This window comes from Enoplosus armatus, chromosome 5 (genome assembly GCF_043641665.1).
Source record: "Enoplosus armatus isolate fEnoArm2 chromosome 5, fEnoArm2.hap1, whole genome shotgun sequence".
NCBI lineage: Eukaryota > Metazoa > Chordata > Actinopteri > Centrarchiformes > Enoplosidae > Enoplosus > Enoplosus armatus.
This window is the reverse complement of record NC_092184.1, coordinates 10288238-10506514: the sequence shown is the minus strand read 5'-3', so window position 1 is coordinate 10506514 and position 218277 is coordinate 10288238. Positions and strand designations below refer to the sequence as shown.

The 218277-nt window shown below is 41.0% G+C and overlaps 12 protein-coding genes across 20 annotated transcripts; 10 read left to right on the top strand and 2 right to left on the bottom strand.

Moving 5' to 3' along the window:
- Positions 1-6091: 6091 nt before the first annotated feature.
- On the bottom strand, positions 6092-23066 carry kiaa0753 (KIAA0753 ortholog). Its single transcript, XM_070906448.1, has 18 exons — positions 22929-23066; positions 22043-22324; positions 21662-21926; positions 21369-21478; positions 21202-21264; positions 20596-20817; positions 19788-19965; positions 18817-19019; positions 18506-18636; positions 17706-17858; positions 17043-17132; positions 14942-15029; positions 14692-14763; positions 14376-14546; positions 14085-14169; positions 13721-13841; positions 8135-8368; positions 6092-6245 (listed from the first exon to the last, which is right to left on the bottom strand). Exons 1-18 carry the CDS (start codon positions 23064-23066, stop codon positions 6092-6094), a joined length of 2760 nt encoding a protein of 919 aa, XP_070762549.1.
- Positions 23067-23715: 649 nt separating this feature from the next.
- On the top strand, positions 23716-25982 carry txndc17 (thioredoxin domain containing 17). Its single transcript, XM_070906100.1, has 4 exons — positions 23716-23930; positions 24098-24179; positions 25202-25277; positions 25481-25982. The coding sequence occupies exons 1-4, from the start codon at positions 23786-23788 to the stop codon at positions 25547-25549; spliced, it is 372 nt and encodes a 123-aa protein (XP_070762201.1). The 5' UTR covers positions 23716-23785; the 3' UTR covers positions 25550-25982.
- A 641-nt stretch (positions 25983-26623) lies between these two features.
- On the top strand, positions 26624-83389 carry nxn (nucleoredoxin). The gene is made up of 8 exons (XM_070905851.1): positions 26624-27088; positions 69948-70065; positions 72543-72676; positions 74935-75035; positions 75168-75274; positions 76073-76252; positions 76814-76938; positions 82313-83389. Exons 1-8 carry the CDS (start codon positions 26780-26782, stop codon positions 82493-82495), a joined length of 1257 nt encoding a protein of 418 aa, XP_070761952.1. The 5' UTR covers positions 26624-26779; the 3' UTR covers positions 82496-83389.
- An 858-nt stretch (positions 83390-84247) lies between these two features.
- Positions 84248-86677, bottom strand: mrm3a (mitochondrial rRNA methyltransferase 3a). The gene is made up of 4 exons (XM_070906429.1): positions 86301-86677; positions 85274-85518; positions 85025-85186; positions 84248-84933 (listed from the first exon to the last, which is right to left on the bottom strand). The coding sequence occupies exons 1-4, from the start codon at positions 86675-86677 to the stop codon at positions 84332-84334; spliced, it is 1386 nt and encodes a 461-aa protein (XP_070762530.1). The 3' UTR covers positions 84248-84331.
- Positions 86678-87217: 540 nt separating this feature from the next.
- glod4 (glyoxalase domain containing 4) lies at positions 87218-90266 on the top strand. 7 transcript variants are annotated; one of them, XM_070905777.1, is made up of 9 exons: positions 87218-87331; positions 87540-87589; positions 87721-87841; positions 87942-88086; positions 88559-88695; positions 88796-88882; positions 88979-89092; positions 89176-89262; positions 89358-90266. In XM_070905777.1, exons 1-9 carry the CDS (start codon positions 87242-87244, stop codon positions 89421-89423), a joined length of 897 nt encoding a protein of 298 aa, XP_070761878.1. In that variant the 5' UTR covers positions 87218-87241; the 3' UTR covers positions 89424-90266. The 7 variants fall into 7 exon arrangements, with proteins under 7 accessions (XP_070761878.1, XP_070761872.1, XP_070761873.1 ...); XM_070905771.1 differs by having other exon boundaries at positions 87242-87331; positions 89018-89092; XM_070905772.1 differs by having other exon boundaries at positions 87242-87331; positions 88979-89035.
- A 1961-nt stretch (positions 90267-92227) lies between these two features.
- LOC139285062 (bridge-like lipid transfer protein family member 2) lies at positions 92228-108660 on the top strand. Its single transcript, XM_070905501.1, has 35 exons — positions 92228-92328; positions 92461-92521; positions 92595-92778; positions 93882-94005; positions 94119-94243; positions 94345-94412; positions 94507-94643; positions 94929-95047; positions 95502-95695; positions 95886-96183; positions 96988-97193; positions 97284-98328; positions 98454-98645; positions 99078-99280; positions 99641-99759; positions 99841-100078; positions 100203-100382; positions 100590-100689; positions 100824-101023; positions 101111-101408; positions 101503-101660; positions 101986-102192; positions 102369-102468; positions 102635-102817; positions 102985-103106; positions 103228-103383; positions 103732-103853; positions 103960-104140; positions 104572-104658; positions 105144-105254; positions 105343-105478; positions 105820-105944; positions 106038-106139; positions 106858-106992; positions 107241-108660. The coding sequence occupies exons 1-35, from the start codon at positions 92243-92245 to the stop codon at positions 107424-107426; spliced, it is 6288 nt and encodes a 2095-aa protein (XP_070761602.1). The 5' UTR covers positions 92228-92242; the 3' UTR covers positions 107427-108660.
- Positions 108661-108955: 295 nt separating this feature from the next.
- Positions 108956-114389, top strand: LOC139285424 (ribosomal protein S6 kinase-related protein-like). The gene is made up of 12 exons (XM_070905988.1): positions 108956-108985; positions 110122-110352; positions 110441-110524; positions 110601-110669; positions 111932-112001; positions 112504-112611; positions 112800-112840; positions 112935-112962; positions 113321-113410; positions 113714-113802; positions 113896-114006; positions 114090-114389. The coding sequence occupies exons 1-12, from the start codon at positions 108956-108958 to the stop codon at positions 114387-114389; spliced, it is 1251 nt and encodes a 416-aa protein (XP_070762089.1).
- Positions 114390-118462: 4073 nt separating this feature from the next.
- On the top strand, positions 118463-120330 carry aldoca (aldolase C, fructose-bisphosphate, a). Its single transcript, XM_070906619.1, has 8 exons — positions 118463-118574; positions 118729-118940; positions 119045-119099; positions 119210-119370; positions 119469-119552; positions 119659-119833; positions 119939-120138; positions 120238-120330. The coding sequence occupies exons 1-8, from the start codon at positions 118463-118465 to the stop codon at positions 120328-120330; spliced, it is 1092 nt and encodes a 363-aa protein (XP_070762720.1).
- Positions 120331-122376: 2046 nt separating this feature from the next.
- Positions 122377-125329, top strand: srsf1a (serine and arginine rich splicing factor 1a). Its single transcript, XM_070905723.1, has 4 exons — positions 122377-122778; positions 123333-123511; positions 124542-124714; positions 124875-125329. Exons 1-4 carry the CDS (start codon positions 122591-122593, stop codon positions 125070-125072), a joined length of 738 nt encoding a protein of 245 aa, XP_070761824.1. The 5' UTR covers positions 122377-122590; the 3' UTR covers positions 125073-125329.
- Positions 125330-127116: 1787 nt separating this feature from the next.
- On the top strand, positions 127117-129214 carry dynll2a (dynein, light chain, LC8-type 2a). Its single transcript, XM_070905724.1, has 3 exons — positions 127117-127184; positions 127728-127886; positions 128837-129214. The coding sequence occupies exons 2-3, from the start codon at positions 127755-127757 to the stop codon at positions 128972-128974; spliced, it is 270 nt and encodes an 89-aa protein (XP_070761825.1). The 5' UTR covers positions 127117-127184; positions 127728-127754; the 3' UTR covers positions 128975-129214.
- Positions 129215-153161: 23947 nt separating this feature from the next.
- hnf1ba (HNF1 homeobox Ba) lies at positions 153162-168007 on the top strand. 3 transcript variants are annotated; one of them, XM_070906195.1, is made up of 10 exons: positions 153162-153541; positions 155461-155660; positions 155956-156223; positions 156310-156533; positions 162479-162633; positions 163779-163905; positions 164015-164197; positions 164837-164955; positions 165274-165318; positions 167987-168007. In XM_070906195.1, the coding sequence occupies exons 1-10, from the start codon at positions 153162-153164 to the stop codon at positions 168005-168007; spliced, it is 1722 nt and encodes a 573-aa protein (XP_070762296.1). The 3 variants fall into 3 exon arrangements, with proteins under 3 accessions (XP_070762296.1, XP_070762297.1, XP_070762298.1); XM_070906196.1 differs by lacking the exons at positions 165274-165318; positions 167987-168007 and having other exon boundaries at positions 156310-156548; positions 164837-164967; XM_070906197.1 differs by lacking the exons at positions 165274-165318; positions 167987-168007 and having other exon boundaries at positions 153174-153541; positions 156034-156223; positions 156310-156548; positions 164837-164967.
- Positions 168008-184058: 16051 nt separating this feature from the next.
- On the top strand, positions 184059-214339 carry synrg (synergin, gamma). The gene is given in 19 exon segments (XM_070905443.1): positions 184059-184095; positions 185239-185378; positions 185839-185966; positions 186954-187059; positions 187160-187271; positions 191747-191824; positions 192013-192209; positions 193326-193465; positions 195463-195587; positions 196128-196190; positions 197760-198725; positions 203412-203963; positions 205329-205492; positions 205654-205707; positions 206022-206118; positions 206492-206640; positions 207353-207463; positions 209430-209468; positions 213205-214339. Coding segments are annotated over 19 exon segments (3390 nt in total). The 3' UTR covers positions 213337-214339.
- The last annotated feature ends 3938 nt before the right edge of the window (positions 214340-218277 follow it).

The window sequence follows — 218277 nt, the reverse complement described above, 5'->3', positions numbered from 1 at the left end:
CATGTCATGCCCGCCCAGCTCTCTGCCTCCTGCCTCCTCTTCTCCGCCGCTAACATCAGCCGGAGTTCCTCCAAACAAGCCGCGCTCTGCAGCTCGACTGCCTCCAGCGGTGCGCGCACGTCCGCGGCTGCTGAAGGGCGCCCGTCCTCTTTCCCGACACCGTTTTCTGACTTTGCAAAAATGCTGAAGAAGAAGAGAAAAAGAAAGAGAAAGAAAAAAAAAAATCTGCTCCAGTGACTCCATGCATCCAAAACGCAAAGAAGGGCTTTAACGTGAAAGCCATTTAGCAGCCATGCATTGACATTGGCACGCCTCATTTAATTACTTTAATCCATTCCGTTGGATCTATCACAGCAGAATCTGAAGTCTTTAACGGATAATATGTATAATAATAGAAAAATTACAGGAATTACACCAAATATTGAATATAAAGTAGGTCAAAGTCTATATAGAGCAGCACGTGTTGTATATTTTTCCCCATGCAGGGTGTGGTTGTTGCATATCAACTAAAGAGAATATAATATGAGAAATGAAGGGAGGAGGACACTAAATCACACACGTCTGCACAGGAATATTACATGAATTACACAAAATATTAAATTTGAAGCAGAAATAAGTCATTGTAATGTCACAAGTAGCCAGTGTTGTATTTTGTCCCCCATGCAGGTTGTGGTTGTTGCATACCAAAAGGAGGATAAAGAGAAGATGAGGTATAAGGATGAAGAGCAGAGGGACACTAAATCACTGCAAACTAAGGATGAAGGGGTGAAAGTTACCACCTCTGTCAACCATCCATCACTGCAGCAGCAGGTGTCACCTCGGTCATGTAGGGGCAGTCATCCAGACAGAAGAGAAAACTTGACAAGGAGTGCCTAAAAATAAAACCAGCCCCATCAAAATAAAGCCCCCCTGCACACAGAATGAAGTGTGTTCTTTACCTCCTCTTTTGCTTTCTAGGGATAAAAGAGAAATGAAGCATATGAATCATGTTCCCTCAGCTTTAAATCCTTTAAATCCAGTTGAGAGATCGGGTCTAATCTGGCAGACGCTTTTAGGTGCCTCCATTTCATTTTTTAAGCTTATCTTGACCTGCACCACTGCAATACTTGACCTAAATTGCTGCAAAGTTGTTGTTTTTTCTCACTGAGCGCCTATGGCACACTCCACAGTGCGTGACGTGGCCATGACACTTGCTGTGTTTATCCCTCCTCTTCTCGTATGTGACCACACATGAGGTCACGCAGTCCCAGAAGGATGGTCTGGGCACGGCGTCATTTGGCACCCGTGTCCACACAAATGAATATTGATGGAAGGAAAATGCCTGTGGCCGAACCATCGCCCTGGAATGTAAGAGCCGGACATGCTGCATTACCTAACTCTACTAGGGATACATGCAGCCAATTTGTATTTATCATGAAAGCCAGGACACTTGTGGCCCAGAACACTGAGCTGAGATCCCTCAAGAGAAAGGAAAACGAATAGAAAAAAGTCTTGAGGGCCGGAAAGCCAGCAAGACAGATAGCTCTGATTACACCAAATGGCAGCACTGGCTGGATCTAAGTGGGGGGAAAAGCTAATTGAATTAAATGGATTTCTTTCTAAGAAGAATTCTCTCCATGTTGTTGAGGACATAGCTCAAATTCCACAGCATTTCCACATCAGAAGAGACTGATTTTACCCATGACACACCGACATTCAAAAGGAAGAACAAAATAACCCACCTTATTGTGATGTTCTGAAGCGCAAAAAAATCCAGGCAGCTCAAATTCATGGCAACTTTAGACTCAGGAACTCAGCCTTGTAGAAAGATGTTTTTGGTGGTAGATTACCACTATGAGACTTAAAATGAAGGCAAGACCTTTTTCAGCAACATAAGACTTTCTTGGAGCCATTAAAGAGTCACAGAATACATCTCAGAATACAATACCTGGCAGTCAGCAAACCTGAATTTAGCACCTAAGATGCAGATTTGTTGTTGTTTCCTGTCTGAGAAAAAGATTCAGCGACTTGTGGGTGGAAAAGCACAATCAACAATTTAGTTGAGTCGATGCCAAACAAAAAAGCTCTACGATTTCAGCAAAAATATGATGGTTTATACTAAAAATATTCCTCTGCCTATGTGTTACAGTGACTCTTACACAAGGTGAAACCGTAGTTTGGCACTTCTTCACATTCAGGGACAGTTGAGTGATACTTGGTCAGCTGTGTCACACATACACATTACACATTCCTACTTCTACTGTCTAAGAACACATTTAATTTGATTGGTGTGACTCTTTTGTCCTTGCTATCAAATTGAAAGTTTTTATGTCGATAATGATAAGTAATGTTGGTCAACTGGTGTGAAGTGGATAATGAGGAAATGCACAATGCATGCCATAAAGCCATCAGGATCCTGACCTCTGACCTCGGTATATCCTTGGCCTTGTCGAGGACAGCATCCTCAGGGAATCCTTTTAAAGGCCCTGCATATTGCGTATTTGCGCATTGTCATCCTTTATATTCAGTTTTAATATTCCCTTTTTTCACTCTGGTCTTTGAGCACAACTTCAGAAGCATGCCATGTTGTTTTTCACTACACACATCATTTTTGTGACACATAATCCTTTGAATTCTTGAACGTGAACCCTAATAATTAAATATTGAATATTTGTTGACATCAAATACAGTGGTGAAAAGTAACCAAGTACATTTACTCGAGGAATATTTATATTTTATGCTACTTTATAATACAGGGAAATATTCACTATATGCATATATTTCACAGCGGTAGTTGCTGGTTACTTCAGATCAAGATTTGATGTACAAAACATTAGATTCTAACACTCTTAAAGGGGCCAATGAGTGATTTTATTCTTGATACTTTCAGTATTTACCTAAATGTTTACCTAAATACATTTTTTAAACATTTAAATGAAGGATCATTTACATATCCTGGGGTACTTTTACTTCTTCCATCCTTTGATCAAACATGACTATTTTATGAAATCTCCTTTGATTGCATCTCTTTTAGGTATGATGGTCAAGAAGTGTGTGGCTGATCATTATGCTTTGATAGCTGTAGAAAGTGAGATTTCCATGTCTTGTTTGATTATAAAGCAGCTCTAGGTGCTGTATCAAAACAGTCCATGGAGAATTGCACACAGTCCGTATTCAGACACTGTGCCTTCAAACGAGCCGTCAGGACTTCCGTAAGGTTGTGATGTCACAACAATACAGTCACCGCACTCTGCCACGCCCCAGCAGGTCATCTGCTCCAGGCACAGCACGTCCACCAAGTACAGGGTCGCTCATCCACCCGCTCAGTCTGTTGTTATTTGACCGCTCTGCTCAGGACTACTCTTCAAGTTTTTAGAGGTTGTTCAGTTTGTCTAAAACGGCTTCTTTCAGGCAGAGGGTGAACTGAGGGGCTGCATGAAGGGCCGCTATAAGATAAATAAGGACTTTTTTGAACTGTTAATCATGCAAAGCTACTCAAGTAGACTCGAGTCCCAGAATAAAAATATACAGCATAATATGATACCTGTAAATAAACAACTGGCTTAGTTCAGTTGACAGCATTTGGCTTTGGCTTATAAGCCAGAAAACAGAAAGTTGAATGAGTTGATGAGTGATGTACTAGTGAGGAAAAAGGTCACGCTGCTGCTGCTTCTGAGTGTGTTACTCTGTGTGTCAGTCTATTCTCGACAGTATGTTAACACCGTTAACATAACTAATAAATAAATAACTAAAATTATGAAAAACATGGAGTTTTTCTACATAACTCCGTTGTATCCACTCTGCTTCAGACCTGCATCTGCTTTGAAGTTGACAGATAATCTTTTCAGTCTCATAATCCATCTGTGTGAATTTAGTTGGCTCTCTGCAGGGACTCCGCTTCTTTACTTGTTTTAGACAGTAACTTCATAACTAGCAGTGTCTTGAGACCATTAATAATCCAAACAAAACAAAGCTGTGACTGAATTAATGATGCAACCAGTCAAAACCTGCCCAGCAGTCACAGGTGTTTTATGAGATCTCAGACAGCAAATGAGGCCTCAAAATAATTTGACTAAAAAGGAACTTGCAGCGGGGAGCTGTGTAAAATGCAAACAATGCCAGTATTTGCATGACAGATTGCTCAGTGAAGGCCAGCATCTCAGCAGAAATCATCCCTCCGACAGAATCTCCCTCGTGAACAGAAAACATGACTAATAAGCCATAACATTTCATATCCATCTGGTTCAAGTACAGAGCATCAGCTGAAAATGTTTCAAAAGCGAACCCAGGTGTCACAAAGCTGCCTTCATGCACCTGTATGGCAAAGTGCCCCCTCAATGCATCACATGTATATATCACAGTCATCTGTCTCCTCTCCAGCTCTGAAATCAACTCTGATAATGAGTCAGCGCTGGCTGCTGGCAAGGTCGAACCTCTCGGACCATTACAGATGATAATAATGTGCAAAACAGTGCTAATTCTGGTCTGTGCAAAGCAACATCTGCTTGAGAATGTTCATGCTTAGAATCAATAAGCACAGTAAGCCAAAACCTCTAGATTTTGGCATCACTACAATGTTCGCTGCGCATGAAGAAATACATATTTAAAAGCAAACAGCAGGTTTGCTGACAACACAGTCTCACAGTCAAATGCTAAGTGGCGCCTGCTGAGGTGGCAAAAATGAAAATTTATTCTGCTTTGTCTTTTAAATGTCGGTTGGCAGACACGTTTCAAATTTCTCAACCATGACAATTAAAGATAATTAGAGATTAGCTCTTGAAAATGAATAGAATCATTTCATGTGTTTAATGTGTCCCGTTACTCAATGTCAGAACAACCTCAGTCCTTTATGTCTGGGTAAAGACAGCAACACTCCCCCTCGCTTTGAGCCCACCGATTTCTATTTGTCCTCAATCGCAAAGAAGAAATTTGCACTGAGCTGGAGCCTGTGAAAGCCTGCACGTATTCAGACGCCCACGCAGAACCCAGCCTGAGAGAAAATAGGGGCAGCTGATTCAATGTGAGCTAATTCATTCAGTCACTGTATGTCCCCTGTCAAAGGCTGGTCCCCACAGGCCGGCGCAACATCTGGATGTGTCCCCTCTGCTCTGTCTGCATGGCTTTCATGTCGCTCCCAAGGGACTCAGACATTTTCTTGGTCTGCAAAAGCCATCCTGTTTATTTTGCATTCAGAATTGACACTTTACACCACTATTGTGCAGGATTCAGCTGGTCAGCAGCAACAGTATATAAACTAGAGGCCACATTTTGAGAAAATTAAAATACAAGCACTGAAAAGATCATTATGAAGTGCTCCTAAACCAATTTCAAAACTCTAAAAAGACAACTTCATTAATCTTTTTTCTCCTGTGCTCTGTCTCCTCACAGTGGTCATAACCTACTGGGATAATACATTAACCAGTGAGGGGAAATAAAGCTTTTTTTTACTGCGTTTAGATCCTTTATTTAGACATTAAAGCAAACAAGTAAAAGATTAAGCACATGATGCCCTCAGCTTCCTGCATCACTTTGGTGGAGAGACCGTATGAAATTAATTTATTTCCATATTCCAACGTGAAAATAGAAAGTGTGAGTAATCCTCAGGGAGATTTAAACCAAGTGCATGGGGAGGGTGGTAATCTTATAATCCTCTGTAATGTTGTAATGGTCTCTCCAAGCTTATCTAAACTAAACTAACTTTCCCGGTGGAATTCAATCACCGATACAGATGGACCATAAAGAATAATGTGACTAATGCTCCCTGTGCAACTCAACGATCTCATCTGCTGCAGCTTCATTAAAGAATACAGACAATCCCAATTAAATAAAGTCATCGGTTGCCACATCAAAGTGGGGATCTATAAACACCTCTTAATGTACAGATCTTTGTACATTAGCAAAACACATTACATAGGTGACAGAGTTTCATTCCAATATGAAATATCCGCCTGTGAAACTGTAGAAAAATGGCAAATAATCATAGTCCTTTGTTGACAAAATCCTTGATATTTACAATCACTGAAAGTGTGAAAATACAGATTTTCCACCAAAATAATAAATAAATATTCTAACAATTTGTAAGAAACTGCTACATCCATGATGCTGTAACATCCTATTGGCTGACCAAAGCTGCAGCTGAAGTAGGAGGCGACTGGATCGGGTGTAGAAACTCTGAGGTAAAGACGGCCTCGGCGTACTCCTCCACCACGTCCTGAAACTCTGCTGCCACGTCAGCCAGAGCCTCCGACAGCAACTCCTCTGCCAGGCTGTGGGACAGGAAAGAACAGGGACATTAGAGAGCGCAAGTCTTAAAAGCAAGCTGCAAAGACGGCCTCTTCTGAATTTTAAATAGACATATACAAACTTTAATTTGGCAGAAAAGTCAGTCCAACATCGGACAAATCATGTTTTGCATCACAACAATTGAAACAAAATGATCATATATGACAATGAAATTCATGTGACCACTATTACTATTTCATATAACAAGAACAAATCTAGACAGTGTGATTGTTATAATATAGCCTGGGACACAAGGGACACAATAAGTATGTATGTATAACACAAGAGTGACATTTGAGTTCACTTATTAAGATTTCAAAGAAAATGTAAATCATCCACCTTGTGTCATTATTTTCAAAAATGCAAAAGGAGCGATTAAAGCAGGTTTTTTCTAACCAGCGTGTCTGCTGACTTTCAGAGGTAGACATGAAAAACTTGTCTTGAAAGGCATAAAATTAAAGAAAATATCTCGAAAGACTGGTGAGCTTGGTGCAGCATCAAGCTAAATTTCAGTGTTTTGATCATTATCTGGGTCAACACACACACAGACACTGAAGCAGGGACATAGGGGATAAGTGAAAGTGGCACACACTCTTGGATCTCCCTTACAGAGCCCCGAAAACATCAAATCATTAGGGTTGTAGGTGCAACAAAACAATCAGAGCAATTGTGTGTTGAACTACCTGTACCTTTGAAGAGTCAATACAAGAATACTTTGCTCTCAACACTGGGGTGAAACACCATTATGGATCAGGAACAGCCATTATTACTAACTAATAACACTAATATGCTTCATATTCTGTATGTTTAAAGCTCCAAATATAATGAAATACACCACAAAAACTAAATTAGCTCCCCGATAACATGAACAAGCTTGAAATTAGTGTATGAAAAATACAAAACATATCCAACCACTGAATTATTATCCTGCTCTGTTTTGCCATGCATTTCCATATCCAGCTGTCTACCAAGCTAATAGTATAAAAAAAAAAATTTATATTTATAATAATAAAATAGCTTGAGTTTTGTATGTTTACTGTGTTTTGGATGTGCTCAACTTTTGCTATTTTGCAATCAATCTGTTAGCAGACTGAATGAACGAGATCCTCCAGGGGGTTTGGCTCCACGGCAACACTAGGCCGCTCATTACCATCCCATCGCACAGACAGGTTTCTACACTGTGTCAGAACAGCAGGGGGTGTACATGCCTATGTGTATGTGTTCTCTATCCAAAAACACTGAGCTAATTGGATGGCTTCTCCTCACACAACACCCTTATTTTTCTCCAAATTCAGAAAAGTACAGATCCATCTCTTGAAAACTTCGGCCCATTGATGTGGGACTGATAATGAGCCAGTGACACAAGCAGTGAGATCCCATGTGTGGGACTGTGCGTCAGTTTCTTCGGCTCAAAATTTAAGCAAAAACTATTTATTGAGCTGTTCACAATCCCACGCACATCTCTGAAAGAATCCAACATTCAAAATGTATCTTTCACGAGTTTAGAACTGATATAACAAACAAGTGGATATGAGAGGGAGTCGTCTGCATTGCAGCAACTTAAAAATTCTGTTAAGTATGCAAATTTGCAAGTGGGAAAGAAGAACAACGGTGAGCACCAGAGAGACACTATGCAAAACTATGCAGAGACACTATGCAAACCTCCACATGATCCTCTCAGAGCGAGCAGTTGAGACTGCACATTAGGTCCATCAAACTCATCCAGAATCAAAACAGAAAGCAGGAAGGACAAATATTTTATAAAATGTCAAGGACAAGTGTCTGAATGTATTATTCTACAGATTCTGTCACCCAGAGGGGAATAAAGATGTTAGAAAACCTTTCCATGATGGCTTCACTGTTAGTCTTTTACCTGTCTGCAATGGCCCAGGGGTTGAAGCTGCCGACAGCCTCATGAGCCACAACACGCAGGTAGGCCTCGTAGTCTTCCCGGTACCGCCGGATGTTTCTCAGCACGCTGCCTGGCACAGAGATAAGAGCCCCCCTGCTTCGCTCCACTGGGTCTGGGAACATGGTGCTGTGTCTGGGCTGCTGTTCGTCATGGGATGCCTCCTCCGCAAGGCTGTTCTCAGAGAGGATACTGTGTCTGAGGAAACACAAGGACAGGCAATCAGGTAATTTCCACGACACCTTTTCATCACACTGTATGAACTGGGTAAAGGGCTTCTGAGAGCTGTGGCTGTGGAGAAGAGGGAAACTCGTTTATTGACGAGGGAGCCTGAATGGAGTGCAGCACTGTGATTGACCAGAAACACTCGCTGTGCCCGATATGAGGCTGAGGATGATGAATTTAGGAGAGGTGTCAGAGCGCAGGCCAGCTCTCTCGCCTGCCTGCTCCTCATAGCGAGTAGGGGCTCAGCTGGGCATTGCCATGAACTGGCTTTATAATCCTCTCTGCTTGGACAAATCAGCCTGGCTCTTGCGACGGCGCGCTCGGTGCTATATTTAGTGTTGCAGCGGCTCCCAAAGCAAAGTGCCTCTCTATTGTGCTCCCCAGCCTCAGCTGAACTTGTTTCTGTTTTGACTGTGGGGGCTGCAAACTGCAGGGTGGCCATAAATATCAAAGTGCCAGCACAGTTTAACTCTGCTTCCAGTCTGAAATGGGTCGATTGACTGTCTGATGGGCGTCTGAGGACCAAAACAACAAAACAGCACCCTACAAATCACTTCCAATTCGTGAAATCAGAATAGCACCCACAGTTTTTATACCATATTCAAAAATGAACAAGAACCAGACTGCCTTTCCAACAAACACCATAAAAGTGGTCTCCATGGGAAAAAGTAATCCTGCATTTATATCTGTGAAAAGGTGATAAATGACAAAAAAAATACTAGTAACAGAAATGTTACGATTACGTGTTAGTGGTATCTGCTCACTCAATGAGAGGACTAAAGGACTAAAGCAACAACCATATGTGACATCTATCATGAATATTTAATTAAATCTGTGTGCTCACAAGGGTGTGTGTGTGTATGTTTCTGTGTGGGCTGTGATTTACAGGGGAGCATAAATTGGATGGCCGAATCACAAAAAAAACACACACACACAAAAAAACCATCTTCTACCCGTCACATTCACCCAACTACAACTTGGCCTGCACAAGACATACACAAACCAAAACAGATGAACAGCACTAGCGAGATCACCTCAAGTGACTTTCAAGTTTGTCTTCTCATTTCTCTACAAAAGCTCCAGCCATGTATTGCCCGGGACCTGTCAAAGGACAGTGTCTTGTGCAATATATCAAAAGGGACGCAGGCTGCGCTGAAGCTGAGTCGTAAAGAGAGATTGTAGAAGGGGTGATCCAAGCGAGATTCACAGAGGCCCTGATGAGCTTTTGAGAACAGCAGGAAAGATCTGTGTGGTAAGAAACAGGGGGAGGATGACTAGTATGGAGGAAATATTAGAGATTTTCTTGTTTATTCAGTATTGCACTACTCAGAAAATCTTTTGATATTCAAAAAAACAATGTAATCACAACAACTGAAGCCATTTCCTGTGCAACACAGCTTCCAGCTTGTTTGTAATACTTGCCTGAGGAGACAACTGTAGCCATGAACACAGGGGCGAATAAAAAAAATACATGAAAGGTTTAGAATACTGCTGAGTGAGGCTTTCATCTTTTCATTGATTTGTTTGACCTGCTGATGGAGCTGCGGTGGGTCGGTCAGCATTAGCCAAGAGGTGGCGCGGGGGGGGGGGGGGTCTATGTCTGGGCTCTTCACCATGGATACATAAATCCTACCTGCTGCTCTGCTGATGTTTTCAAAGATGAAATCTCTCCCTCCATTGTCTCAGTGGTCGTTTGATGGCACTCACACAAGCTCATAGACAGCCACGGTAAAGAATAAGATTTGCTGCTTTGGAAACAGTGCCGGTGTTATGTCTAGTGATGGATAATGGAAGTGTTAAAATATTAGTGAAATGTAAACAACTACTTTCACACAAACAGCGAACAAAAACTCTCTTCTGTTAGGTCCTGCTGTTGTAAGTCATGACTCAAAAGTAACCATAACAGAATAGCTTGAGCATCAAAATGAGATCTGCTTTTTCAAATCAGCTGAGAGTAATTATTTTGAAAATTGCATTCCCCCATCAGTCCTCCCCTTCCTCAGCTACGTGCCTCCATAACAGCACCTAAATCAAAAAATCAGGAAAGTCAAAACCAAATAACGGTCTTCCAGCGTCCCTATCAGTCATCAAACAATACAATCAAAGAAGCCTCCACTGAAAAGCACATTGAGAAATACCTGCTTTTGTAAGCTACATCACAGCAACACATTTTCTTCGTTGGTGTGTTTAAATGTGTGTGTGTGTGTGTGTGTGTGTGTGTGGGGTGCATGATTACATGCATGACTCTGTTTTCCTGCTGACGGCAGCGACTGATTTGTCTCTCTGGGCTGAGAAATGTGGGTTATGAACAACCAATCAGGGCTGAGACAACACACAGGATGACATCTCTGCACATTTTGCTGCTCCAAACCCCCAAAATTAAACGTCTCCACACTGCCGCACTGAGCAGTAGAGGAGTCAGCACGGACAGAGGTTTAACACATACACACCTACACAAGAACAAACGGCATTTTTGGGCTGTTTTCCTCCATAGGAACTAATGCACTCAATTGCTGTATAAGCAACATGAAAGCAGAATTTTATCAATGTCATCAATAATTCTCCATTCTGCTTTATCCATATGTTCCTCTCCCCACCAGCCCTGTATACTTTATGCTGATTGCTGCTTAAAAGTCTTATCATCTAGATTGTTTTCTTGGACACTAATGCAGCTCATTTCCTCAGACTGTCAGATGTCATTTCACAGTTATCTCAAGGACTGCTGTGAAACTCCGATCCGATTACTTCCTGTTAAAGACCTACACCCTCTGACATGTCCTAAATGAAGGATACGTGTTGACATTAAATCAACAGGAGCTGAGTTCAACACGCAGACTGCAACAAGTGTGGGGAAGGCTGGTTAATAAGTGTTAATGCGGTTCTCTGTGTACTGTATTATGTGTGTTTTTGTTTTGGTATTGCCAATGCTGCAGGGTTGTGTACTCAAAACTTTTCTTTGCTTCACCTCCTCTGTTATGTGTTGTAAAATGTGTCACCAGGGTCATTTTAGCTGGCAACATAGGTAGCCCACTTATCTTCCCTTACAGCTCAGCTCAGTTTACAAAACAACTTCTTGGCCCCAAAAGACAGCTCTATAAAACAATGTGCCTAATGAAAACAATTTCTCCATCTATCTCACACCAAATGACTCCCTACGTACCACTTTATTACTTCTTAGGGGACAAAGCACTGGGAAAAAGGCTGCTGTGCGTCTAGAGTTGCCCTTACACAAAGTTTCTGCTTGTACCTCGTTGTAGGGCATAAGCAACAAAAAAACCCTCTGTTTTGATAGACAAATATGTATTTGTGCAGGCACAGAAAAACTCCCATTGCCACTTGGCTATTAAATTTAATATGAAAATTAAGGCTTTTTTCCCCAGACAAAATAACTTATTGTCGAAGCAGCCGGCAAGTACTGAATTGGTTGGGTCTTCATTCAGAGTGGGGAAGAGGCAACTAATGTGGACAATGTATTAGAATTGATGGTAATTATTTTTTCAAATGATAACGAATACTATTACTGCATGGCAAGCAATCTTGGAGCCACAAAACATTGCAGACACGTTTTCATACACATAACCATAAGCTATCAATACAAAGTTGTGTTGTCATGTTGAGCGGGACATTTTTAGCAATCCCACTTATCTAACTGTTTCATTATTGCACTGGAAATGTTGAGGGACATCTAATGGTGAAGAGATTCAGTGCCGCCATGATGTGTGAGTGTGCAGACAACAAAGCTGCCCACTCTCCATGCTGCTGTCACTGTCGATAATTACTAAGAGACTATATTGATCAATGACAGAAACCAACAGTCATTACCCAAGGAATCTCAGATGTTACCATTAAATCATCAACCAACATATTAACTTCATAGAAAACACATACCAACCACTTCTTGTAAAAAGCAGACTACTGCTGAAACGCTGAGCTGATTCATTCATTAATGACATCTTTTAACTTTAATTTGAAGCACCCTGTTTTGTAAGGCCTTTTCCCTTCTTTAACATGAACACTATTTGTTACTAGATAACTGTTTATCTTATGATTAATACTTGTTTAGGGGTTTGATACATTTAATAAAATCATAAATTGTTATCTGGTGTTCTAAATGTGTAATTCATTGAAGTGAATATGCAGAGATTAGTTTTTTTTTTCCAATCGATCAGTGTCAAAAAAATCCTAATTACATCTACTGTGATTTAAAGTGTTAAGAGAGAGCATGAAATGGTCCAGCGGGATGCCAATACTCCTTGAAGGCACTGTAATTTGGACTGAGGACAAAAAGCGATGCAGGCAGGTCTGTCTCTGTTTTATGTCGCAGAGATTCAGAGAGTTTCAGAACAAATGAGCTGGCAGTTCTCAAATTGCTTTGCCTTTATTAAGAAGCTGCCAGGCTGGATACCTCTAAAAACAAGAAAAACACCTCTTTTAAAGAATAGACACTAAATAGTTGACTATTTAGCGCCTGTGTTATGATTGCCAAATAGAGCTATTACACGATGGATGCGTTAAGAAGAGTATAAGATGAGTCACAGTGGATCTCAGGGCAAAGTTTCCATTGAGGGAACTGGACCTGAGGCACTCCAAGTCTGACTGACTTCAATTTGCTAATGGTGCTGCTTGAATTTGTTAGAAGCTGTATCCTGCTGGCTTGTCTGTGTCAACAACTTCAAGTCCTTCCACTCTCTTGTCTCTTCCTTCCAAGTTCCTCATTAATTTAAGCAGTACAGCAGCTGCAGCCAAAGCCCTGGGCAGTGGAGGGTCTCTCTGTGGAGTCTGCTGCCAGAGTCAGGAATAGACTCTGCCCTGGGTATGGTAGCCACCAAGTGAGTTTTGTGGGATGAGTAACTGTGTATCGTTGGAAAAACAGCAACCACTTTTCATCCAGTCTGGAGGCCTAATTATAACAATGGTGAATGACTTCCTGTGGATGATGCTGTTGGACGTCGATACATTTATTTTTCTCATAAAAAATGACTTAGATTTTCCAAGTAATCCAACATTTCTATATGTCTATTTTTTAAACAAAGGATTATATCATAATGCCATACAATTACCAGTACTGTGCTGGAGCTGTGATAACTTATAATGAGGGCTCAGACCTATAATTTCAGCTCAAACGATTGAGGAGGAAGTTAAATAGGTCAAACCCTGATACTGCAATCTAGTTAATATTCTGGGAACATTACTACACAAAATGTCACTACTGCCCCTTCAACATGAATAAAACAGCAAGGAGGGGAAGCCATTAAGCAAAAGATGAGAAGTAGAAATTATTTGAGTGAAGAAAAAAAAAAAAAGGTTAAGGACAGAGGAACTCACCCAGCCTCCACGGGTTTCTCTAGGACAATATCAGCTGCACAGCTCTGCCTCAGCACTGGCTTTGTGAGCCTAATTGGCTGAGGGGAGGCTGGCCTGGAGCCCGGAGCATGGCACTGGGGTCCTGGGAAGAAAAGAGAGGAAAGGGTAGCGGTAGTGTGTGTTGAGAGGGATGGGGTAGAGCAGGGGACAGACAGAAAAATGAGAAGAGCGTAGAATCAGAATGACAAGTATTCACCTACTCTTGTTAGTTGTAGCACTGTCTCCACCTACAGGAGACATCAGAGCGAAGTCATATCTCTGAAAAATGCAGTTACAGGGGATAAACAGGAGTGTGTTTGTGTTAACACCATTTAGTTTTTTTTACCTGCTGCTCCTCCTGGTCGGTCCCAGTGAAGAGGGTCCGAATAGGTGATAGAAGCAAACCGTCTCCTCACTTCCTCCTGATCTCTCTGCTCAGACACATAGGGAGAAACACATTTTATAAACACATTGCCCACCTGCCAATAGTGAGTCCAGACTAGACACTGCATCAGTAAACAACACCAGACCAAAGCTGTCACAACAGCTCACTATAAATAACAACCCGGTCATTGGTGACCTTTCGGGTTCCACGCTGACCTTCTGTTAGTGGGCCTTTCTGTAGGGCAGCTCTCACCTGTATCTCCTCCATACGAAGCAGCATACTCTCCAGGGTGGGGGCCTGCAGCCTACACTCAGCCATGCCCTCCAATTGTCTGTCTGTTGCAACTGCCCACGCTGCCCGTGCACTGTCCTCCAACAGATCTTCCAGCAGAGCCTCACTCAGCTGCTCAGCACTCTCTGCTGCCTGTGGAGGACAACATCCACAAAAAGATAATCGTACAACTATTCAGTTTTTGTTGTTTAATCATGGCTATGACACCAAATTCAAACTTTGATCAATAGCAAGGCCAATTCTCCTGTGAATTATTGGCAACAGCAGTGCAGCTCACCCTCTCTGCAGCCTGCTCAGACAGCCGATTCCTCAGTGAGGAGCTGATCCGGTTCCTGGACTCACCAATCTGCTGAGGTAAACAAACAAAGACAAACTCAGCCACACCAATCTAAAGTAAATGTCATTTAATAAAAACAAGACTAATACTCAAAAAGTCCCAATTTATCCCTCTTCTACAGGAGACATATAAAAGGAAGGAAAGGGAAGGAAAATGTGACTCTACCCAGACAACAGATAAGTCTTACTACCTGTGCTTCATCCAGAAGGGGCTGAATTCTCTCTCTGGCCTTCTGCTCGGCTCTCTCAGCCCACTGAGTTGGCGAGACAACTTCTGACCTGTAAACCAAAGCACACCCACACTGCAAGCTGTCACAGAAGAACTTCTGTGGCTGAATAGCTTCAACTGTAAAGAGGCTGAGAGAGATATTTTATTCCCCGACAACATTATTAAAACATGATATTAAGAAATGTCTTGTAAGGGTCAAACTTTAGCCCACTTTGGATTCTGAGAGATAGATGTTAAATTGTAATGGAAGTCAAAATCATTAGGACGCTGGTCACCGGTTGAGGCAGATGACCTCCCACCCAGAGCCTGGTTCTGCTCGAGGTTTCTGCCTGTTAAAAGGGAGTTTTTTCCTTCCCAACTGTCGCAAAGTGCTTGCTCATGGTGGGAACTGTTGGGTCTCTGTAAATAATGTTATAAAGAGTACAGTCCAGACCTGCTCTATATGAAAAGTGCCCTGAGATAACTTCTGTTATGATTTGGCACTATACAAATAAAATTGAAGTTGGCTTTCAAGCCTGATGGAATTCTACACAAAATAGCAATATTTGTCAGGCTCTGTGTTTGTCTAAATATTCACATTTACTGCATTTAAACAAGGTCAGAACTATCAAACTACCACCGCTCTGCACAGAGACAGACCTTGTGAACGTTGTAGGAAATGTATCCTGGTTTCTTTCGAGCCAATGAACTAATTTACAAAGCCTGACACGCTACTCACAGCGACTCCAGCTGAGATCAGTTCGGGGCATAATAACTCGAGAGAGATTGATTTGATGAATGTGACATGAGCATTACATACAAGAAATAATCTGTCATTGTGAAGAGGTCTATTGTGCATTACCTATCACCTGTTAACAGGGGCAGCAGGGGGAGCGGGGGGAGCAACCGACACTGGGCCCAAAACACAATAAGATATGATGACTCTCTGATTTCAGCTCTTTGTCAGAAAGTCTAATGGAATATTTTCTCATCCTGAAAACAGCACAGCCCCATATTAAATGTGTTAAAATATAGTTAAACTTAAAGGCCTGCAAACATTACAAAAATTGGGCATAAGCCCATTAGTATACATCGTTTTTGGCCCTCCATACTGATGGAGTGGTCCTCCTCCCTACTATTCATTTTTTAATAATATTTAATGTAGAGTTTGTTGTTTTGAGTTTGTGAAATAGTTGTAGTGGCAGGTAGAACAGCCATCATTACAATAGGCAACAGACCTTTTCCACGGTAGACATTTTACCTCATCATAGCAAGAAATGCCCAGGTGGGACTAATAGTATTAATGATGGCACAATTCCAAAGTGTTCCAATAACCCTGGAGAAAACAAAATGGCAGTCAGCCATTGCAAATTGATGTTATTAAGTACACCTGTGTTTTTCCTGTTATGACATGTCAAACTTCCAGTCGTGAAAATAAAGTAGAGTAAAAATGATCAGGCCTATTGGTTGTCTTTGTGTAGAAGCATGACGTACAAACCTGCACATTGGCTGTAATTTAATTAAAGCTTTATGGACTAAATGTTGACTACAAACAATGTGTGGCTCACGCTGTGTTTTGTTGCTGGATTTGCAGAGTAAAACTGTGTCTGTAAATTAATTAGGAAATGTGAGGTGATCGATAGAAACATATTCACTCTCTTGTGCTGAGGGGATGTTGCTGCAATCACAACCTGTGTTACTTTCTGTTCTATTGTTTGTAGGTAATCATGTCCGTGTTCCAATTCCCAATGCAACTGTTCATTTAATTGTGAGGCCTGGTGCATGGAGCTGTATGGCAGATTGCTGTGTGGATTACTGCCTTGGGCTGTGGCATTACTGGTGGGAAATTATTCCTCTTAAATAACCTACACAGCAAATGTTCATACAGGACAAAGGACAAATCTAAGCATATGTTATTATCATTATGCAGTATGTAATGTACATTGTATAGTGATTGATTAATGGGGGGCCCTTTTTGGTGCTGGATCTACATCCAACAACTGATACAGCATTATGACCTTCAACTTGCATCCTCTGAGATGTTTTACGTCTGCTAAAACTGTAATTATATATTTCTACTGTACCTTAATGCCTGAATGTGTTCAGCCTCTTCTCGACTTAACTGGTTGAGCTCTTTCAATCTCTGCATCGTCATCTTATCCAGCCAGGCTTTCCTGTACCAAGCCAGTAATCATCAAATGAAGCAAAATGCAAGCTCAATTAAGCATTTCAAATAAAGAACATAAAATCCTCATCTCTAAAATCAGGCTGCTAGCCCCTGATTAATTGCAAAGCACAATTCCAGTAATTAAGGTTTGATTAAACAGAGACATATGTGGAGCACTCAATCAATGAGGTGCTTATAAGCACTGAAAACAGGCCAGCTATTAATCACTCATGAAGAGAAATGGCCTCACTCTAGCAGGCACCTAGATTCATTTATTGGAAAGAATTAACTTTGAATTAGAATCAAAGTATTGCCTGTGGCTCTCAGCAAGTGGGGTCTGACACAGAGGTTAGAAATAACTTGCTGAACACAGCGGAAGGCCTCATTAACATTCCTTCTCCAGATTCCATCCATTTTCCTTTTCTCTTGCTAGGACAGACCATCTGATGTAGTCATGTCAAGTACAAATAACAAAAACCTAAAAATGACTAATCTGAGGAACAATAATATTCCATTATGAAATATCTGATAAATAGAAGAGATTAAAATCTGGCTAAGGGTTGTAGGAGACGGGCTTCACCTCAATGCTTCATTCTGAGCTTGTTTCTTCTTTTCTGAGCTCAACGCCGGCTCTGCTCCCGAACCACCGGCCACCTTCTGCTTTGGAGGGCTGGCTGAGGGCTTCACGGGAGAGAATAGACATCGAGGTTCTGCTCTTCTCCTTTGAGGGGATCTGTTGAGGTAACAGCAGAGGGATGAAAGAATAATAAACACAGACACAGACACGATAGACAAGTCAGAAAAGACGGTGGGGAGATTGAGAGAGAGGAATATGCAGATGAAGAATCATGGAAAAGTGAAGAGACAGAGCCATTTTACACAAGGAACCAGCATTGGAGTTTGTTTAGTTTGATAGTTGAAAATGTAGTATGCCATGGCTGATGATATGATAAGTGTTTTTTGTACCAATTTGGCAAGTCCTACAATCATCCAGCGAATGTAAGCAATTAGTCCCGCATCTGATCATACTATCCTGCTCACATCCACCTTCTGGCTGAACAAATAACAACTTATTAGACAGGTCTCTCCGTGCTCTGATTAAATAGAAATCTTTTTTTCTTCTTCTACTTCTAAATGTTATTGTGTCACGAGCACATTAATTCACAATGAATTAATGAGTAGATTCATACTGGATGCAAACTGTTGCCATGAGATTAGAGTTTCAGACATTGCAACAGTACAGCCTTAGTTATGTAATGACGTTAATCATCCAGTGTGCGCTGAGAGTGACTGAGAGCAAAAACATTGGAGAACAATAATAGGTCATGATTTTAAAAAGTCTAATGTGTCATCAGCTGTACAGAGAGATAAAAGGCTCACCGCTGTGGAGGAGGAGAGTGAGGGGATGTAGGTATCCAGGGCACAGAGTGCTCTTTTTGAGGGAGCTGGTTCACTCTGAGCTGAGAGGAGACTGTAGGCTGCTGGAATCCTGCATCTTGTATCTGATTACGCTGTGACAAAAATGATAAAATATATATGTTTAGATTGTTCACATGATCCTCACATTGTTTACACCTCAGCCCAGTGTATTTGAATAAATTCACCCTGGTTCTGATATAATATGACGCACTTCTTGGTGTGTTATAACATATTCAATCCAGTATTCAACTTTGTGGAAGTCAAGCCAACACCTTCATTATAATGTCAGCCTTGCTTCGCTCAGAGTGTAGAGCCCTTCCTTTTCTGCAGGCGGTGTTTGTCTGAGGTCGTCCCTGCAGCTCTCTCAGCTCCCTCTGCTGGGCGAGGCCCTCCAGGCCAGCCCTGAGCACTTCTCTTCTGTTCACAGGCTGGTGAGAAGTAGTTTTGGGCTTCTGTGAGGCCATTCTCCTACCTGCTCACACAAATGAAAAATGAAACCTTTTTGATTTATTTGATCTTAACTTACTGAATCCTATTTAAAAAGAAAATAAGGAATAGTGACAGTAACAACAAACTATACTCTTCTTCATCACTATTAAACCCAAGTAAATCAGTTTGGAACCTGGGGGCTAAGGCATTACGCACAAACACAACACCTCCGATTAAACAATTAGCCTGCTCTCTCACTTGATAACCAGCTTATGTAACGCAACAAAGATGTTTGTTTCCAGGGAGATCTAGATGCAGCTAAAACGTATTGTCCCCAATGGCCCCACAGGATGCCTCTCAGCGCAATCTCAGCCAGCAGGCGTTAACTGCTCATAAGACTAAGCAGCGGGGGACCGAAAGCCAGAGTTCTGCACTTCACTTCCTGTTTTTCTATCACTTCTTCATGGCTACTTATCAATTTTCAGCCTGGTGCTGCCATTTAGGCACAGTGGGAGGCCCAAACACAACTGCACAAAAGCCCTTAGGTAACTTCCAGATACACGGGAGACTAAACGGTTTGTCCTTCATCAGAAGGCATTCATAGATTTTACTCTCAGCGCAGTTTTCAGCTTTCAGCAAGTAGGCCATTGTTTTAAGTAGGAAATCTGAAGGAAAATACAGATTCATGAGGTGTGAAATTGTATTAATAAATACTGTTGCTGGGGGTAGAAAATTATTTATAAAGTCACACGTGCACAAACGGCTTACTAAAGAGAAGTAAAGGCTTTTAAACATGCAAACTAATCGCACTCACCACGGACGCCTCTTTTGGGATTTGCAGGTTTGCGTGGTCCTTGTGCACTTGAGGTGCTGGGACCCTTGGGTGCACTAGTAGGTGACATGCTGCAATGAGGAGCTTTCCTGTGCGGAGGGCATGCTTGGGCCTGCATCTTTTCGAGCACCTCTTGCTTACTGAGGGCAGAATCCAACGTCTAAGAGGAAAAGAGTGACAAGACATTAATATCTTGGATTATTCACTTACAAAAACCCTCAACAATCCCTCCACAAAATAAAATGAAACCCAAATATATTTTTTCAATTTACTGTACTATTGAAAATAAACAACATAACAAAAACAATCATTCATAACGGATATACAAAACGTACCAAGAGCCAAGGGCAGTGCAAACATAAAGTATAAGAATGAAATGACACAAACGATGAAGTTAAGTGTTCTCAGTTTTAATTTGAGGATGTTTACATCAACATCCGATTAATGACAGAAAGTAATTGGAAAAGTTAACTTAGACTTAAATAAGTCATCTTATCTTTAAAAGTTGGTGAACTACAGCCATTAGTCAATGACCCACAAACAACAGCAGAAACTGTGCTGCAGTTATCTTCACTTGATGCATGTTTGGTGGAATTTCAGTGGCCTGTGTATATGTTTAGGGTTACTGTGCTGCTGAATTGTCCTAAAATTGGGGGACTGTGTATAAAAAGAATTACAAGTCCTACATACGATAGTTGTTACATTTCAAATCTGCTGTGCTGAAATAGCGCCAAAACAATGATCAGTATCATTATCCAAATACTTCCTAACTGTATTTTATGCTCCTCACCTCTAGTTTCTGCAGGATGTCGAGGGCCGTCTCAGGCACAGCAGAACCCTGTTCCACCTCGACTTTAGCTGAGCACAAAGAGAGCTGGCGAATCAGCTGGCTCAGCTCTTTGTAGTAAGGGGGTATCTTGCCATGAGATAGATCTGAAAGCTGATGGATAACAACTTGTAAGGCCCTGAGTGTCCCACGGTGGGCAGCTGCGAGCCGGTTTATTGCCATGGACTGAAAGAAGAACAGATAGTTAATCAGTTTACCATTGAGTAAAACAGAGGTTGCGATTTTTGCCTAGCAGTAGAGCTGAAGAAACTTTACGAAATCTCCTTTTAGCAAAATCATATTAATTTAAAGAATTATTAAATGTGGTAAAAATACTGCCACATGAAACTGTGTCTTTTTAATGCCTGTGATAGAAACAAATAAAACTAATACAAGTGTGGTTTCACACCACTCATAGATGCGTTTGGATACATGATTGGCATGTAGAACAATTACTTTTTTAGGGACAGGAGGCCTAAGAAAGTAATTTTACTCATGGTTTTCAATGCTATCACTATCTAAATGAATGGTCTCAGCTCTACAGAGCAGTAAATCTGTGACAATGCTTACCTTTTTGGTGTCCCACATTTTCTGGCTTCGTAGTTTCTCTATATCTTCTTGTATCTCTTTTACCTATTAAATAACCATTTTGTAAAGCAGTGTTCACAGATACAGAGCAAATTAAAAAGTCAGTGAAGGTTTATTTTTTACTTAGATGGTGGTAGAGATTTAAATACCTGTTGTTGGAGAACATAGATGATACGTGCTGAGCGGGCTGCCTGCTTCTGTCTGCGTATCTCCAACTTGTTTTGCTCTTCAGGTTCCAGTGGCTCCTCTATTTTCTCTCCTGTTGATTAAATCCCATTATTCATTATTATTCATCATTATGCGTGCAATGTAAAACCATAACAAAAGTGTGCTGATTGTGGTAGGTGCCAAAACTGTGAGAATGTTTTCAAGCTAAGTTGTTTAAACATATAATCAACAGTGAGACACAGGCCTAATGTAACAAGCTGTTTTTGTGGGTCACCTCTGTTGGCTAGCTCTTCTACTTTCTGAATATACGCTTCCAGCTCATTTTGCAGCTTGCGGATCTCCTGGCTTAAAGGAGCCTGTTGGCCTTCCAATTGCCTTGGGCCAGGGTCTCTGGTTGGGGGTGACAGGCCAATCCGAGGAATGGGAAAAATAGGATGCTTCTGGGATGTGTGCACTGACAATTTTACTCCAGGACGGGTCACTTTCTCTTTTGGACTGGAGGCCTTTAACTTCGTCTTACTTGGAGTGGCTGCAAGCTCCTATTGAGAGAGAAAAAGACTTAATTGACTGAACAAACCAGCAATCATTCCTTGAATAGGACATAAACCACAAACTATCAATTATAAATGTTGTGCAATTAACCTACATCAGTTACCTGAATCAGCTCTACATCACTTGTACCAAGGAGGGAGGCCTCCTGAGAGGGTTTTGTAAGTGACTCAAGGCGTCTTCGTCTCAGATCTCGCTTGGCCAGCTGAACCGCAGCCTGCAGTCTCTCCTCAGAGAGAGTGGTGAAGCTGATGGAGCTTCTGGGGCTGTCCACATTCTCACGCCCCTCTGACAGCGGCAGCAGCCTCTCTATCACAATGGGGGCTGGCGGGCGTACATGGGTGGCACGGTTGTTGGTACTTGCAGGGAAGGCTTCATTGAACAATAGCTGTGGTGTGTAAGATACCAATCAGTCTTAACCAGTATGTGATATAAACAGCCATTGTGATACTCAATCATGCTTTTCACACCACTTTCTCAACAGATATCTCTGTCATTCACCTCATTCGAACTCAGTTGCCAGTTTGTTTGGTACAATTAGCCAAATACAATGCAATCTACAGCAACAACCTACAATATTTCTGACCTTCATTACGTTTTTAACGAACTGTTTTAAAAGGGTGTTTGTGATTATTTGGGGGGCTGTAGTATTTGGTTCTGTTGAACTTGAAGTGTCTTCACTGATATAGGTGGACAAAATATTGGAAATAATTCAGCGAGCTTGGTGGCAATACGATTCAACAGCGCCACACACCACAGCCCCCTAAATTACCATATAACGTTAGTTAAATCAACACCTCTCTAAGACATCAAAAAACTAAAAAGTTATGACCTCCATGAAGGTAGGATTTATTGCAGGGCTAATGTATCGTTACCAGACTGAATTGGATTTAGCTAGTTGTACCAAATAAGCTGAAAACAGAGTGTACAGGGAGCTATCTGGACTAAAGATAGTTTAGAGAGTTTACTATACTTCTCTCACTGTTGGTTACCTTGGTTTGAGACATCCCAGTAGTTAAATCGCTGCGGTTGTGAACGTTTCGGGTTGAACCTAACACAACCCAGTCTCTCCCTTGACTTTGCTGTACCACGGAAATGGTGGGACCACTTTGCAATAACTGTGCCGTCATTAAAGCTAATACAAGCGCCAAGTTCTTTCAAACTAGCAAATAATTCTTGATATATAGTTAACTAACTAACTAACTAATGCAAATGAGAGTTAGCATTAGCAAGCTAAGAGCGCTTTTGAATTGAAGTTCGCTAACATCAAGTTAATCCCAACATCATCCATTCGGCCATTTCGACTTCGCTTATAACTACTTTTTTCAGTTCATGTAGGAATTATAAATTAGCCATGCACACAATGTGGCTAACTGACAGTTAATTAAAACACAGCACCTTGTTAACTTTTGAAATGTTAGTCTAAGCTCGTCAACAGTTTGAAACGCCGCCATGACAACAACAGAATGCCGCTACACGGAAGTACATTTTACCAAGTACGGATCGGCAAAGAAGTCAAACGGCAACCCAACCGCATTTGTAATAACATATTATTAATATATAATAAACGGCATTCTGTAATATTCCTTAATATGTGAAATACTATGAAATAGTTCTATTTAAATAATATTTTTCGCCTTGACAAATGAGAATTTCAAATGCTTAATATATCTATTCAGGTACACGGTCACTTTAAGAACCTTTGCACAGACCGGAAGTGGTACTGTCAAGTTTTGAGTATTTCTACCAGGTCCAGTGTTCAGACGAGCAGTATTTCTGACAACACTTTTAGTGCATCGTACTTTAATAGTTTATCTCAGTGCATTTTCACTTTAACTCGGTCTAAACGATGTCCCATTACGAAGAAGTAAATGTGCGTGGGTATGATGAATTCTGTCAGGCTGTGTCTGAAAGAAAAGGAAAGGATATTTATGCTTACTTCTCCGGTGATAAAGACGGCCAAGGAAAGAGCTGGTGCCCAGACTGTGTGAAAGGTAACTTCATATATTTTCTACCTGGAATTACCATATATAATATAGTCTATAGATGCTTGTACTTTCTTGTGAGTGTCGTGAGATGTGTATACTGTTTTGCTTTTAAGGATCTTGATACTTTTTTAAATTTCATTTTCAGTTAAACCGTTTTTCCTCTTCCCTTTCAGCCGAGCCAGTTGTTAGAAAAGAGATGAATCATCTTCCTGAGGGCTCTGTCTTCATCTACTGTCAAGTTGGAGAAAGGGCCTAGTCAGTATTTTAATCTGCTTTATTTCAATATCTGTTTATAGTCATCATATTAAAACCTTGAGTCATTCAGATGACATTTGCTGTCACAAAACAAGAGAGCACACCATATTAGAGCTGTAACCAACACTTAAATTATTGATATATTTGTTGAGTATTTTTTAATAATCTGCTCTATAAAATATGATCACTGATGTCAATCACAGGCAATCAGAGCCCAACGTAATGTCTTTACACTTTAACTTTAATTTATGGGTTGACAAACTCAAGCCAAAAACTCAAACTGATTTGATCTACCTGGATTTGAAACTGTATAAAATGGAAGACAAGTAATTATTTGTGAAGCCACTAACCAGAATTACATTATACAGATGACTCTTATTTTACATTTATATTTTAGGCTACTGATCAACAGTTACAGTGAGCACAGTTGTAAAATATTGCATTTCTAGACAGCCAGAAAGTCTTGTGCCACTAGCATGATTATGTGTATGGTACATATAAATAATCATATGTATATAACCCAAAGTAATGGCAGCCAAGAGAGCTTTTAATAGTCAAGATAGATGTGTTTCTTTCAGAGCAGCTTCATTATCTTTTCAAAGGCTTCGGTATTGTGATGTTTACATTCGGAAATCTTTATCACATTTTGACTGATCTGCATGCAAACAATGGTTTTGATAAGGCAATTATGCTACCAAACATATATAATAAACTACTGTCAGTAAAAGACAAAAAGAGATTTCAATTGAAATGGTATGCTGTGTAAATGTGTATTAGAGCACCAAGAAATGCTTACTTTATAGACGTATTAAATGAATCTATTAATCATTTAGTCCTAAAAAAAAGTCAATGAGTTTCTGTTGATCAGATTTTTGCAAATACAAGTTCATGTTGGAGCTGAAAATCCTCTTCAGCATTTCCAAGTCTCCTGTTTCAAATGTGCTACCTGTAAATTATATCAGCTGCCTAATAATAATAATAATAATAATAATAATAATAATAATGACTTTTTCATGCTTCAGTTGGAAGGACCAAAGTAATGACTTCAAGAAGACACTGAAGTTGAGTGGAGTTCCCACTCTGCTGCGATATGGCACAGTAAGAATAATTTCTATCTGCTTGACTATTTTATTGATATGAATTAACCAAAAATTAGTCTACTATAAATTACTATAAATGTTTTGAAGAAAAATTCATAGAAATTAGAGTCTAAATTTCAAGTACTATTCAGTTTCTTATATAATGTTGCATGTGGTCTAGGGAGTAAACCTGTAGTACACCCCACTGTAATCTTGTTTCAGCCTCAGAAGTTGGTGGAGGAGGAATGCTTCAAGGCAGATCTGGTGAGGATGATGTTCACTGAGGACTGAAGCATCCTGCGCTGTTCACATCAGTCATACGCATTCAAGAATTCATCACTGTTGAACAGTAAATTTGACCACCATTCAGTTTCAGTGCGATTGATAACCATGTACCAGGTACATCTCCCTCTGTGCTTTGATGCAAATCAGCAGCTGTGTAAGTTTACAACCAAAATGACTGGCATCCTTTGTTGTACACAGCTATTCAAGTAATTCAGTACTGGAATATCTATCTGGAATACTGATCATACAAAATGTTCTTGTCCTGCTTTATGTGCAATCACTTTTTCCTGACTTGTAAATTTGATAAATGTAATGTTATTCTAACACACTAGTTGATTATAAAAATGTCTTGGGATTTTTTTTTTTTATTGTGACCATTTTTTGTGTGATTTTTGTTGCCTTGCAGTAGGACTCAAATAAAATGACACTTGATGTCGAACATTTGTGGCAAAAGAAAACTTTGTAATGTGTTGTATGATGACCCTGATGAAGTCCACCAGCTAAACAGTTTTTATTTGATTCCTATTATGGTAGGTGAAGAAAGTGTTTTTCACAATTTAAGACTAGTGTCCTTCTCCATGCACCTTGGAAGTAAGGGAAGTAATACCAGAAATCTCTACTCTCTACACTTCAACTTTTGTTGCAGGGGAGTTTTCACTTGTGAAAACTAGGTGGCAGCACATCCATAGGAATAGTGTGTGGTTTTAACATTTGCAGAATTTAATTTAGAGTTGTCTAGTGAAGCTTATTAAATGTACAAATCACAAGCATTTAATAAAATATAATGTATTTTTGAGGTCAAACCTAGAATCCAGTTGCTTTCAATCGGACATTTTGTTTGAGGGTATAAAACATGTAAACTCAGACATTAAAAATAATTGAGCTGCGTTTGCTGTTCTTAACACATCTAAAAATAAAAAGATTATAGTGATAAAGTATGATCTTTGTAAATAGAATAACCAGATGTGGTGATGAGAGTGTGAGCTTTGCGGGGAAAAGAGCGCAACCGCTGTTGCAGTCAGGGCGATTTAAGCGGAGTGCATTCCTGCACAGCGCTCACACACCGGAGGACGAGCCGCGGTGAAACACAGACCGCAACGGCTCACGGGCTGGGAGCTCACCTAAAACCTCAAATTGGAGGTGGAGGAAGTGCTGGGTGTCGCCTGAACATAGCGGTTACATGTACAGCAGCCTCGGCTGAGGGTCACGTTGTGTGTTCGAGGACTGTACGCTGCGATGTCGGAGTTTCTGGTGAGTCTACTCGGGGAGCGGCTCGTCAACAGCGAGAAAGCCGAGGTGGACGTGCAGTCGCTGGGCGCCAAGCTGTCCCTGGTCGGGCTCTTCTTCGGATGCAGCCTGAACGCCCCGTGCAAGCAGTTCAACGGCAGCCTGTGCGAGTTTTACAGCAGGTTCAAAAAGGCGTCTGAACACAAGGACAAATTGGAAATCGTCTTCATCTCGTCTGATCAGGACCAGAAACACTGGCAGGACTTTTTGCAGGAGATGCCATGGCCTGCGTTACCTTTCAAAGACAGACACAAAAAGGTAAGATGGGCTGTGGTGATGAAGAGGAACACTGCCAAATCAGTGCTTATTCTCTGAAGAGGTTCTAGTGTGTTCAGCGGGCTGAGAACCACCGGTGAACCCCCTGTAGGCCACGTTTGCCTCTCCTGTCAGTGCACAGGTGTATATGCTTTAATTTGGGTCATGAAAGTAGTTTCCTTACATCATTAAGCTCCTTTTGGTCAGATTCCCTTAAATCTGACTGTAATCAGCTGGACCTCTATCATCTTAAAATGAAATGCCTATTAACCAAGTATCTAATTACTGATAAAACACACACACACACACCCACACAGGTGTGGGTGTGTGTGTGTGATATCATACACTAAATCAAATTTAATAAAGCCAGTGGTTAAAAAGGGCAGCCACTTGATTCCACATTCAACCAATAGAAAATGAAAAGGATGTGTGAAATGCCAGTAGTGTTTGCACACAAAAAAGATTAGAAATTTCATGAGAAATTAATTTATTAGTCATGTTTCACCCTTCATAATAACAATCGCAGCCAGTGAAGGGACCATTTATCCTCTGACTTAATTTTATCAAGATAATCTAAATGTGGCAAGCCAGTCATTCTTAACTTATTAACATGAGCAGAGACAGAAAGAGAGATTTAATTTCCTTTTTTGTCTTTGCACTGACTAACATCTCTGTTCAGGGTGCACATAGTATTTTAGCTAAACATGTCAGAGCACTCTTATTGTTGCATCTGTCACATTATCCACATTGCTGCCCAGTGAAGGCCTTTTTATTTTGCCATCATCTCATCTATAGCTTTCAGTAGGTTCCTGATGGTGTCAACACTTCAGTGCTTGGAGGATTTCTAGTTCACCACTTTGATTTCTCTCACTTATAAAGTACGTTTATATTTGTCTAATTTAAATGAGCAGCTTAGATTTGTTTTTATGTGATTTCATAGATTTTGAATTAATGTAAATATTTACTTTTCAGTGGAAATGGACAAAGAAAATATTTGTATTTTACATTCTTAAATTGCATCATTTATCTCCTTTATAAATTTGACTGTAATCAAATATTTTGATGAGTGATATTTTGAAGGTGTTTTAATATTTAAGACAAATATTGACAGTTTCTTTTGTCTAAAACTGCCGCACAAATAACAGAAATCACTTACAAACATCTTGCTATTATGCAAAATAACAAAATACATGTGGTAGTAGGTTTCTTTTATCATATTTATTAGTAAGTGATATTTGCAGCTGTATAAACATGAAGCCTTTACAAACGATGCATACATTGCATGTATGCTGCAGGATGTCAGTGGGCCAACGGGTCTTTTTCTGTTTTTTCTAAATCTAAATGTAATTGCAGATGAGGCATAAACAAAGATACTGTGGTTAGCTTTATGTGTATAGTATCAGTCATGCATGTCAGTGATCTGCTGATTTTGTGTGCAAAGTAAAATGCTGATATGGATTTAAAATTGTCCAAATAATTTAATAGTAAAGAGGGGTTTTGACCCTTAGCTTAAATCAGGCTCATTATACTTTTAAGAGGAAATATTTGTTAGAAAATAGTCTAAAAAAGAACAGTCTACAGCAAATAAAGATATTTTTAATTTTTATGTCATACAATAGGTGTTTAAAACCATAGGGGCCTAAAAAAGAATCTTGTCTTAAACTCAGTCAGTATTTTCTCAAAAAGGAAGCATCTTTTTCAGTCTCACCACGTTCAGCCAGTTCACCCCTAACTGTTCTTTGTGTAGGGGAGGCATGACTCGGACTGCTTCATTGTCTTGTAAATTCTTTCAGATGGCCAATGATGATTTCCGTTACACCTCATAATGAAGTCCAGGCGTGAATGAGGCTGGGAGATGACAGGGGAGTGGGGGTTGTCTTGTTGTCTGGGGCGGAGCACATCCATCGCCACAGCGCAGCGTTATTGTGCTCTGACTGCTTGTGGAAAATGTCTGTGGCATCAACATAACCATTGTTCATGCTCTTGTCGGTGGTCTATTGGCTGTCTGGGCCTTATGAGAATAGAGCAACACAGTTGTGTATCCGTGTTTTGCAGAGGCCTGCAGTTTTGGTTCATCATGGGCTTCGTCCATCCTTCGGCCTGTTCTCTCTCACACCATTATAACACAGCAGCAAAAATTCAGGTTTCAGTCAGCAGCTTTAGTACAGTAACCGTATTTTATAAATGTGACATCTCCCGAGGCATGCAGAGTGTGCCACTATCCTTCATCATCCACTAGTTAATTCATGATTTATGCATGTTGGCATTTAAATTTTCTTATCAAGGTGCAGCTATGTATGGTACAATCTGCAGCCTTTCTCCAAATGGTTGGTGTTTATCTCTGGCGGACCTGATATAATGTTTTTATTCATAATTCAGGTAGTTGATTTCCTTTTTACTCAGGATATTAGTTGTAGAGCTGCAATGTTTAGTTGCAGTTGAACAAGAGAAAATGAATCGGCTACTATTTTTATAATCAATTATACGTTTAAGTAATTTTTTAAGCAAAAATGGCCAATATTTTCTTGCTCCAGCGTCTCAGATGTGAGGATTTAATACTTTTCTTTGTCACATATGATATTAAACTTAACATCTTTTAGGTTTGGGACTGTTGGTTGAATAGAACAAGGACTTTGAAAACATCAAATTAGGCTGTGAGAATTTATAATGGATATTGGTCACTATTTTCTGACATTCTTTAGACAAAACAATTAGTTGGCTAATCGAAAAATAATCTGCAGATTAATTGATAATGAAAGTAATTGTTAGTTGCAGCCCTTATTAGTTGTGTATTGTGTAACAATTTGTGTGTCTTGCTGAGGTGCTCAATTCAGGACAGAAATGCAAAATTATTGGTTATAATTAGAAGTGTCTAATTCAAGTGCGAGAATCACATTTTGCAAATCAGGAAGTGTGAAGTTAACTTGTGATAAAACTGGACAACATAAAGTCTCTCAGTAGCAGAGGAAGACAGACTGCTGAAGATGTCCTGGCATGTCTCAGTGTGACGGGATCTACTGCATGTACTGCGTGTGCTACAGACTGACCTAATTCATGTTGACCCAGTGGAGGACCGTGTTGATGTTGCGGGTCTGCAGAGACTCCGTGACCCTCTCACCTCTCCCCTCAGGCCCTTTTTGACTTCTGACTGCAAGCTGAGCTCATCTCCTGCAGGATGCAATTTCTCTTCACTCGTGTCTTTCAGAGACTCACCGCCTACCTAAGGTTCTCCAACTGTAGACCCACCTCCCCTCCCCCTCCCTCTGCTCCCCCTCCTCTGCCCTGTACTGACTTGGCTATCTATCTCTCACTGGAGGCTGTCCTCTTTTTCTTTTTACTCAGGGGTTATCCAGGCCTTCCTGTTGCAGGAAATGTTTGTTATTTAATCAAGAAGGGATAATATTCTTGATTAAATACAGAGAGAAACAAAAGTCTGGTGTTGTTAACTTAAAGTCGAGGCCAATCTTTGTCCATATAGTTCTCTGGTGGTTTTGTAACCCACATAAATAGACTGAAAAGTGGAACTGACCTTTATATCTCGGTGCCAATGGATTTCATTTAGATATTTGCAAGTCATGTGCGTGTCTGACTGACATTTTCTTATTTTTACAATGGTTCCACTGAGTTATAGACTGCTTAATGGAGTGGAAAATGTCAGTACTCCTTCTTATTTGATATTTCCATTCTTAAGGTGGTGTCACTCTTAAAGCCAGACAGGCCAAGAGGTCAGAACATTGTTTCTGAACAGTAGAGAGGATATCCACCACTGTTTGTCTTGGGGGATCCTCGAATAGCATGTTCTCAGTGAGTGGACGTCTGCTTGTAGCTTGGGGACGGCCAGCTGTCTCGCTGTCTTGGCTTGCTGGCACTGCCTTACATGGACTTGTGCAGCAGAGTTCCATGTAAATCAATTAAAGTCTTGGCCAACGCGATGTGAAAACCCAACTTGACCAAAGGGGGAGAACATACTGAGATGCTGCCAGAGCTGTTCCTGCAGGAGTCTGGGGGGGGGGGGGAATCACATCTCAGTGAGAGAAAGGCCTCTTGTTCGAGTCCTCCTGGTCGGCGGTTCTGCTCTGTAGCCAGCCCCCAGAGGCAGGACGCCCGCTCACTCGGCTCACAGCCAGGGGCTAAGGGTGCAAGGGGCTTCAGAGAAGGGCTAAGGATACCTTTCATCAATTTGTCACTGATCTGCTGAAAACTGCAGTGCACCCAGCCCATCATAGTTCCTTGCCCTGTGACAGTAGAAATGACTTGAAAAGGGCCTGAACGGTTTTATCTGTAGGTGGGAATTCTCTCTTCTTGATCTGTCAGTGTTGCGTTTGGTTTTTGTGGGCCTGTATCGTTGGATGTTTTCCCCTTTGTTGTATTCAATCGCACGGTGCGGGTTAATAACATCAACAGAATGTGACATTTTTGAGGCTTCTGTGATGTGGCACATCTGTAATTGAGAGCTTTAGAGGTAATTGTAGGATTCAGAGAGGGTGTATTCGTCACCAGTTTCTGCTCAGCCTGCCTGTACTCCAGCTCATGGGAACAAACTTCATGTATGGTCTCTTAACAGAAGATCTAATCATAAGTCAAAGACAATTGGAAGTAAAATTATGCGCACCCAGCATGCATGAGATCCAAAAACGTTTGACTTCCCCATAAGGATAATGTATGCAGAGTGGGTGTCAACATACAGTAGATGGGGGGAGGGGGGGGGGTCAACAAAAGTGGTCTAACATGGCCGACTCCATCAAATAAAGCTGTGAACCTGAAACAGTGGCACTCTCTTTTAGATTCCTAACTCGGATCAAAGCACAGAGGGTTTAGCAAGTGGCCTATTATGAAGGTGGCTCTGGGACTAAATGGAAAATAAGCTAATCCTTACTTCAAGGCATTTGACCCTGGCAGATTAAATTACTAGTGAAACCCTGAAACGACAGTTAACCTATAGTTTCATGTTGTTTTGAATACATGAGGAGGTGTGATTTACAATTTTGAGGAATATCAAGTAAGAAAAAAAAGATTAACACCCACAGAAATGTGTGTTCGGTACTTTATTCTGTTTACATGCAAACATGTACAATATGTTTTTCTATATCTACTACACCCATAACATGAACACAGGTTATTGATATCTTTGTTTCTCATTTTTCTAATTGCCAAACTAAATCGTGGTACCTGACGACGACAGCGACAGCAACAACCACAAGGGCCTTTTACTTCCCCAACGTAGCTCCGGTCAAAAACACTTAGGGGCCTGCCTTAGATTTAGGCAAAGGAAGCTGTGTGTTGCCATAATACCTGTAACTAGATAGTCATTTTGTATTAATGGCATATAATAACATCTTAATTACACAGCAAAAAGTACAAAAAGTACTTGAGACATTCATCAGGCATCTATTTAATTAGGATTTGCATGTCTGCATTGGCACATTAGGTGTGATTGTGTGTATATTGTTTGTTTCCTATTAATGAACCAATAAGAGGAGAGGTGTTGTCTAAACGTATGTATTATAATTTAAATGCCACTGTAAACACACGAAGGCTACGCGTACTCTTTACGTTTTGGTAAGCTGACCTAGTAGAAACTGTTACCTTGACTCTGACTCGAAGTGTGCATGTCTGGCTGCAGTGCTGTAGTTTAATGCGACTCCATTGTCCTGCAGCTGTGAGGCCTTGTTGCTGTGCGCCATGTTTGACAAGAGCTTATGTAAAGAATGTGGGCAGACACCTGCTCCGCTGAAGCCGCTCAGGGCCAGAGTGCATGGAAACAGTGTGTGTTTGTGAGGGCTCGGGATACTTGGCAATGCCAACTGTTACATCTCACACCACCAAGCTTGTGTTACTGTCTCCTTTCACTGCCCATTGTGTCCTCTTTACTGGGAGATCTGTAAAATTATGAGAGGCGACAATAGAGATCTCATCAGAGGTGAAGTTCAGAGGCTTAAGTTACCCCAATGAAAGTTTAGTGAACAGTCGCGCTGTGTCTCTCGTAAAACCCATTCCCTCTTGCAACTCAATCTGTTTTTACTTCCGTTATCTACGCGTTAAAAGACAACCCACAATAGCTGTAAGGCTGCGACCTCCGTCTGTGGTCCACAAACCACTGAAACGATACTCTGGGATTGACTTTTCCTCTTTGTCCCCGTGTTCTCCAGCTGGACTTCTCCTGGACTCCGTGTGGTTTTTCAGTCAGGACTTTCCAAAGCGGAGTGACGTTTAAAGATAATAGACATGGCTAATGTGTTCACCGCAGTGTCTGCAGTAGCTCTCGATGAGAACAACAGATGATTCATCTGCTTGCGTACATTATCCCAAACCAGCCCAATTGTCACATACTTACCAGTCAAATCATCCAAACCAGTGTAGCGCAAAGTTCAGCATGGAATCGCTTGGTATTAATTTTGGATTCTACTGATGACAGGAAAGCAGCTTAGACCAAGCTTCTTTCCATGGAAATAAGCAGATGGTTGTTATTTCAATTCATAAATCCAACATCATCTGCTATGTCTTCCTTTTTATTTCTGCTACTGCTGCTATATCCGGGAGGTTTGGTCCTCCTTTTCTGAGCTGAGAACACTTCATGGACGGGTTGTTGTGCCTGGACCCTCCCCCACTCAATCCTCTGGTCTCTAATTGCCCCACACCGTAGCTCAGCAGCCCTTTCCAACATAATAACAGCATAGCCGCCCCAGGGGCATCCTGCCATCCAGGGCTGTCTTTCGTCTTCCTTTTGTTATCTCTCCTAGATTGAATGTTAGCTCTTTGTGATTGCCCCTCATCATCACCTCTTATCATATTTCTTAAGCTAAATGAAAAAGACACAATGACGGATACATGCTTTTGGACTGTCAACACTTACTGCAAATCTTTGTCTCTGACACTCGATGAAACCTTCTCCTTCAGGATATCTGCTCTATCAGTGAGTGGCAGTGTTGATTTGATGTAAATTTATTCATAGTATGACAATTTCTGGCGTGACAAGTTTCCCCTTGGATGATAACCCTTTCCCCTCCATGTGACCACCACCCCGCGCCCAGGATGGAAGCCCTGTTGTGTATATGCAAGCTGTAAACCCCCCTAACTGTGGTGTTTTCATCCAAGTGTAAGTGCTCCTGCAGCTCCTGCTCCTGTCTGAAAAGAAGCTCGCCATACAAAGAGACCCACTGTCTCAGCGTGTAGCATGGCACACTGGCACCAGCCCCGCTGTCTTGCCTACAGTGTAGCTGTTGCATGTGGCGCAGGGATTTTTATCTAGCAACCGACAAGCATGCACTCTGACAAAGTGCAGGAATAGGTAGCTTGATTTCTCACAGTGCAAAGCTCTTTTCTGTAATATTGTCTAAATAATCAATCATCAGTCAAATTTTAGCACAGATCTAAATATTTTCTGTCTTTGTACTGTGCTTGATTGTACTAGAATTGTGTACACTGTTGATTCCCAACCGCTTACCTGGGGGGTACTTCTGTAGGGGGTGGCTAGCTACATGGAAAAATTGTGGAGCTCAACCAATTTTTAAGAAATTGAAACGTAACCACGCGTATGTGTTTTGGAGAAAACTTACATTTTTTTTTAACCAAACATTCAGTTTGGATCACAAATCGGTGTGATGCTAAAAGTAACTGATCAACTGTTTATTCACTACTTTTAGCTAATTATTTCAACTGTTTAAGTAGATAGCTAAAAGTAATGGGAAAGCTAAATGGTTGAAGTTAGCTAAAATAAGGTAATAGATAGCTAGATGGTTGAAACAATTAATTCAAAGTAGTGGATAAACAGTTGAAACAGTTAGCTAAAAGTAATGGATAAATAGTTGAAACGTCCAGCCTCTGCCACTCTGAATGTAGTAGGAAGTAGCAAACGTAACCAAACCTGGACCAAAACATGGACAATTAAACTGTATGAAAAAATGAGTGTAACAACATTTTATATAGTTAGAATTACAATATTTAATGCATTATTGTAACACTTACGTAGTGTTACTTAACATCCACTTGGACACATTAACTGCTGTGCTGTGATGTGAGGGTAGGACCAGTAATTGTGTGTTTTATAAAGACAGAGAGGAAAAATAAAAATGGTAGTCATTCCCTCAGGATAAGAGAGTGCTGTATGTGGATGGAGAAAATGCTCTACTTTGCTCCTTTGGGCTTTGTGGGCCTCCAAATTCTGCATGACAGAGCAGCATCCAGCCCACATCGTCTAGGCATTAAAAGTCAAGGGCAGTGAATCTTTTTTATTGTCTGTCACTGCAATGTGGGAATTATATTGTTGATCAATTTGTGAGACAACTTTTTCCATACCTAAAAAAATGTATCATGATTACTGTAAATCATTTTTTTTTTAAACTTATCCTAGCCTTAAGCATGACTGTGGGAAAAAGAAAGTTGTAAATGGGATGAATGGAAAGGGATGAAGAGAGTTATAAAGCTGCAATATTTTCAGCATCAGACTGTAGTGGTCAAAATACATTTGTCACGGAAGAGTTTGACATTTTGGAAAAATACGCTTCATTTGCTTTCGTGCCAAGAGTTAGACAAGAAGATTGAGACCACTGCACCACGTCTATCATACGTCTATGATGAATATGAAACAAGTAGCTGGTTAGCTTAGCTTAGCACAAACTGAAAACAGGGGTAAAACATAAAGCCTGGTGCTGTCCAAAGGTAGCAAAGTCTGCCTACCAGCACCTCTAAATCTCACTAATTAACATGTTATGTCTCATTTGTTTAATCTGTATAAAAACCAAAATGTAAAAGCAGCACAATGTGGTTTTATGGGTGGTTAAGCTAACTGGCTGCTGGCTCTAGCTACGTATTTATCATACAGACATTAGAGTGGTATTGATCTTCTCATCTAACTCTCGGTAAGAAAGCAAAAACATGTCGAGCTATTCCTTTTTAATGAAATATTGACAGTATAACCGGATAGTATTTTCCACATGCCACGACTCAACAGTGACATCCTTTGACAACTTGTCAGCATGTGCATGCACTCACGCACTTGCCAAGTCATTCAGCAACAGAAAGACTGAAGATGTTCACTGAGCACCAGAGGAAACTGAACAATATTAAAATCCAGAAATAGCACTTTGTCACAGTCTTTTTGACAGCTGAAAGAAGCTTGCACTCCAGCACCCGGTCTCCACTGGGAGATCAGGCCAAGTCACCCAATCTTCTTTTTAATTTTAACTTGCTATAGTTCGCATATGCTTTTTTTCTTCCTGTTTCAAAGAGTTCGTGTTAACAAAGAAAATGTGGGTAATGTTTTAACATTGCTGACCTCACATAATTCAGATTAGTTGGTTCTAACTGATGGTTGATCCTCACTTTGCTGCTAGGCAGATGCTACTTTTACAGTGAGCTGTTAATCTCCTACAGGATAATGAGCCAGCTGAGGATATATCATATGTCTAATAAGGTCAGATGCCACCACTGACAGCCTCCCAGAAGATCATTTCCATAATATTGAATCTGCTCCTTCAGTCCTTTTCCATGGCGTAGCATGGGAGCAAGTTAAGAGTTTTAACAGTTGCTGACAGAACGAAGAATTATAAGTATCTTCAAATTTACTTTTTGTCGGAGCTCAGCAACTAAACGAGACTCAAGAATTGTGTAGCTAATTTAAATCCTGTCCTTGCTAAGTTGGCACGTTAAGAAAAAGTGGATGAAAATTGAGGGGAGTCTGGCTGAAGCAGATCTCATGGCCTGTAGTTTGCTCATTATTTTTGTAATAACCAGAGAGTCACTTGGAATCATTTCCAGACGCACCCAGCCCCTGCTCCTCCAGGAGATTGCACACAAACACGCATTCTTGAATTTGGATCATTTTTAATGTGTTTCTATTTTGATTATTCATCTAAATATCCAAAATCGTCGGCAGCTAGGTTCACTGAGTTTACTTTGCCTGTGTTATTTGACACTACTGCAACAACACGCTCCCCTACATAATTGCACATTATATCTACTTGGACAAATGGATATGTTGATATTCCCAGTTGGTATCTGTCATGGCGTGTGTGTGCACGCCCAAGTCACATGATTCTTTAGAATACATTTGTGAGCTATTACTCAAGGTCACTGGTGGGTAAGCTAATCTGGAATACAAATACTGGTGCTGCAGTGTTGCCTATAAATTGATTCATGCTGTTTTATTATCTGTAACATTACAATAACAGTATGATGCTGGGCTTATTTTTCAGCTGGCTGCAAAATATTTACTGGCACTGAAAGCCTGTGGCGGAGTACAATAAGGTCACTGTCTTTAATGGGTTACACAGGTGTAGAATGTCTTCCCTGCTTTGCCAGTTATTGCACGTGATGTGCATCTTTCAAATTATCCTGACGACATAAGCTGTTGAAAAAATTAGGCCATCCTGGAGTAAAATTAGTGCAGTGTCTACAACAGTGTCTTTTTATGATACTACTTCTGGGGGCGCTATATGTGTAAATTTCCTATTTCTACAAACCGTGGCTTCAATAGTAACCTTTCCAGCATCTATGAGGTGAAAGTCTCTCATTATCACTCACTGTCGAGATGCAAGCAATGTTCGTAAACTTAAACCTGCATTAATTAATAAATACTTTCTTTTTTTTGTAATATTATCACCTTTTTATAAAGTTGATATGGCAAGGTGAACATTAGGAAACAATTATGTATTTACACATCCAGTAGACATTGAGCAACATTAGCACTAATTAAGGGTCCTGTTTCTGGCCACCTAATGAAATGTCTGGCTTTTTAGCTGCTAACCAGCTTTTACCAGCTAGTTGCTAACTTTGTCTGTGTGCCACTTGGCGCTGGGCGGGGATGTTTTTTAATCAAAAACAGTAAAATGGCAGATCAAAAAAACAGAACAATGGCCTAAAAGACGCTATAAAGTTCTGTAGAGCTGAAGTTCGTAGTTCGCAGTATGTGGGTTCGTCGCTTCAAGTGGCACCTTTCACCTGGCACCTTGTTTGTATGGAAATATTGATTAGTGATTCCTTTTTAAATACTAAAAATCCAAACATGATTGCTAGCATGTACCTGTTTTCAGAAAACTAAAAATTCAGTCCAACTTGTAGCCCTGAGGTTATAAACCCTACTCCAGACAAAACAACCCTTTTCACAGAATGTATTGAGTTATGAGTGTTGAAGTCCAGCTTGTTTGTTCACATCAGCTGCAAATAAAGTAAACAAGTGCAAAACTTGACCTTGCTGCTGAGAAACACATGGAGTCTGTATAATATACAGGGGCTACAGGCCAGATGATGCACTGATGGCAGCCCATATGGGGGTATTGGCAATGTTGCTGGCTGTAACAGGGGGGAAGAATTAGAGGGAAGACTCATGAAGGCTGGGTAACACTAACCATGACAGGAAGCGAGGCTGTCATGGGAGGTGCTGATATGAGAGGGATTCTCTTTGAACACCCTCCGAGGGAAGAAAAAGCCTCGATTCATGCTATCAGTGGGCCTGGAGTGCTTTCTATCTTCTGAGGCTCGCGTGTCCGTACATTTCTTCAGCTGTCACATCCCATTTTGAAATCATCTACGCTACGTCTTTGTTCAATAAAAACCCCACCGCATGCATTCCACACATATTCCAGCTCGTGTAGTTGCATTAAGGAATGTGTTCGTTAGAAAAGGCTCTCACAAATCATCAGACACTTTTAGTGGTTGAGAGGGTGGGACCCCCTGCTGAGGCTGCGCGGTGGCTTAGCTCTGCCTCTGTGTTGGGGGCTAATCGCTGTTTTGATTAGTCTTTTTTTACCCAATCTGTTTGCATGGAGCACCGATCCCACGGCCATGTCGAATGAAAGGGTTTATCAGCTTAAGCCTGTTGTAAGGAGCATGAGGGGTCTCATCTTTTCACTGAGCAACGAGAGCCGCCCTCGGACACAAGTGTCCAGGCAATTAGAGACGCCGGGGCCTCAAAGAGAGATTACTGGCACACAGAGTTGTGGCCGGCTTCTTTCTTGTGTCCGCACATTGTTCACGCGGTGTTGAGACACATGATGATTGGTGCTGTTTTCTCAAAGGGCAGTGGAGGAGGAGATAACCGACCGCAGTCATGGGGCTCTTATCTGGGGAAGATTCTTTAGATGCAACATCAAATTATAGACTTCAAAACTGTTTCTCATTAAATTGTTTTCCTACAGAGTGATCACAACTCTTCCATCCTAATGTAGTGGCAATAGACACATTTCAGAGGTGCTATGGTACATTATCTCTTGTTTTTTTTGCCTCTCAACACATAATCTTATACACATTCTAATGTGAATACTTTGTTAGTTCAATTTGGTGCTACAATCATGCCCAGTTTTGATTTGGCTCACTATAAAAACATAACATGGCAGCATTGTAAAACAGTTCGCACGCTAGTTAACTGTGGCAGCTAGGTTGGGTTTGTGTGCGCTTAGAGTCGTGCCAACATTACTGTTTGAACCAGTTTGAATGTTGAACTGGGGTGACTGGGTTGGTGCCCATGGACCACAAGCCAAAGGGACTTCCAAATCATGATAATGTCTGGTGGGGTTTTTTTTTGGGGGGGGGGGTTTGCTAGCAGAGTAGCAGGAATTTGGTTAAGCTACAGATATGGAGGGTTTGTGTTTTGGCCTCTGTGTTATTAATCTGTGCTTGTTGTGCTTTTAATGCAGCTTGCTATATGGTATTACTGCCATATCATATTAGTAATGGTTGAGAAAATGGACATTAGAAATAGGTTACCAAGGGTTCTGTGATATGTGGATACATTTACCTCGGTGGCTCTCCATTTAATACCTGTGTTTGTTATTGCATAAGGATCATAATGCAGCAATATTTACATTTACAATTTAGATTTACTGTTTACAGCCACATAGCCCCCTTTTTATGTTTGAATAATGAAGGCTTCAAATGAAAGTGTTGTGACTTACAGTTTCATTACTTCCACTTTCCACTGTCAAGTGATAGAAGAGATGTGACATCAGCACACTAGCCCTGCGTTGTTCACTTAAAGGTTAAAGCTTATGAACCATTCCCCTGAAGACGGCCATAAAAAAAGAATACCCTGCTGTTGCTCAAGCATTCACACACATGCAGTGTTTGCAACTAGAAGTATATCCTCTGGCAGCTATATTCAGTGCAAACAAAATTATATCTGCAGAAGGCGAACAAGCTGAAAGTGAGACCAGTCCTGCTGATGTGACTTGTAGCTGCGAGGTGTTAAATTGAGCCTGGAGACCGTGCGAGTGTAGGGAGTGGATAAACACAGACAAAATACTTAACCCTCCCTCTGCTCCACAGCTCGCCAGTATGTCACTCGCCACCTGCTCATTTGACAGCGCTGCTGGTTTTGGAAGCAGCAGGTGTGCTCTTTAAGTCCAATGGTAGCAGGTTCCGCTCTGACAAGCCCGGCCTGTGTTGTGGTCGGTGAGCCTGCTTTTTCTAAAGGTGGAATATAGACTATGCTGAGCTCATTAAGTGTCTTTAGTGGAGCCACATCAATAGCTGGCTGTTTGTGTGCACACAGAAACTTGCAAAGCTGATGAACCGAAGCAGAAAAAAAAACAGATGAAGGTTTCATGTCAGGAATGTCAGTGTTTCTGCCAAGTCATATACCTATTCCCCCTCTCTCTCTTCATCTATCATATAATTATGCTGTGCAGCAAGAGCCAGAGGTATGTACTATGTTTTGCTAAGGGGGAGGGGAATAAAACTAAAGAATTATTGCTGCAAATGAAAATATGACTGTAGGACTTTCTGGTATGAATGAAACCAGACTCAAAGAGAACGGTGAGACCCAAACCAGAAAGCGCAGTTAGTTTTGATCTGTTTCTCACAGTGCAAAGAGTAGCTGATTGTAGCGACATGTGGAATCATTTCTCTCCAGTTTGCTGTGTGGCAGAAACCCCTTGAGAAACGAAGGCATCTTCATCACTTCATCGCTTCCCCTCAATGCTTTGTTGCTCCAGGTGTTGCGCCGTCTGAGCAATTGAGATGAACTGCAGATAGAAACCTTGTCCAAAGATACGTTCTTTTTAAATGGGAAAATATCAGCCAGAACTTTCTACAAGGCTGTCAAAAATTCTCACAGGTGCTTTATGAAACTCTGCTTTTCCTCAGTTGGACTTCTTGAAGCTTGAGAGGCTGAGGAAGTCCAAGGAATCCTCTTAACTGTGGCGTGAGAAAGAATCTGGGAAGGGGCCTACCAGTGGTGTGGAGATATGTGCTTAATGTATACTGTAATTACACTCTCTAATTGCTGGCATCAGAGCGTAATCACAAAATATCAAGGCAGCATTTGACATCACTCGTGCTAACAGGCTATTAGTGGTGGTCTTTTTCTTTTTTTTTAAGGTACACCAATTCCCACACGGCAGAACTGAAGGATTTGACAGTTTTGAAGTACAGAACAATGTATAATGCTTTGGAAAGAAAGGCAGGACTGTAGGGAAATGTAAGTGACTGTACATGCTCTCGCTTTCCAGGCCTCCTTTTTAACATGGTCTTCCTTTTATCCAATCTCAGAAAGTGAAAGCAGAGCCAAGTTAAATATCTGGCGTGGCCTCAAAGCTCTAAGTATTTCCGCGGAAAGCAGAGAGCAGTTTATGTAAGTTCGTGGATAGAGATAACAGATTGCATGTCTTTTTGTGGCCAGTTAGTTGCCAGTTTTTGAGAAATGGGTTGTACCACACACTGCCCTGGAATATTAGGTGATAATACACTGGGGTTTCACAAGTGTGACCATTTTGAACTTGAGTCTTCTGGCGTCAGAGTAGTGAATCTTTACGAAATGGAGCAAGAGCCGTGCTGCTGAAGGTATACACTGAATATTTGAAGTCCTAGTATTTCTGGAAAACACACTAGTTCTTGCAGGTGTGTCCTACTGTTTGGTCTGATTTTCTTGTAGTCAGATTGAATAGTTTATTATTTCTTGCTTTACAGCCTCCTGTCCAGGGTGGTCTTTTTCTGCTCTTCCTTTTTATCTGATCAGCTTCCCTTCCGTTGTGAGACCCTTGAGTTATTTTGGCCTCGAAACCTGCTGTCCTAGAATCATCTTTTAATAAGGCTGCCTTTTCTTCCTTGATGATTCCTGTTTTACAGTATTGCCCACGGGACATCAGAATAAGCTGGAGGAGTCGGAGGAAACCCTGCAACCTTTTTTTCCCTTTTTCTTTTCCTTAGCTGAAAGACAGCAATGAAAAGAGAGGAGGAAATGGTGCATTTTCAATGATCTGCACCATCTTTGATCTTCAAATTGCAGCCATTACGTGTCATAATATTCCATGTAAAATTCCTCAGATTACCATGCTTTTGATGTTCATTCAGACTCTGCTTTGATATCGCCATGCTGTGATTATGAATGCAACTTCTGATTTTTGTGCAGCATTTATGCCATACAATAACACTTACGACTGCTGCTCATTATGCAAACACCCAGATCACACTTTTTTATCTGAATGATGGAAATCTGTTCCAGTCACAGTGTGTTTATATAGATGCCAGAGGGAAATATGCTGGTGGTTTTGGGGGGTTTAGTGATGCAGCTGACGGTTAATACAGTTTGTGTACTTGGCACTAAGTTAACAGATTGAGAGACAAGAAACAAGAGCGAGGCTTCGACCACGTTCCCGGGCCTGGTTTTGTGGTGAAGTGTGAGCAGCTGTAGGAGGATGCCAACATGAGGACTGAAATAATTACTGCAGTATGCTAGCTTAGTCAACACCGTACAACTGCAGCTGTTTCCTTTTGCTGTTGAAAGAAGTTCAAAGGATGTAATGTAGCTTCAAGATTTTCCTTTTTTTTTCTTTTTCTTTTTTTTAGCAAGTGGAGGCATAACCGCCTAGCAGGGATTTGCTGGACTGCAGTGCCATTTTGGAAAGAAAATGCATTTTAAAGTTTAATGGTCAGAGGCCGTGACACGGAGTGGGAACTGACACTTAAGTGTGGACAGGACCACTCCGAAGATTTATTATCAACCTGGTGGGCTTGGACACACACTTGTGCGCTCACACCATTTCGCTATGTTGTTTTTTTATAGGCTCCACCCCTGCAGCAGCGTCCTCTTCCCACACAACACAAAAGAGAGCACGACGAGCAAACTGGGTCAGGTTTCTTTCCATTTATGCCATGGATGTGTTGATGATACTCTCTTCAGTGGTCTTTAAACATTTGGATGTTTCTTTTTCTATGAGGTGCAGAGGTGGATACAGCTCCTAAAGCAACTTTTACATTTTTATCAAGCCTTCAAGCCCCTGAAATCTTAAGTATTTCTCCATCACATAAATATTCATGGTTTGATAATAAACTATCATGTTGAAGTTTGGGGTAAAACTCCTCAGGTCTGAGTTATTAAGAGTTTATCACTTAAACTCACTTTATCTGGGTGTGGCTTGATCATATTTGACTGACAATGGCCTGGCAACATAACCAAACTCCACACCTGTCATCACATTTCTATTCAAATCCCTGTGCCTGTGACATCCCCTTTCTTCCACCCGAGGCTCTTCAAACCAGTGAGATGACCCCGTTGTCGCTCATAGTAAGAAGCCGATTGAGCAAATGTGTATTCTTAATGTGGAATAACAACAGAATAAGAACAGAATTGTCTTTTGTCACAAATTTGTCTTTAATACCAGCAAGCATTCATCGTTCATGGCCCCCGGCTCAAGTTCTTTTTGATAATTGCATTTACAGACATGGCGGGTTTTGCCTCTCTGCAACATCCTCCTGCCCAGCCATTTCCCAGATGAGCAGCACTCTGTCATCTCAGCCTGCCAAACGCAGCCACTGAAAAGTGGAAACAATCCAGCAGGCTATTGCTTTGGTCAAAATTATGCTAAACAGGCAGTTCACTCCAATACTGCATTGCTCCCATGATATGTATGTTTTTTTATGCACAACACATTTTGTGGATTGCCCATCTTCATAAATCTTTCCGTGCACAGATGGAGACGTGAACATTAAAGTCGTTTCAGTGATTATGAGCGAGGAGTGTGCAATATTGTGCAGACCTGTATCTCACAGTTTCCTGTTATTCATCAGGAGGGCCAGAGTTTCCAGTTTGTTTCCAGAGTGTGTGCTTCTCTTCCCGCACACTTTCTCAGGCCCTAACAATAGCCCCCTCGTCGCTGGCCCCCTCGTAATCCTCTTGCCCCCCCCTCCAACTTCTCTGCAACAAGCTCCCTCAATAGGCCAGGCACCCCGGTGTGTTGTCAACATCAACCAATCATGCCGCAAATTTAAATGTTTGGAAATACTGCAAAGCTGCTTATCTGGAAGTTAAATACTTTGACTTTGAAATCTTGAATCCTTTTTAGATATTTAACTGAAACTTGTATGTGAACACTAGAGGATGCTGAATTATAGATATAAAGAGCGTGGTTGCCTTTTTTGCTCACATTATTATTTTATTTGTACACCTTGATGGAGGTTGGCGCACCTGACAGCCGATCAAGTGCTATAGCTGTAGCTCCACTCCCTCCCAGAGTTTTTTTGTTGTTGTTTGAATGTTTTTTTCGTCTTACGGCCGCAGGATGGACTTCACTGTAGGCTCGACTTCAGGATGCAGTGTGTTTTTGTCATGCATTGTTTATCATCTGCTTTGATATCGCTCTCTGTCCGAGATGGAATCTCGACACAGAGACCCAGAGGATGCTGAGAGGAAAACAATGAGTGAATGCTTTGTTGTTTCCCTTTTCAACAAGTATTTTGTCACATTTCCTTCTTTGTTGCATTTGTTTGTGTCTGTTTTTGTCCTAAAAATCAATACAGCATGATTCTTTTTGTACAGTTTGTATTCCATTTGTTTTTGCATGACTCCACAGAGATGCTCTCGCATGGATATTTATTGGCAGAACCGAAGCACTTAAGGTTAAACGTCTCAATGTAGTTGCAGCTTGTTATCGCACAGGGGGGTCTGTGGATCTTTTCTTTTTCCTTCCAAATGAGCAGATCTCTCCGCCAGCTGTAACTCTCGCCTGTTTTATCGTTGAAGAGATTCTTTCAGCTTGATTAAAAATGTAATTATTCACCCATTTATCCCTTTATGCATCAAACGGCCTCTCTTCTTCAATGGAATGGCAAGTGACGGGTGATAATTGTAGATCAAGGCCATGCGCTGGGGAGGCTGGGAGGCTGGGAGGCTGGGGGGGCTGGCACTCGGTCTCAGGCTTTGGCGGCCGGCTGCCCCTGGACTGCTGATGTGCTGCTGATGGTGGGAACTAAAAACGGTGCTGCTTATGAAGTCAACCCCTGCTTCCAGAGACTCTGGCAGTTTACCCCGTGCCAACCGTACAAGAGCTGCTCTTTTCATTTCAGGCCTCACTGAGTGATTCCTGCCCTCTGCCCCGGGCCGCAACAAGCGTCGTTGTCACTCAAGTTGAGTGAGAGCGAGCGCTGGAGGAGGGCCTGAAAGGCAGTGACACTCCAGAAATCCACTTCAAACAAACAATTAGAGCATGCTGATACATGGGCCTAATAGGCTTTTATGAGTATACTTAGAGGCAGCCTTGCTGTTGAGGTGGTATTAATTATTAGCAGGGTTTAGGGGGCTGCAAGTGAAAGGCATTTAGCTTTTTCAGGTGATGCATAAGAACCAGTTTCTGTCTGTGAATATGTGTGTGTGTGTGTGTGTGTGTTTGGAGTACTGGAGCGGTGCCTCATCAGCTCCCACAATGCTGCTCAATATATGCAAAGCCGTCTCTTGACAGGGCTTGTTAAGCATCAATACTATACTGCTGCTCCAGAGATTTATTTCAATATGGGCCATTACTGTTGATAAAGTCCCCGCTCAACCAACCGCTCACTTCATTTGTGACTTCAGCATCCTTAAAGGAGCCAGCTGCAAAGGTGGATAACGTTCCCATTTCTCTTTACAGCCAAACAAGCCAGCATTGTCACGATTACGATCAGTCCATAAACTGCTGTGGGATGATAGAGATGACATAATGTTAAACATTAAACCACAGTGTTACACAAAGAGTGGCTGGAATGTCTCATTTCATCACTCAGCTGAAGGAAACATACGACTGTATTTATGAAAGAGCACAAAGAGCATTAAATGCATATTAGTCCAGGACATGCTTATTTATCTTCATTACAATTTTTTTGTTTTGATGTATATGTGTGTGGCAGGGTAAGGAGAAATCTGAACTGCAAAATGATCATCTCTCCAAAATATGTGGAGTTAAGTAAGTTTAGTATCCTTATTTGGCTGCAGAGGTTTTATTATAGCCCTCTAGGATCAGCAGTAAGCCAGAATGAAACCTATTTTTAATTAATTTATATCAACTGATTGGCATTTATCTAGATATGAATAATTATTTTGTGCATATTACCATGCAATGTTCTTTTTTTCATTCATATAAAGAATACAGTACTGATGATTTAAGCATAGCATCATATGGAAATACATTAACAGTAGCTGTTTGTGTTCTGCTCCTCCGATCCCTTCAAAATATCTTTTTCTTTTCCCACTAGGCAGATGCCTTTTAGTCTGAGATATCATTAGTACAATGAAAGGGATCTTTGACCAGCATATCTGCTTTATTTTTCACTCCTCTAAAGCCCGGCTCTCTGCCGCTCATCATGGCTTAATGGCACACAACGCTGCAGCAATTAAGCAGCTGTTTGGAATGAATCAAATAAACCTCTCGATGCCTTTTTCTAGATGTTAGGTTTTCCCTGAGAAAGGAGACACAGACATTTGGCTGCATAGACTGCTTTTAGGTTCTCCCAATTAGGAGCTGTGATTTCAAACTAATCTATGTCTGCAACACTTTCTTTCTTTCTTTCTTTCTTTTCTGCTGTCCAGTAGCTGTGCTAAAAGGTTCATGTTGCACATAACACAAACAGAGACAGGTTTAAAGGTTACGATAGGTATAAAACTGCGCATCAAACAAAGCATTTTGTCCCTAAAACAATATGTTTTACTTTTGACTTGAAGTGTACAGTCTGTGGACAAAGTGCTCCAGCTCTAGAGAATGGATGTAGCTGTAGAGCGTAGATGCTCTCATAATAAAACTCATGATAAAACTCTGTGATTGCAAATTGACTGACACGGGAAATCATCTTCAGCCTGCAGATCTCTGTTGCTAAGGGACCAGGCTGGTGGGCTTCTAATGGCTGAGTGGACCCTGAGCAATCTTGGCCAATTACTTCACTTAATCATTAGGATCTAAAGAAGGGAGGGGCGCCGCGCTGTGAATTCATTACAGGGTTGAAGCACGAGATGAGCTGTAGTTACAGAGACATAAGAAAAAATTGACAGTGTGTGAAAGACATGGCGTCATTACGAGCCAAGTGCTCATGTTTGGAGGAGCAATTAGCGGTTATTGGATTTCTGTAGACTGTTATCGAATGGACTGGAACAAAATCAATTATAAAAGCAGCATTGCATCATGTCCCTTTTGTCTTCATATTCCACGGTAATTCCATTTAGGCCAGAGTGTTTTTTTTTTTATTTGTTTGTTTTTGTTGTATGATGTATGAAAATTGCTGACTGGATCTCCTTGTGGAAACAGTAAGGCAATTCAGGATGTTTGTGAGCTCATTAAAAATGGAAAAAATGGCAGCATTGTCAGGTCTGTCATTTCACAGGAGACAAATGCGTTGGAGGGAAAAAGAAAGTGTCCCATACAAAAGTCCAATCTGGGCTGAACCAGTCCAGGCTGGTCCGTGTGGTGCTCACTTGGCTGGACCACCCAGACTGATCTCTGGTGGGCTACACAAGTGAACATTGTATTCCTCTGGGAAAAAGATCATGTAGCAGAACTGCTTCATTTCTTGCCAGAGACAAAAAGGACTAATCAAAAAAAGCTGAATACAGCGTCAAGACACCTAATTGCCTCTCGTGTCCAATGATCCTGACTGGAAATTAAAGTAAAGTAATGGTCCAAAGCTATTTCCAAAAGGTGCGGATATTCTTGGTCTTCAGATGATGACTCCTAATGAGTTTGGTGGTCACTTGCTCTTTTCTCTGACACCACTGTCAAGTCAAAATATCCTCTTGGCTAACATTTTGGTACGTGAAAGGGTATCTAAAACTTAAACTTACCCGAAATTTGCTGTGGATGTTCATGGTCCCCAGACCAAGGAATACCAAACATTTGCTGGTACCTTGTCTTATCACATAGTGTCACCATCTGGTCCATACATTCTTCCTGAACACAGTATATTATATCTGAAGTGTAGATGGCGACACAAATTTAGATTTTTAGACTTATCTAGTTCTCTGATAGACAAACCACATTTCTTTTTTAATGGTAACTTGGTAACAACATGGGTTTTGTTTGTTTTTACTGAGTACATTCATGATGGCGTATTTCAGGCATGCCTCAGGTGGCATATTACAGTTATCACAATGATACAGTAAAAAATAATGTGAGGATTGTTAATGTCAGCACAGAGGGGCCATTTCCTTTACATATCTTGTACTAGTCACCCGAAGAGTGTCAGAGTGAATTCAAGCTGTTTTTAAAGTGGGCTGTTATGGTATAGGGTCAAATGAAATAGCAGGGAATGTTTCAGGTCCATAAATTTAAGGGTGTGCAGGACTGGCATGCATGCAGCAAAGAGCAGGCTGTGCGGTCTGCTCGTGGTAGGTTATCTGTCAGAAATTATAAATATTATTTGAGCAAAGTCGTTTCCAGCCCGGTCATTGCAGTCAGTCATGTGAAGTAGCAACCACTAAGATCCTGACCAGTTGTTCTGTTGGCTCAACAAATGTGAGTGAGCACATAAACAGAGACCAGCAGACCCCCATATGGACTCCCTACTTGTAAGAACTCCTGTTTATATCTCAAAGCTCTCAGCTCAGATACCGTCATACTTTTTATTTGGTCCATTTAGACTGTTTAGTTCTCCAGCTGGATACAAGTAGATGTGAAGTCAGAGCCATGATTGAGTGCTGTGCTGCTGTTTGTTCTGAGTAAAACAAAATTGATTTCACGAATGACGCCCGTTAATTAGCATGTAGCTCATTGTCTGCTCTCATTGACATGCCTCATCCGAAACGAGCAAACCCACATTTTGGGGAACGCAACCACTTACAAACAGTGAGCTCTGTAGGCCACCACATATACTGTGTGTTTGACAGACCACAGTTTCCTGGTTGGTATTTGGCAGCAATCAGAGCAAAACATGAGCTACATGGGTTTTGATCCAAAGCCCTAAAGCCCAGTGACAACAAAATGACTGCAGGCAAAGACGGAATATATTAAGTTCAATCCAGATGAGTGAGGTAGAGCAAAACCTGTAATTAGACTGAGATTGAGAGTGACATTACAGGTTACACCTCTAGATATCGCCCAGGGCTACATAAAGACCCTAAGCCTTGAAAAGCAGCTTCACTGTGGCAATCTATCCACTTGGCCATTGTGCGACTGTAACGCTGCAGCCACGCCGCCATGTTCAACCACCCCGAGGCACAATGAGTACTGGTCATCGGTGTGTACGGATGTCGGTTTCGCTTGTGTCTGGCAGGATGTGTGTATATTCCAGGAAGCACTTCGTCCGGTTCCTGCTCGTATGTATTACACCGAGTGCCACTCACAGGCCGGAGGGAGCAGGCAGAAATCTGTAGGTTCGCTCAATCCTGTTAATGTGGAACAGCATTTAATTAGATCCGCTCTACATTGTGCAGCTGCATCTGTGTCTGCAAAGTAACGTCGCTCTGCATGTCGCTAAACACTGACATTCAGGCGCAGATCGCTTTGAATGGACCTGTGAAAGTTAAAAAAAATTGGATACTGCAACCACACAATGGCTGTGAGTGTAAGGAAGAACACTTAAGGACAACTTTATTTTGGAGTGTGATGGTCTTCCTGGTGAACGACGCACATCCCTTAACAAGTGATCTTCAAATCACATATTAGGCCTGCAATGATAGTTCAATGTAGTCAAAATTGTTGCTGATTGATTAATCGTTTCAGCTCCAGTCCAAAACCCAGAGATAATAAATTTAGAATGTGTATATAACAGAAATAAGCAGCAAATCCTAACATTTGAGAACCTGGAAGGAGCAATTGTTTGGAACTTTGGCTTGCTAAATGCCTTTAACGATTAATGGATTATCAAAATTGGTTTGTTTGAGCACAGTCAGCTTAGATGGAGATATGAGGCCTTACTTTTCTACCTTCAGAGGAAGCCATTGACTCACCACAAATGTGAAAATTGCCAGAGGTGGATAAACCATTGCATCAAACATTGAGGTTTGGCTTGGTTTAGACGAGAGTTCCCCCGTTGAATTGTTATTTCACTTTGCCCGAGTTGACTATTTTCACGTCAGTGTATGCAACACAAGTGCACTCCGCTCGCTGTCAATCACATCACACCCACAGGAAGAAATGGCAATCTCCGCCAGGAAATGTTCCCCAACATATTGCCTTACAAACATTGTGTCATCCAGCCAGTGTAGAAAACATTAAGTTGCCCTTTCAAAAATGGCTGAATGTCAAGAACAGGCGTATTTCTAAATGATTGGTATTCTTTTAAGGTGGGTGATCGAAATGGATAGCTTGAGTCAGATTTTTAGTTTGAACTCTTAACAAAGAGCCTCCCAGGATAGATGTTACTGAGACTTGACAGATTATGAATGTCAATAGGTGGCTTCTGCTGTGGAATATATTTCTGTTTGATTTTAAGGAGGGAAAAAGTTTGCTTGAGGTGTTAACAGACATGATAAATTTGATGCAGACACATCTCTTTTCAGTCTCTGTTGTTTTCCCCTCCACGTTGTTGTTGACTGTCTGTTTTAGCGCCCTAAAAGGAGAGGAACCTTGCTTATACAGAGCTGGTTTGGATGATGTATTTTCTTTGTGGTATTTTTCAGAGAAAACTGTGTCACTGACAAATCACACTGGAGAGCAGAATCGGCATCACAATCCAATTTTCCACAACGTGAAGAACAGGACATACATAAGTACATATTGTCCAGCCCACCTCACTTTCCATTTCTACTGTGTGTCGGAGAAAAGCATTTAAATACGGTGTGACTGGCTATTGTGCAGCCCATCACCTTTTCACCCCCCTTCCTCCCTCATTCCCTGCCTCTCCAGTGTGCTCAATGCATGCCCTTACAGTCCTTCATTTAAGAAAAAAAATAGGGGTGGAGGAGAGAGAGAAGGGAGGAATGGAGGACTGGAAAGGTGACAAGAGGACTGGGAGATAAAAACCAGGCTGATTTCTATCTTGGTCGAGCTCCAGACGCAGGCAGCAGTGGGCTCCTGCTCCCCAGCAACCAGGAGAAACGGGATGAAGGCTGTAATGTGGCAGCACGGATTGATTTTCGTCATAATCTGTTCCTATCAGTTCTGGCGCCGCGAATAGTTTTGCACAGAAGCGCTCGCTGCTTTTCAAAAAAGACTGCCTGCCACTTTTCATTCCATTATATTATGCAACTATGTCCTTACAGCCACATTGTCTCATTATTTCTGAAGCTACCTTATTGCTGTTTGAGCTGATATGTTGGCTTGAAGTTTGGTCCTAGTCAGATGACTTGTATCTCTGTACCCCAGGGGGTACTTTTGCAGTTTTCAGTGGGTGTGTGAAAGATGGTGGAGTAGCTCAATAAATGAAAAAAAATATGAATTACAATTCAATTAAAAAAATATTCCCACATATTTAGTCAGCTGTAACACCTAAACACCACCTGTTGTGATTGAAAGTGTATGAAAAAGAAAAATGGAAATTGGCTAGTAGCTAAATCTGGTACAATAATAAAGTAAAATAAAAATAAGCAAAACAGTACAAGTAGCAATGAATAAATGGTTGAAACATCCAGCTTCTGCCACTCCAAATAGTAGTAGTACAAAAACAAACTGACCTAAAAAAAAATAACAGTTCATTTGTATATAAAATTCAATAAGAATATCCACTTTAATATAATAAATAGTGTTAAATAACACCCAGTTTAAAATAGATTTCAAATTAACACATTAGGACTGTGACGGGAGGTGTCAACGGGTACCACTGGACTAAACAATTATTGATTAATCATATAAAGTCAACAAATCTTAAGAATAATTGCTGTTGCCGTCATAATTGGATGCCATTTGTCCCTCCTTACTTAACCCCCACACACTACCACCTTGTTTGCTCTTAAAGGTTGCTTTGACTATTCTTGTCTGTATTCAGACTTTGCAGGGCTGCTGATGCCCGAGCTGCAGGGATACACACATGTAGGCAGTCTGGGTGGGTCTGGCTCTGGCGCTAACTGCTCCGGTGAGACGCTGGTAGTAACCAGGAGGGTGGAGAGGGCGCTCTGCAAGAGTGGTCCGGCTTAGAACAGCAGCGCCTTTTGTGTCTGCCTGTTTCTGACGGTTATTTATAAACCCAGTAAACCCACAGCACATTCCAGGCTGCCACAGACGCAGGGAGAGAGCCGCACCTCACCCATGTGTGTCCTCTTTGTCTCCTGCGTGGAGCTCAATCCTAGTTGTCAGGATCGGGGATGGCGTTGCTCTTTGCCGCTCACATCTGGTCTAATGAAGAAGACCAAAAAAAGCTGGTGATCGGCTTTTATTCCGGATTCTGGAGGTGCATGGAAAACCATTTCACCCCCCACTCCCCTTTTTTTTTTTCTTCTTTTGGCATTTAATTTGCTTTTGGCTGTTGTATTTTTATGACCGCTGCTTGTGGTCTTCCATGACTCATATTAATGGGAGGGCCTCCTTCCTTGGCAATGGATTCTTCAGTTTAATGTTAGCCTATTACTGAACTTGACTACTTTAAAAAGTGCAACTCTCTCTCTCTCTCTCTCTTTCTCTTTCTGTCCAAATCTCCCGGGACTTCCTCATCTGAGTTTGTGGAAAACATTAATCACATTTCCCTGGACAGCTTTTCCAAACCAGCACAGGACGATAATGCATTCAGGGTTTTCTTGTTAGCACAACGCCATATTTGCTTTATCTTTAGACTGAGGATCACTCTTGGGAAATTAGTGTAAAAAGCATTTCTCATGTTTCCTTATGCAAGATGCTTACTAAATTGTTTAAAACACGCCAGTCACTGATGAAGATATAAAATATACAGTTGGGGTTTTTTTCAGCTCAGGAGTCATTTGAGGTTCACCCTCTTCTTCTTCTTCCTCCTCTTCCATTTTGTTCTGGCTGCAGTTATGTGCAGGTTTCCTGTGGTTGAGTCCAGAGAACTGTTGGAGGAAGTCCAAGCACTAAAGGACACCCCTTCCCCACCCTTTGAACCAGACTCAATTTTCTATTCACTACAAAGGTCCCATGAGCTACTGGTCACAAATGTATAGTATGGAAGCACTATAGTAGGATAGGATTTGTTTGTTTGACTTGTATTGCATTGTGCTCTCCAAAGGATGCTGTTGAGTTTGAGAACAAACACACAGATAAATTTCCATTGCTCCGGCACACATTCCTGTAAAAGGAATGAACAGATCTTTAAAACACAAAGCCGCACTGTGTTTTTTTTCATTTACCTTCCTGATTATTGGCAGGCTTTAAAAAGTGTCTTCTTTAAACATGAACCCTGATTACAAATCACTGTGAAGTTGCTGTGCTTTGCTGCCTGAAATGTTTAAAACATTGGAGATGGATTGTAATTAAAAAGGGAGAGTCTCACCATCTCAACCAAGATAACCATGTCTTTGCAGAGCTGCAGTCATTGAAATATATTGTTTATGAGCAGCTAAAAAGTCAGTTTCAGTAGAATCTTACTATATATCTGAACACATTGCCATAGGATTGAGATTAAAGCTTGATTTGTGGAGAAAATAAGGCCAGCAGCGTTTGGCGCCAGCTGACAACTGTGCAATCGTAAGTTTCAGTGTAAAGTCAACACTAACTGCTATATTGTAACCAGTTAGTTTCAGACTAAACTTCCCACTTTGGTTAATTGCTACATATGCTACAACTTCACTAAGGCGGCCGTTGTCAAATCATTGTTGCAGTGATGTTTCGTACGGTGCAGCATTCAGGTCAAATTGGAGAGATAGCTACTGCTGACTAGTGACGGAAAGTGAGGGCTACAAAATAAAAAGTGTCAATACTTGTTCTGAATGGCAACACTGGGAGGTGGCGTGAAAAGCCAGCCGTCACAGCGAGGGGGAGGTATATATGGAGGTATATTCTCAGACAGTCTCTCCTGGACGGCAGTCATACTGTTCCACTCACATGAAAAGTGCTACAAGTTGTGTGTATAGTGTCAATAATGAATTTAGAGAGCGTAGAGGGAGAAGTTCAAACCCTGGCCACCCTTTCTCACCTCCACACAGCTGGCTAATCACTGCATGAAGTGGGTGTGAACGTTCGGAATCTTACAGAAATGATGGGACCCCCCCACGCCTAATCTAAAGTCGGAAAGGTGTCGGGGAAGAGGGTTTAATAACAATATCAACAAAAGGCTCTGGAAAACTGCTGAAGTCAACACTCAAAGAAAGAACCAAGTGGTCAGCAATTCCCATAACAAGTGAACGCAGCATAAAATCACACTGTGCCCTCGTCTGTTCCAAATAGCTGTAATTGTACAGAACTACATCAAGTGTGCATGTAGGTGTCGTTGTAAATGTCAAAGGGATGTCACAGAAAATGAGCCTACATTCAAAGAAAACAAAAAAAACAAAAACATGTCCTCTGCTATATTTCTACCCATTCTTCCATGACAACAATTTATAAGGAATTTCCATCTATTTTAACTCTTCGTTGTAACCAACTTGTCTGGTGCTATGAGTGAGTTATAGCTTAACTTTCATGCTATGTTCAAACTAAGCGGCGTACACACATACACATAGCTGGTGCAACAGGCTGCTGGAGTTTACATGGGGATGTATCATAGAAACAAGTGATCTGATATGTCCTGTGGCTCATTAGTCGAAGACACTTTCCAACCATTTGCCACATTAAGTCCATGTCAAGTTTGTAATTTCCTCCACATTGTCCTCTATTTCCTGTTCCCACTGTTTAGGCCATTGCTTTCCATCAAAACATTATCACGCTGATAACAGTGTTTAATTGCCAGTGGCTCAAGCATTCCTAGCTTTTAAACAGCGAAAACGTAAATGATTAACTGAGATGTGTTGGATTGAGTGTGGAGGATTTGTGCCTGAGGATTACATCATCTTGTCTTAAAAAGCCCTTGAACTGCTGAAATAAGATATCAGAAGAGTCTGTAGGAAACCAAGGCTTAGCAAGGGCTGGTGACCTCTGCCTGCATCCGTGGGAGGCCTCAGATCTGCCTGTCAGGCTTGTGGAGCTGAATTACAAACACCCCCCCCGAGCACACACTCTCCTCTGATGCCGCTCTTTTTTTTTTTGATGCAGTCGAAGCTTCCAAGTGCAGACGCTGGGCGGCTTGCTTTACCTCAGTGAATGGAAATCACTCGGCAAAAAAAAAAAAAGCTGTTGCTATTTTTTTATTCTTGGCTATGTTTCCTTCTGAGAGTCTTTACAGGTGTGCACAAGACAAATCCCACTAAAACAGGCCCTCAGGTCTACAAGGTGGGAAGGTGGTGAATGGGGAGATTACTGGGTGTTTATGCAGAAGTATTTTCTTTTTTCCTTCTAAGAGTTTCATTTAAAAGCTGCGACTGTGGTGTCAGGGAGGATCAGGGGCTGTATGGAGGCTAGGCGTGAACGCGTGACATGAAGGCCGTGCTGTTTCAGCCGGCCTATTAAAGGCTTGAACTTTGAACCTGCGCTCTGCCCTGTCAGTCAGCCCTCCACCAGGGTGACGTGACCCTGAAAATTGACACTCATGTCTCTTACCCTCTTTTGTCTGTCTGTCTGTTCTACCCTTCTTTCATGGTCTCTGTTGCTGCTGTTTGCTCGTTCTCACTGTCAGATGTTTGTTTACAATTATAAACCCCTCATGTTTCCTTTTTGTCTTCCCTTTCAACAGTTCAGCAGCTTGTAACAGTAAATGACTTAACAGTGTGTAGATGAGGTTTTCAACTAATCATGTGTGAAAAGCAACACAATGCATTTGTCCTACAATAAGCCACAGTGTAGTTGTTCTAAAAATACAGACATGCTTTTTTTTTGTGTTTAGCTGTTCCTTGAGTTTCACCACATCAGACCGTCTGACAACAGTGTGCTCTCGTAAATCATATCATCTCTCTCTCTCTCTCAAAGTGAAGCGACACCGGTCATACAGTAACCACACTTTCAGACTGGTGTTCATTGACTTGACAGGATAAAAAACATACACAGCTATTGCTACGGTCATTAGCTTTGCTTTGCTTATGAGTCATGACATGATTTGCTGTTCCTTATTGAAGACAAAACAAGTTGCATTCTGATGCATTGAATGAACTCTACTTCAAAGCTATACTGGTGGTTTTGCATGTTTTAGCCAGTAAGCTACAAATGTTCTCCATTCTTGAGATTTCTTATCTGCAAGTAAGGCATTCACTCAAAATCAACTTGCAGAGACCTGAAAGTTGTTTGGGATGTCTCACTATAAACATTTCATCATATTGTTTATAGTAATTTAGTTGCGGGCAGGGACTGTTTTGAAAACTCCCTGTTGATGCGTTCAAGGACAATCCACAACTGAGATGTTATGGTTGTTGAACAGCAACTTTCTCCGTTTGCTTTCTTGATATGATTTTCAAGCATCATAACTTGTTGGAAACAGCAGTTGACAAAGCAATCTCACCTGAAAGGCAAAGTAGGAGCTGTTCTGGAGCTTTTGATGAAATCACATATATATTCAGCAGATGGATCATTTTAAGTTTTTTTGTTTGTTTTTTTTACTAAAAGTGCCAAGAATTCTCTGGTTCTGACCTCTCAAATGTGATATTTGCTGGTTTTCTTACTCCTCTTTGATAATAAATTGAATATCTTGACTGTTGGTATGAGAGAAATGCAATTTCAAGATGTTAATGGGCATTTTTCACTATTATAGACGAAATGATTATCGATTCATTGAGAAAATAATCAACAGATTAATTGAAAATGAAATTAATCGTTAGTTGCAGTTAGTTGCCCTACAATTTGTTGTAATGGGCTAAAACATGCAACACAACCTTTTTAACACCAAACATGAGCACTGGGTTTTGCTGATCTGACCGTAACCTATGGGCATAAGATCAGAGTAGTGACGAATGTAACATAAGATTGTGTCTGCAACAAGTGGGGTGACACCAAGACACTGCTCCAATACATTGAACGGTGCCAGTTGAGGTGGTCTGTCAGCTGTACTGGGAGCTGTACTGTTGGAGATCCCCCAAGAGAAGCTGGAGAAAGTTGTAAGAGGAAAAAAAAAAAAGACCCTTCGCTTGCTGTGCTGCCACCACAGTCCTGACCTTAAGTATCTAGAAAATTGATGGATGTTTATTTTCAGGCTCAGCAGGGGTTTGGCTCTGAGCTACACATCAGACCTTTTTTTTTATAACTGCTTATGAGGGAGAGCGTAGCCTCAGGTCTTCTGGCAGAGCACTACAGGTTGTTCCAAGGACTCTACTTATAACAAAAGGTGACCTGGTCTTTGCTGTCGAGGCTCCCGAGGTCTGTAACAGTCTGCCAGAGCTGAGGCTAGCCAGATCAGTAGCATCTTTTAAACCACTTCTCAAAGCACAGTTGTACAGGGAAGCATTTTTTACAATGTGCTTTTATGTCCTGCGTTTTATCACCGTTCCAAGCCTGTCTGTCTCCTCTCAATTAAATTTTTATTTCCATTGTCTTTGTTTCCTTTTATCTACTCTTTCACTGTTTTTCTTAAATCGTGTTTTGTAAGGCACTCTGTGGTTGATGTAAATGCAGTGAAATAGTATCCCCAATGTCCCAATTAAATTGTGGGAGTCAAGATAAAATTTTAGGACATTCAAGCTGTCAGACATTTTACCCTTTTTAATGTTCACCTGCATTAATTATAGACCATAATTAAGTGGTTATCCATTCATAACATAAATAGATAGATTTTGGTCTCTGAAACTGTGCGCCTGCGTACAAGGTTTTCCCTAGTGCAATCCCCAGACATGTGGCCCAGACTTAATGGATATTTGATTTGTTTGATGTTTTGTGCAATACTTAATCTGGATGAAATGAAATATGTACCCAAGAGTCTCTTCAACTGGCCAATATGGGCCAATTCTGGGAGCTTATGGGAGTCTGACTCTGTCACCGCTGTAGGCTGGGGGTTGGATAAGCCGAGAATAAGGCATGCATGGGGTAGGGCGGCGGGCGAGGGGTGCTTGTGAGAGATACGAGAGGGGTCCAGATGCACAGCTCGGCTATAAAATGCACAGGGCTGGTCTGCAGCGGCAGCCAAACAGATGTGACTTTTAATGAGCGTAAGACGAGAGGAGGAAACAGGCTAATGGATGGATATAAAGTGTCACCATGTAACCAAATGTCACTGTAGAGCTGCATGTAGCTCGGGTAATGGGCAGAAAGTGTAAGAACATCCTTTCCCTCAGGAAATGGGAACCATTGTTGATGTGGAAGCCCGTCATTGTGCATCATAACCCACAGCAGCAGAAGCTAGATTTATGAGATTTGAAGATATGTGAGAAGTTGGACTCACTATTTCCTGAACAGAAGGTGTTTGTCAGGCTCATATGGCTATATATAGAATATACTGTATATGTACAGTAGGTGTGTGTGTGTTTGTGTGTATGTTCACATGCTGAGGCCTCGGAGTGCTGCCTCTGTCAGAAGTCTGTGTTGTTTTATGAGGTAGACCAGACACAGGGTGTCATTTTGATTTATAAGGCTCCGCGCTGGCTGTGGAAGGTACAATTGGACAAAAGTATACGGTGTCTCAACATCATGAGGCTTATTGTATATATTATGCTTTATTGGATGTGTTCAGAACATAATTCAATATCTAAATTGACTTTTTTAGGGTGACAGTAAAATTCCTCAGTGGTGTTATGGCTTGTTTGCACTGTGCAAAAGATGAAAATCATGAGAGAAACGTTGTGAAATCCTTGGTTGTCAGTCAAAAATGATGCTCCTGGATTGAACTGTGAGACACGTCCACTGATGTCCAATTTAGAGCTTCGACAATGAAAGACAGGGTGCATCAAAATTCAGATTGTGTAAGAGATTTGGGACCAAAACCCCACAATGCAACTGCTGCTACAACCCACATTTACAAACCAACCAATCAGGGTATGACATAAGATGATGCAAAATACACTATGGTAGCGTAATGCTAGTGCTAAAAACACATTTACCTCAAACTCTGCAAAATCGGCATGTCATGTTTTCCACTTTTTTTCTTGGCTGCGACCAGCCTCACAGTCTCCCCTTCCTCCTCGTTTTTTTGATGCGTAGATGAGCCGGTGCTACGGTCAAAGATTGATAATTAAATTGTTACATATTCAAAACATATCTTAACAGTCATAATGCGCCTTTATTTTGAAATGTAGTGTGTTTTGTGTGTCGTCAGTTGTCTGGTTTGCTTGTATTCAGTAATGTGAAGGCATGGTCACTATTTGAATGCCATTATAAATCGATTCATACTGGAATTACTTGTATGCAGTTTATTTTCTTACTATAGGCTGGTTAAAGGTGTGAGCGCAGACAAAATACACAATGGGAGTGCTAACCAGCCACCTAAATGTAAAGATGTGTTGGGTAGATTGTCGTATATTGAATTCAGAGCTGCCCTGATTATGCACAAAACGCTGATAATGTGTCTGAAATGTTCCCTTCAAATTTCCATAAATATTAATGTGTTGTGATGTGATGGGATCAGGGATTGGGCTGCGGCTCCATGAGACTTCCCAGGGCTCCAGCACGAGGAGGAATGGTGGGAGTTAAATGTGGGGTCAAACAGAGGTCACAACAGGGAAGCCTGTCTAAACCCGACACCCAACCCCCCCTCCCCCGGCGCTCCAGGAAACTGGGGTACCAGAGAGACGGTAACATGGAGGCTCATGGGTAGAATTAATGCACGGTTGCTGTGGGTCTGTTTGCTGAGTGTAGCTAATTGAGCAGTAAGTGTAAGAAGCACAGGCGGAAAAATCAAGTTGTGCTGAAAGGCTTATTCTAATGTGTGTTTTGTCTCATTAATATGTAATGGCCTGGGATGAGACTTAATGAGGCTATACAAAGCGCTTGTCTGAGGTTTTCAGTTTATGTTCACATTTGACGCCAGAATCATTCCGTATTGTATTGGATTACAGTTCAGAGAGAGAGAGAGTATGTGTTGTATTGCCGTGGAAAAAAACTCCAAAAATGCACCAGGCTTTCCAAGTCATGACTTGGCTGATCACTGGGAGTGTATAATGCCAGTCTCAGAGGGTCACGCTAAGGTAACTGATAGAGCAGGTCCAGCTGGTCCAGAGCCAGACCAGCTTTATATCGTCTCTATCTGTCTGTCTGTTAGACCCTGCAGGCCTCGACTTGATGAAACGCAGGCTGATGGTAGAAGGTGTGAGTTACAACTAAACTGAGAAATCATGACACAACATTCATACAAGCTTCTGTCATCCTGTGGACAGTGTTTAGGTAAATCATTACGGCTGACTTGAGTTGTACGTTTAGCAGAATTTAATGATTGACCTGAATAAGAACGTTACCATGACGACATATTACTTCTCACATTCTGTTTGTGAAAGATTGTCTATTTTTGTTTTCTGAAAGTTGCTGTTGGAAAGACTGTCATTCTGATTGCTAGATGAATGAGTAATGGATGTGTAAACGTTAGCATGTCTGGCTAACTAGCTTACTTTGGTAATCCTAACCCAGCCTTAAACAAAAAGTATTTTAGTTTAACTCTAACCTAGTGTTAGGATTACTACAGTTAGTATTTCATTATCTGACTACATTTTGTAGGGTTACAAGTTATGTAAAAAATATTAAAAAAGCCCAGCCCACTGTGTAGTATTTCCGTATGTTGTGGTAACTGTTCCTGGATGCTACTAGTGTAACGTTTTAATGATTGATTAACGATTACTGTTAGCGGTTCTTTTCTGCACTTTATTGGATTTCGTGAGGTTTAAACCACAAAACAAGAACAATGCTGTTGTTTGCCTGGAACATTTTAGCTTTAGTTTTAGCCTCAATCTTCAAATCTTCAAACAAAGTCATGTATGTAGCCATCAAGAGCATTTTTTTATACAGTATTCTTGATTTAAAATGAGCTGGCTGGAAACGTCAGCTGTTTTATGAAGCTAACGTAGCTAATGTAAGCAAACTAGCTTAATTAACTAGTTAGCTTCAGCTGAGAAAATCTGCCAGCGACATTTGTCATTTCAGCCAGCAAAATCAACAGTTGCCGATTAGAAATGGGACCACCACCACTACCACTGTCTGAAACCAAGACGCCAATTTGAATTCTGTAAAACTGCCCCGTTACAATTGTAAACTACATATGCCGTGCGTACACAGAAAACTTAAGCATAGCACCCGTAACTAAGGCTCAGTGAACTTCTAAAAAAAGATTTGTCATTAAATAAACATTTCTTTATTTTATTTTAGTTTATGTCCACACTAAAACACCAAAACTATTGGTCGCTGAAGTGTTTTCCAGTGATTAGTTGGCATAAGACGGCAGCTTCACCCCGTCTCCACCAAGCTGCATGGATTGTTACTGTATTTACAACAATATAGCGTGGGAAGAGAGCACGACAGCAAATCAGGATTCCCAAAAATGGATCACATGACTGATGCCTCAAATCATGTGATTATCACACATCAATGTCTAAGACTGGCATTTTTAATTTAATTCTCTACAGACAGAGTATGTTTTCAAAAATACACATTTTTGTGGTTGAAAATGTCCGTTTAGCATGGTTGGAAGACTAAAGCGGAGAGAAAAGGATACAATTTACATTTTTTCCACATTAGTGTGGATATGGCCTGTGTGTGTGTGTGTGTGTGTGTGTGTGTGTGTGTGCGTGTAATAGGTTTACACTTTGCTCTTTGTAACTTCTCATAAAGAAAGAGGGATAGACAGAGAGAGAAATAAAGAACAGTAAGTCTATGGGGGGCAGGGAGCCAGGCAGACTGGTCTAAACACCGCTGGGAGTGAAGAATGCACCCCCTACCGTCCTGACCTTTGACCTTGCCAAATGTAGGCCTCAGGGGCAGCCCACGCCTGTGGAGAGACAATGCTGCAGATACCTATTGAGCCCTGGCTTTTTACTCCTTTACAATCCCCCCTGCTTTTTTTACGAAGCGTTCTTTACTACATAAAAACTTCTCGCCATACAGGGTCCAAGTTTGGATTTAGAGCCCGTATTCAGGGGGTTGCTTTTGTGCCTCCACGCAAGGCTGGAAGGGGGAAACACCCACACACCTCCCCTCTCTCTCTCTCTCCCTCTCTCTCTCTCTCTCTCTGTTTCTCCCTTTTTCTGCTGGGTTATTTCCCCCAAGCCCTCTGACATTCTGGCACCTGTTTTCTTCACAAAACCGTTAATTTATCACTGAATTATTAACTAAGAGCCCACAATGTGTCTGGCACTCTGTGACATGTCCTGACTTTGTGTGTGTGTGTGTGTGTGTGTGTGGTGGTGGTGGTTGGGGGGGGGGGGGTTGCCGTGGCAACGGGGGGCCTTTATCGAAAAAGCAATTTAGCCAGCGTCTCCTGTCTGCGTTCTGGTGAATCCGCCACCAAAATGGCTCAGCCGAAGAATGTTATAGGATTAATAAAATACATGAGATAGCAGGAACATTTTGCATTGAAGAGGCATGGTGTGAAGCCTGCTGTGTTCTTTCAGCTCGACAATTTTCGGGGAAGTGCATTTGCCCATCACAATGGATGTGTAGTGCAGGATGAGCCTCTGTAATGAGCACAGTGGAGTAGTTTGGAGTGAGTGGCCTGTACTTTTTATATTTTAGGAATATAGCTGACACCGGAGGGAAAAAAATGGAAGTGGTTGGAAAATAGAAAAATTGGGTAACATTTTTCAAAAAACATTTTTCATCATCAAAACAGTGGTGCAGATATGAGTGATATTAAAGCCCTAAATCAGAATCAGAATTAGAATCAGAAACTGTTTATTGCCAAGTAACATACATTACAAGGAATTTGCTGTGGTTTAAAGATGAAAGATGAAAGCATAGTTCTTGCGGTTGTTTATGTAAGGCAAAACGGCATGCACATGCAAAACGAGATGAAGCTGCGGCATATTAAGAGATAGGTCATCAGTCTAGCACAGGGAAAGGGCAGCAATTGCGCAGCTGTCACAGGGTTTGAAATGTGTATTTCACCACCGGGGGAGCCACGGCAGTGAAGACTCTTGACCGGGTAAAGCGATAGTCAGGTCAGAGCCGCACAGATGGAGGCGCTAAGTAACACACACTAGCCTACATAGTGTTGGCTGAAGTATGGCTAAGAGGTGGGAGGGGAGGGCTCCCTTTGTAGCCATGAAGAGCAGCAACAGGGTTTTGAAGTGGATACAGGCAGTTACTGAGAGCCTCAGGAGCAGATTGAACAGAGGTGGGGTGCAGCATAGAGGAATGTAAGTCAAAGCTGGCTGCAGGGGCCCAGCCAAAAGGGAGTTACAGCGATGTTGTCAGGAGATGTAGGGAGCAAGTAATGAGCGAGCTGACAGGAGACGTTTGTTTCTCATCTGTCTTCAAGGCTGATACAAGAATGCAGAATGTTTTAGATATTAACCTGAAACACACACATGATGAATGAGCTGTTGATGCTGCTGAGCACCAGCATGTTAGTTTGAATCCCCTTGCAGATTAAGTTATCTGTGTTGCACAGGTGATGGGGCTTGATTTCTAAAGGAGCTTGTGTTAGCACCTGCCAAGAGGCAAACCAAGAGTCCAGTCCGACCAGCTTTCCCTGACGCCACTACAGTAAATCTTTATGGTCAGAGACCACACCACCTGCAGGCACTCTCAAAACGTCCAAGTAAAAGACATGCTTTTGTTGAACATTTCTTGCGGGGGCTGGTCTGTCCATACGACATACAGCCTTCCATCCTCTAACAAATGGCTTCACACTAACAACCAAGATGTATGGGAAGACGCAAAGCCATCGACTGCCTGACTGTTATCTCTCCTGTGCAGGAGATCATTGTGCTGTACGAGTATAAACATTTTATTTTATTTAGAAAAAGGCTCCCCTGTTGAAGATTTAAATCAAATCAAACTGGAACATGATTTCATCTGTGTCCCCTCTGAATAATGTGGAAAACATTACTTGTTTTTTCCCAATCTGCACTGTAAACTGTGCCAATAAATTCCACTTGACATGAATGAAATTAAATGGGGGACATTTTTGCCCGATGATAAATTCCATTGAGGATTCCTCAGTTGATTAAATTAAATTCCACAAATCTACTTTGTGCGAATTGTGAATACACTAGGTTGTTGAAAAAAAAATATCAATTGGATTATCACCATTTGTCCCTCATATAATACTCAAAGATAAAGGAGTGTGCTGCTATCAGCGTCACAGCAGGACACCTCTCATGTCCTCTGTTGTAAAAGGCTGACTGTCCTTTGTAGTGGCACTGTTGTAATGAAGCAGCGATGGGAGCGTCTGGCAGATGCCTCAGGCCTGACCGGCCCAGTGAAAGCAGATATGTTAGGAGATAGGGCTCGAACAATGATAGGTGAATTGGGCACACTGAGTGATGAAATTTCTTCCACTCTACTTCTTTCAACGCTACCACACTAGATCCACTGCAGAGACCCACTGGTTACTGACAGCAGCCGAATCTCACTGCAGGACGAGGCTGCAAGGGGTTTCAAAACTGAAGCAGATGTGTACTGATTTTAAACTTTTAGCCCTCAAATCTGTTGGGGCTTCTGCACGTAAGCTAACCTCCTCTAAAAGCGCAGAATGTTTCCATAAAGTGCAACAGTGCAGAGAGGCATGAAAGCGATCGCCACGCATGACATTTAACATGGAAATGTGGATATCTTGGGAGGGGGTTTGTTTCTCTCCTTTTTCTTTCCTGCTCACTTGCAGTCTAGAATGGGTACAGGTAGGAAATGAATGCAAGCATTGACCCCATCAAATAGATTTAGCTACATCTAAAAAGAATCAGCATTTTCTTTGATTAGTGGGGCGATAAGATTTTCAACCTTGGTATGCCCATGCACACTGATCTACTGGCCCCACAGTGGGCTGATTTGCTCTCCTTCTGGATATGGATCCGCAGCCATGCGTGATCCAATTAGCATGATGAGCACCGGGCATAGTGTGGGGCTAATGCCTGCATGTCCAAGAGAGTTAATGGATTGTTAGTATGGATTTCCAGCTCTCCCTAGAGTCTTTAACAGTTGGTGGGCTCTCTACAGGGGTTATTGGCATTCTTAAACCATTGTGTAACTATATAGGCAAGCCTCTTGCTTGGCTGTATAGTTAAACACTGTGTTGATATTGAGAATGAATAGAGGCGCCCTTAGAGAAAGCTAGTAGTGCTAACATGCAATCTTGATGCAGTGAATACAGTCTGCAAGCTGTATGCATGCTAATTAGCTACTGACTGCTCTGATGGACAGACTTTTTTTGTATTTTGCCAACAGAAATCTCTCATAAATCAGTAAAGAGAACAGCTTGGGCTGCAACTAATGATTATTTTTGTTAAAGGAGACCTATTATGCTCATTTCCAGCTCTGTATTTTCATTTTGTGATTCCACTAGATTCTACATGATTCACAATTCAAAAAAGTCCTGATCTATCTTATTCTGGCCCTTCATGCAGCCCCTCAGTTCAACTTCTGTCTGAAACAAGCAGTTTGAGCTCCTGTTTCTTTAAGGCCCGCCTCCCTAAAAGCCCACTTTCTTCTGATTGGCCAGCAAAGTTCTGGATGTCTTTGGAAGAATTTCCAAAGGCAAACTATAAACCTAACGTTACTAAGCAATGTTGACATAAACATAAACATCCCGTCTGTGCCAGCAGAGTTACCATATAAGGACATCCGTGCCTATCTGACATCAGATAGACACGGCGGTTGAAAAAACTGAAACATAGCGTTCAGTAGTAGTAGCAGTCTGAAGCCTGAGCTTTTGGCTCACAGGGATTACTTTTACATACATTTACCTCATTATTTGGCAATGTTTAGTATGAATATCCTCTATTGTAACATTATATATATATATGACAGAAAAGAAGGAAAAGCATAATACGTCCTCTTTAATCTTTTTGTCTAGAAAATGCCAGAGAATAATGCAAATATATATATTCAGTTTACAATGATATCAAACAGAGAAAAGTAGCCTCAAATTTGAGATGCTTGAAAATTGTTTATTCATTTGCTTATTCACTTTCTTGCTGAGAGTTAGATGAGTAGATTGATACCACTCTGTATGGGAAATATGGAGCTACAGCCAGCAGCCAGTTATCTTAGCTTTGCATAAAGACTGGAAGTAAATAACTAACATAGCTTTGTCCAAAGGTAACAAATCTGCATGCCAACACCTCTAAAGCTCACTAATTAACACTTTCTATCTTGTTTGTTTGAATTATACAAAAAGTGTGAACATGACACGTTGTCAGGCTAGCCATTTCCCCTATAAGATAAGCTAACCTGCTGCTGGCTGTAGCTTCATATTTATTGTACAGATTTATGAGAGTGGTATTGATCTTTTTATCTAACTCTCACCAAGAAAGCAAATAAGCGTATTTTCCAAGACTACTCCTTTATTCTTCTCAGCTCTACACATGGCAGCAAATACAGTAAGAAACACTTTAACCGAATGAGTCCTGTAATAAAACCTGACAAGATGACAAAAAGATCCTTAACACCACTCGTACAACTTGCAAGCTGTTTCTTAAGCCAAGGAATGAGGGCAGATTTGGCAGTGTGATTTATGTGTGTTTTCTAGTACAACATATCATGTCACATTCTGTATTTATTGTCTCCGCTATAATAGACAGCCTGCTGCTCTTGACAATGAAGCGGTGTTTTGGGGAAATAGATCGCTGCGGCATGTGATCCTCATGTTTTCTATTCACGAGAAGGACAGAAGAGGGACGCTGTTATTATCAGAGCTATTGTCTTCAGTGTTTTGGAGGAAGATTTCGGTTTTACAAGTAGATGACAATGAAAACTCAACACCACCCCACCCATGTACGGTATTTTCTTGTCTTTCAAGGTGATGAAATCCATTTGACGTTTGTTTGTTTGCGACTCCAGGACATGTAGCTTTTGTAGTTACAAGGTCAGTCATCCCCCCTGAAATCATAACAGCCCTTTCATTCTACAGGCAGATCTAAACCCTCAGAGGATTTAGCATCCGGGGCCACTCTGATCTGCAGCCAAATCACCAGGCATGACGTGATTCAAGGATGCTGTAAATTAGTGGCAAGACAAAGAGGAGGAATCGGCTCTGCCTCTGAGGTTGCTACACAAATCTCTTAGCTGCTGTCTTGTTGCTGCAGCATGAGAGCACTTAGACTTGGTACACAGCCATCTTCCTCCACTTTTAAAATAAGTATCCTTGCACTTCAGTTATCTTACTATGATCTTAGAGGATGTACCCTAACGTGTAGTGTAGGTTTCTATTTTTAGCCATGCTGCTAGCATGGCTCTAGGGATGGCAGCGTCAGTCAGTCGGTCAGATTACAGATTACAGTGGGTTGCATATACGCAGCAGGTTTCTTCTTCCTTTTTTGTTATTATTCTCATTAGTTATACTTGCTACAGAAAAAACACTTAGTCCAAACTGAAATACCTCAGTAACTATTGGATGGATTGCCAATAAATTGTACTAACATTTCCAGAGGATTAATCCTACTGACTTCATCCAGCACCATCATCAATTTTTATTTGTCCAATACTTTGTTTTATGACCAAATACCTGCAAAATGAATGAAATACCTATCCACCTCAGCCGTACTTTGTGTGCTAATTTGCAAATGTTAGCATGCTAACATGCAAAACTAAGATGATGAACATGGTACACATAACACGTGCTTAATATCACCATGTTAGCATTGTCATTGTGAGCATGTTAGCATTTATCTCCAAGCACTATTTTGAGGTACAGAGCTGCAGCCTCACAGAGCCTCTAGCATGGCTATAGATTACCAGTCCAAAAAACCTTAATGTAAACCTGTGAGAGGGTGGTAGCTAAAAGCAGTTTATTTTAACCGTGATCTAGTGGAAAAGCACATGTTTTTAGTCTTGCAGTGCATGTCATTTGCCATTCTTTTGAACACGTGACTGTTTTCAAAATCATGTTACACCGTTACATACCTCGTTGTTGATACACCTGGGCCTTGACATGGAATACATTTCTTGACATTTCAGTGCTAGTGCAGAACCAATCACCCTATCACTCTGATTTTTTTCTCTCTCTTGTGTCCCTCTCACACTCTTTCGGGCTAAATCCGGCTCTCAATCTCACATCATCAGCCCGGATGACAGCAGGCAGCTGAGTGAAATGGCTGCAGTTACACAGATGCAGTGTCGGCACGTTGGCTTTTGGAGACACAGTCACAGTTAATGCCCCTAACCCCATCAATTTGTGAGCCGAGATTGAGTTTCCAGAGCAGAATGGAGCGTGTGGTAAAACTGTTGACTGTGGCAGACGCTGAAGTTTGCTTTTGACGGATTTCCAGACCAACATTGTCGTGAGGCTCCGGGTCGTCTTGTCCATGGGACAGACTGTCTGACCTCTGCTGTCAGAGAGGGCCTGTGGTTGACCTCGGGCGAGCGCATGACAACATATGTGTAACTTGTGCAAAGAGGAGACACAGTATGAGTAAAACATACACTGTGAAGGCTTTTCTCCCTCTCATTCAGTCTGCATATCAGAGTCTTTGTGCCCGTTTCCGCAGTGAAGTCACTGTTTTCACCAAAAGAGCAACAAAAGGTTTTCATCAACCTGGAGCTCAGCGGTAACCGAACTCCAAGCTTAAGTCACTGAGTCTCAAGTAAAGCAGTGCACACTTCCTTTGGCACACAACCTATTAGAATAACTACTGCAGCATACAGACAGCACAAATCATTATATTATATGGGTACTTAAGTGTTTGGCTGAGTACAGCAGGTAATAAATTGGATGTGTGTTTATTTTTACTTGACTTTCTTCCTTTGACTATGTTGTAATCTCTCTCTTTTTTTAATATAATTCCCTGCAGTCATTTAAGGCATTTCTATTCAATAAATGTGTCAGAACCTGAAAGGTGAAATAAAAGAGGGTGAAACACACACTGACACTATAGTTTTCTGGAAACAATGTTTCTCATTTTTGTTCTGAGCTGGTATGGGATTTCATGCGAGGGATCCCCTTCTCCTTCTGTACGTGCTGAAGCAGCAACATTGCACAGTGCCGATCGCCACTCTTTACAAGACACGGCTATTTTCTATTCACAGTGTAGGACTCTTCCCTCTGATATGGAAAGTGAGTCTCAGATATGTGAAATGCTTGATCTGCTCTTTGATGTTAAGGGCTGCACTGATGGCTGAACTCTATAAATAGTGTCAGTTCATCCACGGAGTTCTGGCTATAAAGCCTCTTTTCTGACTTTATAAGGCTGTATTAATATCAACTCATCATATTGGAAGTATTATGATTAAATTTAAGGCCAATGGCCGCTCATAAATGCCTATGAAAATATGAATCTTCCATCCAAGAAGCTCCAATAATTCACAGTGCTCAACACTTAAAAAGGACTCAGAAATTTCCTCTTTACTGCAGAGAAAAAGTAGTTATTTTTTCTTTTACTCTTATTGATGACACAGCAGGGACAGAGTGAATGTACTCCAGTTCAGCCTCCTTAAAGTGCAGCAGCTTCTCGCCCTCTCATTTTTTTATTTTACTTTCTAGTCTCCTGAGTCTCTTTTAAACAACAGAGAGAAGGTGTTTGTCCTATAAAATATATATGGTACTCAGATGACATTTGTTTCGTTTATACTGTAGTATTTCAGGACTGTAGCTGCACTGAAGACAACCTTTTAGACCACGTTAAACAGTTTTTTCCAGCTCTGAAATTGAAATAAATGCAAACATTGAGGTCTTTTCCATCCACGTTTTTTTTTTCCAACCTCTCGTCTTTTTCTCTCTACAGATGAAGCTGTGGAACAAGTACAAGGTAACCAGTATCCCGTCTCTGGTGTTTGTGGACGCAGCTACGGGGAAGGTGGTATGTCGAAATGGTCTACTGGTGGTCAGAGATGACCCTAAAGGTGAGATCGGCAGTGTCCGCAGCCACACACACATGGTATATTATTAGTGAAGACATCACGCTGATTTACTTTCAGTCCCTGGCCTCAAGCTCTGACCTTAATCCTCTTCACTAAATGGTTAACCTCAACCCCAACCACCAACCATTCAGCCCTAAAAATATCACAGTTTAATGAGGTAATAGGAAGACATTTGAGGGTCAAAAGGACAGAACACCATAGATCAGTTTCTCACATACTTTGTCTGTCTCCTTGAATAATCTCTTTCACCAACACCATAAAGACAGCGAGACAGTAACACACCCAAATTCACTCTCTCTGGGTTCACTGTCTATTCTACTGTCACACCTGTTCCCCATAAAACAGCAGGTATGAACCAAAATTCCCCCAAGGCAAGGGCGCATGAAGGAGCAAGTTAAATGTAATAGAAATTACATTCATTCTGTTATGAAAATGAGTTGGTCACATGGAGACAAACAGCTGGTGGTGCTGATTCTCCAGTCCATTGCAGAAGAAGAGGGCACAACAACATGACGTACAGCTTTGTTGCACAACATGAATGAGTAAGATAAACTTAAATTTAAGTAAAATGTAATGACCACAGTCACACTCATTCTGTGTCATGATGTTTATCAAATGCCTGGTCAGAGTTCCCTGTGGAGATACTGCAGTGCCACATCATTCAGCATTTTGGCTAAAACATTCTGCAACAACGTTTTTTCCCCTCGTTTGTGTTGATGCTGCCGTAATTATGGTGCTGCATGAATATTATAGCGTGTCCGTGTCTCACTCCCCCATCTGCAAACACTATAATTTCAGCACTTTGAAGTGGAGGCAGAGAATTAACAAGAGCGGACTTGCATTCCTTTCCTGTGCAGAGGACGTCCTCTGTGGCTGAGAAGATGTCAACATTTTAAAACGTCGCCGCTTCAGACGCTGCTAGGTCAGCGTGAAAAAAGTGCCATTCGTCGTGTGAGAAGGGAGAACAGCGGCCGCACAGCAGAATTGATTTTCGCATGAGGATTGTGACAGATTTCACTGCCTGGTTAATGAAAGCCAGACCAAGCCTGCAGTATTATCCATGATTCATTAACTGATCATCCAAACTAGATGTGGCTGGAGAAGAGCTTAATCACTGGCCTCAGTAGCAAATATGGGCATAGGCACAATGCTACACCATTCACAGCAGGCCCTATGTTTTTGTTTTATTGTACATTTTGATGCATTTTCATGTTCACATTATTTGACAGGCAGACTGAGAGCACTTCCTGATGTGACAAATCCATTCAGCTACAGCAGCTACGGTTAGAAGAGGAAAAAGGGCACTAAAAGTTTGACATACATCGAGACTGGGAGGGGCGGGGGAACGTTTCAGGACCCTTTGCCTTTCACTCTCGATGAAAGGCCTGACTTGAGTGGCGGCAGACTAGCCTGCAGCGCAAAGATGGAGTGCACTTTTACAATCAGGACAACAATAAAAGGCTGTGCAGACGTGTCATTCCTGCCTAATGAAGCCCTAGACGACCACGCTTTCATAAAGAGGCCATTATGAAGCAGCCATACAAGGTTTTATTTATGATTACCTCCTTTTTAATTCGGCTGTACCAAATGCGTCTCTAGAGCTTGATGGTAACAATGAAGACACCATGAAAAAGGATTAAAAAAATGTCTCAACAAGAGCGAGAGGGAAGTATTTCTGGCGACCTTCATTTGCTTGAGAGGCATGGCTTTCAGTCATCATTAAAACCACATTTTGCATCTGGTGTGTATTTCCAATAGCAGATGTCACAAAAGCCTGTAAGTATTGTAGACATGACAAGTACACAATTACTTTTTGTCATCCAACAGCCATGACACGTGTCATATTAATCGATTAGTCAATCAACAGAAAATGAATCGGCATCTATTAATTGTTTTGGGTTAGAAAAAAAATCCATTTTCACCAATCGATTAATTGAGAAAGTCATTCACAGATTAATCGGTAATGAAAAAAATAGTTCTTCATTTTACCTGAAACATGTTTTTTAACCACCCTGGGGCCGTGGCTCTATGCTCTATGTTGGTCGGCTCAGTCTGTCCACCACTTTGGACCAGAAATTCATGTTCCCCTCAGGATGAATTGTAATTATTTTGGTGATCCACTTACGTTTCTTCTAGCGCCATCATTGCTTCAAAATCTGTCCAGTATTTTGGTTTATACTGTATATACAGTATACCTGCAAAACTACTGACATTCCCATCAGCCTCAGCTGAGGCTTTGTATTAACTGCCTATTAGCATTAGCATGCTAAACTAAGATGGTGAACATGGTAAACACTGTACCTGCTAAACATCAGCATGTTAACATTGTCACTGTGAGCATGTTCAGATGCTGACGTTAGCATGTTAGCATAGCTGTAGACTCTTAGCCTTGTTTTCTTATCTTTATTTTTCTGATTTTCCCTTTCCATTGTCCCTTCCGCTTTCCTACTCTCTCCCAGGCCTGGAGTTCCCCTGGGGGCCGAAGCCATTTGCAGAGGTGGTGGCAGGGCCTCTGCTCAGGAACAACAGGCAGACAACAGACAGCAGCTCTCTGGAGGGACACTACGTGGGAGTGTACTTCTCAGCACACTGGGTGAGTACAGAGAGCAGAGTAAAAGGAGAGAGAGGACCCTGATTTTTACTTTTCTGGCCTCCTAACTCTGTCAAAACACTGACACATCGGTGAGAAGAAAGGGCATCGCCAGCAGAGCGGAGCAGGAAGAGAGAGAGCAGTTAGTCGAGACAGATAGGAGAGAGCAGCAGGAGGGTGGAGGCGACTCCATTGTGTTTGTGTGTTTACATTAACGGTGGTTAGCTATCTCGGTCGGTCCTTTCACCACCACCTCTGGACCTTTTTTAAAGTCGGCATTGGTCACCACACCCCACTGACATCATCACTATTGTCTCTTTCTCTGCTGGACCTGCTGATATCCAGTAAAGGTCATGACTCAGTGATGCATGAAAGGCGTTATATCATCGGTGGACTGTTCCTGATGAGATGCAGCGCAGGCTACCGAGGCCAGTCAGCGCAGCAGCTGCCAGAGCCGCAGCCTCAGAGACCGGCTCTTCAGAACAGTGACGCCTGAAGGCTGGCTCAAACCCCAGACCCATACGAAATTGAAAAGGACAAGTCACAAAAGCCATTACAGGAGTTTATTTGCAGTGTTTTTACACCACATTCCCCCTGGTTACTCGTGTAAATCTATCCGCTATTAAAGTAATTTTACAAACATGAAATGCCAGCACCTGGCTTTGGCATCTGTTTACACAGAAATGCATGTTAAGTTTTTTTCCTCGTAATGTTGTAGGGACCTGAAATGGCCCATGGCAGAGAAACCTGACCTATATTTCACTGTGCATTTGCTTTTTCGCCTGCAGTGTGAGGGAATATTTCTGCTAGAGTAATTCATTACAGTAAAACTTTAGCTAAAAGCATAGTTCAATCTCAAACATTGGAAAACAAAAGCCCATGTAAGAGGGCTTTGTGATGTTTTTAGCATTGACATCACATGTGCAAACTATAATGAATATAGAACACAATGTACAGAGTTTACGTTTTTGAGCAACCGAGGAAGAAGTCAATTAATGAGCTGGCTTTGTGCTCCACACTCTCACTCCCACCATCCCTTTGTGTTGGTATGTTGAGTATTTATGAGTGGATCAATGAACGTGTCTGACATGCTGTAGCCACTATAATCAGTGTGAATGGTAACGAAATACCGTCTGCATCTAGTCAATAAATTGGAATAGATTATATACTTAGCTGCATGTTAGATAATATTAATGAGAACATATTTTATTTGTTTTCACATTACAAACTATTTTAAAAGATATGTACATTCATATACAAATAAGAAAACAGACTTACACCTACATTGTCTCACACATACATGTCTTCAAAATAAAAGCCTGTGCAGGAGAAGTAGGAAGCTTAAAGCATGTACAAAGACCTCGCCAAAAATGTAAGGCAGGATAAAAAGGATTACATGAATTGTAAATAGATGATACAAAAAAATGTATAATATAATAATGTTTAAGACATTACAATATATGCATTTGAATAAAAAACACATGATTTGCTGACATGATATTAATAAAATCAATGTGTTCGACCAAATACTTATATTGATAATCTGCCCATATTTTAAAGATGACTACTGGTACTTCTATAGGATATTTTGCACCAAAGACAAATAAAAAATATGGATGTGATGACCAAATAGGTTATGGCATTTATTCTTAACTTCACTAAGTTCAGAAAGTTGTATCACTAAGCCTTCCACACCAGAAAACAGGCATATTTAAGCGAATTTATGATATGAAAATAGTAGAAATCACAAAGTCTACTCTAATATCTCTGAAGGTGAACTTTCAAGGAGGTGGTCCAAAAATGTTACCCCAAACACATGAATAGCATAAGCTCTTTACTCTGTCTGATGTAAATATTCAGTATTTGTATTTTAACTCTATATTTCATCAGTGAAAGCTGAGCGAGAGAATACAGAGAGCATGAGAGAGAGAGAGAAGTTGGAAGTTAAGACCAGTCTGTTTTCCTTCCTGCTGCTGTGGCACTGTGATGTCATCTTAATGCCAGCCATACCACCCGCCTGGATAGAGTGTGGCCTCTCCAAACACACACACCCTCAAACACACACACACACACACACACACACACACACACACTCTCACAGAACAACAAATACGCTCTCAAGCTAGAGTATTACAGCTGGATTAATGTTTTAAGAGGAAGAGAGTTTGGAAATACCCACAGCAATAGAAGCTGCTTCAGCATGTGTACTGTATATTCACTTCCTTTTACATTCTCGTCTTCCATGTTTCTCTCTCTGTTAGTGCCCGCCATGCCGCAGTTTGACCCGGGTCTTGGTGGAAACATATCGAATCGTCAAAGAGTCGGGTCAGAAGTTTGAGATTGTGTTTGTCAGTGCTGACAGGTAAGAATGATACACACATCTGTCTCTGTCTGTCAAGGACACGAATAATCAGTCGTCTCTATTCAGCTGTTAATTGAAACCACCAAATCACCACCTGTTGCGCTGCTGTTCGGTGCTTTCCAACCCCTGCAGGTCAGAGGAGTCCTTTAAGCAGTACTTCAGCGAGATGCCGTGGTTGGCGGTGCCGTATCCAGATGAGGCTCGGCGATCACGACTAAACAGACTCTATGGAATACAAGGTATTGTACAGTCACTTCCTTATAAATGCTGCTTCAGATCTTAAAGCTGAGTAGAGAGAGTGTGGATTTTCTTTCTGCCAAGCTTAGTTATGTCACACACTGAAACGATGGCACAATGGCTGACAGCTCTCTGAGCTGGGCAGGCAAACGGCAACACAGATTGCCCTGCAGCCTGAGGAATGTGGGCCGGTTATCAAGTTTACAGTCTTGTTCGCTACGGAAGTGCTGCGCCTCTCCCTCTGTGCCTCGCTCTTTTCTCCTGATTCCCTCCCCTGTGTGTGTGCAGAGGACTGTGGACGAAGTCAGCAAGAGCTGGCTCTCAGCCTCTCCTGCAAAGAATGCAAGGAATGCAATGGAGGACGAGTCAACACTGCCCCCTTCCCGCACTCACACCCATGCAACTCATGATGGCCCCCACCTCTGTTGACTTCAGTCCACATGCGCAGACAGGAACACACTCCCTAGCATACATTGTTTGCTCCAGGATGGTGTCTGTTTCTGATAAGGCTGTTAATAAGGCAAGGAGATTGTAATCAGAAGGATGGTGGGAGCCAATGACATGTAAAAAGAGGGTCATGTAAGTGGGAACACCAAAAGTGAAAGCAGATAGCTAGAGAGAGATGAAAGTCACCAGAGAGGCAGAAACTGGTCAGAAAAACATCCACACAACAAAGAACATCTCAGTGGGAGAGGGAGCAGTCTGCGTCATGAGGCGATAATTAACGGAAATGACCCTAGCTACCTCCCACACTTTTGCCCGTTTCCTGCCCTCCTCACCTCCTCCCTCTCCCTCACCAGGTATTCCCACGCTGATTCTGCTGGACGCAGAAGGTCACATGATCACGCGACAGGGCCGCGTGGAGGTGCTGAACGACCCAGAGTGCCGGCTCTTCCCCTGGCACCCCCGGCCCGTGCTGGAGCTCAGCGAGTCCAACGCCGTGCAGCTCCACGAGGGGCCCTGCCTCGTCCTGTTCGTGGGTGAGTGGACCTGCATTCATGATGCAGCCTCTGCAGCTCCAAATGGGGCTCTGCCTTGTAGAGTGAATGAAGTGGCATTTGTGTGGAGCATACTGAATGTCAGGAAAATTCTTCCAGTGTTGAAAGGTCCAAAGGTCTGTGGGAAGTGTTCTAGTATTTATCTGTCTATTTATATGCTAATAGAGAAAGTGCAAAGAAACAAAATGTTGGTGAACAGCATAGAAAAATGACTTGGACATGAATGTAGGACAGTTTGCTGCTAGTTTTGCAAGGACGGAGACGGGCTGTCCAAGTTGGACATGATAACAAAAGAAGACAATAGAGCACCAAAAGGAGTGGTGGCCCTCAACATTTGAGACCACCCAGGTGTCTCTTGAGTTCAAAGTGGATTACAAAACAAGGCAGAGACCATCTGTACGGCTCCTTTCATGTCCTCACTCATCTGTCCACCAGCCTTCCTTGCTTCCCATTTCACTCATCTGTGCATTTTTCCTCTCCCAGGTGGCTTTTTCTCTTTCATACTTTTAACATCTTTCTGCGTCTCTTTCCTGGTCCGTTCAGACGCTGAGGAGGAAGGTGAATTGGAGCCGGCCAAGGAGCTGATTCAGCCAATAGCAGAGAAGCTTATGGCCAAGTACAAAGCCAAGGAGGAGGAGACGCCGCTGCTGTTCTTTGTGGCTGGAGAGGTGAGATAAGCCCCTCGAGACAGAATAAAATACCATTTCACACAAACTTGCTTAGCTGAAGTTGCGTCTATTCTTGAATGATATAAATCATCTGTGAGTGTTTTTGTCTGTGCTTGGCCATGTGCTTTAGTTATCACATATAGTATATGGCCTGACTCATACAGGATTTTATAGGCTGATATTTATATTTAAGAGTTTACAAAATCTGATAACAATAACATAAACAATATTTTCTCATTAGGATCCCTTAATTTTGTTTTTTGAAGAATTATGACCATAATATGTACAAAGCAGGGACACTTAACAGTATCAAAACTAAACTTGTCAGTGCTCTCCTGGCCAGTGGCAAATGTCCAATATTCACTCTGCTTTTAGCTCTGTTTTTGGTCTCCACCAACTCCTGAGGGAAATATCTGGCTCCTTAGCTGCTAAATGCTCCACTATGTTCACCAGCTGGTCGCTAACTCTGTCTGTCTGCCGTTTGGTGCCAAGCAGGTAGTGTACAGTTGGTTTTTAGAGCTTGTTCGCTGAAAACAGCTGCCTGCTGCCGCCAAAAGTGACACAACGGCAGAGGTGAGACTGAACAAAGTGGTAAAGTTGCGGACTGCAAAACCAAAACAATGAGCTAAAAGATGCTAAAACATTTCATAGAGCTGGCGGGAACTGCAGTCAGGGGATCATTTTCAATTGGTTTGCCACCACAAGCCACCCCTTTCAAATTACACGTAGTGATGTGATTAATATAAAAACACTGTTTCAATCAGCAACAACAAAAACCCACCAACATAACCAATACCAGTATATCTGTAATATGCTAATATCTGCCTATATTTAGCCCAGCGATTTCACCAGTCAGGTTCTAATAACATATTGTAAGTCCACCCAACACCTTGACCACTGTTGAAATGACACCATGAGAGGACCCTCTTTGAGCCTCTTGAACCTGCAAGAGTGACACTCACTCCTCTCCGTGACCCAGAATTCAACCCTTATCATGATGGGTAGACCCAGAGCGTGCCAGCAGACTTTCTCTACTCCCTCAGACTGCGTCCAAATAATCCCTCCATCTGCTACTCCATCTCCTCCCACGTCTTTCCTGTGTGGGACGGACCTGGAGTTTTCATAACTCTGGTTATCTCGTGTTGTTCTGTCTCGACCTTTCCCAAGCTGGTGGAGTTAGCAACAGCAGCAGACATAATTACCAGATTAGCTACCTCTGCCCTCCAGCTCCCCTTCCTCCCAGTTCTCTCTGCCCAGCAGTCTGGGAGGACTGCGCTGGTTTCTTGTGTCACACACACCAAGGGCAGGCTCAGGTTTCTGGCCGTGGGTCTTGCACATGTGCTAACTGTCTGACCCTGTGTGTGTCGGTCCAAGGCCGCTCCACTCCGATGTCAGCCTTGAAATGTTACTGACACACAAGAAAAGCTCAAGTTTTGTGTTTCGTGTTCATTGTCTGTGTGCCAATATTTATTTGACCTAACACAAAGAAACAGTGTTGCACTGGAGCTTGCAGTGATTAAGAAGCGTCTTGTGTTATAGCTGCAGTTTGCTTTGTGTCCCTTGTGGCACACATGCTAAGGCAGATATTTTTACATCCATGTAGCGCAGGTATAATTTCCTGGCTCTCGCTCAACCGGCTATGAAATCACCAGGTTACAGTTCCAGATCGGGTTCGCGGTCAGATATCACTTCCCGTTTCAGCCGTTCTGAGACTGAAGCTTCCAGTCTCTGGGCGCACCTTGGCCCGCGTTAGGCCTGGTAGTCGCACGCTCCTTGCCAGGCCAGCTGCTGGGTTTTCTGTGTCCATGAGACAGCAGTATGTTGGCAGTCTCTCTCAGGGGGAGGCCAGGCTGAGCAGAATGACATAGGATCTTCTTACCCAACTGAAAAAACCATACGCCACAGAGTAGTATACAGCAGAATGAAAGATCTTTTGTTCTTTCATGTCTGCTGTGAACTGGCTGTTGCATGCAAAATGAACTCCAGTGGTATTATCCAGTCACATAAGAATTTAAGAGTTTTGTGGCAAGCAGCAGTGACTGTTGCCTCTTTGTTTCCCCGTGCTTGATTTTGTATGTAAAGCTCAATAAGTATTATATTATTAGCCATGCTAGGATGACTGACGCCCACTGTCTTTGGGTCATCCCTCTTAGTCTTCCAATACTGTAATTTGAGTAATTTGGGGATTTTGGTCTGTCGGTCAAATAAAACAAGACATTTGCTGATGTCACCTTGGCCTCTAGGATATTGTAATGGCCATTTTTCATTGTTTTCTGATGTTTTATAGACCAAATGATAAATCGATTAATCAAGGAAATAATAAGATTATTCGACGATGAAAATAATTGTTATTTGAAGCTCTATTCACATTTGTGGTTGTGAGTGAAATGTCTCAACAGCATGAAATGTGTCCCCCTCAGGATAAATTGTAATAACTTGGTGATCCAGAAACGAAGGATGTGTTTCGTGCTTATTAACAAATATTAGCATGTTAAGTAAACCTAAGACATCATTATACCTGCTGAACATCAGCATGTTAGCATTGTCATTGTGAGTATGTTAGCATGCTGATGTTAGCTTGTAGCTCAAAGCTATGTGCGGCCTCACAGAGCCCCTAGTATGGCATGTAGACTTTTATTATTGTTTAATTATAAACACATTGAACGTTTCTTGTGTTTTTGCTCAAAGCTCAGTAATAAGATGTAGTGCAGCTCCTTTTTTTTTTATATGACTTTATTTTTTACCTCAGGCTGTAAGTTTTGTATGTTACATAACTCAAGAGATGTTCTTCATCTGTCTTGTTTACATTTGCGCCCACCAACCAAAGATGTTTTCGCTTTCTGCGATATAAACTGATGAGCAATTACTTGTTGAGAATATCCAAAATTTCACCATGATGACTTTTCCCCAAGACAGCAAAGCTGGGCCACTGAGATGGACGCAGCCCCGGCTCAGAGGCCAGTGGGGGAGGCGTGTTATCATTCTCAGTTCAGACCTTATCAGATGGTCATCGTCTGTGAAATGCCACAGTGCATCAATAATCAGAATAAGCCTGACATGGCCCAGCAGGTTCCACATGGTAAACACACGCTGAGCCTTATCACAGCTGTGAGTGCGAGCTGTAGCAGAGAGGCCCTTTTGTCTTTTTTGTTCTGAGCTGAGCTGCAGAAGGCGAGCGGGGGGGGTCTCTGGGATGGCTGCACCTCACGAGAAGCAGTTTACACAAGCAGAGTAGCCAAACAAAAGAAGATGCATGACTTCCTACGGGGGCGAAGACTGATGCAGAGATTACATCTCCTCATATCGGAGAGGCTGGAAAGGCCATGGTGACAGACTGTGGAATTTCTCTCTTTGTGGTTTCTTTACACTGTGTGCCCAGATGATCTGTAATCTACGCTTAGTATGGCTGCAAGAGAGCATGCAGGACAAAGCTTTTTATTTGTAGTAGGAGAATATCGAGCTGTATTTCACTCGTAACAGCATTGTCCTTCGTGACAGCTTACATCTGTGAGCATTAAGTGGTCAATGTATGGTGATTTGCAGCGTAATGAAACGGGGCTCCATTCAGAGGAAGTTAGCTGCCTACAACAAAATACCACACTGCAACTCATCTGTTCCATCTGTTAGCAGTTTTGCAAAGTAGAGGTCACAGACTTCATCTTGGCATACTTATCCTTTTTAGGTAGCAGCGCAGCCAAGCTATTCAATGAGAAGTCTAAGAGCTGATTGTGTGGTTTGATCCATTTAGCAAGAATAGCTGCGGATTTTCTGATAACAGGGGAGACACAACAAAGAGGCCTGAAAGGAGGGAATGTTTGAGCGTTGTATGTAGCAGGAAATCCATCCAAAGTCGCTTTATCTTTGTCTGTGTTTTGACAAAACTCACACTGGCACATAAATCAGTAACAGTATTAACATCAGAGGCGCTGCCTCTATTAGTCCAACTCTTTGTTGCAGTGCCACCCTCTGGCCCTTTCTTGTTAGTTCTGCCTTTTCAACATAATCTTTTCCATATGAAACTGATCTTTAATCTTTGCAAGACTCCCTCTGAGCCAGCAAACTAAGCTGAGGGGAAATCAGGTCATGCTGTCATGAGGAAAGGAGAATGTCTCAAACGATAGTAGCTGTGCACATCTAATAAGTGAACTGTGTGACCTTACAAAGCATAACACAAGAAATCCATCAGACCTTGAGAAGATTTGACTCGAATAATGGATCTCTGTCAAGGTAGGAATGCCAATCCCAGAAGCACTCCCAGAACTAAAGGGTGTGATTTCTCTCAATAATTAATCAAGCTTGTTTGAAAGTTGTTGCCTGCCTGTCTGCCAGTGATTCATTTCTGTTACCTTACAGGGGTTGTAATCCTGACTTGTTAAGAGGTGAAAGGTGACATCAAGCCTCACGCAGAACATGGGGGAAGCCCTTTCAGAATAACTGCAACGAGACTCCTACATTTGTGCTAATCAAATGCTTTGCGTTGAGACTTATATCTTACATGTGTGAGCTTTTGAAAAAGGAGTGATGTTGTTGGACCCCCACCTGGTTCCTTCCTGTCTCTCCACACAGCAGGATGCGTGACTAAGCAGCAGCTCTCTGGCGTCTCTGGGCAGGCTGCCTGCAGGAAAAACGGGAGAGAGTTTCATATTCTCTTTCAAGAAGCGTGCATTAATAAAGATTGTGCCAGGCAGTTCTGAATTTTATGGGGTAATGTTAATTTGGCATAATTCAAGTAGTTGGTGCTCTCCTAGTTCCCTTCGCCAAAAAGCAAGTCTGAACTGATGTGCAGCAGAGAAATGTGTAATTTAGAGTGTCTTCTCACCTGGAACGTATCCAGTGTTTGACTTGCATGTTCATCAAAGCAATTTAAATGCGATGAGAACATGGACGGATTATGAGCCAAGGGCCAATATAAAAGGCCGCCCTCTTACCTAGCAGCAAGTCACCCCCACAAACAGCACATCACTCAGTGACATTTGCTGGCATTTCAGATGGCATCGCTACACCTGAAGTTCAGTAGTTTGTTAATGCTGCAGGTGAAGATGGACCTTTTGTCATATATCTACTAGATATGTCTACTTGGTTCAGTTTGCGTATGTGAACAGGTTGTGGCCAGTTCAACCAATCATATTCTTCCCTCTCAGACTGTTTTATGTGACTAATTTAAAGAAGCCTGAAGATGTCATTAATTTACAAGAAAACCAAGTCGAGCTGTACAATGTAAAGTGCAAAATAAAATGTTGAATTCCTGCTCACTGTCAGCACTGTAATATTGCATTTTCAATAGACTTTCAGTGATTTTTCAATAAACGTAGAGCTCGCAGTGTGCAGGGGAAAGTAATATCACACTAATCACTGCACTTCTCTCCCACCCCAGGATGACATGACCGACTCCCTGCGGGACTACACTAACCTCCCAGAAGCAGCGCCTCTGCTCACTATCCTGGACATGTCGGCCCGTGCCAAGTATGTTCGTGACGTAGAGGAGATCACGCCGGCCGTGGTGGATCAATTTGTCAGCGACTTCCTGGCTGAAAAGCTCAAACCAGAGCCCATCTGAAGAGGAAGTCCAAATATAAATTGGACATACTACATGGGACTCACTCCATTATTGAACCCTGACCTGTTGCTACGCCCCTCACCCTCCCCAACTCTCCCCAACTCTCCCCAACCCTCCCACTATCTCTCCCACCTCCCCCCTGACTTTGTCAGACTGTTAGAGAGATGTCTCACTTTTTACTGACATTTTAACATTTTTTTAGACATGTTCCTCTTTTCACAGAGTCCTTTCTCCTGTGGTGCCTTGCATTGATGATAGTCCCTACAGTAATATATATGGAGATTCTGTTGGTTCTTTTTTTTTTTTTTGGCCTCAAGAAAGTGTTTTTTTTTTTTCACTCAATAGCTTTTCTGAATTCTAGAGAAAACCAGAGAATTACCCAGTGGACCTACTTATTCAGCTGATTCTTTGCTTTCTGTTTTGTCTGCAAGATCCTTGTAACCTTTTTGGTTTCTGAATGATGCTGAGAAAGAATAAAATGCATTTTTACAGTCGTAATTCACACGTAGTGCAAATGTGTTAAACCTCAGTTGGATGTAGCCGTAAGCCTTTATGGCCCCTATTTAAATAAAAAACCAGTATGACAGGTGCACATACAGTAAAGATCACATTATACTTGCTTGTAACAGATCAACGTTGACTGATGTTTTAAAACCCCTGTGTCTTGTTGTGTGTGTCATGATGTGAGTGAAAGTCATCTCTTGCCAGTTGTTAATGGTGGTTCTCATCTCAAAGTCATTGAGGACTTTCTGTGAAGGTCCCCTGATGGCAAGGCCAGGTTATTTCTGAAGGCACAAAAAAAATGGCATTTGAAAAGTGTTGAATGTATAAATCCCTGTATCCTGTTACTTCAGTCTTCATGACTTCTCACACCCATTAAAAATTCACTGGCAAGCTCAGAGGTTTGTCCCTTTTTTAAGTTCTATCAATAAAGTTATCTCTTGGATATGTAAAATACACAATGAAATGACTCACCAGCTCAATTCTTAGAACTGTTTAAAAAACAACTCACAAGCTCAAAGAAACTCAGTGCAAATATTGCATTTATTACGGAAGACAGTATGCAGATGGTCTCGTTTCTGTTCATGTGCAAAATCCAGGTGGGATGGAAGTGTAGTGAGTTGTGCATATTTGCATGTGGCTGCAGATATAGAGTAAAGGATGGATGCAAGACAGTCACGTTGAGTCCTTTCTAAAAATATATGCCTCAAGCGCAGGCATTTATTTAAGGCTCTTAGGGACGGTATGAAGATTATTAGAAGAGAGGGAGGGGTAAGGAAAGGGGGGAGGTTATGTGCTTTTTCTTTTTGTTAAAGGGAGGATACAGTCTGACTTTTTGAGGAGCAGGAGAGGGTCATTAAACTTTTTCTCATCTCAGATTTTTAGTTTTTCAGACTTCCCTTGAGAGATTTATTGTATATTTAAAAAAAAACAACACGAACACTTACCTCAAAAATTGCTTTTGTGTGTGACAGGTGCAATGACAGCACTCTTTGGCCATATGCAGACGACATCTGTTTTATTAATTAATTGTCATCTTTGGCAGATCATTGGATAAAACAAGGAATTTAAAGACGCTGCCTTGGGCTCTTGGAAATTCTAATGACCAGTTTTCACTATTTTCTGACATTTTATAGACAAAAAAAAAACATTTAAAAAAAAAAAGGAACACAAGTGATGATTTCAGATAATAATGTCACAAATCCCCAATTGAAAATCAGTGTTTTATTATTAGCAGTATAGTACGTAGAATGTAAATTTAAAGTATTCTGTTCAATCTGTAGTAACAAGGACAAATGCAAACCAGAAGTCACATACTGATATTTCGACCGAACATCATGAAGACTGCTGCTCAGCTTGAGATTTCCATTTCCTTCCAGGTGTCTGCATCAGTTTTAACAGTTGCTTCCTGCCCTCAAACAAAAGGATACTGGCGGCCATGGCTGAATTCAAGCTGTCCACATCAGGAACGACAGGAATAAAGAGCCTGTGACCAGCAGTTTTCTCAGCCAACTGGACTGCTTCTAGACTCAGACCCTGTGTCTCTCCACCTATTACCAGAGCAGTGGGACTCTGAGCCCAGCTCTCATGGTACAGCTTAGTGTCCACTCTGGGAAGAGAAAGTCCCTCATAATCGCTATCAGAGTCAGAATCAGAATCAGAATCATATTCCTCGTAGCGCATGTTGTTGTGATTAGGCCTTGTGCTGACCCAGCCATAGTCTCCTGCTTTGGAGGGTTTGTGAGACCCATGAACTTGTGAATCCTCTTTCTCTCTACTTCTGTCAGCGCCACAGCTGCTGTCAGCCACATGGACAGTCACAGGTTTAGGGAGATGATTTCCGATATCATTCCAGCCCAAGCTGGGATAGATGGGAAGGCGGAAATGGGAGCCCATTGCTGCACGCAGAACTTTAGGCTCCCAAGCATCAACACAACCTGCAAGGAAAAACAACAAGCACATAAGCAAAGCCAATTTCAAGGGGTGGAGTTCACTCTTTCACATCTTTAATTGACAACATGAGCATACCCTTGGTGAGCAGGACATTATGGCAGCCAGCAGCAGCAGCACATCGCAGCATAGTCCCAAGGTTGCCAGGGTCTCGGATGTTGTCGCATATCAGGGACAACGGCACTGAATGACCTCTATTAGCGAAGTTCAACCGTGATGGGTCCGGGCGAGAAAATATTGCTGGAGGAAGAGGTCGAAGTCAGCAATAACTCATAACTCAAGTATATGTGCTTCCTAATGAACTAAAACAAAATATGTGACCCTCACCGATCACGCCTTGAGGGGCCACAAGGTCAGACCAGGTCTTGATGTCCTCAAACTTGACTTTGACTAGCGTGGCCCTTTTCAGCTTGTCTAAGGGCAGCTCTCTGAGCCGATCCACTGTACTGAAGAACACCATCTGTGGGCTGGCTCCAGCATCCAGGGCATCACAGATCAAACGTCTGCCCTCCAGGAGGATTTTACCCTGGTGCTCCCGAAACGTCCTGGAACGAGCAACACTCACTACCCTCCTAAAGGACAGATGAGGGGAGAGGCACAGATGGAGTACAGCCAGTGAGAAAAGATGAATAACTAACTGTGCTTATTGTTTTGGAAACATTGTGAATTATAGGATGGTATTATGTCCTAAAAGAGCAAAAGGCAGCAACTGTCAACTGAGAAAAATAGCTTAAAACTTCTAATTACTATCAACAGTATTCAGATAATTTACTTAAGTGAAAGTAGTATTACCACAATAAAAAAAAAAATCCTCCAAGTTTGTCTACATTCACAACATCACTTAAGTTAAAGTATGTTTAAAACTGTCTAAAAGTTGCAATCAGTAAAAGTATTGATTAGGCAGGCATGGTTATCATCTACATTTTTTCAATACCATTGCCAACATGATATCTGTATTTTGGTACCAATAACAAAAATATACTTTTTTGATATCTTGTTTTGAGGAATATACACAATATAATTTAACAGAAGACACCAAACTTGTCAGATGTTAGATGTTGTCTTGATACAAGTAATCTTTTGCCTGAATTTGCCTGAATTTTGCCTGAGTAGTCTAAAATTGGCACATTTTCTATTCAAATGTGGCACGATCTGATTAAGCAACATTTGAAATCTGACCATCGTTTGACGTCAGCTTTCGGTACCTTTCAGTTTTAAATTGTTTATGGACATATTTTGGTCAGTGCCAACACCCAGCCTGGCAGAATGGTCCCTGTTGTCTTTGAATGACAGGGTCCTGTGATCTGTGACAATCGTAGGAATAAACCATACTGCCTCATACTGGGACACTTACGCCAGTCTTTTATCTCCAGGGAAAGCCCTCTCGAAGCGCAGTCCATCAATTTGATCCTTTGTAACAGTAACGTGAGCATGTTTTGTAGCTGACTGCACATTACTCCTCGCCTTGGCAAAGTCACTTTCTTCAAGATGCCTTGTAGCGGTGACTTTCGCCTCCTTCTGCCTCTTGGCGTCCTGGCTTGTCGGCTGAGGCTGTTGCTTCGGCTTGACGACTTTATCCGTCTCGTTTTCTGGAAATAACACTCTGACAGGTTTCCTCCTCAGTCCGCGTACATACCTTTTAGATTCCACTACAACACCGCTTCCCCTTGTTAGAAAAGCGTTTCGCTCTATGGAAACAAGACATATCACGCTTTTCATGTACGCTGCCATGTTTGTCTCGTTTCTTCTTCTCTTGTTTAACAGAATGGTGTCCTAACATAAGCTAACCTACTTACCGCCACCAGTTGTAGTGAAGGTCACACTACATTTACACATCTAAAATTAATCTAGTTTATTGGGTAACGTTAATAATTACTAATAAAATAAATGGAGATGAATTGCCCAGAAGATGTTACCAAAGTAAATAGCCTACATTCTCTTTTCGTTTTCATCTTTTTCTTTTCTACTTTAAATTGCTGCTCAACTGTAATCTCGCGAGAAAATGCGGCATACGGGGTGATACCATTAACCTGACTGGCTAGGGGCGGCGAACGTCGTTTTACTACTTTTTTATTTTGCGTAAAGTCGTTGCGCTTGTCCATAATGATATAATTATATTAATTAATTATTAAAGCAGAAATAATATCTGGGAATTGTATTTGCAATTGTAAACGCTTGCTGTTCACACATCTGTATTTACTTTCCACCAATCGACGACAGAAAAATCGATCATCAAGGAAGCTTAATCGTTCATTGCACACAGATCTGCAGACATCATAATATCTGTCAAGAAATATGGCTTTGAGACGAGCGCTGCATTTTGTTTTCAAAGTTGGTGACAGGACCAAAACTGCCACGTTTTACCGAGATGTGCTGGGCATGAAGGTACATTTCTGAGTTTAATTTAAAGGCCAGATATGACTGAAGCCATTGATTAACTTTAACAGCTTCCTGTCGGCTAATCTCAACCAAAGTGCTGCACAGCGTTACGTAGCTAGCTAATTCCTCTGTCATATGAGTGAAACTCGAGTGTTTTAATAAACGTGTTTTCCTACTGAATGCTTATTTTCTCATGCCTTCTAATCCATTTTAGACTTTACGCCATGAAGAGTTTGAGGAAGGCTGCAAAGCAACGTGTAATGGGTAGATATGAGACGAACTGAACTTTGTACTCACAAAGCTGTATAACTTTGTTAGCTTGTTATACAGAGCAGATGATATCCTAATATTCCTAATGATCCTTACGCCGTCATCCTGTATCCATAACGTTACAGCCCCTACGATGGAAAATGGAGCAAGACAATGATTGGCTTTGGTCCAGAAGAGGACCATTTTGTTGCTGAACTGACATACAATTATGGGATGGGAGATTATCAACTTGGCAATGACTTCTTGGTGGGTGAGAGTTAATTTGGAAACGTTACAACACTATGTGGTGTTATATAGGGTACAGCAGCCATGTAAAGGGATATTGTCATATATGTCTTCACTTTAGGGGCTCACTCTGCAGTCGAGCAAAGCTGTAAGCAATGCTAAACGTCTGGGATGGCCTCTTACTGAGGTAGGAGAGGCTCTGTATCTGACCCAGGCTCCTGGAGGGTATCCTTTCTACCTGGTGGACAAAGAGCAGCCTCACAGTGGTTAGTGTCATGGGTCTTATTTCTGTCTTTTCTCTAAAACAGTCCAATTTAGAAAATTAATTAATAATTGTCATTTTATCACACGTATCAAGCAGAAATACCAAATATCAATTGGTTACAGCTTCATCCCCTTAGATACAAAGAGTTGGTTGGTTTCATAGCATTATAAATACAATATAGTAACTGTATTTTATTGGTCAGACTCAGTCAGCTATGTCAATATATTGTGTATTTTATTGAGTAAATTATTAATTGATTAATCCATAAACTATAATATCTTATGAAAATTAATTGTGATCTGTAGCAATAAAGACATTTAAGTGTACTTGAACCAAAACTATTGTAAAATAACCATGTCATGACTGTGTCTTAAAGCCTGCGTAGTATGGTTGACAACAGTCCGTAGGGAAAATTGCATATAACTATATCCTTTAATAAGTGCAGTGTGATAACTTTTGATAATTTCTTCCAGACCCTGTGCAGAAGGTTTGTCTCGGGGTATCAGATCTCCAGAGGTCGACCCACTACTGGACGACACTCTTGGGAATGAAGGTGATGGAAAAGAATGAGGAAAAGAAAACAGTGCTGATGGGATTTACAGACACTCAAGTGAGTCAAGTAGCAAAATAATGTTTGTGTTTTGCGTTAATAAATCAGGAATGTAATTTAGTCTGAATGTTTTCATTGTATTTTTCTATCTTTTATGCAGTGTAAACTGGAGCTTCATGAAATCGGTGGGACAGTAGATCATGGAACAGCGTTTGGGAGAATAGCATTTTCATGCCCACGGGAGCAAGTAAAATATTATTTCCTGGATACATCCTGGTGTGTTGTTAATATTGGAGAGAAATAATCGTCATTTTCATCGTCAATATTTTATTACATTCCACAGCTGCCTGACATCGAAGCCTTGATGAAAAAGGAAAATCAGAAAATTCTCACTCCATTAGTCAGCCTGGACACTCCTGGAAAAGCTACAGTAGAAGTGGTTATTTTGGCTGACCCAGTAAGTACATTACCAATATAATGTTGTAATCAAGTTAAATTAGTCTCTGTTAAAAAATGTTAACTGGACAATGTTTGGTTTAGGATAGTCATGAGATTTGCTTTGTGGGAGATGAGGCTTTCAGGCAACTGTCCATGGTGGACCCCAAAGGAAATGAACTGCTTGATAAGGTTGGTGTTGTTCCAATATTTTCCTCACTACATTAAATATGCAACATGTGTTGGATATTCACTGTGCCTTAATGCTTTTATAATCGTTTTTTTAGGCCATGGCTGAAGATAAAAGTGACGAGTGGTTTGCCAAACACAACAGACAGAAAGCTGCTGCCTGATATGGAGGGGCTTGCCTGGACAATTGTGCACCATCAATTTCTCACCAGTTCATATGATGATGAGTTGCTGTACAAGGCACCTGTAGTGTAAATCTTCTTGTAATGATAACTCAATTATCCTAAGGCTGGCAGTGTGACATATATTTTCCCTGGAAGCGTGCCACGAACAGTTGCATTGACAGCACTTGTAAAAGGACCACTTGTTCATTTTGATGGCCATTTTTCAAATAAATATTGTTCTTATCAATAAGAGAGGTGGGCAAAAAAACATGTTTTAAAAATTATGAAAGATGTCAACATGTCCAGGGGCAAAATGTTTCTGTTGGGCTCCTGTTGATCACCTTCTGTGCATTGTGTACGTCCCAATTAGTGCTCTTAATTACTGGTGTAATACTACCTGGCCAAGATTTGTGGTAATTTGATTAAAAAAGGCTTTATTTAGAAAAATGTACCATGCATGCACAAACTAAAATAATAAAGGTCTTAATCATAGGTTTTGAAACCCGGCCACATCATGAGGTAATGATGCAGAACCTGCCTTATTGTTGACACTGTACTCTAGTTGTGCAAATTCCATACATTTGCAGGTAATCAAATGAGGAAAACCCAATTACATGCAGTAATTACCTGGAGCTTTTAGGGGGTTGGGACCCTTGGGTTGTCATTTGGAAATCCAGCCTTTGGTATAAACCATTGAAGTATGCAGCTGTTTACAGATGAATGCATTCAGTATCATGCAGTAGCATTACTTAGGTCATGTGGTTGAGTTACACTGAATCTTATAATTTGTAAAATTACATGATGTCACTCATCTGATTGAAATAAACTTTGTTTCTAATTTTTCACATTTGTATAATAGTTTTGACTATAACTGTGTGCTTTACATCTGCATGAAGTGGAGGTGAACTGCTGAACAACCCTCTATGTTTGACATATGCATAGTTAAAAGTTAATATTTGCTGTAACAGTATTGTTGGCGGTGCTCCAGCTCCTCTCCCACTAGTCACAATTGTCGGCTGCAAGACAAATGAGCTGGCAGCTAGCAGGGCGGACCAGAACAGAGCCGGAGTGTTTACTGTGAGCGGAGAGTTAAGTGTCAGGTGAAACTGCTCTGTGCAGCACTAACGTTATGCTGTGAGACGAAAATCCCAAACTATGAATCTGACAGGGTAAGTGAGCTTCATAACTAACTGGAGCCGACGGAAGCTAAAGGCACGTAACGCTACAGTAGTTACCAAAAAGAATGCTAAGTTGTGTACCAGTCTCGCAGCTATGCTAAGTTAGCCTTAACGTTAGCATGCTATAATGCTAACACAGATTTGCTAGTGATTTTTGGATGACGCGGCGGCAAATATCTTTAACTATTTCATGTTTGGTTAGTTTGGGCTAACGCCGCTACTCCTTGGCAATGAGTCACAGTTTTGCCACTGGTGGGTAGTGAACAGGGGTCATTTTAGGTTAAGGTTTTACACACTGTCGAGTGATCAACTTTAGCTACGCGCTATTTCATGTTCGGTTTGTAACTACACTGTAGTTAATTAGCTATGTTAGCACAGTGAGGCTAGCTGTCACCGTTAGCTGAAAAAAACACAACTAGCGTTCATGTATTTGCATAGCAAATGTTGTCTCCGCCAGTTACAGTGATATACAAGTTACTGATTATTGTTTAATAACATCCAGTCCGTCACACCTAGCTGTATGCACCTGGATGTAAGGTGCATGAAGCTGAAGTGTGTCTCTTCCTCTTTGACAGCAGCTGATAGCAGATAGAGGAGCAGCCAGACCCATGTCTAAGATAAGGGTGTGATCAACTTGGGACACAATGTCTCTCTTGCTGATATCCTTCCTTCTAACATTTCTGCTTGGGATTGTGTTGCTATGTGTCATTTTCAGGTAAGACGTGTTAGATTCCACAGTATATCTGTTATTGCCAATGATACTCTGTAGGCAACATTTATTTAGTTTGATTTAACACTGTTAACAAGATTTAACCTAGATGATTCTTTTCCTTGATTTTCCTTATTTTATGTAAAAGATTTCTGCTTTTTTGCTCCTAGGTGGCTCATATGCACCCTGGCTGTGCGACTCTTCCAGACTGCCCTGAATGCTGATCTAAAGATCAAATCTGTAGGGCTGTTTTCTGTCCAAGGAGTTAGTATCCAGTTTCACCCCCAGCATACTCTGGTAAGACACACTGTGTTTACATGACATTTATTTAGCAAGCTCATTCAGTGCGGCTGCTCCCATGTCAGGGGGTAGATGTTTGGCTGAGTAGTGACCAGAACACATTTTGTGTTATTTGTCCACTGTCCCAAAATATATCAAGGATATGTTTTTGACTAGTCATACCATAACATTGACTCTCTTTATGACAGGAAATCGACAGAATATGGATTTCAAGTAAACTTCTAAACCAGGATTTGCCGTAAGATGTCATATTTCTTTTGTCAGTTGGATAGTTTGAGTTAAAATCTTTCAGTAAATCAGTTATATATGCTAAACCCTTATATATGAAAATGCTTAACTCTGTTATTTGAGACAGCTACTGCATGTTTGTGTTTCAGGAGATACCTGGCATTGTGTGTCGGTGAAACCAGAGTTAGGTTTGACTTGCAAGCACCACTCAGACCTTTGGTGAAGAAGAGCCATGGAAAAAAGTCTGGGAAGATGTCAGTCAGCCCCACAACACTACGCTTTCTGTCACAAGTATGGAGCCTCACTGTAGGTCAGTCTTTTGCTGAACTGATTTTGAAGACAATGTCTCACTTTCTATCTTGTGTTTTCAGTTGCTGTCTTTCCACATCAGCTCGATCAATGTGATGGTACTGAACATAGCACTGTCAGAGTCTCTATGGCACATGACCATTACAGGCATCACTTTGTTACTTGACCACCAGAGTAAAAGGTAACCACGCCGTTCACTCTCAGTCTATTTGTTGTTTCTGTCTGCCTTTGATCTGATTTAACTATAAAATTGAATAGAAAAAAAATATCCGAAGGATCACGCTACAATGTTATCATTTAACTTTCATTACAGGCTGGCATGGGACTTCTCTGTCGGGCAGCTAAGCAGTAAAGTGCTTAAAAGCAGTCAATTGGTACGTTCTTCTATTTTCACTGAAATAGAAACTTGTGATTGAATGTGTGTGACTAACGTGCTCTCTGTTGTAGGATATATGTTTGGCTGAAGTGGCTCTGAGCCTGCTGCTATCTGGAGATGTGAACCTACCAGAGATGAAGCCAGGTTGCCTGTCCCTGAGTGTGAGGACACTTATAGCAGAGCTGCACGAGGGACTATTTCTCAGCCAACTCCTGCTGCCCCCGTCTCCCAAAAAGAGCATTCACGATGCATCTGGTGAGAAAATGCAAAGTATAATACCTGAAATTATCCAAATTATTAGGATGATTTAACAAGCAAGTGCCCTTACAGCCTTAACAAAGTGTCCACCTTGCTGAGATGTTAGAAGAATAGAGGTTTTATTGTTGTAAATGTACAAGTCAAGACCATCAAAAAAGCAGCACAATTCATATAACACCTAATCAAGATGTTGCTGGGTTGATTGTATGCGTGTGGGGCATGTCAACTTGTATAATCAGTATATAAAGCACAACATGTACTCACATCAAGTAGCTGGAATGATAAGCGTGACAACACTAATAGCTAGCTTTACATCAGTGAATTTCTGCTTATTCTGAAACGCCTGGATGTCTGCAATCGTCTGTGATATTTTTAGCTGTTCTGCAAACCAGCAAGAAAATGAGGACAAGGTCATATCCTTGAGCTTAATTCACTTCTGTAGGTGCTTGAAAAGTCCACATGCTTAATGATAAATAGAGAAAGTTTAACCTCCCCAATCAAGTAAGCATAAGGTATACAATTATTTAAAAAGTAAGTAATAGTTGGTACAATCATGTCAAGCATTTAAAACGACATATACATTTGAGTGTTTATATATTTGTGGGTCTTTTGGGTCATTATTCACTGAATGAGAAATTAAAGAAATATATTTTTAAAACTAATACACCAGTAGTACAGACATGGTTAAGGTTTGCAGTGCAACGACTACAAAAAAGAGGAAATGACACATTAGCTTACTCAGGTATTTCCATGCAAAACATATTATTAGATCATCAGAAACCAAAGTATTAAAGTGGTGCTGTTAGTGATTTACGTTCTGACCATAATTCTCCAGATACTTGACATTTGTAGACACAGTTGCAACATTCAAAACCTGCCTTCTGTCTGTACGTTTGCTATAGAGTAGGCCAAGACAGTATGCGCATTACAGAATATGGCATATGCAAATGTCAAAATGTGACTATTTATTACATGCTTGAGAATTGTATTGGCTTATTTTTTGTTTCTACAACTATTTGGCTTGTATGGCTTTCTTTATACTTTTGATAATACCATCTATAATATTGTGATTTAATAGTATTAATGCTGTTTCCTTTCAGAGTGTGAAAACATTGAGTTCATCCAGACTGAGACAGTGGAACGGTTTCACCAGCTGATTCCTCACAAGGTCAATGTGGAATTTGATAATACAAATGTAACCCTGTCCATGCACAGCCAGAAAAGGTGAGTCAACATTTTACCACCATCTGCATATAGTTGTTGTTTTGCAAAATTTGATTCCCTATTGAATGATTTTGATTGAAAACATTTTGTGACAATCTCCCCTGTCTGCACAGACACCTGAACTGGACTCTGAAATCTTTAAAAGTCTGCTATGGACATGACATTGAGCAGCTTCCTCTTAAAAGCTTCACTCCTGAGCTGAGCTTTCCACAGAGCAGCCTGGAGCTTCTTCTAGAGGGTCAGTGGACAGCTGGGTGCCAGACGCAATGCAGAGAGAGTTGGATGAAGGAAAAAGCTATGAATAACACCTTTTTATTTATTTATTTATTTTATTGGCAGATGGACTACTCCTCTCGCAAAGTAGGCAAAGAATCCTTTGTGTGAACACTCTCAAGACAGCCCTGCAGGTGAAGAAGATCACAAGAGCAAAACTTCTGAAATCTGTGACTCATATTTGACATTATTGGTGACTTTGTCTCTTATGTTTTTTTCTACATTTAGGTTACATCAGTCGACATCTCGGGGTCATTCACAGTCAACACTTGTATCATCCACTACCGTCACCAGGAGTTCTCCCATTGGCTAAACCTATTTCCATGGGAACAGCTAATCCACAGGAAGGCAGCACATAGAAAAAGGCAAGTTGCAAAAGGAAACTCGAAGGTTGGATTACTGTGTGTTTATTAATACTCAGGTTGGGGGGATTATAACCATATTTTCTGTGACATCTGGAATGATTGGATCAGTGTTCTGTCTGTGAAATCTCCCACTGCAGTGAAAATAATAATCTAACACCTTTTTACTATCTTCTCTTTCTTATCCACGTTTGTGTTTGCGCGTCACTCATTCTGTAATGTGTTGTTCCATGACATTATTGTGTTGTGTAGTCCATTAGATTATTTGCCCACCCTCCTTTTCCTCAGGCGCCTCCCTCACCTCGATGCTCCTGTGATGATCACCTCCTCTGTGTCCAACGTTAATGTGTCTGTTCAGCTGGGAGACACGACGCCTTTTGCTCTAGGCTTCCTCTCTGCCAGTGCAGGTACTGCAGGTTGTTCACATGCTGCGCACACACACACACACACACACACACACACACACACACACACACACACACACACACACACACACAGAGAGAGAGGCAGTTGAACGTCATATGATGTTATTTCTACATTGCAAAATGAGGGCATTATTGTGTTAAAGTGTAACCTCAACACTCTGTGGTAAGCAATAGCACTTCATGTTGTTACATCATGTGCACGTCCTGTTCTATTGTTACAACAAAGTTTCCTTCAGTAAATCTTCATTTGGGTCAACCTTTTTCAAACATGCCAAACTAGATTAGATAAGGTCTTTTCCAGCCCTTTAAACATTACTCATTAACTTGTACTCCTTTTATCCATGTCTTATATACTGTGTATAATATACTGCAGCAAATTTGAATGTATTTCCTCAAAATAATGTTTTAAGATGACTTGTTTTCCTTGTGTTTGTAGAACTGCAGCATCTTCTTGACATTAAAGTTGACAGAGAGAGCCCAGAGTCCCAGAACTTGCACCAGCGTGCCTTGCTGTCCCTGGACAACTTCTGGTGGAGAGTGGGTCAGGGGTCTCATATCCAACAAGCACCCCACCCTCCTGGTAAACATGTGTGGGGAGAAGCGCTAATTTTAGACTCACTCAGTCTTCAGGTAGGAGCAGAAATTATTAGGGAGTGTTTAGAAACTTCATATTCATTTTCACATTTTTAAAATAGTTTTTCCTCATAACATGCTGTTTCCAGTTAAAGCTAGTCTTTATGTTTAGTAAGTTAGTTAGTCTGATGATTTAGTGGCATACTCGATTGCTAATGTTGGTGTACTTTCCATCTCATCCCTCCAGGGGAGTTTCAACAGACCCCTCGTGGAGTCGAGTAGCCAGTCTCAGAGTTTGAGTGTGGAGTCCAGTCTGAAAGGCCTTCAAGTGGAGCTTTCAGAGACTTGTGCACTGTGTCTGTCTCGCCTGCTGTCCCTCATCTGTGTTCCTCGTGACCCAGGGCCACAGCTGTCGGATGTGGCCTCAGTGTCTCCCCCTAGTGACGATACTGTCCAACCCATCCCCTCCTCTCAGCTACACCTGCTGTTTAAACTGGACTGCTGTCTGGAGGATGTGAATGTGTTCACACTGTCTAATCTCGCAGGTAAATTATTTCAGAATATTTAACAATGTTGCTGGTGGAAAAGTGGTGTCTGCTGTTCTGCAAATAAACGCACTGTTCAGGAAATATTTACAGTGTTTCTCATAGTTGTTTGACGGGAAAGGCAGGTCCTAATTATACCGTTTTAATTTACCTTTAAGCATTACAAGTAAACATTCTTTTAGTCTACAGGGACAACAAGGCAGAGCTCAAACAATTAGTCAATTGATAGATTATGATTTACAGAAAATGAGCTGCTAATCAGCAGCTATTTTGATGATCGATTAATCATATAAGTCACTTTTCAAGCAAAAATGCCAAAGATTACCTAGCGGTCGCTCTTTTCCTTTGTCTTGTGTGACAGTTAACTGAAGTTCTTTAGGTTTTGAACTGTTGGTTGAACTAAACAGGCTATTTGAAGAAGAAACATCAGGCTTTAGGAAATTGTGATCTTTTTAAATATTCTTCACTATTTTCTGACCAGATCAAACAATCAAGAAAACAAATCATCAGATTAAATGATAATTAAAATAATTATTAATTGCAGCCCTATACCTCTGCTGTGTTGTCATTCATCATAAACAATGACAAATGCATTTATCAGAGAAAAGAGAACAAACTGCTAAAAGTATTGCAGCAATACATTTTAGAGCTGGCCCAAAGTAAACAGGCCTTCCTCTTACGAATGCCCCTTTGCATCTTCATTATTATGTGAGACCAAAGAACACAGGATACACAAAATGCTCTGCTCTGGCTATCTGTCATCACCTTTAATTATCATCTATTATTTACTTGTGTTCTCTTTAGGAGCCGTGTCCTTGCGGATGGACACTATCGGAGTCCTGAGCTCTGCAGAGAGCTCCACTGTGTCTCTTCAAGGTGTTAGCTTGTTAGCGATCAAAACACTCACAGAAAACATGGAGTCATGTTGCCCCGCCTCCCAAATCCCCAACCCTGTGCTCAAACTCACCGCGATAGCCTTTGCCTACCACATCACCACCCACACCTTACAGGTAATGGGATCTCTATCAGTTTTATTTCTCTGGACTAAGAGAATTTCTGTGTCAGTATTCATATTTTGTGTTGTGTCATGTTTTAATCAGGTTCAATGTGAAGAGGAGCTCACTGTGGAATGGACACCGCTGGACCACATGGTCTTATATCAGCACATGACTGAAGCTCAGGCTTGTTGGCAGATGCTTTGCGGAGAGAAAGGAGAGGACAGTCAAGTCAAACCTACGGAGAGTGAAATCATTTCAGGCCAGAGTAGAGGGCTGTGTGTGCGGGTTGAACTGGGCTGCACTCGTTTGACAGCCCATGTTAGTGAGCAGAACTATATTCTTTTGCACACAGAAGCTCTCTCAGTCTCCAAGCATACTGGTTCCATGCACATACGTTCTCCCTCCATGATCTTCAACTTTGACGGCAACAACATCGTCTCATTTAAAGGTCTAGATGTTGAAACACACGCAGAGCTGGCTGAAATGCAGCTGCACAGAGACGCCTTCCCCTTCCTCACCACTCCTCACAACCGTGTCTGGGTCCTCACGTGCCCCTCTCTGGCTGTCGAGTTCCCATACCAGTACAATTTCTCAAACACCTTTGACATGGCCATCAGTGTGCAGAAGTGGCTGAAGACTCTGCATCGCTCCACAAGCAAGGCCGCTGCCGTCCAACGTCCTGACCTCGTGTTCAAAATCAGCCAGTTTTCGTTCGTCTTCCTGGACGACATCTTTGAAATCAAGCTGCGAGACAACTACGAGCTGATGAAGGATGAGAGCAAGGAGAGTGCAAAGCGTCTTCAGCTCCTGGATAAGAAGGTGGCAGATCTGCGCAAGCAGCATGGAGAACTTCTCCCTGCCAGAAAGATTGAAGAGCTGTACAGTTCACTGGAGAAAAAGCACATTGAGATCTACATCCAGCGATCACGCCGCCTCTACGCCAACACACCCATGAGGAAGTCTCTGTTGACCTGGACTGTGTCAGACTTGGAGTTAGTAGTCCTGGCTGATCAATCTCTTCACGGGCCAGAGAGGGTGAGAGAGCAGCTGAGGGACATCGACAGGATAAGTCCCTTCCCCAGAGATGGACTCCCTCTGGTGGTTCAGTGGTGCCGCGCTGTCAAGTTTAAATTGGCTGCATTTTTGGGTAAGTTGATAAAGTTTTACCACATTTATCGCAGACGAGAGACTAAATTAAAGGCCTCACAGTTTTAGCTTATTTCTATATATAAAAAATAATTCAAGTCTTTCCTCACTTTCCGCCGTGTCCAGTGAGAATTCGGGATTATCCTCGCTACCTGTTTGAGATCCGGGACTGGGAGCTGTCAGGGCGTCTGATTGGGACAGAGCAGGATGGACAGGCCAGGGCCCATCGCAAAGAGATTGTCCCACTTGGTCCACCGTGGGGAGATGTGACAGTCCACAGGAATATGCCACCACTCAAGTTCTACTATGATTTCAAATGTGAGTTATGGGAATGATGCTGTTCTCCAAGCACACAATCCTCAGTCTGTTAGGTTTTAATTATCACTTCCCGTCCCAGCTCTTCATTATGCCTGACCAGTCACAGCTGGGATCATGTGACCAAAACAGAAGTTCAAAAGCTGAACTAGGCATCTGCAGGGGCAAAGGAAGAGAGAAACACTGCATATGTGTAACAATAAATGTAATGAAATGAATTGGCCCAATATTAGAGAAGGAAGTATAAAGTTAGCTTGAGTATAGTAGCTTCTTCCTTCAATAGAAAAGCAGTAATTAGTTATTTGAAACATACAGTAACACAGATAAAAGGCGTGAAAACAAAACTTTGTAGCAGCTGTCACTCTGCTTTCTTGCAGGTTTACTCTCTCAAACACTGAAAGTTGATGTATCTCACTGAATATTCTCTTTATGCAGCTAACATCTCCCTGTACACTATTGTGTGGGGGCCATGTTGGGACCCCGCCTGGACTTTGATTGGCCAGTCCGTTGACCTGCTGACTAAACCCACTGTTGATCCCTCACCTCCTCTGGCCTGGTGGGACAAAAGTCGTCTCCTCATGCATGGGCGCTGGGTTATGGACATTGATCAGGCCAATCTTCATCAGCTGGCGACAGAGGTAAAACTATGTACACCTAACAAACTCAACTGTTGTGAACCTGCAGGAGATATATGCAGGAAGAGGTTCAGTAAAGTTATGTTTGTGGCAAATCATGATTTCAATTACAGTTCTGCCATTAAGTCTATACTTATGATACCTATAATGTGCTTGTTTTTTTATAAATGAGATGTTGTAACATTGAGGTCATAGTTAAAGGTGGTGTTGTACTGGACTACATTATATTCAGTGAGTGTATGTTTTATGGCAGATACTTCACCCTCACAGTTTTTTATGTGTTAGTTTCTTGGGGTAACTGAGGGATGTGATGCAAAACAAAATGAATGACCTTCATCTAAGATGAGTCTTGCCTTCTTACAGGACCCTTACAACACTACAGAAAACCTGCACTGGGAGTGGAATAAGCTGAACTTTGACTGGAACCCAGGGCAGTTTGTTTTTAAAGGAGATTTGGACGTAAATGTCAGGACAGCATCAAAGTAAGTGGAGGTGAAAATAGTGAATAAATACAACTTTTAACTGTCACGTTCAGTAACACAAGTGCCTTTTTTCCATACCAGGTATGATGATATCTGTTTTCTACACCTGCCCAACCTGTGTATGACCCTTGACCTCCAATGGCTTTGCCATGGCAACCCCCATGACCACCATGCTGTAATGCTCTGCTGTGCGGAGAACGTTGCAGACGTGACCTCAGGACAACCTCATGACTCCTACAGAGCCTTTCGCTCTGAGAACCTCAACCTCTCCATCACCATGGACCTTAACCAGCACTGTGGAACAGGTACATGCAGCTCTGTTAGATGTTCTATCTAGCTAAACTAAGCCCACTACACTTGAAAAGCAATATTGTATGTATTTGTATTTGTGTGTATTTTGCAGTTGAGAACTATATATGTTTGTCTATGTAGAACCTCCCCAGCCTAGAATCCTGCTGTACAGCAGCACTCTGCGCTGGATGCAAAACTTTTGGGCCACCTGGACGGGTGTATCTCGACCAATCTGCAGAGGCAAGCTCTTCCACAGCCTCAGGCCTGTCCGCAAGAAGCTGGGTCAGCACTACAAACAGATGTCCTACACAGCTGCCTTCCCTCAACTGCAAGTGAGTGTTTTTCTAGGCTGCCTTCCAGCAACAGTTCACTAAAAATCTGCTTCATGTTTTTACCATGAAATCTACATTTGCAGTCACCTACACAGCACAGTATGAACCTTGATTCCTGACAGATAATTTACTAACTTCCTCCCCTTTATTTCTTTACACCTAATATCTACCATATGTGTACATTTCTACATATTGTGTGTCCTTCAGGTGCATTACTGGGCCTCCTTCGCCCAGCAGAGAGGTATCCAAGTGGAGTGCAACAAAGGACATGTCTTCACTCGAGGGGCACAGAGACTCATTCCACAGGGTACAGTATGATACAAGATAGAAATACAAATTATTCATACATACAGATGGCTTATTTTAGTCTCCCAATAGAACATGTAGTAGTGTATATTTTTTTATGTGGGTGCATGTCTGTGTGTTTCTATTGTCTCTCAGCTGGTACTGTGATGAGGAGGCTGATCTCTGAATGGAATGTGACTCAGATGGTTAGTGAGCTATCTCAGGTGACCGTTCACCTGATGGCCTCCACCTGGGATGAGACAGCTGACCACCAGATCAACGCTCAGGTGAAGAAGACTCACCTGCTCAGCCTCTCCTCCCTGAGCTACCAGCGACAGAGCAACCGCATGGAGGAGGTAAAACCCCAGAGGTGGCTGGAGTTTAAACCTATTTTTCATGGTGGCTGCATTCATAATCGAGATCTTTGTGAATGTTCTTGACAGGAGGTGAACCAGACGGATGAGACTAATGCCTCTTACACTCACAAACTGCGCCTGGTGGACCTACGGGCTTCCTGGACCACCACTAACAGGAACATAGCCTTTGGGCTGTACGATGGTTATAAAAAGGCATCTGTACTGAAGAGGAACCTCTCCACTGAAGCTTTGAAGGGTTTGAGGATTGACACACAGCTGCAGACCAAGAAGCTCAAACGCTCCCCTTCCAACTACTCTCCCACCACAGCCCCCACCACACCAGTTCTGCCCACTGTCAGTCGAGCAGAAAAAAGTCAAAATGAAGGTGAGGATATAGCTTGATAAAGAAAAAGACAACAGCTGAGTCTTTTAAGATCCACTGACCTCTTTCTTTTTGTTTCCCCTCCTGCACTCTGTAGGAACATCGATGCTCCAGAAACTAATTGAAGAAACAGACAAGTTTGTGGTGTTTTCAGAGGAGGACTCCGGTGTCAGCGACCAGCTGTGTGGCATTGCAGCCTGTCAGACCGATGATGTCTACAATCGCAACTGGTTTATCGAGTTGGTCAACTGTCAGGTGCCGAGATCATTTTTGTTTTTAAGATTTGTTTCGTTTTCCATATTGCAACGTCGTGTTAAGTTATTGTCGCTGTTGGGTAAAAGTTTTTTGAGTCCAGTTTTGTTGGGTTTCATGTTAAATCGATTGAAGGATTCAAAATCCAAACGTGGGCTACAACATCTCACAGTAAAGGCTGATGAAACCTTGTCAAAACTGTGTGGATCAACTCAAAAATTAACAGTTATATAAAGGTTTCTATCTTTGAGAATTGAGGTTTTCTCGCAAACCTTCGATAATATTGGTGGCCCAGTATTTTAACCCTCCTCTACTTTGCTGTACCCAGATGATGCTGCGCGGCACAGAGACAGCAGGCTGTGTGCTGGTGTCTGCAGCAAAGGCTCAGCTGCTCCAGTGTGAGCACCACCCAGCCTGGTACAACGACACCCTGAAGCAGAAAACCACCTGGACCTGTCTGCTGGATGGCATGCAGTACTTTGCCACCATGGAGCCAAACCCATCTGAGCAAGAGGACAGACAGTTGTGGCTGGAGGTAAGCACAGCTCTCACCTGGTGTTTACATCATAAGTTACTGTATTATAACATTGTGTATCCTGTTTTAAAATGAAGAAAACTAATTAGTATCACAACAAAGACTTTATAGTAACTCACCTGTTGTGTGCAGTGCTGTTCCTGCTCTGATTCACTCTTTCACCACGTTGCGTTTAGGTGAAAAACATAGAGGAGCACAGGCAGCGTAACCTCGACTCAGTGCTGGAGCTGATGGAGAGTGGCCAGGCTGTAGGAGGAATGGTCAGCACCACTACAGGTACATTTCTTCTCAAACCTCTTCTTCTACAGCTGTAAAAATACTTGAATCCTGAATACACAAAGTGATTGTCCCGCTGATGTTTTTCTTGGTGTATACCTTTAGAGGGATTCTGATTAACTGCACTATTTGAAGAACAATTAATTTTTCTTTTCTGTGTCTGTAGACTGGAACCAGCCAGCCCAGGTGAACGAGGCTCAGCAGGTTCAGCGCATCATCTCACGTTGTAGCTGCCGGATGCACTACATCAGTTACAGTCACGACATCAACCCAGAGGTGGCCACACAGATCAAACCACCAGAGCTGAGGAATAACCACGAGAAAGAGGACCTGCTGAAAAAACAGGCTGGTATGTCTGGCCACCTGCATACTTTATATCCTCAACCTGCAAGGAAGAATGCATCAGGGTTCTCGTAAAGGGGGCAGCATCCTACACTGTCCTGACAACAAAGTTAGTACCTGTGTAAGGGGAGGGTCACCATATATGAGCTTTAAAGAGATGTGTTGATTTAACAGGGGCTGTGGACACCTTCACCCTCATTCACCACGATCTTGAGATATCCACTAACCCTGTTCAGTACGCTATGATCCTGGACATCGTCAACAACCTGTTGTTACATGTGGAGCCCAGACGCAAGGTAGGCTGGAGCATCAGCTGGGCTGGTGGTCCCAATTTACAAAAGATTTCCATGTCCTCACTGATGTTTCGTCTTTGCTCATTCTGTGTTTTTTTTTATTTTCCGGATGTGGCGTGTCCAGGAGCACAGTGAGAAAAAGCAGCGTGTGCGTTTCCAGCTGGAAATTTCTAGTAACCCTGAGGAGCAGCGCAGCAGCATCTTGCACCTCCAGGAGGCAGTCAGGCAGCACCTTGTCCAGATTAGACGCCTAGAGAAACAGATTTACTCCAACATCAGGGTGAGCCACCCGTCTGTAATTTACTCCTTAAATTACCGCTGTTATTTAAAACTTAATGTTTATTATGTCTTTAAATATGTAAGTGAGTTTACCAGACCTGTCGCCCACTCGTCACTGCTACTAGCTTAACACACCTGAATCTCACAGCTGCATTGTGGGTAATGTAGGCACCAGGACTGACAAGGTAGAAGAATGCTGGAGTAAAAAAGATGATATCTCTGGTTCTGCTGCATCGATTTGGACTTTTTTTTCAACTGTCCATCGTGAGTCCGACAGTGTTATAAGAGTGCAGTCAGTCGAGTACCCTTTTAAATCATTAAACATTTGCTTTTTTTTATCATCTTGCAGGCACAACCCGAGGAGCTGAGCGGTGATGAGCTGATGGAGATCAATACTAGACTGCAGAACCAGCTAAACCAGGAGAAGAATGACATGCAGATGAAGAGTGAAGAGCTCAACATTCTCATCAGGTCTCACATCAGCACTCATTCACATCCAATACTGAGAAGATATGGCACACAGGTTAAAAAAAAAAAGAGAGAGAGAGATAAATATTCTTTTCTTCTTCTTCTTCAGGTGTTTTAAGGACTTCCAGCTGCAACGGGCAAACAAGCTGGAGCTGCGTAAGCCCCCAGAGGATGTGAGCGTGGTGAGGAGAACCGAGATCTACTTTGCTCAGGCCCGCTGGTGTTTGACCGAAGAGGACGGACAGCTTGGCATTGCTGAGTTGGAGCTGCAGAGATTCATGTACAGTAAGGTGAGCACAGCAAGGAACTACAACAGTCTGGAGTTTGACAGCCGAGTCACTTCTTATCTTTTATCCGGGGCTGAAAACTTTATGAAGAACCTGATATCCCACTAAAACATATCCTCTTTTACTATTTGCACTTGAAAAAACATTCCCTCTGCCTCCCTCTGTAGCTTTTATTCACCATGGCTCTAGCTTTTTTCCAGCATTCTGTATTTCAAGAACCAGCCGAGGATAACATGAATAAATAATATATCCTATTGTTTTTGTCTTGTTTTTGTTATTCTTTTTTTTTTTTTAAGGCATTGGCTAAATGCCAACAAGAACTGCAAAAACACAAGTTGCACTACAGTATCCCATGATATCTTTCTCCTGACACATCCAATGTTATTCTTGATCACTGCTGGATGGTAAATCCTGTGAATGCTTTCTTCCCACAGCTGAACAAGTCTGATGACACAGCCGAGCATCTTTTGGAGTTAGGGTGGTTCACTATGAACAACCTACTGCCCAATGCAGCATACAAGGTACATTTGACTCTCACTCCTCAGATTTGGTTATTTTAGTTTTCTGTTTGTTTTTTCAGTTACCACAATGAACAAGCACATTAATTTAACTTGAGTTTTCGCCTTTAGTTATAGAACATATGAAATTACAAAAGAACATGTATGAACACAGATTACATTGCAGTGTTTACTCACATGTATGACTCTCTGCCTGGTTTCCTCTGTGCAGCGTGTGAGGGTATGTACAGCGCTGGTAACAAGTGACAGGACGTAATGTCTGTGTTGATATTCAGTGTCGCATGCACACTCAAGCATTCATTGATGCATGTGTGACCAAGCACTCATTGCAAGTTCCCTTAACCTTATGGTTGTCGTCCATACCGTGTTCATATCATCAATAATATGTGCTGCTAAATATCAAAGTGTACTGTTTTCAAAAAGACAAAAGCTACAGGTTTATTTTGTGTTGTTGCTGAGGATGAATTTAACTCCCTCTTCTTTTATAGGTTGTACTTCGTCCTCAGAGTAACTGCCAGTCAGGACGCCAGTTTGCTTTGCGTATCTTCAGTAAAGTGCGCCCCCCTGTGGGAGGAATCTCTGTTAAAGAACACTTCGAGGTGAAGAACATCACACGCAGACACATTCACTGAAACATCTGGATTGTGCTGCCTTGAATATTATTTGAATTATTGTTTCCATCATCAGGTGAACGTGGTGCCTCTCACCATCCAGCTGATGTACCAGTTCTTCAAAAGGATGATGGGATTTTTCTTCCCAGGAAGAAATGTTGAGGAGGAGGAGGTCACTGATGAGGAAGACAAGTTCAGATTGGTTACTACAGGTGTGTTTTTGTCCACAGTGGCAATATGACAGCAGTAAACTGAGTAGCACTTAGTCTCTGATCTCTCTCACCAGCCTGTAACCTATACCAACGGACTGATCAATAATAGTTTCCATTGTCTCTGCCAGATGTGTGTGTGTGTGTGTGTGTGTGTGTGTGTGTGTGTGTGTGTGTGTGTGTGGTATTGAATGGCCCATTACTGTGTTATGTCATCCCTATGAGCTATTAAAAGGCTCTGTCACTTTGGATATGACCTTGAGAGACTCAGTGGGAGTATAAGGTGTAGGGTGCAGAGTCACCCAGAGGCCACAGTGCTGATGCTGATGTGGTCTGTGTCACAGGTATCCCTGTCAAGCCTCGGCAGTCGTCAGAGGACACCATGGGTGCTATGGGCCCCAGCAAAGGTGTCGCCCAGGGACTGAACCGCACTGCGGGGGTCAGGAGGTCGTTCAGGAAGGCTCCAGAGGTATTCGCGCTTTCTTTGATTGCTTGTTCTCACAAGTCAAGAACAAAACAAAATAAAGAAATTTAATTGCATTTTCTAATTGCCTCCCACCAGCATCCTGTGGATGACATTGATAAGATGAAGGAGCGAGCTGCTATGAACAACTCCTTCATCTACATCAAGATTCCTCAAGTGCCCCTCTGTGTCAGCTATAAGGTAACAGCTGTTACTGAGCTGAGTTGTTTTTGATTCAATCCCTGTTCATCATTATGGATCATGAGCTTAAATAGAAAGAACCATAGAAATGAGACTGAAGAAGATTATTCTGTTATATTCTTAATATCTTGACCTCAACGCTCAGGTCATTCATACACAGCCATCTCTGGTTGTGCAAAACATCATGTTCATGGCTTCCTGACACTTTGACTCTGGCCCAGTTGGATTTGCATGAGTAGAGGCATTATGTTGCCAGATTCAAGACTGAAAGGTTATTTGTCACTTGCTCAGCATGAAAGGCAGGATATCATAATGTTAAGGCCGTGCTAAAAAGACTAGTGTGCAATACAGAATACGAATTAAATTAAGAGTTTGAAAAAGAAATATAAAAGATAAAAATCATTAGTATTATATTATATTATAAGTAATTATGTAATATAAGTATTGAAATGCTGGAGTGTATATCGGCCATGAGCAGGTGGATGTAGTCGTGTAAACATCTTGGTTCACGCTGCAGTTCCCCTCAGCTCTGTGGAGTGTTTCAGCGTCTTTCAGCTATTTTGTTTTTACGGCCCGCAACTTCACTGTTCTGATTCACTCCCACGACTCTCATTGTGGCATTTTCACTTCAACTAAGTAAGGCACTGAGTATTTCCAGTCTGATGTCTTTTTTAGATGTTGAACTAATGTTTGACTCTATAAAATCGTCTGTCTTCAGGGAGAAAAGAGTAGTGTGGACTGGAAGGACCTGAACCTGGTCCTGCCCTGTTTGGAGTACCATAACAACACCTGGACATGGCTCGACTTTGCCATGGCTGTGAAAAGAGACAGCCGGAAAGCACTTGTAGCACAGGTACGCAACATTTATCACCTCACCTTATCAAATGTTCACCACTTGAAACCCACATATTGTCAGCTGATGTAGGGTGGCTGGTATGTTGATTTAAGATTACCAAAAGTTATCCTTCATTGCAGACAGCGTGCTTTCAATTGTTTTAATTTATTTACCATCACCAAGAAAGACTAAGAGCCAAAAACAACCTAAATTTGCCCCGACATTGAAGCGTACGTTATTTATGAACTTGGTGTTTTGCTGCTCAGATGATAAAGGAGAAGCTGCGTCTGAAGCCAGCTTCAGGCTCAGACCTGCGGGGGAAATCGTCTGAAGGGAAGTCGGACAACAGCCTGCAGCAGCAGGAGGAAGATGAGAAGGCGCGGCTCCTCATCGGCCTCAGCACTGCAGACAAGAGCTCCAGCAAGAAGAGCATCTTCAGTCGACGCAAGTGAAGCAACAAGCACTCACACATTCACACCGCGTCAGAACTTGACTGGATGATCCACTACAGCAGCTGCCACGCTCCCTCAGCACGGGGATCAGGGAAGAAGCAGACTGCCTCTTAGGTCAGAATATCAGTCTGGCTTTGTGAATCTCAATGAAAAAGGGAGATGGTAGAGCATTTCATATAGTTTTGGAAGGATACCTTACTGTATCATGTGAGTCTGCTGAATTTAAAGTAATATTCTGGAGTTTTTGTCGTTGGAAAAATACTCCTGATGTGTCTCAGATTTGAGTTTAAGGCCAAAATCCCTGCAGGGACCTCAAACAGCTCCAGGGGTTACCAGGGTGCCATTTTTGACCAAAATATATATTATCTTGTTTATTTGTGCACCATTTAAAACTTCTCTCTGCATTTCAAACGCTCTGCCACTCTCACAATAATGACCACTTGCGTTGCATTTGAATGTAGCGAGGAAGATTGTCAGTATGTAGCGAGCACTTCACCGTCACTGTTTCCTGTGCTTCTATTAATGCAAGAGTGAGAGCACCTTTTCCTGCTGGCTCAGGAACACTGTACGTCAGACTCGGTCAAAGTCTGCTAGAATAAACAGGACTCAATTGAAAGCACCTTCAATGCTGCCAGCTGTAAAAAAAAAAAAAAAAAAAAAACCAAAACAACCAGATTTAGAAATGCCATAAATTAATATATCAGATATGTTTTATCATTGAAGCTTAAAGAACGTGTGTGTGGCTGTATGACTGTCACTGACAGGAAGGCCTTTTCCCCACAAATGACCACAGAAGATGCTATTTTATTTTAGATTCTACCTTTAAATGAGTGTGTGCATCCCTCAGCTAGCGGTTTGACTGTACCTCACTCCAGTGCAATATATCAAGAACAGATTAGCAGAAACATGTTCATGTGTTGTTTAAAGTGGCACCTGGTTTGATGGTATTGTGGCAAAAAAAAACATGTTGCAGCTAATTGCTGTGTGTATGTTTTGTAATTTTATTACTAAAGCACTTTTTTATGCAAAGTATTTTGATATTTTTGTAACCACGGTTGTTTTCTGTTGGATTACTTGTATAACTGTGCTGCTCAGCCTGTTGTTTCACGTGTCTGTTAAGGAGAAGAAGCCCTGAACATTTCAATGATCATATCGCAAAAGCAGATGTATTCACATTTCTATCCGCTCTGTGGCTTATTGTTTATCTGTCAATAAAAAGTGTTATAGTCTCTCAGTGGCGCGCGTGTGTTTGGGTTTTTGTGCCGAGTAAAGAAGATAAAGGGGGCAGGTCTGTGAGTCGCAGGAAGTTGGGGAGCAGAGTGATGACTGATCATTAATCTGACAGCTTTAACTGGAGCGGAATCGAGCTCTTCCCGCTCCGGATGAGTCTCCGCGAACACGACGCCAAACGTTTCTCTCTCCTCAGACAAGTAAACACACAAACACGTGGATTAGAAGAAGCTGAGATGGAAACACACGAGGACGCGACGGATGCTTTCTCACTCGCTTCTGTGTGAAAGACTTCAGTTATGGGCAGCGACTTCAGTAAAAACAGTAAGGTGAGTGGATCTGGAGTCAGTCACATGCTGATACCATGATGTTGAGATGTAGAGCTGAAAGGCAAAGATGTTTGCAATTTATAGTAAAATCATACAATCAAGTTTCTTTCTCTGGGTTTTTAGAATAAAGGAAGTGAATAATAAATGAATCCATGTTGTGGCGAAGCTTCTCGGCGAGTTTAACGTCTTTTAAATGCAGTATGTAGTGTGTATGATCCATGATACAAGATGTCTTGAAGAATCCTGTCCGCTGCATCAAAGTGAAGTCAGGTCAGAAATAGAGGCATTGATTATGTGTGAAGTGATCAGTGACCTCCCTGCAGACCTGCAGCAGGAGGGTCGATAGATGCTCGCTGTGATTTTGTGCAGCGCTGATGGAAATGACAGCTGCAGCTCATTCAGTCAGAGTCAGAAGTCAGAAGGACTGGACCTATACAATTTTGTTAAGATTCAAACTATGAATAGTGTAAGTATAGTGTAAAGAAAATATTCTTATTTGCAGATATTTCAACATTTTGTATTTTAATTTCACTTAAATCTTGTTATTAGGTCTTTGAACAACATTGCAGAAAAATAGTTGTAATAATATAATTATTAATAATTTTAAAGTAAATTAATGGTTAAAAATAATTTGCTGAGGCATGAAATCATCCCTTTCATAAGCTAAAAAGAAATATTCAATCACGAGTAAAAGTACAGAAGTTTATCAGCAGAATGTGCTTTAAGCATCAAAGAATGCACATTATGCAGCAGAATGGCCCCTTTTCAAATTGTTATATTATTATATTAAATTATTATTAAACTCTACTATTATTATTTATGCAATAACATGTGAGCAGCATTTTAATGTTTTATCTGATTGAGGAAGGGGCGTGATTATAAAAAGTATACTTTTAGGCAGTTTAACCTTTAACAATGCATCATATTTTACTCGATCATTATAGGTTTTCTGTGTAAAACCTTAATCTGCAAAACTGAAATGAATGTAATCGAGTAAAAAGTACAATATTTCCCTCTAAAATGTATTGGAGTATAAGTATAAAGTACCTCAAAGTTATAACTAAGTACAGTACTTGAAATTTACTTAATCACATTCCACTCCTGATCATAAAGCATTATAATCTTTTATTATCTAGAGAGAGGGACCAGCTGCTCGGCATCGACTCAGTCATGGGTTCCTCTCCATCGCTCACAGACTCGGACACTCAGCTGTATTTTCCCGGCCTGGGGGACCGGACGGCAGACCTCTGGTCCCCAAACTCCTGCTGCCTCCAGAGGACAGCTCAGAGACGTTGGGCGCAGCTACCATCTCTGCCTTTCTGCCTGAGTTCCCACAGCGTAAATGTCCTGGACGAGACCATTTCCAGGTACTCTGGACCACAACGTTGGACTGTTATCAGAACTGAAAAGCAAAAGAGTGGAAACATTGAGATAACTGTACTTCTGTGCTCACAGGTCCTGGGCTTCATAGCTAAAGGCTCATGTGGACCCATTCTGAAAGTGAAGGACGTCTTCAAAGAGAAGACATATGCTGTGAAGGTTAGTTCAGTACTACAACAGCATTACAGAAGAACATTACGTACTGTTTTGTGTAATCGTTTCCATTGCTGCACAGGTTCTACCAAAGTCAGAGGTGTTGAAGCACAGAGCGCTGCAGCAGTCAAAGGAGGAAGTCATCATTCAGGTATCACAGTGAGAAATACTCAGAAGTACAAGTACTGTTACTTTACTGCCCTTATATTCAGTGAAAAGTAACAAGTACATTTACTCAAGTACTTAAGTACGATTTTGAGGTGCTTGTACTTTACTTGAATATTTCCATTTTCTGCTACTTTCTACTTCTTCAGTACTCCACCACAACTCATATTGTACTTTCCACTCCACTACATCTATTTGATACATTTGTCACTTTGCAGATTCAGATTAATAATACAGAATATAATCAATAAATAGAATATGATGTTTCAATAAGACTTTATTGATCCCTTGGTGAAGTTCACAAGCTACCCACCAGTATACATAGTAAAACAAATAGCTCCACCCTTACCAGCTGCAACATTAATGTTGCATCAATAATTATAATTAGAAATATAATATACAGTATTTTGAAATGGGCCTGCATAATGAGTACTTTTACTTTTTGTACTTTAAGTATATTTTGATGCTAATACTTTTGTACTTTTACTTAAGTAAAATTTTGAATGCAGGACTTGTAACAAAGTATTTCTACACTATGGTATTGCTACTTTTACTTAAGTAAAATATCTGAGTACTTCATCTGCCACTGCTTAGAGCTGCAACAATTAGTCAAGTAATTGATCAGTCAATCGAAAGAAAATTAATCTGCAATTATTTTGACTGTCAATTTATAGTTTTTTTATATATATATTATAATATAATATATTAATATAAGGATTTGTTGCTTGTTTTTATCATATATGATCCTACATTTGTGATTTGTTTTCTTTCCTACTTACATACTAGAAGTGATATTCCAATAAAAATAAAAAGCTCATTTTAAATATAGCTGCTCAAGTTAGTTGCACTTCTAAACAAAGCACAAAGGGGAAATATTTACACTCAGTTCCTCTCCTCTTCTTCATTGAATTAACTTTTTCTGCAAACAGCTCCATAATTGACCATTTTGAAGATGTGCAGGATGTGTTGGCAAACTGGGCTCCTCCCTGGACTGGACACAGACATAGTGAAGCACACAAAGTACAAAATGGCCGACTGAACTTGTAGATCCAGTGCATGTATCTGAATCTTTCTGTTATTTTTAAGGCTATAGTCAAATTTCCAATGAGTACATTAGGATTTCAATACATGTCTGTAAACAAGTTCTCACCCTTTTATATGGATTGATCCGGACTATAGGAAGTTCCCTGTCCATCTCTCACTGTTAAATTCACTCTCACTCTGTGTGTGTCGACTGTTGCTTTGCAGCGGCAGCTCAAACACCCATTTATCCACAATCTGCAGGACTGCTGGCAGACGCAGCGCCACCTCTTCATTAGTGAGTTAATAAGTATATAAAGGATGGCACAGTTCAAACCTCTTCCCTTCTACTGCCCTTCCCTTCTGTAAGTTTTCTCTTGTGGTTTTGTAAAGTAGACTGTTGTAAAACCGTGCAGTCTAACAGCTGCATCCTTACAAATCTCAGCCCTGGATACAGAAGAGGTGCACTGCCATCTAATGAGAGAACTGGGTAAAGCTCAGCGTGGCTGCAGATGCTGCACTGCATGCATGAGTTTCCAGTTTTGTCAACCATGATCATAAATGTATGTGCATCAATTCTAAGTTTTTAAAGTGGTATTAGCAGACTAAACTCAAATCTGATTTAGAATAGCATTAAATCAGCTGACAGAAGCATGTGTGTTTTTGACTCAACCTTGTTCCTTACTTCTTCCTTTCCCCAGCAACGTGCGACGAGCAAATCTGTTTTCTTTTCTTCTTTGTTGTCTCCTCATTCCCGGCCTGCATTAACTCAGTATCCATGTGTCTCGCCCGCTCTGCAGTGTGCGACTACTGCGGCGCTGGAGACTTGTACACTTACTGGTTGCTGAGGAGCCGGTTTGGGGAGGACGAGGTCCGGCTCTTTGCAGCAGAGCTGGGCAGCGCGCTGGGTCAGTGTTTGTCAGACTTTCACCATCAAGAGTTCATCATATTGACCTCTAGCACTGACTTGTATTGACACAGACATCATGCTTGAGTTGTACAGTGTGTTAAAGAGGGATTTTAAACATGGACCTCATCCTTATCTTGTATTTTTGTTGTATATTCTCTCTTCCTGTGTTTTGATTGTTATTTCTAGGATTCCTACATGACTTAGGGATCATGCATAGAGATGTTAAGGTATGTTTTTTTATATGTAATGTACTTATCCTGATGTATTTACATATGTGTATTTATGTATTTTATAATAATAATTTTTTTACTGTTTTTTCAGATGGAGAACATTCTTTTAAGTGATCGAGGTAATGCTTGTCTGTATTTTCGACTTCAGGTCTGTAAAATCATGTAGAGAGTTTGTGGTCATTAGATTAGATTCAATTATTTCACTTTATTAATCCTCAGAGGAGAAATTAGTTTGGTCACTCATGCACAAATAACAACAAGAGGAACAAGTCAGACAGCTCATAGCAGACAACACATGGAAGACAAACTGCCACCACAATTTTAAGACTAACACACAAACTAAAACGTATTCCAATAGGACATTAGTGTAGCTCAGGAGCTCTTCTCGCCACTAAATTAAAAAACAAGGCAAATACAATTGATCAGTTAATAAGAATAATGTTGACCATAAGCGACTCAGCCTGTGTTTTGATTCAGGTCACCTTCGTTTGTCTGATTTCGGACTCTCGCGGCGGCTGAAACGAGGAGGAAGAGCGTTCACAATTTGTGGGACAATCCAATACATGGGTGAGATTTTGGTTTCATTTCCTCATAAATTAAATATATTTCTCAAGAGAATATTTCTGTGGCATGTGTGGCTGTTTGAGCTGCAGCGTATTGGTTCACTGCATCAGAGCAACATCAGAGCAGCACCTGTGTTGCGCTCCCACTGGAGTCGTTTGACCCAGTTGTGAATGTGATGCACCTGTGATATACTTTTTGTTTTTTTTCAAGTGTTTTCTTTGTGATTCCCCCTTTTCGTGTTCTGAGTTATGCTGATCTGTCATCTTGAGCTTTTTTAATAATGATTTTCCTGTTTTGTCTGAACAGCTCCTGAAGTTTTAAGCGGAGGTCCGTACAACCACGCTGCCGACTGGTGGTCCCTCGGCGTTATGTTGTTCTCACTGGTGACGGGAGAGGTGATGGCACATAAACTCAATATTCAGTAGCGCTACATGTGGTTCTGTGTCAGCTATTGGTCATTGTGGTTTTTCCTTTTACACTTTACTCAGTTCCCAGTAGTTGCAGAGGCGGACCACAGGACCATGTTGAACAAGGTCAGAGATTTTCCGTATGTCCTACCTGAGACCTTCAGCTCTGCTCTGATCTTACTGCTCACTGAGGTTTGTAAATGTCTCATCTCTCTAATTTATAAACTCTGATCCCTCTGAACGAAACATTTATCTGTTTCAATTCCTCTTTGCAGCTTTTGTGCAAGAGTCCAGCGAACCGGCTTCGTAACCTGGAGTGTTTCAAGATGCAGGCCTTCTTCCGTGGCACTTCATTCGACTCTCTCATCCTTCAAAAGACGCCTGTTGAAGTCATCCTTGAGCTCAGGACTCATCCTGATTGGGCAGCCAAAGCAAGGAGAGGCCTCTCGTTGGACTACTTTGATAACTTTGACTGTGATCAAATCCTTCATTCTCCTACAACTCCCACTGAACTGTCTCCTGCTCTGGCCAACGTGGACCTGAGACCAGCTACAGAGCAGACTTGTAAAGCTTAAGACTGGACTGTGTTTCTGTGCCTGGATACAGAAGCTGACTGGAAAACAGAAACTCTGCAGATAATGAATATTTCTCTGATACACATGTTTTTATGTTTGAAAGTTCCCTTTCTTCTGAATATCCATTATTAACCGATATAATGTTACCTACTGTGGTCCTGCTGCCAACTGGCTTATTATTTCAACCATGTTCTGATACATTTCTATTGCTGTCAGTATTTAACGAAGAAATGTTGTGGGAGGCCTTTTAATTTTTATCATTATATTTTGTTTATTTACAGTATTAGAGTTAAATGAAATCACCCCAAAAACTAATTCTGAGAAATTCTGAAATTAAACTTTGATTTTGTGAGCAAACATTTTGTACTCTTTGGTGTAGTTAAGGTCCATCTTTGATTTCCTTGCTCTCATATGTACTTGTATTCATTATTTGAATATTACTTTACGGCCAAAAGTGGTCGGGTATATGTGTTTCATTATACACTCAGTTAATGTTGGGATATTTCTTCACTAAGTGTAGTCATTAAATTCCAGTAGTTCATAAGTGTGATTTGTGTTTCACTGGACTTGACTGTTATTTGTATTTATAGCAGATGGACCTTTTTATACAAACAACTAAATGGTCTCTGAAGTTTGGTTCTCTGACCACGTCAACAGATCTGTTTTAGAAATGGATTTAAAGTTTACATCCAAAGCACAATGCCCTCTGCAATTAAGAAAGTTGTGGACACTACAGTCACTCTTGTGTTTTGTTATATTTTCTTTTTATATAGCAACCTTAAAAATGAATCTTTCCTCTCTTTATATTGAAGCAGTTGTAAGAGGCTAATCTTATTTCTCTTTTACTGCAACATTCTTACAATATTTCTTAAACTTACTTTGTAGATAATTCGCCTGTCTGCAACAATGTCCCTTTTTTACGTGTCTCTCTCACCTGGTTAGTAAGTAGGTTGGTCTCACCACATTCTCCATTTATACAAAAACATACATATGACATGTAATTATGCCTATTGTACTGAAATAACATAAATGCAGAGCATTAAAGTTCATTCTTGACAATTGAGCTGTAGTTTTACAGTAAAAAAATCTGTGAAGCTTTTTCCAGGGCTTTCAGTTGCATCTCACGGTCTTCCTCAGCGGATGTGGTATACATACAAGCTCAATAATTCACAATACAGTAAGTCACATGATGGCAACTGAGCCATCTCCCATGTCAGGTGAGCAGACTCCATCTGCTGAGGAGGACAGTAAGCTGTGGTTGACAGCTCAGAAAAACGAGAGTAAGTAGATTTTCTTTTTGCCGGACTATTTAAATGTAGCATATATACGGTACAACACACGTCAGTTGCAGTTGACAAAACAAGCTCACCTCAAGGTCCAGTCAATAGATGTTCTGGAGCTTTCCACTATATCACATCTTCACCAGTTGTCATGTTATTGCAGATGTTCAAATGTCCATTTCTTCTCCACCCTCCACAGCAGGTAACAAAACAATCTCACCTTGAGGTCCATTTAAAAGCTGTTCTGGAGGAAGCCAACATGGGCGAGAAGTATTTAAAGTGCTCAGAAGAAATGGAAATTTGAACATTTGATTTCATGACAAGACTGAGTGATACAGTCGAAAGCTCCAGAACAGCTACTAAAGGACCTCCTGGTGAGACTATTTTGTCAACTGCTCAAGAATTAACTTTCAATATCAAAGTCACACATTAGATATGCAAGTTGTAACTTGTCAGAAAAGTTACATAAAGTATAGTTTAACTAGAATTTAGGTAAGAGTAAGGACACATATTAAGGTCCTCATCAAGTGAATTTACAAAGAACAACAACCTCCAAAGGTTTAACTTATCTGCATCTTATAGTCTATTTTAAATGTCTGTAGAATCAGAGACACCAGCATTAGTACATTTGTCCTACTGTTTTATTTGCTGTTAAGACATTTGGGTAAAACATACCAAGTGTCTCATTTTAAATCAGTTATCATGTGAATATTGTACCTGGATACATTACGGCCAACTTTCAGCCTCGCCTCGACCTATTTAGAGGAGCACTCACAAATCCATCGAGGACACCCTTAATAGGACAGAAAATTGAGGACCAGATAAAGTATCATCATTAAATGCTTTTAATTAGGTAACAGAGGGAAAAAAATCGAGTGTCCCGGAGGAGGCAGCCACATATAATTGCTGTACTTCTTGAAGTCATGCATCTATTTAAATCTGGATCTCCTGAATGGGAGTGCACCGGCTCCTCCTCCCGCTGCCTCCTGACATTGAATTCCCTCTCAGGCCCTTGTCTTAGGCAGGTCCACCATGTCTGTGTTGTGGCTGTATAGTGGCAGGCAGTCCAGTGACCCACATCTAGTTTAAGAGGCACACTGACCCACTATAGTGAAGAGAGGAGTCCCCTGAAACGCCGGCGAGCCGTCCCACTGTGTCTTAACCAAATAGTAACATTATATAACAGAACATACAACAGAAAACATGCAGTTTCCTGAACGTAGCTCATACCGCAACGATGCAACATGATTCAACATCCTCAACAAATCACAGCTAAATCTGAAAGATAGAAATGATCCTGTTCAGCTCACAGAAAAGCATCATTTCATTTCTCTGTGTTAGTATTTTAAACAAACATTGTCTCATACATTAAATAAAATAACTTGTAAGCGTTCAAATAAAAGCCAGTGTAACATGTGCATAGTACATAGAGGGAAAAGTCCTGCTTCAAAATGGGAAATGATTTAGCTGGCCTCATTTGGATCTAATTTGGGCCATATTACCATGTTCACTTACATTGACTGGAACCTGGAAATGATTTCTAATTTCTATTTCCATCATATTCTTTACAGTTTAAAACTCACGAGAAAGAAGCCACTGAGTGCATGAATTGCTCTGAGACTAAAAACACCCCAGTGAATTCGAGGGTGAAGACCAAATTATCAGGAGACTTGAAACCTTCCTCTGGGCACATTTTTACTAATTAAAGTAAAAATAGCACGCCATGGGGTATGGTTAAACACTTAAATTAGGTTGCTATAGGGGTAGAACTGACAGAGTACATTATGTATTATTTCACAATCAGCCTGAATATAGATTGGGACCCAAAATGGTTGCGTTAAAGCACTACAGCTTGTAAAGTCGTAAAATAATTGTGGATATGGACATTCGATTTACACCAAGTGGCTGTATCAGCATGAAAAACAAGCAGCTGCATGACAAAAAAAAGGAAAAACCTTCTTTATTTAAATAGAACAATGATTCATCAAAAATCTTCAAATTTATTTGGGGCAGAGGTGGGTGCACAAGCGCCGCCCAGGGGCGTTGGCTTATGAGGTGTGACACACTTGTGCTGGATACATACTAGAGCTGACTGAGAGCCTCCGCCAGTGTTCATCACATCAGAGGACAAGACACATTTGATTTCACTTTCTGTCAGGTAAGAACTTTTACCGCCCATCTCTTGTAGGGTTATATCACTGACTTTAGTGGGTAAATCTATATGCACCTGTGTCAAGCTATTAACTGTTAGCAAGTGGATGTAAATAGAACTCATATTCATGTTTGATCTCATTTAAGTTTACAGCAAAGACTCCAAACTGATATGTTTTCATTTGTAGCAACTCTAAAACTTCACAGTTGTTAATTTCATATTTGTTTGTGATATTAACTTTTTTTTATGCCTCTGTTGTATCAAAAAGGACTAAGAGATCTTGTCATATACTTTTGGTGGTTTTTAGTGAAGCATGAGTGGTTTAATTCCTATTATCTACAATCATAGGAAGTTAAAGTAATCAATCTTTTCTTTGCATTTTCAAAAAATTGTGCACTCGGAGTTCAAAGTCATTTGACTCCATGTTGGCTCCATGTTTTTAGAACTACATCTACAGGAGCTGAAAGACAGAGGGAGAGAGAAACATGTTGAATATGGATGAAACTTAACATTTTCTGTCTTCTGTCTAAACTTCATGGATGGATAATAGCTGTCTTTTTTTTTGGGTTGTTAATGTGTGAATAATACAATCATAAGGTCACATCTTCTACCAGAGGCTGTAGGAAGATCGGCCACTCAGGATGACGCACCAGTTCCCTTCGCTCTCCGAGGCGCAAAAGAGGGAGCTCCATGAGACTGCTCTACGCATAGTTTCTCCAGGGAAGGGCATCCTCGCTGCAGATGAGTCTGTGGGTCTGTAGCCCTGCTTCTTTCTTTTCTTTCTTGTTTGACATTAGATTTTGCACTGAAGTGATCACAGCCAAGAGTCAGTCTGACTAAAGACCATCCAGTCTAAAGAATGCATGATATAAATGTTAACGTCTCGTGTCACACATGTTAATTGCAGGCAGCATGGCTAAGCGGCTGGCCCAGGTCGGAGTGGAGAACACAGAGGAGAACCGCAGACAGTACCGGCAGATTCTCTTCAGTGCAGATGATCGCGTCAACGGCTGTATTGGAGGGGTCATCTTCTTCCACGAGACGCTGTACCAGCACTCTGATAACGGCGTAGCCTTTGTCAAAATGATCAGGGACAGGGGCATCCTGGTGGGCATCAAGGTGTGGCAGTTTAGTACCAAATACCAAATTGATTTTCTGATCTAATATGCATCAATATGGCAATGCATTCTGGTCTGGTCACTTCTCTGTTCCTTATTCCTCAGGTTGACAAGGGTGTTGTCCCCCTGGCAGGAACCAGTGGAGAAACCACCACACAGGGTCAGACAAAAGCAACTTTGATTTAATTAACTGCTGATATCACTCACATCCCCAATAGGAACGCATGTTACAAGACAATTTATAGATCTGTTTTTAAACCTCCTCCACAGGTCTGGATGGACTGTCAGAGCGCTGTGCGCAGTATAAAAAGGATGGAGCCGCCTTTGCAAAGTGGCGCTGCGTGCTAAAAATCAGTGACACCAATCCGTCTAAACTGGCTATCACAGAAAATGCTAATGTTCTTGCACGCTACTCCAGTATCTGCCAGCAGGTCAGTATGATAAAAAGCATAATAGATTGACTATACATCTCACATCATGGGATGTCATAAGTCTGCATTGTTCTGATAATCTGTCCTTTCTCTGCCAGCATGGCATCGTGCCCATCATAGAGCCAGAGATTTTGCCTGATGGAGATCATGACCTGAAACGCAGCCAGTACATCACTGAGAAGGTTGGACTCCTTTTTCTTACATATTGCATGTGCATGAGATATTGTTACTAGAAGACTAAGAAGTGAGACAGAGAAGAAGGGCGAAAGTCTCTTTGGTGTATCGCAGGTCCTGGCTGCAGTGTACAAGGCCATGTCGGACCACCACGTGTACCTGGAAGGCACTCTCCTCAAGCCCAACATGGTCACTGCTGGACACAGCTGCCCCACCAAGTACAGCCCAGAGGAGGTTGCCATGGCAACTCTCACCGCCTTGCGCCGCACTGTTCCCCCAGCGGTCACAGGTGAGCCAGAACGATGTCGTGTCTGTGGAGGATTTTGTACAGATATGTATGATGTCTTGCAGAAACAAAATGAAAGTGAAATGATGTTTTCTGTTTCCCCCACAGGAGTGGCTTTTCTCTCAGGCGGTCAGAGTGAAGAGGAGGCATCTGTCCACCTCAATGCCATCAACAACTGCCCTCTGGCCAAACCCTGGGTCCTAACGTTCTCCTTTGGTCGAGCCCTGCAGGCGTCTGCTCTCAGAGCCTGGAGAGGACATAAAGAGAACGAGAAAGCCGCCACCGAGCAGTTCATCAAGAGAGCAGAGGTCCGACTCTTGTTTTCTGCAGATAAACACATGATCTGATCCTTCGCTTTACCACTAACCCGTGTGTGTTTGCTTGTTTAATGTCCTCTCTGTCCATAGGCGAACAGTCTGGCATGCCAGGGGAAGTACACTGGAGGTGATAACTATGGCGAGGCCGGCCAGCGCAACTACGGTTCCTGTCATGCATACTGAGCAGTTTGAGAAGCCACATTTTAATTAGCATTGTTTCTTCAGTTACCATAACATGGATGAACTGTAATATAAGGTATAAGATAATAATTATTAGGTTATTTCAGAATTCTGACACTCATGATGATGTTACATGAAAACAAGTGACAGCGTGTTTTCTTGCCTTGACAAATGAGGACAATCAGAACATGGCCTTGGGTATTTCTAATGCATGTATTGAATGAAAGATGTTTGCTTTACTTGTTGTGGATGTACAGTATGCTCTGGTCACAGTGCCATAACTTAAGCTTTAAAATCCTGCATACTAACTTGCCATGTGCTGTACGTAAATTGAATTTTGGCTGCAGAGCAATGACGTTAGTTTGTATCACAGCACAGTTAATTAAAAATAGTGAAAATTGCTGAATTTCTGACGTACAATTCCCCACCTATTACATGCAAGTATCTTCGAGTGTGTGTAGTTTTGTTAGTGACCAGGCACAATTATATATAATATTGCACCAGAAGTAGCTTCAAGCTCATTTGCATCTGCAGTCCTGGGGCAGAAAGCATTATCAGCGAAACAGTAACTTACAGCACAATGTGGTTTTGTGTGTGTCGTCATTCTGAATAGTATCCTATAATAATCTGTTAAACATAGTTCAAATGTAAGCATTCAATCAATAAAGCAGCGTTCAGGTTAAGTCTGGTGTGGACATTTTGTTTCATGTTAATCAAAGGTTTTGTTAATCACATGTTGTAGTGAATGAATACTGTTTCCTCTATAAGAAACTAGATGTAGCAGGCAACCCATAACCCACAGTTTAACTTTACTTCTTCAGCCGCATAATCACGTTTCTCAGTTTACCATTTCACATATTTGAGGGTGTGATAATGGGAATACTGTACGACTAATTTAGTCAAGAAGAGGACATAGCAAACTGGACCTTTCCCATCCTGTAGGATCCAATAAATTCAGGTATTATGGAACAGTTTTTGCATTTCAAGCTCATAGTCTGTATAGTCTCAACACCATCAATGCTGCCTTGGCTTTTTTTTTGTTGACATTTTTTGTGAAGTGATTCTCAATCAATTTGCTATAGTTTCTGGTATGGAACAAGAAGTTGTGAGCAAGATACCTAGGACACCTATTGTGATAAAAGGGGTTTGTAAATTTACAATAATTGTTTATTCAAACTGCACATCAGGAGACGTCTAACAATTTTAATAAACTGATTCTGCCCCATAAATGAAAGTGATGCTATGGAATAGTTTAGGCTGTTATTTTACAAATAAGCGTATTATCGATGCAACACTTCTACACACAGTATGTATTTGCATTATCTTTGTTGCGACCCAGAAGGTGTTTTCCATTTTATATTCAACTCTTCTGTTCTTGGAGAATGAAATGTAGTTTCTTTTGAATGGATTCCATTTCATGAGCCAGGTCAAAATATGTAATTAAATATTGTGTGTAGGCTACATATTCAGAACTACAGGTCTACATTTGTACGGGCAAACCGTCCATTTTGTACCTACATGATTTTGCCTGGACTCAGGGTCAATCAAGGTGATTGATGATGACACAATATCACAAGTGTTTATTTTATTCTTCTCTGCTTTACCTGGGATGTTGTAACCAGTTTTCATTTATTTGAGAGATATAACTTTGCTCACCCTTTTTTACACCAGCATAAATTGTGTGTATATACATTAACATGTGATCTTTTAAAAACTAAACTAAACCTTCTCTGAAAACACAATTTGGCCTATTGTGTTTCCTTTGATAGGATGACTGTCCAAGGACTACAGATTTTGGTACATTCACCCAATGTTCATCAATATGCACGGTCCATGTTAATAAACCAATGAATAAAAACATAGTTACAATATATCAGTCACAGTTACATGTTATTACTACCAAAGAAATAAATGATTGTTATCACTACACCTGGTGAATTGGCGAACTATTTTGTAAGGCGGATGTGTCAGCTCTGGCTGCAGCGTTTCCGGTATTCATGAATGCCTCGGTAAATGAGCGCGGTTCCTGGAGAAAAACTGGAGTAGAGGGCGCCCCGTCTAGAGTATTGTCTGCCCAGTAAATACCGTGCAGATTGCAAAGTAAAAACGGCACTTATTTGATTGGTTTCTCCTTCCTGTTCGACGATTTCCAAGCGCTTGGAGTGTAATCTCGGCGCGGCTCCGTCAACCGTTTAGGATCTTGCAAACAACAAACCGTTAACTTGAGAGGCGGGCTGTAACAGTAACGTTAACTGTAGCTGCGATGTCGGGTGTTGTGCGAGGCCCTGCTGGGAACAACGACTGCCGAATTTATGTGGGAAACCTTCCTCCTGATATTCGCACCAAAGACGTGGAGGACGTATTCTACAAATACGGGACTATTCGAGATATCGACCTGAAGAACCGGAGAGGAGGGCCGCCTTTCGCCTTCATTGAATTCGAAGACCCCAGGTGAGAAGCTAACGGCTAGCTAGCCTGTTAGGCCAGGGGCAGCCCCCATTGTGTTGCTAACCGACTCGTGTGCTTCACGCAGTACTCGCGGGCTCAGACTATTCCGTGGACTCCCTAAACCATGTTGAAGAAACGTGGCTTGTGCTCTTCTGGTTTCTATTTTGTGCTTTAACTTGTTCCCAGTAGAGATTCAGCTCATGCACGTGAAAACGGCGCCTTCGTGCTTCTTTTTGCACTGCGTCCTTAATGGTCCATGTAGAGAACACAAACACCTGCTCTGCCTCGTAAATAAGTTAACTCACTACACTCAACGCTACGCTTGATAGTTGAATAATTATATCAGTGAGACTGAAAGAATTAATGATGTTTCTCCTTAAACAAATGGAAACCACATTACTCTACATGTGTGCATGTCTGCAAGGCGGATTAGCAAGCGTAAACCAGATCAAGCTAGCCGCTAACATGGCTGACCGTGACTGCATTTTCTCTGCATGTGTTTGTTACAGCTCGCTGCCCTCCATGAGTTACTGTAAACTGTAACGTGTTGTTAACAGGGACGCCGATGATGCAGTCTATGGACGTGATGGATATGACTACGACGGCTACAGACTGCGTGTGGAGTTTCCTCGGAGCGGCAGGGGCTCGAGAGGCGGCTTCGGTGGGATCGGTGGAGCTCCCAGAGGCAGATATGGGCCTCCGTCCAGACGCTCCGAGTACAGGGTCATTGTGTCGGGTGAGCATGCAAACTAGTCCGTCACTTATTTGGCTAGTGTACAGGGAGGTTGTTGTTGTAAAGCCCCGTCCCTTGCACTGCTGTCTGAAGGATGGTTTTGCTGAACAATCTTTTATGAGTGTAACTTTTAAGAGTTGATAACAACAAACTTTGCTAAGTTTTGAGCTCCAGTTTGCTGTGTTGATGAATGTGCTCTACATGTAGGACAGTAAACATGGATAATGCATGCAAATGTACGTTATGGATGTTTTAAACGATCCAATTAAAGTCCAGAGAAATTCTTCCTTAATTTGAAACTTGATTTGACTGGAAGATGATGCAGGGAGGCACTGGTCATGTATGAAGTGATGGGATGTTACAAGTGGGTTACAACAAAATGTAAACAATGCAAGACTATAATTTGTTTATTATACAATAAGGCATATTACTACTGAAAATATAAACCGATGTGTCCTTACATTCTGTTGTGGCTGCAAGACTGATCTCTAATTGCAGACTTTTTTTATTAGTAGTCAGGGACAGTGCTCGTTGATCAACATAAAACATAATTGTAGATGCGCCTGTGTTAGCCTGGCTGTTGTCTCAGGCCAAATGTTTAGAACGCACCCTACAAATGAAATATAACATTATCCTAAACTTATACATACAATATAATAAGTATACACAAATAGTACAGTACACATCACCAATAAATGCCTCAGTATGGTAGTTTGCTATCATGTATTATACATGTTCACACTAAATTGTTATACATGTCATTAAATCAGTAAGTTGAAATAAAGTGATCTAGCAAGATTAGTGTTTAGCTATTTTAGTGTCTTCAAGCTAAACCAGTTCCCACCTCTTTGTATTTGATCATGTCTTGGCGGCATCAACAATTGATTTGCATGCTTGTGTGTCACTTAAAGTTGCTACTACATTTTTTTGGGGGGGGGGGGGGGGGGGGGGGGATTCACAAGTGCTTTTTTCGCACATAAACAAAGCTTGGAAGCTTGCTTTGGCTAACGTAACTTTGGTCGTGTGTTTTCAGGACTCCCTCAGAGCGGCAGCTGGCAGGACCTGAAGGACCACATGCGTGAAGCAGGCGACGTGTGCTACGCCGACGTTTTCAGAGATGGAACCGGAGTTGTAGAGTTTGTGCGCAAGGAAGACATGACCTATGCCGTTCGAAAGCTGGACAACACCAAATTCCGCTCTCATGAGGTATGTGTACTGATTTGATTCATTGTCATGGATAATGTTTCTTTGCTGTGGCGAGGTGAGTACTTCAGCATCACCTGGCCCTCATTTCCATCTATGGTATTTCCACCATAGGTTGGGGTGTTGTTTTTTTTTCAATGTCAAGTTCTCTTGTGTCCGCCAGGGAGAGACTGCTTACATTCGTGTGAAATTAGACGGTCCCCGCAGCCCAAGTTACGGAAGATCACGCTCCCGAAGCCGTGGCAGCCGGAGCAGGAGCCGCAGTCGCAGCCCCAGCCGCAGCCGCAGCAATTCCCGTGGTCGTGGCAGAGGATCGCCCCGCTACTCGCCTCGTCACAGCCGATCTCGCTCCCGTTCCTAAACCTTTCTACCACCAATGTTTTGCCCTTTTGATGTATTTCCCTCCCTGTTTTTATCTCCTTATGAGTTTCTCCAGATGTCAGCAATTGATTTTTAATTTTTGCATTTCATGTCCCGATGTCCTTGTGGATGATCTTGGTATGTAGATGTACTACACCCCCCCACCCCTCCACCCCTACCTTCTCCAGCTGCTTTGTCCCTTTTTGTTCTCTCTCTCTCTCTCTCTCTCTCTCTCTCTCTCTCTCTTCTTTCTGTCCTCTCAATTTTTGCAACAATAGTAATTGTGCAGTGTTGAACTTCCAAAAATGTTGAGTTGTTATAACCTGCACTCAATGTTTTTGCAAGTATTGAAAATTGAGTTTTGTTTTTGTTTATTTTTTTAAAAAAATAGCTTCTCTCATTGGATGTGTGGGGTGGGCTGTATGGACGGGGAGCCCAATGCTTAACTGTATTTTACCCTTGTGTCTTCCTTTAGACATCTGAAGAGAAGGATTAAAGTGATTTGGAATAAAACCATTGTGGAGCACATTTCATTTGTATGGTCAGGATAGGACATCTAATTGAGGATCAATCAGGTCGAGGCAATGGTACGCTTCATATTCCATAAATTGAACGTTTTGATAGGTTGCCATATCATGCATGTCGTATTTAACAAAGCCATATGTGCTGTACTTTGTTATATATACAATTTTTAACATGCTACTCTGGCTTGTGACAGAATAAGCAGTCCTAGATCAAGTGTTGTGATGTAAGTGTAACATCTTTGCTGTCAAATGTAAAAAAAAAAAAAAAAAATTCTGAATCACTACTTTGTTGCAAAAGCGTCCCACTGTTAACTTAAATGTCCTCTTTGGTTGAAATGTTTAAACTTCAGGGAGTGATAGTTTTTGTGCTCAGTGGCATTTTTTTTTCTTGATCTGACATGGAAAAATTAGGCCCAAAAATCTTGACATTTTATTCTAACAGTCTGCCTCTGATTTTCTTCCTGGTATTTCAAGGTTTTGATTGGAGGAGTGGCTCAGTGGATCCCAATCCTTGGAGCTGGATGAGTGGATCGATTAGGGAAGGGATAGGCAAGGATGGATGCTCGGAACGGGATCAGTTTTCCAGGATTCAAATGAGAGTTGAATTCAGAACTAATTAACGGGAGTCCCAGAGCAACTTTTTTTTTCTATTAGGCCCCCCCATGCCTATTTAAAGTTTTTCAGTGGTAATGGCTTTATTTTACAAGAAAACGAAACTGAGGACCAGGAAGTTGGATCAAAGGATGGAGTCGTAGATGCCTGGTATGAAGGAATTAAAAATTGGGGAGGTTGGGATTGGGGTTTTATGTGGGAGTAGTTTGTATGTTTTATTATGCTTAATCTTACTTTTTCTCTTAGCATTTTCAATAAAACATTTTCAAACAAGGACACTTTAGTTTGTTGTTATTTGAAACCCACATATCACTTTGTCAAGCTTGTATGAATCATTTTTAAAATTTTGTGTAATTAAATCTAAAGCCCAGTACATCGCTATCTGGATTTATAACCACACATGATCTTTGAGAATAAATGAGCACTCATATTTATAAAGATGAAACCAACAGAGCAATGGAACAAGAAATGAGGCTGTTTTTATTCTATAATAGCCATGCAGCAGCTAGAAAACACCAACACAACACCAGTTTATATGTTCAATATTCAAAGCTCCGGTGTCTCTCAGCTGTGACGGTGACTGATGAAAAGCCCTGTACACACAGCCAAATGATACCTACCCACAACCAAGGTCTCGTTTCCTTTTAGCCCACAGTCAGTGCTGTATACTGCGAATGATGCATTGTGGGATGAAATAAGATGCCGGCAGACAGGAGCTGGAGAAAAACGCTTGCAACACACGGGGAGGCTGCGGCCCAGCCAATGGCAGCGCGCAGCATGCAGCAGAGGGGCGGGGAGCTGTTGGAGCAGCACAGCAGAGAGACAACCTACCTACATGCTTATTGTGTAAATCTTTAAAAAGCAATTAGCCGCAGCATCATCTAAAACCTCCACCCCCCTCCTCTCTTGGCTGGGTGAAATACATATATTTCTTTTTTTGGGGGGAAAAGAAGTGCTTCCAGGCGACTCGAGCTAAGGTGAGTTGCAGATTTTCCTCATGTGGAAAAGATTGACTTGCATGTCTTGACATATTTTCTGAATCGAGTTTCTCATGTGATGGTGAGCCTTTACTGTATGTGTTACTTCATTTCGGCTGCTTAGACATGTAGACTGTGTTGGCGTGGATGGCAGCAGGCGTGTTGTGCCTGAGCAGATCATTAGTTAGATCCATTTAGATACTTTTGCTCTCCTGATGCAGCAGCTGCTGCTTTTATCGGAAAGTGATTTTGCCAAGTAATTTAACTCCACCTGTATCAAGTTTCGCAGCCAATCTATGCAACGCTCAAGTCATCGTGTAGTTACGGTTGTAGGTAGAAATACACGAGCACAAGTTGTGATTATGAATCAGTGCAAATGATAGAAAAAATAACGCGGTGCCAAATGGTTCAATCTTCTGCGTATGAGTGATGTTTTGCGATGCTCCGGCTGGCCTAAACCATCCCCATCACCACGTGCGGTGTTCATTTTCAGTGCGGTACGTCTGAGTGAACGTGCTCCTTCCCCCCCCCTTCCTTCCTCAGTAGGCATCATCATCATCATCCTCAACCATGACTGACAGGAAAGCTGTGATCAAGAACGCAGACATGTCCGAGGACATGCAGCAGGACGCGGTGGACTGTGCCACGCAGGCCATGGAGAAGTACAACATAGAGAAGGACATCGCAGCCTACATCAAGAAGGTGAGACAGGACGGATGGATCCAAGTGGAGCTCCGTGAGCTTACATCACTGGCACATGAGCTGCGAATTCAGAGCCTTTTTTATTCTCACATCTATTTTTGGTCAGTGTGGAGACGAGGCTCTTATGTTCAGGGCCGTAGCCAGGATTTCTTTATTACTGAGGTCATGAGTCCACAAGTCCCCCCCCCCCCCCCCCCCCCCACACACCACCACCTACATGTTTTTATGTACTTTTATGTACTTTTTTATGATTTCCCAACATGTGGGTCTAAATCAATCAATCAAACTTTTGTATTTCATGCAGCTCAGTGCTGTTCAAAGTGACTGACATGCCAATAAGACAAAATAAGAGTCATTAAATTGGAGACAAATGCACACAAAAATGATTGGAATAATAAAAACCATAGAACAGATAAAAAGACATTTAAAAACATTTTACATTAATCCCCCCCCCCCCCCTCCCCCCATCAGTAAAAATGTATGTTATTTATTTATTGGCCTAAAAGTAGTTTCTACAGACTAGAACTGAAATTATTAGTAAAGTCAACTGAAAATAGTCAGAAACTTGAATCAGTTCATTGTTTCAGTCATTTTTCCTATCAAACATACCAAATGTTTGTTGGTTTCAGCTTCTCCAATGTGAGGATTTGATGCGTCTTTTTGTCAAATATGATATCTTCGAATAAAACAAGCAGGTTGAAGATTTCACCTTTGGCTCTTGGAAATTAAAAAAATGACATTTTATACCCGAAATACTGAATTGATTGAGAAAATAATCAGCCGATTATGTGATAATGAAAATGAAAGTGAGTTGCCGACATTACCTCAGTATCCTCAATGGTAGCTACGGCCTTGTTCGTGATATGTAAGGCAGGATTTGTAGATCGCAGCCACTGTTCCTGGATTTTGATTTTATCGTTCGCTAATCATCTTCTTTTGACCTTTTTCAGGAGTTTGACAAAAAGTATAACCCCACCTGGCACTGCATCGTCGGGAGGAACTTCGGCAGCTACGTCACCCACGAGACAAAGCATTTCATTTACTTCTACTTGGGCCAAGTGGCCATATTGCTCTTCAAGTCTGGCTGAGAAGTTTCTGATGGGTGTTGAGGAGTTTTTCTCCCTGAACCTAAATCGGAAATGCACTGGTGGCTGATGTCTCCCATACACTAATAACGACATACCATAATGATGCAAAACCGGCCGTGCGCAATTGCATGGACTATACACTATTTAATATGTATGTTACAGTAAGTTTACTTTTCGATAGTTGCCATTTGAATGCAACTGAAGTAGTTTTTGTTGATGCTGTTTAAATTCTAGGTTGTAAAAGATTCAACGTGGCCCTTGATTGTATAATAAAGGAAAGCTGTAGAATGTAGTGGTGCATCTGCTTTCCTTCACAAGTGGCATTGCCAGACCCTGTTGTGAGACTCCATCTGTCGGTTTAGCGTGCACCAGTTTAACAATTCATTATACAGATTTAACGCGTGGTCATGAAAAGAAGTTGGTTAAAGGGGCAAAACAGTGGAATGAGTTACTTCACGGCCTCCTGTGGTCTCCAGGAGAACATACAGCATGAGTTCACTTTATTACTGCTCTCTTACTTAATTTACAGGCATTATGTTGGATGTAGATGCATACACAAAACCTTTAACGTTTTTCAATTTGGATTTAAAATAAAATCCCCAACAGATGTGAAATTTTAGCAGCCGCTTTTCAGAAAAAAAGATGTCGCAACATCCAACACACTTGACATTTTGGAACCAACACACGCCAGTGCAAGCATTTCCAGGGACGTTTAGTTTGTCAGCTCTTAAATGTACACTGTGAAGGACGATAGAGCGAATAATGCTCACACACACACTTAGCCTGTAATGTCTGAGTAATAACACTACAGACTGGTTACCAAAATCTCCCGACTCACCTACCTAGATTTCAGTCTTATAATCCTGTGTTTGTGCATGTTTGGAGGATAATAATTTCTTTGTCATCAGACACAACCGAAAGCTCATCTTGAAGCTGAATAATTTATTTAACTTTGACTTATAAGTATGTAGATATTGGACTGAGCCGATGTGTGTCTTGTCCCAGTAATTGCTATAAAGCAGCGTTAGGAAGGTGGTTTAGATTAAAAAAACATCTGCAGTCAACTCCACCAAGCTACCAACACCCCTGTGTTTCAGATGGTTGTGTCGTGTTGTGTGGCTTATGATACGTTTGCATTACCCCCAACCTTTTTATTTTTTTGCGTTGCCAGTGTACTGCCAGACCTGCAGGAAAGCATTTGGAGGAGGTGGGACTTCTTAAAGCAACTGCAAGCAGGTGTGTCTCTTGTCTAGCACACTGATTTAGGGTTTTCATTTTGTTATGTCAGTATAATTAGTTTGAAATGGCAATGCACAATTTGTTTGGATTCTGATGAAATGTGTTCATTGGTAGGGCAGATTGGAGGGATTTAATCCATGGAGTTGGATAACACCACACATTTCTCGCTGTGCGTAAAGACTGAACTCAGTTTTTCGCTCCCATAATCCAACAATGGGTGAAAGTGTGCATCTCTCCAGTGTTAGCTTGGATAGACATTGTTTTTTGCAGGGAAGTCTTCTTAACTATTGTCAATGTAAACTGATTTAGTATTGTTTTCCTCTGGCATGTATTTTTGCTGTGTATATGTAGGAGCCGTTCAGATGCTGTTAAATTTGCACAAAACGTGTGCCTGTCATTGCTCTCAACTGTAACCGGCTTGAGTACAATTGCACTTCATTAGAGTTATCCAGTAGGTTGCTACAGAACCAAAATCGTATAAACACGATAAAATAAAAATTAATTGTTGACTTATTACACTGTGGCCTTTTATTTTGTCATTGCCCCTTCTTTTCTGAAAAAATGAATTGATTAGTAGGTGGATGGAAAATATCTACAACACTTTTGAAAATTAATTATTCACTTCAAAGAAGCAGTTTGAAATACATTTATTGGCTTTGTTGCCAAGATTTAGAAGAAAAGATTGATATTACTCTCGTGACTGTGCAGTAAATAGGAAACTGAATCTATCCAAAGGTAAAAATATGTTTTTAAATTTAGATTTCTGTACGGATTAACCAAACAAGATATAACATGTAAATTAGTGAGCTTTAGTGCTGGTAGGCACTACACTACTTTTTTTTTACCTTTGAACAGAAACAGGCTAGCTGTCCCCCTGTGTCCAGTCTTTATGCTAAGCTAAGCTAATTAAAGGAAAAGTTTGATAATTTGGGAAACATGCTTATTTGCTATCTTGACAAGTGTCAGATGAGAAGATTGATATCACTCTCATATCTATTCATTAAATAGGAAGCTACTGCCAGCACCCAGCTAACTTAGCATAAAGAGTGGAAACAGAAAACAGCTAGAGATATACAAACAAGATATAATTTGTTAATTAGTGAGCTTTAGAGGTGGTGATAGGCAGCTCTTGTTACCTCTTTGAACAGGAAACAAGGGGAAACAGAGGTAGCTGTTGTCTCCAGTCTTTGTGCTAAGCTAAGCTAACAAGCTGCTGGCACTAACTTTATATTTAATGCAGAGACACAAGTGTGGCATCAATCTTATCTAACTCTCAGCAAGAAAGCGAATACACTTGCTAAATGACATTTCAGACCAAGTAAGGCTGGAGCAGCTCAACTGTTCAGTGTATTGAACAGAGAAAAGGTGCGTTTTATATTGTATGAATAAAACTTTACATTTCAAAGCAAAATTGTAAAGATTTACTGATTCTAGCTTCTGCAATGTGAGAATTTGCTTCCCTCCATTTTCCGAGTTTTGTCAGACAAAACAAGCTATTTGAGGAAGACACCTTGGACTTGGGCATTTCTTTGCGATTTTCAGAAAATTTAGTTATTAATAGAATTGCTAAATTCACTCATGAATACATAATGAAAATCATTGTTAGTTGCATCTCTGGTCTCTTTTTAGTTCATGGTCATTCAGGTCTTGTACCATACCTTGTGTAGACACTTCAAATACACCAATATGTTACCAATATCCATAGTTCCTCAAATTTACCGATGATACTCATATGCACCTTCTGCAAGAAACTCACTGGAGGTGAAGTTCCCAAACTGGTTACAACTGTGAGACATCCAGCATGAGGTAAATAAGAGGTTTATTCTTTTTAAAAAGGACCATGATGCTTTTGCTATTTTTACAGTGAAATTGTGTGAAAAAATCAACACAATAGACAATAGACAACAGAAATCCATGCAGTGCAAGCAGACAGATGGAAAATGGATAATAAAGAGAAGAACATACTGCGTAGGTTAATGCATTAAAGCTGCAAGGCATCCCAGTGTGTCTATACTGTTGGATTCATCGTGCGTTTACTCTCAACAACTAAGGCTCAAACAGTCCGTAGCAACAAGTGTGAGACCTTCGCTGAGAGATAAGGAGCACAAATCCACAAATCCTAGTGTTGTGCTGGTTACACATATGGCTCAACCAGACGCTTATCTGAGCGATGCACCGATGCTGCGTTAGAGTCATGTCAGACTCACCTCGAAAACAAATAATAGTAAGTAATAGTAGTAATGACAAATTAGATTCACAAATTCTTAGTAATTCTTAAAAGGGCACTCCACTGATTTTAATTATTAGATTTTTTTTGTCATGTGGTGTACTACCTGGTAAACAGGAAGATAAAAGAACATAACCCTGATGATCGCAAGAAAATAGGTGTATATATAAAGATTCGTACATAAACAGCAACATAAATACAATGTCTATATACAAGTCAAGTGTTTCTGTAAGTGAAGAAAACTAAAAATTGAATGTATTTACATGGAAAGGATGATTATGTACAGTATATACATGTATACATGTGCAATGCAACTTAAAAATGTCCCAAATACTAAAAAAATAAATAGATAAATAATTATATAATCAATAAAATTACCCTGATGATGTCACCATAGCAAGTCTTTGATACTCTAAACTGGGGGGTTGCAGTTTGAAAGATGTGGGCGTCGGTCCAACTAAAATATGCTTTCACGTTGCATTACGGGAAGTGTAGGATCCAGCTATCTTGGAGATAAACCCATAAGAAAGGCTAGAAGTCAAGGTTATCTCAACCTCTGCAGCCTCAAGTCTGACCATTCAAGCCCCCCAACATTATGGAACTACCACTTTTAAGTCCAGAGTATTATTATCATTCAGACTAATCAATAATGTTTTTGCTTCACAATTCTTGTAGAATCCTTTGTTTTTGTTTTCCCATCAATCTAGAGCTATGTTTAAATCCTGCACCAGCTGATTTCAGTGATAAGCAAACCTTCAGTCAGAGTGATCTCAGTGAGCAGAGCTGCTGCTGTTTGGTTGGCGGCATGAAAACTTGTACTTGTGTACACATGGCTCATGGCTGCAGACGACAAACAGGAACAGAAATTGAACCTCAGCTTTAATCCAGAGATTATGTGTCAGGATCAGGGACAATGGTGTGCATCACAATGTAATGTAATTATAGAAATATGACAGATTTTATGTTTTTCTTCAAATTGTGACTGCAGTACAACCTACAACATGAGCAACATTGGAGATATTTTCTATTATTTCCACGTTGTTTTGTCAGTGACAAAAACAGAAGGAGTAGAATGTCACTTGTGTCATGTTTGTGCTGAAGTTACGTGATGTCTGCAAGTGGAAGTCTTTAGAAACAAGAGCATGCAGAGCCAGCAGAGCTGAGAAAGCAGACAAATTAAAGGGCAAGTGACTAATGAATAATTTCTAGAGACAGACTGAAGTTCAAGTGGGTGACATAAGATACTCAGTGGAGTTTACTAGAACACTTTGCCTAAATATTTTTGCGATTCCCATCACTACATAGTTTTGAAGCTCAGAAAATTCTTTCTTTTAACCCGTTCATGTCCTGGGATTCACTCGCAGCTTCAGTGAGTGAGGAAGGCCGAAATAAATAAGGAATATCAAATCAAAGCTTTTATTCTGGCTGTTTCCCAGAAACACTGAATAATGTAAAAAATAAACCAAGATGTATCATAATAGTCTCACATGTGTATTCACTCACATTTTAAACAGAAGTGCGTCAGATGCCCCCCCCACACACATACCTGCCCGCTTCTCTTTCATACTGTAGCCTCTGGCCGCCTTCACCCATCTTCCCACACAGAGCTGTAATTCATGGTCTGAGCACATTCACATTTATATATACACTACATATATGTCTTCAGGCAGATTTACACAACTAAGTCTGATCATTTAGATGATACAAATTCAGTTTATGTGTCTGAACTGTGGCCTTAAAACTCACAACTGACAGATAAATGGATGAATCGGGTTGTAGATCTCTCTGTTTCAGTGGAAATTACATTGTTTTCTAACTGATAACTAACTAAGCTCCATCTCACGCTGCTCACTTCCCATCACACTGAGACACTAAGCATTCAAATCCAGATCTTAAAAATATCCTTTTATTGCGACATATTTTTATCCATATGCTCTCAAATGGCTCTATTCAGCTCCTCACATGGTCGGCCTGAAAAACATTTGAATAACCTGATCTGCACCAAATAGACCGTTGTTTGGACTCGGGCTGAAAATACGCTCCTGCTTTGTTCGACAGCGTATAGCTATCATTGATGTGGTGAATGTTTGTGCTCTGCAGATGCCTCATAGACTGTGAGATGACCAGTGGGCGGACTTAACACTGGCAGAACAAGGAGGCAAATGACTCAGACTCAAACATCAGGGATGTCGATAAAAAAGGGGAGAAAAAAAAGTGCCACATGAATATGTTAATAGCAGCAACTGGACATGTGGACCAGAATGACATGGTGTGTAGGTTGAAGTACATGTTTTCATTGTCTGGGGGAAATCAGCTATGAATGCATCATAGCGTGAAAATCGTTGAAAATGAAAACATGTTCCTCTGCACTCATGACTGCTGTGTGTTTAGTGGTTGAAAAAAAAAGGAAAGAAGCTATGTATTATTCATTTTACCAAGGGCACGAGTGAGTATGTATCAACATACAGTTCACATGGGGACCATACAGATATGAGAGTGGACATGTCCTTGCTTTATCTGCCTGCATTGCCGATTGTGTTCTGAGCAGTGTTGATTTCCAATGGAAGCTGCAGAATTAAGGTACAAGCTGTAGACATGTAGTCAGGTGCTTGAACACAGCTCATAGACACCTCCACATCCACTGACCTGCATACATTTATGATTAGGTTCCACGTTGTTATGGTTTTGGAGGACAATGTGATATTTTTACACATAACTACAGAGCTAGAAACCCCATACTTAGTATTAAAAACAAGGTATAGGTTGTCAATACTTTTAAAGGCATCTAAATGGCTAAAACCATAAATAAACTGGTGTAAAAGCCAATAAATAACACAGACTCAAGAGTCATCTATCCCCTTACCATCTTGTTCACCGTATGAAGATTTCTGTCAGTAAGTTAAACATGCCATGTGAAAAAACATGACATCAGGTGAAGGTTTTTACCATCATCTATGTGTAATATATGTGAATCTGAATGACATGATCTTCTCCTTACATGATATACATTACTGCTTTATAACCTTTAAACAGTATTACACGACTGTTTGCCCTTATATCATGACAGAGTCTTGCACTGAGCTTTAAAGCAAAACGGAGATGCACACTTGCTGTAATATTAATTCAGTTAACCTGCTCAAATGTCATTCTTCCTGTGAAATGTTTTAAAAATCCAGACAAATTAAATGGTGTCCCTTGGTTGTTTTATAGGCAAAGATCACCAAAGAACAGGTCATATTTTTTATCTCATTTGATTTATCATTATTAAGATTCATTTGTTTAGAGGATATTGAGAAGCTAATTAGTCTTAATTAGAGTGTTTGGATTGACGAATCAGAAATGCTCATTGAATCTCATCTCCCGTCTTGAGTTTACTTTGATGCACTTCCACATTTTGACCAAAAGAGGGAAACCTTTCTCTTCATGGACAGATCTCTCTCTTTCTCTCTGGCTCTCTTTTTGTTTATGATATGAATGTAGTACCCAGTTGGATAAGTGTTGGTCTAAACTCCAGTGTAAATGATAATAACATGAATAGCATTATTAGATTTTATTTTTTAGACATCTTCTGTGTGACAATACAACAGTATTTACATATCAAACCTTTTTTTTTTATTTCTCTGTGAAAAGCCACAATCATCAAACCATGAACGTTCGCCCTTCACAACGTAACACGTCATGGATATATATTTGGACTACCACTAAATTATTGTAGTATAGAGAATTATTCACAATTAAATCTTATTATGACATGCAACAGAAAGTTTTGCAGAAAAAGTGGAATTTCCCATGACTAAAGTGAAACACTTTCCTACTACATGCTATTAATAGTTAGTGATTAGACTGGACATAAGACAAAGAATTATGAAACAGATGAAAAAGCATTTTTTTTTGTCCTCCATGTCTTCAGAACTTGAGTGTTGCGTGTGACGGATGTGAGAGACAGTCCATGCTTTGCCCTTGCGCAGGGCACCCAGAGGTGATTTGGTTCATAAATGATGGTGTCCGGTCTGCTTTGCTGCACCCAAGAGCAGTTTGTTCTAATGGTTTCCTCTGAATGGAGTGCAGCCATGAAGGTTTACATTGCAGTACGGGAAGTTGCTGAAGCAGTCACCCCGTGCAGTTTCACTCAGGTATGGGTATCGCTCATATGCCATTAGGCTCATTAATAGAGCCATTCTGAAGATTAGAAAGGTGGACCTCAGCGGGGAGGCATTTCATTGTGCCATAACAATGTAGACATAAAGTTCATCAGACTGACTAAAATTGCATGAGAGCGGTATCAAATGGGTTTTTTTTATGACAAAGCAAACATAAAAACAACATACTTATGCAAACAAGTACATAACACACCGTTTTAAAGTCACCAGATCTTAGCAAACATCCTGCATGACTAAGTGAGGAGCAGGTTAAAGGTTGAAATGACTGCCTTTCATGGGCCGCTATATTTTTATGACTTTCTAGTCTGCACAGACACTACTGGAAACACATACACAAACACAAAACTTTGCTCCCGGCAAAACTGAACTTCTATGATTCCTAAATCAAAAAATGTGACAACATATTCAGGTGTTTTGCAGTAATATGTGGCGAAGTCAGCCACATTGTCAACGAGAAAACCCGGTTGCTGTTGACCTAAAGTCTCCCATCCTGTCTCTCACTCCCACAAACCATCTTATCTGAGCCAAACCCTTTATGGACCATCACCTCGTAATCCTGCACCTTTACTGCCCCCGCTGTGCGCTGCTGTCAAGGATAAGGTAATCAGCTTATCATAAAGACATGATTTATAAAACTTGTATGCAATAAGGGCATCTCAGTGATTCAGACCTTCTTTGATATCTTCCAAAGAAGTGGTCTCGTTTTCAAAACTCGCCTTATATGAAGAAATAATGAGACACAAGACTTCCTTTCATTCAGTAGACTTTTTATTTATTGACTTTGTCGCAACAGTTTGAAAACCAAACTTCAACCTGTTCCCCATCCCGTTCAATTACCTGAATGAGCAGCGTAAGGAAGGAGGAGAGTGAGACCTGTTGCGGTACTTTCTTGCCTTATCTCAGATCATATCCCAGCACTGAAGGCATGTGATGTTGGGCAATAGGGCTATAAAGCAGGCAACTCTTTATGAGAGGGACTGTGAAACTGCACTGACCGGCTCTGTGGTTTCAGGGGGGCTTCTGCTCTGCCTCCCTGCACTGCAAAAAATGTGCTATAACAAAATATTTTATCTTAATATTAAGATCTTCAAGTGGGACTGTTGTTTGTATCCTGAGGAAAGACAAAATGAGGAATTAAGAAAATTAACACAAAAACTTGATTTGCATGGAAAGAATACAAAGTAACTGACTTCATGTTAAGAAACTGAAGTTACCAAGACTCCACATTGATTTAACTGCTTTGTTAAGATGTGTTTTTATTGTTTCCTTGCAGTGTTGAGGTGTTTTAGCTCGTGTTTGTGCAAAAACAAACTTCAAACTACAGTTCTTCAACATGCTTGTTAAAATAGTTTAATAACGCTCATTTTCATTTTGTTGAGAGTTTGCAGATGATATGAGAGTAATCAAATGTTACTCATTTTGTACCACAGCTTATTAAGAAAACAGTATTTTGCATTGTATTGAGATCACAAGGAGGGGGTTGTTGAAATTCTGTTTCTGTTCTGTTGTAGTTTTTTGCATTTGTTTAGCTTAGGTTAGTTTAGCTTTGGTTTAGATTAGTTTTTAGTTTAGTTTAACTTAGTTGAGCAATTAGCTTACCTTAGCCAAGTTCTGTTTAGTTTAGTTTTGCTTAGCTTAGATTGATTTAGTTAAGTTTAGCTTATTTTATCTTAGTTTAGCAATTAGCTTAGCTTAGCCAAGTTCAGCTTAGTTTAGTTTTAGTTTTGATTAGTCTTTAGCTTAGTTTATCTTAACTTAGCTGTTTGTCAGGGAATGCTCATTATCTATTAACAATTAAATGTTAATTGTTAATAGATAATGAGCATTTTAAGGAATTACTTACGTCAATAAACTAATACTTATAAACAATATTCATTCTTGTAATGGATAATTGTAATTTTTTAGATGAAACTGAATCAGCGTAAGTATTTTGGTATTCAACATATTCCAACTCTTATATATATTGGAGATGTTTTACAGCTAAAGTCGCAGTACAGGTTTCAACCAGAGGTAAAATCCTGGCTCACAACAAAACAGTGCAGGTGCTGTCAGACAGCTAACTGATGGGTTCAGATTGCCCTGACAGAATTTAAAAGCTGTTATAAAAGTGACTTTTTATTTGATTGCTGTTGGATCTAGCTGGCCCTGACTTCTTTCAAGGTCTGTTTGAGGACAACACAAAAACCAAAGGACATGGGGAGGTATGTGTGTAGTGCGGGTGTTGAGACTGAGGGGGGCATGCAGAGGATTTGGTCAGGGGGAGGTCGGGAGGGGTGGGGAAGTCGCACAGGTAGGGGACACTGATATGGGCGGTGGGACTGTGCAGTCACCATGTCTCAATCTACAAACCGACCCTGCATGACTGGTCTTGGGCAACAGCTAATGGCCCCCAATTACAGTTTCTCTGTCCTCCAGAAAGCAGCCAGTGTGGCGTGACCCTCTGAAATGAGTCTTCCTCACAAATGCATGGCAAGAACTGACATGTTTAGAGAGTGGGAATTTTATGTTAATTCTAATATCCCAGATGGAGAATCAAATGTTTATGACACACTGATACTTGCTTTAATTTTTTCTACCTACTTATAACACCTGGTTGTTGAGTCCTCAAGATCATTCAGCAGTATGAGCATGCAGCATGTGTTGAAATCTGGATGGAGCAAGAGTAAAACAACAAGGAGCTTGAATATGAGGGTGGGAAAAGAGCAGAGAGAGAGGGTCTGAGGTGGAAAGGTCAAACTGATGTTTCACCGTGAAGCCAGAGAGGGACATTTCTTTCCGACAGGATGCCTCCTGTGGTCGGGGTTAATGTGGTGTTGGAGGGACAGAGATGTGCGGATGAATTAATTTTAGGGATGAGCAGAGAAGCGTGGAGACAAAGGTCCAGAGTCCACTGGTGGACTGGTGAGGGGGGGCGGTGGCGGCGGCTTCGGAAAATGTTTTCAAAATCAAATTTCCAGTCTGGGTTTTCAAAATGAACCACCCGTGCAAAGCTCAAGTGTCTTTATATGAAGTAGACCAGTGGTTCCCAACCTTTCTGACCCATAAAAAACTTTTTTGTGACCTCTCAAGAGACTAATTTTTTTTTTGCCACGATAGCGGCTCTGGGGATGGCAGTATCTTCTGTCTGTCATTCAGTGCATCTCTTTGACCCAGACTGAAATATCTGAAGAGGATACAAAGCAGCTTTTCAGGGGTTGTGGTTTACCGGAATAGAGAGTTATATCCGATAACTACATAAAGAAGGTAACTGTAGGTGCTTTAAGCAATCACTGGGGGACAAGACAGACGCCATGGTTGACTGAGTGTGAAGCTTTTCTCTTTACTCATGAAATAATAGATAACTTTGGTTCCACATTAGGTGGCACTGGGCCAGAATCTTAATTGTTCAAGGGCTGACTTAAATAAGCAAAGAAGATTCAGAGGAGCTCCCGTGAGGCCTTTCCTATCAAAGTTCATGTTTACTGTAAAAACAGGTTATACACTTATGGACAGATTGGAGCTTATCATGACAAGCTGACAGCTGAGACCTTTGTGGGTGTTCATTTTTCAGCTTTTTTATTGAAGAAACAGTTATTTGTAGTTGTATTTCTCATCAGTTTACTGTTCAAAACACCCAGTATGACATGCACCTGTAGTTTTACATCTTTCTCTCATACCAAACCTCCAGACAGGATGAGATGTGTTACTGTAGCTCTTTTGACAATGATCCCATTTAGCTCTGTCGCAGCGAAGCCACACAAACATCGATCTGTGTATGAGGTAAAAGGAAATGTGCTGATTCCTCGCTCACCTGGTTATACATTAACTGTTAACAAAAAAGAAATAAAAAGAGCTCATAGACCTGGACAGATAACCTGCTACTGCATCTGTCAGACCAGGCAAATAAATTGCTGACAGAAAAAATAATCTTGACACTAAAGGTCATTGCTGCTACTGTCATATTTTCATGTTATTGGTGTGTTTATGGCCAAATTAAAGATCTATGGGTGTCCTATAGTGGAAAGAGAGAGAGGAGAAGATATGGATTTGAAAAGCCTCATAACAGACCACCTTTAAATCATATGGTTTGTGTTTGTGAATTTTGATTAGTGGCAGTACTCTGTAATACTCCATTACAAGTAAAAGTCATATTAGTTAACGATCTCTGACAAATCTACATAGTATTAATAAATAATTAACTATTTGCAACTTTTAAAATTTTGTCACAAACTGGACTTGTACACAAGATAAAAGTGACAAAATGCAGACATGACCTCAAAGCATTGGTATTACATCAAATATAGGCCCTTTTTTTCATGTACAGTATTTGGGAGGGCGGCAGCTGGCAACATCAATCTCAGATATAAAGCATATAAAATCCATTGAATTTAACCAGGCTTCCTGGCAGAGGTCTCTGCAACCCCAAGCAGGAGTAATGTGTCATTTTCAGACTTCATTGGTTCAAAATCATGTTTATTAGCAATTCTCATCAAAATGAGCAACTATTAACTACAAACTACAAAACAGGATAAACATTTTAATAGCCTGGCAACCCAAAAGTTGTCACTTTTAATTGCCTATGAATAATCTACAAAGCATCAATAAATAATCTTTACAGGCAATTACAACTTTTGAACTGCATATAAAGTATGTAGTAAGTACACATTTTAAAAAGTGATACCCAGCATTTTAATGTTGCAGCTGGTTGGAATGGAGCTAATTTGGACAATATATTTCCTCTGAAATGTAGCAGAGTAAAGTCTAAAGTAGCATAAAATGGATGCTCAAGTAAAGTACTTGAGTAAATGTTACTTTCCACCACTGAAAACAGGTTGTTGAGAATCAGGATTTAATACTACCTCATAATATATACACCACGTTTTATACTTAGTTTGGGGAGTATAACAGAATGAAAAGTCAAATAAAATGATTTGAGAGTTAAAATGTCTAAATAAATGTGACTAGTGCCTGTGTATGCATTTTTGTCACTTTTGTGTCGACGGTCATGTTGTGTAATTTTGCGTTGCAGGCCTCGACATCAGTGTGTTTGCTCTGCAGGGTTTCAGTCAGAACGTTCCACCTCTCATGACTGCTAACGGCAGGCGTGCGTGCCTCTGCATTAATCAGGGTGCTGCGAACCTGCCGTTTAATCGCAGAGGAAGCCGAGCAGGTAATTACTTTTGAATCTCTAATTGTGCAGACAAGGAGAAAGAAAAACACCGGGCAGGGAGGCAGCCATGGATGGAGATCACATGTAGCCTGCTGCTCACTCCTGGGTCCACCTTTGTTCCTGAGTGTCCCACTGAGCTGGTTCAGAGCTCCAGGATCTTATCAATACAGGTGTGAGGTCTGAGAGACTACATTCATTTCATTCATGTTTGTAGTAAATGACAGTCTGACTTTTGAGGAACGTTATTTCTAGTTTTATCACAGGTTCTGATTGAATATCATATATTCAACAGCTAGTTGGAAAATATAAAACTACAAACAGATCTTTTTCAAATGGAAAGTTGCCAGTTTATTGGGTACACTTAGTCTAATACAACAGCCCTGCTGCAGTCAATCCTACCTTCATCAAGATTATTTCTGTTGTTGTTTTATTGCATGAATGACTCCAATTTGCAAAGATTTCTTTTCAAAGCACAACAAAGAGTTCACGCAGCATATTGATGTTAACGAGGACTAAGTAAATATCTGATAACTGCAATTTAGTCTCGTTTCCAAATGTACTGCCAAATACAGAGACTTCTTATCGTCACAAACTCTTCCTTGTAGGCGTGTGTTTGACTTCCCACTGAGTACAGCAGCTAACGGCTTGGATCTGATTCACTGGTGTTCTTTTCTCAGGAGATTTATTGCACAACGACACACCTTACATAGGCCTGGCACAGTTTGTCTGCTCAAAATAAGGTCAGGAGTGATATTGTGTGTGTTTTAACTTTATTGTTACATGCTATGGGTGCACAATGTGTAGCCAGTGCAATAAAACTCTCAAAATAAGAATAAAAAAACAAATTTAACCTGATGGATTGAAAATGATATGATAGAAAAAGACAGTTTTGCAGGTGCATGTATCGTGTTCAGTCTTACCGGCTTGGTGTACTCGCTGTTTGTCCCGTCGTTCACTAGGTGACAGCAGTGAGTTCAACAAGAGGTTCAGAGGAAAGCTTCACACGCAGCAGCTACCATTTAGCTCTTTACCCTTAAACAAAAGGAGGCCTATGTTTCTTTGCCTTCTCCACAGGACTATGCAAAATGAACCACTGGTATGGAACTGTCCCGAGTCATGCAAATCTCCCCAGAGTTGACCAGTTTAACAGTCACTAATAGATAACTAGGGGATAAATGTGGTACAGGTAGATGGAACATCTTACTTTGCACACATTTGGGTACAATTGTGCTTCAGGAAGGATTGCAGGGGGCTGAAAGTACCTGCTCAAATTATTTCATCTCCAAACTCACAAAGAATAGAGGTTTTATTTCAGAGTAAAATGGACAACAGAAAGCTCTGAGACTGACTGAGACAGTGAGCCTTTAGCTGCTTTGCTCCCAACATTTTGAGTGCGAAATCTGTGAATATCTTTCTGTTCCCAGTCAGACATTTATCCAACAAATCTATTGGCTAACATTGGTGACACCCAGGGGAGGCGACATAGGCAGCCTCCTAAAATTGCACTCATATATTGTATATATATATTTTTAATTTTAACATTAAAAAGCATGCTTGAGCTGATATTTGTGTTTATTTCCTATTAGCTGTCGTTCATGTTTTACTGTACTTTCACTGTAGAACTGTTAGGGCACCGAATGTGCAAGGTCCGGCCCTGGTGACACCACATCTAGTTGAACCTGTGTGTGTGTGTGTGTGTGTGTGTGTGTGTGTTTGTGCTGTCGTTGGACTGCAGTTTTCTTTTCACACCTCAGTGTGCCTGCGTGTGCTTTTTGGCTCATTTACTTTCAGAGTCAATCTGTTTGACTGTGTCGCCGCTGTCGACTTCATCGCCTGCGTTGACACTCAAGAAAATTGTTTCTAAAAGCTTTTTGGGTGTTTTAGGATGTTTCAAATCCGACAAAATATAATAATAATGACAAATAATTAAAATCAAAAAGCATGTCTTACATTTAGGCACTGACATATATCACAGTTAATCTATTAATATTATATATAGAAGTCTCAGTGTTGAAAATATGAGATGAAACACCTAAGGAGGAACCTGTAGCATTTTATTTTCTGATTTTACACAAGCTTGTGTCTTATAATCTATAAATAAAACAAAACAAATGTGTATGTGTATACAGACAAATACATTTCCTGTATAGGCAGTCGGTTCTCAACAGGCCCTTTTTATGGGTAACACAGTAGGACACACACAGATGTAAATAATTAAATTAATGAGGCTGAATTCCATTTAGCTGCTTCAGTTTCAGGGTCCTTGTCGTGTGCATGCTGACTCACTGTCATGGCTCAGAGCCATCGTTAATGTTATTAGTAACACCTGTGCTTTTCCTGCTGTGACAAGTCAAAACAGGATCTTCAGTGGTGCAAAGTCAAAAGAGCCTCACAATATTTAAGAATTGCGTTATTTGGAAATTGTGCCGGACCTATTATAGTTTTCTTTAATGCTGACATATGATGAGCAGCCTGTTTCTGTTTTCACCTGACGCCATAGAGATGGCAGGTCTGCCCCCCCTGTGCACCCTGACAAAGTGGCTGTTGCTTCGATCCCTGAGTCAATATTGACCAGCGGCCAGCAGGAGAGAGAAGCAGCAGCAGCAGCAGCTGGGACGAGGAGGAGGACGGCCAGGAGACCATCATCAGCTACAAACACACTTATGAAACCATAAAAATACAGTACACAATCAAAACAATGTGGTTATTGACTATTTATCCTGTCTTGTGATATCTCGAGACTGAGATACATTTTATTATTATTATTTATTATTGTTCTTAGTGCAGCACGATTTTAACTATATAAGCCTTTGAATGATATCCTCAGAAAAGCAAAAAGTTTTACATATGTACACTTTGACTACAAATTACAGAAAGAAAACTACAAATATACAAGCTTACAAAATCGACTGGTGCAAGTTCTGTGAATTCCTTCTGTAAAAATAAGTAAACGAGACTAAACTATGAATTATAAAGATTCATATTAATTCAGCCCAGAGAGGAAATGCACCTTATAGTCTGGTGCCCAGTGTCAGGAATCAAAACACTTAAACATAAATACACACAAATAGAGACTCAAGCCTCAGCCATTCATGAAAATACACAGCATTTGCAATGGATTCCTGAGCATGGAAGTGAATTTATTCTTGAATATCTTATAAAATACAACAGTTAAGTTATTTAAGAGCTCCTCTCTCTGATTTTTTTACTTTGCTGGTTTAGTGATTGAGGCTAAATTTGGGGATTTTGGGCTTGGAGAGAGAAACAGCCAATATAATCATAGTCCAAACAAGTTAGAAATGCTAATTATTCCAAAAAGTTAACAAAAAAGTTGCTTGTGTAAGCTGTGCAGTTGCTGTCAGTGTTGCCAGATTGGGCTATTTTTTATAAGGCTATATTCCAATAACCCCCCCCCAATCTCAGTAGTATGATTGACACAGACGGAGTTCAGTAACTCAAAACCGAACGTCATTTCAGTTTTTTACAACTTATTTCCTATTGCAGTCGTTATTCATGATGTCATGTTCATATGAGTGTTACATTAGCTTCATTATCTAAAAGGCTTTTATTTTGTTTTGTGACTTCTTATTTAATGGGCCTGAGCACAAATTGTTATATCTGCCCTCAAAAATGCATTGAAATGTGTGAACCTATGCTATGGTCTTAGAAATATGTGAGGTTGATGAGGTGAGCTGGAGGACAGGCGGTTTTAGTCCTGGCTGTGGCCCTGAGAGGTCCACAGGTAATGATGGCCATCTGTAGCTGAACTGCAGAGGGTTCATGACCTCTGCCATCAAACATCTCCTTTCTGTTGCTCCAGATAATAAGGGAGTTGAAGTGAAGGCAACAGGCTCAAAATCACAGCGAGAATGTTTTGACAATTGTACAATGAAAGTAAAAAGACTTGCTCGGACAGATCAGCTGTATCTCTTTGCAGTTCAGTTCAGGTTCAGTTACAGTTAAGTGTGGGAGTATCAGACTGTTGGGGGGGGGGGGGGGCGTATATGAGGCACGGGTCGTGCTGCCCTGACGAACAAAATACTGCATCACAGTATTTTCTCTCATCTGAGCCTTCGTGACTTCACAGGATGGAAAATACCAAATCCGTTGTGTCTGTTTGGTGTTTCTTATCAGCTGCTTTGTCGTTGCAAGAAAATAAAATAAAAAATACTCCACAAGAGAGAAGTTAAGACGTAATCAAACAACTCTGAGACAGAAACCAATTTGCCGCGGCGTGACTAACAGCCAAACCTCAAAGCTGCTCTGATCTGACATGATTTAACAAAAGAAAGAGAGGAGGAAAAGCTCAATCCCTGACTACACACACACCTTGTGCATGAAGAGCAAATATTGCCAAGAGACTTTCAAGTTGGCTCGATTCAAACCCTCAGAAACACACACACACACACACACACACACACCCTGCTGCAGTGCATGTTGACAGAGCCAACACTGTCCCTGTGACACACACCGCCAGCGCTACAAACTGGCAGCCGCAGGCCTCCCCAGCTCTCCCAGTGCAGGATCATCCACAGGTCATGTTTATGAATTGGGAGGAGTGGATGGATGCCAGCGTCTTCCATCACTTTCCTCTTCCTTATCCTCACTTGTATCAGTCAGCTGCAAACAGACTCTCCCCGTCTTTCTCTCTTGTGTGCTTCAATTCAGCCATCTTCCTGTGATTCATGGGCGTGTTGATGAAATCTCATTGCGCTGATAGAGATCAAAGCTGCTGCTCCATCCGATGAAGAGAAACTGTGATGCAATCAGTGCGCTTGTGGAAAAGTCTGAACACTGATGGATTTACAGAACAGATAATCTTATGAAGGCAACATGAAAACAACCCGTGATTATCATAAAGTTGCCACAGGATTTGCATGATTAATGAGGTTTTGTGTCGGGAGTTGGCAAGAACAGATGGGAATCTTTAGATTAAGACTCTTATCTTTGGGTGCTTTTTCTTGCTGACACTTCCTGGTTGAGTCAACTGAGAACACTGATGTTAAAAACTTTGCCAAAACTAACAAAACATACTGAATTAACCCATTGTTCCAACACTCCTTGAGGAGAAATAGTTTGACATTTTGGTTATTTACGCTTATTTGCTTTCTTGTCGAGAGTTAGATGAGAAGATCGATACCACTCTCATGTTTGTATGCTATATGAATCTAAAGCCAGCTGCTAGTTAGCTTAGCATAAAGACTGAAAACAAGGTAACAAAGTTAACAAAATCTGCCTACCAGCTACCAAGCTCATTATTAACACATTATGTCTTGATGGCATAAGCCGAAGACCGAAGTGTAAAAACATCAGTTAGCAATGTTATGTGCCGGACTATTTTATTGGCCGCGAGCAGTGACTTTCTGAAGTTTGTTATTGTTGATGAAAATGTAAGAAAAGGTAAGTAATCTGCTACACAGGTGACCAACGAAGACTACAGGGAAATACTGCACTTGGTCAAGAAATAGTCGTAACATGTAATTTTTACACTTTGGTTTAAAACAGATTAAACAAATGAGTTTTAACGTGTTAATTAGTGAGCTTTAGAGGTGCTGGTAGGCCGATTATGTTGCCTTTGGAAAGAGCCATCCCTGTTTCCAGTCTTTATGCTAAGCTAAGCTAACCAGAGTGGTATCAATCTTCTTATCTAACTCCCAGCAAGTAGGCGAACAAATGTCAAACTATTCCTTTAAGTCAAAACTTTTCAAATTGTGGACAAACTTCTGGAAAGACTTAATGTCCGCCTCTTAATTCAGATACAGACAACAGCAGGATTTGACAACAAACAATCATCTCCAGTCTCTGAGGAGAGGAGAGGAGCGGTCGGAGAGTTCAGGTTGAGGGTAAGGTCCAGCTCAGTCTGTGGAACGGTACATGGTCACTTTCCAAATGTTCCGGTCTGTGCCCCGATGAGGCCATGGGGTGAGGAGCGAGAGGTTACGAGAGGTGAGTGAAGACACCAAAGGCAGCCAAGCACACCTTGAGACAACATCAGTACTCACAGTGTGTCCCTGAAGCTTCAACAGAGAACAGGTCGACTCAGGCTGGATCCAGGTTGAGAGTGTGATCCTATCCAGGCCACAGCAGGTGTCATAACTAACTCGCAAGGATAAAAATAATAAAATGTTTAATCTTAAACATTTGTGACGGACTTTCATTCTTGACCTCAGAAACTTTCAATCTCAATTTTTAAGCCAACAAGCTCTTAAAATAAAATCTACACTTTCACGACAACTGGGAAAAACTCTGCTGATAATGATCATATGAGTCAAACATGGTCTGTATGGTCATTCATATGGAAAGTAAATGCAAATGTAATAGTACAAAAACAAACAAAATGATGAACATAAGTTATTGTAACTTCAAGATGCACTCCTTGATTTGAATGTATCAAACAATGTTATTATAGGATTTAGGTGGCACGGAGTGTTTTGGTTAAATACATAATGTGACAAAAATGAACACAGGAACCCAAAATGAGTTCACATTTTCAATTAATTGGGGTGCCCACTTTTAGACTCAGTTCACATAGACCACTGATTTCCAGACTTTTTGGCTTGTCATCCTTTAATGGCAAGTTATGCCTCCCGGGACCACAGGTTGCATCTGTCCATGAGTTGTGAGCAGTTTTAATAGTTTTTACAGGTCTGAAGAGGTAAAAATATCCTGTATAAAAGTAACAAAAAGCAAAAAATAACTAAACACAATTTCTGAGTAGCAGAAATGTCTTCTTCTTCTTTTTCTTTCCTATCTTGATAATTATTTTGCAGCCTCTCATATTGAGACTTACGCCATGGGCCAGTTTTGTGGCAGAGGACAGACACCCATCTGAGTATGATTTTGAGACCTCTCTGTTACAAGATCATGAATCAAAATGCATGAACAGACAAAAACCAACAATGTTCGTCCATTTCGCAATACTTGCTGACTTCTCTATCCTGTCTGTTGCACTGAGCCTGAAGCCCATTGGTTCCTCTTGAAGATGTACATTTTAAAAATGGGCCTCTCACTTATTCTGTCATATTTTTTAAAAAGGGTCAAATAATTAACTTAAACTGCTGGGCACTGTAGGTTTTAGAAAACGTTACGCAAACAGGAATGTATAGTGCATTTGTTGGAGACTATTTTCAGCCGCGGATTAATACACATTTTATGCTTTAGTGGGTATTTACAGCAGCAGGATGTGTGTTTGTGGGATTTAATCAGACTAAACTACAGTGTGTGTGTTCATCGTAATAAAGGAAGATGTCACCCAGTGCAACATTGTGACTCATGTTTTTTACATAGTTTTTGGACAACGATGGAGCTCTATGGCATAGAGGAACATGATATATCAGGCTTTAGCTACACAGACTTGTCAGTAGAATAAATTCATTGTTTGCTTTTGATCTTTTCGTGGGATTTGTTGACAATAAGAAAAACCTAGGATTTCACCAGCTGTATCCTTTGATTTAGTCCACCTTAAAGCCATCAAAGTGCTGGTCTGTGCCTGACAGGACTGCAGGTGGACAGACAGGTAGACAGGTATAGTTACATGAACATGTGGACTGTCCAGGACCAGGATGGTCCCTGTCCCTGGTTGCTCAACCCGTGTGTCACCGATCTGTGTGAAAGCGTAATGGGCAGAGCGTGTTCCAGGCCGCGCTCCAGTGCACAGGCCGCTTTCACAACCTTTCGTGATGGTCTCTGTACTGGATAAACTGTTTTTGCTGCTTGTTATTATTTGTTGTTAATGGTTGACAGATTTTAAATGGAGACATGAGAAAGTGCCAGAAAAATGTACGCGAAGGTGTTGTCACCCAGGGGTGGCAAGACGGACAGTTTTGTGTGTGTATTTGTGTATTAATGTTAACATTAATGTTAGTTGTTAAAAATGGCTTTCTCAAAACACGTTCTTTGATATTTTTGCACTTTAGACAAAAGTATAACAATAGTATCTTTGCTCTAATTGGCATCACTTATTTACACTTCTGTGGTGTTTTTTCTTTTATTAAATTCTGCTTCATGTGTATTTTAGACCCAACATATCTCCAGTTTCAAACGAATATCTAACTTCTACATTAACCCTCTGTTGCCATGCGATTGTGTGAAAGGGTTTGGCGTCAGACAACAAATTGCTTATTAATTGTTATTAAGGAAATCAATCAGTTTCTTTGGGGCCAAAAAGTGACACTTAGGTCATTAGCTTGTCACCGGAGATGATGGAGCTGCCGCCAGACTGACATTTATTTGTTTCCACTGGGTTATTAACTCTACCCACATATCACAGCGGCTGGCACTTTACACAGCAGAGCGAAGGGCAGCTAAGGTGTTCCTCAGGGAAACTTTAACAGTAGTAGCCGGAGATAAGAGAGCACTGTAATCTGTGTAAAGACACCCAAAGCAGCAGCAACAGACTTTTAAGTGACAGAAACAACTGTCAGGTCTTTGTTATGTGTCCCAATAGAATAAATAAGACATAATAAAATCATTAACATTACTACAGAGACATTAACTGTGTCACTCAGCAGTGGATTGTTAATGACCTTATTGAACTTTATGGTGTTTTTATCTCGTCTGTATCATCTGTATTTTAACTGCGGCGTCTTAGTCCTTATATTCTCCTAAAAAGTTACATTAGGAGCATCATAATCGCTCCAAAAAGGCTAAACTTCTAATGACAGCACATATTTCGTTGAAGAAAGTCTCACTGCATCACATTAGCTTGGTGCTAATAGGGTTAAGGCAATCCTGCATATTACTAATGATCAACCACATTGATACTACACTGAAAGATTACACGTCTAACCAATAATTGGCCAAGTATCTTGTTGTAAAACATCATACATATTCACGGAGGAGGTCGGCAGCTTCTGTGTTCGCATTGGGTTTGTTAACAGCAAAGTTTGAAAGAAAGATTTCTTCACTTGGGTTTATTCCCAATGAAAAAAAGAATATTTAATAATCTAACAAAGTAAGAAGCTACACAACTTGTTTTTGCAATGTTATATTGTCAAAACAAGGTTTACACATGCTTACTGTATTATTTCAATAAAAATTCAGAGAAATCCTGGATTTTCTGTCCCAAAAACAAACACAGAAAAGCCCAATTTCTGATTTTATGTATCTGTTTCTATGGTTAAAACTAACCTGCTGTACAGGGGGTCAAGCTCATCTCAACTCCTGGTCCCAGGTCAGTTTTCAGGCTCCAACTCTTTCAACCATGGGCTTCAACAGGTGACTGAAACATGACATTTTATACAATAAGTCAGAGTATATGAGCATTTTTTTATTACTTCAATACAATGTGAGATACAAAAGTTGGACTAGAAATGGACTAGAAATAATGTTTTTTCTGTGTTTATGTATTCAAATAGTTCATTCATATCATTCATTATTATTATAATATCAAATTGAGTTTAAAAAATATAAAAAGCTAATAAAGATATTTTTTCACCACTAAGTTTCAGTTCAAACGTCATAGAGACATTTTTCTCAAAGGCTTCAGTGTCACTTATAAAGTTGTTGCACTATGTGACTGCAAACATACAGTTTACAATATGGCTCATCATTTCTAGAAACTGTGAACTGTTTAATACCATCTAATGATGTTCATCTAATGTTTATCACACACTGATGTACATCAGGCAGCATGCCAACACATCAGACTCCACACTTTTTTTCCGCTTGTTTCTCTATAGTGGTTTATGTATAACATCGCAGCTGCCTGTCTCAACTTTCAATTGTCTTAACTGTGAAACATCCAGATGTTTTGCATGATTTAAGGTAAAGGATCCTCCAGCAGCTCCAGATACATTTTAAACCACCTTCGAGGAACCAGCCTCATATAAATCATCAACAGTGAAATGAGACAAACATATTTTACATAACATAACATATTTAAAAAAATTTCAGGAGTTATTTCCCCTAACGTAGATGTCTAAATTCCCCCGTGTCAAACTACGGTATATTCAAACATGATAACATCTAATTTCATGTTGGCAACAAAATTTGGTTTAATAAATATTACAAAATGACTCTAAATGGCTTTGCTTGAACTTTTAAGTGACACTGGACGCCTCCTGCACCTGTCTGTGTGAGTTCATCCCTCCGTCTGTGTTTCAGAGGTGCAACTGTGTTTACATCTTTATTATTGTTTTATCTACAGATAAAATCTATCTACAGTTCTACAAGGAAACAGAGGTGAAAAGGTAACTCAACGCGGAGCGTGATCCCTAATAACCTCATTCTCTTGCATTAATGATTAAGGGTTTGTTTAAGTCCGGAGTGAATTGAAGGTTTATGGGTCTTTTTTCTAAATTTGCAAAGTGAGATAAAACCGAGGCTTTTCATTTAGCAATTAAAGTTTATATTGTGGCGCGTCATTGTGCGCAGATAAGAGACAATTGAGGCAATTTCAAACTTTTAAAGGGGTTTTTGTCCCACATTTTCAAGGTATATACAACACGGCCTACTATAGTTACATCATGGCTTATATTTTAAGACAACACTAATTAATACAAACAAATGTTATTACTGTAGTTTTGAGGATGAAGGCCGATTGATTTTTGTAGACTGCTAGATATTATTATTATTATTATTATTATTAATAATTATTATTATTATTGGCTGATTTTTTCAGAGAAAGTTGAAAAAGTTAAACAATTACTTCTCACTGTATTTAAAAATAAACAAAACATCTCTCTGTGGTCCCGTAATGTGAGACAATTTGCCTAAAAGTAATGAGATTATTTGGCTTCATTAAAGGAAACAAACAGCTGAAGTAATGAGAAACAACACCTCATTAACACCCATGCGATTATCCCCTTAAGTAGGCTAATAATGACACTTAAATATCTAAATAACAATGTAAGTCATTTAATAAGTAGAATAAATATATAAATAGACGACAGTGTTGCTTCTACTCGCAGAACTACTTCTACTCGGCTTTACTTTAAAACTAGAATAAAAGCACTGTTGAGAGAATTACATCCAGCGGTGTGAATATGTGCAGCTCGCCTTTCTTAAAAGTCTTTATGGCATATACAACAGGGTCCAAAGTCCATGAAAGTTTTGCTGATAAGGGGAGCCAATAAAAGCAGCAGCGCAGCAGTGTAAACACATGTCTACCTCGGCCCAGAGCGGGCCTTATTCTGTGGATTTACATAAGGCTCCCATCAGCCGGCCCACTCATTATCATGTTTTATATCCCCCTGCACTCAGAAAGCATCATGGCAAAGTAGCTCCATCCTCCCCTCCAACAGGGAAGTGAAGCAGCTTCTCGGAGCAGGTGTCAGCAGCCGTAAACTCCCCACAACACCGGACTAGAGAGGAAGACAGGAACTTTATTTTTTTATTTTTTATTATTTCCCTCTATCCTCCCCTTTTCCCTCTGCTGCAGCGCGCTCTCGGCAGGCCTATGTTTGGTTTTTAATGTTCTCTAAAATGGTATCCAAGCTGACATCCCTGCAGCAGGAGCTCCTCAGCGCCCTGCTGGACTCAGGAGTTACCAAAGATGTCCTGATCCAGGCCCTGGATGATATGGACCCCAGCCCGCCGGGCTTTGGAGTAAAACTGGAGAGCCTGCCCATGTCGCCCGCTCCTCCTCAGAGCGGCAAGATGAACGGAGCGGACGCCGACTCGAAGCCCGTCTTCCACACGCTCACCAACGGCCACAGCAAGGGCAAGCTGTCCGGGGACGAGGGCTCCGAGGACGGGGACGACTACGACACCCCGCCGATACTGAAGGAGCTCCAGTCGCTCAACACAGAGGAGGCCGCCGAGCAGAGGGCGGAGGTGGAGCGCATGTTGGCGTAAGTGTTCATACTGAATAAAAAAAGAAAAGAAAGAAAAGGTGTAAAAACGAGTTATAACGAAGTTAAACCGCAGTGTGAGGGCTGAAATGAGAAAGTGTAAATACGCGCTCGTACAGGGTTATTCTGTTCCAGCTCACTTCAAATGCTCTGCTTTATTTAAACTTTGAAGATGAATCTTCAATTCAAAAGAAATGGACCTCTTCACACCAAAAACTACTTTCCCTTCTTTGTTTACAATTTTAAAATAACCCGCCACTGCTCGGTTTTCACATTCTGGTTACTAATTATCCACATGGATTATTATTTCTTTACCTTTGCAAAATATCAGCTGAAGTTAGCTCTATTTATTATTAACTATACTCCACCTCTCGACGATAAATATCCGGCAAGAGAGAAAGTGAATGGAAACAACCTCTGGCCGGAGATTTAGGATAAAAATATACATATGTATTGTTGGTTTAATATATATATAATAACAATAATAATGACAATTATACTAATAATAATACAGTTTCATTTAATTGGCCTATTTACTTATTGAATAGTATGTTCATGTGTCAGTAAACCCATCATGACCGAATTTGACATTACACCTGTAATCCATTTATTTCTAATCATCTCCACTCAAACCACTTGATTCACTGTAAAACTAATATTTGAGGCTTTAACAGGACCGGATGAATATCAAAACTAACCCACGTGCACTTAAGTTATTATTAATTTTATTCTATAAATCATCAACTGAAAGATACACAGTGGCGTGTGATTAGAGTGAATGGAGATCTGGTTATTCATTGTCAAAAGTTATAAACTAACATCTCCCACTTAACCCGCAGACTTAGATGCAGGCCTCCACATTCTCCAAAACAAACAGACGTGTGTAGATTTGCTATAATTACCGATGTCAGTGTGTCTGGGCCTGCTAATCTCTGATTGGAGGGTAAAGGCTCCATTTTACCTCCGACTCCGTTTTCTTACTCTTTCGTACCGCTGAAAAAAAACAAAACAACCTATAATGAATAATGTGAAGGACTAATTCTGCAGGTAAGAACATGCACGTTTTTAATGCTAAATATATATGCGGATACAAGTAAATGTCAATTCTTAAAATCGAAAATCAACATTTTTTTTCTCTGAACTTAATATCTCTAATTGTACAAACAAGTATATATGAATATACATATACATCTTCATGTAATCCTGACCTCAAATTATCCTTTAATTATCAATTAAAGAACATCTGATATTAGTAGTCTAACCTTTTATATATATATATATAACTGATGCCAAGTTTTACAGTTTTTCCAAATACTGTTAGAAAATTTCTTTTTACTTGAATATTATCAGAAGTTTTGTCAACCTATGTGAATATTTGTTACCTGGTTTTGTTTCCTTTTACTTTGTTTAGTTTCATTGTACATTGTTGCACAAACCTGATCTGACCGTTTCCAGGCTGAAATCATGTGTTAAGGCGACGAATACTAAGTCCAAGTTTCTCAACCTGCCGGGATCCACTTGAACTAACCTTTGAAAATATTTACAGCCTATTGAACAGGCAACAATGATAAACAGGACGTCTGTGAGGGGACTTATTATCGGCACAGCCCTTTTAAACTTGAGGCCTTGAAAAACAGTGAAGCTGAAGGAAAGTTCATGTGTGTTGGATCAGAATATATTTGTAGACTTTGTTATAAACAACTTTTAACATCAGCAAAACTTACAAAATCTTCCCCCTTATGTGAAACATTCATGTATTTACATTGATTTTGTAACATGAAAAAGACCAAAAAATACTTTATTTCAGGCTTAAAATCAGAGTAAATGTGATTTTGCTCTTTACTACTTTCCTCTGAAAGCTGCACATAGTTCAGTAGTGAAAATGGTGTTTTCTGTTCCTGTGTTTTCTCTGAACTCAGAGAGGATCCATGGCGTGCTGCCCGCATGATCAAAGGTTACATGCAGCAGCACAACATCCCCCAACGGGAGGTGGTGGACGTCACAGGGCTGAACCAGTCTCACCTCTCCCAGCACCTCAACAAAGGCACGCCCATGAAAACACAGAAGCGAGCGGCCCTCTACACCTGGTATGTCAGGAAACAGCGGGAAATTCTCCGACGTAAGTTAATATTTGAGTTTCTCACAGCTTGGCCCCGGACTGTAATGTGTAGTTGGCAGCAGCACGGCACTTTATTTGGGTTTCAAACCTGTAGTCAAGTAGTCCTGTAGTCTACTTTCAGACCTGTAGTCATGCTGGATGACATATACATGCACAGCCAAGCAAAGATGCGTTAGATCCCACTGAAGATGTTATAATATATCAAAAGGAAACAAATATTAGTAATCAATAGAAAACACCACTATCATGTGTCTAATTAACTTCTCCTTTTGTGTTTTATGGTCTTATTTTGCAGAGTTCAACCAGGCAGTTCAAGGTTCTGGCAGCAATATGGCAGACAAAAGCAATCAGGATCCGGTGTTTTTTTTCCCTGAGTTCAACCCGTCCGGTCAGGGCATGGGTCAGCCTGGCGACGAGGTCGGCAGCGAACCCTCCAGCAAGAAAATGAGACGTAACCGTTTCAAATGGGGGCCAGCGTCCCAGCAAATCCTGTACCAGGCCTACGAACGGCAGAAGAACCCCAGCAAGGAGGAGCGGGAGGCTTTGGTAGAAGAGTGCAACAGGTAGAAAAACATTCCTGCACCTTCCTATACCTTTACCCAAACTATATCAACGGCAATTTTTCACGTTGTACATCTGTTTCCTGCAGAGCCGAGTGTCTTCAGAGAGGCGTCTCCCCCTCCAAAGCTCAGGGGCTCGGCTCTAATCTGGTCACCGAAGTGCGAGTCTATAACTGGTTCGCCAACCGGCGTAAAGAGGAAGCCTTCAGGCAGAAGTTGGCCATGGACGCCATCACTGTGCCCCCCCACAGCATCAACCCTCTGCTGTCACACAGCTCGCCACATCATCCCCAGACCAGCGCTTCGCCTCCACGTAAGATTTCCAGAGGCGTTGTTTTTGCATGCAGTTCAGCATCACAGAGAGCAGACAGGATGTGTCATGATAGATTTTTCTTTGCTTAAAAGAGTATTCCACTGATTTACCTTTGCACTCCTTTAACATTGACAGTCTCAAAATCGATGCAGCAGATCCAGATATATTTTCTTTTTTATTCCACTCATTTCTCTTGTCAAAACCCGGCGCCTACATTACCCACAATGCAACTCGGCCGCCGACAGTTTGGTTGGCAGGGTGTTATGCTAGTAGCGATTAGCGCATCCTTTAGCTGCTAACCTCAAGCACAAATGAGGAGCGGGCTACAGAGGTCTGGTAAACCCATTCTCCACAACTCCACACACCGAGATTTTTTCATTTTCAAACTTGTTGTCTTCAGGCCGACTGACTCAAGTGACATAACTTGAGGCAATTTATCAGACTTTGCACAGCTCCCTCTGGAGCCACTAAAGGCTCACATGTGCATGAGTGCCCCCCAAGACCTGTAAACAGACCTCGATGTGCAAAATAGGTGGAGTTCTCCTTTAAATCTTACGCGTGCGGATTCATCGCTTATGTTGAAAAACTCTACATAACTAGAGCCAAAATATCCATGAAAACATGTGCTTACAGAGAAAATTTAAGGTGTTTACTCCCAAAGTTTAGATAATAGTGCAAATAAGAACATGATTCAGTTTTCTCCTCTGTCAGAGAAGGTCAGAAGCACAGCTGATGTGATCAGAGAGGCAGAGAAAGAGGGGACAAGTGATCAATGAGCGTGAGTGAGTGAGCTGAGCAAATGCCATTGTTATTCTGATCTTTGAAAACACACTGAGAACAATCCACATTGTACCTGCAATCTCCACTCCAAAGTCAGCATGGAGAAGCATGACACAAAGGGCAGCAATCCTGTGACAGGCCAGGGTCAGGCCAGGGTCAGGGAGGGGGGACAGACACATCCAGATTACCTCGACATAACGCCGTCATTTCCACATTTCCTCCTCCCATGCAGGTTGCTAATGACTCCGCTCAGAGAGTTGCCAAAACAAGGAAATGCTGAGCGTTATTGCTCAGCCCATTTCACCCTGACCTGATGTTTGCGTTTGGAGTAATTGGTATTGACTGAGTCTACCTGGTGTATACGACATAAAAACAAAGCTGATAGGCCTCACAGAGCGTTATCCTCCGTGCCATCACTCACCCTCCATAAAACTGTGATTTGAGAGAGACTCACTCAGAGCCTATTGTTGTCCTCTCGTGTTCGAACACGAGGCGAGCTTTGAAGGGAAAACAAACTGTTTGCCTTGGCTTGCTCTTTTACCTTTGGATAAACTGGTCCCACTTTGTGGATTGTCTGTTTGAGTTTCTTTTTTTTCTTTCTTGTTGCTGTTGCTCAGAACACCTGACCAGGCATTGACCTCAGGTTGCAAAGCCAGAGGGGTCAGCTTTAAGGTTGCAGAAGGGAAGGGTTGGCACTTTGCCCCCCCCCCCCAAGAAAAAAAAAAAACTCAGCTGGCTGCTTACAAGGTGTCCTGCTGGCATCCTGCCGACATCATCAGCTGTTTTTCAGTGTCAGCCCCTGGCCCGACAATAATATCCCAGCGGGGCGTCTCATTGCGTTGCTAGGGCACGGCCTGTATTATGCATGCTTAATGGACAATTAAAATCCTTTGCTACTACATCTCCCAGGCCTTTGATAAGGGGCTCCTCTGACTTCTACTCTCTATACTCTACCTCAGCAGGAGGTCCCATTGTATGTGGTGTATTAGAAGACTGCAGTGACTGTAACCTAGGTTCATTTATCTCTGCTGGGCCTTGAGGAGGACTGATTTTAAAGCCTCCCCCCATCACCTTTATGGGCAATAGTATAGTTGCTGAGGCTGGGTGCAGACTTGGAGCAGCAGGAGCTGTCCACTGGGGTATTGGCTCTTTTCTGGCCAGACAGGACTGATGACCCCTTCTTCGCCTATAGAGAAAGCTCGTCACCCCCCCTCCTTAAGCCACCACCACACCTTCAGTCATACGAGAGAGGTCACTGCTGGGTCAGATCAAAGAAACTCCTCTTACTTTGGGAGTTTTTATTGATTCTGTTTTGGTTCGTTGGCCAGTTGGTCACAATTGGATAGACAGTCAAACAGTGTGACATGCAGTTTTGGTGGTGACCTTTTTTACTTTCAGAAATGAAACTGATCTTAGGCAGATTACGTAGTTTGTTAGCAGGCGTATGTGACCACGCACCTGTGTTCCAATATTTACCTACCGTTCATCCACTAATAACCTTTACTGAGTAATCCCTCTTATTTACAGCATTTTACTGTGAAGCATTGATCTCCGCTAACAAGTTAGTTAATGTCATAAATATGTTGACTTAATCATAACTTACAACTGTATCTTTACAAACGTTACATTTTCTTATGCAAAAATAATTTAAAGAAAAGGTCATTTGCAGTGGTGGAAAGTGATTAAGTACATGTACCCAAATACTGTACTTAAATACAATATTGAGGTACTTTTCTTGAGTATTTCCATTGTATATTGCCTTATGCTTTTTTCTCCACAATATATCACACGGAAATATTGTACTTTTTACTTCACTATAGTTATTTGACAACTGAGACCTTTTCAGAACATACATTTACTTGGAGTTCCACCAAAAAACAAATGTATTTGCCCTCTAAGTTTCTCAGATGGTTTCATTTAAAAAAGGTGATGAAACTCTCCAATATAAAAATAAAGCACATACTATAGAGAAGTCCAAAAAATGAATACAAAAAAAACCTTTTTCCTCTATCTTGCCCCATTAATCATCTCACAACCCCTAGTCCCCTTTGGAGGGGAATCTTTCTGCATGACAAGTACTATTATTTTTGATGCTTTAACTACATTTTGCTGATACGTCTGTACTTTTACTTACATTTAATTGAGTATTTTTAAATTATTGGTACTTTTACTTAAATAAATGACCTGAATACTTCACTGGTAATTTGGCAGCTGAAGTCACCATAAAATTGAATCATTGCTGTGTAAGCAGAGCTGCACCGTTCTGCATGTTACAAAACTAGACGACTCAGAAGTTCCAGATCAGATACAGTAGTAGGGGGGATTATCCAAGAATTGCGTTGGTTTCCGTCACCTCAGGCTAGCTTGAAACAGGACACACACACATAGAAAGGATGGCCTAGCTCTGCACTTTCCACTGCTCTGTGTCTCCCAGAGAGCCACAAAAAAGAGACTGGATACGTCCTGCAGACACCCAGGAGGTCTGTCATATTCAGCGGCACTACAATGAGCACTGCCTGGGGTTGGGGAGGCAGGCTTTGATATTACATGGGTCACACGGGGAGCTAGAGCCTTTTAAACCTGCTGAAGATCCTTGCTACCACTCCCCCTCTGAAGTTCTCGCCCTCCCCCTGTTCTCGAAAAGGACTCTTCAGTTTTTCATGGATTGCTCCCATCTTGCCAGAACAAATTTTTACTTTTACAGAATCTCCAAATAAAATTATTTGAGTACATACAGTAACGGTAGAAGCCATCACTCAACTGTAAGTGTTTCTCCAAAGAAACCTCCTTGTCCCTCAAGCTTTCTAGAAACCCAGAGTCTCTTAGTTTAGATGGTGGAAATCCTCCTCCAAAGTTCCCTGCAGCTAGAATTACTGCCAAACCCGAAGAAACAAAACTGGCCTGAATAGCATCCTTTTCTCACTCTGACACTTTAAGAGGTCGCCCAGCACCGAGATAACTGCCTTTTTATGAGTCCTCCTCTTTTGTGTGGCAATGGGGGTCATGAGTCCAATGGAGTGCTTTATTGTTCTGCAGCAGTGTTTACAAGGCACGGTGGAGTGTTGTGGGGTTGCGACTATGTTGCAGGAGACAATATGAAGTCTGTGGGCTGAACAAAATGGAGGACAGGTACTTTAGAGGATGAAATATGGCGCTGTGGCTTGGCGTCAGACATTGCGGCATCTTTAGTTTAAGTATCTTTAGTTAAAGTAATAATTCAACATAACATTAAGGGAAATATACATGTTTGCTTTCTTGCTGAGAGTTCGATGAGAAGATTGATATCACTCTCATGTCTGTAGGTTAAATAGGAAGCTAGAGCCTAAAGACAGTTAGCTTAGCTTAGCATAAAGACTTGAAGCAGGGGGAAACAGCTAGCCTGGCATTGTCCAATGGTTAAAAAAATACCCATACCAGTACCTCTTAAAGCAAAACTTTGACATTTTGGGAAATAGATTGATACCACTCTCATGTTTGTATGCTGATTATGAAGTTACAGCCAAGAGGCAGCTAGCTTAGCTTAGCATAAAGACTAGAAATAGGGGGGAACAGCTATCTCTGGAGAGAGACAGAGCACCTCTAAAGCTCCCTAATTATATCTCAATCTAATTCAGTGAGAAAGCAAATAAGATGATGATCAAAATGTTTTTCCCTGATACCTGAAGCAAACTTTCAGATCTGCAAACACATCCTGTTCCAGTTTGAAGCGGTGACAAGAAATCAATGCCCCTCCTCATTGGTCACATTTAGTGTCAGTGCCTCTCCCTCTTTTATCTCAAAATGGCTGTATATCAATGCTTCCTGAGCGTTCAGTGCTGTCACACCTGGGTCAGGGACGGAGGGCTCGGGGAAGATGGGAGATCTGAGTGCAAACAGAGTCTGTCTCTACACTGTCACTGAGGGAGGGACGCTCTCTGTGACTGTGTGAGGCTGAGACCACAGGATAAGAATGTGTTTGACATTGTTTGTAATTGTGTAATGTTTACTCTGTTGGTATCAGAGGGGGCCTGCATCGGCAAACAGGCATTTGATTGTCGGTTGTGGCGGGTGAAGCATTCCTTTGGGCCTCCAGTGAGAGACAACAAGAAGTCTAGACATGGGATTAAGTGATGGCAGTAAAAGACAAATTTCATTTTCATTGCAACTTCACTGTGAATATGTGAAAATATACTCAAGTACTGTACTTTAGTCTAATTTTTAGGAACTTGTATTTTCCATTTTCTATCAATTTACACTTCTAATCCACTACATGTCAGAGGGAAATATTGTACTTTTTACTCCATTATATTTATCTGACAGCTTTAGTTTCTAATTAGTTTGAAATTATTTTAAAGATTATACTTAAAAAAAGATGAAGCTCATGAAGTACACTTCTTAGATGGTTTCATTCAGACCCAAAGATGTACAGTTATCCAATATTTCACAGACAAAACAACAAAGATTACAGAAAAGTAAATCAGAATCAGAATCAGAATTACTTTATTGATCCCCGGGGGGAAATTGTACAGTTCCGGTGCTCCCATTCAAGAGTAGAAAGTAGCATCAAGAGCAAAGTAGCATAAAGAAACAATCCCTCAGATTTATCTTGTGACCCTTTGGAGGGGACCGACCCCTAGGTTGGGAGCCACTGGCCTAAACTACCAAGCTGTATATAAAGTAGTTAAAACTAATACATCAGTCACAGGGGCCATTTTTCTGTAGAGCAAGTGCTTTTACTATGAGTACATTTTGTTTTACTTAACTGAGAAGGACTATTGCTTTTACATTGCTGATTGGTGCTTTTATGTAGTAAAGGATCAGAATACTTCTTCCACCACCGGTGAAACTGCACACTGACATAATTATGAACATCATCAGTAGCATTTGTGTGCTGATCAGAGTCTGATGGGAGTTCTGCTGCAGTGAGTGCGTGTACACAGTGAATGGCCTTGGCTGAGCTACGCAGATAGCAGCAGCGGACGGGTCATTGTGTTTGTTTACTCTGTCCTCCCTTTTTGAGTCAAAGAGCAGGTGGGTCTGGTTGGTTGGAGTTGCAGCGATGTAGCTCACCACAGAATGAGGCTGACGCTACTATCTCTCTGCCCTATATAGCTGTTATAGTTGTAGGATGCAGCAGCTGGGAACTGAAACAAGTGAAACTAACTGTCTGTCTCTCTCGCTATCAGTGCGTTACAGCCAAGGCCCCGGTGAGGTCACCTCCTCCACGACCATCAGTCACCACAGTAGCAACGCGATGCCGACCAGCCAGTCGGTGCTCCAGCAGGTGTCTCCGGGAGGATTGGACCACAGCCACAGTCTGCTGTCACCTGATGCCAAAATGGTGAGTGAACACACCTGGGCCCTCATGGCCTCAGATTAGATAAGACCTGGCCTACGTTTAGCATAAACGTACAAAGCAGGTTCCTGAACCTCCTCTCCCAGGGACCCGCTGGCAAGAGCCAACAATTAGCACATTGTGCTGCTGGGTTTGGAAGGTGGAGTCCGGGGTGGCAGGCCATGGTTGGCCTAGCGCGTAGCCTTCACCAGAGTGCACGAGACATGTTCAGCGCTCAGCCAATAAACCTGACAAAGAAACATTTTGTTCTTATTGATTAAATACCTCGCAAAGAGGAGCCACAGGTGGAGCGCTGCTTGTTCTGCCAGAGAAATGACGCCAACATTTGATTATACTCGATTTTTTTTTGTCTACTTAAGAGTTTCTCCCTTCTGCCCTAGTTCAATATTTGATCAGTGACAAGGAAACCTGTGTACAGACCCATAGCGTTTGAGTAGTGGTGCATGTAGCCTATGTAATTTACTGTCAGAATTTTTTTTTTTCTTTGGACCAACATTAAAAACACAAAATTCAACATTTAAACCACTTATCTTGTTCAGGGTCACATTAAGTATGTAGTCATGCAACTGAATTATTCAAAACTGTTCACTCACTTCCCTGTCAGATCAAAATACTTCTGCATTATGTGAAATGACTACAGCGAGGGCAGGCAGTGTAGTGTGCAGAAGGTCAGTCTCTTATCTGCAGATGTGTGTCTATCCTCTGTGGGCAGCCGGCAGTAGTCAAATAGACGCAGCCCCACCGAATGGGAGGATCCTGATCCAGGAGCCATTACTGTAAATGCATACATGTTGTTTTGTTGTTTTAAGCATTTGATAAACCAACACGCAGGTACAAACACTGTCAATATGCTACACTAACTCTGTGCTGACATTTTTCTTTCCCTTCACCTTTTGTTTCTTATCAGTATTTACTTATGTGCCGTGTATGAGTGGAGTTACACAACTGTAGTGTTGTACAAAAGAATCTGAGCTAACATGTTCAGCAATATCTGTTTCACTTTGAAAATACATTTACATGTCAGAGACTCTCAGAAGATTGAGTGTTGTCGTCTGTTTATTTCTGTAACATTGCAGCAATAAAACTATTTTTTTGCTTTAATTTTATTTATTTTCTTCATCTTTCCCCAGATTTCAGGGTCAGGCGGAGGACTTCCTCCAGTCAGCACACTGACCAACATCCACAGTTCCCATCACAGCCACCAGCAGACACAGAACCTCATCATGCCTCTATCTGGAGTCATGGCCATAGCACAGAGTGAGTCCTCCGTCCCTCCGTGTGACCAACACAGAAAAAGAAGTGAAAGTCATTGAATTTATTTCATCCTGACACGGTTTTGACTGAGGTCTTTGCTGCGTCTCACTAGGTTTAAACACATCGCAATCTCAGTCGGTGCCAGTGATCAACAGCGTGGCGGGCAGCCTTGCGGCGCTGCAGCCGGTGCCGTTTTCCCAGCAGCTCCACAGCCCCCACCAGCAGAGTCTGATGCAGCAGTCCCCCAGCCACATGAGCCAGCAGCCGTTCATGGCTACTGTCACACACTCACACAGTCAGTAACTCTCATCGTCTTTGTGCAATAGACTCTAGTATGCTTTGTAGATCGGTCATAGCGGCTTGTGTCGCTTTAAAAGCTACGGACTTTGTGTTACCCCCTTTTTCACAGGTTTAATATGTCTATTAGGTTATGAACAGTAAAATAAAAAGTGATTTTCCTGTCATTTGGAAGACTTTAGAGGCCTGAAAGTCTAAAACTGTCCAGTGTTTCACAAGAACAAATGAATGATTAGAGAAAAGTCAGAAAAAATAAACATGATTTTATGTAGAGGAATCTTGTGACCTCTCACATTTATCTTGGGGACTCTTTGCGGGGGTCCGACCCTCAGATTGGGAACAAGTGAGTTATGTCAGCTGTATAGATACTGGAGATTAGATTTGATTTTCTTACCCAAGTTCAATATTGGTGTCATGCATGGACAGCTAAGCTAACTGGCCACATTGTGTTTTTTTCTTATGTCACACTAAAGATCCTGTGGGCATTAAAATGTGATATTGTCCTCTCTGCAGCCTCTGCAGTTGCAGAAAAGTGCTGGTTTTAACCTGATATCAACCTTGAAAATTAGTATTTAAAAAAACAAAAAGTCATGTCCAAGTGTGTAAATCTAATTATCTGTCTGACTTTACTTTGCAGTGTATCCTCACAAGCAAGAGCCGCCACAATATTCCCACCCGTCACGTTTCCCCTCGGCCATGGTGGTCACAGACGCCAACAGCATCAGCACCCTCAGCTCCATGTCCTCAAGCAAGACGGTCAGTCTTTAGCTCACATCAGATCACATCCCAGAGGCCACAGTTAGATACATATTCTCACCTGTCTTCAATCAGATCAAATTTGAGATGTTTTTTTGCAGTAATTCGTACATTTTGCAACAGATACACCTATCTTTTCTTTTGAAAAGCACTGTGACACTTTGATCAGCTCACCTACTGATACACAGAAATTACCCTCACCCTGTTCTGATCGAGAGAAACGACATGATCGAAGCACACACTAACAGCAGCAACTACATTATGACTGGGAGAAGTGTGTGTATGTGTTATTGACTTGTTTAATTCCTGTCACATTAGGACGCTCCTGTAAACAAGATGGTGCAACTCGGGGGTCTCTCCTGGGTAAATATAATTTTATCAGTTCCGTCACGAGTCACTTAATGAGTAAAATCACCAAAATTGCACATTTAAGATCTTTTACTTTTCAGAGCTTTTGTTTGGGGCTGCTGCTGATGTTCAAATGCTTTCATTTGGCTCCAAATTAATAGACGAGACAGATATATATGGAGAGTATACGCCTCAGAATTCCTATTTCCTCTTAAAGAGCCATCTAATCAATCACCTGTTCCCTCAGCCTGAACGCCTCTTGATTAATGCTGCCTCCTTTCACTTTCCTCTCCCTGGTGAGAGTTACCTCTGCGATCAGGAAATGAGCCCCGCTGTTAATCAAAGTTCTCAAGCCTTGTGTCCTGCTACTTTCCTCCATGCTACAGTGAGGCTGGAGATGAGATGGTCTGGGTGTGGGTGGAGGTTTTTTTTTTTGGGTAATTACACCTCTTCCTCTTTACTACTTCTCCCTGCTCTTGGTGATCGCTCTAGCCTGAAATGTTGTCCACGCTGCTTTCACACGCTCAATTTCCCACGCTGAGGCGCACTCGTACCGCCGCGCTGCTGCTGACAGACTGAAGGGTTGATGGGATGATAGCTCAGTGCAGTGTGTCCTCTGTGGAGGAAGGAAGTAAAAGAAATCTCTCTGAGGTTGAGAAACAGACACATTTTGACTTGTCTCTGTCTTCACGGATCAATCAACTGTTTATTGACACACTTTTGCAAAACAATTAAGGTATATGTTGTGATAAAAGCTGAATCCAGTGGTGGAAGAGTAACTCAAAACCACAGTGTAAAAATACTATATTCTTGCCTGAAAAGCTTGGGCTGCCTCAAACTAATGTTTTGTTCATTTTTTGATGTACAATATACACTCACATAACTATTTGTCTGTGAAACACCTAGTAAGTTTGAGATTTTAGTTATTTAAAGTTATACACAAAATAATAACAAGAAAAATACTAAAAAAGGAAAGAGATACAGACTTTATTTATGGTAATATACTCAAGAAATACTTGAATACTCCAAATACTTATATATATATAACTTATAGAGATGGAGTGGTTTCTGATATTTGATCTATGGTGCATTAAACAAGATCAAAATAATGAAAAATTCTGTAAAATTTATGTAAATAAAGATTTACTTGACTGCTATGTGTAAGGAGTCACAAGCCAAAAAAGTTGGGAACCACTGGTTTAATCTGTAACAATGCAGTGTAGGGCTGCAACTAACCTGCCGATTATTTTTTCAATTAACTGATTAATCGTTTAGTCTATAAAACAGAGAAAAATGCTCATGTTGACTTCATCAAATATGACCAACAGTCAAAAACCCATAAATATTCAATTTACTAATTAAAAGCAGCAAACTACCAGATACTTGGCTTTTTTTATTGGCAAAGTTTCTGTCGATTTCTCATCGATTAGTGCACTAATTGTTGCGGCTCTAATGCACTGTATTTTATAAGCATATCTTCTGTTTTATTTTTGTAAAATCTTAATCTGCAAAGTAACTGAACATCTTTCAATAAAGGTAGTAAAAAGCTCAATATTTCCCTCTGAAATGTGGAGGATTCAAAAGTATAAAGTTGCATAAAATGGAAATACTCAAAGTACCTCAAAATTGTACTTAAGTACAGTACTTGAGTAAATGTACTTGTGGTTTCTTTCCACCACTGGCATCATCACCAGTGGCATTTCACAACCGCATTTATTTAGAGAGCAATTAGCGAGCAGGCTCTCCCAGGTATTTTCTTATCAGGTACTTTATTTGGACGGGGCAGCCGTCTTCTCATGACACAACCAGCATGCTGAGGCTTTATAACGCTCTTTGTTTACCGAGAACCCTCCATTATACCTGAGTCTCTCTCACCTCTGCTCAGAGCCAATGACTCAAGCCTTAGCTGCGGGTCAGCTTTATCAGGTGAAGCTGTTTGCTGGCCGCAGGGTCACACCGAGGTCACCTGCCTTCGCCCCAGGAGAGGAAGGAGAAAAAATAAATTCCACAAACAATCCCCCCAAAAAAGAGAGCATTTCAATAGAAAAGAGGCTTTTCAGAGTCAGGAAAAGAGGGATGAGGAATGTATTTGGTCAGGTGTGGCACACGAAGGTGCAGAGGTGATGTGTGGTGCAGTGGTGCAGTGGTGGAAAAAGTATTCAAATAATTTACTTAAGTAAAAGTAGCAATACTGCATTACATGTAAATGTGCATTCGAAATTTTACTTATGTAAAAGTATATTAGCAACAAAAATAAAATAGCGTCTGTCAGTGATATATAATTGAATATTTATTATTGATGTGTTAACATGTAAGCGGCACTTTAAGGTTATGTTTGGTCAAGGTGGAGCTAATTCTACCTACTACATATAGCAGTTTAACCAGCATAACAATGCACCGTGTGTTATTAACTTATGATATGTTTTATATTTACAATCTTAATCTGAAAAGTAAGAAGTAATTATAGCTGTTAAATAAATCTAGTTGAGTAAAAAAGTATTTAACTGTACTTAAATGTACTTTCCACCACTTGTATTTCCATTCTTTTAATTTGTCAGGTCACTTTTGGGAAGCTTTGTAAATGAAGCACATGATATTTACCTGTGTTACTGGACAGATTGTATTTATTGTTTTATGTAATGCAGGCCTACTTTGTCTGACATTTCTCTCCTTCTCCTTTCAGTGTCCTCTTCAAGCTTGGTGAGAGCGTCCACCTGACTTCCTCGGTACCCGGCAACCGGAGCACATTTTTCCACCCTCTCACCGCTGTAACCATGACAACTCTTAATAACTGGCAACGGCGCGCTGGATGATGAGTCAGTCAACAAACGAGAGGAGTGACGACGGTGGGCCAGGCGGGTGAAAATGAGAAATGGGGACAGAAAGAGAGGGGTGATGGGGGGGGTGGGGGGATGGGACTCACTGCACCTGAAAATGAGGAGACTGGATTCCCCTCGGTCGCACACAAAATGATCAACAAGGACGTATGATTTTAACACAATCTTTGAAAACAGTATTCAGTTGGTTTTTTTTACGCCCCTTTTCATAAATGCACAGCAAGAGACAGACATCCTCTTTTCTGACATTACAAAGGAACAAAAACTGCTCATAAACTGTGCGGTACGGACCTGACTGACGGCTCTGGGGCGACTTATATCACACTGTGATTTCAAGGTGGAAATATGAAGACACGCTGACACTAACAGAGACAGTAATCAGCCTCTGTGAAGGCTGAAAGAGTCAATGGCACACCAAGTTCCCAGATGCCTTTTGACGGGCCACACGAACGGTCTCGCATGTGAGCAGAACTGTGTGACAATCACAACGTTGATCTTGTGCATGCATGTGACATTCTTACTGGGCTTTGAAGAAGTCTTCCATGTTATTATCTCACACTCAGTTTGCTGTGCTAGCGTTAGCGCAGGCGATGAATGCCCTGTCTGCCGCTCGAGGGGCATTCATCATTTCGAGTTGTTCAATGCGTATACTGTGATTGAAAAGACTTTGACAATCTTGAAAGGACTATGCAATGCGTCTATAGGTGTATGCAAATGCTTTGTATAACTGGATTCTGCACAGAACTCCACACACTTGAGACTTGGAAATGAATATGCACTATCAGTGAAGTCACCAACAATTATTATATACTGGAGCTGCCTGTAAAGTAACACAAAAGCAGTGTGACTAATATGCCAAAGAATAAGAATGTAGTAGAGTGCTTGTATTTGTCACAGTGTCTCAATAGTTAGCCTGCAATATCTATTAACCAGGTTTGCCTTGGGGGGGGGGCTGACTCACACAATTATATGTGGCCCTTCCCCTCCATGTTGTTTGCACACAGGTTCAGGTGAATTTCAGGAATGGGACTCACCCTCCTCCTCGCTCTCCCACTTCCTGCTGCAATGTGAAGAGATACCAAAATAGGACAAATATTGTTAATAACTCCTCGTCATAAATCCCCCCCGGGGTGGAATGAAAATATTGACAAGTATTCAGAAAAAAAACATCTTAGTCTGGCATTTTGTGAAGGAGAGAGACATGAAAGAGGACAGTGTTGTGACAGCAGCTGCTCTAATCATGCAGGAATCCACAGAGACTGAGAAATGTTGGGGAGAGGAGCAGCTGCTGTGGGTGCAGACGCCCACGCCAACTCCATCAAGGTGTGTTCAGACAGAAAGCGAAGCGAACTTTCACTTTTTCACATCCAATCGCATCTTTCAGTTGACTTCTGTCTGAACACACAGTCACTGTTTCACAAAGGTTCACATGGGGATCAAGTTTGGCATCAAGAATGAGTTTTCCTTTCACTGTAACGACACATGTTCATCTGAGACAAAAAAAAGAGGCAATTTTGACTATCAAACCCTGCATATCATAAGTGTGGCAGATCCAGTCTCCTGTTCAATATTAGGTCATTACATTGTTATTATTATGTCGGTTGGTTTGTGACTGTTATAGGCACATCTACTGCCATCTGATCAGAGGGCACTCATACTCGTGTGACAGGACGTGATTTTTTTTCTCCTCCTAATGTATTATTTTTGTATAAAATTGAAATCAATCATAAATCATTATTTATACTTTCTGAGAAAATGTTGATATTTCAAGTAAAAGTTTTTTTTTTCCAAAATGAATATGTGGTTGTTGGTTATTTTGTGTGCAAGATATATCTATCTATCTATCTATCTATCTATCTATCTATCTATCTATCTATCTATCTATCTATCTATATATATATATATGTGTGTGTGTGTGTGTGTATATATATAGATAGGCAGGTAGATGCAATATAAAGATACTCCATTAAAAGTTCAACAAAAGCAGCAACAAAAATCGACTGACAGCATCCAAAGTAAAACTACTCATTATGCAGAAAGGCCCCTTTCCAAATTTGTTCTTATATTATATTATTATTATGTTATTACTACTCATGTAAATAGCCTTTATGTTGTAGTTTATTAAGGTGGAGCTCACTATTTGATATAATGTTGGGATTTTTAATAATATATTTATAAGAATAAATCATTTTCTAATCATAGTAAACATTTTATATTTATCAAAGTATGTTTCCAGCTTGTGTAAAATATTAATCTGCAAAGTAACATGTTTTAAATAACTGTAGCGGATTAAAAAGTACAATATTTCCCCCTGAAATGTATTGGAGTAGAAGTATAAAGTAACATAAAATGAATCAAGTTAGAAACAAGTTGCTGTAATGTGTACTTAAGTAAAGTACTTTTACTTTTAAACACACTGCCAGTCTGTCGTGTGTTTATAGCCTCTACTAAGATGTTGTGGTGTTGCTGTCTGATAAACAGACAGCCTCTTTGTTCATAGATCTAAAGTGCACATTACATTTCAACAACAAGTTCATTGAACCCGACATGTTGATAGCATAATTCATTTCAGCTTTTATCTGGTACTGACATAGAGCCCACTGTAAAAAATATATTGTCATTATAGTTCTTGTAATGACAAGAAACACAGCGTCATTAGGGTTTTAAGTCAAGCTAAAGGGCTTGTTTAAATGAAGTCAATGCATTGTTTAATTTTAGTGTCACATACACCAATACACACACACATACACACACACACACAGTTTAACTTTGTATTTCACATCCTGCTCAGTTGTGGCCCAGACGGTGTTTTTCTACCCTTGGTGTCAAAAAAGGTTTTATAACATCTGTAAATATTTAAATCTGTTCATGAGGATGAGAGAGGATTTCTTCAAAACTATCGGAAAAGCGAAATGTCCATAAATTCATTCTATAATGTTTAACTAACTCAAATTCTTTGAAATTTATTTTACAAAAAGTAAACAGAGAAAGAGCTTGGTGAAGGCATCAGCGATCACATTTGAAAACACAACATCTAGAAATTTGAGAAATTCTTGCGTATGAAGTGTGATAAAGTCATTTTTATGACTCTTTGTCCTGTTCTGCCTCATCATAACATGAGCTCACTACAATTAAACCTGCATTCATGGATTTTTTTTTTCCACTTTCACGGGCGGCGGAAACAAACTGCAAACACAACAGTGACATATTATCACCTTTAGAGGTGAACTTGTTAGCAAACACATTATCACTCATTTGGAGCCGTGTTTTGGCCTCCTGATGGATCTAAGTCCAATATTCACTCTCTTTTAGCACAGTTTTTTTGTCTCCACCAACTCCTGAGGGAAATATCCGGCTCTTTAGCTGCTAAATGCTCAGTTCACCAGCGAGTTACTAACTGTGTCTGCCTGCTGTTTGGTGCTGAGCAGGTCGTGTACAGTGGAGTTTTTGGAGCTTTTTCTTCGAAAACAGCTGCAGACTAAGTCGTAGAAAATACCCTGTAGGTTCATCATTGCATCGACACTGTTAAAGTGTCATTTGATACATTGTTGTTTTAAAAAATATTGATTTTGGCCGCTTTAAAGACATCAGCTTCAAAATTAAAGTTTGCTCCATGTTAACAAAAATCCCCACATCTGTATTGTGAAGCTTTTTAAACAGGATAGTGATTTACATTACTTGGCAAAGCCTTCACTCTGCTTTCTATCCCTGCGTTGACCTGCAGCCTCTGTCACGGAGCCCCGCTGAGGGAGGCCTTGTAATCCACTGATGTTGCTCTATTTGGTTTTCAATGAGGCCTTTGATTTTCACACCCAGGAGACCTCTAAAGATCTGACCATGTCTCCTTTACTCTTCTCTCTGAAAGAAGCTGAAATACTGGGAGGCTCATTAGCATCTGTTAGCATTTGAAATACAACACTAAACTCTCTAAACATGACATTTAATTCAGCTGTGAAGTAGGGCTTCAATGCAAACTCTCATTCATTAGCAGGCTCTTGGACAACTAAAGAATGTTCTGGCTACAGACATATTTTATATTTGCTGACCAGTATAGTAATATTATATAATAGTATGAGGCCTATTGTATTGGTTAGGCTAACCTTATTTATATCATTTTATTAATAAATCATGTATCTGTCCTCTCATGTTTTGATTACATGTGCACTTACAGAGTGACATATTGTGGAGCCAGCCAATGATCTCAAATCCTTTTTATTTTACTCCAGAGTTTTTATATATAACACATGCTGAATGTTAAAGTACTTACAGTGTGACGTTGAAGTTATAACAAGCTGCCATATACTATTCTGTATTAACCATACAGCAATAATGTGGATTAATACGAGGAAATAATACATTACACACTGCTAATTCACGTATGGTATCATTATTATCATAGAATTATTACTACTGAGTTTTGGAATATTTTTGACAACTATACTGAAGGTAAAAACTAATTTCTTGTTATGTTTTCTATAACTATTCACTTAAAAACATTTACACTAATTACTTAATATTTGATCATCATGCTCAATTATTAAGAGCCAGTTTAGTGATTAAACTCACAGAAGACTAAAAGATCAAAATGAATTTGTCCACATGCTTGGCAGCTATCATTTTCCAGGAGGCTGGAGTCTTCAGGACACTACACCGATTCAGTTTTTACAGGATCATTGTCTCCTCCTTCATGTGCTGTCTGCTTCAGAGCTGCTTCTGTCTGATCAAAGCACCAAAACCTCCAGGGAACAGAGGATCAACCGACTCTCCCTTCACCTCTCGTGAGGACCGGCATGACTCCCAGGCAGCAGAGCGTAACGGGGAAGGTCATGGCTGAAGCTGCCCAACTTTTCGGACAGACATAATTCACAAAGTCCATCTGGGAAAATGTTGTCAGCCAAAACACCCTCTAAACAGTTTGGTAGAAAAATAGAAACTAAATATGGGGAACACACGGAGTCAATCAATAAAACTAACAGTAAACAAGCTCAGGATGGTTAAAAGTAATAGAAATAATGAAAAGAAAACAATGAGAGGAAGACACCATGGACACCAAAGAGAGATACAGTGTAGAAGATGCTCTGTTGGAGAGTATAACTCTGCTGCTGCTGTGTGGCGATGATGACGATGATGATGGACCAATAGATTCAGTCGAGGACTCGAGAGGTCAACACGAGGAGCGAGCTGACACCCAGGGAACAGAGGCGAGGGGCAGAGGGACAGAAAGTGGAAGCTGTGGGGTGAATGTGGCCGTGTGTTTAGCAGAGCCAGAAGAAAGGATACTACATCAACTCCAGCTGGGGCCCAAGGGGTTAATGGATAGGACTACCCAGCAGGGGTCAAGGGTCAGGAGGCCACTCTCTGCCAGGGCTAATTGGTCACTGCGACCAGAGTTAACGCCAACCTTTCTATGGAGAAATACATACACATGCATAGAGCTGCTCTGACGGGAGTCTTCCATCAAAAGCCCTGATCAAGGAGGTCTCTGTTGTGCTCCTGCACAGTCATGGAGATCAGTCAGGCCTCCGTGGTAACAATCAGTACCCTTCACCGTACATCGCCACCAGCACCACCTACAGTGACAGCTAGGCAGCACTCATGAAAAGATTGGTGGCTTTTGATCTCAAGTTATTTCATTCAGTTCAGTTCAACTCATTAGCATTCACTTTTGTTTTTTAGATTTAATATTTCATGATTCTTTAGTGTCAAAATCATTCCCTATAAAACACATATGGAGTCTCTGGAGTGTCAGAGAGTACTTCTTGAGTATGTTACTGTAAAAGATCAACATTTTTATTGGCAAGACATTCATACACGAGGCAGTTTCAAAGTGGTTTACAGACATTTAAACTGAAAACTAACTTTAAAAGATTGAATTTGTGAATGTGTATGCTAATTTGGAGCCAGCAGTGATATCAAAATGAAAATAAAGACATACAAGCAAAACAAAAGTGTTCAAAACAACATTAGAAGGCAGCAGTAAATTACATTAATACTCCATCTTGCCTTCTTTTCAGGCAACAAAGTTAGTGAACTTCAATACATAAAAGATTGATCATCTGCACATCTGAATGTTTCAGGGTTTTGTCGAGCCATTTCATGAAATGAAATCATTAGAATTTGTAAATGGCGCTCACTTTCCACTCCCAAATCACATCAATCTGTTTTTCTCCTGAATATTTTTGAATCTGCCAAACCTCAAGGGACGGAGACACCAGCTCTCAACTGTGCAACTAAAGTTATTTTGCTTCTAGATAAGCGAGATGTAAGATATGATTCAGGGTCATGCTTTTATTTATATGTCCTTAATTTTGTCTTAAAATAAAGACTATTTGACTGTATATGTTAGTCAAAAACATACGCTGCCACAGAAAATTAAAGAGAGATTATTCAACGATGGCAATTTATAAGAATTACATGAGGTGACTTTTAATTAACTAACTGAATAATTATGGTCTAGCTATTCAGGCAGATTAATAATTTTAGAAATCCAGATAATGAAGCTTCATATTTCATCTGCAACTTAAGACAGCCATTAGAAACCTGTCGAGTCCTTGATGTCCAGCTGCCCTTCAATGATCTTGTTTAATATTTAAATGTGCAAAGAGAAATTCACCTAACGATAACGAGACAGGATGCAGCACCTGAGAAATTAATCATGTGGGATTCTACCTGAAAGAAATAATTTATCATAAACAAGCATTAAACTAAATATTGGGGCCACATGAGGTGTTTCAGATGAGTCTCTGCGGGGCAAAAGTGCAAGTCTGTTTCCACCAGAATGAGTCTTAATTCACTCTATTTGCATCTGAGCCTGAAACCCTGTCAGAGCCTCTGGTTCAGAGGAATCCTGACAGATTGATGTTGTCATGCTGATGCTGTCACAGGCTCGATGCTGGTAGGGTTAATGATTTATGGGGGATAGTGGGATGCCCAGAATGGGACCTGGGTTAATGTTCACCTTTCTCGCTGGACCTCCTCTCTAGGGGGGCTGCCCACAGCCAGTCCAGATCCAACCATCGAGGGGACGTGACTGACTGACTCGGCCGGCCTCCGGCTAAACCCGGCGCTCACAGCAGGGAGGGAGCCCACGCTCTGCCCTCAGAGGCCTGTGAATGGACTCACAGGAGAGGAGGGGACAGGAGACTGACGAGGCCTAATCGTCTTTTTAATGAGTCTCAAAAGAAGCAATAAAGAGCAGCAGAAAATCATTCAAACTGTTGTAATGAGCTCACATAAACACACCAACCAGGTGATCATTAAAGTCCCCCTCCAATCAAAAAATATTACTTCACTCGGAGGTTTGAGCTTCACCGTGCAGAACGACGTCTGCAGAGTTTGATATCATTCATTCAGTTTCTCTGAGCTCACCTCAAATCTGAGTTCAAGACTTGTGCGAATAAGCACGATTTCGTGACATCACAACTGGAAACCAATCATGGTCTATTATGCAACTTGCACAAGAGTGATGTGGAAACTTGAAACCTAAAACTAACGCACACACTGAGAATCTAATTTTTAATGAAGTAGGAGACAAAAATTGATTCTGCAATTCAGTTAATTGAATTTTATGTGGACAAACCATATCGGACACAAATAATTTTTCCAAGCACAAAATGTCCTAACACATGTCTGGAGAGGATCTTTAACACAATTTAAGCCTCCAACATAAGATAAAGATAAGATAGAACTGTATTTGAGACTCAAGCATGATGTCCTGCAGGGCCGCAGCCAGGATTTTAGAAACAGTCCAAGTTCCTTATTGCAAACACCTCTATTTTTGTTATTATTATTTGGATGTTTCACATTTTAGCTATTCAGCAAACTGTTTTGTCATATTTTCTGTACATTTTATTGCTCAACACGAAGACCTAAATGCTGTTTCAAAGCCTTTTCTTTACTTTCAGGGCTGAGGACTGAACTGAACCTCAATAACAACCAAAGTGTGTTGGTAGTTTTTTATCAGATATTTTCTAATTTAAATCAGAAATCTTATCTAACTTTTGGTTAAGTTGTTTTTAGGCAAAGCTTTTCTATTTAACATTGATGCACTGAACTGTTTGATATATTTTGTTAAATGATAAAAAGGGTTAAAACATACTGATGTTGCCCAAAGTAGGGCATGATACATGCAGGGCTGTAGCCAGGATTTTAAAGTCCTCATTTTTCAGTAGCCACTTCATTTTCTTTTTTCCAAATTTACTTATTTATTCAACTTACCAGTAAATTTTATTTTTTGCACAAACCTGTGAAAGTTAAAGCGACGGAGTCTAGAGTGTTAAGAAAATGTCAGAATCAGCCTTCAAAGCCCATCATGTGTGTTTTGTGTGTAAGTGTAGAATATAAACTTCTCCTCAGGTAAAAAAAAAACCAAATTCCCAAAGAAAATATTGATGACATGACCTCTGTGTCCTGCATATAGGCAACAGAACTCGATATCCATCCCTAGTTCTTTATTAATTTACCTTTCGCTGATATAACAGTAGCAGAATTTAAGTATATTGAGTTTAAACATATTGGAATCAGCTAAACCCCACAAATCTACTGAGTCAAGACTTCATTGTGCTCACTAATAGCTACAGGCCTGCCCTTTGAGACTGGCTGTGATTATATGCAAGTGAAATAGGAATAAAGAATGAATTAAATCCCACACACTGTCTTCATCACCTGCATGAATTACTGTAAAAGCAATGTTTTGCTCTTCAAGACAGTTGCTCCTTTAGTTGTTAGTCGCTCTGCAGCCTAAATGGTGGCATTTGTCCCTCTGTCATGTATATGGACTCTGAATCACTGCTGCTGAATAGAGCTGAGGTATAGGGAAGGTTGAGGGCAGACCAGGTGATGGATAGCAGCCAGGCTTGTCATCCACTACTCTCATTAAGCTGTAAATCTTTCACAACAACACCCACTAAGACAATGCCAGAGAGGCTTTTCCTTGTTGCTCCACCTTGCCATTGGTGTAACAATGAAATTGCCGACTGAATCCCTTTGCCAGGACGCACAATGGTCTCAATACTTCAAGCAGCCAGTAAAAATGTTGGACAAGGCATCAGGGGATAGATACAAGAGGCGTGAAATACAGAAATCAATAAACGTAGACAATGAATAAAATAGACAGGTGAAATCTTCTGCCTGTTTAAGAAACGAAAACAGAGAAAATGTGAATATAATATAATCAAAATGTACAATGGATGTCTAAGTGAATGCCCCTGCTATTGTCTTTGCCATAGATCATGAATTTAACATTGTTTTGGCTCACAAGTAGACAAAAACAAATTTAAAACATGTACTTCATCAAGTATTGTTACAAAATCTAAAGACATGTGGTACAGAAATGTTAGTAGTGTAGTGTGTAGCAAAAGTAGTGTAGTGTGTAGCAAAAGTCCTGGTGAAGTGGGTTTGCAAAACAAATCACACTGAAATTCAAACCCTTAATAGAAGCAAGCGAAGTCATTAATGCTTCACAAGATGTTGAATATGTTGGGGTGAACTGCAGATGAATGTGTGTGAAAGAGTATAAAAGAATATCAATCTAAGAGTATTTGCATTTGATATAATCATGCAGCTGTAAAAAAGCATTTTTAGGTTTGAATATTTTACTCAACATAAGCATCATCTTTAATAATGTGCTGGAACAATCCGATACAGAATATATGGCATTATAGTGGTGTGGAAAACATTTTTTTTATCACTTTGAAGATACTTTGGGGGAAATTTGTGGTTAGAAAGTTTTTTGACTTTGATCAACTGGGACATGCAGAGCACAACTTTCCATCATTATTGTCCTTGTCCAAAATGAACAAATGCTCATGCAGTTACTAGAAGACACACAGTACATGGCCGATGCCAAACTGAACACTCACACATATTTTATCAGAAAGAGGAGCCCAACTCCTGTGTGTATACGCCTGAAGTGTGTCTTTAAATTTGAAAACAAGCTAAACACTGACATCTGCTGGAAACAACATGTATTGCAGCAGATAACGTGTTTATTTGGGAGTGTAACGTCCTGTGTTTTGCCTCTCAGGCACTCCTTCCTCCCAGGGTGAATATCAGTCCCTCCTCTTTCTTCAAGATACTCTGCCTTGGCTCTAGGTTGTATAGAATTTTCCGTATTTCCTGCTTTATACTGTTTCAGATAATTAAACAGAATTTAGTTTGGCCTCGATGTAGAAGCTGAGGTTAGTCTGAGTCTATTAAAACTCGATCATTTCTAACATGGCACTTCTTTATAGATATGAAATCTATGTGACCTGTAACTTTTTGTCTCTCCTTAATGCCAAATAGAATGATCTCTTTCTTTCTTTTAATTACGTGAAAATAATTTACAAATAAAGAGATATTAATGTTATAGGCATAGATGCAATTGAAGGTTGCAATCACTAGCCTTTAAAATCTTTTATTTGTATATTAAATATTCTCTCCATTTCTATATATATATATATATATATATATATATATATATATATATATATATATTTCTGTAATTGGAAAATGTGAAGAAATATCACAAAAATCAGCTATTGCAGGTATCAAGGTTTACAGAATGCAAGTTGAGCATGAGGGCGTTAAAATGGCAACACAGAAATGCCTTTGTGTCACACATGAATGGTGGAGGTAGGGAGGGAACCCCTTACTTTAACCTGAATATAATAATTAGCAGTGGTGGAAGAAGTGTTCAGATCCTTTACTAGTAGCAAGTTGAAAGCTCTGCATTTGCAACTCTGCAACCTTACTTAAGTAAAAGTATGCAAGTTTTATCAAAATGTACTTAAAGTATCAGAAGTAAAAGTAAAAGTACTGGTCACTATCATTGTTAAAATACTGCATGATGTTTTTGGATTAATATTATTGGACTACTACTAAGGTTGTTGTTTTTTAAATAGTTTATTTAGTTTAAGAAGTAATTTTCTCAACTCATAAAGGAACACTTAATCCTTCAGTTTATCAGAAAAAGTCTCAAAAATTTGGAGCAGCCTGGGAGTCTGTGATGAGGAAGTGATCTGTGCCTGAGAGACCGAACTCAGGGCATGGCAGACCCTGGCCTTCCCCCGTCACTGCTGACATCATCTTCCTACTAGTGACTGCTGTTATCAAGATGGCGCTGCGGCCAGGATCTGGGGGAGGCAGCAGGTATTTTAGCCTTTTAAAATCATCTCTGTCGCTGAAATGTAGGTTATTCGCGAATTATCCGCCTCTGAGTGACGCTTAGCTACACATTAATCACACAGAAGGACCTCAAAGACAGCGATAATGGCTGCTTTTGTTGTCGAGGCAGGGTGATGAGATGAGATGGCTGGTTGTCAGGTGTCACAGCTAACGTTAGGTGACCGGGGAAGCTAACGTTAGCTAGCTGTTTCTGCTGCCTGTCAACGCTCTGCGTGGACCAAAACAATGCCACTATGTTCAAATAATTACACATTTCACGTGTCATGTCTTCTTTAACCGTTGTTGTGCCTGCAGCTCACGGTATCCACTGATATAACATGATATTTAATGAATAGAAAGGCACTCTCTTGTAGCATTGTCAGAAAATAGCTAGCACCTGTGCAGACAGGCCTGTGGACGGTTGACAGTGTTGTGACTGTGTGACTAATATATTATCTGTAATGGCGGTATTTAGTATCATGTTGGTACATTGTTGAGTATTTAAGAAAGGGAAGCGGATGGAAAGTGAAGAACTCACAAAAAGCTGCTAAATTTGTTATAATCTTTTCTTTTAACATACCAGCTGCAGAGACTTGACATGTTTCAGCTCCTCTTCAGGGGTCACACTGCTCTGCTTTTTGTTTAATGAATAATTCTTTACTGAATCACACAGTCAGCTGTGTCACTCCACATCTGTAGCCAGTGAATAGTTGTAAATGTTGAGCAGATGTTACAGGTATGTTATTAGAGCAGTATGATGGTGGTCTGCAGAGGGGATGGAAAGGCCAGACTCATGATTCTTTCATAAGATGAACTCGAGCAGCTTGAATAATGAATATGCTCTGGTTACAAGCATCTCGACTAGCCAGGTGATACCGATCTGACAGGTGAAACCAAATCCCTCAAGACTGTAGGTGAGTGTGGGCAGTAGGAAAAAGCAGGAGTAATGTGAAGACCTGAAGGTAATTGTAGTTCTCTTTCATATGCTTATCATCGGCTGATGTCTGATAGACAGTTATTGACTTGTGCTGTAATGTCTCTTGGCTAAAGTCACTTTTGTTTACTTAAGTTATGTGCACTTGATGCAGTATGGAGGATGTCAGTTCCCTTTTCTATGATATAGAGTAAGAAAATATAAATTTGTCAACTGTCAGAAATGTTGCTATACTGCTATATCATGTTAACTGTCCTGTTAGCGTGTATTAGGCTAAAATGAATTTCAAATGAATAAGCAGGACTGTTTTATGGCAATGATGAAATACCTCGACCTGTAAAGGTATTTAACTTGCTGGATTAGTAAATAACAGACATTCCTGTATGGTTATGTTATCCATAAACAGTTTGTCAACTGATTTTTCCCAGAAAAATCACTGTGTCATATACACACATCATGTATACATATACTCTATTCAGTGATAGAGGCTTTTATTCATATTGGCCACTCCTAAGCAGTACCACTTTTTCCCTGCTGCTGAAAAGGCCTCAACTTTATGTGGCAAATAGCTGTCAATCACTTATCCATAAAGTCTATATATGTTTAGCCTGGTGCATCTGTCATCTGTAGCATATTCAAATCTGTTTCCATGCCAAATGTAATGGATATGAATGAAGGGATGATGTTTTGGATAGTTTGAGTGCAATTTGTTCGGCTGCGAGACATGATAATACAGTAGTGATAAAGTACAATGTGTCAGGAGTGCCAGAATGGAAAGCCAGGAGGTGGAGCAGTAGCGCAGCTTATAAAACCTACTGGACAGCTGAAGCAACCTTTTGTAGGTGTTTGGTGTTTAGAGTAAATGTATCAACGTATATATATAATGACGCTAAGCTGTTAAGTCAAAGTAGCAGGCGCTGTATTTCCTCTATGGAGACTGTGTCAGCCATGTGATTACACCATTTGTCAGACATTTGACCTCATGAACGTCAGATGGTGTCCTATTGTAATAACCTACTTGTCAGTAGTGTATTATTGTGGAATGTGTTTTGTAACTGTTGATATTTCCAAGTTGGAATTATAACTGGAAATCTAATCTGTTCATCATCAGTTTTGGAGTTCTGGAGAATTGGGAAAATTACTAATACATTTGATTTAACTTATGACAGCCAGAGTAGAATTTATGTCCGTGTTTATAGATTAATTAGTTTGTCTTTTGCATGTTAGTTTATGTTAACAGGACAGGGGCCTTTGGGATAATGATCAGTTATCTTTAGATTAGTTCATTTTCATTATTGATTAAGCTGCCGATTATTTTTTCAATTAATTAATTGATTGATTGTTTTGTTTGACTAACAGTTCAAAACCTAAAGACATTTTATATGGCGAGCAAATGTTTGGCACTTTTTCTTTAAAAAATTGTGATGAGTCAATTATCAAAATAGTTGCTGATTAACTTTCTTATGATCGACTTTGATCAATTAAGCAATTTATTAAATGTCAGAAAATAATGAAACATGTCGATCACAACTTTGGACCCTACGTGACATCTTCATATGTTGTTTTGGACCAACAGTCAAAGGGATTCAGTTTACAGTGATACAAGTTTTGCATGTTTTGCTTGATAAATGACTTAAATAGATAAATAAATAAATTAAATATAATTAATTAAATAAAATGTATTAAATTTGTTGAATAAAGAAGGAGGAGGTGGCTCAAATCAACCAATCAACTATTCGTTTCAGCTCTACTTGTGTTGTTTCATTTAATTCTACTGCAGAGAAAGACTTCAGTGACCATCAATTACTATCATATAACCTCACAGTCTGTATTTCCTCTTTAAAGAGTGATTTTATGTCTGCTGTATATTCCACTATAAGAACAGCTTCCGAAAAAGCTAAAATAATTTGAAATAATGATGATGACAGTGACTGAAACTCCTGACCCTGCCTTCTGTCTCCAACATTTCAAAACAGTTTGATGATAGCTGTTGGATGATTACAGGCCTTTTACAAGGCACCAGCCCGCCTGTTGTCCACAGCTGCTATTAGTGCTTATCTCCTTCTATGTTAATCTGCTCGGCCATGACCTGTTATTTGCTGCAGGGTAGTGGGCAGCAGCAGCAGCAGCAGCGCTGTAGTGCTCCTATAAAAGCTTTTTAAGCTGCAAATCTTAGAGGGAGCAGATGTGAGTCTGAAACCCTCCAAGTCAAGCACCATCACTGAAGACAACACCCAGTTGTATTACATCAGTACTTTGTGAAGGGCAACCTGTTCTCTTTGCTTACAGGTTAAATGTTTTTTATTATGACTGTGATTGATATTTTCTTTATATACAAACACTGCCATCTAAATATGTGAATTTAAACATTAGAGATGGCACTATAAAGGTCTTCATAACACCTCATTCAATATATGAAGATGCCTTCTTATATCAGAAAGGTTTATTCATTTACCACTAACGGGGTGGCACATAAATGGACATTAATATGATGTAAATGTGCCAAATGGCTATTTTTAAAAATGTTGAATTAAATGTTAAAAGAAAAGGCAGACAGAGAACAATAGAACACAACACAATAGCTCTGTGTATCAAAGCCTTATTCTCTGATGGCATAACTGCACCCTCTTTTGAAACCTGCTTTAACCATGTTTTTGGCCACTTGGGGGCAGCAGAAACAAGCTATTAACACAACATTTCCATATTATCACTTTATTTACAAGTTGACTTCTTAGCAAACACTTGCCTTTTTACACATAGAGCAACTATGGAGCAACGTTAGCATTAATTTTGATAATTCTGCCTGTCTCCACCTGATGAATGTATGTTCAATATTTATGTCTTTTTAGCTCTGTTTTGCTCTCCACTGACTCCTGAGGAGTAATTAGAAGATGTAACATTGGGCTCTGGGAAATTGTAATGACCATTTTTCACTTTTTTGACAGCTTATGGATTAAGCAATCAATCGATTAATCAAAAAATAATGAAAATGCTTCATTTATAATGAAAAGAATCATTAGTTGTGGCCCAAGTGTGCAGTTTTCAACCCTTGTACTTCACAAAAATGCACATTTTCTTTGTAATGATGAATTAACAAAGCTTTCAAAAGTTAATTTTACATGTAGAAGTCAAACTCGAGTTGAAATTATTCCTTATTTGCCTCGGGGAGTTAATAATTGCATTGGCAAATGCCTGAACTGTGTTACAATGAGTTCCCTGCGTCCCTTTTGTTAGCACAGTTGTGTTGGTACTAATGTTATGGGTTATGGGTAGTATGATAATGCCACTCCTATTGGATTAGTGATGCTCAAATGTAGCTTAGAGCCAGTCGGGGAAACAGAGACCCGGCTGGCTCTGTCTTCTGTTTGTCTCTGCATCATCAGCTCCCGCCTGCAGAACTGAGTTGTAATAAGTTATTTGACAAAAAGCTGAAGGCCTGTGTGGGTTGGCTCTGGTGAGGAGAGACTTGGCCGACTGGCAGAGACTTCCTCTTATTATTTCTTAAAGGCCTGTTTCTCAGCACAGACCCAGTGACAGAGTCCAAGTTGCCTGTGGAAACTATACTGCACCAAGTTTGCTGCTCTGCTCTAAAAATTCAGGGATTTTATAATGACTAAATGTAGTCATGGCTCTCACTTTACAAAGGCTTCTTAAATGGATTGCATGCTCCTTCTGCAGAGAGTGTGGAAAGGCACAGTTAATGTAGTAGTGACGGCTTTATACTTTTTCTATTGTTCAAGGCTGCAAAGTATTATCTATGTGTTGTTTTTTTTTTTACTTTAGCGTTAGTTTGAATCTCATAACCTGCATTTCTTCTTTCTTTTTTTCCCTTTAGTTTTATGTATCCTGTTGGAGGGGGCCTGGGACCTCCACAAGGTGAGTCACTCTGCAGTTGACATTACCAGTCTACTCCTCCAAACAGTTATTGAAATATATTTGACCAGTTTCATTACAAAAAACTGATAAATTTATGTAAAGCATTGTAAGAACTTAGAAACACAATGCTTGTTAAAAAACGTCACTGAAACTACTTGATGTTGCTACACTTTGTTTGTAATAAACTTTTAAACTTCTTTCAATTTAAATGAAACAAGATATTGAAAAACTGATTTCCAAGTAAATTACAAGTTTACTTTTTTGAAATTTAGATTCAGATCACAACTTTCACTGATCACAGACAAATGCATGACATGTCCAGTTGTCGGGTGTTACAAATGACGTCGTACTGTGTTAATTCATTAAAGATTAAGAATGCATGGCTATAAAACTCCAGCCAAGTTGTTTCTGCTTTGCTTCTCATTAATATTTCCACTTAACAATTGGTCCTTGCTGTTTTAAGATCACCATAAGACATTAGGCAGAAGTAAGTAGCAGCATGGATTCGACACATTGGAGCTCATACCTTTGTTACCCATGCCGAGAGTAGTGCATTGTTGGCCTCAGATGTGCTATCATTTAGCTGTGTATGCTCTTCTTATTTAGGCTGTTGACTTTGCAGTCACACACCTGATAAACTGTCCACGCACCACTGGGACAAGCCTCCCTAAGGGGTCATTACATGCTCCCATTAGCCATGTCATTTTAGACAAAGTAGATTGTGTGCAGCCTCCTAAACAAGCCACCTATTCAGCCCCATTGAGCCCTAACATGGTGAATCGTCTGGAGGCTCCAGTAGGAGCTGGCTGTTCAGCTCTGGCTGTCAGCTCACACAGCATCTGTGAAAACAAACAAGACACTTTTCCATTTTTTTCTCCTCACTCCTCTTGTTTTGCTCCAAGCTGTCACAGTAGTCACCAGAAAAACAGATTTGGTTGTTGCTGAGCCCGTGTCTTTTTCCAGCTGTCCAGGAAATTGATTTGCAATACTGAATCATGTCCAGGCTCTGGAGGCTTTTTTTTTTTTTCAAAACTCCAGACTTGTATCAAGTTTTCTTTTGTGCACTTTAAATTGGGCTTACTGTCATGCTTCAAATTGAGTACACTATTCACATCGTAACAGGGTTTGTGTGCGTTTCTGCAGGCATGGTACCCATGCAGCAGCAACAGCAGCAACAGCAACAGCAGGGCTTCCCCATGGTTCCTGTCATGCAGCCAAACATGCAGGGCATGATGGGAATGAACTTTGGGGGACAGATGCCCCCGGGAGCCATGCCTATGCAGGTGCGCTTGTGTATCTGTATCATCTTGATTCTGTGTTTGTCCATTTGTTTGTTTTTTGAAGTAAATTGACCTTCTAATAGTTCCCTGAGGGGCTTTCTCATCTGCTTTTGTAGTATTTTTAACAAACCTGCTAATGTGGACTTCCATTGATGAATACATAATACTGAAACAATGCTGTGTTGATTTAACTGATTTCATTCAAGTGGAGAATTGCTTTTAGAGCTCCTCTTAACCTTACTTGCTTCCAAATCAATCCAGTCACAAACTGTTTTAAAATCAGCACATTAACAGGAATTTATTCCAGCCTGGTGATTTTTAACAAGACTCAAGTCCCATTAATGCTGTATTGCATTGCCGTCCCTTGGTGTGAGCTTTTAATATCAAGTGAAAGGAGTGTGACAGTAGGAATGCCAATAAGATTTCTGAGCTGCTGTTTGTGTATTTTTTTTGTGGCTAACAGGGTGGGATGGCTATTGGGATGCAGACGCCTGGGATGCAGTTCTTGGGTCAGCCACAGTTTATGGGTATGAGGCCTGCCGGACCCCAGTACACTGCTGACATGCAGAAACAAATGGCTGAGGAGCACCAGTAAGACATCTTTACATTGATATCATGGTTCTTCTTTTTGTCTGTGTGTAAGCATGAATACTCACATCTGCATGTGTACAATATAGTGTAATATATAACACAAAAGAGAGACCATATTTCTAGACACACTAACAACATGTCTCTAGGGATGCCAATGCCAGTCAGTTGGTTCGCCACAGAAATGTCTCAACAACTATTTGATGGATTGCCATGAAATTTTGTGTAGGCGTTCATATTCCCCAGAGGATCAATCCTAATGACTTTGGTGACTTTTCCTCAAGCACCACCATGAGGTTGACATTTGTGAATTTGAGACATGCATGTTCCCAACAGGAGGAATTGAACATCCCCATCAGCCTCATCTGTACTTTGTGTTTAATGCTAATTAGCAAATGTCTGCATGCTCACACACCTAAACTAAGATGGTGAACATGGTAAACAGTATACCTGCTTAACATCAGCCTGTTAGCATTGTCACTGTGAACATCTTAACATTTAGCTCTTCTGTGCTCATGTATATCGTCACAGAGCCCCTAGCATGGCTATAGGTTCCCAGAGCTGAACCTTTACTAAGATACTGAATCACTTTAAGTTCCAACGCTGCTGCTCTTTGGTTACCACTGACTTGATAAGTGTATGGTCCTTTTTTCACTTCCAAGGTTTTATAGTTCCCCCTTTTCCTTTTTAAAAAATAGGGTGGTTTCTATCCATATATCTATTCCTGGTCATTCCATCTATGTATTATACCACATCTTTGTTTTGAATGTGTATGATATGTGGGAGTCCTTCTTTTGAGTTTCTATTTACTCTTATTCTTTTGACCTTTTCATGTCAGTGTTTTATTCTAAAATGTATTAAATGGAGTAAATCATGTGTGCCGTCACCTCCTTAATTAAATACAAATGTTTTGCATTGTTCCAAGTTCCTATTCAAGAATATTATTTACTTGGCTGTCCATATAATGTTTTTACTCTTTTTGCCCTTTAGAAAACGTCTGGAGCAGCAGCAGAAGATGCTGGAGGAGGACAGGAAAAGAAGACAATTTGAGGAGCAGAAACAGAAGCTGAGGCTGCTCAGCAGTGTCAAACCCAAGGTGAGTCTCTCTCCCCATCCTGTTTATTTTACAGTTTTTCTGTCATGTCCACTGCTCGTCTTTGTAACCCCCTCTTGATACTCTATTGTTCTGCACTCAGACAGGAGAGAAGAGCCGTGATGATGCCTTGGAGGCAATCAAAGGCAACCTGGATGGCTTCAGTAGAGACGCGAAGATGCACCCCACTCCATCATCGCAGACCAAGAAGCAAGGTAACTTCACCTCAACGCTTTTAGATGTAATCCCTGGGATTTTTCCTGTTGTGCCTCTCCATCAGCAGATCTGCTCCCTGTAGCTCTGCTGAAATGCCTCCGTCTGAGAATAATAACTGGATTAGAGGCAGGTCAGCATGATGGCTGCCCAGCTGGCAGCCAGACAAGCCAAAGTTGGGATTTACTGTCTGAGTATATAATAACACAGATTCTCAATCACATTTATTTTATCACATTATTCTTCCCATCTCTCACTTCTGTACACCTGTCAGTATTGTCATTATCACTTTTTAGTAGTGTCTTAATTTTTACATCTGTATTCAATACAGCATCTGTTTATGAACCTCAGTATTCCCGTTCTGAACTTTTTACAGTGTGATAGATTTCCCTCACTGACCTTATTCCTGTGTATTTCAGAATATTGTAGTTATGTATTTGCAGCAGAAGTTCCCAGCCTTTTCGGTTTGTGAGACCTTACAATGAAACTGTGTCTGCTAGCAGGACTAACAGCATGGTTCTTACATCTATGAGTTGTGAGCACCTTCACCTAAGATGGATTTTCACAATTGTTTAATTTTAAATATGATTAGCAACTAGGCAAGCTAAAACTGTCATCTTATTTCACAAGATGTCGCAGAGCAATGTTTTTTCTTCTTTCCTATCTCATTAATCATCTCAAGACCCCTCAGATTTATCTTGTGATCCATTGGAGGGGTCCCGACCCACAGGTTGGGTCTGCTTTAGATTAATTATTCTGGTGTTGATGTTAATACAAATGTCGCAGTTAATCAGTAGTTCAGTTGAATAGCATTTTATTAAATCTGAATATTAATTAAATGCTGCATGTCAAGATACTTTGGTTGAATTTGCAGTTCTACAATTTCTGGTCTTGCTCAAAATAGTCTTTATCTCACTCTTGCAATGAGCAACCCTTGTTTCATTCTCCATTGTAGTGTGTGTCATGTGTTTTGCCATCATCATTATTTCTTCATTTTTGCAGACTCATCGCCATCACACCCGTCTGTCACCACTCACTCCCTCCCCCCAGTTTTGTCCGAGGACAATGACGAGTTTAGTGACTTTCAGGGGCCTTTAGACGCCTCCTTCCCTCCGTCCTCCTCCTCCACTTCAAACTCCACTTCCTCCAGCTTTGGCCTCTCCTCTCACGCCATCCAGCCTTCGCCCTCTGCCCCCAAGACAGGTTTCTCTGTGGACGATGACGAGTTTAGTGATTTTGTTCAGGGTCCTGTAAATGCCTTCCCTTCCTCCAACTTCCACATCTCCTCTCAGGCCCAAGTGCAACCTTCACCCCCTTCCCTGAGGGCAGGTCTGTCCTCCTCTTCCTCCTCCCTCCCTCAGTCCCTCCCTGCCTCTGTGTCCATTCCCACTGTCACCCAACACTCAGCTGTCAACACCAGCTCCCAATCTACATTTCAAGGTAACTCTTCTTTTGCTTTGTTGACACCTCCCCTCCCGTCCTCATAATTTACACTCAACCATTTACACTTTCTATGAATCTGGAGGACTTTTTTTTACGTGTAGTGCTGTTGTAATAATTATTATTATTGCTGATGCTGAATATTTTTACTGGTTTTTCGTCTGGATTTGGGGTTGGTTTTGGCCTGCGTTGCAGTGTGAGAGCATGCAGCCAGCACAGCAGATGGCCTGGCCTCATTACCTAAACCTTTTAAAGCTACCAGACATTGCAAACAAGGATGCAGAATGAATAAAACCCAACTTGCTTCATTGTTAAAAAGAGACAATGTTTCTCAGTTGGTTTTAACCATATAGTAGCTGAATCCACCAGTGATACTGAATCCATTTAGGGTTTGTGCACTGACAGAAGACTGTCACTCTCATGTGTCATCTGCCGTCTAATCTCTCGGATGAGCAGCTGCTCTGACAGCTCTCGGTCTCCAGACTATGAATGACAGGACAGAGAGATCACCTTCTGTCCAGAGAAGTGCAACAGCTAGGCCTCCATCAAGTGTCATCCCCAAATCCTCTGAGACATTTCTGACCTAGTTGTTTAGCATCTGGAATAAGCAGATTAGAGGGCCTCAGGATCGCCTGCCTCTGATAGAAGACAAGAGAGACCTCTGGAATATACTTTGCAGCTTGATGTGGGAAATGAACATTTTTTTCTTGTTCAGATAATGTGGAATCAATAGTTGTATAAGACATTTAACATGGTTAACTGGTCTTTAAAAACCTACACCTAGGAATGTAACTGGACCTCACATAGAGAAAACACATACTGTGTGTGTAACGGTAAACCAAATATAAACACAGTAAGGGGGATACTCACTAAGCATAACGAGCTGTTTTTCAGCCGGTGTGCATGTCTGGAATGCAGTGCACATAGAAAGACTAAAGAAAGTTTTTCTCTGCTGTTGAACTTGTAAAAAAGTGAAGAGAAGATATTTTTGGAACTGCAGGTATTAGTTTAATAACCTGATGTCATCAGCTCAACAAAAAGACCAGTCACTGAATGCATTATAAGAAATAAGTATGGGTATGGTAAAACTTTTAAACTCCTTTAAAAGTTATTTCTGTAAATGGATAAAAACATTTCAAGAGCCATTAAAAGTCAGGAAAAATTAGCATTGTGTGCCTCTGTCTGTCTCCCTCACTCACTAGTTGGACCTAGTTTTAATCTCTTTTTCTCCATATGCGTCTGATAAAACAGGGTCACAGACTTTACACCTGCATTTCCTGAACGATAAATTTCTGATGCAATTTCCACTAAATTACATGAGATCAAACTTACAATTTTCATAGGTGCCCGTTTCTTCCATTTAACCTTGGTGCGGTTCTTCAGAACAAAAGGGATTTGAGTGCCTAAAAAAATGCCACAAATGCTTAGTAAATACCCCCCTAATATGGCAACAAGTTAAATCGTCAACTTCAGAGAAATAGGAAACTTCAACTGTATAGCAAGTGTGTGTTATCAAGAAACCTGTTCCTCATTCATCCCTCTAGGCCCGTCCCTGGAAGAGAAGCTATTCTCCTCATGCGATCTTACTGCTGATAAGACGGCCCAGGTTAGCTTTAAGTCCAAGCAGAGTATGGCTAAAATGGGTCCTAAAGCTAAAGTTTCAGCCCAGTTTGAATCCAGCACTAAAGCAAGGAACTGGGCTGCGGCCCCTGAGGACTTGAGTTTTGTCTTCGTCGCAGAAAAGCTACCTAAGGCCCCGGTGTCAACACCCAGCGTCCCCCCATCAGCTGCTGACTCATCTCCTCAAATCAGTAATGACAGTGGTGAGAGAAGTGCCTGTTTATTAGACTTTATAGCTTCTTCTTCTCTCCCTTGCTTTGCTTTCAGTAATTACACACAATCAAGGCAGTAGTTGTCTTTCTGTCCTGGGGAAATATTTTCACTCTTTCTAACCCAGACAAAATAATTCTGTACCTTTTTTGCAGCAGCTTAATCTATTCTATCTTTTTGGGTCGTAATTGGTTTATACTTGATTCTGGACTGGGCGTCATACTATTGTAGCTGTTCAGTGAAATCCTGCTGACATTTTCTTCACCTCTGAGATTGTTATGGAGTAGCAATGTCTTTGAGGTACCCTCCCTGGTGTCTTCACATCTTCTTCTAAGCCAAGTTTCTTCTCTTATTTCTGCCTGCTTTATACCTCTGTCACTTCAGGCCAAATCTCATTAGAGGGGCCTTCTCATGTTGGCGCTCTCTGCACACATTGTGGAAATGGACTGTGTCTGTCGAGGTCCTGGGGTAATACCTGCTGACTCAATAAGCTGCCGTCTGTTCCCTCGCTGTGTAACACCCTCTCAGAGAACGACCTCTGGCGCATGCTGACAGCTTTGGTTTAACAGGGATGCGCATGGATTGGCAGGTGCCGCTGAGGCCCAAACATAATCCAAGGCTGATTGTGCATGCCACTTGGCTACTCCTTTTGTGCTGTTATTTGTTTGTCCGTGTCATCGAGGGAAATATAGAGGCTCATCATGGAGACCGGGGAGATTTGTAATAAGATTCATTTAACTGCCCAAGACTTATGGGAGTATTATGTGCAAAGTGGCAGCCTGAATAAACAGATGCCTTGCAGACAGAGCGTCAGGAACTCAAAACAAGCTATAGCCTTTTTATTTTTAAATGTTTATAGCTTATATAAAAACGTTTTTCTTTTTAGGGCGGTGTCAGTAGTTAAATTAGATCTTTTAGTTATTTTTTCTTAGAAGGTAGTGTCCTCTCGCCCCTCTCCTTGAAGCTGGAAATGGCTCACAGACTGATTTTATAGATGTCTGACGCTTGTAATTCAGTGCAGGGGAGCATTACATCTGCTCTGAGCCTTCCAGACATCAGGTGTATGATTTTGTTGAGTTTCATACAAGCAGGGCTCAGCTGCCAAGAGGCTTGGCAAATCCAATGCCTGGACAAGGCTTTGACTATAACAACCAACTGTGTGTGTGTGTGTGTGTGTGTGTGTGTCTCTGCTTGCTTGTGACAGCAGGTGTTGGCGTGTACCCACAACAAGAGCACATCCAGCCCATGGTGCCAGCCTGGGTTTACAATGACAGCCTCGTTCCAGGTAAACATTTATACACGAGTATGTATATATAATGTTTCAGATATTTATATTTGACCTTACACTGTGTTTTGTAAAAACAAATGAAACTACATGCTATAAATCTCCAGTTGAATTTTACAAGAATTTAGTTGCTCTTACCTCTCCACTTTTAGCAAACATGAATATTTTTCCTTCTTTCCTTTCCTTAGAAATGTTCAAGAAGGTTCTTGAATTCACCATGACTCCGGCAGGGATAGACACAGCCAAACTCTACCCAATACTAATGTCATCAGGTCTTCCCAGGGAAGCACTGGGGCAAATCTGGGCGTCCGCCAACCGCACAACACCTGGCATGCTGACCAAGGAGGAGCTCTACACTGTACTTGCACTAATTGGTGTGGCGCAGGTAAACACTGGAGTCAAGACAAATTATCCACTTAGAACGACTTCACTAATCATCCCCCTGTGGCTTCCACACAGCTTCGCCATAAACTCAACGCTGAAATTAGACAGGCTTAGCTAGAAATAGGGAGAAAAAGGCAGCGCTGTGAATCAGCCTGGGGCTTGTGAAGCATTGTATGTTTGAGTCCCCATCAGCCGAGTTTGGCAGGAGGCTTCTTATCATCCTTAGCCTGGGCCTGTCACCACCACTCCTGGGAGGATGCAAATCTGCAGGCAGCTCACGAAACACTGCATGCCACCGCTTTCAGGCGAGGAATCATGAGACACCTTTGGAGATGTAAATCTTCAAGAGCCTTAAAACACAAGCACAAGGTGCATTCTTGTGTGAGGGTGAAGGTTTGAGTCTGCCTGTGACATCTGTTCAAAAGGAACTTGACTGTATTGAATAATTTATATGCAAATTTCGGTCTTTTCAGAGACTACAAGTTGTCATCAAATGAAATGAGCCACTATGCCATGACACCTCTAATGATCTCTCATGATTTAATTAATTAATCAACCTATAATGCAAAATCTGCATTTTATCTTATTGTCAACAAACCCTGTGAAAAGACCAAAACCAACAATGTGTTTTTCTCTCTCTCACTACTTGCTCACTTCCTCAGCAATTGAGCGCTATGTCACGAGAGGAATAAGCTATATCAGGGCTGCTTTTTTGGTTTTGGTCTTTTCATTGGATTTGCTGTAAGATAATGTAAAATATCACCTTCTTTGTCTTTTGTTTCAGAGTGGCCTCCCAGCAATGAATGTGGAAATCCTCAGTCAGTTCCCTTCTCCACCAGTGCCCAACCTGCCGGCCCTGGCTATGGCCATGGCGGCCGTCATGCCCCAGCACCAGCAGCCTATGATGACAAAGCCCCCGGTCTCCATGGCCATGGCCATGCCCACACCAGCAGCTCCAGTCATGGCCATGACACCTGCAGCACCGTCACAAGCACCCACAAACATTAACTTCATCGCCAGCTTCCCTCCTGCGCAGGTAACAAGGCCACACCTTTAGCTCTGCATTTTCCTTCAGTTCATAATTCACTTCTTACTCACTAACATATTGTTGGCGCAGGCGACCAAAGCCGACGACGATGACTTCCAGGACTTCCAGGAGGCTCCAAAGGCAGGAGCAGGAGACCAGGCCTTCACTGAGTTCCAGGGAGAGTCAGGTGGAAGTTTCCCCACCACCATCGCACCTCAGCACCAAAACAGGTACAGTGGAGTGGAGACGCTGAGTAAGCCTAAACTATTCATGATGTTAGTTCTAGCTTACATAATCAGCAATGTCTTAAAAAGCTGAAAGTTGGATCACCAGCTGATATGACCCTTATGCTGAGTTTCCATTACAAGAATTATATATCTTCAGTGTTCCTCATTATTTCTGTCTCCTTCTGCACTCTAACTGCTTCTACTTTTTTGAAGAAATTATGTAAATGTTTGCAGTGACGAGGGTCTAATATTCAGCCCTCGCTGGTTATTTATAGCTGAGTTCATCTGCATAATATTTATGTCTTGCATTATCTATCTTTGAAACCATACAGTCAGACACACTGTCTTAACATCTCATAATAACCTCCCCAGAATAACAATGAGTTTGGGTCATCTCTTAATGAATTCATTTCAGTGGACAGTAGATAAGCTCATTTCTTTATATTACTTTCCAAGCCCATATGGAGAGAATGTCCTTTCACGGAGAGGAAGCTGAAAGGCAATTATCTGTTGAAAGACAAAGAGAAAGCAGAACTAAAGTATCTCACATCTAAGTGGCACAGGGGGTTGATAATTCCCTCCTATTTCTCCCCTGAAAACATAGACTGGGGGGATTTTTTGTTACATTGTCGAAACAGTCAGGAGTGTGAGTGTGTTGCTGTCTGATTTAAATGAGAGGCTGAGAGTTCATGTTGGTTTCCCAGCCTGAACTGGCAGGCATAACTTATGGTCAGATGTCTTGCAGAGACAGGGCTTTGAGGGAACTAATATTCGCTAGAAACTGAGCATTATGAGTTCCCTCAGTGCTTGATTCTTGTATGCCATCAGATCAGCTACCTTTGCCATGTAAAGTAATAAAAATACATGTTCAGCTTTGTTTTTTGTATCTCTCAGGGGCATCAGAACATAACACGAATGGTCATGATATAATTTAATTTACTTGTGATACATGTATACTGAAACACAATTAATTTAAAGAAATAATGAGGAGCATTTGGGGAATATGGTTAATTGCTTTCTGGTGGTGAGTTAATATGAAGCTACTGGCAACACTGGAAACAGAGAGAAATGGCTAGTCTAGCTCTGTCCAAAGGTAACAAAATCTGCCTCCCAACATCTCTAAGATTCATTCATTTACCACTTTACAACTCGTTTGATATATTCATAACCAATGTGAAAAAAACAGACAGTTTCTTTTCTGGGACCAGTAACTTCCTGGAGTCTTTGGTGGTTGCCTGGCAACACAGCCCCCTGTAAAATAGGGTTTTTTCTTTAAACAAACAAGATATAACATGTATCACAGCTGTTTTCCCATCACAAGTCTTTTTAGTTAAGCTAACCAGCTGCTGTTTGTAGTTTTATATTAGACACACACGAGAGTGGCATCAATCTTCTCAACTCCTGATAAGAAAGCAAATAAGCATGTTTCTTTAATTTTAACTTGATTTGAGGCAAGGTACAGGTAGTAGACAAGATAAATTATAAACAGAGCTGGGGGGTTTTTTTAGGCTGAATGCCATTTGGCGACAACAGAACTTCAAACAGATCTCGTCATCTGTGCCCAGATTGGAGGAGCATTGGTTTATGAAACAACACAGATGTTTAATATGTCAAGGAGTTCTTTCTTAAAATCAGAGCAAAATGATGCCAAACATTGACAGACTGCAGCGATAATTGGATTTACAGTATGTGAAGGCAGACCAATGCTGATATGACCCAACTCTTTGCCTCTTTGCAGGTGTGCTTTAGTCCTTTTTCAAAATTTGCATGAATAAAGCAAAGGTGTAGATAAAACTACAGCTTGCATCAGCATTATAGTCGCCACAATGGTTAGGACTACGTAGAATGAAAACAATTTTAACAAAAAAAAAACTGTCGCACTCCAAACTTTTTGAGCCCAGGGCAAATGTTCAATCACCTCAGGCAGCTTATGGGGATTAAACACTACTGTTGAACCTCACTCTTCCTGATGTCTGACTATAGCTATTGTGTCCCTGCAGTGCACCGCCCATGTTGACTCCAGTGTCTGGTTCCTCCTCCGTCTCCGTCACGTCCTCTGATAAGTATGCTGTTTTCAAGCAGCTGTCTGTGGATCCACCTGCAGAGCCTTCACCTCCTGCCTCAGGTACCTTCTATACCTCATATACGCTGTCTGCTCTCCATGAAGTGCTCCAGCCAGGGAAAACCATGGGAAGAGAAGATAAAGAAGGTTAGGGAGGGTACAGAAAATATGATCTTCAGATAACTGGTCGGTGACACCATCACCTCAGATGTCTCATCATTCATATGAGTTTCCACACTTTTCACCATGACACAGCTGAGGAATAGTAGAAACCACTGTTTCTCAGATATTATCCTCCTCTATCTACCTAATGCAGCATTTGTATTACTTTTTAATATAACATTGATCCCTGAAGGTTACCTACTGAACGTTAAGTCTACTTTAATTGTAATGCAGAGGAAACAATTTCCAAAGCAGCTTAAATGAGGGCACCTTCAGTTTTATGGAAATATTTTTAACTCCTTATAAAATCTGTATTTCTGTCCTTGGACAATACATAGAGTACCATAGAAAACTGCACTAAGGCAGCACTTTCCTGCCTGTTTAATGTGTTGTACTTTCTCTTCATATTTTACCCATTCTTCTCTATTTGTTCCCTTCCAGATATTGGAGACAAATACAGTGTGTTCAGACAGCTTGAGCAACCTGCTGACAAGAAACCAGTCGGTAAGAAACTCAGCCACCCTTTTTTACACATTCAAGTCTCTCTCTGTCTCTGAAAAACACACGTGCATTTAAGCAAATCTATTGGTTTTGTTTATGCATTTCTGGGTATTCCTGAGACAAATCCCTTTGGCCTCTTTGCCAACTGACAAAGACGACATATTGGGCTCTGAGTTGGTCCCTGCGAGCAGATGGCTAAAGGACAGGAGAGACCTTCAAGAACAATCTCACATCCTCCTTATAAAACAAGTCTTTGTTTTATTTTGGTTGGAATCTGTAGGGAAGAGTGTGGCGTTAGTGTTCGATTCCCTCTAATTGAACATTGTTGTATAACTTGGGTAAAGCTGTCAGGTCACTACAGTGCCATATTACCATTGTTGCATGTTTACACTGTACCTTGTTTTGCAAGCCTGCAGTGTTGATACCAGTGTGTTTCCCGTCCCTGTTTCATTAGAACAGTTTCCGATGGGGACAGCTCTTACAACTCCAGTAAGTCATGCTTTGCGGTGACCTTTCCTTGGCATTGTCAGGCTCCATCTCTTTAATGAGGCCATTAGTTATCTCTTCTCCACCGTACACCAGCAGTGTGAACAGATTCTCTGTTTCAGTCCATGCATATATTATACCACAGTGGATTAACAACCGCTGAAACTCAAGAATGCATTCTGACTCTGTTTCTGTGTGGTTTATACAAGCGGCGTGTTTCTACAAAAAGACCAAAAGAGGCAAAAAGATTCTGTTCCAAAAATGTTTCTGCTGCTCTGTTTATAGCATATAAGGAGTTTCCTCATTGCAAAAAATACCCATCTTAACTGGTCATTTCAGTTTCTATTGAATTTTAAAACAAAAAAGTAAAACAACACATATAATGTTACTCGAGTTGAGACAGTTACAACTAGTACACCTTACCTCACCTCACATTATATTCTGACACATTCTGTTGTAAATCTTAACTGTACAGTATAAAAACTAATACAAGTCATGTTTATTATTATTATTATTTGCCAGGACACAAAGGCTAGCCAGATGTAACTAGTGGAAATTTAATTTGCACTTGTTTCTGATAGTTGTAGACTACTGTATCTACCTTATTCTGCTCAATTTTAAAACTTAAATTGATTTAAAAAAATGAAAAACAAAAATGCTGAAATATCATTGGTAGCAAGTTGACCTCCTGTTACTTCACTGGGAGAAAGATGAGGGTTTTTTCAGACATATGGAGACAAAATAACTTTTTAAGATGGACTTTTTTTTGCACAGTCGCTTTATCGTGTTCTGTTCCACTTGAAACAGTTCATTGCATGGTAGTGCGGATGTATGTGTCTTTAGATGATGTAGGTTTTTTGTGCAGTGATGTGTGCTATTCTTTGGACGCTCTGCACAGTTCATCACAAGACAGGAAGTTTCACAACGCGACACAGCCATAACTAATCCACACGCTTCCTCTCTTGTAGGATTGTAGAATGACAGAGTCATGGCTGGTGCAGCTGAGACTTTAATGTCTCACGCCAGTTTCCCATTATATTATTGAATATGTTTTAATGATCTTAACTTGTTCTCTTTGGTTTGCAGGGGAAGGATTTGCAGATTTCAAGTCTGTCAGCGCTGATGATGGCTTCACAGACTTTAAAACCGCCGACAGCGTCTCTCCACTAGACCCTTCAGAACAGGCCAAGATCTTTCAACCTGCTTTCCCTTCTGCTTTCCCAAACTCGCAGTCTCTACAACATCTACCACAGCAGCAACAGCAACAGCCAGCAGTGTCTCTTTCTCAGCCCAAAAATCCTCTCAACATGGCCGACCTGGACCTTTTCTCTTCTATAGCTTCCTCTGTTCCTGCCCCCACTGAGACAAAACCCAGCACATTCCCCTCTGTTGCTGTGCCCCCCACACTAGTACTCCTACCAGGTGGAGCCAAACCTCCAGCGGGAGGCGCAGATGATTTTGGTGATTTTGCCCTTTTTGGCTCCTCCTCTGAAGCTGCTCAAGCTTCAGCAGCAGGAGGAGCTGTGGCAGCCCCTCAGGACGACTTTGCAGACTTCATGGCGTTTGGCAGTTCTGGTGGGGAGCCTAAAGGCGAGAGCAGCATGGGAGTCCAAGGAGAGACCTCCACTCAGCAACGGCCTCAGCAGAGCTCAGACAAGTACGACGTATTCAAACAGCTGTCTCTGGAGGGAGGCCTGGCCTACGATGATACTAAGGAGAGTGGCGGTGGCTCTTTCTCTTCTCTCAAGAGTGACACAGATGACTTTGCCGACTTTCAGTCCTCTAAGTTCTGCACGGCGCTCGGGGCTTCGGAAAAGACTCTGGTGGACAAGGTGGCTGCTTTCAAACAGGCCAAAGAGGACTCCGCCTCTGTCAAGTCCCTCGACCTCCCGTCCATCGGGGGGAGCAGTGTAGGAAAGGACGACTCCGAGGACGCACTCTCAGTGCAGCTGGACATGAAGCTCTCGGACATGGGCGGAGACCTGAAGCATGTGATGTCGGACAGCTCTCTGGATTTGCCGGGTCTTTCGGCCCATCAGCCCCCCGCTACAGGTGAGGAACTAGTGCGATTGCTCTGGTGAGGCCCCGGCGAGTCACACACAGTATTAATTCCTAGGCCAGCAGTGGCCTCTCCTCCTCAGTGCCCACTTGTGACAAACAAACAAGGGGTCAAAGGGAAAGTAATTGAATTGAATATGCTCAAATACTGAAGGCAGACATAACACTACATGAATAACATATCAGATAAGATGCATCATATCTTTCATTCTACATTTCATCATTCATCTCATCTTATTTATTTTTATATTTATTTATTTAAATCCTTCCTCTCTTCTCTTTCCTTCCCTGCATATATCATTATTGTAACCACAGCGAGGTCTTGCCCCATATCTCTATTTATTTACAAATGATGAGTGCCGGGTTTTTATGTGATGGCAGTCATACTTCATAGACGAGGTCCCTGGCTGCTGTCTGTGTGACTCGGATAAGCTCCCTGTTTGTTGTGTCCAAGCTGCAGTGGCAGACATCTCGTTTCCCTTCGGTTTACCTTTTGTCTCCACTGGCCGAACTCTGTGTGCGCGTGTTGTTGATGTGTCGTGCAAAGAAAACAGAAAGGTTGAGTTGAATACAGACGAGTACAGGAGGGTGTTACAGTTACGATCCTCTTGTTTATTCTAATCACAGGTTTCGCACAAAAGGCTGCAGTTTACCAAAGGCATTATCTTTCATTATCATTCACCTTTTTAACTGTTGACATTTGTGCTGAACGCATACCAGATAATATAATTTTGATTAGTTGGAAATGAATTGTTTCCATACATAGGAAATTTAGCAGGAAACAAGCTATTTTGAAATAGAGCAGCTGAGATGTTCAGCGTATCATAGCTGGATGCAATACAATTTTCAGTGTTTGAATGTGAGTGTGTGCGTATGCGTCTTTATGTTTGTCTTTTATTACCCTGCAGTATTTAAGACTTGTAATGCAGTATTATTTGGGTCCTATGGGCCTCTAATTATGAGATGTTTCCATAATAGTTTGTCAGCTTTTTCTCCCCTACCTCACGTCCATGAAACTGGAGTTAAAGTTTACCTAAATCTTGTTGTTGGGTCATTTATTAAAAGGAAATTGACCCAGTTTCGGTAACAATCAGGTTACATCCATGTCAGTGCTCCCCTTCCTCATCTCTCCAGTGCTCATCATTTATTCATTCGAGCATCTCACTTTCCATGTCATGGTTCATGTTCCACAAAAAACATTCAAGACCAATTCTTAATGTAACCCAAGACGGCATGTAATCGTTGTCTGGTGAAAAGCCTTGCAACTCAAACATTTGTGATTTTCATTTTTTAAAGTTTTTTGGAAGGCTCAGACAATTTTCTGCGGGCTGAGAAAGTTGAAAGTGTGCCACTTTTTTATTCATGCATCCAACTTTCTGCATGGATAGCAGTTGTTTCAACATTTACAGTTATTTATCAGTTAGACAACATGTATATCACATCATTTCATCCAAGAAATTGATGATTCCTCTTCCTGACCAGAAGAAATCATAAATGTAAACATCCCCATTGCCTTATTTCAGTTTCTGTAGAGCGGTCGAACTTGGTTTAACCGAAACAGGCCCCTCTGTACTGACAGAGTAAGATGACGTGTTCAAACAAACAGTCCATGGAGCTGCAGCAAAACAGTTACACTACTGCTGATCGGGCAAAGACAGCGCCCAGTTTAACATCGATTCATTCATAAGAAGCTTTTACACTACTGTAACAGCTGCTCCATATTTCCCTTTCACCCTTATCTATCCGATGTTCTTGTTCTCGGAGAGCTCTGGGACGAACCTGTCGTTAAAGTGTAGCAGGCCGAGCAGTTTGAGCACCTCACCATGCTTTGCACTGTGTTTCTGGACATGTACGTAATCTTAAAGAGACAGTATTTCTTTTGTGAGGTTCCTTTTGAGTCTGGAGCACAAAAGGAATCAGATTTTCTTTTTCCTTTTTTAACCGTTATCTGTGATATCGCAGCATGAATTATCATGTGTGGCTCTACGGTCTGGCTCTCTGAGAACATTATGAAGTTAGTATTACCCTTCCTGCCTTGCTTTTTGCTGCAGTGTGCCTGCCTTTTCAATTTGTGAAATTGACAAGAACATAATACAAGATACCATTTTATGCATAACAGTATTGCAAGTTGTTTTTATCAAAGGAAAAAAATGTATACATACAGATTTAATAGTGTATTTTTATTACAGGAATATGAGCTCTTATTATGAAAGACTCCTTGATCTTGTTGTGATTTGCCAACTATGTAAATTAAATGTAGCCTACAGTATTTAGTAAGATTAAAATGTTCGTTAAAATATTTTAGGTTGACATTCCACACTAAACATTGTTGTCTCGAGTAATAATGATGTGCTATAAGAGTTTGTGCACATTAGCCTGCTTTGACAAACAATCACTGTAGCAAGAGAAAAAGGATACTGTCTCTTTAAATCTGTTTCTGCATCTGTGATTGGATGTAATTAATTTGATTAAGGCCCTTTCTGGGATGTCAGGTGTAAGGATGGCCCTCTTTGTTTTCTGTAACCCTTTGAGTGCTTGAATGAAGATCACTTCACGTTTTTACACGCAGATTAATGCAAATATTGTGATCATCTCCTCCAATCTATAATTCATAATTGTAAATGTATAAAGATGGCAGCCTCTGAAATTGTGGCTTTTAAGTCCTCACTGCTCCTAAAATGCAGTTTGTACGCAGCCTTTCCAAAACAAGCATTGATTTTTGGGATTGCCCAATTTCCCCCCTCAGGTCCTCAAAGGGTTAATGCTTCCTGCCTTGAGCTTGTTCTTTGAATTATCTTTTCAACCTGGCTTTTCAAGTGTTCTGTATTCACATCTTTTCCAAAACACCTGTTGCTTTACATCCTAATAGTAAAACAAAGTTTTTCACCTCCCCAGAATTACTGATTCTAGTCTGTGAATGTGCCTTCTCATTCTGGTTTCTGCTTCTTTATCCTCGGATTATCTTTGTTTTATTTTCTCACTGTTTGTTTTCTCCCTCTTCTCCTGACTCTGCATGCCCTTGTATTCTAAATGACTGAAATCTAATTTTACAAGTGTTAGTTTGACAAACCTCTTGTAATGATAGACCTCTTTCACAGTACTTTGTGACCTTTCTCTCTTTCTCTCTACTCATGTTGTCGTAATAAATATTGCTGTTGGTATTGCTGAAATGCGTACCGTCTTATTTTCTCCTTTCCTTTCTTGAGAAGCCGTAAAGTGATCTAATGACACAAGGCTTACAGCACTAGGTCCTTGTCAATTTCACAAATTGCTTTTGTATCCGAGGGTTCTGCCATGCAAAATAGGAAGGGTTCAACAAGGTCGATTTTTGTGTTTGAGAGAAACTGAGAGAGAAGACCTGAATACTAAAGTGTTGACGAATGTGTGCAAACTGTATAGCTCTGTCAGTTCGTATCAGTTATAAAGAAACTGATCACAAACTGTGCTCTGTCAACACAGCACAGTAAGAAACAGAGCAGACGTAGTGACAGGAGAGATGTTTTATTGATGTTGTTTGAGCGTCAAAATCCTACAGGTTGCATTTAGTATAAAGAGATCAACCCCTGTTATTGTTAAAGGCTGTTTGTCACCAATGAGAACAGCGTGAAGTGTTATCACGTAACCAGAATAGAGGAATTGCCCACTACATAAAAACAAAAGCCGTGTTTGTTGTGTTTCAGTAAAATGGTGGCATTAATGTTCATCTCATAAACATGATTCAGCTCAGACATCAAAACAACTTGTTTACCCTTGGCAACATCATTTATTTAACAGAACTCTCAAAAATGTGGGTGAGAGGATGTATTTTTGCAACATAGTAGGTATTATTACTGTTTCAACAACAAGAATTAGTCAGGTGCTAGTATTATCATGACGTAGTCAGCATCATAAATGTGCTGAATTACGATGTATGTGATTGACTATGTATGGGAGTGGGTCTTTTTACAATACATATAATTTCATTCTTGCCACTATTGACTATGCAGAATAGGTGACAGGATGCCAGTAAAGTTCTCTATAGTGGTGTCTGGCCACGTAGTAGATAGTTCAGGTTTTATCTGCACATGTCTTGAGATATCTGAAAGATTTTAGCCTCCATCCAATTGCAAACGAGGTGAATGGACTTTCATTTGTGGTGAAAAATGAAAAATTACATTTCTCTGGATAATCCACAGAGGACTGTTTTCATTGGGACTATTTCTTTTGTTGAAAGTTGTTTCAATGAAAACTGTCCACAGTGAGGTGTGTGCATCATCCAGGCTAACCCAGGACATTGTTGTTATGTTTTTTGATGTAATTTTCAAACCTGTGAGTACCACAAACAACATTTCATTTACCTCCATTGTACTGACCTGGAGGCATAAATGTTAGACAGATATATCAAAACCTGGGCAAATAAAATGAAAACTACCTGCATGGATAGATGCCACTAGAGGTAAGTGAGAAAATGTTTTGTAATTTAGGTGAACCGACCCTTAAAGATTCATTTTCGATTTAGTTTTTCTCAAGACCTAATTCCCATTAGAAGAAAAGATATATCGCTTGAACTGTAGATAAGTGACAAAGTGATAATCCAACAGAAATCTCAGTCCCTCATCCAGGCTCATTAATCTACCGCTGATCATGACAGCATCTGTGCTATTCGTAGGAACCACTGGTATGTCTGTGTTGTCATTACAGAAGGAGACGACATGAAATTTGACCCCTTTGGGACGTCGGCCCTCAGCACCCTGTCCAGCTATGACTGGTCAGACCGAGAGGAATGTCTGCCCGGTGAGGTCAGAAAGCCGCAGGGCTTGGAAGGAGCTTCCCTTCCATCTTTAGCGCCAGCACAGAGGAAGGAGCTGACCTTCGGCAGCTCCGAAAACATCACAAACAGCTCCGTAGCAAATATCGCCACCTCCTTCCCCACCGAGGATGGCTCGTCCACAGATGACAAGTTTGAAGCCTTTGCTGATTTTGGCTCCGGCGACCAGGGCGCCGTCGATGATGAGGATGACTTTGGGGACTTTGCAAGTACCGTTTCTGAAAAGTCTGACTCACCCGCCGCCACCGCTGAGGTGGGCTCCGAGGGAAACCAAAGCGAGACCTCTGATGAGTTTGGAGCCTTCCAGGGGGACAAGCCAAAGTTTGGCAAGTCTGACTTCCTCAAAGCCAGCGCTCAGACCAAAGTCAAGTCCAGTGAGGAGATGATCAAGAACGAACTGGCAACCTTTGACTTGTCTGTTCAAGGTGAGTCACAATCATCACGTTGATCCTACTGTATGTGACAGAATACAACTAAAAATGTTTTCGTCATTCATTTATCTGTCGTCACCTTGGATTCTGGGAACATTCGATTGGTAGTCTTTACTATTGTCTGACATTTTATAAACCAATCAATTAATCATGAGAATAATTGGCAGATTAATTGAGAATGAAAATGACCATTATTGCAGTTGTTTGTAAATAACATTGAAAAATGCCTCAAACAATTTACCGGAACCCAAGATTATGTCTTCAAATTGATTTGTTACTCAGTTTATAATGATATTAAACAGAGCAACGCAGTAAATCCTCACATTTGAGAAGCTGGAATATGTTTTACTTGATAAAATCTTTAGATGATTTATTATCAAAATGTTCCTGAACTGATTTTCTGTGGATTAACTAATCACTGAACTCATTTGTGTCAGCACTATAATGTGACGTTAATATCAAATTTGTGACCAGACATTACATGTTTTCTATAAAGACTGTGACTCTACCGGCCAACTGTGAGCCCTTGGCCCTAAAATGGCGCAAAAACACTCTCCTCAAGCATCTTCTACCTCCCCACCCCCACTTGTTAGGCCCATCAGATGTGTAATAAAGGTGTCAGACATTAGATGGCAGTGTTGAGATGCCAGCCCTGCTCTAATGGCAGTGACAGGTGAGATGGATTAGCAGAGGCCAACAAATCCATGAGCAGAAATTAACCGTATCCACTGAAAGGCTGTTCATTTTTTAATTGCTGTTTGCTGGTGTCATGTTCCACGAATAATTTATTAGCGTTTCCTGCACTGTGATAAAAGCCCATTTGCCCCATAGATTTATCTCCATGTGCTGGATTTAATTTGTGTGAAGAAGAGGGCTTTACTTACTCCTCATCGCTCAGTGGAACAGTAATCTGATCATGGTGGGGCTTCTTGGTTGTGGGGAGGATGACGCATGTCTCTGTGGGTGGTGGAGGAGTTGGGGGGGGGGGGGTAGATTACCTGTGTCTGGACAGCCCTCACACACACACACACACTAACTGCCAGCCCCACTGGAATAGTCTGGGTTTAGCATGTGTTTGTTGTGCTACCCTGCCAGGATTTGTCCGTCTGTGAGTTCCTATGAATAATTCATACCTGCATATTTGTGCCTCTGTTTTGTACGTAATTGTTTGTCACAAATTAAGTATTTACTCATGCTGTCCTTGTCCGGGAGGAATTATCCGCGAAAGAATGGAAGTATAATAATTGCAAACAAACAGGTGCATATATATCTCGACATGAGTCATCGCCATGGGTTTCTGAAAAGTGTGGTTCTCGCTAACATCATTCACCTCCCTCTTCTCTCCTGTCTTTGCCCAAGGCTCCCACAAACGCAGTCACAGTTTGGGCGACAAGGAGATTGGGCGTTCGCCCCCATCTCCGGCTCCAGAGCAACCCTTCAGAGACCGATCCAACACCCTGAGTGAGAAGCCCGCCCTGCCTGTCATCAGGGACAAGTACAAGGACTTGACTGGGGAGGTGGAGGTGAGGAGTGCCCAGCTTTAATTGCACCACATGTTAGCGCTGTTATTAACCACCAGATTTCAACACTCACGACTGTTAAAGGCTACAGAGTACAGAAGTGTTCCTCTGATCTGTTTTGCCTTTGTGTTCATTTGAGATAATTTTGTGCTGTGTTGTTGCAGGAGAGCGAGCGCTACGCATACGAGTGGCAAAGGTGTCTGGAAAATGCTCTGGAGGTTTGTATTTGTTTGTGTCCTGCGTGTGACCTGTCCCATGGCGACTTAATTGTGAGAGTGACTATACAAATGTAGTAGAGTAATTAAGATAACCAAAAGGCACTGAAATGTTTTTCAACCTGCTGTTCTGCCTAAGTACATGTACAAATACTTTTCTTTACCCCTGCAAACATACCTTTACAATTTAGATTTAAAACAAGACACAAGTGTCTTTAAAAAAGTTTAAAAAGTCTCTGCACACTCCCGCACACTGTCTTGCATACTGCTGGAATATTTATTAATTCACAACTGGTTTTCTGTCTTCCCACATTAAGGTCATCACCAAAGCTAACAACATCCTGAACGGCATCAGCAGCTCCTCTGTCTGCACAGAGGTCATCCAGTCTGCTCAGGGCATGGAGTACCTGCTGGGTGAGGAATCGCACACCACCCACGCGCACACACACACACACACACACACACACACACACACACACACACACGCACACACACACACACGCACACACACACACACACGTATAAACAGGCCAGGACTGTTAAAGAACCCTGTGTGTAGCCTTACACCCTCTGAAGGACAGAGGGACAGAGAGGACAAGATTAAAACGAGCTGTGATGGCTTATCTCTGCCTGGTCTGACAATGTCCTACTACCTTATTGTGTTTCTCTGCTTTCAATGAGCTGTGAGTGGCAAACATGTCACAGCGAGGGACTGAACACAATGTGTGCCTCTTGAAAATGGAACAAAAACAAAACATGATTTTTGTTTGTGTATTTTCTCTGTCAGGTGTGGTGGAAGTGTATCGCGTCACCAGGCGTGTTGAGCTGGGTATCAAGGCGACAGCCGTGTGCTCTGAGAAGCTACAACAGCTGCTGAAGGACATCAGCCGAGTGTGGAACAATCTCATGGGCTTCATGTCGCTGGCCAAGCTCGCTGTAAGATGCTCAAAAATATATAAATATGCCAGAGCACAGGACAGTTAGGCAGTAAATACACAGATTTATGTATGCAGCTGCTTTTACTGCCTTCTGTTATCACCCAGATATGTTTACACTCTTCAAGTGCAGGTACACAAATACGCATGATAATAGAGCATTGTGGCTCAATTTGCAATAAAAAGGCTGCCAGTGACATAATGAAATGTTAGCATTGTCAATCAATTAGGTTAAAATCGATGATTCATTGATTTGGTTGCTATGTAGCTGGAGTCTTTTGATAGGCCGGTGTTCGGATCAACAAGGATGACAAGGACTGTATAGATTTATTTATCCAGCTGTCAGCTGCTGTCTGTAAAGCAGAAACAGAGAGAAGGACGACCGTCCTCGTCCACAGAGCCAGCAGAGGAGGAATATTGTTTTTTTTCCACTGCAGAAGATAAAACTGGAACAGTATCTCGAGGAGGGAGAGAGAAAACAAAACTAATGTTTAATTGAAGCATGCAGGTAGAAGAAAGATGCTGCTGCTGTTTGTTTTTTACTCCACTTAGTTGAAGTCAAGCAAAGTTGATGTTGCTTGGAGATGTTTACTGTAAGCAGACTTGTTCTCACTGCTGTTATTATAAGAATAGAAATGACTACATTTTACCCTGCGGCAGGAAGTAATATTTATTTGTGTGTTTGTGTGTTTTTTGTGCGTGTGTGTGTGTAGCCTGATGAAAGCTCTCTAGATTTCTCCTCCTGTATTCTGAGGCACGGCATCAAGAATGCCAAGGAGTTGGCTTGTGGGGTGTGTTTGCTCAACGTCGACGCTCGCAGCAAGGTTTGTCCACACTCACACACACACACACACAGAATAACTGTTAGTGGATACATTTTTACATAAATGTTGTTGTGCTCATCCACAGCGGATAACAACTGACATTTCTTTGACTTTGAAACATTTTGCAGAACAAAGAAGAAAGCGCTATTGGACGTCTGTTTAAACGAGTATGAGACAGTCTACTGTCAACCAAATCTCATTCCACTCTTTCCCACTGGGGGCCTCGGGGGGCCTATTCTCCTCTTACCGTCGAGCCCGGCGGGGGGCCAAAGTGACAGGATTCACTTCTCTCCACTGCTCCTCTCTCACAGGCATACCACAGTTGACACATAACGGCATCTAAGTAGCCAAAATCACACTTTAACAGGTGGATCAATTGGCCGTTTGCTAAGCCCGGCCCCTCTTCATTACTGTTGCTATGCCTGTCTAGCTTTTCGTTCTTGCACGGCACATAATGCAGTTTACGATGATTTACCACTCAAAATTCATTGAAACCATCGATTTTGTCTGCATAAATGACAACTGTCACTAGCAGATTTCATCAGCCGTAGTTAGCTAGCTAATTAAGCTAGTTATGTTAGCTAGTTTGTAGTGTTTCTAACTCAATGGTTTGATGGCTTACATACATGATAAGAATGTTTTTTAAAGCTACATGTCCCAGACAAAAAGTCAGACTTGTAAATAAAATTTTAAAAAATTGCAATTTAGAGTTAGTCCTCGTATTGTAAGTATGATTAAGAAAAATTAAAGAGCAAATTTTTATTTCAGTTCTAACATAACTCTGTTTGGCTGCTTAGCTTACAGATTACACAATGTGTTTGGCTAACGTAACTCTATCTTGAGTATCGTTGTGCTGGATATGCTGGAATGTAATGTAAAAAGCACAACAGAGCCTCAAAGGTTAGCCTAAAGTCTTATAGCATTATGGATCAGTTTAACATGTAACAACACAAACTAAGCAAGTTAATGATATGCTCCTTGGTCTTGGAAGTAGTATCGCTGGCTTACCACTGTAGGTAAGCTAGTTAGCCTGACATGCTAACGACTACATGACACACTTTTGCTCTCGTCTATGGTTTTGGAAAGGCTAGAAAGAAATAAACCACCATCCAAACTCTTTAAATGCGGGTTGTTGCTCTTATCAGATCCCCATGCGCACCACTTCAACATGTAGAAAAACCCAATGCTTGACAGGCCTGACGTGCCTAGTTACAGTTGCTAAGCCACTATTGGACAATCATCGTTTGGAGGTAGGGTTTAGCAAACGGTCAATGTAGGTCATTGTTATTCCCATCTGGGATGACTAAAAAGTGTCTCAGGATAATGATGTGCACTCTTGAAATAAGTGAGAGAGGAGAGTTGTCACTTTGGCACCTCAGGGTGGCTTTTTGCACTCTGGGATTGGTTCTTCAAGGTCACAAAGGTCGTCGCTTTGTCTTGGAAGGGTTTCATTTTCTATTCTGTCGCCTCCATCTTCGAGGTAACTGCTCACCTCGCCACTTTCAGCTAATAACCATTGGTGTTTCTGATAACTGTCCAGCTATTAACTCCGACTGGGGCACTCTGTGCAGAATGGCTGTATGTCTACCTCCTTGCCTACGGTGGCTGCGATTTTCATTGACGTAGGCCATTGATGGTATTCTCGGACCCTGCGGTGTAGAGGGCAGGATGGTGGCGCTGATTGTTTCTTGCGTTCCCTCTGCTGCTCAGCCAGAAACAGATGGATGGTCCGGGCAAGATATGGCTGACTGAGAGGCATCTAGGACGCGAGCAGATGTGCCTTACACATTAGTCATAAGCAGGGAGTACAGCTGATAATCGACACACAAACACTCTCTCACCTCTCACTCGTGTGTGCACAGAAGCAGGCTGGAAATTAATGCAGTTTTATTTTGTCTCTGTGCCACTAGCATGAGATTAATAACCCCCCTTTTAATTACATTTTTGGCAGAGCCACACTGGTAAGAATGCAGAAAAGCCAAGTGGAGAATAGCATCCCCTCAGAGTATAATGAAGTGAAAGAACTGCTTTGGCTACAGCAGACGGCGCTGATTGTTGCATTGCCGTGAACTGAAGAGGTACTGATTTGTTTTTCAACCAAAGGTACAGAAGGGTGGTGATGTTGATGTGGCATCAAAGAAATGTGAAAAATGCTTGACAGCAGATGAGCTTAATGGCTCCTGCTTCATTTGTGCTGTAAATTTTCATCTTTCAAAAGATTCTATGAAATTTTTATCCCATTTGTTGACGCAAATAATGCCAAAAATCATTTTGTCAATTTCAGTCAGAGCTGAAATTGTCCTCAAACGTTCCCAGACTCACCTTGTTGCTGTTGGAGCAATCATTTTGGGATGCCACTGTTGTGTCGTCACTATTTCTTCTTCAGGTCAGAAGGCAGGGATTGGCACCCGGCAGCAACTTCTCATCTTAGTGTGTCAGTCAAAGGCAGCAGCAGTTATAAGTCTTATCATGAGTGATACTTTTCAGCTAATGATGCTCCAGCACTTCTGCTAAATGATAAATGCTAATTTGAGCAATTACAGAGAGCACTGGAAAGGAATTTAAGTAGAATAATTTAGCATTTCTGGCTATTTATATTAATGCAGGTTTCTGAAGTGCCTCAAGGATTTGGATTGATTATTCTGTATAGCTTTTACTTGAGGATGTATGACAGCAGTGCTAACAGAAGTTTGGATCCAAACCAAAAGGTTTATTTCTCCAAATGTTCCCATCCCCTCAAAATTTTAGTTTGTAAATCTGTTTTTTGGTTGCCCATCTCTATCACAGCATGCTGTACTGTGCCTCGGGTTAGCAGGGTTCCTACACAGCTAAAGAAAGTCAAGGAAATTACATACCAGGTTGAAGACGTTTGGGAATTGACAAAATGCCTGTCTGGAAAAAAGACCACAACACAAATCTTTGCCATTTTTCCATGTAAAGAATATTTCTAAGCTATAGATGAAACCAGTGGGTTTATGTGTCATGGTCTCGAGTGCCGCCTCAGCCATTACTGTAGTGGAAGTTTCACTGAGAGTGAAAGCAGAGACGTTTGTGTTGATGACGGTCAGCAATGACCCCCTCCAACAAATGTGGAAGTTATTCAGTCCCAAAGCACTAGTCTGGAAAAATTAAGATTAACGTACCACTTCTGTCTGATTGTGTGGAGTAATGTTAGCTAATTAAACCCATCAGGAATTACTTGCTACCTTTAAATCACCATTGATTTCTTCCATTGTCATCAGAAGAAATGCAAAATGTCCTAAAATTGGGAACATATCATTCCATAAAAGTGGAATTTCTGTCTTTTACCTGCTCAGTCGTACCACATTGTAACCTTTACTTTAACGGCATTTGACGCCCATATTTTCAACATATAACCTCTTCTATAGGGTCTGCTGGACAGATCACAAGTGCCGTCGCTGTAATGGCGGCTTGTATATTTCTGTCTATGAACAACAGTGGCCCAACTGTGATAGACTGCACTGATCTGTTACGTCAGTCAATATTTTAGATCAATCTAGGCAAAATCTCTTGAATTCCGAGATAGAAAATGTGTGGGAGCCCTGAGGGTAATAACTTGGATAAACTGGGGAAAATGAGCTCTGTTCTGGTGAAACAGCTGATCTGAATGTTTGCTTGCTGCTCACTCTGTGCACACTAACTTTTCTTTGCTCTTGGCATTGCATGAATATGCCTCAACATGCTGACTCCTCTTGTGCTTGCAGGCACTGACTAAACACACTGACAGGAGGTTAAGGGTAACTATGCCTCATTTATTTTTAAGTCTTAGTATAGAAAAGCTAGATAGTAGATTTAGGGTAGATTTTGATATTATCTAACCAGGTAGTGGCTCATTCTGAATCCCAAACCTTTACATGCAGCTACAAAGGTCAGGTGAATTAGTAGAGTCGCTGTTTGAAAGCATGAATACTCTCATTCTTGTCTCAGAGTAGAGTTACCAATGGCTGCCTGTCTAAAGGGCTTAATCGTGTGCAGCATCTGTCTAGTTAAAACAGACTAAATTGGCCAACATTCACTGCCACACAGGTGAAGTCTAAGAAGAAGGAGTTGGAGTGTGAAAGAGTGAAGGGAAAAGTGCAGGTTTGAGAGGGAAAGGCTCTGCAGTGAAAGGAGGAGGTATCACAGTGCGTCTTTGTGTGATCACCCTCTCATTTTGCATCCTCTCCCTCCAACATTTCCAGCTTTGGCAGCCGTAAGTGCAGGTTTGTGGAAACAAGTAGGCCAGGGCACAAAAGAGCTCAGAAAGGAAAGCGCTCTGCTCATGAAATGTGAGCGTGTGAGAAAAGGCAGAGTGGAAATGTGTCATTCAGTTTGCGTGAGAAAACCTTTCATCCAGCGGAGCATCTGTGCTGCAGACTACACTTGTGCAGGTGGAGACATATCTGACTTAATGGTGTGTTGTATTTTGTATGCAGTTCTATGCTTTCTGCATGCGTCTCCCCTCTCCTTCTGCGTGGGAGGCTATGATTCACTGCACATGACTCATTCCTCTCTCCGGGCTTCAGTATTTCACCAGGGATGCAAAACTCTTAAACTGCACATCGCACACATTAGCATCTCCTGATTGCACACACAGTGCTGCAGCTGGGCCCAGTGAAAATGCAACACATTTCATTTTCTTTGGGTTATTATTTTTTTCCAGATAATTCTTCAATTTCTTTTTCCCCATTTATAATAAAAAGTAGACACACAGCCTCAAGGTGATGCTTGCATGAGATGGTCTTCATGCTTTGATGCTTCTCTGTCTTAACTGGCGTGATCAAACAGGCTGAAGCGAAGCAACGTGCATCAAGATGTCTTTTAATGTTGATGATCTATAATTTCAGGTTAAAACGCCGACATCTTGGCAAGCCAATTTAAGTGTTTTTTTTTAAATTAAATATTAGAATCATGTTTCGTAATTAAAACTACACCAATGCAATTCTGTGTGCAGCTTCAACACACACACTTCAGCTGTGGAAAACTGAATCTTGAACACTTATACAGTGTGCAAAGAGATGCCTTGCTCTGTACCTTTGTGGCGTCTCAGGTCTCTTTGTCTCTCTCAGTGTCACATGGTGAACATTTATTTATTCTACCACAATCACAGAAATACCAAAGAGACTGTTAATAACGGCTATAATGAGTCACAGTATGTTTTATCCTCGTGCGTTGAATTCAAACATAACAGGATTCTTCAGAAAACATTGTTGAATCTTTGGATGTGATCAATGAGATGTGACACAGATTTGCACTCAGTACCTATTTGAGGTTATGTATTATTTATATGCAGTTGATGTTTTTTAGCCTTCTTTTCCTTGGATAAGTACTCAAATACAATTGTATGCAGGCCATTTTAAACAAATGAGAACGAGTGGTAAAATCCTTTTCTTGCCAGAGGCCTATTTTAAAATTCATAACTTGGCTGAAGTGTACAGCAGGGTCACGTACCACAGTGCTGCTCTTAAAAAAAAAATTAAAAAAAAGATGTAAATCATGCTGTAAACGAACATTGGTGCCCATTTTTAGTATTCAAACTCAAAAAGGGATGGTGCACACAAAGAAACATGCATTAACAGCTGATCAATCACAGTGGTGTGTTAGTAGTGGTAAAGGGATAAGAGAGTGTCTCCTTCCTTGTCCATATCCTGCATATCTACCCCTCTTCCTCCTGTGTGCAGAGATGGGTTTATTGTCCTTGCTATTCAGGTGTGTAATATTTCACCTTTCACTCTTGACAGGCATTCAACTCGGAGACAGACAACTTCAAGCTGCTGTACGGGGGCCACCAGTACCACGCCAGCTGTGCCAATTTCTGGATTAACTGTGTGGAGCCCAAACCCCCGGGCCTCATACTGCCTGACCTGCTCTGAGCTTTGGCTACGACTGCCATGGCAACGGGGCACAGGGCTAATCAACATCAGATAGGTGGAGCAACAACGCACCTCGCACTGCACGGGCTCTCAGCTTGGACTGAGAGCAAGAGAAGGACGTTTAACGTCACTGGATCCCTCTGTATTTGTTTTTTTTACTCCTTCTTGTCACAGTTTTGGTGAACTCAGCTGTCACTCATGCTGCGTTCATGTGCTGATCTGGTAGTTTGTTAAGCTTTTCTATAAATAATCACCTTGTACAATGTTATTATTACCCTTTTGTTCTTCCACATCGTATAGGTCAGCTGCATAGGTCATATTTAAATCAGTTACTAACGATGCTTTTAAGCTGATTTTCACTGCAGAAAAAAGACAATATTACGAAATAATCTCTTGTCACTGACTCATTTAAATTATTAAGTGTGCAATATCATTAAAAACACAGGCAGAGGAAGTCTGTAAACATCTGGAGTTTCTAATGTCACTTTGCTTTTGTTTGAGAGGAATTGTATTCATGACTCCCTTTGTTCCCACTGAACCAGAGCTGTTGAATCATAAGCATATTATTGTACTTGAATTACATTTGTTGGTCGGGTCTGTTTGATGAAACTCTGTGGCTGTTATGGTTTTAATATCGTTCTAAAATGACATTCAAACCAATCAAACTAAGGCAGATGTCTACCTTTTTATGAATTGTGTTCAATTAACTGCTTTGAATGTTCTTTGCACTGTTGAGATTTCAGCACCTCTTGGGGTATTTAAATTCTGTATTTTATAAAAAAAAAAATGTTGGTTTTGGGTCTGGAAGGGAACCATGTTAACGGTTTTGTTTTTCTGTCTTAGTGTCGTGTGTAACTAGAGCTGGAAGTCCGGAAGAAGTTGACTGTGATTCTGAACTGATATTGCAGCAGCACTTTTTATATATTGCAGTGTCATGCTGTAACATTGTAATTATGACTAACTGTAATGTGAATGTGATGTAAATAAATATGCATACATCTTATTTAAAGTGTCACAGATTATTATACTGTTTTTAAACAATACTCGCAGCAATTATCCAATCACAGCTCAGCAACCGTTGAAACAGTGTGCGTGGGGCTGTAATAAGAGCAATACTCTGTATAGATAGAGGAGGGTGGTGTGTTTTTCTTTTATATACTTCTCAAAACTATAAACACGAGTGAAAGAGTAAGCAATGGATTGAGTTCTGTTTGTCTGCTCTAAGGTAAACTGCATGTCGTTACTATGGTGTTATTTCCAAAGGCAAGGGACATGACATTAGCTAACTATATTATTATTGTTCAATGTGGGCGTTACAAGTTAGATTAGAGAAATACATGTTCAGGACAGGAACGTCCACTGTGTAAGAGTCATTATATTTATATTTTAGAGTTTAGAATAACAATTGTGCCTCTGTCCTGCTCTTTATTTGATTTGGAGAAGAAGCCAAACTTGGATTAGAAAGTGTTAATTTTGCTTGGTAATGTATATTATTTTGGGGGAAAACCAGTCAAGTTTACATCCATGTCTGACCAGCTCATAATATATGTAGTGAATACTTGGGAGGAACTGAATAAAAGGTATAAAGTGTATTTTTTGGCTGAATGGAAGTTATCACAATATGATATGATATGATACATATGTATGATTCCAGTGAATATGCATTATTTAACTGATAAATGAAATATTATAGATGTATTGGCAACAGGTACAAATGTACTTTATTACTATGTAAAGACGGGTTCTTACAGAGTATAGCTACATAAAATCAGGCGCTTTTGTTTTCTCCTGGCATTTTTAGATGCCTCTCTATGAGCTGTAGCTGAAACTCACACAGGATCACAATTAGCTCGGAGCGTCCAATACGTTGTTTGCAGTGAAGTTATTTTGATGACGCTCGAAATTCAGAATGATGCAAGAAGTGAAAGGCAGAGTGGACGAGATGGAGGAAAGCCTGTGCTGTGCTAGTTGAGGTCACAGTGACCTTTGACCACCAAATTCTAATCAGTTCATCCTTGAGTCCAAGTGGACGTTTGCGTCAAATTTCAAGAAAGTCTCTCAAGGTGTTTCTGAGATTTTGAGTTCAGAATGAGACGAACGAACGATCGATAAACCCAAAAACATGCCTCCGGCCACGGCTATCGCCGCCAAAGAGGCATAAAAAATTAGCAAAAACTAGAAAACAAGTCCCATTCGATAGAATTGAAAAATCTAAATGAGATGCTCCCACATCTTTGTACTGTATTATAATCTGCTAGTGGCAGTCGTCATTTCAACCGGCAAAATCCAGAAACCTGCTGCGGTGTAAAACTGAAGTTGTGGTTTTATAACAGATGAAACAGAAAGATATGATGTGTTAGTTGTTGTTCTAGTGAGATTTGGTTTCATTTGGCCAGAGCCAGGTTACGTGTTTCCCTCTATTTTCCTCTGTTTTCTTTATGCTAAGCTAAGCTAACCGGCTTCTTGTGGTATCAATGCAAATAAGTATATTTTTCCCAAAATGTCTGACTTTTCCTTTCACTCACTTAAAAATCAGGAGTGTTCTTTTAGTGAGAAGTATCAGTGTTGGTTTTCTGGATTAATTTATCCTGAATTTCTGTTAAAGTAGGAATGTTTTACAGATATGAGATGGTCATTTACTTCTCGTGGACTTTGATCTTACTCTGCCTGCCTTCCCATGAAGCTTCCAAATGCATGAACGTTGCTGCACATTTTCCCTCTGTCATTTTCCTCAATAATGTACTTTCTCTGCGGCCAGAGAGGCCTCATCTCCATCACTTTGCGACAAAATGAAATAAATTCTCCTTCAACAAGCCTGCCGGGCCATTGCTGGCGGTTGAGCTTCAGCCTATCAAATGAGATGTCTGGGTGGGGGGGGGGGGCTATGGGAAACCAGTCTCATTATTGTTCACACACTTGTGTTCAGGTGTGTTCTCCGACATCCATTTTATCTCTCACTGTTCCCTAATTCATTTCCTGCAGAAAATGAATTCCTCTCCTCTCACGGTGGATTACAGAAAATTACAAACGCTGAAATCAATTACTGAATAAGGCCGTGTAATTCCAAATGCAGACCGTCTCTCTCATTCCTCTGCCTGTCATCTTCACGCCTATTGTCTGCCACGCCGCACTGAAATGATCACTCCGGGAGAGACGCGAGATTGAGGTGATACTGTGCCGTATTGACTGCTGCTCTTTGGTATTTCATGGCCATAGTCAATCACATTATTGATTAAGAAGCAGCTGCTTCTGCTCGTTACGTTCAACTGATTGCCTTCACCATTGTGAATAGAGTTGCTTCCTGCTTTACTTTCAATAACATTTCCATTTATCCACAGAGGCTCAAAGAAAGGTAATTTAAAAAGCAAAAGCTGTTTACAGGATTAAATTGTGGTGATGGAAGAGGAAGAGGCATCCATGTGCTGTTGGCAGTGTTCTCCATGTGGCAGTTCCCTTTATGTTTGCAACTGTTCTGTGATGCATACTTTGAATCACATCCAACAGTTAAAGCATATGTTGCTGTGTGGCTAAATCAGGTTGTCAAATTATGGATATAATGAGGGTGGCGAGCCTGAAATTGAAGCAGCGGTGACAGCAGCATGTTTATATTAATAACTGGTCGTGTGTGTATGGCCTTGTTAAAATGGTAATGCAGGATTTACACCTATTGACACGAAAGCAGCGCTGTAGCTCATGCCGATTATAGTGAATTATTAAAGGCCGTATAATTTTGAAACCCAGAGACGCCATGACTCAGGAATTGATAGCAGCTACAGCAATTCATATTGGCTTTGTGTGGTTGAAATGAAACCTGCTCTGGACTAGAGCTGAAATAATTACAAGGTTGTAGGATCTTAGACATACTGATTCCTCCCATCCACATCACCCCGCAAAGACATTTAATTTATTAATTGAAATCCCTAAATTATATTTTCATTAAATTTTATATTTTGTCTAAAAACAATCAAATATAAAGAAACTTGTGTGCAAATGCTGAATGTAAACTCAATTTGGAAAAACAAAAAAACAAAGTACTGACAACATGTCAACAACAAGTTGTTTATCAACAAGTCTAAGAACCTGCAGCCGCCATACTAGCTGCTTTGTGAAGCCGTACTTAGACACAGCGGTGCTTTGAGCTAAATGCTAATGTTAGCATGCTAACATGCTGATGTAAAGGAGGTATGAGGTTTGCTGTGTGCTAACAAGCTCACAGTGACAAAGACGCCCAGCAGGTAATGTTAACCAGATTCACCACCTGAAGTTTAGCCTGATAGCATGCTAACATTTGCTAATCACCACTAAACACAAAGTACAGCTGAGGTTGGTGGGTCGTTAGTTTTGCAGGTGTTCGGTATTCGACACATTCAAATTTTGACCTGAATGGTCCTAAAGGAAAAGTTTAAAGGAACCCAAAAGTTATTATAATTCATCCTCTAGGGTCTTCAGTAGCAAAAGCAACAGATCAAATAGTTTTCAAGATATTTCGCTCAAAACCACAAATGACAACCTCACGGCGGCACAAGGGGAAAAGTCAGGGGATCATCAAATTCAGGAGGATTTATCATCTGGGGACCATGAATGTTTGTACAAAATTTCATGGCAATCCATCTGATAATTGTGGAGATATTTCAATCTGAACTTAAGTGGTGGACCGACCGACTGACATTACCATTCCTGAATATCTTTGCGTTTTGAACTGTTGGTTGGACAAAACAAGACATTTACTCTTGACATTGCTCTTGAATGGGAGCCCCGGTACTGTATAATTTCCCCCTGGGGATCAATAAAGTATTTCTGATTCTGATTCTGATTTGAACATGTCACCTTCACAGAGGAAGCGGTGACAGTCCTTTTTCACTAATTATATGAACTAAACATGAATTGACTAATCAAAGAACAACATATTAATGAGGACATATAGTGACACAGCAGTTTGTT

What these genes read in the sequence shown, in the direction of transcription:
- kiaa0753 (XM_070906448.1), bottom strand. Translation starts at nt 23,066, where the DNA reads ATGACGGCACAGTTATTGCAAAGTGGTCCCACCATTTCCGTGGTACAG. An exon ending in GAGAAACCCGTGGAGGCTGG is followed by an intron (nt 8,369 to 13,720) that starts GTGAGTTCCTCT and finishes GTGTTTCCTCAG; the next exon opens with ACACAGTATCCTCTCTGAGA. An exon ending in CCCTGGGCCATTGCAGACAG is followed by an intron (nt 6,246 to 8,134) that starts GTAAAAGACTAA and finishes CCTGTCCCACAG; the next exon opens with CCTGGCAGAGGAGTTGCTGT.
- txndc17 (XM_070906100.1), top strand. Translation starts at nt 23,786, where the DNA reads ATGTCCCATTACGAAGAAGTAAATGTGCGTGGGTATGATGAATTCTGT. An exon ending in CAAGTTGGAGAAAGGGCCTA is followed by an intron (nt 24,180 to 25,201) that starts GTCAGTATTTTA and finishes TTCATGCTTCAG; the next exon opens with TTGGAAGGACCAAAGTAATG. An exon ending in CTCTGCTGCGATATGGCACA is followed by an intron (nt 25,278 to 25,480) that starts GTAAGAATAATT and finishes ATCTTGTTTCAG; the next exon opens with CCTCAGAAGTTGGTGGAGGA.
- nxn (XM_070905851.1), top strand. Translation starts at nt 26,780, where the DNA reads ATGTCGGAGTTTCTGGTGAGTCTACTCGGGGAGCGGCTCGTCAACAGC. An exon ending in GGTCAGAGATGACCCTAAAG is followed by an intron (nt 70,066 to 72,542) that starts GTGAGATCGGCA and finishes ACTCTCTCCCAG; the next exon opens with GCCTGGAGTTCCCCTGGGGG. An exon ending in TGTACTTCTCAGCACACTGG is followed by an intron (nt 72,677 to 74,934) that starts GTGAGTACAGAG and finishes TCTCTCTGTTAG; the next exon opens with TGCCCGCCATGCCGCAGTTT.
- mrm3a (XM_070906429.1), bottom strand. Translation starts at nt 86,677, where the DNA reads ATGGCAGCGTACATGAAAAGCGTGATATGTCTTGTTTCCATAGAGCGA. An exon ending in CCTGGAGATAAAAGACTGGC is followed by an intron (nt 85,519 to 86,300) that starts GTAAGTGTCCCA and finishes TCTGTCCTTTAG; the next exon opens with GAGGGTAGTGAGTGTTGCTC. An exon ending in TAATGTCCTGCTCACCAAGG is followed by an intron (nt 84,934 to 85,024) that starts GTATGCTCATGT and finishes TTTTCCTTGCAG; the next exon opens with GTTGTGTTGATGCTTGGGAG.
- glod4 (XM_070905777.1), top strand. Translation starts at nt 87,242, where the DNA reads ATGGCTTTGAGACGAGCGCTGCATTTTGTTTTCAAAGTTGGTGACAGG. An exon ending in CAAAGAGCAGCCTCACAGTG is followed by an intron (nt 88,087 to 88,558) that starts GTTAGTGTCATG and finishes AATTTCTTCCAG; the next exon opens with ACCCTGTGCAGAAGGTTTGT. An exon ending in GAAATGAACTGCTTGATAAG is followed by an intron (nt 89,263 to 89,357) that starts GTTGGTGTTGTT and finishes TCGTTTTTTTAG; the next exon opens with GCCATGGCTGAAGATAAAAG.
- LOC139285062 (XM_070905501.1), top strand. Translation starts at nt 92,243, where the DNA reads ATGGTACTGAACATAGCACTGTCAGAGTCTCTATGGCACATGACCATT. An exon ending in TTCATCAGCTGGCGACAGAG is followed by an intron (nt 99,281 to 99,640) that starts GTAAAACTATGT and finishes GCCTTCTTACAG; the next exon opens with GACCCTTACAACACTACAGA. An exon ending in CCTGCTGAAAAAACAGGCTG is followed by an intron (nt 102,818 to 102,984) that starts GTATGTCTGGCC and finishes TTGATTTAACAG; the next exon opens with GGGCTGTGGACACCTTCACC.
- LOC139285424 (XM_070905988.1), top strand. Translation starts at nt 108,956, where the DNA reads ATGGGCAGCGACTTCAGTAAAAACAGTAAG. An exon ending in AGAGCTGGGCAGCGCGCTGG is followed by an intron (nt 112,612 to 112,799) that starts GTCAGTGTTTGT and finishes TGTTATTTCTAG; the next exon opens with GATTCCTACATGACTTAGGG. An exon ending in TGATCTTACTGCTCACTGAG is followed by an intron (nt 114,007 to 114,089) that starts GTTTGTAAATGT and finishes TCCTCTTTGCAG; the next exon opens with CTTTTGTGCAAGAGTCCAGC.
- aldoca (XM_070906619.1), top strand. Translation starts at nt 118,463, where the DNA reads ATGACGCACCAGTTCCCTTCGCTCTCCGAGGCGCAAAAGAGGGAGCTC. An exon ending in TGGAGAAACCACCACACAGG is followed by an intron (nt 119,100 to 119,209) that starts GTCAGACAAAAG and finishes CCTCCTCCACAG; the next exon opens with GTCTGGATGGACTGTCAGAG. An exon ending in GCCAGTACATCACTGAGAAG is followed by an intron (nt 119,553 to 119,658) that starts GTTGGACTCCTT and finishes GGTGTATCGCAG; the next exon opens with GTCCTGGCTGCAGTGTACAA.
- srsf1a (XM_070905723.1), top strand. Translation starts at nt 122,591, where the DNA reads ATGTCGGGTGTTGTGCGAGGCCCTGCTGGGAACAACGACTGCCGAATT. An exon ending in ATTGAATTCGAAGACCCCAG is followed by an intron (nt 122,779 to 123,332) that starts GTGAGAAGCTAA and finishes TGTTGTTAACAG; the next exon opens with GGACGCCGATGATGCAGTCT. An exon ending in CCAAATTCCGCTCTCATGAG is followed by an intron (nt 124,715 to 124,874) that starts GTATGTGTACTG and finishes TGTGTCCGCCAG; the next exon opens with GGAGAGACTGCTTACATTCG.
- dynll2a (XM_070905724.1), top strand. Translation starts at nt 127,755, where the DNA reads ATGACTGACAGGAAAGCTGTGATCAAGAACGCAGACATGTCCGAGGAC. An exon ending in TCGCAGCCTACATCAAGAAG is followed by an intron (nt 127,887 to 128,836) that starts GTGAGACAGGAC and finishes GACCTTTTTCAG; the next exon opens with GAGTTTGACAAAAAGTATAA.
- hnf1ba (XM_070906195.1), top strand. Translation starts at nt 153,162, where the DNA reads ATGTTCTCTAAAATGGTATCCAAGCTGACATCCCTGCAGCAGGAGCTC. An exon ending in TACTGTCACACACTCACACA is followed by an intron (nt 164,198 to 164,836) that starts GTCAGTAACTCT and finishes TTTACTTTGCAG; the next exon opens with TGTATCCTCACAAGCAAGAG. An exon ending in CCATGTCCTCAAGCAAGACG is followed by an intron (nt 164,956 to 165,273) that starts GTCAGTCTTTAG and finishes CTGTCACATTAG; the next exon opens with GACGCTCCTGTAAACAAGAT.